This window comes from Trichosurus vulpecula, chromosome 4 (genome assembly GCF_011100635.1).
Source record: "Trichosurus vulpecula isolate mTriVul1 chromosome 4, mTriVul1.pri, whole genome shotgun sequence".
Taxonomy (NCBI): Eukaryota; Metazoa; Chordata; class Mammalia; order Diprotodontia; family Phalangeridae; genus Trichosurus; species Trichosurus vulpecula.
Genome location: NC_050576.1, coordinates 391,156,749 through 391,397,249, shown reverse-complemented (window position 1 = coordinate 391,397,249; position 240,501 = coordinate 391,156,749). Strand labels below are relative to the sequence as shown.

Below are 240,501 nucleotides of genomic sequence, written 5' to 3'. Positions count from 1 at the left end.
ACTTCTCTGAGGCCAGGGACTGACTTTTTTTCTTCATGTCTCTGGTGCTTAGTGCCATGCTTGTCATCTAATAAATGCTTGCTGAATTATCTACAAATATGCTAATGCATATTAAAAAAAAACACTTTCAATCGACTTTGCCATGCCTTCCAGCTGTCTTACAGCTATTTTCTTTCACTGCTAAATTCACACTCCTTCTGGCCTTCCATTTCTTCACCACTCACTCGTCTGTCTATTGGAATCTGACTTTCGATCCTGCCACTTTTCAAGTTAGCAGCGGCCTGTCAAGTGCCAGATCTCATTACCTATTCCTTGTTCCTGGTCCTTAACCTTTTGGACTTCTGAAGTCTGAGTTCAGTGCTATTGACCATTGTCTTCCAGCGTGCTCTTCTCCACTGGCTTCTGCGATGTTGCCCCTGCACAGCGTATGACGTTTTGTCCTTTTGTTCAGTTGTTTCCAGTTCTATCAGACTTTGTAACCCCATTTTGGGGTTTTCTTGGCAGACATGCTGGAGTAGTTTGCCATTTCCTTCTTATGGCACATAGTAGGCCTGTATAACATTTATTGACTCACTCCTACCTGCCTGCTTCCTTCTCAGAGTCTTTCCCTGGTGCATCATCTATCACCTGTCCCTCAATACAAAGTGGATATTGATAAGACGCCCCATTAGCATCTCAAACAGGTCCAAAATGGAACTCATCTTCCTTAAACACCTCACTCCTCCCTCAACCCTACTGCTTTTTCTATTGATAGTGCTACCATCTTCTTGTTCTGTAAACTGAAAGTAATTCTAAACTCTCCTGGCCTTCACCTTCTTCCCAGATCCAATTAGTTCTGACTCCTCTTGCTTGTATCTTCATAGCATCTCTGTATAAATCATATTAATTCAATTTAATAAAAATTTATTATTTAAAATGTTGAAAGCTAGGGCTGGGGATACAAAGACCAAAAAAAAAAAGCCTTCAAAGAACTTCCATTCCATTAGGGGCTGTAGCTAAGTAGAAAACGTAAGTACTATATAAATCCATGAGGGTTTCAACTAGTGTATGGCACCTGTCTTGGAATGAAAAAAAGGTTTTTGAGAGGCAGAGGTGAAGAATAAGTGCATGAGAGACAGCACCGAAGCATAAAGGCTAGAGCTAGAATGTAAGTAGCATAGTATAGGAATAGGAATAGGACAGTAATAGTATAGTATAGAATAGTAAGGGGCATGGGGAAGGGGTGAAGAGAAGTAATGTGAAAACCTAGATGGAAAACTGGAGTCTAATTGGGAAGGGCTTAAAATTCCAGCCCGGGCATGCCTTTTGTCACAAAATCTCAGGTTGGAAGGAACATCCGAGGCCATTCTAGTCCAGCCCACGTGTAGAAAAAGGACCTCATCTACATCGTGTCTAAAAAGCGGTCACAAAGCCTTGGCTTGAATGTCTCCAACGGGAGGGACCTACTCCTCAAGGCCTACTCTTGAATAGCTCTAATTGGTCATTTCCCCCAAGATATCAATTCTAAATATGCCTCTTTGCAGAGACAAACTTGAAGATAGCTGGCATGTCCCTCCTGACCCTTCTTCAGGTTAAATATCCCTAGTTTCTTCAAACCTGATTGTCATACAGTATGACAGAGGTCTTTCATCCACCTCCTTGCCCTCCTCTGATCACTGCCCAGCTAGCCCATGGCTTTCTTAAACTACGGTGCCCAGAACTAAACATAATACTCCATGTGTAGTCTGATCAGGGCAGAATACACTTTCTCCCTTCTCCAATTACCTTGCATTTTGGACCCTGTGCCTCTTAATAGAGCCTGATCATATCAGATTTCCTGGCTATATTTTGACTTTTGAAAAGCACTGGACTTACAAGGATAAAAAGAGAAAGCAATCCCTACTCCAAAGGAACTCAGGTTCTACTGAGATACATTTAAGCAGCTAAACTGGGGGTGGGGGCCCAGAAAATGCTTCTCTTAGCTGAAAAATGAGCTATCTTGACATTAACGATTCTCAAAAGCTGACTTAAGAAGGAAGTGCATTCCAAACTTAAGGCATAGCCCGTAGAAAAGTAAAACATAGAATGTCGGGTTTGGGGAACAGCAGGCCAGTTTTACTGGAGTGTCAAGTCTGTGGAGTTCAGAAAGGTAGGCTGAACCAGACTGAGAAGATTAAAGAGGTGGGAAGGGATGGGGAGGACAAGTAAATTGGGTGGGCACAAGACATTAAAACCCTTTGCATTTTTGTCAATATCAGTGAGAATGAATCTTGGAATTCATGTTTAATACTTTTTATCCCTGACTTACTAAACTTAGTCTAACATCCTAGCCTCTCAATGTTTTTGGATCTAATTATCCATAGCTTTGAGGCAAAGAGCTTCTGAAGGTAGAAGCCCTAACATTCTGCTTATCTTTCTTCAGGCCTAAACTCAACTGTCTCCTCCAACATGAAGCTCTCTCCTTGACCCTTCCCCAGTGTGGGCAAGTTTCCCTTTCCTCCCAATTATCGGGTGTATGTTGCTTCACTACTATATATCTCTGGTGGCCCTTGAAGACAGAGGAGTGTGAGTGTGAGTGTGAGAGTGCGTGTGTGTTTTGGGATGCCTGGGCCTTCCAAGTACTTAATTCAAACAGAATTCTAACCTTTTAATGACTTTTAATGCCTCCTTCACACTGCCTGCTTTTCTTCATGAGGTCTCTGGCAATTCATATTTTTCACCTTCGCCTTTATCATATTCTCTAGTGTAATCAGCTCTGTAGCTATGTTTTAATTTCCCTCTCAGTTGTAAGCAGGCTGAGGGCAAAGTCTGTGGTTTGTCCTGGGGTTTTCCGGATTCTTTTTACACTTTTATCCATTACATCTCTCCACCATTACCACTGTCTTTTGGTTGTTTTCCAAAACTGCATCCTCAAATAGTGAAGATTTGCCATCCTGTTTAAACAGACTCTGAAGGCAATTCTAAATGTGCTTGCTGTGACCACAGCATTGTGGAAATGAGCCTGGATGTTCTGAGCTGTTTGTTTCCTCACATTACTGGTTTATCAGGGTAGACAAAAAGGACTGCGTGACATAATGTCTAAGTGAAAGAAACATAAGAGTTTAAAGTAGTATTTTCAATTACGTTCCTTCAAAGGGAGGGCTGGCATTGTTTGGTTTTTTAATGTCCTTAGCACAGTGCATAGCAGGCACTTAACTATCTGCTGAATTTGAAGAAAACCTAGTATAACTCAGCATGCTCACAGAACGAATGCACAAATTGTGGTCCAGGGATTCCCAGAGGTATGCAAAGTCAAAACTATTTTCATTGTAACACTAAGACACTTTGTAATTTCCTATATGGTAAATATGTAAATAAACAAATGCTCTTTAAGGGAAGAGGTCCTGAAACCAAAAAATTTTAAGAACCCCTGGCACAGAGCAAGGACTAAGATGTCGCCTTGAAATTAGCTCCTGTTTTCACCCCACAGTACACACATATCCTAGAGCAGGAGTGGGAAACCTTCAGCTTATAGGCCACACATGGCCTCCTAGGTCCTTGAATATGGCTGTTTGAATCCAAGTTTTACAGAACAAATCCTTTTATTAAGGGGCTTTGTTCTGTGCAGTTTGGATTTGCTCAAAGGGCTGCACTTGAGGACCTAGAGGGCCACATGTGGTCTCAAGGCCGAAGGTTCCCCACCCCTCCTACAGCATGCAATCTCAGCCGTAATCCACTTAAATTTCAGAGACCAGCCTCCCAAACACTGTGCTAATTAGCCTTACCTAAAAAACACGAAACATAGGGTAAACACACCCACCCCACTGACACACCTAAATGTCAGGTGATAAGAGCACAAGGTCCAGACAAACAAAGAAAAAGAATTTTTTATTAGCATTGTTACAGGCAATGCATACATATGAACTGATCCTTAAAGTGTACAACCCCAACCAAGCCTTAAGCAGAAAAATCAGCAGAGTGAAATCTATATTGTACACATGTGCAGAAATAGGATCACCCTGGAACTGCAAACACAAGAGTGAAATTCACTTTACAAAAAATGTAAATAAAAATAACACCCATTTTATTTTAAAAAAGTACCATCTCTTTAAGTGGCAGAGCATTAAAAATACCAAAGAAATATTTTGTCCAATTGAATTCCCATAAGGTCTGAATATTGCATTGTTCACCCTCTGCACATGCCAGGCATTTTCTGGTTTTTTAAAGCTTAATTTAAAGTTTCAGAGCCCTGCCTCCTGTAGTACTTTAAAATGTTTAGTTTTTGATCTCTCAGTTGTTATTTGAATTTCTTAAGTATATCAGCATAACAATTTGCTAACTTACATCACAGGGCAATTATAAGTAGTAAGACTGAAGTTTTTTCCCTTTATGAGGCTTAAATCTGAAGTAAAGAATGAAATAAATGAACACCAGTCTTAAAAAGTTAAATGATAATGAAGTCAATGCCAATTTAGAAAAGCACTCTTAACCTTAGCTTACGTGTCTACTTTGGTAAATATTAATCTTTAACCAGTTAGCAAAATATTGAACCAAGTTAGCAAAATTAACACCATCATTTCAGAAGATACTCTTTGTGCATAGTAAATGTTGCAAGATGGACTTCACATTTGATAAAGCAGACTTTGAGGGGGAAGGAAGGGGACAGCAGTTTGCAAGAAAGTGTGCCTCCCTTTCAATACCAATTTAAGCTCAGGGAAATGAACCATAGGCTTCTTGCAACTACTGTTCTAGAGTGGTGGATAAATAAGTGCAATCATTAAATTGTCTGATAGCCAGCATGACTTCTCTTTCTTCCAATGAGATAAGCAATCAGGACAATGAGGACCAGTCCAGCAAGGGCTCCACCCACAGCTATGGGGATCAGCATGTTGTTTTCATCCAGAAGACATTCCTCCACTAAAATGAAAACGAGGCAGCAAATGGTTAAATTAGAATTTTTTTCTCTCCAAATTAAGCCTTTCTTTAAAAGAGACTTTGCAGCCTCTTCCACCTCCTGACTTATATAAATATCACTGGAAGAAAAAAGCTAGCCCATAAAGGATAACAGATTGTACAAACCCAACAAAATACAAAGCAGACCAAATCCATTCCTTCCATCACTAAAGAGCCATATTCCTTAACTGTACTGCTCCCAAATATTTAATATAACTTAAGAGTTACCTAGAACTCTTAAATTATGCTATTTAAGTTATGCGCAGTAAGAATAATTCTTCCCCACCCCCACCCCGCCCCCACAGATTTTAGATTTGGAGAAGGAAGGCACCATTATAGAAGAGAGATTAAAAACAGAAATCTATGATCTTACTAATCCATAGGATCCCATCCTGGTAAGATTACTTTAAAGCTTTCTAGGAGACTATTAAAAACCTGTAAATATTTTGAACAGCTTTGACTTACCTGATCCAAATTTGTCACCTTCAACTTTGAAAGCCTGGACCCGAACTCTGAATATGTTGACTGAAAATGAGTCTGTGACTTGAACATTTTCTTCTGCATTACACTTGTAAGAATTCCCTACAGTGGCTTGTAGCTCCTTCAATGAATTATTGAAAGCTTCAAAAGTGGGTTCTGTATAACATACAAAGTTTTTAAAAGTCAAATATAATTCTGCAGAATACTAAGAAAAACATAAGTCCCTCATGATCAAATGAAAGTAAGAGTCTTACTTTTAGCATCAGGCAAAGTTGTGTTTAAGTGGATCCCTTGCAGGAAAAACTTGCTGGTAGTTGCATTCTTTAATATAAAAAAAGGACATTAAATGTTACACACATTTGGTACTAAGACTAGAACTGTAGCTTTGTGGATCTAAGGACTTGGAACCAGGATAAACCCATATCGTTTAGAGAAATCACAGCAACGATTACAATGGAGATAACCTCCCTCGCAAAGTTTTCACAGAATCAGAAGAATTAAATAATAACTTCGATTTTTCTAAAGCAACATAGTCCAATGGTACCTTTCTGGGGTAGCTCTTCAAACAGAAAAGAAACATTAATAGGGACTCATTACCTTAATTCTTTCCATTTTTTAAAAGACCTGTGGTTTCATTGGCATTAATAATAACAACCTCTCTGCAACATGTAGCTTTAAATTTGCTTAAGGTTACAAAGCCAGGACGTGAAGAGGTGGGATTCCAACCTAGCCTTTCTTTTTCGGAGGTTCTATACTACAATACCTATTCCTACCCTTTCTCATTTCTAAACGATTCCTACATCTATAGAGAAAAATATTTTTTTAAGTACCCACCATGTGTTGGACATCATGCTAGATGCTCAGTAGAAGATAAAAAGAAAAAAATCCCTGGCCCTCAAGGAGCTTACACTCTACTGGGGAAGGAAGAGGAACTCCTGTATAAACAAAGATAGAATATAGACAAAGAAAGTATGGAAGCAGTTTGGAGGGGATGGGGACAACTGAGGGCATCAGAAAAGACCTTGTGCAAGAGGGGGCATTTGGCTCTGAAAAGAGCCAGGGACCAAAGAAGGAGATCATACCAGGCAGAAGGGACGGTGCATGCAAAGGCACAGAGGTGTGTACAGAGAACAGCGAGTGGGTCAGTTTACTGGAACACAGAGAACATTAAGACGAATAATGCAAAATCAGGCTCCAGGGATAAGAGAGGATGTGAAGCGCTTGGCCTTTTAAAAGGCAAAACAGAAGCTTTTGTGTTTTATCCTAGAGTCAATAGGGAACAATGAAAGAGTCTTAAGCTGGAGAGTAGACTATGAGATTGCAGAGAACAGCAGAGGTACAAAAGAAAAGGTGAGAGGTGATGAGTGCCTGAAACACAATGGTGGCCGGGTGATTAAAAAAAGGGATGACTCTCATGCCAGCTGTTCTCAGGACTCCTTTGCACTCTTAAAATTACTGAGGACCCCAAAGCGCTTGTGTTCACATCAATTACATCTATCATATTTATCATGTTAGAGAGGAAAACATCTTTTGTATCGTTACAAAGAATTTTGACCTTGCAGAGCCCTCTTCCTCCCCTCCCACGAGGAGACCCTGGACCATACTTTGAGAATTGCTGCTCTAGTGTAAGATTCTGAAGACTTTTAAATTACTCTGCTATTCTGCCAGTGTCTAAGAAAAATGAACTATGGAGGATGCGGGCCTTCAGGGATCCTTACATACAGTTTAGTCCCCCATTTCTATTTGAGTTTGACATCACTGCCTTACAGCAACAGATCCATGAATTCAGGGGTCAAGGTCCTCAATTAATTCCAACTATGCTGAAAGACTGACTTGCTCCTCCTGAAGCCAAACCTGTCAGCTCTTCTCTTCTTCTGAGTCATTTGAGGACCTTGTGACGCTTCATATGCAGTCACCAAATCAAAATGACTCTTGCTTTTAGGTAAGACGTGAAACACATTAAGACTGACTGAACTGAAGCAAGTATGGTACCCCCTTCAAAGGCTCCCTCCATCCACCCCTCCCCCCGCCAAGTGAAAATTATTACCGTTCCAAAACGGAAAATAAGAGTGGAATTTTCAAAGTTCAGCTCCAAGACGGCTACTTGAGGGCTACAGCTCCCATTTACAGCAGTCTTATTTGGGTTGATATTAAGTATTCTTCTAACACTCTAACGGGAAAAAAAGAAGTTAGCTATTATTCCATAGATCATTCATAGAAAAAAATTTCACTGCAGTTATTCTCAAACTGTTTCCAAATAAACAATTTTTCTTCTCGCTTGCTCTATTACAGCAATGCTATAGAAATTACTTTAAAAATTAACAAGTCTCTGAGCAAATCCCTAACACTATACGGAGGAAGGAATAGCATGAAGTTAAAAAAAAATCCATTTATGGGCATTTTTAATTGGGTTGAAGGGTGGCCAGCTCTGAAAACCATGGTTTGTACTCTAATCTGTATCAACACGGAAAGCAAAACCAGTTAAAGGATCAAACAACTGATGATGCATTTAGGTTTTCCCATGTTTTTGGCTGCGCTTCTAAAGTGTTATTCAAGTGCTCCTATATGCTGCAGGCCCTACAGTGGCAGTAACAATTTAACCATATTTTAACCAATATTAACTATAACATCAACCATATATGTACATCATGATATGTATAATTAACATAATATAATTAATATAATAATATATTAATACATGTAAACTAGTAGCAGAAAACTCAACTATTTCTCCCATTCCTTGTTCCTGCCAGATTGCATGCTCTCAATTAATTCCCTTCTTCCTCATTTTTTACTGTTCCTCCTACATTCATTCCTTAAAAACAATCCTATCCTGTTATATCTTTTTAAAAACCAGCAGGAAGAACACCTTAGGAAATAAACACATTAAAAATGTTAAAAGTATATGAATCTGCACATCTCTGGGTTCTCTGAAAAGAATTATCTTCTGCTGCTGTTGGTTATTTCAAAAATGCCGCTTGCTAGTATAAAAGAATGAAGCATCTGGAGGTCTAACAAAAGAATGTCATAGCCCACATCTCCTAAACCTTGGTCTGCTCTAGAGTCTGGAGTTGATCCTTTTATTAAAGGGATTTGTTCTGTGAAGTTTGGATTCAGTCAAAGGGTTGTACTTGAGGACCTAGAGGGCAACCTGTGGCCCCAAGGCCCCAGGTTCCTCCACCCCTATTCTAAGCCACCATAACCCAGAGTAAAAAAGTTAGACACACACAATTTACTTGACTAGGAAAGCAAAAAGACGAGTCATTTAATGAATCCTAGGCAACCAAAGCCTGAGGAAAAACTCCATTTTTCACTTGAAGTATTTACGTAGTACGGTACTGAAACTGTACTAAGACAACCTCTCTCCTTTCTTTGCACAGGTAGGAAGGCAGGGTCAGAGGAGGCTATTAGTGTCAAACACTGCACATACTGTTACATATGTTGGTTAGTTTGGCTGAAATGCTTTCTCTTTTAAATCTTTTAAAGGGGATTGCTTCTTTTGTGTGTATTTGGAAATGAAGTTGACATAAGAAAGATAAATAAATGTAAGATTTTTTAAAGGACAAAGATTATATTAGACTTGAAACTGAGGAAAGAATTGCTAAAATCAATTTTATAAAACCTAAACTTCTATATGTAGAAAAATTGTTGTGAGGCAGCTGGGTGGTGCTATGGATAGAGTACTGGCCCTGGAGTCAGGAGGATGTGAATTCAAATCTGGCTTCAGATACTTGACACTATCTGTGTGACCCCGGGCAAGTCACTTAACCCCAACTACCTCACAAAAACAGAAAAAAAAAAAACAATAAAAAAAAAATATTGCAATAAAGATGTCATATGCAATGAAAAAAAAAACCATACCGTATTGTCTTTTTTCTCATAGGTGATGTTCAGTTGTAAGCCCATGCTGGCAAGCAGACAGGTTCCATTTGTGCCGCTCACATTATACTTAGAAACAGATGGAATTTCTGGTGTAGGCGGTCTGGTAGGTGTTGGTAAAGGTGCAGTTGTTGGATGTGTAGTGGGCCCCGGTGCTGGGGAAGGTGTATCTCGACTGCAACGAGTTTCTGGAGGAAGGAAGGAGAAGTTTGAAAGAGGATGGGGGGGAGGGAGGGTGCGGAGCCAAGATGGCAGCTGAAAAGCAGGGACTTGCATGAGTTCCTCCCCAGGTCCCTCCAAAAACCTATAAAAATGGCTCTGAACAAATTCTAGAACTGCAGAACCCACAAAATAGCAGAGGGAAGCAGGGCTCCAGCTCAGGACAGCCTGGATGGTCGCTGGGTAAGATCTACCCCAAGGAACTGGGAGCGGAGCAGAACCCAACGTGGGCTGCGCCCAGACCAACCAGACACGGAGCCGGGAGGAACAGGCCCTAGTGCCCTGAATCAGTGAGCTGTGGCAGTTACCAGACTTTTCAACCCACAAATGCCAAAGACAACAGAGAAGGTTAGTGGGAAAAGCTGCAGGGGACAGAGTGAAAGGAAAGGAGTTCTCAGTTCAGCCACTGCCCCGGGGGCTGCGGAGGTGGTGCAACTCTGAGGACAGAACTGCAGCTGCAGGTGCTTCAGGCCCCAGGCCCACCTGGTGGGAGGAATTAAGCAGTGGATCAGAGCGGGAGTGTAGAGCCTACTTAAGATCTGAGTTGCAGTCTGCATTGGTGGTTCTTGGGGGAGGAGGAATGAGGGTGTGGCAGAGCTTGCTGTGTAGAAATAGCTCTGAAAACAACAGAGCAACCCCTCAAGCTTGGGACAAAGTACTCTATACTCCACAAGCAGTCACACCCAGACGAAAAACTCAAGGGTCAAGTAGGTTGGCTGGGAACATGGCCAGGCAGCAAAATGCACTCAGATTCAGACTCAGACTTTGGAATCTTTCTTTGATGACAAAGAAGACCAAAACCTACAGCCAGAAAAAGTCAACAAAGTCAAAGAGCCTACATCAAAAGCCTCCAAGAAAAACATTAACTGGTCTCAGGCCATGGAACAGCTCAAAAAGGAGTTGGAAAAGCAAGTTAGAGAAGTAGAGGAAAAATTGGGAAGAGAAATGAGAAGGATGTGAGAAAACCATGAAAAACAAGTCAAAGACTTGCTAAAGGAGACCCCCAAAAAAATACCGAAGAAAATCACACCTTAAAAAATAGACTAACTCAAATGGCAAAAGAGCTCCAAAAATCCAATGAGGAGAAGAATGCCTTGAAAGGCAGAATTAGCCAAATGAAAAAGGAGGTCCAAAAGACCACTGAAGAAAATACTACCTTAAAAATTAGACTGGAGCAAAGTGGAAGCTAGTGACTTGATGAGAAATCAAGATATTATAAAACAGAACCAAAAGAATGAAAAAGTGGAAGACAATGTGAAATACCTCATTGGAAAAACCACTGACCTGGAAAATAGATCCAGGAGAGATAAATTAAAAATTATTGGACTACCTGAAAGCCATGATCAAAAAAAGAGCCTAGATATCATCTTTCAAGAAATGGTCAAGGAGAACTGCCCTTATATTCTAGAGCCAGAGGGTAAAAGAGAAATTGAAAGAATCCACTAATCGCCTCCTGAAAAAGAAAGAGGATGAAGGAAGGAATGGTTATGAGCTTCCATAAAATCTAGTGTCTTTAAATAGCGCTAAACTTTGATCTGTTTAGATTCACAGGACTGGAAGAGATCAAGGATAGAACATATCTAAAACCAAAAAACTAAAAATTTTAAAGAGCTCTTGAGAAGGAAATTCCACAGCCTTTCTTATTAACCAATGGTCAATTTAAATACCACCTGTCTGCAAGTTTTCTCCATACGAGTTTCTTTTGCTATAGTTTAAAACCCATATTCTCTCAATCTATTTTAGTAGAACTGCACTCTCCTATGTATAAAAACTTGTCTAAACCTAGAGAAAATTTCTGTTTTTCTGCTTACCCAATGTAATGGTAACAGTTGTCCCTAAAGATCTGAATAGTTCACAAAGGTAGCTTTGTCTTTTAAACCAAGGTAGTAACTTGACCCCAAAACCCCAAAGATAATTAAAACTCTAGCTAAAGAAGAATCAGAATGGTAGATGCTTGGCTTTTTTGAACAGAATAATATTACCTTTTAAAGTATTTTAAATTATCTTATCTCTCTCTCATCGCACACCTGGCAAATTAGTCATCTGACTAATAACGGAAAGTCAATGCTGAAAGGATTCTGGGAAGACATAAGCTATTAAATTGTGTATGCCCTTTCACACAGCCATACCACTAGTAGGTCAATACTCCAAAAGAGATCCAAGAAAGAAAAGGATCCATATGTACAAAAATACAACAGCTCTTTTTACAGTGGCAAAGAATTGGAAACTGGGGTGCCCATCAATTGGGGAATAACTGAACAAGTCATGGCTGGTATATGTATGTGATAGAAGGCTATTGTGCTGTAAGAAATGATGAAGGGGATGGTTTCAGAGAAACATGGCAGGATTTTTATCAACTGATGCAAAATGAGAGCAATTTATACAGAAACACCATAGAGACAAATAATTTTCAAAGACTTAGGAACTGATCAACACAATTGCCAATTACAATTCCAGAAGACTCGGAGAAGAAACACATTCCCCTGCTCCTAGAAGAGAGGAGTCTAGACTTTTAAGACCCAATTTTTAAAAAAAGTTTATTTAATATTTTTAGTTTTCAGCATTGATTTTCACAAGAGTTTGAATTACTAATTTTCTCCCCATTTCTACCCTCCCTCCACTCCAAGATGGCATATATTCTGGTTGATCCGTTCCCCAGTTGGCCCTCCCTTCTGTCACCCTACTTCCCCTTTTCCCTTACTTTCTTGTAGGGCAAGATAGCTTTCTATGCCCCACTGCCTGTATCTTATTTCCTAGTTGCATACAAAAACTTTTTTTTTTTAACGTCTGCTTTTAAAACTTTCAGTTCCAAATTCTCTCTCCCCTCTTCCCTCCCTAGGAAGGCAAGCAATTCAACACAGGCTACATGTGTATCATTATGTAAAACCCTTCCACAATATTCATGTTGTGAAAGACTAACTATATTTTGCTCCTTCCTGTCCTATCCCCCTTTATTCAATTTTCTCCCTTGACCCTGTCCCTTTTCAAAAGTGTTTGTTTTTTATTACCTCCTCCCTTCTATCATCCCCCCTTTTTTATCTCCTTCCTCCTTCTTTCCTGTGGGGTAAGATATCCAATTGAGTGTGTATATTATTCCCTCAGGGCAAATCTGATGAGAGCAAGATTCACTCATTCCCCCTCACCTGCCCCCTCTTCCCTTCCTACAGAACTGCTTTTTCTTGCCACTTTTATGCGAGATAATTTACCCCATTCTATCGCTCCCTTTCTCCCTCTCTCAATGTATTCCTCTCTCATCTCTTAATTTTATCTTTTTAGATATCATCCCTTCATATTCAACTCACCCTGTGCCCTCTGTCCATAGATATATAGATATATATATATGTATATTCCCTTCAGCTACCCTAATACTGAGAGACCTATTTTTTTTACATGGTCCATGAAAAGAGTTCATTCTAGGACTAGGATCTAGGATCTAGGACTAGGATCACCCCTGCTTCCTGCAAACTTTAAGCAATGGAAAACAGCCACCAAACAAAGAGGCTAGAAGTGATCAGAAACAACCTAAGCAAGCTGACATCTGTTCTCTTTTCTAAAGAGAGACATGGCAGCAAAGGCAGCACTAATGTAAAATATAAACTCCTCTGTAAACTATCACAGAAGAGCGGTACTACTGTATGAAATGGTGGGTGAGGGAAACACACACACACTGCTGAGAACATTCATACAATGCTAAATTCACGGAGAAAACTGGCTGGATAATAAATAAAGGTAAATGGAATACAGTTTCCAACATTTCTATGAGTTTATTTATTATCAGTGAGAAAGAAACTACTACATTCAGACTCCTAATGCTTGGTATAAGATGACGCACATGAGGTACAAAGCACCCTGGATCTGAAGTTAAAAGGCAGTTTCATATCATGGTTCTGCCACTGTATGCCTGGGAAAGTCATTTCACACCTCTCTGGGACTCGTTTTCTTCATCAGTCAATAAGCATTTATTTAAAGCACCTTCTATGTATTATGTGCCCCCACTATGCTGAGCCCTGGAATACAAAGAAAAAGAAAAACACAGTCCCTGCTCTCAAGGAACTCACTTTCTAATGGGGAGCACAAAGTGAAAATAAACAGGTACGACCAAGATATATATGGTGAAAATGGGAGGTAGTCTCGGAGAGAAGGGTCATGAAGGGGGACCACAGGGAACTAAGTCCTGGAGAAGGTGGGGCTTGAGCTGAATCTGCAAAGAAAGTGAGAAAGGAGAAATTCCAGATATGGGGGCAGCAAATGCAAATGTATGGAAAGTAGGAGTGTTGTCTGGGAACAAGTGGACCAGCATAGCTGGATTCTAGAGATTGCAGGGAACCATAAAGACTGGCACGGTACAGTGTGGCCATGTTATAAAGGGCTTTAAATACCAAACAGAGGAGTTTATATTTGATCTTAGAGGTAACAGGGAGCTAAAGGACTCTACTGAGGGGATTGGAGGTAGCAAGGAAAGGGTGAGTCAAGAAGAACATGGTCAGACCTCAACACCAGGAAATGCTCTTTGGTAGATGAGTGGAGGATCGGGGTAAAGAGAGACAAGGCAGACAGGCCCACCTGTATAATGAAGGTACAGAGGACTAGATGACCTCTAAGGTCCCTTCCAAACCTCTAGGATCCTCTGACCTTTCTCTCCCTGCTGTTGTAGCCTCAAGCCAACAGGGAATCTATAGATTCCAATGTAGAAGATAAAGAAATAGAGAAAAAGTAGGAATCATTTGGGAGTACTGACTCACAGAACACAGCCTTGAGTAAGGATGGAATGACAAGGACTTAGTCTTCTTATTAAAAATATCTCACTTCTTCAACTGAACCTTGGGTTAAAACAAATATTAACTCTTTAAAAATGCAAATACTTCTATAAGACAAAGGAAGCTATAAGGTATTAGTGTTACTGAGATTAGGTTTATGTGGCTTTCCTTTTTAGATCCATTTTTCCTTACAGCAATCATAGCAATCCATGAGATGACAGAATTTAGCTATCTGGATTCCAGCATTTGCCATCTACAAGTTGTTCAACTGGAATTCAGAATGGAAAAGTAGGAAAGGAGACAAGTAAATTTTGCACGTGAAACTTTGGGGGAGTTAGGAAAGGGATAGGAGGAGCCTAAAATGAAAGTTGTAGGGAAGAGCTTAGAAGCCAGAGGACACAGGTTCGACTTTTAATTCTGTCACTAACTAGCTGTTTCATCTTGGCTTCTCCATAGGTAAAATGACTTTTTAGACTGGATAATCTTTAAATTCCCTTCCAGTTCTATGAACCATAAGACTGAGGTTCTGAGAAGGAACAAAGTTTATCTATTTCGAAGTGTCTGTATATAATTTTCATTCCCCCCAAAAGAGAAGTCTTATTTATGTCTCATGACCCCTTTGTTCCCAAGATCCAAAATTCAGATTGAAATCATGGTTAAGGGAGCCAAGATGGTGGCTGGGAAGCAGGGACTTGTGTGAGCTCCCCACCACGTCCCTCCAAAAACCTATAAAAAATGGCTCTGAACAAATTCTAGAACTGCAGAACCCACAAAATAGCAGAGGGAAGCAGGGATCCAGCCCAGGACAGCCTGGATGGTCGCTGGATGAGGTCTATCGCGCACGGAGTGGAGGGAAGTGGAGCTCAGTGTGGGCGGTGGCAGGACCAACCAGACCAGGAGCCGGGCAGAACAGGCCCTAGCACCCTGAATCAGTGAGCTGTGGCAGTTACCAGACTTCTCAACCCACAAACACCAATGATAACAGAGAAGGTTAGTGGGAAAAGCTACAGGGGACAGAGTTCGAGGTTCGACCACCACCCCAGGGGAAGTGGGGGAGGTGTAGCTACAGAACTGCAGCTGCAGTTACTTCCGGCCCCAGGCCCACATGGTGGGAGGAATTAAGTGGTGGATCAGAGCAGGAGTGCAGAGCCTGCTGAAGATTTGTGTCAGGTCCGGGTTGGTGGTTCTTGAGGAAGGAAGAGTGCTGGGGTGGCAGAGCTGGCTATATAGAAATAGCTCTGAAATCAAGGGCACATCCCCTCAAGCTTGGAACAAAGTACTCTTTGCTCTACAAGCAGTCATACCCTGACGAAAAACTCAGGGGTCAAGTAAGTTGGCTGGGAACATGGCCAGGAGCAAAAACGCACTCAGATTCAGTCTCAGACTTTGCAATCTTTCTTTGGTGACAAGACCCAAACATATGGCCTGAAGAAGTCAACAAAGTCCAAGAACCTACACCAAAAGCCTCCAAGAAAAACATGAACTGGTCTCAGGCCATGGAAGAGCTCAAAAAGGATTTGGAAATGCAAGTTAGAAAAGTAGAGGAAAAATTGGGAAGAGAAATGAGAAGGATGCGAGAAAACCATGAAAAACAAGTCAATGACTTGCTAAAGGAGACCCCAAAAAAATACAGAAAAAAATATTGAAGAAAACAACACCTTAAAAAATAGACTAACTCAAATGGCAAAAAAGCTCCAAAAAGCCAATGAGGAGAAGAATGCCTTGAAAGGCAGAATTAGCCAAATGGAAAAGGAGGTCCAAAAGACCACTGAAGAAAATACTATCTTAAAAATGAGTTTGGAGCAAGTGGAAGCTAGAGACTTTATGAGAAACCAAGATATTATAAAACAGAACCAAAGGAATGAAAAAAATGGAAGACAATGAAATCATGGTTAAGGCTAAGAATAGTTGTTTTGTAAGTTTATCAATCTGTCAAAAAGAGCAATGAACCTATTCTTTACCGAAGTTTCCAGACTCCTTATTTTAGGAGCCCTTCTCTGGATACATTGTAGTTGATCAATAACCATTTTAAAATGCATTTACAGAACTGACCACAATATTCCAGATGTGGGTCTGACCCACATATAATACACTGAAGTGACTACCCGCACTCATTCTGGTCATTATATATTTATGAATGAAGCTTGATCTTACAATGGTTTCTTGGCAGTCATAGACTCACATTTACTAAAAATCCTAGGTCTTTCCCCCCTGAGGCCTGTTCTTTTCCAATTGTTTTTAAGAAAAGAATAAGACTAATTTGTCCTTCAATTCTAGCCCAAGATTTCTGTGAATCTTAATTAATAACTTACAGTTAGATTGTACCCTTCTCATTGAAATCTTAGACAGGTAATTAATTCATCAGATGAGAGAATTTAGTTATCTTGATTCCAGCTTTTGCAATCCAAAAAAATTTGAAAAGTATGGATTTTGTCACTTCATCCAAATCAACAAAAGTATTAAACAAAAACAGGTCACAGTACTGCTGCAAAATACTAGAGACCTCTCTCCAGGTTGACTCTGCTCCATTAATCCACATTCAACTGTCAACCAGTTGTGAATACAACTAACTACACCATCACCCAGCCCATAAATTAATATTTGGTACCCGTGACATTCCTCTGCTATGAGGCAATCTTATCCTAAAACTGTTGTCTATGGGGAAATATATCCAAAAGCTGGGAGCTGACTTTTGTTTTTAAATTTACTAAGAAATCAATGGTTACACAAGCTACTAAAGGGCTATGTTACAGAGCTGGATGAAATAAATAAATGCATTTGGAGAAACAAAAGATGCAAAATATCAAAGGAAATGCTGGAAAAAGATAGGAATGAAGGGTATCGAAATAATATTTCCAGAACACAAGCTAGGCTATAAAGCGGTTATCACCAGAACCATTTAAAAAAAAAGGTCAAAAAAACAAGACTAGACACAGAAGAATCGGAATTAATATGAACTCAATAACCCAATATTTGATATATGCCAAAATACATATTACCCAGGAAAGAACTCTTTATTAACAAGGAACTGCTGTGAAAACTAGAAGTAGGCTGATAGAAATTAGGTTGAGATGGAAGCAAAGGAAGGTAAGAGTAAGAAGAGAAAAACATGGCACAATTTCGTATGAATATTATCAGGACAAAAATGGTAAATGTTGGAGAGGCTGTGCTAAGATCGGCAAAATAGGCACATTAATGGATTACTGAGGTATAGCAGCCAAGAACTGGAAAGGGAATGCCCATCGATGGTACTGCCCATTGTGGCAGATGAATGTAATGGGATATTACTGCACATAAAACCTGTGAAGTGATGGAAAGCAAAGTACGTACAAGTAGGAGAACACTTTAAGCAATGGTCGAAGTTTCTCCACCCTATGGGGAAGAGGGGAGGACCAGAGAAAAGATAAGATCACCAGGGTAAATCACTCAGAAGAGACAAGGCAAAGCTGCTCGTTTTTCATTTGGCCTGATTTTGTTTCCAAGGAGAATATATTTTAGACCGAAAATGACATCGCAATGGCTCATAGGAAATTGGAATCCCATATAAGTAGGGAGATAAGAGAAAATACTACTGTACTCAATGGAGAATTAAATCACCTTGCCCAGACGGTATATCCTGGGGTACTATAAGAACTGCCAGCTGCGACCAAGCCACTGTTTGTGAAAGTTGAAAGGAGGACAGGAGAAAGGCAAAGGCTTCAATTTTAGAAAAAATAGTGGCACAATACTGTCCAGCTCAAAGCCAGCTGAGTTTGACTAAATTTCAAATAAAATTCTAGAATTAATTTTTAAAGGAACAGTTAATAAAGATCTCAAAAAGAGCGACTACAAAGAGCTAGCGTAGCATGTTTCCATGAATAGGTGGCACCTGATTACTAAATTGGTAGATGCTGGTAATGTCGCAGATTTCACCTAGATTTCAAGAAAGCATTGCACTCATATTCAGAAAGTCTTCAGCACCTACTGTATACCAGACACTGGTTCCAAGTCTGGGAAATACAAAGACAGAAACAGACCTTGCCCCAATGAGAAAGTGCCTGGTACAGCAGGAATATGTTGGATTCTAAAATGAAGGGCCTCAGTTTGAATCCGGGCTCAGTCATTTTTCTGCTCAAGAATGGCTTCTCCTTGAGCCGAGGGCAATCATTTTTTTTCAAGAATGAAATTTCCTGCACAATGAGAGGAATAGACCAGACGGCCTTTAAGGTCCCCTGAACCTCTCATTCTGCAACCCTGAGATCATCTCCTACAATCTATAGTGTAGACAGGACACTAGTGATGCCGATACAGATAAACAAATATAAAATACATACTGTCTGATCAAATATCTCATGCTATTTATATAAACATGGAGAGATATGGGCTAGATATTATAATCAGATGCATTCTGAACTAGCTGCATGGTCAGACTCAAAGGACGTAGAGATTTGAGTTGACTTCAGATTTACTGAGTTAGTGTGATATAGTATTCAAAAAAATGTAATGTGATACTAGGCTACAATAAAGTATAGCTGACAAGAACATAGATCAAGTAACACACCTACTTACTGTACCAAGGCCCAGTCAGACCCCAACAGGAGTCCTGTGTTCAGTTCTGTGGCCTACATTTTAGAAAGAACTCTGATAAGCTAGTCAAGGGCAATCTCAAAAACAGTCTAAGGTTCATGCCACATCAGAATCATCTGAAGGAGCTAGAGATATTTAGCCTGAAAAGAAGGATGAGGAGGACAGGGAGAGATGGTAAAAACCTAACAGCTGACTTCAAAAGCACCCAAAAGGCTGTCAACATGGAATATGGATTAGACTTGCTCAGCTTTATACCTCTACGAGTAATGAGTAGAAGTTTCAAAAAAGCAAAATCAAGCTTGATATCAGGATAAACACTTAAGCAAGACCCAAAGGCGGAAAGGGCTGCCTTAAGAAGTCAGTGGTCCCTCCTCCTTGAAGGTCTTCAAATAAACTTACAGGTATGCTACAGTAGATTTTTCTTTTCAGGCATGGATTGGACTAGATGGCCATTAAGGGCCCTTCCAACTCTGTGACTTTATAGATCATTTAGTTCCCCTCAACTGTCTAACTCTACCACCGTGAAAACATTTTCATATATCCTTTCCAACAGTTCAAGTCTTTTCTCAACCTAACACATCAATTTTATCATCTCCCCTCCCCCCCTCCCCAAGCACTTAAAATAGTTCCTTTTTGTCCACAGTATTAAGTCCAAACTACTCTGCTTGGCTGTCAGGACAGCCCATGCCCCTATTACTCCTCAAAATGTACCTTTCTTTCTACAAAGTCAAAGATCGTCTCTGTTCTCTACATGTCTATGATGATACCTTAGCATCCCTCCTTGAAGGACAGCAATTCAACTGCAACCCTAACTTGCATGACCACTATCTTCTAGATGCTTTACTTGCAGTTAGCATCACTAAGTTTAGTACTCAACTCCTATAGGTGGTAGGTTAGTTATGCTTGTTGGATTTTATTCCCCTCTATCTTATATAGAGGACAGACACTGCCTAGCCTTGGGCCAGGCACTCAGCCCAAATACATAATGGGTTCCCATTTTACAGATGAAGAAATTGTCACATTGAGATGGTAACATACCTAAAATCATACAGTTAACAAATGACAGAAAAGGTTGAACTCGCATGTAATAAAAAAGGTAATGGACTAGAAAGGGAGTTAGTAAATTTAACTCCAATTCCACTTCTGCCACTAAGTTATTTGACCACGGACAAACCAAAATCTTTCTAAGCCTCAGTTTTCTTGTAAGAACCTCTCCAAATCTAAAATTCTATAAAAGAACATAGCAAGCTTCTGAATCATTTTCTAGACCTACTCATGAAGATGAGGTCTCTCCTCTACACATGAGACAGGATTCGGGTATTTAGCCTGCTTGCTTTCATAAGGTAATGAGAGCCAGGATGGAGGAGCAGTAGGGAAGAAGCAGAAGCAAAGTCTACTTCCCCACCTCCTCTAAACAGATCTAGAAAATGCACTAGATTTAATTCTGATCAGGAAATCCAAGGAAAAAAAATTACAGTGAGCCATTTTTTCTGGACATCACAGCCATCTGCAGACATTGGAGATGGAATCTAGCAGGAAGGCGGTGTACCGGGTAAGAAGAGGTCCCAAATCCAGAACAGAGGGAATAAACTTAATGCAGGGTACAGGAATAGTGCCAACTGACAGTTCTGTTGCACAATACCCAGTTCTGGGTCACAGATCCAGGGCAGACTGAGGAAGGGACCTGTGACTAGGGGTGACATTCCAGGTTGAAGAGCAGTTTCATGCCCTAGGTCTAGGCTGTGCTCTGAGTTAGTTCAGAAGCAAGCAACAGTTGTGTGGTTTTAACCCCAGGAGCAAAATGAGGTGTCCGTTCCAGATTCCAGCCCAGTTTGAAGTCTGCATTGGCATAAACAGGGCAGGAAGCGAACCTGCAATGCTGTCACTCTGAGCCAGCAGAACTTTCCAGCTAGCTAGCTGATAGTTACTGAATCCAGCAGTACTGAAACTCCAAATGGAGCAAGCTCACACGACTAGTTTTTACAACTAACCCTAGGTGAAGAATTTGCAATGTTCAGACTTTGTCTTGGATTAGACCATTCTGGGAGAACTGAAAGTTTGCAGATTCCCAACCTGAGATATCCCTGAGATCCTGGAATAACGCAACACTCAATATCCCAAGAAAGCAACAACAGGACCAGTTGAGACCTCCCCTCCAGAAGCGCATAGAGTCCGGCCCTGATATAAAATCTGAAGTTACAAAGTAGGACGGGGGAATGGGCAAACAAAAAAGAAACTTGACAATTAAAAACTATTATGGTGACAGGGAAGCTGAAGACACAAACCCCAAAGAAGGGAATCTACAAGCAAAGCCTCAAAGAAAAACACAGTTTGGGCAACAAGTTCAACTAGAGTTCCTGAAAGAGATGAAGCAATAGTTAAAAAGTATTAAAATCAAATGAGAGTGCTAAAGGGAAAAACTAGAAACACAGGAGCTATGAAAAAATGGAAAGAAAATCAACAGCCTGGAATAAGAGATACAAAATGCTAACCAAGAAACAAACTTAGAATGGCCCGAATAGAAGCTAATGAGATGGTATAAGTTCCCAGCACTTTACCCACCAACCCTAATCTGAAAGGCCAATATAGCCAAAAGACAAGGGTGGTCTGGAGGATGGCTCTCCTTAAACAGCACAGTTTGCCAGCTTACTGCTTGCCAATATGGATGCCCATCCACAAATTATTTTATCCAGACACAGGGCAATGTGAACACAGCAATGTTTAGTCACTGCAAACAAGACAAATAACCGAGTGATTAAAAGCACTTACCCTCCTTGCTAAAGTTGTTCTGTGAAAGGTATGCCTGAATGGTGACATCACTGAGGGTGACTGTTACGTTGTTCATAGTTATTCGGTCACTGCTGATACATCTGTACTTTTTATCTATGTCTGCCTGAATATCAGTTTTGGATTCCACACTCATTTCTATATAATGACAAAAAAAATTTACAAATATTGCAGAATTTCATGAGTTCCCTCTGCAAATTTTCTCCATAAACTGATCAAATGCGTTTCTCTTTACCTTCAGAACTTGAACTTGCATTCTGGAAAACAGTCTCATCTGACAAGTTAAAAGTGAACCGTAATAACTGAACTTGGTAACTCTTTGTAGTCCTCGTGAAATTCATAGTCAAAGTATGTCCTTTTCCAAAACCGATCACGAGGATGGGATTAGAAGCATTCTCTTTACCACAACTGCTGCTGCCATTCAACACTCTGGCATCTTGTGGAAGATCAAAAGTTGTATTCTATGAGACAATTACATTGAAACTGTGTTAGAATAAGGTTTATTAAGAGGATTCACAGGTATTGTTTACACCTGTGGTTTGTTGGGGACAGCCTCACTCATAAGGGAACTCGCTCTATACCAATACAGATCGGCACTTATCCTACAACATGGAGACTCAGGTAAGCAGCCCTTGAGAGGTTAAGGGATTTGACTATACACAATTGGTATGTTCCAGAGGTGGGAGATGATCCCAGGATTCTCTGATTTCTAAGTCTGGCTCTTTATTGGCCACATTCCCTCTCTCAGAAAGACCCTAAGTCAAAAACAATCCAAATGAAATACAATAGAAAAAACATGATATAAAATGGTTAGTCTATTATGTTTTAAAGGGAACACCTTGATATGTTCAAAGGAATGACATTCCACTGTGTTTAAGTTAAAAAATGAAAAAAAGTGTTACCTGCCAATAACATTCTGTATCTGCTTTCAATTACTGATACTTACAGTGAGAAAAATGCATGATTTAAGATGTAGTAGATAGGCTGCCAATTTATTTTTACAACCTATTTTTTCACTGAAATGAAACTACCTGGAAAGTGCAGAGCATCAGCCTAAAGAACTACTTCCAAATAGAGAGATCCCAACTAAACTCTTCCTCAGGGCAGGGAAGCAAATACTTAAAAAAAAAAAAAAAAGCTTGTCATCTGAGCACACAAAAATGATGCTCATCATTAACATACTGAAGAAACCCTAAGCCCCTTTACCTTCCCAGCAACAAGAGTAAGGATGACAGTAGTGTCAACATAGGAGCTGGCTAAGAAAGATAAGAAAGAATTAGAAGTAAACCACGGCTCCAGTGAAGGTTAAAAAAATAAGAAGAAATTCAACGCTTGTTAAAATTGAGCCATTACTTACCTTCACACCACTCTTAGTGCTGTAGTTCATAAAAAAGGAAGCTGAGAAGTTAGCCATTATGCACGAAGTTCCAGTGCTATTTTCCACCACAAATATCGAAGATGCAATGTGTATGAGTCCTGTTGACAATTGGGGGAAAAAAATCAAGAACTCAAATAAAATTACCTTTTGGAAAACAGGTCATTTCAAACTGAGGGGTCTGGGGAGTTTTTCCCAGGAAATCATGAATCACAGAATTTGAGAGCTGGAAGAAACCTCAGTAGTCATCCACTAGTCTAATAAATACATGAAAGAATATCCTCTATACTGTTTTTTTTTTTTGAGTAGAGAAAAGAATCCAGTACCTCTGGAGGCAGCCCATCCCATTTTTGGACAGTTCTAGTTAAGTTTTTCCTGATGTTAAGCTTTAATTTACCTCTTCTCAACTTTTATCTATTCTTCTCAAACAGGTTTAATGCTTCCTTCACTTGACAGCCCTTCAAATATAACACAGCGATCATGTCCCTCCTGCACTTTCTCCAATACAGATCTGATTCCTTCAACTGATTCTCATCTCATGTCTTCAGACCCTTCACCATCCTCACTGCCTTCCCTTTGGACACTCTTATGTCCTTTTTATACCACGGTGTCTACAACTGAACACAGTACTCCAGATGGGGTCTGAAAAGGGTGGAGTACAATGAGCTTATCACCTCCCTACCCTTAAAAGTTATGCCCTCCTTAATTCAGCCCAAGATTGCATCAACTTTTTTTGGTCCCTACATCGCACTCCTGGCTCAACCTCTCCTGAGGTTGCAGTACGCTAAAATCCTCAGATGCTTTTCAGAATTGCTGCCGACCCATGCCTCTCCCATCTTTCATTTGTGGGCTTGATTTTTTATAACTGCCTATGTATTAGATTCAGACCCATGTTCCAGCACGTCAACATCCTTCTGGATCCTGATTCTGTCATGGTACGTTAGCAGTATGTTATTCCCTCTCCCTTTGGTGTCTTCAGAAAATTTGGTGAGCACAACATAACTGCCTTTATCCCAATCAGTAATAAAACTGTTAAACTGCACTATCTTTCCACCTCCAGATCTCTGGGATAGTCGTACAAATACACCTCTTGGCCATGACAACATAAACAGTTAACCATTAATCTAAGTCTAGAATGCCAAGTAGTTTTGAATCTATATATCATCATGTAACTCATAACTTCTCCCCAAGAATAGTGAGAAATATTTTTATCAAAAGTTTTACTGAAATCAACAGCAATATCGTACGATGACCAAATATGAATGACTCAGCTGTTTCTCAGCAATACTATAATCCAACACAATTCCAAAAGACTTATGATGAAAAATGCTATTCACTTCCAGAGAAAGAAATGGAGTATTTTTCATTTTGTTTTTCCCTTTTTCTGCTGTGCTCTCTTTTGCAACATGACCAATAAGGAAATATGCTTTGCATGACATCATATGTTTAATCTATATCAAAGTGCTTGCCTTCTCAAGGAGGGGGGAGAACAGGAAGGGAGGGAAGGAATTTGGAACCCTAAAATTATAAAAATGAATGTTAAAATTCTTCTCACATGTAATTGAGGAAAAAGTGAAATAAAACCTTTTTTTTTTTAAGTTTTACTAAAATCCATATGGAGTACCTAGGTGGTATAATGGATAGTGTCAGGCCTGGAATCAGGAAGACTCAACTTCCTGAATTCAAATCTGGCCTCAGTCACTTAACTAGCTGTGTGAGCCTGGGCAAGTCACTTTACCCTGTCTGCCTCAGGTGAACTGTAGAAGGAAATGGAAAACCACGCCAGTAAACCCCAAATGGGGTCATAAGAGTCATGATACAACTGAAACAACTGAACAACAAAAATCTATTTATAAACCATATCGACGGCATTCCCCACATGTACTAGTTTAGTAATCCTGTCTGGAAAAAAAAAAAAAAAGAAAATGAGGTCAGTTTGGCAAGTGTGACTTGTTCTTGAGGAAGCCATGCTCACTTCTTTTATTTGCTGCTTCCCTTTCTGGTATTCAGCAATCACCTTTTTCATGATTTTCTGAGACATTTAAATCAAGTTCATTGGTCTACAATTTGTAGACTCTATATTCTTCCCTTTTTTGAAGAAAGAAACAAAACTTGCCTTTCTCCAATTTCATGGTGGCTATTTTTCCACATGATCATTCGAGTATCACTGAGTGTTGCACAATCACAACTGCCAGTTCTTTCAAAACCTAAGAATGCAGTTTATCTACAGGCAAAGCTCACAGTCATCAAACTAATAATGCATCAAGAATAGCAAAGTCACATGTTAATCCCTCCTCACCTTTTTGTTGCCATGTCCAGAGTAAAACTCATTCTCTTTTGAAGAACAGAAACAAGAAGGAGCTTTGCTTTCTCTGTGATCAGCAATCATCCCATCCACCTCAAGCAAAGGTCCTATCCCCTTCTTTGGTCACCCTTTTCACTCCTTTTAATATAACTTTAATAAGGCTCAGCTCATTTTGAGGTTTCACATTCCTTACACGATCTTACAGGTCTATGCGTCTCTCTTACATTTATCTTCTGTTAAATTGCCTTCCTTCCATCTGTACTTTTTAAAATTTAAGTTGGCTGCCGAGTTTCCTGTGCATCCAAATCAAGTCCCTTAATTTTCCTTCCTAATTGGAATTTTTTCCCTTATATAAGTCTTCAGAATTTCATTCTTGAGCATCTCCCATCCTTCCAGTCTTCTGACCTCATCATCGTCTCAATCTGCCCCTCTAGCCATTAATGATCTTAACTGAAAGATCTAATGGCCTTTTCTCAATCCTCATTCTTATTGACTTCTCTGTAGCATATGACACTGAAAACTTTACCCACCTACACAGCCATCTCCTTTCTAGGGATCTTAAGGACACTGCTCTCTTGGTTCTACTCCTAGCTCTCTAACCATTCCTTTTGTCTCCTTTGCTGGACCACTGTCCAAACCATACCTATAGCCTAGGCCCCCTTCTCTCTCTCAAGTTCTTTCGGCTGACTGCAGCAGCTGTCCCACACACCTGCGATGCACTCCCTCTTCACCCTCACCTCTTCAAATCCCCTAGTTTCCTTTGAGATTCAGCTCAGAAGTCACCATCTAAATGAAATGTTTCCTGCTCACTCCCCCTCCCACCAGTAACTAACTTCTCTTCAAAATTACTTACATCTATTTTGAAAACATTTATATGTATATGCTAGCCTCCCACCCCCACCCCTCCGCCTGTGGTAGAGACAGGATGTGGTAGGCAAGTCAAACACCACCACATCCCCTCTTCAGACCATCCTGATGGAGACACTCCCTTACACTCAACACCCCAGAACCCAGGAGCCTTAGGAATAGGACTGTCCCAGAAATCACATGCCCTACACTTCAGGCCATGGCCCCACAGCTATAACCAAAAGAAGCAACCACCGCGGAGAAGGAGTCTGTTTTCCTCACCACCACCAGCTGCCATCCAAGAGCACAGCAAATGGCAGCAACGCCCCTCATGGCCTCTCCCCACAAGAAACAGAGGTGCTGCGGTAACAGTTACTGAAGACCCAGAACGTTCTCATCGAAGTCCTTGGCACTGCCAAATGGTTCAACAGCAGACATGATGATTTGGAGTGGAAATGACTTAAAGAAGATATACTGCCATTTACCAGTGTTTTCCATCTGACTTGCAGCTGAAATCTTCTGTGTGCGTTGTCTTGCCCATTACAATAATGTAAATTCCTTGAGGACAGACACTTAGTTGTTTCTGCTTTTCTCTTTGTATCCCAACTGTTTAGTAAGCACTTGATAAATTAATTAATTAATTAATTCATTCATTCATTCACTCACTCACTCACAGATTCATGTTGTCACCCTCAGAGAGATTAAGGTCTTCGATACCGGTAACTTTTTTACTCTTGTCTTTGTATCACCAGCAACTAATAGAGAGACACACAGGAGGTGCTTAATAAATGCAATGGCTGGTGGCCCAAAGTCCAAATGCATGAGAATTCTTTAGACAGCCACCCTACCTTTAATCAGCCAAAGCAGTCAAATTTCAGCCTTTAAAAGGAGCGGAGATTACACTTAAATATATTCTGTATATTCTGCTTCCTTGCCTTGTGAATAATACTCAGCTTCTTTGTCTCATAATGAGGTGTTCCTTGTGCTATAATAACGGTGCTGCTGTAATAGTGGTGCTTAAATAGTGATCAAGGGTGTGGAGGGGTTGTTTGTTCCTACACTAAATGATCACTAAGCTTAAGCATCAACGTCAGCTTCCTTGCATAACTGATTTTCTAGAACCATAGCTCTAACAAGGTATAAGCCAGGAAATAAGATCATCTCTAAGGTCCCTCTGGGCTCTAAAATTTGGAGGCAGCTGATGGAGTGGTGAATTCAAATCCAGCCTAAAATGCTTATTAGTTATGTGACCCTGAGGAAGTCACTTAACCTGTTTACCTCAGTTTCCTAAATTGTAAAATGGAGTTAAAAGCACCTACCTCCCAAGATTGTAGTAAGGATCAAATGAGATAATACTTGTAAAAGCACTTAGCACAAAGCACCATATAAATGCTTACTTAATACCTGGCCCCTCTCCCTAGAACTACTATCGCCAATCTTAACAGAATTATGCCCAAATCAAAAGCAGGCTCTGAGTGCCAGTGACCTGAGGGAACCTTTTAAGCAAAAAGGAATCAAATCAATTAAGAATACCTACTATTAGCTGCTGTACTAGGAGCAGGGAATATCAAGACAAAACCAAAACATTCCCGGCCCTCAAGAAGCCTTACATATTATTCGGGATGGGTCTTGAATTTTTGTAGGATACATGTTCTCTTAAAACTGGATAGCTCTACATAAATTCAAGATAGACCATGCTGTGTCAATTTTCCTTTCAGAAGCTCCAAATACTAAATTTTAGTCCCAAGATGAAATAACCAATGTATTACTCCCATATTCTATTTTTCATCAAATAATACAAAACTGACTTAAGGGAACCCTATAGAGTTCTGGAACGGCCCAAAATAGAAGGATTTTGTATCTTGTTGTCTGTGATTGTGACTGAAGTTCTATTGTACAATTATACTTAATCTTGTTTATCTAAACTAAGATAGGTTGTTCTTCCTCTAATTTGCTCAGAACCAAGAACTTCTTGCTTTGGAATATAATCACAGTCAGAATGCTTGAAACCAGGAGTGATGGAAAAAGTTGCACAAAAATCAATAAAGCACAATGGAAGCAGAAGTCCTGAATTTTGGTCAAGATTCTAAAAACTATATTGTGATAGGACCTTAGATAAATTACTTAACCTCTACAAATCTATTTCCTCCTATGTAAAATGAGAGGAGCGGATTAGATTAGCTCCTTCACATCCCTTGCAGCGCTCAATTCCCAATCTCTGGTATATCAAAATATTATTAGAATGCTTGTGCATACACCTTTAACTACAGTTTTGATTTAAAATAAAGCACAAAAATACTCATCATAGAAGGTTATCACATTTAACTATTAACCACGTTCTTATAATCTTTCTAAAGAATAAATTTACAAGCAGGTCACAACAGGCTATGTACATTTCTTGCCAATACAAATAGTGCAAGTATTTATCCTTAAGTCAATGGGATACAAATCATTTTCCCACAATACAGTTTCAATAATATATTCAGAAAGTTTGCTAAGGCAGTTTTTAAGAAATCACTTAAGTACCAAAATAAAAAATGCGTAAGCAGCAATACTCTTCTAACAAAATCTAATAGCTTTACTGGATTCAGGAAGGTTACTCTCCTCCTCTGAACCACAATGAATCCGTAATTTTGGTGTAGGTAGGTATTTCTTCCCAACAGTTCTTCAGGAATCATCCTCCAAAATCTACCCAATTTGCCCTAGGCCTTTCAGTGAGCTTGTTAATATTTTTTCCAAGAGTTGCTGGATCTTTTCCCCTTGAGATATAATCCATCTCTCAACCACTCACTCCTTTTCCTGTTAAGTTTGTCCTTTCTGATAAACTAAGATACTGTTTAGAAACTAAAAGGCAGGAAAACTAATCTCTTTCCCACTCTATGAATCAACAGGAAGAGAAATTGGACACTAAGTTAGCCTAGTACTTTAATTTTTAAAATGATGACCTGGCTGAAATCACGTATTTCATTTTTGTGTGGCTTTTTCAAAACCACACGTTGCAAATAAGTAAACTATCCAAAATTACATAATTGCTTGCTTTGTGAATGTATTTGAGGGAGAAAAAGTCAGAAGAGAAACATGTTAAATCTCTTGTTAATGATGGTTGTCCTCCTAACCTTCACACAAATATCCCCTAAATAGTGTATACATTAAACAGAATCCACACCTATACAATTCTAAAGATTAAATGCACTTCAGCTCTAAATCCTAAAATTGTACTTCTACCAAAAAAACTGATTCAAGTCTTCAGGCCTTCCGATTTAAATTTAAATAAAAATGTACCCTAGCAACAAATTTGATTTTACTTGAGGAAAAAAAAAAACCCAATCATTTGTAAGAAAATTATTTGAATTAGCTCTGTCTCCCAACTGAAAGTAAATGCATACATAATAAGTTTATCCAAGTATCTAGTGAAATGCAATGGATGCATGAAAGGAAAAATGGAACCACTATAACAAACCAAGGAAAGCATTGTAAACCTGTGGTAGATTATGCCTTCTCTGTCATTTATGGAAAGGTCAACTGGTTCATAGTCCATTCAAAAAATTGTCTTAAGATTAGAAGTGTTAATAGTAGTCAGTGGAGGAACATAATTTTTCCCCCTTTAACGTGGTCTAAGATTTGCTTTTTGTTAGGCTCCATTTCATTTAAATCAAATTAATCATATTTCTAGAAATCAAATTAATTTTAAACACAGGGTGTGAAAATAAGACTTAGCTTTCCCACAAAATGAGCAATATATAATTTTGGGACACACTTGATGGGAAAAGGAGTGGTTGAGCGATGGATTATATCTTGAGGAGAAAATAAGAATTCAACCCATATTATCAATATGGCACCTTACGGTCTGTATTTGGAAAAAATACATCTTGCATTTTTGGCGTGATATGTATAAGGATGAACTTGCTGATCTCTACTTTTGCCTCATCCTCCAAACCTTTTTAAGAGGCTGCCTGGGTTCTAGGTATATTGCAAGATCTTACTTCTGAATTCAGCAAAGGGAATAAGCTACTACTATATGAGGAAGAAGTGGCTTTTCCTCCCATATTCATGTAGGTTAGTTTTGGAAAGAATAGGAGGAATGAAAGAGTTATAGTGCTTGTCTGTATTTAATAAAATACAGTAGGTACTGTAATTGTGACATGACAAACTAGCTGACTTGTTCAAACAACTCCACTTGTAACTAATTACACATGATGGCAAGGTTCACCGGTCACATGCAAAGGTTTCAAGTTTACTACTGGAACAAGGTCATCTCGGCAGCTATAGAAGATTCAGAATTAAGTTATTTTACCCAACAGGTAGTAGCATAAATGTGTGCTCCGTGATTTCTGTTTCAAAGGAGTACAGTTTAAGGTATATTTCACGTGTGTGAATGTCTATTTCATGTGGGTGAACATATACACACATTTACACACATTCCACCGTCCAAAAAACCAAACACATTCTAATCATCGATTTGCTCTACACCTGAGAACTTAAAAGTAATGGGGGGAGGAGAGAAGGAACCACCACATGTTTAAGTTAACAGGTGGGAGGGAATGGGGTCCCTTATTATTTTAAGTATGTTTTATAGGTATCGAATCCCTTCCATTTCCTTTCTCTACTCCTCAGTGAGCGCTTTGCAAGCAGTCCTTAGACGCTTTCTGAGGTTCAGGTGAGGCTGCACCATCTAAGTCAATAAGACAGCTCCTATTTATTTGCACAGCCCGGAGAGGAGGAAGGCAGTGACTAGTCCTGTCCCAGTTTCACAGATAAAGGAACTCAGGCTCAGAAGGACGAGTGACTTGCCCAAGAATCCCTCGAGCTGTGGGAAGTGTCAGAGGATCAGAAACCCGGGTCTCATGACTGCAAGGCCATTACGTGGAGCCGCCTCTAGCAACGAAGCAAGAGCGCACTGTGCGTGTTATAAAGGACCCCCAATCTCGGTATTTGCGGCCCATTCTACCTCAAGGCTAAGCACGAAATCTCAAAAATCCCCCAAACAACATTAATTTGGATTCAATCGAATTTCGAGAGCCGAAACAAGGGAGGGTGGGGGTGGTGTTGCGAAACCCGAGCAGCAGCTCCAGGAGGCCCAGGGAAGCGCTTCCCGGCCTCTCCCCGGGCCACGGCGTGAACCTGAGTCACGACAAGCTGGGTCCATCTCTCGGCCAGGGTCCGAACTTCTGCAAGTCGGTGAGCTCAGGGCCCACAGGTTTTCGTTTTCTCTTGGCCCGGCTGACAAGCCAACTCTCTTTAAAACCACGGTGACAGATCAATAGATAAATTATGAGGCAAGGACTTAAAAAAAAGTTTCGCGTTAGTTTAAACCCTCAACTGAAAACGCTCTTCGGGGTGGCTGGCAGAGGCCGGACCCGGGGCCCCAGTCAGTGCCCTCTCCTCGGGCCTCCGGGGCCTGGTGTCGATCGCCACTCCGGGGGGGGGGGGGGGGTTCCGGGGTCACAAAACACCCGACTACGCTCAAAGGCCCTTTCTGGGTGCCCCCCACCCCATACCTCCTTCTGGCCCAAACCGTCCCCATCCACCGTGGCTCCTGCAGGGCAGAGCCCACCGAGGCCAACGCCGGCCTGCCGGGCCGGAGAGAGAGCCAGGCCCGGCGCAGGGGCCTCCGTCTCCACATCCCACCGCGCCACCCCGGCCTGCGCCGGTCCTCTCGCTCGCCGAGGCCCCGGCCCCTCCCCGCCGCCTCCATCTTACCGAGAAGCAGCAGGAGCGGCCGCTGGGGCGTCCGGACGCCACCGGGGATGGCCATGGGTGCAGGAAGGAGGGACGGACGGACGGACTCAGGGAGGGGGAGCGCCGAGCAGGGAGGGGGCGCGCCGAGCGGGCCGGGGGCGCCAGACGCGCTCGGAGCACGAGCCGGGCGGCGGTTGGCAGTGACGAAGGTGGCGGCGGCAAGGGGCGAGGGGCACCCCGACTTGCTAACCGCCGAGGAGGGGCGCGCCGGCGGGAGGGTGGAAGGGAAGTGGTGGATGGAGGAAGATACGAGGGAGGAAGGAAGGTAGGGAAGGGGGTTAAGGGTAGAGCGGGGCAAACGACGTCCCGGCCAGCGAGAGAAGAAGCCCCGGCCGCTCCTGCAACCGCAGCTCAAGGAGACCCCGGCGGATAGCTTTGCCGATCATGTGACCGCCGCAGCGAGACCGCCCCCCATCCCCCCACGCTGTCACGTGAGCCCTTGCGGAGAGGGCGGAGGGGTGGGGTGGGGTGAGGTGGGGGTGAAGAACTCTCGCGAGATGACGTGTTCCGTGGGGCCGGGCGAGACCGGGCTAGACCCGGCTAGTTTGCGCTTTAGAGCTCGAAGCCCCGGAGCTATCGCCGTTATTCCAGCCCGAGGTTCCCGCTCTTCTGATGTTCCAGCCCCACTCCTGGCTCTCCTTTCCCTGGGACCGGGGGCTAGGGGTTATCTCGGGGCCTGCGGGGCCTTGCTTTCGGGCGCGGGGGTGACCCGGGCTGGCTCGGTGGTTCTGGGAATGGGAAGTAGCGAAGGAAGGCGTCTTTTCCCGCGAGCCCCGCCGGGGGACGGCCGCCTGCTTGACTTTCCTGGAGTCGTGGCCTGGTCACTGGAGCTCAGCGTGGGGAGGAGGGAAGGCGGAGCAGGAAAACGAGGGAAAGTAAGTGAAGGAAAAAGGAAAGCTTGAGGAAAGGGACAGTGCTTCCGGGGAGACGAGGAAAAAGGAAGCGGAATGGGGAAGTGGAAACTTTGACCCGGCGGCTCTGTTTTCACTACAGAGCTGCTTAGATTAGAAGACCCCTTTAATAAAGGAAGCCCTCCCCGAGTTATCCCCGAGTGAGCCGGGTGCAGTCACTGATAAGATCGCCGCCCTAACCTCCCGGTTCGAACAGGTGACTTGGCCGGGTGCAGATAGGCACGCGCCTCCGGGTTTGGAGAGGGGACCGCTTATTTCGCTCGTTATCAGCCCATTTATAGCGGTCACCAGCCCGGGGAAAAGGCAGAATCGTGTGTGCGAAGATCCCTAGGGAGGCCCGTGGGGCTGGGTGTGCAGGAAAGTGAAATGTAAAAACCAGCGCTTATTAAGCGCCTACTGTGTGTCAGGTTCCATTCTGCGCCCTGGGGAATACTAAAAAATGTGGAAAAAAAACCAAAATACAAAAAAAGCACCACCACAAAAAACGTGGCCCCTGCCCCTGTAGGAGCTCACACGCTAGGGAAGACGTTCTGCTAAGCAGCTGTGCATCTTTGAAGTAGAAACCAGGGTCAAATGGGAGGTAATCTCTGAGCGAAGGCACTGGCAATGAAGAGGAAAAAGGGCAGGGGAAGTCCTCCCGCAGGAGGCGGGATGAGTCCTGAATCCAAAGGGGGTGGTGCTCCTCAGAACGAAGGACGGACAACAACGAAGAGAACCTGCGGGATCCAGGAGGCAGAGGGGCAAGGAGAGCATCCCAGGTCAGAGAAAGGACCGAGGGAGGAAAGGCCAGGAGGCCATAGAGGCTGGATCTGAAGAGCATGTGCGGGGGAGTCATCTAAGAAGACCCTCCAAAACTGAAAGGGGCTTTATATGTCAAAGAGAACGTCTGCCAAGTGTCCACTGGGATTCAGGACCCGTGCTAGGTGCTAGGGATACAAATAGTGAAACAGTCCCCACCCTAGAGGAGCTTAAAACCTCTCTGTGGGAGGCACGTACCTAATAAAGTGGTATATACAAAGGAGAGAAAAGATCTTTTGTGGAGGGCGGGTGTCCATAAAGGCAACCTGTACAATGAGGAGCTTGGACGAACCTTCAAGGAAAAAAGTGGTTCAGAGAGTCAGAGGTGAGGAGCAAGAATAAGGCGAGCGCGTGTGCCAAGGCAGAGACAGAAGACTGAGTGCCCCTCGTGACGATCGGCAAGGTGGCTGGGATGCCCAAGTGCTTGTGAAAAGGGAATAATGTATAACGAGGAAGGAAACGTCGTTTGGAGCTAGCTTGCGAAGGCTTTAAAGTGGCAAACAGGAGGTTATATTTGATCCTAGAGGATGTAGGGTGCCACTGGAGTTTATTGAGTAAAGGAGTGATGGTCAGCCTTCACTTCGGAAGCTGCATAGAGGAGGATGGTTTGGAGGTGGAGACTTTGAACAGGAAGATCGGTCAGGAGGCTATTTTCACAGCCCCTGCTGGAGGTGATAAACTGCTGAACTAGGGTAGTGATTGTTCAAATGGGGAAAAAAAGGGGTCATGTTCAAGAGAAGTTGTGATAGGATATAAGCTCCCTGAGAGCGAGAGCTGTTACATTTCTGTCTTTGGCTCCCCAAAACTTAGCACAGTACCTGGCACTTAGTAGGTACTTAAATTAATGTCCAAAACCGAATTCATTATCTTTCTTCAAAATCCTCCTCCCCTTCTCCATTATTTTAGTGGGCGTGGCCATCCTCCTGGTCCTTCAGGCTCAATACCTAGGAATGTCATCCTCATCTCACTATCTCAACTCCCACATATCCAAGCTGTGGCCAAAGCCTGTCACCTATTTCGCCTTGGCAACATCTCTCCAATGGTCTACCTTCTTTCTTCCGACATTGCCACCATTCTAGGGCAGGGTTTTATCATCTCACACCTGGATTGGTGGGTCTGCCTGCCTAAGTCTCTTCCCTACTCCAATCCATCATTAAACCTTAAAGGGATTTTCCTAAAGTGCAGGTCCAAACATGTCACACACAGCCCTCCCTGCCCCCAGTAAACTCCAGTGGCTCCCTATCACTATTCTTGTTGATGTTTGACTCTCAGTGATCCCGTGAACAATACCATCCATGGGGTTTTCTAGGCAAAGATACTGGAGTGGTTGCCTTTCACTGCTGCAGTGACTTGCCAAGTTGCTTACATAGCTAGTAAGTGAAAGAGGTCAAATTAGAGCTCAGGTCTTCTCCAGGCCCAGCACTCTAACCACTGAGCCACCTCCACCCCTATCACTACCAGAATCCAATACAAAATCCTTTTCTTGGTACTCAAAAATCTTATCACCTAGCCCCTCCTACCTTTCCAGTGACTTTCAGTCACATGATGTTGGATCCAGTAATACTGGCCTCTTTGCTGTTGTTGACACTGAGGTTGCAAACTTGGGTCACTGAAAGGATTGTGGTCTCCTCAACAGTATTTACTTGTGGCCCACTATGTTTAGTCTTGTGCTAGGACAGAGAATGCAAAGACTAAATCATATTCCCTAGAAGGCAGAATGTAGTAGTGGATAGAGGGTGGGTTTCAAAGCCAGGAAGACCTGGGTTCAAGTCCTACCTCTGAGTGTGTGACCTTTGACAGGTCACTTGATCCTTCAGTGCCTCAAGCAACTAAAACCACAAATTATCCAAGGAAGCCATTGGTTCAGTCCAAAAAGTAATAATTCCCTAGTGAAGAATAGGACTAATGCCAAAATTAACATAAAATGATACAGCAAAGTGCTGTTTGAGGTGCAAATAACTGAGTGAAGAGTTCTAATACCGTACTAAGTACTGGGAATACAAATTCCAAAGAGAGACAGTCTCTGACCTCGAGGAGCTTACAGGTCCCAAACTGAACTCATTAATCTGCCCACCCCCCCCCCCATTCTTCTCTTCCTAACTGCTGTATTTACCACCAGTCACCCAGACTCGAAGCCACAAAGGTCACTGCTCTTCACTCCCTGACCCCCACCCTCCTCCATCCAGTCAGTTATAAAGGGTGGCAGATTTTCCCTGGACTATTGCAGTAGTCTTCAGGTTGGTCTCCTTCTGTTATTCAGAGCTCTTCATAACCTCCTCCACCCCAGTTTTTCAGTCTTTTTACTCCTTGCGCACCACCACATCCAAACATATTCTGGGATCCAGTGACACTAGCCTGTTTGGTACCTCAAATAAGACACTTATCTCCCGAATCCTGGTGCTTTCATTGGCATGCTTTCCCTCCTCATCTCTGCTTCCTAGCCTACCTGGCTTCTTTCAAGTCGAAGCTAAAATCCCACCTTATGTAGGAAGACTTTCCTGATGCCTCTTACTCCCAGTGCTTTCCCTGTCTTGATCGTCTCCCATGTAGCCTGTATATAGCTTGCTTATACACATAGTTGTTTGCATGTTGTCTTCCTCATTAGACTGAGCTTCCTATATATCCCCAATGCCTGGGGATATAGTTGGCACTAAAATGTTTATTGAGTCTCCCTGAAACCCCCAGACTCCCGTATGTCCCCCATCTCATATTTATCAAGTAGATTTTTCAATGCCTGGCCTAAACATGTGGTCTCCTCTGTGTTGTTATCCTATTAGAATATAAATTTCTAGAGGTCAAGCACTATCTCCCTTCACATTTATTTGTTTAGTAAGTGTTTACTATATATCACATACTGTACTAGGCAGTAAGGCAATTGAGGCAAAAATAAAAGTCTCTATCCTCAAGGAGCTTCCATCTTTTGGGGGGAAAGCAACACACACACATAAGTAAATGTATGCATACAAAATAAATATAGAGTAATTGGCCTATACACTAGTACCTGAGGTAATCAAGCATGTAGGAGGTGGTACTTGAGTTGAGCTTTGAAAGAAGTTAGGGGTAAAAGTGAGAAAGTGTTGTGATAGGATCCATATCTGCCCTCTCCCTGAAGTATGTATTAGGCTGGAATTTCCCTAAAAGGCAACAAAACCAGTGCTTTATTGGCTCAGGGGTAGAGTAAGGCTCAAACTGTGCCTCTCTTGAAGAAACTTCCTGGTGTCCTCCAGTTGTGTTGATAGGGCATCCTGATCACTCAGGGATCATAAAGGTCCCACCTTTGTGGGGGTTGCTAGATGCCAGAAGACCACAGTGGTCACCACAGCCTGCCCAGCTGAACAGACACATTTCCATATGGAGATGATGGGAGTTAAAATCTTGTTGTTGCATGTCCTTCCTATGTCAGGACCAAGTAAACTGTTAACTATCCAGTGATCTATGAGCATCTCTTTCATCCCAGCACTGAATCTGAACTAACAAGATACCACAGGTCAGGCCCACCAATGGGCATGCTGTAGGTTTGGCGGGGAAGGCCAGTGCAAAAAGCACAAACAAGGGAGATGGAATGTTCATTGAGTGCCAGTCAGGCGGTACTGCGGATGGAGCACTGAGCTTGGAGTGAGGAAGACCACTCAGTTTCAAGCAAGCCTCAGTTTCCTCTTCTGTAAAATGAGAGTATTAGATTCAGTGGTCCTGAATTTCCTTCCCAATTTTCCTATGAACAGCAAGCAGGCCAGTTTGGTTGGAATGCAGTTTGCATTGCAATTAGCATAGAAAAGAAGGCTGGAGCCTGGTCTTGAAACATGTTCTATGTTAAGCAGAAGAGTTTATACAGGGTGTCCCAAAAGTCACAGGGTTTTAAGCTTATGGCTGCACTAAGACTTTTGGGTCACTTTGTACTTTATCTTAACGTCAATAAAGAGTTACTAGAGTGTCTTGGGCATGGCAAAGAATATCAATCTGAAGGCCTTGTGGAAGGTACATTGGAGAGGGGACACACTAGAAATGGGAGCTGTTTCGATAGTCAATTTCTGAATATTAAATTTAGTCCAAGAATGTTTGTGTCTTTTGAGATTGACTGTCATTCAACTCCCAGCTTTGTGTTGTCCAAAAACTTAATAAGCATGTCTTTCTTGTCTCTCACTGGGGGAATTTGGATCTTTCATAGTATAGCCACCGTATACCTTTAGGGCCAGCGTTCTTAACTTTGGGCCCATGACCCTTTAAAAAAAAATTTCATTACTTTCTTTCAATAATGGTGGTTTCCTTTGCAATCCTATGTCTTTTATTTGATGAATTTAAAAACATTCTGATAGGGAGTTCATAAACTTTGTCAAACTGCCAAAGGTATCCATGATCCCAAAAAATTGTTAACCTTTGCTTTAGGGGGTATAATATATAAAAGACGGTACACAAGCATCATCCCCAAGGTTTCATCAGTCATCCTTTTTCATTTGGCTACTAAAACTATTACAACTTTTTTTTTTCCCTCTAAATAACTAAGCACTATAGTCTTCTCTGTACTACCTGGGCCGTGGGCCAGCACCAGCAAGTCGGATCAAAGGACTCACCAAACCAGAACTACCCAACGAGGTAGTAGGGGCTGGTATGTACAAAGGCTGAAGACAATCAAAGGAAGGTTGGAACCTGCACTTACTGGAAATTATTCATGGGGAATAATAGCAATATCCTTTCCCTAACACTAACACTTACTGCGTCTGGCAACATAAGGTAGGCACACCCTGGGCCACTAAGTGTGGTAGTCTAACTTCAGCCTCTAAAAGGTAGCACAGATCTCTGAGAAGTTAGGAGGCAGCATATTACTTTAAATCACAACAACAAATACAAGCCCTAATGGAAACTTGTTTTTTCCCTAGAGTCATACATGAAATTTAAGAAGTGCGTATATCCCTGAGGCCTTGAGATAAAAGATCAGAAAGAGCTTGTGGCACAACAGGAATGTAGGTAGTATTAGTCAAATGAGAGGTTGGACTGGGCGGCTTGAAATTAGGGTTTCCAACATTCCAGTTCTAAGATTTATTTGTATAAAATGGCCCTTTGTACAAACAGCAGCTTTTCTTTCTGCTTGCTTCTGCAAGAGTGTGGAGCTACCACATCTAAGCTTACTGTAACTTTTTAATTACATATAGGACAAAACTGAGCAAGCTTTTTAAAGAAAATTTTTTTTGTCAACAAGATTAAAAGTCCTTACATTATTCATTAATTCTGTCACTACTGATGGTCAACCTACCCTCCTCTGAAGTTTATACCAATCACTCTGTCATCCTGTCCCTATCTTTGTTGTAGTCATCTATGGATTTTCAGGTCATTCTCCCACTTCAGTGAGTTAAGAATCTGGTTCTCAGTCTTCCTCTCCACCCTGCCCTCTAGGGTTCTACCCTCATTTTTGATGACTTTTTAAATGCTCTGACCTACCAGTTCATCAGCTTCTTCAAGCTGACCTCAGTCTCAACCTCATCCCTCTACAGTAGGAATCACACCTTATATCTTATCATCATGGAAGACTTTTCCATTTCCACTTGATCTTGAACCCTGAAATTCAGGAGAATTTCTGAAACATAGGGAAGTCATAATTGGGAGACAGGACATCAAGTTTAGAGAATAGCTGCTACCAGCCAGTTTAGCTGGAAGGGTGTGTGTGTGTGTGGACATTGTGGGGAGTGTTAAATGCCAAGTTTTGTACTTAACCTTATGCAATAGGGAGTCCCTAAAATTGCTGAAGCAAGAGAGTGACATAATATTCAAACCAATGCCTGGGGAAGCTTATTTGGATAGCTGTGTAGGACTTGTGTGTAAAAAGTAGGAAGGCTATGGAAGGGAGAGGAGCAGTAGAGCAAGAATCCACAGGATTTGGTGGCTGATTGGATAAGAAGAAGGGAAGGTGACTCTGAAGTTGTGAAGAGGCAGTAGGCAGATGGCCTTGTGGGACTGAACTTCACAAGAGATTAGAGCATAGAGGGTTTGTAGTCATCTTGGGGGAGATGATAATTGAACGTATAGGTGCAAATGAGATCACCAAAGTAGAGAGACCAGAATGTGAAAGAAGATGATGAAGGGACAGAGCCTCGAAGGAGCCCCTTCCTTCCAGAGCAGGGTGATGGATGATGATCCAGGAAAGGACTGAGAAGGAAGAGAAGCAGAAGAGAGTCAGGTCACAAAAGCCAAGGGAGAAAGAGGAGACTTAGAATATCTGCTGAGAGCAGTGAGATGGTCAGAGAAGAATGAAAGGGTGGCTCAGTGGAGCCTCTGTGGAGACTCGGATTATCTAACACATTTGTAGTAAACTGAGCACCATTGTATGAGTTCCTCAACTGAGAAGGAGCAGGGGAGATGGATGGTGGGGGAGGGGGGAAGCTGAGGGTTGGGGTTTGTTGAGTCATGAGCATTGAAAGAGAAAGTATATGCCTTCTCACAGTATATGAGGAATTGAAGCAGTCAGCTAGAGTGCTAAGACCACGGAGGCCACCCTTTCACCAATCAGTCACTCCTCCCTCCTTGGTAATTTGGCTTTGCCCACCACCACTTTACTGGAACTATTCCCTCAAAGATTAACAGTGACCTCAGCAGCTAAATCCCAATTTCCCTATTTCTGTGTCGAAGTAATACAATAACACTGTGCTCTGCATTTTAGGCACACATCTGTCAGAAAGCAAGTTTTATAACTTATCATTATTCTCATCAGAGCATTGTTCGGTTTGGATAGAGAAGTATCCAAACTGCCCTAGTCCCTTTTTGTTCTCGGGCACCTCTCCTGATGATGGCAGAGAAGAAAAGGATATATTAAGTACTTACTTTGTGCCAGGTACTGTGCTAAATGTTTTACAATTATCTCATTGATCCTCACAACAACCCTGTGAAACAGGTGCAGTCATGATCTTATCTTACAGTTGATGCAGACAGGGGTTAAGTGATTTGCCCAGGATCACACAACTAATAAGTGTTTAAGGCTAAATCTGAACTCAGGTCTTCCTGACTTGGGGCCCAGTGCTCATGCTACCTAGCTAAATCTAGGCAGCTCCCTTTATCTTTCCTCTACGTCCGCTACTTTTCCTCTGACACTGACAGCATCCTGGTGCAAGCGTTCATCCCCTCACTATTGCAGGAGATCCCTGCTCGGCCGCTGTGCCTTATATCTTTCTCCCTGTTCTACTCCTTCCTCTACTCAGCCATCAAAGTGATCTTCCTAAAACCCAGGTCGGAACACATCACCCACCTATTCCATAAACTCCAGTTACCTTCTGGATCAAACATAAAAATCCTCTGGTTTTTAAAGGCCTTCAGAACTCGGCCCCTTTCTGCCTTTCCAGTCTTCCAACGTTTTGTTCCCCTCTATGTGTTCTGTGATCCGGTACTCTTTGCTTTCTTGCTGTTCTTCACACAAGACACTTTATCTTCCAACTCTGGGCATTTCCACTGGCTGTCTCCCAGGTCTGGAATTCTCTACCTCCTCACCTCTACCTCCTAGCTTACCCTGGTTTCCTTCAAATCCTGCTTTCTGAAATCATCCTTTCCTGGTCTTCTTTATAATGTTAGTATCCTCCCTCGGAAATTGTCTCCAAATTATTATACAGATATATATGTATATGTATATATACACGTATATACGTGTATATATATATATATATATATATATTCTTGTTTGTACATAATTATTCTCATGTTGACTCTCCCTTTAGCCTGTGAATGCCTTGAGGGCAGAGACTGGTTTATCTTGAGTAGTTAGCACAGGACCTGGTAATAGTAAGCACTTAATAATACTTGTTCACTGGATTTGACCCAAATCTTCTCTGTCCAATTCATCCTTCAGATAAATGCCAAAAGAATATTCCCAACGCACAGTTTAGCAATGTCATTAACCTGTTCATTAGTCTTCAATGACTCCCTATTGCCTATACCTAAAACTCCATATATACCTATACCTATACCACAAACTTCCTTACCCTGGTATGGTTGTTTGCACTCTAGGGAAGGACTCACTGGTCACACTGTAACTAATTACGGTTTGTTTATTACAAAATAAAGAACACTCTCCAGTGCTGAATTTAGAGAGATTAAGTAGCTTTCCATATTCATAGTGACTGTTGGGGGAGAAATTAATTTCACATGTCCTGGGTCCAAATCTAGTACTTTGACCACTAAACAAAATTCAATGTCTTCCTCATCTAAATCTGCTCCTCCTTACTTTACCATTTACGTCGGTGGCAAGATCTTTTAACTTGGCATTTTGACTCTTCTTCGCCTAACACATCCAATCAGCTACCAAATGCTGTTAATTCAGTCTCTGCAATATCTCTTGTATCTGTCCCCTGTTCTGTATTCTAGTTTTTATCAGCATCGTTCAGACTTTCCTTAACTGTCAAAAATCTTCTTTGTTGTTGTTGTACAGGCAAGTCTGACTCTTCATAATTCGATCTGGGGTTTTCTGGGTAGAGACACTGGAATAGTTTGCCATTTCCTTCTCTAGTTCATTCTACAGATGAGGAAACTGAGGCAAATAGGGTTAAGTAACTTGCCTAGGGTCGCACAGCTAGTAAGAGTGTGAGGCCACAGTTGAACGCAGGAAGATGAGTCTTCCTGTCTCCAGGCTGGGCACCTAGCTGCCTGGTAACATGGATGGTTGTTGTCTTTTGTCTTCCAAGAGGACCAAAATGGCATCACTAAGTTGGGGTCAAGGTATGGTGTGTCCAACTGTGGCTGGTCAAGCGAGCTCAGAAAGCTCTACCACAGGTCAGGCACATATAGTCAATATGAACATTTGGAGTGGAGGTGTCTCCAAATTCACACATTTCACGTGACTGTTGAGCTAGAGCAATTCTGCTTTGGTCACAGAGTACAGCACCTTCTTTGATTTGGGTGTGCCATGCTGGCTGATCCTGTACTAGTGTGTTCTATGTCTCACAATCAATTCCAGAGTTCTCCAGAGAGACTTTAAGAGTGTCCTCGTATCACTTCTTCCGACCTCCATGTGAGCACTTGCCTTGTGCGAGGTCTCCATAAAATAGCCTTTTAGGCAAATGTATGTTTGGCATTTAAACAATGTGGCCAGCTGGTCAGAGTTGCACTCTCTGCAGGAGAGTTTGAATGCTTGACTGTTCATCTTGAGAAAGGACCTCAATGTCCAGGACCTTATCTTGCCAGGTGATCTTCAGAATCTTCCTAAGACAGTTCACATGTTAGTGATTCAGTTTCCTGGCATGACCCTGGTAGACAGTCCCGGTTTCATAGGCATATGACGATGAGGTCATCACAACAGCTCTGTAGACCTTCAGTTTGGTAGTCAGTCCTCTCTCTCACACATTACTTCAGGGCCTCCCAAACACCGAGCTAGCTCTGGCAATGAATGTCAGCCTCATCATCTATGTCTAAGTCCCTGGAAAGTATGCTGCCGAGGTAAGTGAACTTATCCACAGCGTTCAGAATTTCTCCATTTGCTGTCACCAGTGGTTCCATGTATGGATGCTGTAGTGCTGGCTGGTGGAGAACCTCTGTTTTCTTGGTGGTGTTAGGCCAAAATTAGGCCAAGTAGCAGAGAACTGCTCCATACTTTGGGGATCTCAGCCTCAGAGTCTGCATTGAGTGTGTAATCATTGCCTGGTACATAGCGAGCACTCAAGCACCGTTCATTCTCAGAAAAGTGCAGACCACAGCAGTTCTAAAGCAATTGTTATTACTGAGACAGGGATAGGGACAACAGCCTAGAATATTTCCTTTAGGATACCTTCCACGTGTTGATGGAATTATTGAAATTTATGTAGCTACCTCTACTTTTTCCAGTCTGGCTAGTCTTCTATGCTAGTCAACCCTTAGCCCTAATCAGTCTGTTGGGAGAAGTGCTCCTGCTTTGATTCCATCCCCTTTGTCTCAAATCTCATTTTCCTATGATGTGGCAGTGGGGGAGGAGCTTAGTCGAAACAGCCTGTCCCTTTTGAAAATGTGTTCCCGTGGGATTGACTTGCTCCTATTATGAAAAGTTGTTTTTAAAAGCTGTCCAGTTTAAAGCCCCGGAGTTGGTCCCACTGACCATCCCACCAACACTTTTGTCTTGGTGTTTTAATAAACTTGTAATTTTCTTTTCCTGAGTTTTGCCTTTGTCATTAGAGTAAAGGCCTGAACAAAGAATTTTTCTTTTAACAGAATACAGTTGCTAAAAACTTTTCTTTCCATATTTTTTATTTTAGTAGTAGTTTCTCTTTTTCCTTTCTCTGCCACATATAACTTTAATTTACCCAGCTCCTAAGCTACCACCCCCATGATCCCATAGCTGTCTTGCCCTCTCACCAAGATGGAATCCCCGCCCCCCATGTGCCAACTGGCCTGGAGACCTAAGCCACATGAAATGTCTTAGATTAGCTCATTATCAGCTGCCACTCCCCTTCCTACGCCCCCTTCCCCCCACCCCCCACTGCCCCAATCCATATTGTAAGCTCAGTCCTAGCTCTTCCTAGTCCCTATTCTCTTCTTTACCACTGTGCCCTCTGGTATTCTCCTCTATTGTTAATAAACTCCCCTTCATCCAAGATCTCTTCCTCTCACATTCTTTTCATCTTCCGGCTCCGATTGAAATCTAATTTAAGATACTACCACATCTTGACATCTTCTCTAAGGCTGCCAGCTCCTTTCAGATTTCCTAACATTCAAGGGCAGAAAGGAGAACTGAGATAGTTCTTGCTCTCCATTGCTACTTTCAGATCCTCCATGTTCCTCTTTTCCTCACAGCTCTCTTTTTTCCCTTGGAGTTCACTGCATCTGTTCACATCCATGTTGCTGTCACCCATGGCCAGCTAGGTCATTCTTTACCCTGTACAGTAAGATTTTCCATCTTCTCCGCCCTAACTCTGGTTTTTCTGAACACTTTGACCTCTCATTTCCTCAACTTCTACTACCATGACCTCTGCCTCCAGTATTATCTCAAACATATTAGGAATGGTCACAGTTTAGCCACCCCCTAAGGTCTTTTAAACTTAATTTACTTAAGTTGTCAAAATTATTGATTTACAGCTCTACTTATGATCCCTGTTCTAAAAGTTGGACTGACGGTTGATTTGTGCCATATGCTTTTCTCATGTAATTCAATTCCAGATAATAAAGTATAGCCTGATAGAACAAGAATCCTGGATTAGGAATCAGAGAAGGCCAGGTAAAGACAAACAGAGGATTTATATTTGATCCTGGGTCCTAATCCTTACCCCTGCATTTATTAGCCTCGTGACCCCAAAATTCACTGGCCCTAATGTCTTTTTCTTGATCTCTAATCTTGCATCTCCAACTGACTCTTGGACTGTGTGTCCTGTAGATATCTTAAACTCACCCTGGCTCGAAATCGAGTTGTCATTTTCAACTCCTGACACTCACCCCTCTAGATCCAGTCTCTATCGCCAAGTCCTATTGATTATCCCACCTTTCCAACTTTTCTTGTATATGTCCTCCTCCTCTTTCCTCTGATACTGCCCTCATCACCTCATAACTGGACAATTGCAACAGCCTTCTGGTCCATCCTCCACTCAGCTATGATGTCATCTTCCTAAAATTCATGTCCCACTTCCCACCTCCCCATCCACCTCAAAACTCTCCTGGCTCTCTCTTACCTCCAGGATCAAATATAAATCCTCTGTTTGTCTTTACCTGGCCTTCTCAAACCTTTCCCAGTCTTCTTAGACTTTACTCCCATCCATGTATTCTCTATCCAGTGACTCAGGCCTTCTGGTTATTCTTCAAATAAGGAACTCCCATCTCCCAATTCAATGCATTTTCTTTTCTTTTTTGTAAATAGTATTATATTTTTTCCAATTACATGTAAAGATGTTTTTCAGTATTCATTTTTTAAAATAAGATTTTGAATTCCAAATTTTTCTTCCTCTCTTCCCTTCCCCTTCCCCAGGACAGCAAGCAATCTGATATAGGTTATACACATGAATCATGTTAAACATATTTCCACATTAGTCATATTGTGAAAGAAGAAACAGAACAAAAGGGGAAAACACGAAAAAACAAAAAAAGTGAAAATAGTATGCTTTGATCTGCATTTAGACTCTGCAACTCTTTCTCTGGATGTGGATAGAATTTTCCATCATGAGTCTTTTGGAATTGTCTTGGATCATTGTAGTGTTGAGAAGAGCTAAGTCATCATAGTTGATCATCACACAATGTTTCTGTTACTGTGTACGATGTTCTCCTGGTTCTGCTCACTTCACTCGGCATCATCAGTGCATATAAGTGTTCCCAGGTTTTTCTAAAATCCAGCCACTCATCATTTCAATGCGTTTTCAATAGCTGTCTCCCATGCCTGGAATTCTGTCTTTCTTCAAGTTTCAACTAAAATCCCATCATTTGAAAGAAACTTTTACTAATCTCTCTTAATGCTAGTGCCTTCTCTGATTATTTCCAGTTTTCCTTGTTTATATCTTGTTTTTACATAGTTGTTCACATAATGTCTCTTCCCCATTAGATTGAACTCCCGAGGGCAGGAACTGTTTTTGCCTTTCTTTGTATTCCCATTGCATTGCATAGATACACAGTCCTTTAAAATGCTTGTTGATTTGACTTTACTTGACTGAGGGCAGAGCCATAACTAACATTTTGTACCTCTTCACAAAATGGGACTGGGATAAGCTAAGTGGAAAATGCCCTCAAATAATTTTTGTAAAGGATACATTTAGTTGCGGGGGTGGGAAGACACTTTGGGGATCTTAGGGTGGAGACCATGGTATAATATGAGTCCAATTTGTGAGAGTGGCAAACTTACCTAGGGTCAAGGGTGTGCTGGTAAATATTTTACAACCCATTCTCCAAAGTTCATTATACACTTTTAAGTTTAATCTACATTATTAATGTTTTTTCTCTATTGGTTTCTTAAGTCTAGACAATCAGCAAAGCAATAAATCAAGACCTGAGTTACAATGTTTGTTGATTTCTGAGGTTCCTTATAGGGTACAAATAGCTCTTGGCCACTTGTTTTTCTTCATAGTAAATTTTATTTGCAACAGGGAACATACCACATTTGAGGACATGGAGATTGTTTAAGGGTCGGACAGTGGGGAAAATAACACCTCCTCTTGATTGCTGACAGTACTTTTAAAGGTTTATAAAGTGCTTTAGATTTTATAATAGGAGTGAATTGGACCCAAGGGACTGAATCACAGCCAGGAATACATTAGTCATTAGTAATGACTGTGCACCTGTCCGTGAAGAGATAGGTGACAAAGCTCACTTTCTTGGAGTATTTATCTTTCCTGAACTTTTTTTTTTTTCTGGAGGAGGGAGGCAAGGCCATTGGGGTTAAAAGTGATTTGCCCAAGGTCACACAGCTAGTTAGTGGTCGAATGTCTGAGGTCAAATTTGAACTCAGGTCCTCCTGACTCTAGGGCCAGTGGTCTGGTCACTGATCCACCTAGCTGCCCCTAACACACACTCACACTCACACCCACACTCACTCACACTCTCTCTCTCTCTCTCTCTCTCTCTCTCTCTCTCTCTCTCTCTCTCTCTCTCTCTCTCTGTAGTATTAGCAAAATCTAGGCTATCTAGAACTTGGGAAATAACTCTAGTTTTCTGCATAGCTGAGAACTTAATAACAAAAGGTTTTTGTTTGTTTTAACCATTGTTGATTGAGATTCTTTCTAAAATGTGCCACACACCTCCCTGTCTTCTTTTAACACTTTAAAATAAGTTTTTATCAGTGTCTTTTGTTTTTCACAGTATCATAAATTTTATCCCCAGTATCCTTCCTTTCTTCCTCAGAGACAGCCCATCCTATGTAACAAATAGTATTTTTTAAAAGACCACCCCCCCCCCAAAAAAAAGGAAAAGAAATCAGAACTGATCAGAACATTGAAGAAGTCTGAAAACACACGAAATGTGCAACACTTGTGGACCTCCCATTTCCACAAAGGGCAGAGTTGGGAGCATCCCCTCCTTACTCTTCTTATGAACTCAGCTTATTTCTTTATAATTTTGCAACACTCCCTGACTTCTGAAACAGACATTGAGAAACTTCTCAGTATAGGTTCTTGAGAATCCAGGGAGACTCTTACCCAAAAGCATGACTCAAAAGCATATGACTCAAAACTGAAAGGAAAAGTGATTTACTGGTGCTTAAAGAAAGCCTGCTTGGAACCTCAGCTGTCCAATGGTGAGTTGACTTATATAGCCTTTGCCAGACTGCTCAGAGCACACAGCCAATTAGCGGCCTTCTAAGTGGCTTGGTGGATAGGGCTGGGCCTGGAGTCAGAAAGACTCATCTTCCTGAGTTCAGATCTGGCCTCAGACACTTACTAGCTGTGTGACTCTGAGCAGTCACTTAACCCTCTTTGCCTCAGTTTCTTTATCTGTAAAATGAGCTGGAGAAGGAAATGGCAAATCCCTCCAGTATCTCTGCCAAGAAAACCCCAAAGGGGTCATGAAAAAAGACTGAATGATAGCAACGACAATGGAATATAGCCTGTCTAGGAAAGTTGCTTTCCGACTGTGTGCTGAGTGCAACTTTTGTGGGTCATTAGCAGCTAACAAGAGCCTTGTGCAGCACATAAGGGATTGGCGTATTCAACTACGCTTGATGGGAGTAGTCGAGTTGGGTTTTGTAAATTCAGTCTATTGCAAAATTAGGTTGTTTTGTTCACTATGGTACCAAATTTATAACCTTTTTTTAAATTGCTCACAATCCATCTATCTCTCCACAAAAAATTTTCACGAGTTGTCATGACAAAAAAAAAAATTTTATCAGTTGGTGACAAGACTTCTCTGGTGGTGAGATTCTCAGAATTTAGACTGGCCTTGTGCTCCAAAGTCACAGCTTTGGAGGACCCAGTTTAACCTGCTTTTTCTATTTTTTTCTGTTTCTTCCCTTGCTTACTGCTGTCAGTATATTTGTCTATAGTAGCCCTCTGGACCTTTCTAATTTTCTACTTGTGATCCATGAGAGGCTTAAAAACCTGATAACCGAGCTTGGTTGAGGTTGAGGGCCTAAGACATTTGACTCCAGTATCAGTAAAGTACACAAGCTTCAGTTTGTGGATTTTCGTCCCATTTGCTTTGGCTGCACTGAGGCACAGAAGCCAGGGAAGGGGTCAGTGAAACTGTTTGTCTCAGGGTGTGCCTGCCCAACTGGCTCCCTGTTCTATGCATGCTTATGATGGAGGTCTTTTTTTTTTTATTACTTTCTGGTTCTTGGTGGTATTCTAGATAGAGGAAGTTATTAGTAAGCCTAGTTCCTGATAGACCTCAATCTATAAGCATTTATTAAGTACCCACCTTGTGCCTGACACTGGCGGTACAAAAAATGAAATGAAAACAGTCTCTGTCCTCCAAGAACACTGAGACAACACGTACGAAATGAATGCAAAGTAATAGGGTTAAGGGAGTCGGTAGTATCTGAGGGAACTGATCTATAAAGATATGAAAGGATAAAAATCTGGAAATTAGTGAATCAGGGTTCTGTTTAAATATTCATGAAGTATAATCATTTATTAGAGTAAGTAGGAACCTAATTTAAAAATAATTAATGATGATAAAGCATTGATTAAGAGCTAGTTATGTAATCAGGCACTGCACTAAGCAGGAGGAATACAAGTATAAGCAAGAATAGCCTGTCCTCAAGAAGCTTACAGTCTAAAAAATTTTTTTTACATCTTTAGTTTTATATTTTATAATAAATTTTAAATTTCTGCCACATACTTCTCTTCTGCCTCCCAGAGAGCCATCCCTTATCAAAGATTTTTTTAAAAAAGGAGAGTAAAAATGATCAATACATAGGAAAACTGACAAGATATATACAATGTTCTACCTTGGCACAGGTATGGGGAGGAGAGATGTTTTCTTGTCTGTTCTTTGAAGCCTACCTTGTTCTTTGTAATTTTGAAACATTCATTTTTAAATTTTTTTTTAAACTGGGCTCAGGTACCTTCTGTGAAATGAAGATGTGTCAATTTCAAGCCTACTTGGGAAATCCAAATGCACTATCATTTACTCCTGAATACTTAGTCAAAACAAATTGTTAGCCTCGACAATGGAAATATAAAAAAGGCTTTAATGAATTTGCTCATTATTCTTTCCTGTTAAATATTGTAAAGAAGCAATGGAGCCGTATTTTAAAACTTTTCTATTTGTTCAAACGTGTGTTTTAAGAATATTCATAGGAAAAGAGGCCTGACCCCTTTAAAGATTAAAAGCAACGTCTACTAGACAGAAAGACACTTTATAAAAGTAGGAGAGAAAATTCAACATTTAACAAAGAAGGTATTCAATGTTAATTTGGCAGTGACAGAGAAAAAGTAAAAGAAAAGTCCAAAAGCAACTAATTGCCTTTTCTGAAGGGGAGGAAGGAGGTAGACATGGAGAATATAAACCAAGTATGTGATACAATGGTCTTTGAATTCCTTTTAAAGCAAAGCCAGGTAAATAATACAAAATGGCAGTAGTATAAATCAAAAAACCAACAGAACAACCATTGATAGTGAGTACTATGTGTAAGGAACAAAGGGTGGGGGAGCTATGTTTGCAGAGACATGTAGATGATGTCACTGTCCTTGTGTGGCTTAAAGAGGAGCAGAACAGACATCCCTAGCCTCTTCTCTTCCCATCTTCTCCAACCAGGAGGTTGCGGCTGGAGACCACCACTTTGCTTTCCTGAGAGAGAGGGGTTATCAGTCTAGAAGTATATCTGTCTGCTCCCTTAAATATTGTTTGTCTAGGGGATATGATTGGGTTCCATGTAACTTCTGATTGCTTTGTCATCTGGAAGCTAGATGGGGGACCTCAAGCTCTATATCCTTGACCCCCTTCCCAACTAATACCAGTTCCACAATGAATACATATAGCACATAGCAAAGTAACCCATTTATCCAAATCACAGAAAAACAGTAATCAGAGAAGTTTTGCATAGGAGAATATACACCAGACAAAATGGAGTGAAGGATCTCTCACATTGTGAGTGAGATCAGCTTGACTAAGAGAGAGTGTTCTGGATCTAACTCAAGGGGAAATTCCCTGAAGTCTCTAGAGTAGCAAGCTGAAAATAGGGACATGATGGAGACTATCAGCTCTTCTCATGTTTTCCCAGTCTTTTCCTTCAGCAACCTGAAGTAGGATTGGCCTTATCCATCTTCTCTCTTGTAACTGGAGGCCAGAAGCACCAAAAACAACTTGATTCATAGTCTCAAAGGGAACTGTGCTTGAAAAGTCCCAAAAGGGGACTGGTGAAGGCTGGAATACTCTCACCTCTCACCAGCTCAGCCCCTCTTCTCATGTAGGGCAGGGTCTTCATCTCCATCAATAAGGAGAGAGTCCCATTACCAATTCTTTAGGGAAGGGGTTACATACCTCCCCTGAACAAAACACTTTGTAGTCCCTTACGAAGATCCACTGGGGCATGTCCCAAACCTGTAAATATAAAACACAAACATCAGCACCTTAAGACAACAAGGATGATTTTCCTGGCATCCCAGGTAACCAACTGTTGGTTGAAACTGAAATAAAACAAATACATATCAACAGTGTACACAGCAGACACGGCACTATTCAGGATTCTACAGTGATAACACGTCTAACTACATCCAAAACATAGTGCGGGCGCATTTCAAAAGTACAGGCATATCCAGAATAGAGAGCAAGCAGTCAAAAACAATGAGCATGACTAACTGACAAAGAAAAGCTAGCTAGCTGCAGCAATAACCCTAGCCACAGGGATTATGTATATGCCTGTTAATACTAACATTACACATACTTTGCCAGTTTCTAGCCTTCAATTTTAACCTATGTACCTAATTATTTGTAAAATGTAATAGTAGTTATTGAGTATTACGTGGAGCTTTCCAGTTCATAGACCTCCAGTCTCACATCTCCTGTCTGTTGGACAGCTTGCATCTTAAACCCAAAATATCTAAAACTAAACCTATTATCTTCCCTTCTTGCCCAATCTACCTCTTTTCCTAACTTCCCTGTTACTGTGGAGGATACCATCATCCTCCCCGGCACCTGGGTTCCCAAAGAAGATGTCATTTAGACTCCTCCCCCTCCATATCGAATCAGTTGCCAAGTCCTGACATTTCTATCTTTGTAATATCCTAGCTATGATCTGAATGAGACGTGTGGAATAGTAGAAAGCTAACATATCTAGTTATGTAATAAAAAGAAATGAGAGCCCAAATTAGAAAGCATGATTGCTTTTTTTTTTTTGAGACTAATAATAGAATAGACTATAATACCAATCTGGGATAGGGTTAATTGACCTAGTAGTCAACATAAACATTTGGAGAGCGGTGATCGTGTGCAATTTAACTATAGGTCATGTCCAGTTAAAATAAATACTATTTTAAAGCCCCCAAGAGGATACATAATGAAAAAAATTATATGTCCTCCTTGTTTTGAGAAATATTTGATCCAAATAAAATTCCAGTATATATCTCTTACTAAAAGATAGGTACTAAGTGCTTTGCCTCTCCTTCCTCTAACCTACTTTCACTTCCTCCACCCATTTGTCCTGGACTAACACCACCACCTAGAGGCTGATATGGGAAATTATCCGATCATCTTTTCATAGCCACACCCTTTCTTCTCATGGAAGGTATTTGAAAGGCCCTACTCCTTCCTTTTCCTTCTTCACCACTTATAAATTAATTAATTTAATAATAAAATAATAAATTAATTGCAGTTTCTTACACATACATACATTTTTAACTTTTTTTTCTTCCAACTCTTAGACACTTATTTAGAAAAATTAACTTTCCTTTCATCATTCCAGGTATGAATCAAAGAAATCATGCATGATAAGCAATAGTGGATTTTCTGCAGTTTCCTCTTTTGTCATTTCTTATGGAACACTAATATCCCATTACATTCACATATTACAATTTATTCAGCCACTCTATAACTAATGAGCATCCTCCCCATTAGGTAATTTTTCTAAAATTTTTTATTTTATTTTATTGTCAGGCAGGCTCCTCCCCTCCCCTAAATTTTAATTCTTTGCTTTGCTTTTTTCTCCCTCTTAGTTCCTCTTTCAGAATCAAGAAACTTGTTTTCCCTATGCCTATCTCCTCCTGGGTATCATCTTCCCTCTTAACCATCCTGTCTTGTTTCCATGTTGGGTTTTATGTATTTCTACACCAAGTTGTTTGTGTATATGTGTGCTGAATCTTCCTTTGACAGTTTCTGATCAGAGTAAGGTTCATCTGATGTCCACTCCCCCCACCTCATCCTCCATGTTAGTATACTCTTCTTCTCATGCATCCCAGTTATGGGAAATTGCACATTCCACTGTCCCCTCCCTCCTTCCAATGCATGCTTTTCTTTTACTCTCCCTTCTCTTTCTCCTTTTAAAATCGTCAGAACAGAACCAATCTGCCTCTCACGTCCTCTCTTTTGCTTATTTAACTACCTCAATATTCTTTGAAGACACTAAAGTTCCCAAAGGGACAGTTATTTCTTGCCCACTCATCCTCATTAGAATGTTAGCAGTACAAAGTCATATAGCCTCTTTCAATTTCTCAAATAAATTTATTTTTCTAGGTTTCTCTTGGTTCTTACATTTGCATTTCAAAGTTTCTTCTCAGCTGTGGTCTTTTCATCAGAAGTACTTGAAAATCCTTTATTTAATTAAAGATCTCCTCTTCCCCCCATTTTTTGCCTTTGTAGGATTGTACTAAGCCTTGTAGGGTAAATAATTCTTCCTTATAAGCCTAAATCTTTTGCCTTTTGGACTATTGTATTACAAAATATCCTCTGATTCACTGTGCAAGCTGCCAGGTCTTGTGTGATCCTGATTGTGGTTCTTTGGTACTTGAATTATTTATTTCTGAATGCTTGCTGGATTTTTTCCTTGGTGTGATTGATGACATTCCTGGAACTCTCCATTTCGGGGTTTCTTCCTTGAAGTGAACAGTGGAGTGTTTCCTCACCTTCTCCTTGGTACATTTGGGTATCTCTATTTTTTTGAAATGTAGACTCTAGGGTGGGCTTTTTTTTTTGTCATGGTTTTCAGGGAGTCTAATGATTCTTAAATTATCTCTCCTTGACCTGTTTTCCAGGTCATTTTTTTTATTAGATGTTGTACATTTATCCTATTTTTTCAATCTTTTGATTTTGTTCTAATTATTTCTTACTCTCTCATGGAGTCATTGATTAATAGTCTGTTTTTCAGGGAGTTCATTTCTTGGGTAAGTTTCACCACTTTCTCTGATAAACTACTTATTCTCCCAGTTCTTTCCTCAAGGGCTTTTTTATTTTTTATGCTTTGCTTCTTCTAGGTATCCATGTAGTTCTCATGGAAAATCCATTTATTTCTTTGAATTTCTACTTGTAGTTGTTATGGAGTTATTAGCTACTTCATCTGAACAATCTACAGATTTTCAACAGCTGGGGTAAGCTGGAGTTTTTAGTTTACTCATCTCTTTAGCCTTAGTTCCTGAACTGGGACTTTGTGCTGCGCTTTTGGGGGGGGCTGGTCTTTCTGAGTCCCCTGGGTTCTACCTCCCAGGGTTAGGTCTCTCTGTGTCTCTGAAATTCAGAGCACTGGACCTTCAGGGTCCTCTATGGCACCTCAGGGCAGGATGCTTGGAACCTTGGACACTGAAGCCCAGCTGTGACTTGACAAGCACCCTGGAGCTTTTGAAGCAGGACTCTTAAGTCCCTGCTGCCTCAGGACAAAGCTCTGCAGGCTGCAATTATTTGGTCTTGCTGGGAAGCTAGGGCTTGTTTGCTTGCGCTAGTGCTGGTTTTGCTGTTGTCTCTTTTTCCCTGTTTGTGGGCTTTTAGCTGATTTTTGTGCAGTTCTGGGAGAGATGAAGTCACCTACTGTAGTTAACTCATTGGAGTTCTTAATCGTTATTTGGTCCATTGTGAATTTTAGGTTTTTGTTAGAGTTAGTATGGAGGAGCTGGACTTGGTTCAAGCAGCCACCTTGGCCAGCTCTCCAAGTTGCCATCTACTTCTTCACTCTGCTTCGATTCAAGAACCATTGATATTTGCTTAAAAAATCATTTACAAATTTATTTCAATATTTTGGATTTTTGTTTTATGTTTGTTTTATGTAGTGAGACCTTCTCTTTCTAGCATTCTGATATCTTCAACTATCTTCCTTGGCCAACATATAAGCCATAGCATGGATTAGATAGGCTTTAATAGGCTACCCTGAGTCCCTAACCATAATCAATAACATTGTTTTAATGGGAAAATACATTTCTATGTCCAAATATCACCATTTGGAACACAGTCTGTTTATAAATTGGGAGCTTCCTGAAAAGATGAAAGAATATGAACACATGAAATTTATTATAATAGGAACTGACCTTTATATTTGAAATTTAGACATACTATTTATACAAGATCCAGCCAAGTGTCACCTGATCAGCGTCACCTGAGTGCCATATTTATTGTCAAGCAATACTTGACTGGATGCCAGGCAACGTCTGTATGATGTTTGTGATCATTCAATACACTTAGAAATGCAAAGCCAACACTAGAGAGATTAATAATTCCTTCCAATCAATGAATGATGCCTGAAATTTTGGTAGTCGACATCAAGTAAATAGTAAGGCCCAATAAATAGATAGACCCAAATTCCTGCTGAAAGAGCAATATAGCACATAATTCAGGTTCTTGCGTTTTTTTCTATAAAGATTTAATTACTTGCTAAAACAATACCAACCATAATGTCTTATTGCCCAGATAGTCTGCTGGGTGTCTGTAACTTGTGTACTTTGGCTGTCTCTCTCAAAGTCAGGCAGACTACACCTTTCCCTTAGGTGGAAACCCGAAGGTTTGGGAGTTGTCTGTTCTTTACTTGACGCTATCAACTCTAGCCCCTACCACTGTTCTCCACATTTTAGGGGCCACTAACTAGCACCCTAATTCTAATTAATTACTTACCACTGGGTAGCTTTTACAAAGGGATATTTAATTCAAAGATGGATTAATAAAAACCGAACAAATGTACTAGCATAACTGTCAGTACCTGAAGGGAGTACTTTCTCCTATACCTTCTCATACTCTGGCATAGTCGGCTCTCAGTAGCTCAGGTTCCACAGTGTTGGGCCTACCAAGTTCATGACTGGATGTGGTACCTGCCCCTGGATGAATCACTCCTAAAGGCCACTCCTTGTTCCTCAGGGCACAGATGTGCTGGCTGTAAAAGCTGGCCCGGATTCTGGTTTCTCCTAAGGTCGAGGACTCTACTCCTTGTACCTACCTGTACCAAGAAGGCCAAAGAGGGGCTGAATGGCCTCTGGGGGAGAAAGAAGGCTCCACAGCCCTTCCCCTTATGACGTAGTGCACAGTCTCTCACTGGACATCGTCACACTGTCAGAGCATAGATGGTAACGATGAGGTGAAGCAGCAGCCAAGATAGTCACGGGAAGTGTGTGGACAGTCCTGGCAACACAGACAATTGGAAAAGGATCTTCCCAAAACGCAGCCAGCCAGCTAGAGCCAGTTAGAACACGTCCATGTATGCTCCAGGCTCTCCAAGGCACCTTTCTTGCGGTCATCACCATTCTCTGAGACACAGCTTCCTAGAGTCCTGTGGGGAGACACCCAATGAGCAGCCTCGGCGAGTGTGCCCATGTCTATCACTTGTCTATGATGCTAATGAAGCTGTTGCTACGTCTTTGTTTTCATTAGGCTGGACTTGCCCAGAAAATTATTATTATTTGACTTGAACTCTTAAGTTATACAATAAGCTGTAATAGAGAAACTACCTAAAGGGCCACAAGTGCCAGAGGAAGTTACTAAAATGGTGTTAGGTAGTGTAGCTTATGACTCCGGAACAAACAACCAATACAGAAGAGTCTGAGAGGCAACATGGTATGATAGATAGAGCTGGAAGACCAGGGTTCAAGACCTGCCTCTGCCATGCACTGATTGTGTGACTGGGCAAGCTGCCCTTCATGCACCCGGGCAACTGTGGAGAAGTTGCTAACTAAGCTGTATTGATGAAGCAAGTCCCCTGCTGGAGACTCCCTCTACCTAGGAAATCACAGATGAGGTTAAACACACACACACACACACACACACACACACACACACACACACCCCAGAACTGAGAGGTCTGAGGATCCTACCACTTTCTTAGCCACAACTGCCCAGAAGCCAGTGATGTGAAGGATTATCCAAGCTACGGAGATTTTCAAATCGTTTGACAAAATACCTCACTCCTCCCTTACAAGGCAGGGCTGAGGATAATTGATAGGCAGTATAAGTCATACTTGCTCAGAAATATGTAGCTTGCTTTCCCAGAATCACAGAATTTGAGAGTTGGAAGAGACCTTAGGCCATATAGCCTAACAAGGGTGGAGAACCTGCGGCCTCCAGGCCATGTGTGGCCTCCTAGGTCCTTGGGTGCAGCCTTTTGACTGAGTCCAGATTTTACAGAACAGATCTTTTTATTAAGGGGATTTATTCTGTGAAGTTTGGATTCAGTCAAAGGGCCACATGTGAGGACCTAGAGGGCCACATGTGGCCTGGAGCCTGCAGGTTCCCCACCTCCTCTCCATAGAGGAATGGAATCCTGACTGTATCCTACCCAACACGTGGTCACTGAGGACCTCTCAAGGTAGACTGTTATACTTTTGGACAGTTTTAGGTTTTTCCTGATATTGAGCCAAATTTGCTCTTTTGCAACTTCCACACATTAGTCCTGATTCCGCTTTCTGGGACCCAAACAAAACAAGACTAATTACACAGCAGCCCTTCAAGTATTTGGAAACAGCTACGATGTCCTCTGAGTCTTCCATTTCCAGGATAAATATCTCTTTATTTAAAGCTAAGTTTGATTATGAAGATTTCTGTATGTAATATTCTCCTAATCTCTTTGGATTCAAATTTTCTCTACTGTGAATTCTCTGTAGCATTATATAACTTTTTTTCCATTGCATTTCTTTAATTTTTTTCAATTACCAAGTATTTATTTTCTCTCCCTTCCACCTTCCCTCCAATTTAAAAGGAAGAAAAAATTAAAACCTTGTAACAAGCATGTATAATCAGGCAAAACAAATAGAAACATTTTCCATGACTAGAAAGTCACATCTTATTCTGAATCTTGTTATACAACTTCTTCATCTATGAAAGTTTAAATAAAGTGCATCTCCTTCCTTGAAGCATTCAAACCACTAGACAATCCTAAAAAGGAAGGTTTTAGAGAAAAAGGGGAACCAAAACCTTTAGCTAGTTTTCATAACCTTCGAAGATAATAGACTTTGTCAAATGACTTTGAAGGCAAATTTATAGGGTAGAAAATTATATTATCTCCTAAAGTATGCATGCAACAAGTACACAAATAGCATTATATTATCTCCCAAAGTACACATACAACATGGTCTGGTAATTTAATATTTTAAGGGTTTACTTAAAGGAGTCTGAATGAAAGGAATTAAATGCTCTCCTTACATGGCTGAGGTAGACTGAAAATAGAGGTCATGGGAGTTTGAGTTTGAGGAAGTGGGAGGACGGGGTGTCTCAAAGGGAACAGGGGCTGGGCTGAAGAAAAATTAGAACAGGTTCCTGTTTATCCAGGATTAAGGTCAGGAAAGAAAAAGGGATTGATTGGCTACAGAGATCCTTCTTCATTGGTAACTCTTGATATAACTGAAGAGAATAGGTTGACAAGGAAGTGCCAAAGTCTTTTTATGTAGTTCACAAAACAAGACGAGGTAGCACCATATGAGAATCACGCTCAAGGAGCACAGAAGTTAGTGGGCAAAGCGATTTAAAAGTGAGACAAAATGATAACGAGTTAGGAATTCTCTGTGAAATTAGTATTATATAGATTATTGCTAGTATTGATATAAATGTTAGTATTATGCATGTATGTTATGCATGTTAGCATCATTATTTGTGGCAGTACTAGTCTATTCACTTATCAGATCATTTGCTGACACTATCGCCTTGTGCACATACTCCTCGAAGCCATCTGCTGACTCTCAAGTGACCCTCCTTCCTCAGAGTTCAGCACTTGGTTAACTGTCATTTCTCAACTATGACCCCTGCTATCATCCTTTGTGCTATCAGTATTCAAATAGATGAATCTTTGATTTGGTCCATCTTAACTCCCATTACCTCTGTTTCCACTCTATCGCACTCTTACCTATCATGCCACTCTATCTCAGCCACCCTCGGGAGTGGTCACACCTGAAATTTCATCATCTGTTCTATCTCTAAAATCTTGTTTAATCACAATCTCCTATCCTTCAATCTCTCCCACCTGCCTCGCTCCTGATCTTGTTCTTCATTCCCATAACAGTTTCCAGGTTCCTTGTCTCCCAGCCCATCACTCCAGCTCATCTGCATTCACAGAATCAGGATTTCAGAATTGGAAAGCACAGAGGCCTTCTGGTCAGATCCCTAAATGAGCACCCCCTACAACATATCTAACAAGCATGGTTATCAAGACAGTTTCTGAAATCCTTGGGAGGGGAGCAAAGTGGAGGAGGACCCACTACTTTCCAAGTGAGTTTGTTTCATTTTGGATGGCACCAATTATAAGGTGTTTTTTTTGGTGATATCAAGCCTAAACTTTTTCTTTGCAACGTCTACTCATTGTTTCAAGTTCTGTCTCCTGGGACTAAACAGAACCAGTCAGTCAGTCAAAAAGCATTTATTAAGTACTTACTATGTACCAGGCACAGTGCTAAGTGCTGGGTGGGGGATACTAAGAAAGGCAAAAACATGGTCCCTGATCCCAAGAAGATCACATTCTAACACAGGTGACAAGAAGATAACTATGTTCATACAAAATATTTAAGATATACACATTGTAAATAGAAGGCAATCTTAGAGGGAAAGGACTAGGAGTTGGGGAATGGTACCAGGACTCGGAAGGGCCTCCAGAAAGTGGGATTTAAGCTGCATCTTGAAGGCAGCCAGGGAAGCTAGGAGAGGGAGAGGCGAGGAGACTGGCAAGGTTGGAAGGGCTTCACATACTTAATGGAGGCCCTTATATTTGACCCTGGAGGTAATATAGGGAACTCAATGAGTAGGGGAGTGACAGGGTCAAAAGAGCTGGAGTTCGATAGGTGAGTGAAGGGTGGAATTGGAGTGGGAGACATCTGAGGCAGGTGAAACAATTAGAAAGCTGTTGTAATAGCTGAGATAGAAGTAATGAGGGCATATATAAGAGTCTTGGCTGTATGAGTGGAGAGGTTACTTATATGAAATATTATTAAGATAGCAATGAGATTTGATTTTTAAAATTGGACATATAGAGTAGTCTTATCCTCTTTTACATGACAGTCTTTTACATTTTTTTTAAGACAGCTCTTTTTCAGACTAAATTTTCCTTCAAGCAATTCTCACATGACTAAAGCTTCTTCATAGACTCATTCCTCTCCAGGCTGCACATGGAATTCTTCTGCCATGCCCGGCTCTTCCTCCTGAAGCCTCACTTCCACCTGGGAATTCATACCTTGGAAGTTCCCTCCACCTTGGTAGCTTCTCCCTGATTAGATCACTCCTCCCAGAATCTCCATTTATGGAGGGCACCTAGAGCCATGTCTCATTCCTCTCCAAGCTTCCCTCCAAACTCACCCCCAGGTCCGATACCTTTGTTCCCGTCTGCTTTCAACTTCCTTTTATGTGTCTTCCCCCATTTATAATGTGAACTTTTAGAGTATAGGTCTAGTCTTTCTTCTTGGATTTGTATTTCCAGCGTTCAGCCCAGTCCCTAGCACAAAATGTTGTGTGATTTGTCCTTAGTTTTGAAGAGAACCAATTGCATGTATTTGGATTTAAGTGAGGCAGTTACACAAAGTCATCAGCCTCACTATCTCTTCCAGTCACTGAAGTCCAATGGCAAGACAAAAATCAGGACAACTGGTGATGGCCGTGGATGCACTGGGTCACCTTGGTATCTTCAGTGTCTGACCAAGCCCTAAGCGCTCCACAGCACTGGCTTCAGATGCCTTCTTGGCCCTCGCCACAAATTGTTGTCCTCCACCACTTCCACCAGGGGAAGTCTTCACGTGCTTGGGGTAGACACCCCCCTAATTCACCGATGAGTCTGAGGTCTGGTTTTAGCCCATCCAGGCACATTACACCTTCTCCAAGGTGTGTGCAAACACTGACATTGACCACTTGTTTAATAATTCTAAAAACTCTAATTGAAACTATGTGTTTTTGTTCTAATCCTACCTGTGGAATTTCTTCTTTTGTTTCACAATTACTATGAAGTGTGAGCTGGACACCGCTTAGGGCAGGACTTAAAGGAGAAAAAGCAGGAGGAAATGGAAATGTAGCTGACGGATTTGGCTAAAATCTGAGTGGATTATTTTTCTTCTACATCTACAGCTTTCCATCCTTTTCTCAAGAAATTGCTTTATTCTGCTATTTCACTTGTTCTCATCAGCTCCCATGGATTCGATTATCTCTATGATTGTGATTCGCAGAACTACTTATCCAAGCCTCATCCCTCTCTTGACCTCCTGTCTCCCATCTCCAACTGCTTCCTGGCTTTCCAGATTTCCTTCAAGTCCCAGCTAAAATTCTACCTTCTATAAGAAGGATTTCCTGGATCTCCCTTAATGTTAATTTCCACTTTCTGTTAATTACCTATAATTTATCCTATATTTCTGGTTTGTACATAATTGTTTGCAGGTTGTCTCGCCCACTAGACTGAGCTCTCCAAGAGCAGGGACTGTCTTTTGCTTTTCTTTGTATCTCCAAGTTCTTAGTACAGTTCTTTGGACATAGCAAGAGCTTAATAAATGCTTGACTGACTATTGGACCTCTTGAACTGTCTAGTAGACATCTTAAACACGTTCTAAACCGAATTCATCGGTTCTGCCAAGCTTTCCCCTCATAACTTCCCTATTACTGTCAAAGGCAACACCATCCTTCCAGCTACCCAGGTTTCATCTTCAATTCATCACTCTCTTGCCACCACCCCCATACCCAACCAGTTGCCAAGTCCTGTTGCTTCTACCTTCTCATACACACCCACTTTTCTCCTCTGAGCTGTTACGTCTTGGTACAGGCCCTCATCATCTCCTGCCTGGACTGTTGCCTGCTGGTGGGTCTGCCTTGAGTCTCTCCCCACTGCAGTACATCTACTCAGTCATCAAACTAATGTAAAGCGCTGCCAGGACCATGTTATTCTTGTGTTCAATCAACTCCCTATTACCTCCAGGATCAAATATAAACTCATCTCTGGCTTTTAAAGCCCTTCAAGACATGTTCTTCCTACTTTTCCAGTCTTCTTATACCTTAATCCCCTCCATGCACTTTGTGATCCAGCAACAGTGGCCTCCTTATTGTTCCTTGAACAAGATAATCCATCTCCTGTGTAAGGTGGATTTTAGTGTGTGTAAGGTGGATTTTTGTTATTCTTTCTTAAGAGTTCAGTTTCCCAGGATCCTTGGCCATAACAATCTCTATTTCCCAGGGTCATGGTTCAAAACATCTTCATGCTTATTCAGCATTACATAATGATAAATAATATAAACACGTGTGCTGAAATTGTAAACATCCACTGCGACTGTGCAGTGAGATATAGGGATGAGGTGATGTAAACTTGTGAGGCTATTGCTGGCCACTATGCCTTTTTTGTCTGATGCCCTACCAAGCAGGTGGGCACTGGTCAGTGAGTTAGGGAATCTTTATGGCTGAATGCCCAAGCTAGAATGCTGTGTGTGCCTTGATCAGCCCCCATCGAGGTAAGGGGGAATCTGTGTTTGCCTCAGTTGGCCCCCATTGAGGCTTGAGGGGACTTAGGGGAATGCACAAGTTGTGCCTGTCTCAATTGACCCCATGGAGAGGTAGGTGTGGTTGCCCCACCCTTCTCACCGTCCCCTGTGAGAAGGGTGATTAGGGAATGCTGTCAGAATTTGTGCTCATTATCAGCAACCCTTGTGAGAAGACTAGACTAGAATACAGTAAGATTATTAATCCCTTTGAAGCTGTCTTTCCTGTCTGACCAGAACAAGAGTGAACCTGTGCTAGCAGCCATCCTGTATGCTAGTGTTATCTGTCCTACATCCTGACTCTAGGCATTTTCATTGGCTGTCCTCCATGCCTGGAATTCTCTCCCTTTTCGTGGCTTCCTCCAATCTCAGCTAAAATCCCTTCTACGAAGAGCCTTTTCTGATTCCCTTTAATGCTAGTGCCTTCTCTCTGAATATCCCCAGTTTATCCTGCACATAGATTGTTTGTATATCATTGTACCCCCGTGGCTCAGCACAGCGCCTGGCACATGGTCTGCCTTTACTACAATCTAAATTATATCTTACAGCAGTTTCTCCATCTACTAATTATGTAACCCTGTCAAAAAAAGGTTAGTCTTGCACTACTTGTTCTTCATGAAACCAAGTAGCCTTTTGAGGGGTTTCCTTTTAATAGCTGTTTGTTAATCATTTCTTTAGTGCGCTCTAAAATCTGGCCAAGAATCTGCACACTATCAGTTTCATCATAGTTTGCATAATTTCCCTTTTTTGGCATAAGTACCCTTCTTCAAGTCTGTTGCAACCCTGCTGTTTCTCATGATCTTCCAGAAATGCATCTGCTCCAGGTGAAATGAATTCTGTATCTCTTACTATTTCCTTATTTGTATTAGGTTTTTAACTCTCCTCCCTCAGGCCTAAACCAATGATTTTATTGATACAGGTGAAGTCCTGAGGAGAAAGTTCTCTCTACCAAAGACAGCCAATTGGCCCTGGCTCTATAATTCACAGTCCTAAGTGAGCTCCCTGGGCTACTGAGGGGCCAAGTGATGTGCTCAGGGTCACACAGCCATTGTTTGCAAAGTGGGACTGGTATCTAGGTTTCCCTGATTCTATAACCAACTCTGTCCATTGTTACAGCTGCCATTTTTGTTCTGTCCTTGGGAAAACAAAAGCAAAATACAAATCACAGGCTCTGCTTTTTTTTAATCAATGTCCTCTCTCCTCAGAATAGTGGTCCAATCCTTTTTTTTTTTTTTAACTGGGGAACTTAAATAACTTCCAAGTCCCAAACCCTCCTGTTTTTAGCTTTCTTGGTTAGCTCCAGCTCATTCCAAGCTTTGGCACTAACATGATTTTTACAGGATTATCCTAAGCTTTTGTGTTCATACTGTTAGAAGCCCCAATTCCATCCTTTTATTTTTGAACACTTGATAAAGTGTTAGAGATAAGCTGGACTGAGGAGGAACAGAATTTCCTTTCCTTCTGCCAACTGATGTTTTTTTACCAGTTCATTCCCTTGACTTACCTTCCCTTATGAACTACCTGCTCCTTCAGTCCTTTTCTTCAAGTCTTTCTCTTTTTCTCCTTCCACTTTTCTTCAAGTTCTCTCATATTTAATCTCTAGTCAGTTGATATGCCAAGAACAATGAATGCAATGCAGATTGCCCATTATTTCCATATTGGTTTAGAATATTCAGCTTTTGTCTTCCTAATTGGTTGTAGGTGGGATAGTTCACTAAGAACTTCTTTAAAACCTTTATATCCTTACTGTTACCCTTTTATCTTACCAGGGGTTCCCAAACTTATTTGACCTACCTCCCCTTTTAAAAAAAAATTACTCAGCACTCCCCGGTAAATCTATTTTCTTTAACCTTTTAATCTTTAAAATTTGAGTCATTTAGAAAAACATAAAAAATATATATTTTAAAATGATACATCTTAAATTTAATAATTATAAATTTGTGGGGTTTTTTCCTGCACTGAAATTTTGATGATGCAATATAGTATCATATCATAAACAAGTCATTACATGACGAATGTTGGACTTTCTAAAGACAATGTGCTGCCTGCCAACACTTGCTTGTTAAGAACTGTCAGTGGACTTGACCTGATGGGTTATAACTTGCATTTTGTGTGTTTATTTGGAAAATAATGTATAATCACTATGACTTTAACTCTGTTACACAACAGATGAAACCGGTACAATAGCTTTTTCAAAATATTCTTCTTTCCTTATGCTTCTACCACCCCCTTGTTTTTATTCAATGCCCCCAAATGCACCCGAGGCTATGACCACCCTCCGTGCATCATACCAGTGCCTCCTTGGGGGTGCTAGTGCCCACTGTGAGAACCTATGAACTTGACATTTATACCTTCCTTTCCTTTCTCTCAGCAATATGGCAGGTGGGTCTAACTAGTTTTCTTTGCTCCGCCATTTTTACCATTTCACTTACCTTTCCCTTATGACCTACTCCTTGATACCCTTTTCTTCAAGTTTTCTCTCAATTCTTTTTCTCCTTCCACTTTTCTTGAAGTTCTTCCACATTTAATTTTTGTCTTCACAAGTCATCCTAACCACTTTGACCATTTCCTTTTAATAGCTCCTTTTGCCACACAGCCTTCTTCTTTGGAAGCTAAAAGTAGGATTGTAGATTCTTCTTTTCACAGCATAGACTCAATGATAGTTCTGTAAGACACTATTCTCCACACTTGAATCCCCTGATCTTCAATCCCAGGTCATCCTCACCAACTGCTTTCTGTGCTCCTAACCCATATTACTCAATATTCCTAGAAGAAATCAGAAAGTGACGCATTGTCTATCACCAATTAATGCTGTCAACTAGGCCCTCACCTATACAAGGTAGGTTACATATTTGATTTACTACCTATTACACTTGCTATAATAACTGTCCCAAACCTCATCTCTCCCTAGGTTCCACTCTTATTCCCCTCCTCCTTTTCAGCATGACTCATCTCTTACTTTTTTAGACTCTTCATTTTCTCTTCAAAGCTTCTCTTTATGTTCATTTATCCTCTCCTTTAAACATCAGTCTCACAGATACGGTGGTTTTTCCTGGGACCTCATTCTATTATCAATTATTCCTCTTTCTCAATCTCTTCAATATCTTCCTATATACTTCTTCCTTCCTCGCTGCCTACAAACGTGCTCACACAGTGCTAGGCAAGTAATACGTGCATATGATAAGTGCTTATTAACAGGCTTAGGATCCCCTTTCCCCCCTAAAACTGCCTTTCAATAATGCTGTCAGGCTTTTTGTCCTATATCCCTTCTCTTTCATGGCCTAAGTCCTAAGACTTACAAAGAGTAGCAAGATCTCTTGTAATTTCTGACCCCACCCTGATGAGGCTCTCTCAAAGGATACCGATGACCTTTTAATCAGTATGATAGCTTTTTTGAAGCACTACCATGCACATTCTGCAGCACTTTAGACTATTGGCAACTCTATGCCTACATAGTCCTTTCTCTTGGTTTATGTGACAGTAGTCTCTTAGGATACCAGATTGCTCCTCTCTCTTTTGCTGGTTCATCCTCTTCCTGCTCCTTAAGTATAGAGTAATAAGCTCAAATTTCTATAAGTACTGAAAATGATTTTATATACATTATTTCATTTATCAGTACTACCTTGTAAGATAATGCAGATATTATCCCCATTTTACAGATGAGTAAAGACTTCCCTGGTCCCTTCAAGATACTCTCTCTGACACTATCAACTCACTCTCCAGTTATTGTTAATGTGGGAAAAAGGATACTCTCAATTTCTGTAATGTTATTTTCTAAGTGCCACTAGTGATAGCATAGACATTTTTAAGAAGACATAATAGCAGTATGATACTAAAATTGATTTAAAATGTTTTGAATGTTAGAAAAATACTTTAAAAAAACTCAGCCTAATGAAGTTATAAAATGAACTATAAGAATTTTCCTTGAATTTTTACCTTCCTGGCATAGCCAAATTATCATGTTTATTGAGATGATTATTGAAAAAGAAAATGACAACTTTTATATACAGAGCTAATTTGCATTATCTTTATTATGTGACTCGATTAAACTTTTTCCTTCAAAAATGCAAATGTTTGCATTTAGCACTAATCTAATTTTATTGGTGCTACATCTTGCTAAAAAGGACTTGACAAAATACGAAACAAAAGAAAACTGGTGAGAACAGAAATGGGGAGAGGGGAGAAGGGAAAGGAAAAAGGATATATAATTTAAATTGGCTGAGATGATGTTTTTCAGAATTTGTTAGGAAATTAGCTACTCCTTTCAAGCGTAGCATCTTTGAGTATGGAATGCAACAATGTACCTATCACTCTACACAGAACAACTTTTCAAACACTGAGGATGGACACGTACAATGAAATTTTTTTACTACAGAATAAAATAGTGCTTCTCATGAGAATTAAACTTTGCGGATTCCACTGTCACAGGTTATCTGTTGATTCATCTTATGGATAGGTAAAAAACAAAACAAAACTGGAGGACAGGATTTTTAAATGACACTAACAAACTTAGGAAAAAATGGAATTGGAACTAGTGTTTACAGCTCAAAGATGGGGATTTACCAGTCATAGCAGAAAAAGAGGGTCATTTCTGAACACAGTGGCAATAAAAATCTAACTAGCCAAAATAAGAGTATCAAAACGTGTCAACAGCTATTTGAGGTCATGGGGAAAATAAAAAATTTCAGCAACATTGCCATCATTTTCCTTCCCTCAAGGCAGTGTATGGTAAGACATGATTAGGGAAGAATGAACTGGTCTTTATAGTCACTGACGCTGTCTGCTCCTTTTTTTTGGAGAGGGGTATTCTAAATCTATGTAGAGCTATGTAGCTTAGCCAAAACTGAGACTGCCTGGTGCTTGCACCATTGATGGCTAAAAAGTTGTGAGAAATTTGTGTTTCACATATCACAAAATTTTATTTTTGTAATCTTTAGGCAAATTAAACTAATTTTATTCAAAATATAAGTCTACATTAAATTACAATATTAACAATCTCTAGACATAGTTCTTGAACTTAATATATATGCAGCAGAAATCTATTTGGCTTCTATATACTATATCCTGTAGAACCAAGAAAAGAAATAAAAGCAATAGAAATGATGATGCCTGAAGAAAGAATGAGGACTTTAATACGAAAATCCATAAGATGTCACATTTTAAACAATGCATGTTTTAAAAGGGGGATTTAATTGTGCACAAAATCAAATTACATAAATTTAGTATTTTCTGAAAAGTATTGCTTAAACACTTATGTCATGATCAAAACTCCTTTGGTAGCTTTTAATCAAAATGAAACATGCTATTATGCAAATCCGGTAAAATATACAGAGGTACTTGTAAATGATATCACAAAAAGTATCTTGCTCATAGTTACCATACTATATAGCTACATAACTTTCATTCTTTAATTCAAACCCACTTACATATATACAATATGAAACAAGATACCAACAAAATTCTTTTAGCCTCTCTAGACAAAATAACCTCTGCTTTCACAACATTGAGACTTTTAAAAGCCTTTGATAAACTTTTTTTTTTTTACAGTGGTAGAGCACACAGTATGATTACTATCCTTGTGCATGACTGTAAAAACAGAACCAAGGTTTACTGTAGCAATACTATAGTTACAGTAAATAAAATCAAATAGCAGTGACCCTAATGCAAAAAACTGGGTCCGCTAGACTCAATCTTAAAATGTCAAACAAAAAAGAACAAACCAAAAAACACAAATCCCAAACAGGAAATTCACAAATGAATACCGTAGCTAAAATAAAGAATCTGATGGTGCACTATATTTAAACATAAGCATCCTCTTGGCACTTTAGAGATCTTACTTAGAAACCTGATTTATAAAAAACCAGTCTGCAAAGTTTAAAACTACCTGAAAATAAATGAAACAGAAGTAGATACTGGTATTCATGGTGCATAATTCAAAAGTCAGTGTATTTCAACACTGAATTGTTTCTGTCTAAGTATTCATCAATTAAGGTTTCTTGTTTTTGTAGATACCTAAGTAATCTTTGTAGCTAGAGAATGCAGCATTTAGGGTCTTTTTTTTTTTTTAAATGATGTGCATTCATGATCACACACAAATCCAAACCAAACTTTCGGTGTTTTGTCACAGAAAAAAGTCCACAAGAGGAAATGTCTTTTAATTGGTATCTTCCTGTCCAACCTCAAAATTATTTTGTACAGAGCAACAGAAACAATCTTAATGGTCTAACAGAATAAGAGGAAGATTGGGGGTGGGGGTAGGGAAGGAGAGATGTATACCATCTTAAAATCACTAAGCCTTGTAAAGGATGATCCAAGAAACATTTCCTTTGCTTTTCATCCACAGCAGTGCATGCAGCTTGATTGAACCATATGCATCAACCTGAAAATCTGCTGAAAGTAGGTCTGGAAACAGCATCGGTATGTTTCAGTGTCCTGAAGATACATTCTAGTGTTTTATGAAAAACAGTCTGTTGTCGTCTTCATTATGCAACATAGTGGTACTGATTAGGGTTGTCTTTGTCTCTTTCCATATAGTCTCTGTCTATTAGAGATTCAATTCTCTTTTTCAAATCTCCAGGCTATAAGAGAATATAGTGGTGTTAGATTTCCTAATATAGGAGATGATTTAAAAGGGGCAATGTCTTAATATCCACCTTTATATTTGCTCTTAGAAAAACGATTAGTGAATTTATGAATCTTCCTGTGTATGTATCATTAACCCCAAAGTTCATATGCTAAATGATAGCTTAAGTCCTGTTATAACCAGCTATTATTATTATTTCTCTTGAAAGTTTTTCCTTATAAAAGTGATGGTTGATGTGAAATATAAAAATTGCTTAGTAGTTACTAATCAGTGCATAAACTTTGTTATGTCATTGCAGAGACCTTTCTTGGACAATGGAATAAAGCTCAGTTCTGTTCAACGTTTTTATCAATTACTTGGACGAAGATACAGATGGCATGCTAACAATTTGTAGATCACATGAAGCTTGGAGGAAGCACAAATATATACTGGAAAACATAAGAATTCTTAAAGGTCTTTTTGCCACATGAAAAATAAGGATAAAATCTAAGATGAAATTTAAGTCTTATATGTGGGCTGCAAATCTAAACTGATCTATTATTACCATAAGTTAGTGTCTAGAATGAGAGTAGATAGTGCTATGAAAATCCTTACTTAAATTTACAAGTTTTTGAAAATAAACCAAGACATGTAGGTGTTTCTATAAGTCCAAGAAGCTATTTTATTATGTCATATTAAATATAAAACATCTGTATTTATTTGTAATATTTAGTCTATGACAGATTCCCCCACTCATGTGGGGGATGAGAGTGAGTTCTTCAAGTCTATGAAATCACAGTGTGAGTCCTGGTAGGTCTTACCAAATTAAAAAGTTTTCAAAATAAGAGACTGGCTAAACTTGGTGACAATGTGATTTGTTTTTTTTGGTCACAGCAACTCGTAAAAATCACCCATAAAGGTAAAAAGGGCCTGAAATGTTTCAGGGGAAGAAACATTCACATGCTGTTCAAATAATGGATTCTTGGAAGTGTTACAGGTGTACAAGATATCTGACATACAACAGATGTGTAATGTTTATGACAGAGAAGTTCATATAAATAGACATCAGAAAACCACCTCTGCTTCTATACCATATTCTAACCCTTATTGATAATGTTGTCAGATTAATAATGGAAAGTTCACATTTAAAAATAGGGATCAATGGGATAAACAATACCTTCTTTAGATTAAAAACTGTTTCACACATTCAGGCATTATTTTTGCTGTTGTGATGTGCGATTCAAATTAAAAAGCACAAATGAATTCATAATACCTTTTTGCCATCTATTCTCTCAAACAACAGATGAAAATACCATAGCTATCATTCAAGTGGGGATTCATAAAATTTTTCTGTGTTAAAAAAGACCTTTCGTATTCATAGGTTTGGCATCATCAGGATACATAATAACTGTCATCCAATTAAAGGGCTCCAATTCTATAAACTCCTCTTCCACAAGAGCCAAGTGTTATAATTACTTAGAAAGGGAGATATGAAAGACGTGAGATGGATGGGAAGAAGAAAACATAGGAAGGCAGGGCAGCAGAGAAGAACAGAGATATTAGAAAAAGATAATGGAAATTTAGTAATGAAATATTTTCAGAATGCTCAATTTTCTCTATCTTGGTTTAATTTGCACATCACTGAACATTTTTGTCATCAACAAGTATGACTACTAAAAAGAGGGTGAATAAGAGCACCTCTATTAAGTAATCCAGCTTTTTTCCAATTGGCATAAGTTAGATACACCACCACTAATCCTGATATTACTTGCTATATGATTATGGATTAATTATTAGCTCCTTGTTGAAATCAGAGCAGCCAAATATTTTACTCAGTAGATATCAAAACTTAGGTCTACTAGTGCTGTAAAATTGTTAAGGCTGATAAACACATTTAGAATTCACTTGGTGATGCTTTCTTTACTTTTGCAGCTGATTGTGCAGCAAAGAGAGTGAACCAAATCTGAGAGCACAATGCAAAAAGAATCAAAAGCCAGTTCCAGAAAAATTCAGGTTAGGATCCTGGAAACAGGATTGAGCAGAAAGAGACTAACATGCTGTGCCACTTTACCTTCCTCACCTTTAATCATTTCTGTTATCCTCTGCATTCTTTCCCAAGTTCTATAGAAAATATTCTAGAAGGTGCTAACGTAAAATGGAAAAACTTAGTACAGTATTATGAGTGTAATTCAATTTGGATGTTATATTTACCTTTACTGGAAATTTCAGCTGATTATACAATTCAGAAACTAGAAGATTATGACCAAGGGTCTTCCTCATCTTCATTATTCGTACAATAGCGGCATCGATCTGATACTGCCTATCCTGAAACACTCGTTCTGTGGTGCTAACTTGTTCTTCAACCTAAAGTTTAATAATAAAATAATCAAATACAGGAAACTTTTCAAAATTAGTTCCTTAACATCCCTGAATTTTAGAGGAAAAAACTTTACGTGGCCGGCCAAATCACAAATCAGACAAAGATTATTTCGTTCTGAATTTTCAGATTTTTAATGAAACCAATTTTTAATTCATTAAGTAATAATGATATAACACCTACTATATGTCAGGCACTTCACAAATATTACCTCATTTGATTCTCACAACCCTGGGAAGTAGGTGCTATTATCCTCTCCATTTTAAAGCTGAGAAAACTGATTCAGATAGAAGTTAAGTGACTTACCCAAGACCACACAGCTGGTTAAGTGTATGAGACTGAATTAGAACTTAGTTCCTTCTGATTCAAGGCCCCTGTACTCTATTTAATGTGCTAAAAATGTGCTACCTAACTGCCTCTGTATATCTTAAAATAAGTACCATTAAAATCATTTAAAACCTTTTTTTCTTACCCTAGAAAAAAAATACTGAAATCAATAGATTAAATGTCTACTATGGAAAAGAACTAATAATAATGGACATTCATAGAACACTCTAGATTTAGCAAGTTAGTTCATATTATTTTATATACATATTTATATATGCATAGTTTGCATATATTATTTTAGACATATTTTTAGTTTATCACAATAATGATGTGAAGGATCATTCCCATTTTACAGATGAGGAAATCAAGGCTCAGGGAGGCTGAGGTGACCAAAGGTCTTCCTGACTCGACAGCACTCTGAATTGTTGCCTCTCATGTGTAGAGTAGAACTATCAATCTGAACATATCCCAACTGAACATTTCATAGATAAGAACTGGGTGGGGTGCTTAATGGAGGAATGTGGTACAGTGGGAAAGAGCACAGGATCTGGAGTTACAGCACTTATCACTCCCAGTATGGTCTTGGGTAAGTCATTTCCCCCTCCTCTGGGTTTCCTCATGAAAATGAGGGGGTTGGACTAGATGAGGCTGAAGGTTCCTTTTAATTTACAACTCTATGTCTATGGACACATGGATATGTAAACCTAACTGCACTATGAAAGAACATTTCAGTCAAGGCAATAAACCAGCAATCTACATATATAATTAATTTTTATTTATGCAAGAATTTTAGGACATTTCTTATCTGAACCTCTTCATTTTGCCATTTGTAACAACTCTAGGTATATAAACAAGGCAGTGTCTTGAATAAGGATAGTGGTCTAATATTTGAATTCTATGTTTTAAAAAATTATTTATGCAATGATTTTCTGAATTTACAAAGAAAGCTCTTAGTTTAATTCATGTAAGAAAGTGATATAAATCTTAAGAAACTAAAAACCAGATTTCTATTTTCTTTTATATACAAATAACACATGCTACACAATGCTAAGCCCAGGTAAAAATATTTAGGGGAAGTTATTTTCAATTCCAAGATTAGATAATAACAATAATAAAAAGCCTTTTAAAAAACTCATTCTCTTTTTTAATTTAAAAAAAAAAAAGCCCTACTCTGGTTCTTCAAAAGCCCATACACTCTGAGGGACAAGGGATTTCAACACTATACTCGAGTAAATGACATAACAAAGGTCAAATTCTACTAAAACAGACCAGAAATACCCAAATAGTTTTATTTTGTTGGCTTTTCTTTGCATTGAGTATAATTCATTATATCTTATAACCAAACTATAAAGCATATTCAATGGAAAGTATCTTCCTTTACTATAATTTTCACAGGTTTGTAGATTCAAATCTGGTAAGGACTATAGAGATAATTTAACTTAGCTTTCTTTTCCCTGGCTTGGAAATGTTAAAGTGACCTGCTGGATACCACACAGGCAGTAAGTTACACACAGGGTTAGGATTTGGATATAGGTACTTGGAATCTAAATCCTGTGCTTTTTATATTGTCATTTTACCATTTAGGATTATTTCATATATGTATGTATATATGTGTATATATATCTGCTCTATTTGTCTCTGCTTCCCTGAATGGACACAGTCCACATACTTAAAATTATTTATAGTGAAACTATCCATCTCTCTATTTTCCATAATGTTAAAACATAAAAAGTCTGCTTAGGCCCCTACTTTTCATAATTTTTTTCTCATATTTATGTTTGTTATGAAAATTATGAGAATGACACCTGAAGCTGAGCCTAGAAACCCATACCTAGGAAATGGCCTGGACCCTACTTCCTGAAGAACCCCCAAACTTGGGATTGATCTTGGCTTGTGTTTGGGCCCCTCAGATCATCATGGAAACGAGGAATGTTGTGGGATAAGAACAGATAGACAAAAATGTCCCAGTGGGTCTGAGTACCTGTACTAAGGAGACTGGGGAGGAAATTAGGGCTAAAGAACACTGACAGGGCTGAGCCCAGGAACAGCAAATCCTACAACTGAGATAAAGTCAGAATCTCCCGGAGGAAACTTTCTACTGCTGATTTACAGGGATGAGGCCTCGAGTTCTGAACAGAAGGAGGAGGGTCGGAACAGTCACTAAAGGAGAATTACATTATTGACTATGTTTATATCAGTTTCTTATACATTATGGATAGTCAGCTTTTATCAGTTATGATGAACATTAAAATCTATTTTAAAAAAAATCTAATGCAGTCACAATATAGTATGCTTTAGCATATACTTTTGACCTGTACTAATACAAGGAAAATTTGACCATAAAATAAATGAACTGACTCCTTAGTAAGTACATCATAAGGATATAAAAATAAATACAGAATGTAATACATACAGTTTCTTTCATCTGGATTTGATTTATCTTTATTCTAAACAATTTGTGCTTGAAATCTCCATTAAAGATGAATTTGTCTCCATCATCTACATCCTTGCCTTTTGGACTTTTAATCAGTACTCGTGCTTTACCACAAGCCAAAGACTGTAAGGTTCTTCGCAATTCACTATCCTCTGTACATAGGAAAAAAGATAGTTACAACCTGAAACTTAATTGAATAATACATTTATAATTACTTAATATCATTCTAATAATACTATTAAGGAATCACCATTTTACATATAAGAGGACCTGGTTTACATATCAATCAAGTTTTGTTACATACCTACTATGTGCCAGGTACTGTAAGGTGCTGTGTGAGCAGCCTTGAAGGTGAGCACCATTAGGAGGTGGAGAGAAGAGGGCATTTCAGGCATGGGAGGCATACATTGCAAAGGCATTGGGGGCAAGAGATGGAGTACCATGAGGGAGGAACAGAGAGAAGGCCAGTTTGTCTGGATCAGGAGGAGTACAGGAAGGGAAGTAGATATAATGAAGCTGGAGAGAAAGGGTGGGGCCAAGTTATTAATGGCTTTCAAAGTCAAACAGAGGAATCTTTATTTTATCTAGAGGAAACAAGGTATCACTGGAGTTTACTGAATAGGGTAGGGGTAAGTCAGATACACGTTGCAGGAAAACCAGTTTGGCGACTGTGAGACTTGAAGCAAAGATACGGATTAGAAGCCCCTATAGTGCTCTAGATGAGAGGGAATGCAAGCCTACACCAAGTTGGTAACTGTGTGAAGAGAGGGCATTTCAACCCCCACGTAAGTCATGTGAGAGGACAGATAGGAGGGATCGGGAAGGGAAAATGGCTTGATCTGGAAACCAAATCATTATGTGAGGTGAGTGAGAGGGAGGTGTTGGGAGTAATTCAAAGATCATGCATCTGGGAGACAAAGAATAGCTCTACTTGGAACACAGTAAGTTTGAGATCTCTCCCAAACAGTCAGTTTGAAATGTCTATCAGACAGCTGGTCACGTGCGACTGAAGCTCAGGGGAGTGATGAGGATCAGCTACATACGTACATACGTATCTACATCTATATATGTATCTGTGATTCGTCTATGTAGAAATTATCTGCGAGGTAGGTAAAATAATTTATTCCCATTTTATAGATGAGGAAACTGAAGCTGAGGGAGATTAAATGACTTGCCTAGGGGTCACACAGCTAGGGTCTTGGGGACCACTCAGTTAAGAGTTCTGTTCCAAGACTGAGAAGGTAGTAAGAAGTGGAAGTAGAAGGTGGCCTAGGAGAGTAATGAAACTCCCCATTCGTGCGTCCAGGAGGAGAGAATGATAATAACATCAAATGTAGCAGAGGTCAAGAATGAGAAGTGAGAAAAGACTAGCAGATTTGGCAATTAAGAAATCATGGGTAGGGGGGCAGGGCCAAGATGGCGGCCGGAAAGCAGAGCCTCGCTTAAGCTCTCCCCTAGGTCCCTCCAAACACCCACAAAAAATGGCTCTGAACAAAATCTAGAGCTGCAGAACCCACAAAATAGCAGAGGGAAGCAGGGCTCCAGCCCAAGACAGCCTGAATGGTTGCTGGATAAGGTCTATCCCACAAACTGGGAGCCGAGCGGAGCAGAGCCCAGTGTGGGCTGCACCAGGACCAACCAGACAGGGAGTCAGGCGGAACAGGCCCTAGCGCCCTGAATCAGTGAGCTGTGGCAGTTACCAGACTTCTCACCCCACAAATGCCAAAGACAAGAGAAGGTTAGCGGGGAAAGCTGCTGGGACAGAGTGAAAGGAGTTCGAGGTTGGCCACTACCCCGGGGGTGCAGAGGTGGTGCAGCTCTGAGGCTGCTTCCAGAGCACCAGCTATGGTGGTTTCTGGCCCCAGGCACACCTGGTGGGAGGAATTAAGCAGCAGATTAGAGAGGGAGTGCAAAGCCTGCTTTGCCCTGCCTGGATCTGGGCTGCAATCCTGGTTGGCAGTTCTTGGGGGAGAAGGAGCGCTGGTGTGGCAGAGCTTGCTGTGTAGAAGTAGCTCTGAAAATAGCAGCACAGCCCTTCAAGCTTGGGACAAAGTACTCACTACTCTACAAGCAGCTGTACCCCAACCAAAAACTCAAGGGTCAAGCAGTTGGCTGGGAACACAAACAGGCAGCGAAAACAGTCTCAGATTCAGACTCAGACTTTGGATATCTTTTTTTGGTGACAAAGAAGACCAAACATACAGCCAGAAGAAGTCAACAAAGTCAGAGAGGCTATATCAAAAGCCTCCAAGAAAAATATGAATTGGCCTCAGGCCATGGAAGAGCTCAAAAACGATTTGGAAAAGCAAGTTAGAGGAGAAATTGGGAAGAGAAATGAGAGTGATGCAGGAAAACTATGAAAAACAAGTCAATTACTTGCTAAAGGAGACCCAAAAAAATACTGAAGAAAATAACACCATAACTCAAATGGCAAAAGAGCTCCAAAAAGCCAATGAGAAGAATGCCTTCAAAGGCAGAATTAGCCAAATGGAAAAGGAGGGTCAAAAGACCAGTGAAGAAAATACTACCTTAAAAATTAGATTGGAGCAAGTGGAAGCTAGTGACTTTATGAGAAATCAAGATATTATAAAACAGAACCAAAGGAATGAAAAAATGGAAGACAATGTGAAATATCTCACTGGAAAAACCACTGACCTGGAGAATAGATCCAGGAGGGATAACTTAAAAATTACTGGACTATCTGAAAGCCATGATCAAAAAAAGAGCCTAGATATCATCTTTCAAGAAATTATCAATGAGAACTGCCCTGATAGTCCAGAGTCAGAGTGTAAAATAGAAATGGAAAGAATCCATCGATCACCTCCTGAAAAAGATCCCAAAAGAAAACCCCTAGGAATATTATAGCCAAATTCCAGAGCTCCCAGATAAGGAGAAAGTACTGCAAGCAGCCAGAAAGAAACAATTTGAGTATTGTGGAAACACAATCAGGACAACACAAGATCTAGCAGCTTCTACATTAAGGGATTGAAGGGCCTGGAATATGATATTCTGGGTCAATGGAGCTAGGATTAAAACCAAGAATCACCTAACCAGCAAAACTGAGTATCATGCTCCAAGGCAAAATACGGTCTTTTAATAGAATAGAGGACTTTCAAGCTTTCTCAGTGAAAAGACCAGAGCTGAATAGAAAATTTGACTTTCAAACACAAGAATCAAGAGAAGCATGAAAAGGTAAACAAGAAAGAGAAATAATAAGGGACTTACTAAGTTGAAGTGTTTTGTTTACATTCCTACATGGAAAGATGATGTGTGTAATTCATGAGACCTCAGTATCAGGAATAGCTGAAGGGAATACACACACACACACACACACACACACACACACACATGAACAGAGGGCGCAAGGTGAGTCAAATATGAAGGGATGATAGCTAAAAAAATAAAATCAAGGGATGAGAGAGGAATATATTGAGAGAAGGAGAAAGGGAGAGATAGAATGGGGTAAATTATCTCACATAAAAGTGGCAAGAAAAAGCAGTTCATTGGAAGGGAATAGGAGGCAGGTGAGGGAGAATGAGTGAATCTCGCTCTCATTGGATGTGACTTGAGGAGGGAATAACATACACACTCAATTGGGTATCTTACTCCACAGGAAAGGAGGAGGAAGGGGATTAAAAAAAGGGGGGGGACGATAGAAGGGAGGGCAGATGGGGGAGGAAGTAATCAAAAACAAACACTTTTGAAAAGGGACAGGGTCAAGAGAGAAAATTGAATAAAGGGGGACAGGATGGGAAGGAGCAAAATATAGTTAGTCTTTCAAAACATGAATATTGTGGAAGGGTTTTACATAATGATACACATGTGGCCTATGTTGAATTGCTTGCCTTCTTAGGGAGGGTGGGTGGGGAGGGCAGAGGGGAGAGAATTTGCAACTCAAAGTTTTAAAAGCAGATGTTAGGGCACAGAAATCTATCTTGCCCTACAATTAAGTAAGGGAAAAGGGGATGGGGGGAGTGGGGTGACAGAAGGAAGGGCTGACTGGGAAATGGGGCAATCGGAATATATGCCATCTTGGAATGGGAGGGGAGGGTAGAAATGGGGAGAAAATTTGTAATTCAGAATCTTGTGGAAATCAATGCTGAAAACTGAAAACATTAAATAAATAAATAAATAAATCACGGGTAACTTTTATAAAGAGCAGTGTCACCTCAGGGACAAGTCAGAAGCCAGGGTGCAAGGGAATGAAGAGCAAGTAAGAGAAAGTAGAGACAATGAGCACAGACAGGTTTTCTAGGGAAAAGAGAGAGAGGTTCACAGCTCTAGGGTTTACTGAAAGTTTTTATCCCATGACACACATAGCACTCATGTGCTTGTGCACACACATTTAATATGGCAACTCCACACTGTTCTTGCTGGGGTTTCCTTCTACTCTTTTCTGTGTGTTTACCTTTTCTTGGCCTCATTATCATTACTTTCCCACTATCCCCAATAACCACCCCCATCCACAAATAAAAATTGTACCCATTATACTGCGATGAATTTCTGCTGAACTAGTTATGTCTGAAATTCTCCAGTTTACTCTGCACCTACAGTCCATCACTTCTCTACCCAGCGGTGGAAAGCACACTTCATCACTGAACTTCTGGAGTCATGACTGGTCACCATACCAATCATCAGAGTTCTTAAGGCTATCAATCAAAGTTTTTATCCCTTACACTCATGTGTCCAACTCTTCATGACCTCCCTGGACCACAGCACGCCAGGCCTTCCCATCCTTCACTATCTCTCAATGTCTGTCCAAGTCTGTTTATTCTCTCCATGATATTATTATGTATCCATCTCATCCCCTTTTCCTTTTCCTTTCAATGGGTCTTTTCCAATAAGTCATGTTTTCCCATTATATGGCTGAAGCATTTAAACTTCAGTACTTGATCATCCAGCGAACAGCCTGTATTAATTTCTTTAAGTATTGACTGATTTGATCTCCTTGCTATCCAAGGCACTCTTAAAAAGCCTTCTCCAGAACCACAATTCAGAAGGGTTGATTCTGCAGTGCTCAGTTTACCTTACAATCCAACTCTCACAGCCTATTATATTGCTATGGGAAAGCCATAGCTTTGAGTATATGGACCCTGGTCAGCCAGGTGGTGTCTCTGCTGTCCTCATTTGCCATAACTTTCCTTCCAAAGACCAAGCATCTCTTAATTGTTCTTTTGGTTTTGCTCAATTCACTCTGTCTGAGGGAGGTTTTTTAAGAGTAAAGGAGACTTAGACATGTCTGAAGGGATTAATCAAGCTTAAAGATTACAAAGAGAGAGAAAGGATGACTGAGGGGGGAAATTTGCCGGAGTAGAGAAGAGTACAGAATCAAGGATGCATCTAGAAGGGTTAGCTTTGGCAAGGAGGGCCATCTCATCAGAAATGGGGAAAAGAGAAAGTGGGGAGTGATGTTTAGGTTTTTAGATTAAAATAGAGAGCTATTTCAAAAAATCTTGATTTTCTCAGGAAAGTAGAACGTATAATCTCCAGTGGAAAGGATAGGAGAGGGAGATGTATAGAAGAGGCTAGTTTCTGTGAAAAGTAACAAATACACTAACTAGGGTCATAAAAGCATTGCCTCACTGCAGAGAGAGCCCAATTGAAGTTAGATAACAATTCATAATGCACCCAATCAACACAATTACCTGATTTTCTCAAACTCCATTCTGATGCATTTCAGTAGGAGTAAAGAAAAACAGATGGTGCGAGCAACCCGAAGTTGGATTTTAGCAGGAGTTAAGCAGCAATAGGGTTAGTGATGAGTATATGAGAGGAGAGAACAGGGTGTTGGTGAATTGGTTAACTATAGGGTCAGTATTGGAAAGGTGCGAAAAGAAGTCATAGAAGAACAATAACTATTCAGAGGGGGGAGGGATAGGAAGTTGCTTTGAGGTTGAGTACTACGTCCTAGGAGGGGTGAGGAACAGGGAAGAGAGAGAATGTTAAGAGGGTATAGTCAGACAGAAGATTCTCTGACTTTCTGATCAAAGAAGTTGGTAATGGTGAGACCTAGGGTATGACTATTCCTGAGTAGCTGACATAGAAGATGGAAGAGTTGAGAGGTCAGGGAGTTTGAGGTTGTGGTTGTTTGTTCTTTGTTCTCAATGAGGACCATGACATCAGGAAGGTGACGCCCTGACTTACAAGTAAATTGGCCTGGAGTGAGGGAGGGCTGTTCAAGATCACCAGCCTCACTTTCTCCTCCAGAGCCATCTGGGTCCAGTGACAAGATATAGATCAGGATGACTGGAGACGGCTCCCAAGGGAGTTTGAGGTAGTATCATCATGAAAGATCAAACCCATAGCATCAAGGTGAGAGTTTAGGGAGGAGAGAAAGTGAAATAGGTACTGAACTCCTCAAGAAAATAGGGTAGAATCATACAGCATCTAGAGCAGCATCAGAAGCAAAAAATGCTTTGAAGATGTGAATATACAAAGTCATTTTCCCTACCTACACCAGTAGCCATTTTTATTTCTTCAAAACTGAATTCATCTCCTTCATTAAACATGAGGAGCACTAATGTCTGGAAGAGTGACACCTGAAACTCCTTCTTTCCCTAAGGGGGAAAAAAAAAGGTAAATAAATTAATATTTATTTCTGAAACAGTACACCCCTCCAACCCCATGCTAATCTCTTGTCCTCATCCTACTGAGTTCCTTCTAAAGTCAATGGGCATTTTCTTCAAAAGTCAACCAACAGGATTTAAGAAGGAATAAAAGACAAAATAAATGACAGAAGAAAGGTGGGGGTGGCTTAGTGGCCAGAGTTAAGAAGACCTGGATTCAAGTATCAACCTCTCAGTGTCTAAATTCCTAGACCCTTTAATACCACTAATACCATGTTATAAATTGTAGCCTGTCTGCACTGTTAAGAGGAAATTCCTTGCTAGGAGGTAGCCAATGAAATCACAGGTTTAGTCATTTAAAAAAAAGAAAAGGAAGGAGGGAGAAGAGAAGGGAGAATCAAAGTTATGAAGAAAAAAATGATGTATTTTTATTAAGTATTCCCATTTAGGATATGTTAGCAGCTGGCTGCCATCTTTATAGGTGAAAGGAATTCTCACATCAATGGAACCAAAGGTCACTGATTACTAACTTCCTTACTATCTTTCCAAAGGCTGCTATTAAATGGCATGAGACTCTTATTTAAGCCCACGTTCCCCATATAAGTCTGATGTACACCACCAAATACAAGCTCAGTTTGATTCCATTTACTTGCTTCAATATTTTTTTTTCCCTAAGAAAAAAATCTCTGAGATTAGTTAATTTTTTTAGGAAATAATTCTTTACCAAATAAAACAGGTGAGATCGTCTGTGTTAGTTTTGATTCGGAATTACTTTATCATGCCTACTTAGAGAGAAAATGAATTTGTACAAAAATACAATGTGTCAGAAGCATATGGCAAAACAGAAGATACATTACTAGGCATATGCACACAAAAGCATCTCTTTAAAAATTAAATTGTTATCAAAGCTCATGCCATTATTTTGATGTTTAAAATTTATACCAGATTTTCATTAACATAAATCAGAAAATAATTGTTCTTGCCTTGTCTGATATAGAACAATAAAGACGGAACAAAACGTAACTGAGGAACATTCTGGTTATTTAATACCTTAGAAAGCATGACATAAGTTTAAATTTTAATCGCAAGTATAATATTACAGCACTAAGTTTTAATTTATTAGAAACCAAACCAATTTATTTTTAAAGACAAGGTATTTGTATTGTTTCCCCCTTTCTTTGGCAGTTCCTTAATTGCTAAAGATGCATAAGGTAAGGAACACAGTCTACTTTATAGAATTAAGTGTCACAACCGAATGATTCCCTTTTCTTATGTTCCAGAGTAAAATCACCACTTTATTTACACTGGTATTTCCACAGGGGAAGGGACAAATCTTATTTGTTTAAAAAATTTTAAGAATCCTGATAAAATGATTATGCTTATGAAACAAACACTAAGTGAAAGAGATGCTCAATCAACATACTTCTTTGAATTCTGCTTTCAAAACAGCATGTCCCAAAGTGGTTTGCCATTGAAGCTTTCGACCACTGTGCTTTCCAAGATAAAATGTCTTAAATACTTCTTGAAGTTTAACCATCTGTCAATATAAAAGGAAAAAATTTACTTATGTAAGCAAAATTTTATTTACCTAAAAATCAGAATACTGTACTAGATGAAATCTGAGTTCTTCATAGTCTAGATTTAAATGAAAAAAACAAACATATCAGATTTACTTAAAAGAATAACTCAGAGTAGCTTAGTTTTCTTCAAATAGCTTTCATGAAAATTATTTTTTAACTTAGATGGAATAAAATTTTTTCTTTTCTGTTTGATGGTGGTGTTGTCAGAAGTGTTATTGGCTATTTATGTCACCATTTCTGAAAGTAACAATGCACGGTTCAGTCATTTTCTAACTGGAAAATTATATGCTATAAAAAATAGATAACCAAAGAATGAATCTATTTAAACTTGTTTAAAGAAACCTTTGCTAGAATCCTTGCTATGCTGTGAACACTGTGCAAAAATAGAGAGGTTCTGGTACCCTAGAAACAGGTGAGTAGTGCCAATACCTCTCAGCAACTGTACAAAAGATACTTTGAATCTATTGAAAGTGAACTGACATTTTCAAGGTACTACTACCAGTATAAACAGCCCAGTGCTTTAGAATACTTATATAATCTCCCAACATCCTCTGGATTTAAGTTTAAAATTTTAATAATAATGATTATCAATTACCCTGAATTATCCATATTTGACCCCATGATGGTCAGTATGCTAATAAAGTTAACGATGAAGTGTCCAATGGATAATTATTTCTACTTTCACCCCAATTTGTTTAAATAAGGTGGACAGAGTTCTGGGCCTGGAATCAAGAAAACTCATTTTCCTGAGTCCATATCTAGCCACAGACACTTACCACTCCGGTACCTTTGCCAAGAAAACCCCAAATGGGGTCACAAAGAGTCAGACAGGACTGAAATGATTAACAACAACAACAAAACCATCTATTCAGTTTGTAGGTATATTATCACTCTATAAATGTCCTAACTTAAATTACAAGCTCCCTGAAACAGCGGTAGTTTAAGGCAGCTTTGCATAGCGCCCAGATGTACATGCAGGGGATATTTACATAAATGTCGATCACAGTAACAACAATAATCGTATTTATATAGTGTACTAGAATTTGAAAAATGCTTTCCAAACACTATCTTATCTCCACAGCAAGGCCCCAGGTGCCCAGGATCATGCACACGGTGCCTGAGGATGGAGGTCAGCTTGGGTCTTGTTCAACATGCCATTCACTGCCATTCCATGACAATGTTCAAGCCCTCCCTCTACAATCATCAGGGTAAGAGGAAATCACATCGTGATAAGCCACGGGAGAAATAGGAATTGGTGGAAAGACAGCTCCTAAGGGCTTGATTCAATAGGCAAATGATATAACATGAATGAATTATTGATACGATAGAATTGATATAACAGTATACATCTGCATAGAGGAATTCATACTAAGCTGGTAGCTCTTAGACGTACTCTGCTTCCAAGAAACTATCAACCAATGTACTATAAATAATATTTCTTTTTAGAGCACTTACCTCTGGAGTTAAATGCACTTCCATGGGTGTGTATGTTGGCCAGTATCCCATAGTGAGTATATTTACTGTCAGGTCTATATTCCCTGGGTCACTTTGATTCTGCATGTACTAAAAACAAGTACATTCATTATTTTTAAAATAACTTAATTTTCCCATAACTAAAACATGAATATTTTAAAAATCGTTTGCCCATCTACTTAGTCAACAAAACGTACCTGTTTAAACTGAATCATAATGTCTTTAGAGAGTTCCATATCCTTGAACATCCCCTCCAACTTGCTGGTGAAAGCAGCACCACATTCTGTCTCACAAAAGGGTTGTAAGAAATGTAAAAGAAGTAAAAACAGTCATTGTGAAGAATCTCCAAGAATAAAGATAGGAAAGAATATCTCATTGTTGCAATTGCTCACCATGCTTTAGTTTCGACAACATAGACTTTTCAGCATCAACAGAAGCACTTTTTCCAACAAGAAGTCTTTTCGCCAAATCTTTTTTATAAAATGCCTCAAAAACATCTTTACCTATTTATGAGTCGAAATAAGAATAAAATTACATCATGAGTTATAAGGAGGAATTAATATTCAAAGCTATTTTTTCAATATAAAGATCCCTGAGTAGTATTTATTTAGGAATAAAATCAGCTTTTATGACATTTAAATGACTGTAGTTCCCCAGTTTCTTGATATATTTTCATTAATATATTGATATTGATCAATATTAATATATTGATTGATATAATTTACACATGGTTGACCTTGTTAGCTCAATAAAATAATATAAATAAAAACCAGGCCCAAATAAAGGAATTTTAATATCCAACACTATTAACATTTCTGAAGATACAGTTTTGTTCAATGTAAGAAGTTATTTCTTACCATGAATAAATCTGAATATTATCATGATTTTGTCAAGAATTCGTTCTAGTTCTTCATCTGTTGCTTCTTTATTACCAGCTCTTAGCTTGGAATCAACGTGTTTTGCTAAGATATCAAAACAATTGAAAATTATTCTTATATATGCACTTAAAATATAAAACCAGAAAAACATAATTAGACCAAGTATCATTTCTGAAATAGTTTTGATTCAGATCTTTGATTTCATTGGTATAGGTAACTAACTTCCTGTGAGGAGTGAATCTCCCTGCACCAATGTAGATAAGTCACTCTTCTGCAACTAATACTTTGAGAGAGGATCACTGAAGTTATGGAGATTGTACAGGATCTTAGAGAATCAGAGGTGAGATGTGAACTGTTTTCCTGACTCCAAGATCAGCTCTTTATACATTACAGCTGGTCAAGCAATTATTATAATATACTGTGAAATGGAAGGTATTTTCATATTTTATGATACTTTTTCACTTGGTTGTCAAGATGTTAATAATATTTTCAAAGAGAGGTTTGAATATAGTGGACTAAATAAGTAATCATGCACTGGCATATCATGATACATTAATAATGACACTGAAGTGCTGGATTTTCAGATTATATTTTCTCTAATTTATGACTTCCTCTCCCTACCAAGGAAAAAGGGCTTTCTTTGAGTCTTGGGCTGGCAAAGTTAAATAGAAACTGTCTGCTCTGCTCATGTGCTACACGTGCATATAAAGGCTTTTCTCAGGATAATGCAGATGAACTACAAAGAGCACTCTCACAGAGGGACAGTAAGTATAAAACCCAGAGGAATCCTTAGTTACCAAAATTGATGATGGTGGCGTACTAAATATGCCAAAATAATTTTCCCAAGTGATACACAAATTTAAGAAAATATTTTATGAACTCTTTTAATGCCTCCAAAGAAATGAAGCTTCTGGGGAATCCTGAATTATACATTCTGACATCAGTGGCTAATTGTTTTATAAAGCAGTGATTCTAAATTTGTCTTCATTTGAAATTATTCCTCTCAATTCAACAAACATTTACTAAATACTACCAATGTTCAAGGTATTGTGCTCTCAAGAGTATGTGCCTTCTTGTTATTAGTACAGAGTGATTCTCTCTGATAAGTAGAGCTGTACCAGTTAAAAAAAAAAAAGGTAGCTCTCTTTCTTGTATAAACAGTCAAGGGTACCTTTAATAGCACCCAGTGAATAATCTTGTTAGCTTGTGAAATCTCATCTAATTTAAGCCTGTAGTGGACTATATTATACAAAAACAGTGATGAGAATGTGCCCCTTAAGAGAGAGATGGTCTAGATCTGGGACATTATACAATGTCTCACAGCTGTACTATCTACAGTCTAGGTAATGACATATAACGTGCCATCTCAATAAAATTAACCTAATAAAAGTTTCCTCCAGTTAGTTGGATGGGAAATTATATACATCATGGCACATTCAGCTTTCATCAACTGCAGCTCTGAAATTATTGCAACTTATACAAATTAAGAAATATTTTGTATCCAAGTTAGTCTTAAATGGGCAACATTTATTCATCATTCCATTCAATATTTCTACTTTTGGAAGCCAAACTCAAATTTCTTAATGGAATATCTATTCTCATCACAATGCTTTTCTTTGAAAATCCAAGTTTGAATGACGATAGGGGTACGATAAATTTTTCTCCAAAAAGACAATTTTTTTGTAGAATAAATCTTGTACATATTTTATATTCATGTTTGAACTAATTTGCCTTTTGCCTGAGTTTTCCTTTATTTTTTCTAAAACATTTAAAAGATGTTTTAGGGAAATATTTTTTTTCTTACCTATTAGTTCTGCAGGCTTATTTGGTCTCTTGTTGATAAATGTTTCAAAGGATTCTTTCATCAAGTTAATGAATTTTTCATTTTTCTGAAAGCATATTTCTATGATGTGGTCCACTTTATCCTTAAAATCTAGTAGTTCTTGCACCATATCTTTGTCCTTTTCAGGATTAACCACTATTGTTGTTCCAAAAGTCTGTAAAAACAAATGAATACTACATCATACATGGCACCTAAAATTATTTTCTTATGGTTATATCAAACATACAATTTAAGATAGAGAGGGACTTAGAAATAAATTTTTAATAACCTTAAGTTAATTTTATAATGAAACCACTTTCCAAATTCGGTACTTAAGTGCTAAGTCTAAAGTAACTTTAAAATGCTGAAAACTTCCGTAGTCTATTAACATTCATTAAAATAAAGAAAAAAGACATGCTTAACCAAACTAAACCATTCTTATATAGTCATGAAAATTAGGACAAGTTCATGGTTCAATTTCTTAGGTAACTTTTACACTATAAAAGTTAACTATTTTGACAAATGTTTCTGAACAGGCTTCTTCTTTTGAGAATTATTAGTTAGCTGGGAGCAGGAGCACACAACCTTAAGTGCCGGCTGGGGGAAATCGAAACTGGGAGCTCTTAACCACAGCAAAAACTAGGTGTCTAGCCCAGTCACAATGTGGTGAGCCCCTGGGAAGGGATACTCCTAGGATGCCAAAAGAATAAACTGGCCCAGGTTGGAAAAAAGAGGTCAAAACTTCCCTTCAAGTCAATATTCAGAATGGGCCTATGATTGGCCACTGTACTTCCAGATTAGGAGAGGGAAGGAGAGAAAAAAAGAAGAAAACTATTGCTGTTTTTTTAACCATTTGGTCACTGAGAAAAGGCTTTTAATCTTATCTATGTGTTAATTCACTGGGATTTTGTATATAAGAACTCCTTTGGAGTTATTTACTACAATGACTCCCCCCCTCCCCCAAATGTCTAGTCTTTCTTCTGCTTCTAGTTGCATTAGTTATTGTACACTGATCTTTTTGCACAAAGGATTAAGAAGACTTTAAGTTTTAGAAGTGGAACTACAAAGTCATCGGTTTTAAAAAACAAAACCAGTTTAAGGCCACGAAGAATAGTCTTTATATGCAGCATGAGCACAACCCCTAATTCTTTTAATCATATGTACCTATACAATAACTAATAATTTGCAATGTCATCTTAAGTTATGACAGTATATGTAAGAAAGAATTCAAATCCATCACAACTCATTAGCATCAACTCTGAAGATTAAGACATGGAGCAAAAACTAACAACAATTCTGAAGACTAAGAGAAGGAGCTAAGATAGTGAAGTAGCAGGAAGCAAGTATAGTGAGCTTCCCCTCAAAACTTCTACAAACAGATCTAGGAAAATACACCAAACAAAATCCTGATGGGGAAATTCAAGAAAAGGTCACAATGAATCATCTGAACAGACCAGGTCAGAACACAGTGAGAGAAAGAGACGTTTGTGGCCACTGGTGAACATGGCCTATCAGGAAGCAGGCCGCACATGCAGCATTCCAGCTGTAGGCACCACGGCAAAAGTAGGTCCCAGATTCAAAAAAGTTGGTCCAGTAAGCAAACAGGTGTTACCTTGCAGCTTTGTTGCCTACACCCCACTTCTAGGTCTCAAAGTCAGGGTACAATGAGGTGAGGTCCTGAGCCCAGGGTGTGTTTCCAGACAGGGAGGCCCTAGGTAGTGTACTAAAAGATATGCACGTTCAGAAGCAAGCATGAACAGAGTGGGGTCTCATTTCCAGCTTCTAGGTCTGAAGCCTCTAGAGGAAAAGCAAGGACATGAATCCCAGACCAAAGAGGAGCCTGCAGTTCCATCCCACAAACCAGCAGAGCTTCAAACTGGCTGATCATGGCTAAGTCTAGCAGCAGCCCACTGTTGCCCAGACCTAACCCCAGGTCAGGAGCTTGGAGGGTTCAAATGAGGTGGGAAACAATCAGACTCTGCCCTGGAACAGACCCTTTGAGATCAATGAAAGTTTGTAGGTCCCCAGCTGTCCCTGAGATCCTGGATTAACACAACACTAAATAACCCCACCACAAAGTGGCTGCAAGACTCATCCAGACCTCCATTCCAGAAGTATGCAGAGCCCAGGCCTAGCATCAAGTCCAAAGTCAGGAAGTCAGCTGGATGAATGAGCAAACAACAAAAGAACCCCACCATAAAAAGTTATTATGATGAAAGAGATGCTCAAGACACAAATCCAGAAAATGAATGACTACAAAAAATAGCAAGAAAAGTCTTTAAGAAAAACATAGACTGCATACAACTCAACTAGAATTACTGGAGAGATAAAGTGTTAAAAAAGGTTTCATAAATGAAACGAAAATGGTAGAGGAGGAAATTGGAAAAGAGAACTGTGAAAGAAAGAATTAAAAGCTTGGTACAAGAGGAACAAAATCTTGTCTAAACAACAAACTCTCTGAACATTAGAATGGACTCTCACGAGAAAACAAGAAATATGAAAACAAAGCCAAAAGACTGAAAACTTAGAAAATGTAAGGTATCTCAAAGAAAAAAAACAAATGATTTGGAAAAATAGATAAAAAATTTTAAAGATCACTGGACTACCGGCATATGAGTATAGACACCTAATTCTAAGAAATCTTAAAAGATTTCTTAGAACAAGAGGGCCAAGTAGAAACAGAAAGAACCCCATACTGGTCACCTCTTGAAAGAAATCCTCACAGGAAAACTCCCAGGAATACCACAAAAAAAATCCAGATCTACCAGAACAAAGAAAAAACATTGCAAGTGATCAGGAAGATATAAGTCCAGAGGAGCCACAGTCAGTATCACACATGATTTTGCAGCCACCACTATGGTGAAGGATATAAGGCTTTAGCCAAGAATACTTACTCAGCAAAACTGAGTAGTATCCTATAGAGAGTAAAATCTTTTAGTGAAATAGATGACCTTCTAAGAATTTTTGATGAAAAGATTAGAGCTATGTAGAAATTCCGAAGCTCAAATACAAGAGTTAAGAGAAATATAAAAAAAGTAAATACAAATAAACAATCATAAAAGGCCAAACTGCTTACATTCAAATACACAGAAATTTTGTGTGTGTGTGTGTGTGTGTTCCTTCTGAACCCTACTGTTATCAAGTGTCACAAAGGGAGTCCAGTTAGACAGAAATCAGAAAGCCTGAGAGTGGTTCTGTTATATCTTGATAATCTTAAAGAGTTGGGTACAGAAATATTTCATTCAACAAGAAAATAACAGGGAACAGTGAAAAGGATGGAAAGGATACTTTAGGGATTAGTTCTAAGCAAAATGAACTCTAAAGATGTACAAAAGTGACAAAGAATGGAAATCTAAGGGATGTCCATCAATTAGGAAACTGCTGATTAAATTATGGTAAATGAAAGAGAGAGTTTCAGACAAACGTGGGAAGATTTGTATGGACTGAGGCAGAGTGAAGAGAAGAGAACCAGAAAATTTATACAATGACAACAATCGCAAAGACAACAATCATGAGAGGCTTAGGGTCTCTCCAACACCGTGTCCAACTCCAGAGAACTAAGTAAGAAGCACGCTATCCACCACTTATCAAAGACTCAGTAAAGAATGAGGAGTGTGTGTGTGTATCTGTCTACATACATACACAGAATATGCAGTAGATGTCTTTTGGACATTTTGTTTTGCCTGACTACAAATGTCTGTAGTAACAAGGACTTTTTCTTTCTTTCTTTCTCGACTGGCTAGGGCAGGGGCAGTGAGGGGGGCGAGGAGAAAAGACAGGTTACTGATGACCGAGGAAAATGTATGTAATTACAAAAAACACGTAAGAAAGACCTGAATTTCATTTCATTTCATTTCAGAATAGTGCCGAGCATTTTCCACAACACTGATCTGAAATACCTTGATGTATTCACTCCAGTGCTGCAGTAGTATCTGCTGCCCTCCTTTTACTCGACTGAACAACTGGTACATCTGTGTGAGATCAGGCACTCTGTTTTCATCAAGCAAGTTATCAAGTCCTAAAATGAAATTAAAAAATAAAATGTAACACATTTATTTATTTAATAGCTGGGTGTAAAAAGTTATACCTGTAATTCCAGCTGCTCGGGTGGCTGAGGCGGGAAGATCACTTCAGCTCAGGAGTCCAATCAATAGCCATACCAAATTCAGCCCCAATATGGTGAACTCCTAAGAGAACTTACAGCTCCTGCCTCAACTGCTATTAAATTCATTTTTAACCTAACCTTTTTAAAAGGAGTACATTATTTAGACTAGATATAGAACTTAGCCCTCAAAACAACAATGACATAATTTCCCCCCATAATTCTATATTTCTTTCAAACATGAGCATCTTGTGAGAGATTAAAAATTTTTTTTGTCAATTAATAAAATAGTCATTCCATTTTTAGTGTTCATTTTCCTGGTATCCAAATAATTGAAAACATTTTTTAAAAGCAGAATTAAGTCTTCAGAGTAGTCTCTCTATTTTTATTCTATCAAGCAAGTCATATAAATTCTTACTAAGAAACCCATGAATTAAGTGCTTCCTGGGCCAGTTTATTCCATTTTTCATACCCCAAATAATTCTTCAACTAGTCGTTTATGACATGGATAACAAATCCCAATAATCTGCACTTTTTAGTCATTTTACTTCTCTGATGGCTCTATTAACTTTTAATTTCTAGTTTTTCTACGCCTTAATTTTGATGTAGGCACTCAATTATTTTTCCATCTTGCTTCTCTTGAGTAATTAGATTACATACAGTACCATTAACTCTTTATGTCCTTTTGCTTGTTAGTTACATTTCAAAGGGGGTGATCAGGGTCTCTTGGGACCTTCCAGCACAGACATGGTTTAGTCCAAGGTTTAGCAGTAAGTTATGACATATCCATCTTCAGTTTCCCTTCAAATTTCAATATCTGAGGTTCTCTTTCTCTCAGGACCTACAACAATTTTTACCATCTATGATGTAACCACCACCACCACCATATTCTGAGATCAGTGTTTATAAAACAAAAACTGTCATGCCTACTTGTGTTAAGTGATCTCTTGGAGAAAACATAAGCTCCCTGAAAACAAGAACTGTTTTTTTGTTTGCTCTTTTCCTTTGTATCCTAGCACCTTGTCAAAGCACCTGGTACAAACTAGGAGCTTAATGAATACTCAGATTGATTCACAAAATATCCGGGCTGGAAGAGATCCAAAGATCTAGAGCTTCGTGTTACAGACAAGAACACTGAGTTCCTAATTTTTGTAACTGAGTAGCAGAGCTGAAATCAGAATTAAGATCATGATTTCATAGACTGGGGTTCCACTTCATCAAGCTGCCTCACTCATGAAAAAAACATGCAGAGCATGACTGACATAACTCACACCATAAAAAATTATACAAATTACTGCAGAGCATGAAAGATAGTACTTAAATTATATTATTATATTGAAAATTTTACCTTTTTGTAGAATTGCTGTTAAATGTTCACCTAAAAGCTGCTTCTCCACACAAGCAATTAGTGGTTTCCTATACAAAGCAAAAAAAATAAAAAGGAAAATTAAAGACACCAAATGTATCACAAGGCTTAAAGGAACCGATACAATTGGCCATTCCATGAGACAAGTGGAACTTTCTATCTTTGAAGCAAATATAGCAAATGTTCATTAATCTAGAAACTAACAAATGAGGAAACTAAAATAACCAGAAAATTTTCACTGTGTAATGTTGAGAATTGCTTGCTCATAAAGACTGAAGCACTGTGAGATCCTGAAGTCACTTTTTAAAATCATTGAAAAATTTAAAATGCAGTCCATATAATGACTGTTTTTTTTAAAAAAAAAAATCTATTTTAGTTCTCTGTAATATAAGTGATCCACATGGTATACATAAAAACTCTGTTAATCAGCACATTGAATTATTGAGAATAAATAATCCTCCATGACTCCAGAAAAAGAATAGTGTGACATTAATAGTAAGAACCAAAAAGTTCTAAACAGTAAGGCAATATACAAACATGCTTAATTATCAAGTTATTAATATGGAGAATCTTAAACTTATGAAGAAATCAAAATATAAATACTTTAAAAGAATTGGTTATGTGCCAATATTAAAATTACATGAAGTTCAAAAGAACAAAAAATAGTTTGGCCTTTTTGCAAGTCTCTATCAGTAAAAGAACTCCAACAAGAAAAAACATTTAAACTATAGCCACTCTAATATCTAGAGGAAGTTTTTTGCTAATTCAGTGATAATTATTTCAGTGACAATAATGTAAAAACCTATACTTTACTGTTAATCTTATTAACATTTATAATTTCCATTGTGTCTTAGGGACAGAAAAAGAAGTTTGAGAAAGACAATTCCTGAAAGGGAAGGGCATACATTCTAATAAAACTTTCTGTTAGCATCACCAAAAAAATTTCAATTATGGATATAACTCCACGAGTCTAGGCAGTTTATACCAGAAGAACCGTGGAAGGAGGGGAACCCCAAACTTCTGGAGATAGCAGTCAGTATCCCAACTCAGCAGGATTCTCCCTCTCCATCCCTCACAAACTCCAATTTCAGCCTTTTGTGCCACAACTGTGTAGGTTTCTCTCAGTTTTGGGGAGGAAGAAAGTGCTTTTTGTTGCCTGAGACTATAGAGTCCTTGAAAAGCGCTCCCTGCCAGCAGCCAGTTGTGCTCTGTATGCTGCTAAGACACTGTTTTCATGCTCTTATTTCACAAGATAGAGCTCTAACAGGAAAAAAACCATTCCTATCTCTAATTTGAAGGACTCCACTAGATACATCTGAGGCACAATGGAGCTATGGGGTTGTTCCTTCTATTAGATTACTCTCAATTCTGCCCATCCACACATTGCAACACCTAGTGTCAAAAAGACCCAAATTCAAATCCAGTCTCCCATGTACTAGTTGTGTGACCTTGGGTTAGTCACAACCTCTACCTCAGCCCCCACAACTGTGAAATGGGGACAATAACAGCACCTACCCTTCCAGGGTTGTTGTGAGGATAAAATGAGGTAACATCTGTAAAGGATTCTGCGAACTTTAAAATGCTGTATGTTTATATAGCTATTAAATTTTTTTTCAGGAGACAGAATGTGAAAGAATTGGTACAAACTGTGACTTACCATCTTTGTTTATTTTTCTTGTTCCTCATTTCCCATTCCCCATTGTCGCTTTCCACAACCCTTCCTGCTTTAGTCACAGGTTGTATATACAAAGTTCTTTAGAATCACGAAGTACTTTACACACATTATCTTAGTTGGTCCTCACCACAGCCCTGTAAGGCATTATTATCTATTTCACTTTAAAAATGAGGAAATTAAGGAAGGGTGAGAAAGATGAAGTGACTTGTCATTACGAGTCACAAAACTAGCAAATGACCAACGACTTCTTTCCTTTACAGTATGCTGTTCTGAAACAAGCCATCCAAAGTATCTGTAGTAAGATAAATCAATACCATAGCTAAAGACAGTGATCTTGATTAAAAAAAAAAGTGACTGGCTCATTTCTATAGGTCATTTTTATTTTTAAACAAAGTGATCTGTGGGGTTAAAAAACCAAAGAGGATCAAAGAACAAAAGAGACTAAGGGTCAAAAGATTTAAGGGATACTTAAAGAATTTGAAGAAAGGAAGGTGAAAGATATGAATTAATAGTCTATGGACTAAATCTCCTGACCTGTATAAGTGAATCAATAGATTCTGTGTGAGGGACTTACAGTGTTAAGTCATACAAATGGGGAGAAAGGAGATAAGAGAGGGGAGAAAAATAATACAGGTCCACCAAGTCCATACGTGTACAGTAAAAGGATAATAATCTCTTTATTCTTTCATGATCAGCGGCTACCTGGAAAAAGACAAAAACAATGAAAGGAAAGGACTGAGGTGAAGGGACCTGAAATGGTAGGGTGTCCTGCTCCAGAACACAAAAGGACACAACACTGCTTCCTTCAGGGATTGACATTCCTAAAAGCACAGGAGAAAACAGAGAATGGATTTGGTCGACAAAGGCAATAACATAAAAATGGGATAGAAGAGAAAACTCCAGTATAATTCCTCAGAAGTTTTACCCTCATGATGCTTATAGAAAGAAGAAATAAAAGTAAGGTTACAAATAGACTGAGAGTTAAAAGAAGGCAAGAAAGAAAAAATAAAAAGAGAAATGAATAGTTTAAATCAGAAAATGAGTGAGATCATAGAACATCTGTGAGAATAAATGAATTAAACAATGCAATAAAATTAGAAAGGGGTGCATTGTATCAAAAACAGAAAACTCAAGTTCCATGAGAATGAAAGGTATACACCATTACTCTAGGCACTCAGTCAGATTTTACGACTCTGACTAATGAAGTGATGTGAGCTAAGACATCGACAAAAAGAGGTTTACATTAATCCTCTCTATTTTCTACCTACCCACCAATTTATTTTAAGGTGAAAACATTAGGTTAAAAAGCGGCAAAATCAGGGATGGTGGTGCCTACCTGTAATCCCTGCTACCTGGGTGGTTGAGTCTGTCGGAACTCCTGAGCTGGGGAGATTATGCTGTTGAGGTACCCAAACTACATTCAGCATCGATACGGAGAGTCCCTGAGAGCAGGGAAGCACCAGGTTGCCTAAGGAGGGGTGAACTGGCCTAGTTAAGAAAGTGGAACAAAGTTCCGGTGTTGGGCAGTAGTGGGATCAAGCTCATGAGCGCTTCCAACCTGAGTGAAATGAAATGGGGAGACCATTTTTTTTTCTAAAAGCAATGGGGAAATTATGTGAGTAAATATGGAACTGAAGATTCATTATTTGAGGTATACCCAATGAAACTCTTAAATATTCAACATCTGGTAAATTCCAATTGAGTATCATCAATAATAACTCAGTCTCTTTTTGTCTAGCACTTTTTAAATGGCTCAGCCTGAATTAATTTCCTTAAAAACAGGGAACACCTATTATTAGGCAGAGCAGGCAGCTATCTTGAGCGTATAAATTCAAAGGTGATGACGGCAAAGCCCTGCATACCACTACTACCCAATCTGCTGATTCCCTGAAAACAATTTTCACCTCATTAGGCCATAACACTTAAGTGAAGATTTGCTTTGTGAATGTTAACAATGTGACTTAAATGATTATACTATGACCACCAGAATTACTGAGAATATACCAAAAGAAGAAAATTTCAACTATAGTAAAAGTAGAGAAAGTAAATAGTACTCACTGTGTGCTGTGATCTAAATACGTTATTACTCTGTCTCCTTCTTCTTCTAAACGTTTGTTTACGTGGTTAAGGTATTCTGGGACCTTTCAAACAAAAAATGCCAAGAGATCAATGATGTCATAGAAGTAACACTAAAATCGCCACTGATTTTCTATTATCGCTTTCTTCTGGGAAGTTAAACTTTTTTAGAGATTAGGCTAGAAACAAAATACTAAGATTTTAGAATTGGAGTTGTAAGAGGACTAGTACAACTCATTCATTTTAAATATGAAGATGAAGCCCAGGGATTTGGAATGTCTTGTCCAGTCACACAGAATAATAAGCAGTAAGTCATGATTTGAACTCAGGTTCTTGACTCCAAATCCAACACTTTTTTTCACTTTTATTTTTCAATTAATGCGGATTTATTTTCTCTTCCTTCCACACATATTCCCTTCCAACCTCTTTCTCTCCTCTCCCTCAACCGTAATTTTACTGCCAACACTGTCTCCCTCTTTGTTCTTGGCTTAACCACTAAAATTCATTTTGAGGAACAGTTGTTGCACATTGGTTCCATTATGATGCCATGAAATAGCACGGTTTTGTTTCATTTTGTTGCACTGTCCTAGGGTAACCAATGGCTGAAGTGGATCAGGTAGAGGCTAGATGTTGAGAGCTGAGTTCACTTGGCAAGATGATCTACATTCTGTTTTTTAGTGAGGTTCCATGTACTTCCCTCGTCTGGATAAAGACATTCACTTGTTTACGTGCCGGTGAACAATTTATCAAATGAGAAGATATAAGACCTTAATGTTATGCCTCTCATTCCATTCAACATCTGCTTTGATGCAGAGTTGATAAAAAACAGGCTCTGTAAAGCAGTGTAAGGTTTCTCTTCTCTACTCCAAAGCTTCTCACAGGGAAACCAGCTCGAGTGTCGCTTTTTAAGGGCAATAACTTTGTTTCTCGGCAGCTAATAGAGATGGCCAAGTTCTGATCTGGAATTTCCTTGGTCAAATGAGAAGAAAATCACACAGCCAGGGTCCATGGCAACTACATGAGTGACACTTCGGAGAAAAGTTCAAAGGACTCGCTTAACAAAGTCAAGGGCAAGGAAACCATTGTCAGGGCACTAGCAGAGTCTGAAAAAAGAACAGGCTGGCCAGAATTCAGAAGACCAACTTCCAGGGCCAGCTCTCCAGGGTAATTAGCAAGATGACCCTGAATAATTAATTTCCTTTCTCTGGGCTCCTTTAGTTACCTATAAAAAGGGAGGTGTTGAACTAGATAACCTGTAATATCCTTTCCAACACAAATATTATATGAGTCTAAGAATAATTTTTGGGAAAACTGTGAATTTTGAGCTCATGCTTTGTTTCTGAATTTCAATTCATAGAGTATAGTGGAAAGAGCACCAGCTCTGGAGTCACAGGACCTGGTTTCAAATCCTACCTCTCCTATTTACTATATATCATGATGCGGGGCAAGTCCCATCTAAGGCCTTGGAGGCCTCCTCCAGACCCATGATCCTCTGACTCTTTTCCTCATGTATCTGCAGAGGCACTGATTTCACCTTTAAAACTGAGCATTTTTTTTATTGTTGTTGTTGAGTTCTTCACGACCCCACTTGGGGTTTACTTGGCACAGACACTTGGGTGGTTTGTCATTTCCTTCTCCAGCTCATTCTACAGATGAGGAACTGAGACAAACAGGGTTAAGGGACCTGCCCAAGGTCATACAGTGTGTATATCCGAGGCCACATATGAACTCAGGTCTTCTTGAGTCCTGGTCTAGTGCTCTATCCAACTAGCTGCACAAGGCATTTTTAAAAATATTTTTGCATTACTTCCATTTTGTGTTATCTTACTGAACTTCTGTTTTGGGGAATATTATAAAAGTTTTCAATTAATAGAGAAACATGCAGTTTATATTAATGGTAGGGATTATTAAATCTCTTAGGATATTTTTGTTTTTAGCTAAAAACCAAAATCCTGTTTTGGCTGGATCATGGCTGTAAGAAGTTTCAAAAGTGTATGTTGGCAAATGTACATAAATTAAAATTAAAAGCATAAGTACTGAAATGAAACAGAAATATTACGGCTATATTTAATATTTTTACCTCTCTTTCTTGCATGAGTCTTTGGCCTTCTGCAGCATATAAACAATTAGTCTCTTCCAAAAATTTCTGCTCAAATGAATCTTTATAGACCTAAGAAATGAATATTATTATTTAGTGACAAGAAATTAAGTCCTTGTTCTTATTTTAAATTTGAGGCTATGTAAGAAATTTTAACATGTAATTGGCACCAAGATTCAGAGAAAAACAATAAGAAGTTAAAAGTAACTGAAGAAGTTGTCTACTTTTCCATATGTATGCTCTTTTATGTACCACTGTAACCCTGCCTCTCCCAGCAGCCAGCACCACCACCATGTTGGGCCTTGAAACAATTCTTTCAAATGTCCCTGAAATGGCTGCGACTTTCTAGGCACCTGCCAGACTGGATCTCTTGGTGCCACTCAAATTCCTGGAGGCATGCTGGACCTGCTCAGATCTTGAGACAGAGATACGTATATGCCTAAATGCTGGTTTCCAAATGTCAAAATTTCTCAGCGAGGGATGTTAGGCTGAACGTCATAATCTAACATTATTGTTTCAAATAAGGTTGTTTTTATGGAGCCAGTGTCACAAAGGGCAATTCTTCATCAACAATGCTACAAAATTTGGTACCAGTTCCTGGGTAGCCAAAATTTAGACAATAAAATTCTTAAAAACCAGTCTTTACAGAGAAAGACCTGAGATTATAAAACACATGAGCTTAGGGATCTTGACAATGTGTTTGGACCAAGATAAAGGTAAAAACAAATAAAAATTCTTCGATATTTTATTAGAGAGATGGGAGGAAGTGCTAATTTTCCTCCTCAAGAATCCCCTAGCCTATAGTTCAGTATTTTTCTGGAGATGACAATTATGAGCTGAATTTCAACACTGTATTTTTTAAAGGACAGATATTCTACTGCTAAGGAATAATTTTTCTCTGCAGAAGAAAAGAGTGATGAAAATTATGGAATTCAAAGAACTAGAGAGGGAAGGATAAGAAATAAACTCGGGCACTCATGAGTCAATTTCTTCATAATTTCCTTCCTTTCAAAAGAAAGACAGTAATCAATAAGCCTGACAGAAGTTGGGCTCAAAACTGAAGCACTACTAAAGATGTGCTTTTTGGTTCCCTTCTCCCATTCTCAGAAGCAGATCTGATACCTTCCGGTTAAGTGCAACCCCTTTACTGATGAATTACTGCTATGAATTCCTTAACATTACTCTGTAATGTTTAACAATCCAAGTACAGAAAAAACCTCAACCTGGACCCGACCACTAAAACAGACTGTCTGGAAGGTAGGTGGAAGACAGGAATGAAGAAAGCCCAAACCTTGAATTCATGGTGAGATTTGGTCGTGATGTATTAAGATTATCGGCTAAGGGACTTTGTATGTGGGGTATTTCTGCATTAACATTTAGGAGAGTAGTTCAGGTAATTAGAGAAAGGTTCTGAAGCTCAGGTTGTAATTTTCTTCAAGCCTCTGGCTTAAAAGGTTTCTAATCAAGCAAATCACACCAAAAAGTAACAGTGGTTGATTTAGGAGAAAAACAAATCTATTAAATTCTTTTTGATGTAGCATGTAATATAGCATGTTACCAATTGTGGTTGATTAGCACATTAAATTAAACCTATTTATGCTTCTAGTTGCAAAAATTGTGTCTACTAACAGTGTAGCAGAAGGTCACAAGATGGGTATTTACACATAAAAGTAAAGCTTTTAAGTTTTCCAATAAATTAGCAATACTTACTTTCTAGAGTGTTAAGTTAGGATTCTGCCCCCTCCTGAGTTAAAATGTGAAAGAGAGAGGATTTTGATCACACCTGTCCTTAAAATCTCAAGGCAGAATTTTAAAATATGTGGACAGGACTTCTGCCCCCCATCCTTACAATCCATTAACTCAACAAGGAACTCCTGTTTTGCACTGAACAGCCTTTCATAGATACTTAACATATTTCAAGGTCAGTGGCTTAATTATTTATATATGGTCCTTCCAGGTCCCACCTTAATCATCCAAGAGTGATTAGTTCAGTACTGTTTAGACAACTGTTTGTATAGTCCTGTGTATATTACCATAGATTAATTCTTGTAAAATGGCTAATGTATGTGTAACAAATGACAACTCTATTCTTAGAAGGCCACCTGAAAGAAGGGAAGCTACCCACTTCCACATCCCTGTTCCAGTAAAAAGCTAAAGCAGACGAAATGATGATCAAGATATCCAATAAGAAGTAACATCCTCCAACCCAGAACCACAATTATAGTCAGCGGACCCCCAGCAAAGCTAATGTCAATTCAGGCAAAAAACATGTGTAGACTTGCAAGGCTCTGTGTGTGTGTGTGTGTGTGTGTGTGTGTGTGTGTGTGTATCCCCTCAGGCAGCAAGAGTGAAGAGCTCCCCTTAGAAGTCTCCCACCTTTGGAAGTCACTGAGATCAGCAGCAGTGTGACTGTACCAACACTTCAGGCCCAGGAGGGTTCCATGCCACCTAGCAGCACCCTGTCCTGACATACAATAGAGAGTCTAGAAGATCCAGGGCTATGAACCTCTAAGATTGCCAGGAGGTAGAAGTTTTAGCACAGGAGCCCAGGTTACTAGAGTTGAGACAAAGCAGGGTCGACCAACCCATCCAAAACAAACTACTACTTCAGGAGGGGGTGAAACATGACCTTGGCAAAAAGCTCCAGTTCAGGGACTAAGGCTGGAGATTCGAGTAAACTGAAGCCAATGACCACTGTAATAATTATTGCAGACCTAGATATGCCCCAAAATCCAACCTGGAAGAGAGTAACTTCTTAACAACAGCAAGCAGAGACCCAAAAGGGAAAAAAAAAAAAAGGATTTTCCACAACAACTCTATGAAAACCTAGGAGAAATGAAACAAATAATAAAAAAACGAAATAAAAGCTCTTGAGAAAAGAATTGGAAAAGAGTTTAGAACAGAAAGCAGTAAACCTTATCTGAGTAACAGACTCTGAAAATTAGAATAGGCCAAACAGAAGTCAACAATTAGAACAAAAATAAAAAGATTTTTTAAATTGGAAAGACAATTTAAGGTATCTGGTATCAAAGAGGTCTGCAAAAAAGGTCAAGTAGAGTTGATTTAAGAACCATCAGACTCTATGAAAAACCATGATAAAAAAAAAAAAAGCTTGTATACTTACATTTCAAGGAATAAGGGGGAAAGTAAAGAGAGAAGGAAAAAAAAATCATCCTCCTGAAAGAAATATGAAAAGCAAGTTCCAATAATGCTATAACCCAAATCCAGAGTTTCCATACCAAAGCAAAGAAAAAGCACTTCAAGTGTCTAGAACAGGCCTGCACAACCTGTGGCCCACAGAAGGTAGAGAGTAGTTTAAGTTCCCCGTGATGGCAATCAGACTTAGCTACAGAAGGAGAGATATTGGAATATGATATTCCAAGAGGCAGAAAGAAGATATGGGCTAACCAATAAAAGTAACTTAATCATTCAAAGGTAGGTACGATCCTACAAGGGAAAAAAGTAAAACATGAATGGAAGAGAACTTTCCAACAGTTTCCAACAGTTCTAAAGAAAAGACCTACACAAGGACAACAGTGTTGTAAAGAAAATAAAAACTTTCAAAGTCTCTATTAGGAACTTTGAAATGCAAATGTCAAGAGTTGATAAAAACCTTTATTTGAGCAAGTGATGACGTAGTGTTAATTTCTAACACAAGTGTCCCTTCAGAATCTTAATGTCTTCAAAGGGTATTAAGCAAATCAAAGCATCTAGAAATGGTCTGGTTCTGTTCTGAGGCCTGTTAAAAGTATAAAGAGAAGAGACAATAAAAAGAAAGGAGGGAGAAGTGGGTAGAACTTGTTAATTTTCCTAATGGGGCAGTAAGAAGAGTATAGAAACTTAGAGGAAAAGATGAGAGGACCAGGCATCAAGTAAATGTTCCCTCATATCTGAACTGGACAAAGTCAGGTTAAATACACATACACGTGCTTACGTGCACCACAAACAGATGTTGTAGAAATACATCAGATTCAACAGAGAAACACAGAATGGGTGGAGGTGGAGAAGGTTAAGTGAGAGCCTAATCCTGGGGAAAGAATAGTCACAAGAAAAACAAACTTCTTGATCCATAAGGAGGGATTAAAAAGAACAGAACTGTAATCTAAGGGGGTACCCAGCAATTGGGAATGGCTAACTAAATGCAATGGGACATCCCTATAATGTTAAGAAATGATGAAAGAGATGGTTTCAGAGGATCCTGAGAAGTAGGAAATGATACAGAGTGAAGTGAGTAGAACCAGGAAACCAAATTTTGCAAGGACAACAATGTTGTAAAGAAAATAAAAACTTTCAAAGCCTTGAGAACTGAATAAAAGTCATGACCAAGCTTATGTCTTCAGAGAGCCATGAGACAATATTACATACCTCCTGTTAGAGAAGTGATGGTACAGGGAGAGACATCTCTGGACTTGGGCACCAAAGGCTTGGTTTTGTTTGCCTAAGCTTATTTCCCCCCCTGTCCTTTTATCTAATAAGGAAGGAAATATCTAAGGGAGAGGGGGGAGTTTGAAATAGTGATGTCAGGCAAAGAATGCCACCAAATCATTAAAAAAATGCACAGAATAGAACAGAGAAGCAGACAATTGTGAAAGTAACATGTGGAATTTATTATAAACCTTTTAAAGAAGCAAGCAGTGTGCAATGAAAACCAATCCTCCTTTGTGTTCTGCTGTGTATATAAATGCTCATTTTTGTTGGGTGATCAAATTCAGAATTTAAAAATCAAGTTTTTAATAAAGAAGAGCACAAACAGAACTTGAAAGAACTGATTGCAGAAGGTGCTATGAAAGGTGAAAAAGGGAAAGCGAAAGGGGAGGTTAGGAAACCAAAACCAAGACTGGTTTACTTTTATACTGTTGCTGGTTCTGCTTACTAAAAGGAAAAACAAAATTGATAATACCCTCAAGACAATTTTAATTGCATCCCTTTAAAACATTTTGTTCCCCAAACACGCTATTTGACAAAGAAAATCCTATACTGTGATATCTACTAACAGAATTAGAAGCAAATTAAAAAGACCACAATGCTGCCACTCCAGCTTCCCAAAGCTGACATTTCAAAAAGGCAATAAAGTTTAAGTGGTATTACTGTGGATGTACTCAGACTTGCAAAATTGCTTTTTAACAAAAGCATCCTAGGAAAATCTATTGTATTACATTTTAAATGAATAATGTTTTTCTACCAAACAGAAAAAAAAGAAGAGGTGAAGGTAATAGATTAAGTTCTGGACCTGTGATTTCATTGGTTTAATGAACTTCCAAAATAGAAATCCACTCTCCTGGTACAGAAAGGGAACTCATCGGTAACCTGCAGTCTTAAGGTTTTGCCTGGGCCACTGACCTGTTAAATGACTTATCAATGGTCACAGAGATGGTATGTCAGAGGCTGGAGCAAAAAACATGCCTCCCCAACTCCAAAAATGACCTTTTACGCAATGCCACTTTTCCCATTAAAAATCAACTGAGTTCGTTACTGAAAATTACGTAGTTATTTTTAAAATTCTTTTTTTTAATTTTAAGGCATGAATTAGAATGTCAGATTTAAGAAACTGCACTGAAATGATCACAAGATTATATACTTACTTGAAGATCAGAGAGCATGCTCAAAAGACTTCGTAATAAGCTCCTGTCTACAGCTTCGCCATTTCTCTCTCGTTCAATTAACAGAAGAATTCCATCAATAGTTTTACTTTGAACCAGCTTATCACTAATAACATGGTTTCTAAATAGTTCTAATCCCATGTCCCTGTACAAACAATAAAGAGCAAAGTTAGATCTGGGGGTCAGTCAGTATGATTAGTTTTACTATTATAGAATTGGCAGCGAAAAGACACTTTTACGTCTCTGCATCAGAATGTCAAAAATATTCCTTTAGCAATTTAATGCACTTGAAGTTTCTTTAAATAGCAAACCTCCCTTTCAGGATGATTATATACGCCTTTACTCACTCTATACTGCAAAGCATTTTACCTGCTGTTCTTTATACATGACATTCTATTTCCTGCCTCTGACAGGCTGCCTGCTATGCCTGGAATGCTCTCCCTCATCTCAGGCTCAGCCCGTAGGCTACCTCCTAAAAAAATCCTCTCCTGATTCCTAGTTGTTGGTGTATTTCCTTTCCTCCAAATTTATTTTGTATTTTGTGTGTACATGTTTCGTTCCCGTCTTTGTAAGCACCCAGCACAATGTTGTGTGCATAGCTTGAGTACTTATTCTTGAATAGGAACAAAGTTGTACTATTCTAACGAAACACGGCAGGGTCATAAACCCCCACTCTACTGTATGAAATGCGCTCACCTAAATTCAGGGCTTCCAACCACTTTTGTTGGGTGACTGGCTGGCTATGAATTTCATGGGCCTTGGGATCCAGTGCTTTTTGTCCTTGCTTTACTCCCTTTCTTCATTCCCTATATTTGCTTTTCTTCATCAGACTTCTTTTTCTACGTCTACTTCTCTTTCCCACCAAACTTTTCTAAATCTAATTTCTTTCTGCCTCTCTTGGTCAAGACTTTCATCCTTGTATAAGACACATACTAGTAATTTATTCATTTTGTTAAAGTATGCTTTAACTGCTTATGTGCTATATAAGTCCATTGCTTATACATCTATGCATATTATACTTACTGTGATGGATCCAAGATTTCATCAGTGTGGGTACTCCCTCCACCAATGCAGATTGCAACCCTTCCAATGCCTTCTCATTCTGTGATTCTGTGATTCTTATCCATGTCTTTCCATAAATCTTCCATAGAAGACCTACTCAACATGCTGGAGGCCTTTTTTCTCACTTTTTAATGGCCCAAAGGTATCAAAATACCAAACTGTCCACCTGTATATCTTTTATATTGCTTATCACATGCAATTTATTGATAACATGCTGAAGCCTAGAAGTGGCAATAAAGTACAGTGGACTGTGCCACTGGATATGGGAGTCAGAAGACCCTAATTCTAGCTCTACTACTTACTACCCATGTGATCTTGGGCAAATCACTTAACACCTGTTTCCTCATCTTCAAGATGAAGGAGTTGGGCTAGATGATCTCTCAGGTCTTTCATTAAGTTGTAAATCCAATGATCTTTGCCCACCATACATTTCCACTGCCCTTTGTATTAATTGTAATTTCAATTCTTCTGTGCATATGGTGTTCCAATGGCCATACAGAATCTGGGAGAACACTAGTTTTTGAAATTTAGCCTTTCAAGGCATTTAATTAGTAATTTGGGATTACTGAAAGCACTATAGTTTCTCAAGACTAATCCAGTCATTTCCTCTTAAACAATTCTAGTCTCAGCTTAATTGTCCATTTGCCTTCCTTGGTCAAGATGAACCAATTTAACAGGCTGCTCAATCAGCAACATATCACAGTATTGGCAATGTTAATTTTTAATCAATTTTGTCCACCATGACAACAACCTGATTTCTTTTCCCTACTGTGGTAGCCAGCAGAGCCTTGCACAAAGCAGATATTGTTTATTGAATTAAATCATCCAAAGGAGAACTTCTTTGTACAATGTCATATTGACAGATTTGGAAAATCTTGCTATCAACAGGGAGTCAGTCCTTCAAAGGACATCTTCCATGACAACAGCAAACGTCTGAGCTTTATACATATTTGTTTTACATTTAATTTTGCCAGGTTCCTCTCTTACACTTTCATAAAGGATAACCTAGCCTAATCTCACAAAGATTTCCCAAGGTAAGGAAGCTCAGTATGTTTTCTCACATATCCACTCCAAAAGTAGTTTCTGTGATTCTTTTTAAGCTTTCTTGAAAAATCAGTTCCAGTTTCTTGAGAAATCACAAAGAGGTGACTTGTGTCACCTAATAAGATTTCTTTTATGTATCCGGTCAGGTCTAATCCTTCTTCCTTGCCACTCCCACTTACTTGTTCACTAGATACAGAGAGTACAATCCAAATCATGGTTGATGAGAATATATCATTATATATATGTGTATATATATGTTTAAAGAACACATAAAAAACCTCAATAATCTGTTGAATTTTCTCTCTGTTTACTAAACTTCCTGATTTTTACCTATAAAGGCCCTAGGGAATGATCTGGTACAGTGAGACCTAATGCCAGCTCTTCAAAGCCGTTTCTACTCTATTGTTTAGTTTCATGAAGTGATACTACTTTTTGCTTTTCATCATCTTCATTATAATATTAGGCAAATGATCTTGTAATAGCTAACAAACAGGTGATAACTTTTGCTGCCACATTTTTCCATTTGTCAAAGAAATAGTGTTTGTTGATGGAGGTAATTTCTGGGCTCTTTCCAACCCTGGAATTGTGGTGACTGTTTACTGGCTAAATTACCCACCTTCCCAAAATGGTGAAAAGACTCCCATTATCTGGAGTTGATGGTTTACATAAAAAATTGGAGTTTCTATAATCATATGAAATGTTTTCTTCTTATCTTAAATCCTTTTCTTCTAAAGTGAAATTTTGACTTTGATGAACAATGCTGATTCTGACGTGACTATGTTCATAGCCACTGAATTTCTATGAAACGGTTTTCATTTTTTTATGTCATTCAAGTACTTGCCATCCAGTGCCTTCCAACCTTCTTCTTAAATAAAATGTTGAGATACAGGCACAGGGTATTTGTTTTTTGGGTGCATGATGAAACTAATTGTTTTATTTACTTCTTTGAAGAGAATTTCTGATCTCTCCTTCCATTTAGCTGTAACATCTTTAATTCTTCTGATTTCATTTGTAGCACATGCCAATAGGAATCTGGTTCAGTTCCTCCAGTAGTGTGACAATTTGATTGTTGGACAAAGATCACACATTAAGAGTACCAACACTGAATGTTTGCAGATGCTCTTAGACTGTGAGAATTTTAGTGCCCGTTGCCCCACTTTCTACCACTACAGAAGCAAAAGGGCACTGCACAAAACTGAGGGCAGTCCTGTGATTTTGTCCATTTCATGGATTGCTATGGCCAAAAAGAAATCACCACCTGGTAGCCAACCTTCCGGTGATAAGCTTTTACAGACACAGCTAGGGCTGGCCCTTAGAAAACAGATGCACAGTGCACACAGGCGTGCGTGCACACACACACACCCCCTCTTATGCTATTTTGTTTTTGTGTGAAGTCAGTTCAAATATTATTCACTGCATTTGACCACCATCACTATCACCACCATCACCATCACTACCACCCTAACAAAATAAACAAGGTATCTGGAATCAGAAGACCTCTGTTTGAGTCCCAGCACTGCCATATGATACCTATGTGACTTTGGAAATGTCATTTACTGTATCCCTGAGCCACAGCTTCCTCATCTGTAAAACGAGGAGACTAGACTACATGATCTCTAAGGGCCTTCCTAGCTGTAAATCTCATCACCATGAGAGAAGATATTACTTCAGAACAATTTACTTTCATTTAATTTTTTAATATAAGAAACTTGGCTAATATCTAAATATTTACTTTCTGAGATAGCTATATACTAAAATATTTCAATATATGTAACACTTGTGTATTCCTATAATCACATATGTATTATCTTAAAAAATATCATCCTATACTTTCCTTCAGTTAAACAGAATTAATATTTTCATGTGAATTAGAAATGCTAAATTATAAATGGTCTTGTTAAGGATTTCTCTTTAATAATTAATCTAGCTCAATAACATTTCCATAAACAGTTGTTCATAGATATTTTCTGAACCTGGTTTTGATACTCTTGAAGGTAGAAAAAATGCCTTCCATAAGAAAGATGATCACACAATGCCAAAGAGTTTCTGAGCCACACAAATACTTTCTCATGCACAGCAAGAAAGTTTGCATTATTTTAAAATACTACAGAAGCAGAATAAACAATTGTTAACTATGTGTGTGTGTGTGTATATATGTACACACACACACATACATACATATGTATATATACACATACATACATACATATATATGTGTATGTATATATATATATATGTATGTATGTATGTATGTATATACACATACACTTTTAAGTCTAAGAATTGAAAATTTCTTTTTTACCTTTTGGTAGAGATTGTTCTAATCTGTCCAATTTCACTGAATACACATCTTTTAAAAGCCTAAACTTACACTTTGCATTTTATTTTATACTTTAAAAAGCAAAATCAGGCACATTAAAAGTTTCTTGGATTCTGATACGCAATAGTTGCAGAATGATGTGAAAGTAATTTAAACTGATCTTTAAAAGTCAATATTACATCCCTGGTTTCTTTTTTTTTCATTTGATGATATTAGCCAGCTTGCTCTTTGCATCTGTTCCCCCCACCCCCAAGTTACACATAGAAATGCCTCATTTATCTTGCCAACTTCTGGCAAACTCAACCATCTAGAACACAGCCACAAACTGGAAAAGAGGTGGAAGTGGCTGAGCATTAAGGAAAAGAACTGTTATACCAATATTGATTCTGGATAATAAAACCCAGCTTTCTCCTCTCAGCAGAGGGGTGGAGCCTATATGTATGTGAAATGTGTTAGTTCATGGGATCTATTAGTTTTATTATAAGGGAAGGTTCAATTTGAGCTTCAAGACAATGACTGTTTTACATTTTAAAAGCCATCACAAAGCCCATGCACTCTCCTCAAGCCAAACAAAGCAAACTGCTCAAGTTTCGTGTGTACAATTTAAGGTTACTGGCAAAAGAAAACTGGCCCTTTGGTTGACCATGGCAACCCACAGTTCTTTAGGGCTACTCTAGATCAGAAGTAATGGGAGGTGGAAGCGGGGACAAAGAGAGACATGTAAAAAATCATTCCTCCTGAGGGTAGTGAGTGAGCAATGCCAGCTGACCTGGCCATGGAGGAAAACAAAAACCACCCACTAAAAAAGGACAGTTATAAATACCTCAAATCAATCAAGGAAAATTAAATCATATTTAGCATACTGCTTAACAAAGAAGGGAACATTTTACAAATATTTCATGATAAATGATTAAGACAAAAAACATCCAGTGCTTATACGATTATGGTAAGCTATAGATAATTAAAAAAAAAATTCATGTATCCAGAATACTTCATTCCCCAATAAGTCTAGAAAAATGAAGTGTTATTGGGTAGAAAATCAATTCCTTTGACCTTAAAAATAAGTCTTGAGGAAGAAAGACAATAAAAGTTTTTTTCCTCAGGATTATTAATACAACATAATGATTCTGCGTGAAATATCTTATTTCTGAGACAATGTTCTTAGTCAGGAATATATGTAAGTCACTTATTTGCAAATAATTTGAACCTGATGTAATCATCTGAAATTTAAAAATTTTTAAAAAAATACTTTAGTTTTAGTTTTTCTTAAGTCTAGTATCCCCTTTAAGATCCTCTACGTCTTCAAAATCCTAATTTTGACAATAAATTAATTACAGGGATTTTTCAAACACCCAGACATTTTTCCAAAGCTAAGTCTTTACCTTGAGATTCTCTCGATCCTTTAGCGAAGACATGTGAGAGACTCTAAAGTGTTCCCAGAAAATAATGATCTTTTACAGATGATCGTTAGAAAATGTACAATAAAGAAATCTGAAAGTACCAGCCCAGAAAGGTGAAGTGATTTACTTGAGATCACATGTGGAATAAGTAGCAGAGGCAGAATTCAAACTAAGATACTCTGACTCTTTAAATTATGTTAAAGAATAATACTGAATCTAGCCAGATTTAAATCGGGTGGCTAGTGCTAGCTACATCTTTCTAAATACAATCAAAACTCACTGAATTGTCCTTTATTGTTGATGCTAACAACTGATTAGAGTTTACTGCTTTAGGATAATCATTTTTCCCTTCATTTTGTCTTTTTTAACCTTGTTATAAATTTATTCAATTAAACTCTGTGGAGTTCAAGTAGCATTGAAATCACTAAGATGCTCCAATTTCACTAGTGTGACAGTCCTTACTTTGTGTGTGTGTTCTGAACTGGCCCTGTGAAGTCATTGGTATAGGATGCCCCAATGGGGAAACCCCCTCTACCAATGCATATTGATACCTCTTCTACCACTTACAGGCTTAAAAAGAGCTTCCTGAGGCACTGAGAGGTTAAGGGACTTACTCAGGGTCACACAGCCAGTGTGTATCAGAGGTGAGACTTGAATCCAAGTACTTGAGTCTAAGTTCAGCTTATTATCCATTACTCCACACTGCCTCTCTACAATTTGCAGTGTGACAACCTGTTCTACATGGTAGTTCAGAGAAATGAGGTTCTATTTAATCTATGGGTAAGTTCGGGTTTTTTGATGGTAAAGAGAAGCAAATACAACTTTCATCATATCTTAAACACAAGCTTATGGGCACAAGATCAGACTTGCACAATGCTGAGGCAGCTTTCTGACTGGCTTTGTGTGGGGAAAGGCAAGGGGCAGGGAGGAAGAAGATAAATCCTTGATTATGTACTCTCAGAAACTGGAAGGTGGAGAGAAGAGCCATTCTAACAAGGGGACACTTATGCAACCTGCTAAATTGATAGGTTCTGGTACAGAATGCTACTCCAGTTCCTCTACAACATCCTCCCATTTCTGCCTTTTGAAATATTACTTAAGTTCAGCTCAAATGTGATCTCCAAGAGACCTTCTCTACTCTTCCCAGTCATGTCACACAAACCTGTCTTATATTTTTCTTGTATAACTGTAATGCAAAAAGAACAAATGTTTATATGTGTCACCTCACCCATGAGGTAAGCGCCATGAAGGCAAGGATGAAGTCCTATTTAAATTTTGTAGCACAGGAGTATTCCGCATGTAATAAATAAGTAATTGTTGAAATTGCTGAAGAATATAGTGGAAGACTTCAGGGGATGTGGGGGGTTGTCTTTAATAAGGAAGGCTGACGCCATAAGGTGTTAGATCAGGCCACATGAGACTGCTCAGGGAAATGAGGTAGATTTGGCAAGTCAGAGAATGATCTAGTTATGCACTGGCTAAGTTAATGTTAGTACTCTGATTTTCTCATAGCCTCTCTCCAATTTTTAAATTTATTCAATTCCATTTGCATCCAGTTGCTTAAAACTCAAAATGTCTTAGGTGGGGTAAAAATAAAGAAGGGTAGGTGCTAGAGTTAGAAGTATACAAGAGATGAAGATTTGGAGGATGGGTCTAGGAACTGGGGTTTGGCAGGGCATCAGGCCAGACACTGATCAAAATATCCGAATTGTGCTGCAGAAGAGCAAAGGACTGTTGGAATGTTGCTGCCTTAGGCCCAGGTCTGTCAACTAATTTTATAGGTCCTGGTCAGCCACCACAGTATAGAAATAACTCTCTTTTCCATCTGGGGTGAACGTCTCCATACTTGGTGGCAGCAGTGAAACTTCATAATGGAAGAATAGTTACTTATAAGAACATGCACAGTAACATTACTAATGAGAGAAATCTTCTAATGAGAGAAATATAGAAATTTTCTCATTCCAAGGCTTATATCCTATGTGGATATATTTTAAGTATACATACATTTAGGTAAATATGTCTATAAAACTATATGTATACACTGTAAAACAGTCAAGAGGATCCTATGAGCCAAGGGTCTGGACTGTATTAACATGTTAGGTGGCCTAGCAGATCTATGCAGGCTATCATATGCAGGGTTATAGTACAACCCCTTATAGTAAGGGTTCTTAAATTAGAATCTATGAAGAGATTTCAAGGGGAATGGAAATTTGGATAGGAAAAATATTACATCTTTATTTTTCACTAACCTTTTACTGAAATTTAGAATTTTTTTGAATTATTTAAAAACATTCTTCTAAGAAGGGGCCTAAAAGTTTCACAAGATTGTTAAAGGGGTCTATGGCACAAAAAAAAGTTAAGAATGCTTGCTTTATAAACTATGAAATGTTAATAGAGTTTGACGTAAACTAAGCTAGTATCCACAAATACATGAGAATGATGAAAAAACTATGGCAACAGCCTGGGATTCTGTACCTTTTTATTGGATTATAAAACTAGCTATGGAAATGGGTATTTAGAGAACAATTTATAGCAAATCTGCTAGAATAAGACTGATTTCCTATTTACCCTTAAAAAATGTAATGGGGGATTTAGCCTGGAGACTGGAAAGGAAAAGCACACTCTCATTCTTTGCTACTCAAGCTGTCTGGAGAAGCTCCCTTCATTCAGTCTCTCCCCTCCCCAACACCTCCTCCGTGTGGCTGACAAACTGATATTCCTAATGTGCAGGTCTGACCACATTACTGCTCCACTCAAGAAGTTTCCTCATGACTTTAAAACGCAAACTCTCTGGTTGGCAAAGTCCTTCACAATTTGGCTCTAGCCTATCTTTTCAGGCTGATTATACATTATTTCTCTCAATGAATGTTATGTTCTGGCTAGGTTCTAGGTTCCAAATGGGCCCATTGCTGTTCTCCATATAGGACATTCCATTTGTCACCCCTTTGTGCCTATCTCCCACAGCCTCTCTGCAGGCTGTTCATCATATCTGGAACATTCTCCCTCCTCACTTTACAATCACTGGCCCCCTTCGAGGTTCAGTTCAAGTGCTAGCTCCTTCAAGAAACCCTTCCTGAATCTCCTAGTTGTTATACCATCCGCTACTCTGTATTTCTTTTGGATAAAACCTGTGTTTATCCACTAACATGTTGTACCCTGCCCCCCTCCCAAATAAATGTAAGCTCTTGAGGATAGGGATACTCCCACTTTTTTATGCGTCTCTAGGACCTGACAAAATGACACTTAAAGCTTTTATCAATAAGAAACATAAGGTTGCTTTAGGTATATAATATCTAACTAAACATTTTAATTTAGAGCTTTATCCTTTCAGAACAGGTCTGTTATTATGGGTGAGATATCATGATTTAACCATGTGGAACAATTCACGGTCAATCTGCAATGCTTTTCCTAAGATATAAAAGAATTCAAGCAAACCATCTACTGTTAATCAGTACTCTACTTGCACTAATCAAGCTTCCTACTTTTGTCCCTTAAACATGGCCCTCCTTTATTAATAACAAGTACACAATTCAGTTTACTTTAAATCTGTCTTATTTATTACTTTAGCCTCAAAGTCTCATTGGTGCGTGTGTGTGTGTGCATGTGTTTTAAAAGAGTATCCTGGCTTCATATAAGAGAAAGACCACTACACTGGGAGGTAGGAGGCATAGGTTTTAGTCCTGGCTCTGCCGTTTGATAAATGTGTGACCAATGGCAAGTCATTTAACTTCTCTGAGCTTATTTCATCTGAAAAATATGGATAATAATATGCAACAGAACCTACCTCAAAAGGAGGCTGTAGAAGTATGTTAACTTTAAATTGTTATATGAATGAGCTATCATTGCTACTTGTATTATCAAAGTTTTTCATGTTCCTCTAGTTATGACTCATTTTTTTGTTTCCAGTTTTGATTTCAAGGTTTTTTTTTTCCATATTTAAAAGTATAACCTGAAATGAAGCTTGGAAACTCTTTTACCATATGCTAAACAGATAGTCCGCTTCTACAAGAGCATCAAGGATATTTCACTTCATCAAAACGGGACATCTTTATCTGATTTCAACTTTCACATAGTAGTATTTAAAACATCATCTTAACTATGAATATTAATCTCTGAAAAAAAAACAATTAAAATAATTTCCTATATCCTTTAGTATTTTTCTTTTGTGATTTAGAAAAATTACTTTCAGTTTATGACAGGAGACTCTGCTAACAGATTGACTTCATTATTCTACTTTTTTTAAGCTGAAACTATCTTTCAGTTGTATAGTCATTTTAATACAGCCACATGTTTGTAATATATTTTCAGTGATTGATTGAATATATCCTAACATTTCTCAGTTTTGCCTTTTTATACACATCAGCCTAATTTTTCTCTACTCCTTTGAATATGAAGCATTTCTATTTCTTTGAAAACACAATGTGCCTTGTCTGTTCTTTCCCCAACATCTCACAGGAAATCAATAACAGGCTCACGTATTCTGCCACAAAGGGCGTTACTGTGGTGTTGATGACATGTTTACCGCACCCTGGACTACTCACTGTGCTCTGGCCAGTCCTACCTGTATTCTATTCAAGGAGGCCAGAGGCACATGCTACTCAATGTCTACACACCATGGGGTAGATCTGGGTAAGTAGAAGTGGTCACTGGCATAAAGGATTTCTCCCCAAAGCCTGTTGAGGTAAATCCAATCCTGTTCTGGACCTCTGGTTCCTGGAAGAGGATATACATGTTTCCAGAGAAGATAGATAATGGATACATTTTAAAATTTTGAAAAATGTTTTAAAAATTAAATATGAATTTTAAGAAAAATTCTTTATACTTGTAGTCTGGACCTGTGATTTCAATGGTAGAGGGAACTCCTGGTGTGGAATTCCTCCACCAATGCAGTTAGGCAACTCATCTATAACAGAGTTGCCTTGGGCAATGAAACATTAAAAGACGTGCCCACAGTCACACAATTATTACATGTCAGAGGCAGGACTTGAACCCAGGTCTTCCTGACTCCAAGGCCAGTCCTCTACTTACTATGCTACACTATCTCATGCTTTAGAGGTCAAAAAACTTTGGTTTTGTATCAAGATATAATCTAATAACTAGATATACAAATTACCAGAAATAACTACCTGAGAAAACAAAGCTTAACATTTTTTTATACTTTTAGTAGATTTACTTACACCATAGAAATTCAAAAGGATACATACCATATAGAAGGAAGCATTGAATTCTGAAGTACATAAGTGCGATCCAAAAACAAGAAAATACTTCTAATCATGATCTATAAATTAAAAATATACACCAATTTTTATTTCTCTAATAAATATAATGCATTTAATTATATTACTAAGAACATATTAACCACCTCAAGTTTTATAACCATCTATAATTATCTTAATGGTAAGACATCCCAGAAAGTTCTCATTTTGAATTTTTATCATTTTATTTAACACAGTCCTAATGCATGGACCTGAAGTAACTGGTAAAAATCCTCTCTTTTTAATCTGGCCATTTTCTGACAGACATGGTAAATCTTATACAGGGAAAATGCTACAAGTTTGTTTCCCCTCCCCTCTTCTAATATGTTCATATATATGTGGCATGGTCTTTTTTCAACAGTTAACATACTGTAGTGAATAGTGTGTAACTAACAGACAGCAATATTTTAACTGTTATAGGATATGTATGTGTATATATATCAGTATCAATCACCAACTCGCCTCAATCAAAACTTAATGCTAACAAAATCAAAAAAAAGACAACACTATTTAGAAAGACAAGACTTCCCCTTTCTCCCACTGCCACTCCAAAAACACGTAAACACACACCACAAAATACATATATGTAGAGCTGCGACGATGACCTAATATTGGCATGTGATACCCAGAACTAAACTGGATATGTGTATACTTTCAAGAGCACAAAGGCCCTTGTAATGCCAAGCTAATTAGGCTATTACCTCAATCTAACTCCCAACTTAATTGATTTGGAAACCAAGATAACGACAGCTCAGCATTATTAAAGAATGACAGTTCAAACAGTTAATACACGGATGATGTGAGTATATCAGAGTACCTCTAAATAATACCTAATGTTTTCCTTATAAAATACCACACAATCGTTATGTCCAAATTGGTTTTTAAAATTACTTATAAAGTTGTTGACTTCATCTTTCATATACAATTAAGCCTATTTCATTTGTAACCAGATTCTTCATACAGAGCCCTTCTAAAAGTCACCAGGTACTTCGTTTTATATTACGATCTCTATTTTACTAGCTAATTGAGAGAAGCAATAGAATAAGTAACCCTGAAGTGCGTACAATGGAAAAAAATGTATGTTTGGCTTTGGAATAAAAATTTTATATCTAACATTTGAATATACAGTATGACAATCCGGGGATTTATAACACTTAATATTGTTTCATTTTTTAATTTAAAGACCTCACTCAGGAGCAACAGAAAAGCTGTACAATTTAGGATGATAGTTACATATCACACAACTCTTCTCGGCTCAAATCCATGCTGAGACTCAACATCATCATCTCTTGGGACTACACAAAACTGTTAAGTCTTGCTTACACTTTCTGTAAATGAGTGGAAGGGACTGTTTGAAATAATTATGATTTTTAAAAAGTCTTTCTTCTTGACTGGATTGATTGGAGGGGATAGAATTCCACCTCAATTACTCAAATTTCCTTTGTTTTCTTTTTTGTCCCATTCCAGCTCCCATAGGAACTGGAATGGGAAAAAAGAAGAGTTAAATAAACAGAAGTTGAAATTCAACCAGTTCTATTCCAACAAACTAATAGAAGTAGAATGTGAAAGTAGACAATACATAATCAATATCAGAAAAATACAATAACCTTACCATTTGTCTGCAATGATCTTGCCAGCATTTGTTTATCTTCTTTAAAAATAAAACACTATCTAGAGAATCTGTGCAGCACCTGCTAAGGAAAACTATTACATTTATACTTTAATTTTGGCTTTTCTCTTACTAAAATATTTTCTTGATAATTACCCAAGTTAAACCCAGGATCATATATTTTAAGCCTGTAGCTCTTATTCCCCCCTCCATTAATCTTCTTCAGTCAATCCTAACATCCTTTGATTCTTCATTTACTTTCCTTATCTCCTTTGCTATTTTCTGAGGGCCTCTCTACCCGCAGTCCAGCTTCTATTTCCTCTTCCTATCACCTATTTTCAGGAGGCTACTTCAATTGGGCTTCCCCTCTCAGGTCCCTGTCAGCAGAAGACTAAAACCAGGGTACTTATAACTCTTTATATAAGGCTTGGCCCAACAGTCTCACTTTAGGGACACTGAAGCCCTAGAAATAGCTAGACTTTGTCACAACAATCAGTAGGAAGATGGGGCTATTTTTAGTATTGCAAAGGTTATAGTACGGATTGAGCTGGGAAGGCCTGAAGTAAAAAAAAACTTAAAAATGGCTGGAGCTTTAACTCTAATTTTCTGACTCACATTGAAAACATGCTTTAAAATTATATGAAATCTCATTTATAAAACAAATAGATTTTGAAATTACATTGATTAAACATTAAGATATATGCTCTAAAGTAGGCTGAGACAGTTTAAAAGAAAAGGAAATCACAGTTCAGGAAGAAAATAAGAACAGTACTCTGAGTATTGACAATCTCATTTGTACATTGTCAGGAATGGTCATAACAGGCTTAACTGAGGAGAACTTCATTTTCTCTTTTTCGAAATAAAGGATTTTTAACCTCAGCTTCATGAATTTGAATGGGGAAAATCACATCTTTATTTTTGCTAACTTCTAAATGAAATTTTGCATTTCCTTCAATTATTTAAAAATATTATTCTAAGATGAGAGGTTTTGCCAGACTACCAATGGTGTCCAGAACACACAGAAAGATTAAGAACCTCCAATCTAGATGGAATCATGCCATTTAAGTTACTGGAGATTAAAATGAAATATTTTAAATTTGTGCCAGTAAAATCTACTGAATATGGTTAAGGAGTGGATAATTAACACAGAAAAGGATAAAGAATGAGGTTCTAAAAAAATAATTTTGTTTAAAAACTACTGATTTTAATCACTGAAAGGTAAACTGACTTAAAAAGTGAAAGAGAATTTTACCTATTGATCACCTATTCAGACATCAGTCAGCATTAATAAATCTAGAGGTCTAGATGAAGAACAACAGGGCATTCTGGAAGGCTCTCCCTCAGAATCACGTTAAAATCAGGTATCAGAGTACAAACGGGGTGATGGTAGCACGTTTTATGATAGGGAGGCCCTGCCTTTGTATACATTGGCATTTCTAAAATAAACCTGAATAGAAAGTGCTGGGGTGCAGTAGTATACAATTGATGACTTCATGGATAAGCAATCCACATCAAAAATCTACATAAAAAAAAGACAAATCCTCAGAAGTTATAGTCCTCAAAAATATCCATCAACATCACCTATGTAAAGAAATTTAAGGAATTCTTAATGGAGATATACTTTATATTCTCAAGACTTTTCCCTTGGAAATTAAGGTCATCAATAGAAGCATTTGCTTCTGTAACCAGGACTGTCCCTGGACCAGCTACTTCAACTCTCTTTTAGTCCTTCTATAGTCTAATAAATTCCCTTTGCGAGAATATTAATGCTGCTGTTATCTTCTCTGTTACTGAATAAACTAAAATGAAAAATAAAGCATGATAATATCTACTTCATCTCACATCCTACTACTAACTTGAAACTATTAGACAAAAAAAGCATCTGAGGAAACTATTCTTGGATAGCTTGTCTGTGGCAAAACTGAACTGAATGAAGTGCTTACCTTCTGGTCAAGACTTAGGTTTTATAAAGTAGACTATCATAATACATATTAAAGGAAAAGTAAAGACATTTCAGGAATTTAGAAGTGTTTTACTGTTTAAGGAAGTAGCTAGCCCATAACTATAAACCCACTGGGCAAAGACTTCCTTCTACATTCTGGCGTATGTGAGACAGAGAATAACAGTAAATAAGACTCCATATCGACATGATACTTCTAATTGTATGAATTCTAGGTATCATGCCATAAAATGATTTTGTGCAGGCCAACTTAAGAAATTATTTAAGTTTACAATACCATCAAAGTAAGATTCTGTATTTTGGAGATACCTATATGTATGATATGAACATACTGAGAAAGAAATCATTAATTAATCCAAATACCATAAACTGTGCTTTTAAGCTGTAATCTCATCCATGGAAGTTTCTAGATGTTAATACCAAGATTTCATGGGAAATAAGGAAAAACTCTTCAGTTTTTCTTCAACGTGAGGTGTGAATTTAGCATGACCAGACCTCTAGCTATAACACAAAAGCAGCAATCAGAATAACCAGGTACTGGTAAAAAACAAAACAAAACAGTAGATCAGTAAAACACAATAGACAAGAAAGTTCTAGAAGTAAATGAATATAGTATTCCAGGTTTCAATAAAGCCAGGAACATAAATCATTGGGGGTAAGGACTCCGTATTCTACAGGAACTGCTAGGAAAACCATAAAGCAGTTCTGCAGTCAATAGTTTCAGATCAGTATCTTATTCTATTTACCACAATAAGATCCAAATAAATGAGTCATCTAAATATAAAAGGTCACATCATTAAAAAAAAAACACAGGGAAGTACTTTATAGCTCTATGATTAGTGGAAGAATGAATAATTATGACAGATCACAAAAACACAAAGATGATCACCTTAATGCTCTACAAATCATGGTACATAAATGAAAACATAATTTAACACAAACCACATATGGTAAAATAATAAAATTTGTATAGAATAAGTGAGGAAATAAGAAAAAAAAGTTAAGATACAAGAGCTCAATCTACAAGACCAATTTTTGCCAACTATTTCTATATCCGGCACTTTAATTTAACAAGAACATCCTATTTTAGCCTTCAGGTGATGAAAAATACTAGAGTCATGCCACTGCAAAAAAATATTTTAAAAAATCATTACATAAAAGAAATTTAAAATTATGGTCTTCTATAAGGTAAAGAGGGTTTTGAAGATATAACTTTATAAGAAAAAAAAAAGGATATTCTCTGAACTGAAGGATTTGTGCTTTGACATGATCTTCACAAACCTGTCGCAGTTGCTTATAGAGCGTTGGAGACACTTTGTAAGAACACAGATTTTCAACAGCCTGAAAGCAAAAGGAATAGCTTAAAATGAAAAAAAAAATATGTATCTATTTTTAGTTACTTATATTTACAATAGCATGGAAAAAAAGACATAGTGTTCAAATATTTCTTTTGCACATAGTAGGTTGCTAATATTTAATGAATAAAATATCTCATAAATTCTTTATTTCTTACATTTAAATTACGGCAAATATTATTTAAAGTTATCATGTTTGCATCACTTAATTGCAACTGGATGTAGATAACTTAACACATAATTAAAAAGTCAACTGTACACTTAAAGTGCTTACACAGCAGAAAAGGAATGGGTCTCCCTGACAGATATAGTTAGTACCACTCCTGAAATATCTCAAAATATCCTCCCCCCCACTCAAATTTCCCGACAAAAGTAGGAGGAAAGCAGGAATATTATTCTGGCTCCCTTTCTTGCTTTGTATACATCTGGTTCCACTTTTTTGTGCTGGGATTTGGAGCTGAGCTAGTATAATAAATGCAGGCAGGTGGGTAAATTTTACTTAAATGTGACTATCAATAATTTTATTATTAGATATACAAAAGCAATAAAAAATACGAGCTGAAGCAGCATTATAGTTGAACCATAGTCTATACATAGCTTTAATTCCATACAAAAATGTAGATCCTAGTAATCTGTTAATTTTAATCCATATAAAAGAAATATCAAATAGTTAACAAATAGAAAACTGGAGTTACCAGGTGAGTGAATCTTTGAATGTACTTCAAGGAAATAACCAAAAAAGAAAAAAAGTAATTTGCATAAAGATTTGAGAGCATAAATACACTCTCTACCATCATAAAATGTGCTGTTGAGTTTTCTGCATTAAGAGAAACTGTAGAGCTAGGCACCAACAGAATGCACTTGGTAAGAATTGCTGGAGGGGAGGGGGGGAAATGCTTTTGTATTCACAAAATTTCCCTTGAAGGAATATCTGCATCAATAAGATCACAAACCCAAAGTACAGAGATGTTCACAGCAGTAGTATTTATAATACATAATTATCTAACTGCTCCCTCCTCCCCAACAATGCCTCCAAATAGGGGAATAGTTGGCCAATAAACTATACAACTATTAAAAGTGTTGAATATGGGGACTCTGCTGATACACAGAAATGTAAATATAGATACACCACTTTTTCTCTCTGTCAAATGAAAGAACTAATACTTATTTCATCTTTAGGGACACTCATTTAAACTCATTATAAAGGATTCATCTAAATTACACTCAGTTTTACAATCTCAAGATTTTTCTAGTTATCATCTTGGATTGATCTAAGAGAATCTTATCAAGTTCTGTAAGTATATGCCTTTCCTTTTGCTAATATTTTATTTAAAATTTTTGCATCAATATTCATTAGGGGAATTGGTCTATAATTTTCTTTCTCTGTTTTGACTCTTCCTGGTTTAGGTATTAGTACCATATTTGTGTCATAAAAAGAATTTGGTAGGACTCCTTCTTCACCTATTTTCCCAAATAGTCTATAAAGTATAGGAATTAATTGTTCTTTGAATGTTTGATAAAATTCAAATGTAAAACCATCTGGCCCTGGATTTTTCCTAGGGAGTTCATTGATGGCTTGCTCAATTTCTTTTTCTGAGATGGGGTTATTAAGGTATTTTACTTCCTCTTCTGTTAACCTGGGCAATTTATATTTTTGTAGATATTCATCTATATCCCTAAGGTTGTCAAATTTATGGACATACAATTGGCCTCTTTCTTTCTAACACATTATATATACTGCTCTTTTATCAAATACTGTCAGCAAAAATCTTCCATTAAATTCCTCTACCAAAGATAATCTTACAAAAAGGCTATAGAACTTTCCCTCCTATAAATCATTAACAAATTCTACAGAAATATTACATAATGCATTCCTTGCAAAATATATGCAGAACATTCATTACTGGCATAAATTGAGGCATACCTGAACTGAAAGCAGGGGGCAGGATCTCTTTGCATTTTCTTTTTCAAAAAGCACTGATATGGAAGTAATGTAGATTGGTGGCTAAGAATACATCTTAAAGAAACAACTACCCATTGTGTGACCTCCCTCCACTCAAAAGTTCTACTTACAAATACTTAATTAACAACTAAATTACACTAAATTTATTCTGTTTTAAGATGTACAATTTGGGGACAACCTTTGTGATAACTAGGGGGAAAACACAACAATCTTTAATATCAAAATATTAGAGTTGGGAAATACCTTTTGAGGCTCATGAAACAGTGAGAGACATTAAGTGATTTCTGCAGTGTCCATGCAAGTACTTAGTATGTATCTTAATGGCAATTATGGTTTTACATTCTATTTCCTGTATCACTCATTTAACACACTTACTGAACTGTTAGTAATCTTTTCACAGGCACATACTTAAACTACTACTTTATGTGCCCACAGAATCTGGCATAGTGCCTTGTACACAGCAGGCTCTCAAATATGGATTGATTTGCTCCCAATCTAACGTTTAGAAATAAAATCTCCATCACGATGTGGAAAATGTTTAACTATACGATAATGGATTATGTTCCTTGAATATGCAGTGGTATTCATGAGTTATTCCTAGGCACCTTTAAGGACCAACTCATTCCAATAAAAGTATTAGACAAATTCAGAAATTGGAAGAGGGTTGGTTAGACAAAGGAGAAGCAGAATTTAAAGAACAGTATCAGAGTCAGAGGACTAGATGTTAGATGTGGAAAGAGACAACAGATGGACAACTTGATGCTCCATTTATAGCTATACGATGTCAAGAGAAGTAGAGGAAGGGCTGGGTGGATGTTGGGTGGACTCCTTGTAGAGTAGTTATAGGACCTGAGTAAATCAGGATGAGAGGATGTGAATGGATTAAGCATTGTAGGAGGGAATGCCCACATTAGAGACCATAGATCCATCAAAGTATCCAAGTTATCTGCTTTTATGTTAGTATAACTCTTTCTAATCAGTACTGTTGGTTAGCCCTAGCTCATGATAACTGGGCTTTTCTTACTTTGCAAAGACTAACATGAATCTTTATTTCCCTTTTATTCCGGTCAAATTACCAAGACCAGCATCATCTCTTTGGACTACATTTTGTCACTGGACAAAAGACAACTCTCATCCTTACAAATAAGCAGAATATTTAAAGATGTTTTGTCATTTGAAAATAATAGCTGGAGAGAGCTACATTGCATTCATAAATTGGGGTTCATTAATACCTGAAGATTATCTATATACCACCCATGGATTTGTAGGGTCAAAAGACAAAACAGGCTGGCAATGGGGAAGAAAGGATCAGGTTGTAGGAAAGAGAGGTTGTGCTTTTTTCTCTGATGACAAAGATGGGAGACAAAAAAGAGAAAAAAATATCACATGCCCAGAGAACTATGGTAACCCTAGCTATGGTTGTAAGTAAGTTAAACTTCATAGGATCCTATCCTGGCTTCTACAGCTCCTATAAATTGACTGATATCTTTTTATACTAAAGGGCCAATGTTAGAAGATCAGAAAGAGGTAATATATGGGAATGCATTTATCACCAACCACAGCTTGTATGTAACAAGAGAGTAATGACCCTGGCCTAAATTACTGTGCTGAAAGAAATAAAGAAGTGGTTTCAAAGAAACCTGGGAAGACTTCTATGAACCAATACAGAATGAAGTAAGCAGAGTCAGGAGAACAATTTATATATCAGCATGATAAAAACAATTTAGAAATACTTAAGAATTCTGCAACACAATGATTAACCGTGATTCCAAAAGACCTGTGCTGAAGAATGCTACCTACCTTCCAACCCAGAGTTAATGAGAGTAATATGTAGAATGAGACAGGTTTCTGGACATGGCAACTAGGGGAACTTGTTTCTGCTTGACTATGCTTATCTGTTACACGGGTGGTTCCTTTTTTTTGGGGGGGGGGGGCGAAGGGGAAGATAAAAGGCGGAAAAGTTAAATACTTGATAATTTAAAAGAAACATTTCAAAAGTTTGTATCTGATTCCAAGAAATAGATCTTGAATGTATCCATTTATATATATCCCCAAACTTCATAAGCTTTGTGAATACCACTGAAAATTTCTTGGTAATTTCTGTAGTTTTTGGTCACTTTCAACCATTATTTTTAGGCTGCTCCTTCATTCAGTCTTCAAAACATTAGTCTTTCACCATTTTAACAGAGGGCCTGTAAATCTCTCTGATTTTAGCTTTAGGTTCTTGGAAATTTCTTTTTCATATTAAAAAATCCATACTACTTTAATCTATCCACTGAAAAATTTTTCAGTGGATAGACTACCACATTTTTCTTTCCTAGAATAAATTCAGATCCCCACATAAAAACCAAGAATATTTAATGCTTTTCCAAAAAAGTTTCATGTTTTAAACATATTATAGTGCCCTCCTGCAGGAGACTCTATTTTTTTAGTCTAGAAGTTAAGAGTTTGGTTTGATTTTTCTTTCCCTTCCGGTATAGTGTTAACTCTGTACCATTATGAAGTCTCTTCCAACTGCTCAAATAAATTTACCATCCCGTTTTCCTGACTTTCATATTTGTATCCCATTTCTTCTCTAGAATTATACTTCACTTTGAAGGGGGAAGTCATTGTTGGTTGTAAGCCTCTGTCTTTTGCCTTTTGGAATATCATAGTCTAAAATCCACTCTTCTTTATAACTAGGTCTTAGGTGAGCTTGAATTTACTTACAACTGCTTCAAGACGCTTTTTTCCTTTTTTGCTTTATGTTGCAGTTTTGGATTTTAGCTATGCCATACCTGGTCCTCTTCCCTTTGGAGTTTCTTTTGTGAGGTCATCAATGTGTGCTTTTCTTTTTATCTTTACTTTTCTTTCTGGTTCTAACAGAGGTAGGCAGTTTTATGATTTTTGAAATAGGTGGCACACTGGATAAAGTGTCAGGCCTGGTGTCAGGAAGACCCGAATCACACTTAGCCTCTGTCTGCCTCAGTTTCCTCATCTGTAAAATGAGAATAATAGCAACTACCTCCCAGGCTTATGAGGAACAAACGTAAATAACGTGTAAAACACAGCTCCTAGAACATAGTTGGCACTATATAAATGCTTTAGGATGACTGAAACAGTGCAAGTTTTAAAAAACAACATGGTTTTCAGAAGTCCAAGTGATCCTTAAATCATCTTTCCCTTTATTTTTTTCAGTCAATTGTTTTTTATATTACATGTATTATTTTCTTTATTTTTATTCTAACATTTCTTCCTGTCTCACGTAGTCCTTGATTTGTTTAGTCTAGTTAAGGTTTCGAGGAATTTTTTACTTGAATAAGGTTTACCGTTTTCTCTTTTAAGCTATTCTTCCAGTTCTTTTCTAAAGCTTTTATTTCATTTTTTAAATCTTGTTTCATTTCTCCCAGGGATTCACGTAGCATTTGTGGCAAGTCCATCTTTTTCTTTGGGGAGAGGGTCTTTGCTTACCACTGAGTTGTTCTTTCTTTTTGGAGATTTTTATATTCATAGTTAATTATTGACACTAGTTGGTGTTTGCCTCCTAAGCCTGGGCTATCTTTCTGATTCCCCTGCTTTGCCAATGATTTTACTGCTTGGGGCTTCCTTTCTTATTGCCCTCAGGCTTCCGGCAGATCTCCTGTGCAGTTCTGAGGTGGAAAAAAGTCAGTCACTGTAACTGCTCATTGTATTTATTGGTCATTATTTGTTATGGAGAAAACTTAGGTTTCTGCTGGAGTAGGCATGCGCATGGCCACCTTTCAACATTTCTTATACCTCAGAAGCAACTTCCTCCATAGATTTCCCATGATTCCCGAGGGCTATCTTGTTTTCTCTTCAACATTCCTGTAGCATTTTGTCTGATCTTTCCTTTAACCCCCTAATTCTCTATCTTATATTTATTGGCACATACCATGTTATCCCCAGAAGAGTAGAATATGAATTCTGAGGGCTGGAAACATTTCATTTTCGTCTTTTGATCCCCACTACTTAGCACAATGCCTTGAACACTGTGGGTACATGTTTGTTAAATGAATGAATATATGCTACATTATAGTTAAAATATAAACTCCTTGCGGGTAATGTTTTATTTTTTTATCTTTGTATCTCCAGAGTCTGGGATATTACCCAAATTCTTCCATCTTTAAAATCCATTACCAGACCCCACTACCTCTTCACCTTCCTAGCCAAATTCCTAAAACAAAAAAACAAAACTGTCTGTATTTGTTGCTTCATTTTCTCTCTTTTCAATCCTTTGCAACTTAGTTTCTGATACTATCAAGTCAGTCAAGTAAACAGCCATCTTACAGCCAAATCTGATGACATTTTCTCCAATGGCAGACTTTTAAGACCTCTCTATGTGACACTTTTTCTCCCAGTTTTTCTACCTCCTGTCCAATCATTCTTCAGTCTCAGGTCATTACCCATATCATGTACCCCAACAGCGGGTATACCCTAAGGCTCTATTCCATACCCTCGTTTATTTCTACACTCTCTTGCTTAATGACCTCATAAGCTTCTAACATGGGTTTAATCATTATCTGTATAATGATAATTCCCTGAGTTAAACAACCAGCCTGTCTCTCTCCAGAGTTTCAGTTCTACACCATCCGTAACTCCTCACTTTCCCTTTTCTCACGTTTTTACAGTCGTTATCACGTGATGGTCATTAATGATCTTGTACAACAACCCAAAGGTCGAAAGAAAATCGGCATAGCCTTTTATTGTATTTAGATAGCTCTCTACTGTGCACGAAAGTAACTGGCTAGGCTTAATTCAGAGGTAGCTTGGCATAGTAGCTCAAGTGTTCCACTTGTAAGGCAGAAGAGCTGGATTTGAATTCTGCCCTAGACATTAACTGTCTAGTCAAGGGCAAGTGATTCAACCTTTCACAGCATCCGTTTCTTCATGTGGAAAGTAGGGATAAAAATACTTCCACTGTCTACCTCACAGGGTTGTTTTGGGTCAAGCACTCTGGAAGCTTATCGCAAGATATCAACATGAGTTATTTTATTATTAGCTTTCTCTGTTCTAAAATGTGGTGAAGTTTTTGTCCTGGTCTTACTAAAACTGAATTTTTGAGGTCTAACATGGGGGGGGGGAGGCAGAAGGTTTCTAATTAATCTAAATTACTCATTTTCATTACCTTTTCTTCCAGTTTCCTTTCATGAAACAAAAACAAGCAAAACCCTATTAGATCTGGGGACTGTTAATTTAGAAATATTCTTTTAGCTGAATGCCATGAACACGTTAACATGAGGCTTAAGAAGCTGAGGAAGACTGAAAATAAGAGAGTAACAGTTTCAATTTTGGAAAGACCAAGAAAACAGTTTGGCCTCCCTTAAATCACTGCTAAAATTTTCTTGAGAGCCTTTCAAACCTCCCTCTTTGGAGAAAACCGATCCTAATCAACATACTAGTCAGAGAATTCCCTGAATGCACTTATTCAAATGCATGACAGAGACTGGAGTCTGAGTACCCAACTTTATTCTGAAACAGTGAATTAAATATCTTAACTGACCTGGTTTTTGCCTTAGGTTGGTGATACTTTAACAAAGAACAACGTTAAACAGCCACTGCTGATGAATAATACAAGATATAGCTAATAATTATGTCAACAAGATTTAGTATAACAGAGAGGAATATTGCCTGCTGCTACACAAAGACCTGCTTTTACAAACACACACACACACACACACACACACAATTAATTAATTACAAGCATTGTCAATCAACAAACTGGCCATTTAATCTTGAAGCCTTCATGGATCAATGTTTCTGAAAATGCCTTACTAGTTTTCACAGAGAAAACACAGTGATTTATGTGATAGGTGTGAACACTGTATTATTAAGGAGTACAAAAATAAAGTTATGGACACAAACTTTCTCCATAATAGGCACGTGAATAAATTTCTCACCATTCCAACACAGGGCAGGCTACTGGGTCAGTGCAGGTATTGCACAGCAAATAGCAACACATAAAATGATGATTAACTCACCATTAATCTTTGCAGAGAATGCAGAAAGATCAGATATGCCTCACCACTTGATAATTCATAGAATTAATGTAGGACTTCATTAAAAAGTTCTTTCTTGACAGCTCTATAATCTGTAATTCATGGGAATAGCGATCCCAGAAGCCAATCATCTTAAAAAAACTACAGACCTGAACCAATTTTGATTCTGAACCATAGTGGACTTAAGAGGATCAAGTCACTTTAAAATTATTTTGTACTGCAAATTCTGTTGATAATTTAATGTTAAGTTCAAGAAAATGGACTTGTTAAAAATGAATCAAAATACTGTTTTTTTTAGAATAATCAGAATACCTGGCCAAAACTCACTGGAGAGTTATTTAAGGGGCCTTTTGGTACCTGGGGTTCTTCTTCAGTATTAGATGCCTAGTTCACTACCTTTCAAATTATGGCAAGTGATGCCACTACCTATTTGAAACAAGATTCAATATCTCTTTGTCACCAATTTTGAGATTAGGCAACCTGGACAGGCATTAAATATCAATAATCAAACATCTCAATTAAAAGCAACTGTATTATTATTGGTATGCTGGCAACATGCAAAAATATTTAAAACCTGAAAGGAGCTGCCATAGCTATAAGAAGTTATATGAATGATCTTATATGAAACAGTGACAGTGTAATTACAAACGACTTATGTTGAGTGAGGGAATTCCTGAGAAACAAAAGACAGAGTTCTCAGGCAAGTTTCCCTTTTCCCCATGGGATAACTTGAGCTTTTGTACATTCAAATGTTTAATATGATGAACCACATTATATTGGAAATTACGTATGTATTTTATTTATTATGGAAACTAAATGACAAGATTGGTAAGAAAACGTTCACTTCTCAAAAGATTATATTGGAAATTGTCAGATGGGGAAAAGTATACCATAAATTAAGGAGCCTAATAAATAGGAATAAAAATAGTATAGCTTTAAAGTATGATTCAAGCAATGAAGACTTAGTATACAAAAAGCTGACCAAGTATGTAGTAGGTACTGAATAAGCTGTTTGTTTATGAGTTTTCAAATCAAAAATTTACTCTTGCTGGAGTACCACATACCCCTGATATACAATTAATACTGTATTTTTTCTTTGTGTGCTTAAAAAAATCCTTTGCTAAAGTCTCACCTCAAAGCATCATTGCAGGTCAGATGAACCAGAGTTTCCACAACTCAAGAAGAATACAGTCTCTATTGGCTCTCTACCAAAATGCAAAGGTTTGGTAAACTGTAACCTGAGGGCCTGTCTAGGCACATTTGAAGAGACTAATCAAAGACAGTTGAGGGACAAGGTTTTCTTTTGGTTTGGGGTTTTTTTTGGGGCCACAGCAACTCTGGAAGTTTATCTGCTCTAAAGGGAACTGAATTAGTATTGGACTGATACTGGAACCCACTGATGAAATCAGGGAGCCCTGAAATACTTAAGTATACTTGAAGTAACTTTATTTTCAATATAATATGAGCTAGGTTGTGTAAATAATTCCTATAATCCAAATCTACTAATAAGAATTGTTAGATGACAGAAAAAAATTATTTTCAACATAAGCTAAAAAAATGCTTTGGGTCAACTGAGATGCCATTGTACTCGTTTAATATTCTGTGATACACAAATGTACAGGAGCCCTGATATTTTACAGTCCTCAAAGTCCATATTAAAAGACTGCATTACAGTTAAACCCGCAAGATTACAAGAGAAGCACTCGTGTTATTTCCTCCGAGTGCTTCTGGATCACTAGCCTGATCCTGCATAGATGCTCAAAGGAGATTCCCAGTTCTCTTCAAACAAATTATGCAGAATCAGTATCCACTGGAAACATGAAAGGCAACTTCTTGCAATCAATCAATAAGCATTTATTAAACACATACTATGTGCCAGAACTATGCTAGACATTGGAGTTACAAAGACAAAAGTGAAAATCATAAATTATTGCCCATGAAGGCACATTAAGGGCCTTCTCTTTATGGGACTGCAAAAGTAGTACTTTACATTATTAGTCCTAATTTCATCTCCTGTTGCTATACTTCTGTGAGTTTCAAGAAATTTCACCATTCAGAGGTACTCCACGCCACAATGCCAAATTCATGCAATGGTGCAGAATATTCATAGTACAGCTCTAAGGTAGTTACTTCAAAGAATTTAGAATTATAGGCTGAACTTTCAGTAAAAAGAGACACCTTACCAATTATGATTTATTCGGGGCAGGGGATGTTATTGTTAAGATTTATATTGTGATACAGCCTGCACTCTTCCTAGAAATGCTACCTGCTGGTGACTTCATTTTTGTTTCCGAGGTTAGGTGGAAGCTACAGTTTGCCTACTGATCTAGGACAATCTCCACATATGTCTTGTATTGGGTTGTTTTTGGTTTTTTACAATGTTGCATGTTTAAATTATTTAAAAAAATATTTGATTTTAATACTTAAAAGTGAAATAAAAACACAATCATGCAGCACTATAAAAAGAATTTACCCCTATGTAGGCAATCTGCAGTTTCCAAATGGGTTCTATATCATTTGTGAGACATTACCAGCAAGATCATGCTAGGTGTCATACTAAGCAGGAAAAGGAGCTTTGCATTAGATCTGAGCATCATAGGCCTGAAAAATAAAAACCACAGTAAAGGTAAGCTATATAAGATAGGTGTCCTTAAAATCTACTTTCTTCAATTGTTTAAGACAGTTGACAATGAATTCTTGAGTTCTTCACAATTAAAAAAAGTATAGTGAATAATCTCTTCTCCAAATTAAAATGTCATCCACTGCCAGTGTTCACACTTCAACAAGAAACTCCTACCACTTTTGCACCAAATACAATGACAAACCTCAGACTTCTTACATTTGTTCAGGGGGCTTATTTATATTAAATCTTTGAAAGAGCAATAAGATCTTTTTTGTGTCAAAATAAAATTTACCTTTTACTGTTGTACTTTGGGAGGGAAAATGGGAATTTGAAGTTTTGCTCACTCACTCAGCTATCAGAATAATGAAGCTTTCAAGAGCTGGCATTAAAAACAGATACTCTCTAGGGGCAGCTAGGTGGCGCAGTGAATAGAGCACCAGCCCTGGAGGCAGGAGGACCTGAGTTCAAATTCGACCTCAGACACTTGAGACATGTACTAGCTGTGTGACCTTGGGCAAGTCACTTGACCCCAACTGCCCTGCCAAAAAAAAGAAAAAAAAAACAAAAATAGATACTCTCCTGATCAAGCTTAAAAGCATTCTGCAAGTAGAAGAAAATCTGACATTCTCAATTTAACAAGTACCAATATTCTACCAAAACTCTGCCCCACTGTCATCAGAGCACTTACCTGGTAGAGTTCTTCAAGGTTGTATTTAATGGAGGTACTACTTTGTATGGCTTTAACTGCTTCATGAAGTTTCTGCCATGTATCCTGAGTATAATTATCTGGCAACTTCGGTCTGTCTGTAAAGCCAGATACAAAATAAACGGAAAAAAGCTTGCTTATAGCAATCATTTTAAAAAGCCCACCAAACTGTGCATTCAAAACAACAGGCATGTTAGGTTAACACAAATCAAATTCATAAATATATCTAGCAACAACATGAATAAGTACAAGCAAAATGCATGTTTACAGTTTGTCTTATTCAACAAAGCTTACTTAATAAAGATGTAACAATACTGGACCCCAAATAATGAGCATTTAAAATTTAAGTGCTTATTTTAAATGTTCAGTAATGGATAATTATCTTAACTCCATTACTAATCCATATTACATATTAAAGAGGCTTATTGCCCAACGCCTGTGGCTAGTTTGTATAAACTAGTAGAAAGGTCAATCACTATATATCTAGTACCATCACAGAAAGGATTGTTTTTCTGCTGCAGTGATACTTATTAACAATACTGGATGATACTTTTTTGGGACAACGCAAATGGTCTGGGCTCAAAATTTCATTATGGTAGGGAACTCCTAATGTGCAAATTCCCTTCCCAGGTGCAACCCTCAAAGTTTTTAGAGTTTCTAGGGCAGTGAGAAGTTGAGTAACTTGTCCATGGTCACACTGCTAGTATGTGTCAGACACAACACTTGAACCGTCTCCAAGGTCAACTATCCACTACACCTTTGCCTCACTTAACTAGCAGGCCTTTATAGACGTGTATCAAATCTATGGTGTTTAGGCTCACCAACTCTACAAGAATGAGGGAAAACCGCTAAAGATGCACTTGATAAAAACACTATCTCCTGAAGTACACTACCAGAGTACTTGTTTTATTACAGAGGCTTTTGGACTAGCCAAACCAGTTCTAAAAAGTGAAATACTCTCTTAAGGAGTGATGACTATGACTGCTGACATCTAAAAAGGCTTAGAGAGCCTGAAGACCCTACTTGAACTCTTACGAACACTATGAACTGACAATCTGTATTTCTCTCTACGCTAGAAAATAAACTGTACAGCATCACAATCACCGCTGGGACTTAAGCCCTCCCCATCAGCACCTGTACAGACCTCCTGACATATCGGAATGTTACTACACACGGGGAAATGGTTTAATACACAACCACAAACCGAGGCAGGGGACACCAAAGGGCCCATCATTAGCCTCTCCCTTCTCTGGGATGTTATTCTCTCTCCTCGTTTGAACATTAACAAGAGAACTGGACGTGGTAAGTCGAGACCCCTAGGACAGGGGGCTTAGGGGGCGGGGGCCGGGGTTGTTTCTGACAATGAGAAAGGAAGCGGAGGATTATCTTTCTGCCGGGGCACAGGAGTGGGAGGGCCCCGGCCGACTGAGCGAGGTCACCAAAGGTCACCGTAGCGCGTGCAGGCGGCGGCCCTCCTCGGAGCCCCTTCCCCATTGGCTGCCGCTGAAGTCATGCAGCTCGGGGACTCCTCAGGCAGCGCCGAGGCGAGCTAGCGGGCCGCCGCCGCCGCCGCCCGGGGGGAGGACGCAGGAAACCGACTTCCCCCCTTCTCTTTCGTACCCCCGTGAAAAAACACTCTGACACCCTCGCGGATCCCCGCCTCCACGGCGGCGCGCGCCGTGGGGGGAGGGGAGATGGGACGGGTCAGTCTGGAAGAAACAAACCCCCTCCCCCTCGTGCCCTCCCCCAGGGCCCTGGGGGTGGGGAGAAAGGGTAGCAGCCCGGACGCGACACGACCCGGCCCGGCCCGAGCCGGCCTCCCCGCCCGCCTCCCTCCGCGCCCTCGCCTCGTTTGCACACACTTACCTACCTCTGAAATTTTTAATCACTAATTTCTTTGAGGAGCCGCCACTGCCCCCGCCCCCCCCGGGTTTCGTGGCGACCGCGGCCGCCGCCAGGGAAGCGGGTTTCGTGAGGCCATTGGTGTGTCCAACGAGAGCCGAAAAGTTCCCCTTCTTGGGGGTCTCGTCTGCCATGTCTACTGCCGAGAAAACAAACCCGCGGCGGCCGCTCCGCCCCCCCCCGCCGGGGCCCCGTTCCCTCCTCCTCCTCTTCCTCCTCCGGCCGCGGCCCCGGTCTCGCTTCTTCCTCCTCCTCCTCCTCCTTCCCCCAATGCCCCGGTCTCTCCGCCTACTTCTCCTCCCCCCGCCCGGTGCCCCGGTCCCTCCTCCGGAGGTGAGAACTAGGCCCCGGCGGGGGACAGCTCAGGGAGTTCCAACCAATCTCCTCCGGGAGACCACTGGGCGGGGAGGGGGAGCGAAGGGCAGTGGGGGAGGGGGCGGTTCTCTCCTGGTGCCTTCCCCCCCACCTCTCCCTAGATGAATCAAGTGATCGGTGCTACTACCGCCCTGCTACGAGGTGAGGACCTGACTGGTATACTGCTGGCCCTGTATCTACACAGCCCGACCCGGAGCTCCTCGTCTCCTCCCACCGCCGCCCCGCCTCCTCTTCCTCCTCCTACTTCTCCCGGAGGTTCAAACCTCCGAGGCGCCTCCCTGCCCCCACCGGCTGCCTCTACTTTTGGCTGGGCCTGGCCCTCCTCACAAGGTGGCACCTCCTTCTTCTCGGAAGAGCAGGAGAAATGGGACCCAGAGGCCGAGCGAGGAGGCCTCAGAGCGTCGAGGTGGGGGAAGCAGCCGATGGGTGGGAAGCCCGCCGCTTCCAACGGCCCCCCAAGAGGCCAGACTCCTCAGCTTCCTCCCCTTCCCCAACACACTTTCCCCACCCCCACCCCCCAGCAGCCCGGGTGACTTCCGCGCGACGCCCCACGAGCCGGCCTCCCACGTGCCCCCCAACCGTCAGTCTCCCCCTCCTACACACGCGCCCGCGCACACACAAACATCCTACATCCACTCTGCCTATTGTTCACCTGGCCCGCCTCCCCTCCCCCCTCCTTCCTCCCTTCCCTCCCTCAGGTGCGACCGGTCCGGACGCCCTGTTCTTCCCTGCGACCATTGTGTGTTCCCATCTCAGCCTCTAGGGCGGGGACGGAGTGCTTTACACGCGGGAACACGAGTCTTCTAGACTTTCCCGCCGGTGAGAGAAAGGCCAAGGATGGTTAAGAAGCGGCCCTCTTAACGACCCGCCCGGGCAGCCGTTGCGCCGGGCACGCCCAAAGGCCGGACCGCCCCTCAGGCGGCCGCCATTCCGGTGACGTAGAGGTGGGGCGACCGGAGGGAAGAGGTGAATGGAGAGGCGAGGGGAGGAGGGAGGCAACCTTTCTAAGACGGCAGGCTTTGTCACAAAAGCATTACACAATGTCATTTTTGAAAAATTTAATTTGCCAGAAGTCGAGTCTAGAAGCGGCGTCGGACGGCTGGAACCTCCGCCCTTGGGTTGACTCAACGCCCAAATCGCGGTGGCAGAGCGTTTCCAAAGGGGCTCCAGAAAGGAAACTTTCGGTCCCTCTTCCTACCCTCCCCGGCAGCCGAGATCGGTGGTTCCGGCCCCAAGGCCCAGAGAAACGTGCGGAGACCCCTCCCTACTGCTTCCCCCACCTAAGTCCCGGAAGCGGCCACTCAGCGCGCCCTTAGCCCTTCACTCCCCGCTCCCCGCCACACCTCCCGTCCCGGGCCAGAGGCTCAGAGGCCTGGCTTTCAGAGGCCGGCAAGCAGACAAGCGCGCGCACACGCGTCCAGTAGGTCTCCTGAAGAGAGGCAAGAAGGGGCGGGCCTTCCAGAAGGAGCCCCGTCGAAGGAAGTGACGTCCGTCCCACACGTAACCTTTGACCTCGGGCTCTTGGAACTAAGTTCGTGCTACAAACCAGTGGCGTGGGCCCCGGCCGTTGCTCTCTCTGTTCCCCGCCCACTCCCCTTCCTCCTCCGGGCCGAGAACCCTTTCCCGGGTCCCTCGAACCGTCCTCTTCATGGCGCATATCACCATCAACCAGTATTTACAACAGGTAACTTCCGAGCTCCGGGAATCCTAACGGGGCCAGGGGGGCGGGGTCGCCGCCGAGACTCCCCCTCCCCGCCCCCTTCCTCCGGGGGCTGGTGCCCCCTGACTTACGCGCCCTACCTTCAGCACGAGCCTGCCTTGGGAGGCTTTCAGGAGAGCGCGGCTCGAGCGCCGCCGCTGGGTCTCCACTTCCCCGGGCCACCCCGCACGAGGTCCCGCATCTCTAGAAAGTCAAGAGATGAGGATCGGGAGCGGTGGGTGAAGCGAGGACCGAGTTCCCGGCGGTTCCTGGTCTTTGCTTTGGGCACTTTAAGTTACCACTTGGCGTCTGGGACCGAGGCTTGCTGCAGTCCGTCCCAGTGCTTGTGTTTTCCGTTCCATCTCAGTGCTTTCTTTGCCCTGTGTGATGCCCCCCGCATTCGGTCGTATTCCTCTGCATGAGCACCACGGATCGTTTTCACTGTCGTCGGGAGTGTTTTGGTATATAACGGCACCTTTCCGTTTTTTACCTCCTTGGAGTAGATGAGCAGTAGTGGCTGGGTCCAAGGGAATGAATGGTCATTTTTTTTTGCATATTCGAAATTGTTTTTTTTAGAACATTTTGGACCTGATTTGTTGCTCTACCAACAGTGTTAGTAGGTCCGTCTTCCCAAGCAGTCTCTGCACTGGCTACCTTTGTTTTTTCTTAGAGAAGCGCTGTTTTACATCATAGAGCAGGAGTTATTTTATCAACCTGAAGTCCATGCGCTTGTTTTGTTTTTTTTTAGATACTTTGATAACTGTATTTTAATATAAGTAATTTCCTTTGCAATCCTATGCATTTTATTCATGTAAATACTTTCCAAGAAGCGGCTAGTAGTCTCCACTAGATTACTGAAGGGACACACAAAAAAAGGCTGAGGACTACTGTCATGGAGGGTGCCTTTCCAGGCCCGATACTATACATTACTTTTTTTCCTGCACGTTGGTCCCACCAAACTGACCTACTTGCTGTTGCTCACACACAACATTCTTTTTGCCAGCTGTTTTCTGTGCCTGTGGTACTGTTTCTTCATCTCCACCTTCTGTCTCCTTCGAATTCACCTCAAGTTCCTACATTACTACATCCCACCATGACCTTATATTTATTTTGTATATGTTTATATTTATACGTGTGGTTCCCTTCCACAGAATACATGCACCTTGAGGGCAGGGACTGTTTTGTGTCTCTATTCCCAGCACTTAGCGTTCCATGCCTGGCACACAGTAGGCACTTAAATGCTTGATTAAAGTTAATAAAATGGATTTTTGTGTCTGGGGCAGCTTGGGATCATTGGGAGTCCAGTGTAATTTCCCAAGTGCAGTTCAACTTGTCTCTTCCATTCGATTCTGGACCAGTTCTAATCATTCTAGTTAGCTCAGATACATAGATATGCACTGATAGGATAAATAGACTTCCCCTTCACCTACACCTCATAGTTTCCCTCTACATGGTTTTCCCTCTGTTGATTGCCTAGCTAGTCTCCTGAATGTCAGTGGATTTCACCGAAGAAGCCCAGTAGTAAGTGGAACTTAGTGCAACCAGCACATCTCTCCAAACAAAAGCACCCAGCCATCTATAGAAACTCTCTTCTAGACTCTTCCTAGTGCATTGTCCCTGACAGTGACGATCACCTTCTGTGAGGATGTGCCTTCTTGTCCTCCCTCTCCTCAGGTGGTATTGAAAATCAGAGGATTATTAAAGTTATCTCTAATTTTATCTGTCAAGGAATCTCATATGATGTTGACATTTGCTTCTTGGGTCAAATGCTTTTTTTGTGGGTTCAGTAAACACTGGGGTTTTATATTTTTTTACATATTTTTCACAATTGTGTGACTGTTCTACTTTAGAAAACTGTTTGCACGTCAGCCTTTTTCTTGCTTTCATCAAGGATTTGCAAGTATACTACACACCCTTGATATGTGTTTAGATCATTCTGGTAGTAATGATTTTTTTTTTTGTAATGATAACCATCTATTTTTTCTTTCCAGTTTGGCATTCCTTTCCAATTCTGCCCTTGTCATTCTGTGAAGGAAGCATAAACTTTTATTTTAAAAAAAATTTCTAATTTTTTGCACTTATAAAAATACATTACCTGTTAGGCATATTTAGATTGGAATTCTATTTCTATGGATCTCATTTTGCTTAATTTCTTTATGGCATCTACTATGCTATTTTTAATAGGTTAGAAAACTTATGAATCTTAATACCTGCATAATTTTTGCCAGTTACTAATTCATTTTCTTTTGGCATTTGAGTAAAGGTATTTTTAAACTCTTCTGTTTTTAATTATGAACATAACAAATATGAACATTTCAATATAAAAAGAACAAAAAAAGACCATTGTATAAGAAACTGAACTTCTATTACATGCAGTTTAAGTATGTATATACATATACTTGTGTGTATACTATATATATACGTATATATATGTGTGTATATATATATATATAAATTCGATAATAATAAAACTGCCCTGCTTGTCTATGTCTCCTTTTGTGCTAGGATAATAGGATCATAGATTTAGGATTATAAGGGATCTTAGAGGCATAAAGTACAAGCTCATTTTTTTACAGATGAAGAAACTGAAGCATATAGAGGATAAGAGGGTCACATAGCTAGTAATTGTTTGAGGCAATATTTGAACCCAGATCTTTCTGACTCCAGGTCCAATGGCTCTACCTGAGTCTACCCTGTGGACTCTTGTCTTCTGCAATCTTCTGTGTATTAACATTTCACTGATACTTTTTTTTTGACATCACTCACTATCTGCCTTCTCCCTATGACCTCACCTTCCCCTAATCTTCCTTTAATAGTAAGTAGTCTTGAAAGTAAATCTACACATTATCAGTATCTGAACTCAGATGTCTAATTTATACTCTTTTTACTCATTTGTACTTCATCACCTTTCTTCAAAGAGGTGGGAAGCATGTTTATGAACTTATGATCTTATTGATGTAGACAATCAGTTCACCTATACAGATTGTAACTAATCCATACTCTCTCATCCTGTATTTTGAATACCTTCCTTCAAGCTCTTTAAAAAAATGTTGTGTTTTTTTTTTAATCACAAAAATCTGCCTTCTCTTCTTCCAGCTTCAACCTCCTCCTCATTTGAGAACTAAAGAAAAATAGAACACTTGTATATGTGTGTGTATATGTACATATATGTATATGTGTGTGTATATAATATCAAGCAATATATTTCCACATTTGCCATATCCAAAAAACATTTCTCATAATGTACCACCGACTCCTTCACCTTTCTATAAGGAGGTGAGTAACATGTTTCACTATTAGCCCTCTGGAATTGTGGTTCGTTATTATGTTGATCAGAGTTGCTAAATCTTTCATAGTTGTTTTTCTTTACTATAGTGTTATATAAATTGTTTTTCTTGTTCTGTTCACTTCACTTTTCATCAGTTCATATAAGTTTTCCAAAGTTTCTTTGAAACCATCCCCTTCATTATTTCTTACAGGATTACAGCATTCCATCAGATTTATATACTCTAACTTGTTCAGTCATTCCCCAGTTGTCGATGGATACCTCCTCATATTTCCATTCTTTGTTGCTTCAAAAATAGCTATACAAATTTCTATAATACATCCTTAAAGTTTGTTTTGCTTAGGACTGATCCCTCCCTTCATCCACCTTCCTTCTAATTCTCCCTTCTCATTTCTTCCCTTTCTTATTTCTCTGTTGAGTGAAATGCATTTCTGTATCCCACTCTATGTGTGTTTATATTTCCCTCCTTTGACCAGTTCAGGTGGGATTGAGGTTCTAGTGTCAGCCAAATTGTAAAAAATGTCTACTTGCACACCCTGATTACCCTTTCCTTTCCACCTTAGTCTATTTTTCTTCCTCTCTCTTTCCATTCTTCTCTTTCTGTTACGAAGGCATAACAGAGCCACTTCCATGCTTTCTTTCTAAGTGGACTCCTTCCATGACCCCTGGTGATAGTGAAGACATATGTCCTCTCCCCATATTTGAACATAAGCAGTTTATTCTTGTTTAGTTTCTTATGATTGTTTACATGTTATTACATGTTGTACCTTTTAATGTTTCTCTTGACTTCTGTGTTTGCACTCCAGAGATTCTACACAGCTCTGGTCTTTTCATAAGGAATGTTTAGAAGACCTCTGTTTGATTAAAGGATGCATATATTTGTGTGTGTGTGTGTGTGTGTGTGTGTGTATGTGTGTATGCATGCATATGTGTATACACACACACATGCACGTCCATACACATATATATGTATCTTTAGCTATAGCTCAATATCTGTCTACCAACCATTTATTCCCCTGTAGGATTATACTCAGTTTTGCTGGGTAAGTTATTCTTGGTTGTAAGCCTTCTGGAATATTGTATTCTAAGCTCTCTGCTCCTTTATGGTTGTTGCTGCCAAATTATGTATGATCCTGCTTATGGGTCCACAGTACTTGAATTCTTTCTTTCTGGCTGCTTTCAGTATATTCTTCTTTAAACTGGAAGCTTTGGATTTTGGCTATAATGTTTTGGGAGGATGTTCTTTTTTTTTTTTTTTCCACTTTTTTTCTTTTTCTGGTAGGTGACTGATTCTTTCTATTTCCGCTCCATTCTTTGCTTCTGAGACATCAAGGCAGGTTTTTTTTTTTTAATATTTCTTGAAATATGATGTCTAGGCTCTTTTTAGAGGGCCTTGGCATTCAGGTAGTCCAATAATTATTACATTTTTTTTTCCTTGATCTATTTTTGAAGAGTTTTGTTTTCACTATTGAAAAGCCCTACATTTTCTTTGATTTTTTTTTTTTCAGTCTTTTGAATTGGCTTTATTATTTCTTACTGGCTCATGGAGTCATTGGCTTCTGTGTGAACTGTTCAGATTCTCAGGGAGTTTTTTGCTCGAAGATTTTGTATGTCTTGTGCCAAGCTGTTAATTTCCTTTCTAGTTCTTTCTTATTGAGCTCTCATTTCTTTTCCAGTTTTTTTTCCTGTAGCACTCTCATTCATAAAAACATTTAAACTTCAAAAAAAAAAAACACTGACCTCATTTCTTCCAAGAATTCTCATTGAATTTATGCCCAAGCTATGCTTTTCTTTGAAGTTTTGCTGGTAGATGTGTCTTGGGTATCTTGATCATAATAGCTTTTTATGGTGGCATTCTATTTTTTGTTTGCTCAGTCTTCCAGCCTAATTTCTTACTTTGGACCTGATGTTAGGGGTGGGCTCTGAGTACTAATAGGGGGAAAGTCTAGGATGGTCTTGTTCCTTTCTTGGGTTATTGAGTGCTGTTTATTCCATAATCTCAGAGACAGTTTGATGCTTCCAAAGTGGCTTGATCCGGGTCAAAATTTGATTGATTTGAGGTCTGCAAGTTCCTGACCTGGCTTTCGGTCTTAGCAATAGATTACTGCTGGACTTGGCTACTGTCAGCCAACCTGGAAGCTGGTTCAGGGGGACAGAACTGTAGGCTCTCCTTTGGTCTGAAATTCTTGCCCTGATTATTCCTTTACAGGCTTCAGACTGGACTAGAAGCTAGACCTGACAACCCTAATCTGCTCCTGGGTCTGAGCAATGCAACCGCTACTTATTTCTAAACTTGGCTCCTCTTATTCTGTACACAGCCTAAGGCCTACAACCTCTTCTTTACCAAAGAATGCCACTCTGAGTGCAGGTTACCTCCTCAGTCTGCCCTGGATATATGACTTGGAAGTGGATAGTGGGGAAACTGTCAGAGGACACCATCCTGGGACCTCCTTTTACACTTATGCGCAGTCTCTTCTCTGGGTGTTAAAGTGCTCCATGATGGAGTGCTCCTGGCCAGACCATCACCATTGTCTGCAAACTTCTCTGCCTTTTTTCCTCAGTTGAACTGGGCTGAAAGAATGACTCACTGTGACTTTTCCTTGGATTTCACCATCAGAATTTGGTCTGTCATATTTTGTAGGTCTTTTTAGAGAAGATTTTTTTGTTTTACTTTTTTTTTTTTAAGAGGGGAAGGAGCTCCCGATACTGCTTCCTGATGGTCATCATCTCAGTTGAGCCTTGGGCAGGAAGCTTTTGGCTCTTTTTGTTTCTCCAGTGCCTAGTAAAATTCCTGGCACATAGCAGCATTTAATATATGTTTATTGACCAACCGACTTTCATGCTTTGAATATTTTGTGTGCATTAATGCAGCACTTAGGATGTTTTATTTGTTATCTTTCAGTCCTCCTGCATGACTGTGCCACTTCATTTTCTGGATAATATCTTTTATACCACTTTTTATGCACAGGTCATGTTTTAGTAATGCACTGTATTATTACTCTCAGTATATTTCTTTATTCCTCTTTGGAGCAACCACAGTTTGATGCATCAGAGATGATGTTCCATGATGTTTATCTGTGGAGCATTCTTGACCATCATAGTCATATGACTTGATTTGTAGCTATGGAGCATGGTTTGCAACAATATAGAAATAAAAGTTTGTTTTTTTAAAGTATTTTTTAAACAAGTTTTTATTAATATGTTTCTTGCATTATCGTAGCTTTTCTAAATATCCTTTCCCTTCCCTCTCCCCAACAGCCATCTAATATAACAAATAGTATTTTCTAGAGAAGAAAAAAAAATCAGCACAGCTGATTAATTCTTTGAAAAATCTGAAAATACGCAATGTATAGCACTCAAGTCCTGCTTGAATTTTAGAATTTTGTTAATTCCTTTTTGATTTTTTGGTGCATAGTTCTTTCCATTTACATTGTTATAGTTACTGTGTTTATTGTTTTCTTGGCTGTGCTTACTTCATTCTGCATCATTTCACATAAATCTTACTGTGATTCTCTGTGTTCTTCATGACACATCATTTCTTATAGCACAATAATATTCCACTATATGCGTAGACCACAATTTGTTTAGCCATTTCCCAATTGATAGGCATCTACTTTGTTTCCAATTTGTTGTTACTACAAAAAGTGCTGCTATAAGTGTTTTGGTATACATGGGGATTGTTTGAGGTATAAGTTCAAAAGGTAGGGACATTTTAGGCATTTTATTGGCAAAATTCTAAATTTCTCTCCAGAATGGTTGTACCAGCTCCACCAACATGCCTGTCATTCCACAACCTCTCCAACATTGACAATTGCCATTTTATTTCTAATTTGTGGGGTGTGAGGTGAAACCTCAGGGTGGTTTTAATTTGCATTTTTCTCTTATTAGTGATGTGGAGCATTCCTTCAAGTAGTTGTGAATACTTTGTAAATCTTAAGAACTGTCTGTTCCTATCCTTTGACCATTTATCTATTGGGGAATGACGGTTAATCATACACACACATATACATGCGTATACAGACGTATGTATACATCCTTTTTTTCACGTGTCTTGGATACCAAACTCTTATCAGAGAAATTTGATACAAAGATTTTTTTTCCCATTCGACCCCTTCCCTTCTCGTCTTAGGTATTACGTCTTTAAAAGTTAGTTGATAACTGATAGGTTCTTTCAAGTCTCAGCTAAAGTCTCACCTTCCACAAGAAGCTTTACCTGGTTCCGCCTCCAGAGACAGCTGGTGGTGCAGTGGTTAGAGCACCAGTAAGTATGCTGGAGTCAGGAGAGCCTGAGTTCAAATACAGCCACTTACTTCACAAGTCACTAAATCCCCCTCAGCCTCAATTTCTTCTCTGCAAAGTGGGGGTAACAATAGTCGCACCTACCTCCTTGGTAAAGTTATTGTGTGAGGATCAAATGAGATGTTTTTTAGTTGCTTAGCCTAGTACCTGGCACACACTAGGCACTAAATATATGCTTGTTACATTCTCTTTCTCCACCCCCCACCCCCAGCCAGTTTCCTTCTTTCAGGTCTGAACGAAAGCCTTACCTCTTCGAAGGAGCTTTTCCTGGTTCTCCCTAATCTTAATACCTCCTCTCTGAGATTACCTGCAGTTTAGCCTGTCTGTATCTTATTTGTACAGGGCCATTTTCATTGTGAGCTCCACAAGAGTATGGAGGGTTTTTTTTTAACCTTTTTTTTGGAGGGGAGGTATCCCCATCACTTAGCACAGTGCCTGGTACGTGACAGGCATTTAAAATGCTTGTTACTTGCCTATCATAGTGGCCTTATCCCTAAATAATTGGGTGCTCTTAGTAGTTGGAGTAATTCCTAGGTCAATAAATACCTCCCAGACTACCATAAGGACTTAACTGAGAATGTGTTATTTTTTAATTTAATGTTTTTCCAATTAACAAATTTATTTTCTCCCTTCATTGAAAAAAGAAAGAAAAACAAAACCTTGTAAAAATACGCATACATAGTCAAGCAGCACAAACCCCCACATTGGTCATGTCAAAATATTATACATACACACCCCTGAATTTGTAGCCTGAGTCCATCATTTGTCTTGTGGTGGCATGTTTCATCATGAATCCTTTGGCCATTGTGTGGATCAGAATTCAGTCTTTCAGAGTTTGTCTTTATGGTGTGATTATGTAACTTGTTCTCCTCGTTCTGCTCACTTTTCTTTGCATTAGTTCAAACATCTTCCTAGGATTTTCTGACACCTCTGCTTTCATTATTTTCATAACAATAGTATTCCGTTACAGGAATGGGGATATTTAAATCAGATTGCACTGACGTTTCTTTCCAGCCTTATTTTATACAATTACTTTCCATTCATCCTAAACACCTTTCAAACTGTACTACTGCCTCCTGGAATATGCCCTTTGACCTCCTGCCTTTGTTTTTTTGCTATTTCCTATGCTTGGACTCCTCTCTTTCCTCATTCTCCTTGAAGCCCTATTCATCCTAAAAAGTGCAACTGAAAACCGACCTCTCCCATGAAGCCTCCCACCCACCCTGCCATAGCACTTTGTTTTCTCAAATGTACTTATTTTCTTAATTCTCAAATGTATTTATCATGTAATGTTATCTATGATTATAATTATTTCTATATGTGCCTTATCCCACTGCTAGTCTATTAGTTCTGTGAGGAAAAGAATAATGTCTTATCTCTTCCAGTTCCTAGCATACCCCTCTGTACATAGCAGTTGCTTAGTAAAACTTACTGAATAAATGAATGAGTTTTAAAGGAATTCTTGCTAAGAAAATTAATTTAATAGTAGTTAATTAGGGATGTAAGTCTGATATAAAAGTTAATGGCTTGCAGATGTATAACACTAATTTGTATGATTCTTCTTTCATTCGTGTTTTTTCCTTTAATTTTTGTAGGTGTATGAAGCAATTGATACCAGGGATGGAGTATCCTGTGCAGAGTTGGTATCTTTTAAGCATCCTCATGTTGCAAATCCCCGGCTTCAGGTAGGTGAAGTATGTTTAGAGGGGAAAAAATATAGTATAGCCATTACCATAAGGGACGTTCAGAGTTTGAATAAAAACAAAAGTATTACTATTTAGATGTGGAAATATCAAAAGTTCTTTGACTATGTAATTTCAGAGTTTTTGTTTCACAGGATCGTAGAGCTGGAAGGGATCACAGTGGTCATTTAATTTAACCTCTTCATTTTATAGATGAGAGGTTAAGCGGCATACCCAGTATCAAACAGTAAATAGTGTGACCGGTATAGTCAGACCGCTGTTTCATTGTACAGGACCATCTCTGGCTTCTTAACCCTAAGTTTCTTTAAATATACAGAATAAATATGCAAATATAATTTTAATTTACTTTTTCAAAAATCTTATTCCTCAGTTATTTCAGTAGAACATATATAAAAGAATTGAGTAAAATTCAATTCAACTTATCAAAATTAAACCCTGTTTCCCCAGTTCTTTCAGTTTGTAGCATTAGAGGAAGAGGAGGGTAGAGGAAGGTGGGGGCAAGGGAGAAAATCTCATTTGGAAGGGATTAAGAAGATACGGCCTTAAATGAGACAATGTGAAGAGCACCTGACTAGGGGTCAGAAGACCTCAGCTGAATCCTGGTTTGCTTCTAACTCGTCCTTGACTAGTTTTAGTAAGATATTCCACCTCAGTGCTTCAACTGCCCAATTCAGAAATGGAAATACTTGTTATATGCACTTTCGAGTAAATGTTGCTTTGCAACATAATTATGTAAAAAACATAATATATGGTATATATATTAGTAGTTACCATTGGAACTATGCCTGATAGAATTGTGATCTTCATATTGTAGTGAGTGGTTATTTTGTAGGACTTTTAGTATTCTGAAGTACTTTCTTGCATTTGAGATCTCCCCATGTCCTTTATACACTTCACTTGCATTCTTGAGCATCAGAATAGCTTGCATGGGGTAATCTTGAAGCACCAGAAGTTTGTCTCTCAACACTCAGTTCCTTTTGTCTACGCCCATTCCAGCATCAAGAGCCCCATTCAAAAGATGACATTTTGCCAATAGGTTCCACTGTCTGTGAGCTGGAGTTTTTAGGTCATGGGGAACAAATTAATGTCACGCTTTGTTGGTTGGGGATGCTGTTAATTTCCTTAAAAGGGAGGTTTTTTTCCGATAGCTTCCTTGAAACATTGGAATAAGATGTTGAGAAGAACTTCAATATTCTAAGGTATTGAAAAAACAGTTTAAAATGCTTCCTTAGTTCAGGTTCAGGTTAAAATTTTTCTTTTTTTTTTCTTTCTAGTTCATGCCAGGTTGTGTTGGTTAGTGGGGAATGGTTAGAGGGGCTTGTGAAATTTATAGTCTTTGGACATCTAACAGAAAGTTAGTTGGTTATAGTATCAGTCTTTATATCGAAATCATGTACCTATTTTGATTTTATCTTGGTATAGGGTCTAAGATGTTGGTCTATGCCCAGTTTCTGCCATACTGTTTTCCAGTTTTCCTAGCAGTTTTTATTAAATAGTGAGGTCTCATCCCAGAAGCTGGAGTCTTTGGATTTATCAAATAGTAGATTACTATAGTCGTTGAGTTCATCCCATTCATATTCACAGTTATGATTACCGTGTGTGTCTTTCTCTCCATCCTGTTTCCCCCCTGCCCCCCGTTTATGCTTTTCTCTTTCTCTTCTCCCTTTCCTCCTCACTAGAGTTTTGCTTTCAACCCCTGCCTCCCTCAGTCCGACCTCCCTTCTCAGCCCTCCCTTTTCTTCCCCTTTACCCTTACTACTTCTTCCTTCCCTTCTATCTACCCCTTCTCTTTTCTTTCCCCTTTCACCTTCTACTTCCTATAGACTAAGTTTGATTTCTATACCTAACTGATTATGTTACTCCCTCTTTGAGCCAAATCTGGTTAGAGTAAGGTTCTAATAATGCTCATCTCCCTCCCTTCTTTCCCTCTACTGTAATAGGCTTTTGTGCCTTTGTAATTTACCCTTGTCTGCCTCCACCTTTCCTCTTCTCCCAGTACAATCCCTTTTCACCACTTAATTAGATTTTTTTATCATCACATCAAAGTCAACTTACACCCAGCTCCCTGTCTATGTATACCACTTTTTAAATGGTGTAATAACAATACAGTTCTTAAGAGTTACAAGTGTCGTCTTCCCTTTTAGGGATGTAAACAGTTTGCCCTTATTAATAACATGTTATTGTTTTTTTCTTTCCTGTTTACCTTTTTATGCCTCTCTTGAGGCTTGTATTTGAAGATCCAATTTTTCGTTGAGCTCTGGTCTTTTCATCAGGCAGGTTTGGAAGTCCCCTATTTCATTGAATATCCTCCTCCCCACCTGAAAGATTATGCTCAGTTGTGCTGGGTAGTGGATCCTTGGTTGTAATCCGTGCTCCTTTGCCTTACAGAATGTCATATTCCATGCCCTCATATCTTTTAATGTAGAAGCTGCAAGGTCCTGTGTAATCCTGGTTCCATGATATTTAAATTGTTTTTTTTCTGGCTCCTCTCAGTATTTTCTCTTTGACCTGGTAATTTTGGAAGTTGGCTACAATATTCCTTGGCTTTTTCAATTTGGGATCTTTTTCAGGAGGTGATCAGTGGGTTCTTTCGATGACTATATTACCTTCTGGTTCTAGGACCTCAGGGCGGTTTTCCTTGATGATTTCCTGAAAGATGCTGTCCAGGCTCTTTTCTTCATCATGATTTTCAAGTAGACCAATAATTTTTGTCTCTCCAGGATCTATTTTCTAGGTCAGTTGTTTTACCAATGAGGTATTTTACATTTTCTAATGTTTTTTCATTCTTTTGTTTCTGCTTGACTGATTCTTGATAGAGAATCACTAGCTTCCACTTGCCCAATTCTAATTTTTAACAAATTGTTCAGAAAGTTAGTTGGAAATTACATCTCTTGAATATTCTGATCAGGACTTGACTTCATCTTGTACTTACCAGTGACTAAATAAACAGCTCTTATTAGGGGCAACAGTTGTTGTTTTTTTCTGAGTCTGTGCCATTTTCCTCCTCCTCTCCCTTCATCACTGACTCTGTCCTTTCTATTGCTTCCTTCCATCCTTTCCTACATGTGATGGAACTTTGTAATTTTTTTTTTTTAAAGAAGAACCCATATTATAAACTCTTAACACCATAATGCTTTGCTGAATTGCTAGTTCTCTATGAGTTCTTTTAATATATTGAGGGAGTAGTTTTTCTAATTACCTTTCTTCTTTCTCTTCTCTGTAGTACACTGTATTGTTGCTCTTTTTACCTTTGTTATGTTGTGTGATTTTTTCTCATTTAGAGGATCATCCCTATTCCATTATCTACCTCACTAACATTTTCAGCCTTGTGTGAGAATATCCTGTGTCCTTGAGTATTATTTTTAATTAATTTTTGGCCATTTTACAGTTGAACTGAGGCACAGAGAAGTTCAACAACTTATTCTTATCACATATCTAGGAAGTGGAAGAGAGACTATTTGATGTCAGGTTCCCTAGAGGTCAGGGCTAGCTAGCACTTTTCCCTATTTACCAACCCTGTTTCCCATGTGGTTCTACTTTAAAATCTTTATGACTCTGCTGGAAATGAGTTTGTTCTTTGACTTTAAAGAAAAGTCAAATTTGAATCTGTGAATTCAGAATTTTAGTTTTTACATATAGTTTCAACTTTTTAGTATCTATAGATGCAATCCAGTTAGCAGCATAAATATCATTATTGTTGTCTGTTATTCTCAACGGTAAATTGGCCTTAACCTGAAACAGATGTCTGCTGAGATTAAAGTAATAGCATAGTTATGGCTTATGTTATTTTAATTTTTTCTAAAAAGTGTTCAGTGAGTTAATACTTGCTTAAGGTGAAACAACAAACACTTCAGGATAATCCATTTTTACAGTTTTCAGCTTTAACTTTTTTTTTTAACGTTAAGGGACTTTTGCTAATAATATACAATTTCACCATCAGGACTCTTAAGTGGTATACCACTTTGTCAGAAATTTATCATTTGGACACTTCATTTTAGTTTGTAGTTTTATATATCACATATTTAGCATTTTAAATTTTCAGAATCCTTTGCAGTCAAAATTTTAATTATTTCCCACTGAGGCATATAGTGTTGTTTATTGTATATTACAGAAGTGCCTTTCTCTTTCACAAAACCCTATTCTGATGCTTCACTGTGATGTGGAAATGATGTTGATTACTTGAAGTCTGTTGCAGTGGAATGTAAAGTCTGACAGGTTCTTCCATGCTGGCAAAACATTGGCTATTCTTCTAGCAGTAGACTTTCCTGTCCAAGAACTATCCTATTTTTAAGTACATATAGGTTCATGATTAGTGGCCATGGCACCCTATGAAACAGTGAAGGTAGCAGTGGGACAGAAAATGAGGGAGAAGGCACTAAAAATCACACCCTCTATGAACACTAGTGCAGCTGTTAGTATTTGAAATGTGAGATTGTGGAACGGTCAGTGGGTGTGCATTCCTACTGGAGAAATGGAATCTTATTCATGTTGACATTTTTGATGGACATTAAAGGAGACAGAAGGAAGTTGTTCCAGGAACTGATTTTTATTGTATATCCAAAGGGAGTAAGATGCTTTTCATGGAAAATTTGGTCATTTTTGTATTGTGCTGCTTATACTATTTGCAAAAAAAAGAATGTTGTGAAAATAGTAGAAGCTTTTGTGAACTTAGATATTTTTCAGAGGATGAAGAGGTAGAGAAATTCTGTGAAGAACTTAGTAAAACCCTCCATATTAAATTACCAGATATTATAATACTTCAGTGCAAAAATAGAAATTGGTGAGAATGGCATAAAATAGGTTGTAAAATATGACTTAAAGTAAGAAATCAAAGAGAACATAGGTCTGTGTACTACAAAGAAGACTTAGACTTTATGAATGCTTTATTTAAAAAAAAAACAGACTAGACCTAATGTGTACCAAGTAACATCACAAAAAAATGAAATTAATTATATTTTAACAAATAGGAAATGACTTGTTACTCATATAGGGCTCATTTCTGAATTAGCTGTCCATTTGTAGTCAGGCAGTGGACTTGTTAGAACATAACAATGACCAAAATTCTTGTAAAGCTGGAAGAAAGAATAAAAAACAAGGAAAGGCTATGATGTCTAGTTAAAACAACTCTAACCTCATTTATTTAGAAACTGATACAGTCATAATGATTTAATACCGAAGTTTAATCAGTATTAGACAGTTGCCACAACAAGGAGACCAAAAGAACCTAAAATTTGCCTTAGTCAGTAAAACACTTGCCAAGTGGAATGCTATTAAATGCCACAGGGATAACGTTGTTTTAGAATATAAAATCTTTTGTAAAATCTTACAGTGAAGAACAGTGAAAGATTATGAATTGTATCTACTCATAAGACAATGAAAGAAGCAGTAAAGAAAAAAAACTGACTTTAAGAAAACTTGGCCAACTTAAAATCATCTTTAAGGACATTTAAAAATGAAGCTGGAGGAAGGGCAGAAAACATGAAAGATGGTAGAGATCTGCAAATTTTTTTTTAACAGACTCTTTTTATAAAATCAAAAATGGAACCATCACATTTTGGACTGTGGCATCATAGTCCTGGATGTGCTTTTTAGGGAAGAAAGCAAAGGTGAAAGAAAAAAAAAACACTAAGAGATGCAGGCTGGAGACAGCCTGGTTTTGAGGGTGTCAAATCAGTTCTCAAGGTATTTGAAGGAGGAACTACAGAAGATACAGAAAAAATCTTAGACTTCATTATTATTAGAAAAAAGCAATTAACAATTTCTATTGATCCATTTACCTAGTTTCTCATGCAAATACAGTTTTTATGAGAAAAATCTACATATGTATCAAGGGCATCCTTGATAAGTTTATTAGAAGGGAAACAGGCAGCCTTTTGTAAGCCCATTGGATTGTAGATCACATCTTTATATACCATAATTGACTGAAAAATACAGAGAATGTAAGATTCTGCTCTGCTTATTTATTGTTGATTATTTTTTAAAAGCTATTTTTAGTGTACAACACTCAGTTCCACAAATTTTTGAATTCCAAGTTTTCTCTCTCCCTCTCCTTCCCCCACTCCCAAGATGGCATGTAATCAGATATAGGTTCTACATATACCTTCCCATTAAACTCATTTACATAATTGTCAAGTTGTAAAGAGGAATTATAACCAGTGGAATAAATCATGAGAAAGGAGAAATGAAACCTTTTTAGAAGGAAAAAAAAAAGAGCAAATAGTTTACCTCAATCTGCATTCAGACTCCTTAACTCTTTCTCTGGATGTGCATAACTTTTTTCCATCATGAGTCTTTTGGAGCTGCCTTTAAACCTTGTATTGATGAGAAGAGCCAAGTCTATCAAATTTAGTCCTTACAGATACCATGTGTCTGTAATCATGTATAATGTTCTCCTGATTCTGCTTACCTCACTCAGCATTAGTTCACATAAGTCTTTCCAGGTTTTTCTGAAGTCTGCCTGCTCATCATTTCTTATAGCACAATAGTATTCCATTACATTCATGTATCACAACTTGTTCAGCCATTCCCCAATTGATGGGCATCCCCTTGATTTCCAGTTCTTTATCACCACAAAAAGAGCTGCTCTAAATATTTTTGTACATACTGATCTGTTTCCCACTTGATCTCTTTGGGATACAGCTCTAGAAGTGGCATTGCTGGGTCAAAGGGTATGCACATTTTTATAGCCATCTGGCCCTGGAGATTTTTACCTAGGGAGTTCATTGATGGCTTGCTCAATTTCTTTTTCTGAGATGGGGTTATTTAGGTATTTTACTTCCTCTTCTGTTAACCTGGGCAATTTATATTTTTGTAAATATTTATCCATTTCCTTAAGATTGTCAAATTTATGGGCATATAATTAGGCAAAATAATTCCCAATTATTGTTTTAATTTCCTCTTCATTGGAGGTGAATTCACCCTTTTCATTTTTGATACTGGTAATTTCGTTTTCTTCTTTCTTTTTTTTAATCAAATTGACCAAGGTTTATCAATTTTATTGGCTTTTTCCTAAAACCAGCTCTTAGTTTTATTTATTAGTTCAATAGTTTTCTGAATTTCAATTTTATTAATCTCTCCTTTGATTTTCAGTATTTCTATTGGCATTTAATTGGGGATTTTCGCATGTCCAATTCATTGATCTCCTTTTTCTCTATTTTATTCATGTAAGCATTTAGAGATACAAAATTTCCCCTAAGAACTGCTTTTGCTACATCTCATAAGTTTTGGTATGTTGTCTCATTATTGTTATTCTCTTGAATGAAATTATTAATTGTTTCTGTGATTTGTTCTTTGACCCACTTATTTTTTAGGATTAGATTATTTAGTTTCCACCTAATTTTTAGTCTATCTTGGTCCTTTGTTACAAATAATTTTATTCCATCATGACCTAAAAAGGATGCTTTGACTGTTTCTGCCTTTTTTCTGTACTAGATTGTGAGGTTTTTATGCCCTAGTACATGGTCAGTTTTTGAGTATGTACCATGTACCGCTGAGAAAAAGTATATTCCTTTTTATCCCCATTCAGTTTTCTTCAGAGGTCTGTCATATCTACCTTTTCTAAAATTCTGTTTACCTCCTTAACTTTTTTCTTATTTATTTTGTGGTTAAATTTATCAAGTTCAGAGAGAGGGAGGTTGATGTTGTCCACTAGTATAGTTTTGCTGTTTATTTCTTCCTGTAACTCCCTTAACTTCTCCTCTAAGAATTTGTATGCTATACCACTTGGTGCATATATGTTAAGTAAAGATATTGCTTCATTGTCTATGGTGCTTTTTAACAGGATGTAGTTTCCTTCCATATCTCTTTTAATTAGATCTATCTTTGCTTTTGTTTTGTCTGAGATTAGGATTGCTACCCCTGCTTTTTTTACTCTAGCTGAAGCACAATATATTCCACTCCAGCCTTTTACCTTTATCCTGTATTTATCCCCGTGTTTCAAATGTGTTTCTTGTAAACTGCATATTGTAGGATTATGGTTTTTAATCTGTTCTGCTATCCACATCCGTTTTATGGGAGCGTTCATCCCATTCACATTCACAGTTATGATTACTATATGTGTCTTTTTCACCATCCTATTTCCCCGCTGTTTATGCTTTTATTTGTCCCTTTCCCCTTCCACTCCTCAACAGAGTTTTGCTTTTGACCACCGCCTTCCTCAGTTTACCCTCTCTTGATCCCCCCCCCCATCTTACCATTTTCCCCTTGCTACTTCTTCCTCCCTTCTGACCATCCCCCTCCCTTTTTTTCCCCTTTCCCCTCCTACTGACATGGTAAAAGAATTTTACATTACAATCCAGGGAAGCTGGGATAGGATAAGGATTGGGGAAGCTGGGTTGGGGACATCAGAACAATCCAACTAACAAAAAAGTAAACAACACCAAGAAATACATGGTGGAGAGGGAAAAAGTAGGTTGGGGACAGGGACAGGATCTACGGGAGGCCCAACTAAAACACAGTTGGTTTGTTACTGAATATTATTCATGGGAAGACAGTGTCCTGACTCCTTCACGATAACATAATGGGTCAGATAGTGAGGCATCCCAGGTGGAAACCAGCAGGAAAGTGAAAGGAGAGAAAAACAGAAATGAGGATGGAAAGGCACACAGGGGAAGGGTTGATTGGCTGAAAAAAAAACAGACACTCTCTAAGGGGTAACAGAGCTGGGGGAAGATGGGAGAGCTGGGGGAAGATGGGAGAGGTTGAAAAACCTGTAATTACAAAAGAAATATATCCAGAGAGTTCTCAAGAGAAAGATAGCAACTCTTCATGTTTCTGACTCACCCTGCAGATTTACACACACACACGCACGCACACACCCATGCGTGCACCTTGCCCTCCTTTGGAGAAAATATAAATAAGAAAAATATTTCAAAAGGAAAAAGCCTAAAAGTAGCATCCGGATCTAAACTCAGAAAACACCACCTCCCATTTGTAACTGATTTAAGAGCCAAATAGTTGGGGCAGGAGTCATTGTAACAATTCCTGACAAGACTCTGAATTATAGGATGGTAGCTGCTTTCCCTTCCCATCGATCTGCTCAGGTGTAACTGACTGTGCCTCTCAGCTGAATCTTCCTCTACTTAGTCTGAACACCTGACTCTTGGAGCCAGGATGAACTCCTGAAGAGGATGTAACATCTGGTAATGGGGTCAGGAATATGTGCAGTGGCAGAGTTACATCTGAAAAACTGAAAACTTCACAATAAAGACATTTAAAAAAACCTCCAAAAGAGACAGTAGAAGGTATAATACTTCCCAAGGTCCCAGTGGTAGGGAGATGCAATTTAGGAAATACAACCTCTCCCTCCCTTTTCCCCCTCCACCCCATTCCCTCAAAGAAGCTCTAAGGTCTTTCACTTCCAACTCCCCCAGTGTCTAACCAACTAAGCGAAAAGGAGACTAACAGACCAAGAGACCAAAAGTGGATTGGGGTGGGAAAAATAGTTCAAGAGAAAGTGCATGTGTGCATGGACACACATATACAAACACTCCAGAGATGAGTCTCAACAGGGCAGGTTGGGAATGGGACTAGGGTAGGAGAGTTCCTGAGGCCTGAAATGAGGGGTAAACGCATCACAGAACTATATGAGAGCTTCATTAGACTAACTAAAAACAGAAGAGAGGTGTGATTACTATTTCCAGCGAGTTTCCCTATCTCGATAGTCATGTAACAAACCAAGGCAACGTCGGTCTTGGGCCAGACTCACAGAGTCCCCTGGCTCTGGCCCTGGCTTCAGTACAGCGTCTCTGCATTGCTGCTCTGGGGCCGCTTGATCTTCTCAGTGTTTTTCAGGATCATGTCACGTAAAGCGATGTATTGGTTCCTCAGTTCTGCGATGAGCCGAAGGCTGATATATTCCTTCTCATCAATCTCTGTCACGTGGGGATATTTGGCTATTTTAGAAACCAATTTGGCTCTTGTAATGTAACATGTAGAAATCTGGTCCAGATAAGATGCAGCGTCACTCTCCACAGTCCTTGGTTCTGCAGCTGCCTCCTGCTGGATGGATACACCAAAGTTATTCCCTTCTTCTGTCCTGGGGACAAGGAGTTGACCGTGTTGCATTTCTCAGTCAGCAGCCGGATTTCAGGTTTCACCTTTTCAATAGTGCCCACCAGCTGCTGGTTGCTTTTTAACACCCCATTAGGCATTACAAATACCTTGGTGCCCTGGAAGGCCCCCTCACACTCATCCAACTTCCTCTTCTTCAGATTGGGACCATCCGATCCATCGTGGCTATTGGTGAGAAGGATGGGACCAGGGACAGGGAGATTCATGTCTGAGTGGATCTGGGTTAAATCATGGATGTTTAAGATAGACTCCTCACTTGGGATTCGCTCCCTGAAAGAATCCACCTTCAGCAGTGAGGCCATGACTGGGGTGGGCCATGTCCACTCTGTTGGGGGCTCCACTCTCCTGGGGGCTCCGGGGTGGGGAACTGGAGGACCTGGGCACAGGGGCAGGCTTTGGCTTCCTTTGGGCCCCTGCCGGCCTATCTGGCTCCCTCACTTCCTTGCTGCCTGCCTCCCCCCTCCTCCCCCCACCCCGGCACTTGCCTGCCTTCTTGCCTGCCTGCCTCCCAGCTTACTCACTCACTTGCCCGCCCGGCTTCTGCCAATTTTACTTTTTAAAGATTTGTTGTCATCAGTGAATTTTTTTTTTCATTTTTTCTTTTACCTCTCCAATTTTGTTTTTAAAATCCTCCTTGAGCTCTTCTAGGAATGCTTTTTGAGCTTGAGACCAGTTCATATTCCCTTTTTGAGGTTTCAGATGTGGGTATAGTGCCAATGCTGTCCTCTTCAGAACTGGTATTTTGATCTTCCCTGTCTCCATAATAAGAATCAGTCGTCATTTTTTTCTGCATTGCTTCTTCATGGTGATCGTCTTTTTCCTGGCTTTTACAGTAGATGTCTGCTTCTGGGGCCCAGGGGGCTCATTCCCAAGGTTCTTGTGGTGGGAACTGGGGGCCTGGTTACTGGATTTGTGTGCTGTGTCCTCTGGTTTTGTCAGCTAGAGGCTATATAATGCTGCCACTCACCTGGTGCTGAGCTGGAGCTGGCTGGTATGCCCAAGTTGAGGCCAGGTGGATATCTTTCTGAGTTCCCCTGGGTTACACTGTAACTCCTAGTGTGAGGTATGGGAGAGGGATGGTCTGGCTGCTGGAAGTCTCTTCCCCTAGGGCTTCCCTATAGCATGGATGGTCTCAGCTGTTGTCTGCTCTGATATCTGCCACTTCCCTGGCTGTGCGAAGGCACCCCTGGGTTCCTGGTGTTGGCGCTTGTGGTTTCCACCCCCCTGGGGCTCAGGAATTCCTGCTGGTCTGCTGAGGTGGGGCCTGCTGGGACACCTCCCTTCCTGCACTAGTCTCCTTCCGTCACCTCAAGAGGCTACTGAAGCCCTACTTGTGGCTCCTCTACTTCAGCATTTCTCCCAGGGTAGTATTCTCTGAATGAGGAAGGGAGGGATAGGAGCTGTTTTACCTGGTTGTTATGGCTCCCGGAAGTTTAAGGAGGCGAGTTTCAAACCTTTAAACTGTGGGCTGAAAGCCTCAGGAGTAGCTGCTGCTGCAGCCACAGGCTCTTTTCTGCTGTCTTCCTGTACCTCCCTTCTTGGGCTGAGAGGCCTAGGGATCGCAGCCATAGCAGGCAGTTCTGTCCTGGGCCTGTTCCTGTTCCTGCTCCTGCTCCAGTATGGTTTAGTTCTGTGCATCCAGCACCCTCCCAGCCCGGTCTGCTGGCTGGGTTCCACTGGAGCTCCTATTCTGGTGTGGTCGGGTGCATTTTCACGCACTGGTGCTCTCCCAACTCACAGATCTATCTTGTCAACCCTGTGGACTCTCTTGGCTTGGAAATCTGCCACACTCAGTCTCCTAGCAGCTTCTATTTCTCTCAAATCTGCTCAGATTCACTTTTTTAGAGGTATCTGACAGAATTTGTAAGAGAACTCCCATTAAGTCTCTGCTTTCACACCACCATCTTGGCTCTGCCCACCTTTAAGGGCTCTTGTTAACAGGGTGTCTCTCATGCATATATAAAAATGATTTAAGGCTTTTTTTTAACAGAAAAAACAACAAAGGTAATCTTGTTCCCCCTTCTTGTTAATATCAAATGAAGCATAAAACAGGAGCATGTTTGCCAAAGCTATTCACCAGAGTCATGGAAGAGGGCTAGTGCAGTTCACGGTGAAGATCAGTTCCCTCTGGATGGCAAGCAAGGTCCTCCAGATGCTCCTTTTTGCAGATAATGTTATGCTAGAGTAAGTCCTGGACCATAGAAGAGTGATTTCCTGGATATTGCCCATGATTATGTGAAGGAATGTAGCTTGATCATCCACATAATAAAAACTAAGTGGATGAAGAAATACCTATTGTGCAGACTGATATTCAGTTTAATGGACTGCCTACAAAAATCATCTATCAATAGACAGTCAGATGTACCCTGGTCAAATACTCAAAAATGGGCAACTAGTTAGCTGGGCCCAGAATTTAATAAAAGGAAGAGAAAAGGGCTGGATTGCCTTTGATATATGGTATTTTTTAATGGTCTTGATCTTGATCAGGCCTTGAAAGGTCTATCTCTTTTTAAAAAATATTTTTCACTCTGTATCTTTTCATTTTTACATTTTCCTCATGATTCCAGAGAGCCATCCCTTGTAAAAAAGAATAAAATAAAGAGAAAAAATGGTTTAGCAAAACTAATAACCAATATAATGATTATTAAAGTCTACATTTTCTATACTATTCTATACTCATAGGCCCTCCCCTTCTCCCCCACTTTTGCAGAGAAGGGAGCAAGTTGTCTTCATACACACCCACGTACCCATACCAAGTTTGGTCATTATACTTCTATAACATTAAATTTTGGTTGTTCTTTTTGCTTATATTGCAACATATACATATATGTGTGTGCGTGTATTATATATATATGTGTGTGTGTGTATATGTATATATATATACGTGTGTATATATACATATGTATATATGTGTGTGTGTATATATATATACATATGTATGTATGTATATATACACACACACATACATAATATATACACACACATACACATATTTCCACGGTCACTGTAAATGCAATTTTCCTGATTCTGCTTACTTTTCTTTGCATCACTTCGTATGACTTTCCCCTTTATCTCTGTATTTATCATATGTATCATTTATTAGCACACAGTAATATTCCTTTACATTATATACTATAACTTCTTAGGTTTTTTCCTGCTTGATAGAAAACCCGTCTTTTCAATATCATTATTCTTTAAGTGTTCTTGTTTGGCCATGAAACATAGAATACTATAGTCTCCATAGAATTGAAGTTGAGGATAACCTACAAGGCAATGGAAAGGTATATGGTCAGTTGACTAGCTGCAATATATTACAGACATGGGATAAAGCGGAAATGGCATAACAGATGTCATTAAGGAAATGTACAATTGAAAAATAGGGGCTGGTTACAAGACAGGAAAGAATTAAACAGCAGACAGCCCACATATTCCATTGGTACCTTTGTGATGTCAAGAGAAAGCAAAGAAGGCCCTAGCATGCTAGTTAGCTCCTTAGTCATGAACTTAATGGACAAATGTAAATACAGCTTAGATAGGGTTGTGATTTATGTTATTAGAGGGAGTACCCAGATTGAGTATTAATTCCATTGTTTCTGAGGATAAGTTGATAGCAAATAAGATCAGAGGTTGAATTAAAATGAAATGTGACTTACTTTTTCATGCTCAGAATACAGAGGTCAAACTTTTTTCTTACTCTTTTAAGATACTCAGATCCATGATTTCATCAATGTGCGTGTTCTCTAGTTTGGCATCCGAGTACCACCCAACATTCTGATCGGGCCTTCTGAGGGCCTTCCTCAATTTCTCTTGACATTATGAGAATACCAACTAAGCACATGAGCTGTCTGTCATTTAGCCCTTTCTCTTGTATCTTTGCCAGCCCATTTTCTTTTTTGATTAAACATATTTGATGATATCCTTACTCCAGCTCCTTCATTTATTTATTTATTTATTTGGTTTATTGCCTTCTGGGGGATCAAATATTGTAATCTTGCATGACCCACAGCTAAACGACATTGGAGTCAAACTAATATAAATTAATTGCATTTAAAGAGATAAATCTTTGTTTTAGGGATAGACTTGAGGTTATTACAGGAACTTTGTAATTTCCCAAAGGCAATAGAACCTGCTTTTCTGCTCAATTCCAAACCCAACCTAATATTCATGTGCAGGCCCATGAGTGTTGAGTGGTTTTAGCTCTTGCCCAGGACACTCAATAGTGTTTGTAGGGCTAGGTCCAGCTAACACAATGTATCTGTAAACAGGATCATTTGGTAGAACTAATCGTTTGTGGAATACATCCTTGATTTAGACTCTACTAGATCTCCAGCATGAAAGTGATGAACACTGTTGGTGGAGTTGTGAACTGCTCCACCCATTTTGGAACTGTCTGTATAGGGCTACAAAGCTGTGCGTACCTTTGATCTAGCAATACTGCTACTAGGTCTGTATCACAAAGAGATTTTTTTTTTTTAAAAAGGAAAAGGACCTATATGTAGAAAAATATTTATGGCAGCACTTTTTGTGGTGGCTAAGAATCAGAAATTGAGAAGATGCCCATCACAGTTTTATAGTCTTTTGGGCATAGTTTCAAATTGCTCTCCAGAATCAGTTCACAATTCCATTAGTTCATTAGTATCCCAATTTTCCCATATTCCCTCCAATATTTATAATTTTCTTTTTCCGTTATGTTAGCCAATCTTAAAGGTGTAAGTAGTACCTCAGAGTTGTTTTAATTTGTATTTCTCTAATCAATAGTGATTTAGCCCATTTTTATGTGAAAATAAATAGCTTTGATTTCTTGACCTGAAAATTGCCTGTTCATATCCTTTGACCGTTTATCAATTGGGAAATGACTCATATTCTTATAAATTTGACTCACATATATTTGAGAAATGAGGCCTTTATTAGAGAAATTTGTTGTAAATTTTTCCCTCAGTTTTGTTTTCATTCTAATCCTGGATGCATTGGTTTTGTTTATGCAAAACCTCCCCCCCCCCCACTTAATAGTATCTTATTTTTTCCAATTACATGTAAAGATGGTTTTCAGCACTCACTTTTATAAGATTTTGAGTTCCACATAGTTTTCTCCCTCTCCTTCCCTTTCCCCAAGACAGCAAACAATCTGATATAGGTTATGCATATACAATCATATTAAACATATTTCCTCATTAGTCTTATTGTGAAAGAAGAAATAGAACAAGAACTCACTATTTGACAAAAACTGCTGGGGAAACTGGAAAATATTATGGCAGAAAGTAAGCATAGACCAACATCTTACACCAAAATAAAGTCCGAATGGGTTTATGATTTCGATATAAAGGCTGATACTATAAGCAAATTAGGAGAGCAAGGAATAGTTTACCTGTCAGATTTATGGAGAATGGAGGAATTTATGACTAAACAAGAGTTAGAGAACATTATGAAATGCTAAAATGGATAATTTTGATTACATTAAATTGAAAAGTTTTTGTACAAACAAAGCCAATGCAACCAAGATTAGGAGGGAAGCAAAAATCTGGGAAAGAATTTTTACCACCAGCGTCTTTCATAAATGCCTCATATCTCAAATATATATAAGAATACAAGTCATTCCCCAATTGATAAATGTTCAAAGGATATGAAAAAGTAGTTTTCAGAGGAAGAAATTAAAGATATCTACAGTCATATGAAAAAATGCACTACATCACTATTGATTAGAGAAATGCAAATCAAAACAACTCTTTGGTACCACATTACACATGTCAGATTGGCTAACATGAGAAAACAGGAAAATGAGAAATGTTGGAGAAGATGTGGGAAAATTGCAACACTAATGCATTGTTGGTGGAGTTGTGAACTGATCCTACCATTCTGACAAGCAATTTGGAACTATGCCCAAAGGGCTATAAAACTCTGCAAACCCTTTGATACAGCAATACCACTTCTAGGGCTATATCCCAAAGAGATCATACAAATGGGAAAAGGACCCACATATACAAAAATATTTATAGCAGCTCTTTTTGTGGTGGCCAAGAATTGGAAATTGAGGGGATGCCCATCAACGGGGGAACGGCTGAACAAGTTGTGGCATATGAATGTAATGGAATACTATTGTGCTAAAAGAAATGATGAGCAAGTGGACTTCACAAAAACCTGGAAAAGCTTATATGAACTGATGCTGAGTGAGGGGAGCAGAACCAGGAGAACACTGTACACAGTTACAGCCACATTGTGTGATGATTAACTTTGATAGACTTGGCACTTCTCAGCAATGCAAGGTTCTAAGACAACTCCAAAAGACTCATGATGGAAAATGCTATCTACATCCAGAATAAAAATAACGGAATCTGAATGCAGATCAAAGCATACCTTTTGCCCTCTCTTGTTTTGTTTCTTCTTTCTCGTGCTTCGTTCCATTGGTTCTAATTCTTCTTTGCAACATGACTAATGTGAAAATATGTTTAATGTGAATATATAGAGAGACCACATCAGATTGTAGTCCATCTTGGGGAACAGGGATAGGGAGGGAGGCGGAGAAAATTTGGAACTCAAAAGCTTGTGGAACTGAATGCTGTAAACTAAAAATAAATTAAGAAGAAGAAGAAACAGAACAAAAGGGAAAAGCCACACCAAAAAAAAAAAACACAAAAAAAGTGTAAATAGTATGCTTTGATCTGCCTTCAAATTCTGTAGTTCTTTCTCTGGATTTAGATAGCATTTTACATCATGAGTCTTTTGGAATTGGCTTGGATCATTGTATTGCTGAGAAGAGCTAAGCCAATCATGGCTGATCACCTGTGCAAAACCTTTTTAATTTAATGTAATTAAAATTATCCATTTTATTTTGTGTGATAGTCTCTATCTCCTGTTTTGACATAAATTTTTCACTTAACCATAGATATGAAGTAAAATATTCCATGTTCCCCTGATTTGTCTTTATGTCTAAATAATGTATCTGTTTTGATCTTATCTTAGAATATGGTGTGAGAAGTTCGTGTATACCTAGTTTCTGCCAAACTGCTTTTCAGTTTTCCCAGCAATTTTTTTCAGATAGTGGGTTCTTTTCCCAAGGGCTGAGATCTTTAGATTTCTCAAATGGCAGATTATTATGCTCATTTGCAATCGTGTGTTATGTACCTAATTTATTCTGCTTATCTACCACTCTATTTCTTAGCCAGTACCAGATTGATATTACTGCTTTATAATATAGTTTGAGATAATGGTACAGCTAGGCCACTCTCCATGTTTTTTTTTCCATTGATTCCCTTGGTATTCTTGACCATTTGTTCTTATAAATTTTGTTATTTTTTTTCTAGCACTATGAAATAATTTTTTGTTAGTTTGATTGGTATGGCAGTAAATAAGTAAATTAATTTAGATAGAATTGTCATTTTTATTATATTGACTTGGCCTACCTGTTAGCAGTTGATATTTTTTCAGTTGTTTAGCTCTATCTTTATATGTGTTTATAATTTTGTTCATATAGTCCTGGGTTTATCTTGGTCCTATTGTTTATTTTGTGATTAGATTTATCTAGTTCCAAGAGGGAAAATTTGAGGTCCTCCACTAGTATAGTTTTACTGTTTCCTCCTATAATGGATACTCTATCATTTGGTGCATATATGTTTAGTATTGATACTAAAACTGATACTTCATTGTCAATGGTACCTTTTAGCAAGATGTAGTTTCCTTCTTTCTCTTTTAATTAGATCTGTTTTCGCTTTTGCTTTGTCTGAGATCATATTGCTACCCCACTTTTTTTAATTTCAGTTGAAGCCTAATAGATTCTGCTCCAGCCCCTTATCTTTATTCTAGGTGTGTCTCTGCTTCAAGTGTGTTTCTTGTAAATGACATATTGTAGGATTCTAGTTTTTGATCCACTGTACTATCCATTTCCATTTTATGGGAGAGTTGATCCCATTCACCTTCACAATTATGAATACTAACTGTGTATTTCCCTCCATCTTGTTTTTCCCATCTATCCTTTTCTCTCTCCCTCTCTCTCTCCCTCTCACTCTCCCATTTCCCCCTGCCTCCTCACAAGTGTTTTCTACCACGTCCCCCTATCTGCCCTCTTTCCTTTTATCAGTTCCTGTGCCCCTTCTTATCCCTCACCCCTTCTACTTTCCTACAAGGTAAGATAGATTTCTATACCCAACTGAGTGTGTAAGTTATTCCATCTTTGAGCCAATTCTGATAAGACTAAGATTCAAACATTACACCCCACTCCCATCTTTCACTCCATTGTAGTAGCTCTTCTCTACCTCTTCATGTGAAATAATTTATTGCATTCTACCTCCCTCTTCCCAGTGCAATCCTCTTTCTCCTTATTTTTTTGTTTATTTATTTTTGGATATTATCCTATTGTATTCAACTTATTCTCCTGCCCTCTATCTATGCATACACCTTTTAACTGCCCTGATAGTGATAAAGTTCTTAAGAATTAAAAGTATTACCTTCCCTTGTAGGAATGTAAACATTTTAACCTTATTGAATCCCTTATGCTTTCTCTTTCTTGTTTACCTTTTCATGCTTCTCTTTAGTCTTTGAAAATCAAATTTTTTGTTCAGTTCTGGTCTTTTCATCAGGAATGCTTAAAAATTCTCTATTTCATTGAAGGGTACATTTTTGCCCCTGAAGGATTATACTCAGGTTCTCTGGGTAGGTGATTCTTGGTTGTAATCCTTCTTCCTTTGCCTTTAGGAATATCATATTGCAAGCCCTCTGATCCTTTAATGTAGAACCTTCTAAGTGCTGTGTAATCCTGACTGTGACAGCTCCACAATATTTGAATTGTTTCTCTCTGTCTCCTTGACCTGGGAGCTCTGGAATTTGACTATTACTGTACAACCACAGTCTGTGTGTTGTTAAGCATTTTTAAATTAAGCAGATTAAGTCAAATTATCTTTAGTAATATTTAAAATGTTTTGCAGCTGTGATTCAGTCACTTTTCATTATTGTTTGTGTCACCCTTGTGCCATATTTCTTTGGTTGGAGGCTGAGAACTTTTGCATTTTGTTCCCCGCCTGTTCATCAACTTCCTTTATTAACCTGTGGCATTACTTAACTGATCTTTGTGCCTGTACTTTCACTTGAGGGAAAGTTTATTGAAAATACTTGGGCTAGACTTTGCCAGGTAGGAATTATGCAGAAGAGTAGGCAAGACGTTTTAGAGTGGGAAAGCAACACGAACAGGAGAAATAGGAATTAGCATGTTAAATGCAAAGGACATTATGGATACTAAGCTGACTAGACCAGAAAGTTCATGCTGAGGAATAGCAGAAAATGAAATGGGATAGTGCGAGATTTAGAAATCCTTGTAGGTAATGTAGATAGATGTACATAGATATGATGTAGTAGGCAGTAGGGAGCCAATGTTGACTCTTGAGCAAGGAAAAAAATATTGCAAATTTCCTTGTAAGTTTGCAGTGGCATGTGTCCAAAATAAAATCATTTTGATGGAAAAAAATCACAGTTCTTGGTAACACACTTGAGATTTAGGGGAAAGGTAAAAAAGATGACACCAAATATTCCAGCCTGGGATATTGAGATGATAGTGATATTAACAAGATTGGGGATATTGAGCAGTTTAGGTAAGAAGAATGTTGTCTTTCGTAGAATAGCATTGTGGTCTCTATTACGATATATGTTTGGGTTTCTGTTGATTCTTGACATTCTATGTAACAATGTATTTTGTACACCTAAATTAAATATATAGTTATTGTGGTGAAGTTTGGGTTGTTTTTTTTTGGCTATTATGCCTTCTTTTGTTGTAAAAGGTCTGTTTTAATTTTTTTTTCTGTATATCCTTTATTTTTGGTGCAGATTTTTTAAATCTTAAAAGTCTGTTCCCTTTTCTATACATCAGCTTCCCTCTCCAGAAGAGAAGTGTCAACAAGTGTTGGAACCACCATATGATGAAATGTTTGCAGCTCATTTAAGGTAGACTAAATTGGTGGTGGGTGGAAGGGGGGCCACTTAATTTCTTAAATTTACCAGGCAATTTATTTTGGATTTTTTAATGGAACTATTAGTAGAAAACTCTCTTGATGTCTTTACTATGACATAGCCTTATAAAAAGTTTATAAGATTAACATTTATAAGTACTCTGAACAATTTCCCTATTTCAAGAAACTTGAGACTTCCTTTATAGTTGTTTGTTGGTAATTATATTTCTGCATGTATATCGAGTATAAAATAAAATACACCACTTAATCTTTCTGAAGACACTGTATTTAGTGTTTTCATTTGAGTATAAGGAAAATGCATTCATGATTCTATTTTTAGCGTCACTTTTAACTTGTATAGAAATGTCTTCTTGCCCTACTGCTGAGGAAACAGGCATAGAAGCAAAGCAAATATTATTTTTAATATAACTTCTTATAACTATTGTTGTTTACTTTTTAAATATCCATTTGGACAAACTGTTCTAAAGCTAGGATGTGTTTAATTGGGAAGCCTAAATATAGTTACTGAATAAGTGAGAGAGAAGGACCCAATAAGCTATTGGGAGATTTCATCCTGGAAGTGAGATAGCCAGCACTTCCTACTGGTTTTCAACACACTGTTCAGATTTTGGTGGAGTTCCATACTTTCAAATAGCATGATGAAACTTGATAAGGCATACTTGTCCTAGACATAAGTCTATTTAAAGCTCCTTAACCCTATTAACATAGCTGAGGGCCACTCATCACAATAGAGGGACCACCAGAAAGAACTGAATATCCCCTTCTGGGCTTTCACAAAGTAGTTCCAAACCTGTGTGAGAGGCAGGACCATATCCCAACACTCTCTGACCTTACCTCTAAGACAATTCTCTCATTTTCAACCATTCTTTACATGATCAGTTTGGAGCATTTCACCTATCATTCAGAAACCCGTACAAAGGTAGGGTATTTTGTGGTAGAAGTGGGAAATATGTTTAAACAATTTTTTCTAAGAATAAATTTTCTCGGACTTTTTTTTTAATAGGTGTACCTATGCAGTGGGAAACCATGATTTCATTGAAGCATACAAATGCCAGACTGTGATAGTTCAATATCTTTTTTTTTCCAATATCTTTTTTTCCCATAAGTTAATTTTGTAATAGAGTGCTCAATTACAGGTTCAAGAATGTAGAGCTTGGGAGGAATTTTCTATACCTTTAATTGGAAAGAAATTGAAAAATATTAGGAAGTAAAATTTATTTTAACCTTTCATTTCAATATTTGTTAAACAGCAACATAGTCCAAGGCACTATGCTAGCTATTGAAGAATATAAACATGAAAATTACATAGTTCTTCCTCATAGGTAGCTTATAGTTCCTTCATTAATTCGTTCAATAGCTATTATATGCCTACTCTGTGCAAGGTATTATATGACATAGGAAAAATAAGATGTACATCACTTCTAGATATGAGTGCACAGGAAAAGCTCAAAGTACTGTCTGTCTTAAGTATTTAAATTTATATAAAAATTATGTCATTGGATAACATCAAGTAGGGTAAAACATTGAGCCATATTAAAGGACACTTATTTGTTTAATTTAAAGTCTTATGTCTTAATTATATCAGTTGGTTGAGCCTGAGTCATGGAATCATGAATTTAAAACACATTAATTTTTCATGGTAACAAATGACCTTAAGGCAAATTAAGTTTTTCAAACCAACAGGTCCTTAGCTTTGCTAATAGACATGTAACCAGAGCCATGATTGTTGATTGTGCTGGTTTTTATTTCCTGTCCTAGAGAGGTAGTCTGTTCAGTCTTTTGCTATCCGACATAGAGTCATAAGAAATTAAAACTTTATTATCTCTAGATTCTTAGTTCTAAAATTGTGTAATCCATTAAATAAGCTTTTATATCATAGGCTTCTGAATTATTGCCATAAATATAATGATATGATTATCTAGGCTGGGAAAATCCAAATATAATTTTTGAAATTATACTGCATGATTTGCAGTGTTGTTATAGTAGCATGTACCTGGACTTTGGGGCAGTAATTGGGAAGAAAAATTATTTTAGACTATTTATACCTGTTGAAATTTAGCAACTTGAAATATTGGTTTATGAAAATGAATTCCGAAGATGTTAGTAACATAATTGGAAATAGCAAAGATGAATGTCTTTTTATCAAACTATCTGTAAATGTTATATTTTGAGTTTTAGTCTATATCATATCTTCCTTAATATAACACATCTTTCCTGCGAGCATTTCAAGCCCACAAAGAAGAAAACTGGTAAGTATTCTGCTAAAACAGTTAAAAACTTTTAAGTGGCAAATATTTTTTGGATCTTCTTTCTCTAAGCTGTAAATGTCTATTTTCTTGGTGGGTTTCTGAGATTTGAGTAAAAAAAAAATTGAACTCTGTTATTCCATGTAGTTTCTTTGGCATGTCATCCACTGTACCATGTAAAATTTTGGACTTATTAGTAAATCGCTTTTTATTTCAGTTACCACCCCCATCCCCCCAGTTAATTGAATATTATTTTTTTCTCCCTTTAAATACTTGAACTGTTTTGATTCTTGACAACACTTAAATTTTTTTATGATCTCACTTATTTTACCTGTCTTCATTTTTATGCCCCTCATGCATATTTTTGTAATAAAAAATGAGAAAGAGAAAAACAAAGAAGTTTATCAGAATTAACCAGCACATTAGCTCCTGACAGAATGCAGTGTTGTTTTAACACTTCTATTTCCTCACTCTGCAAAGAAGAGAATACATTGATTCATCTCTTTTTTGTAGACAACCATGTTTGACTCATAACTTTGATTTTAGACTTTGTGTAGATGAAAAGATGCTTTTAGGGTTATAGTGTGTGATTGGTCATTCAGTAAACCTCTACTCTGGTCAAAACATTTTGCTGGGCTCTAGAGAAGGGTTAGATAACTTATGATTCCTGCTTCTCTCTAGTAGGGGGAATCACACACACACACACACACATACACACACACACACACACACACACACACACACACACACACACACACGAAATATTAAGTCAGTACCTTAAGCAGGTGCAGTATGCCGAATGGGATCATGTAAAGATAACATTATTAATTGTTATTACTGACATACTCACACATGACATGGCATTTGAAATGACCTTAAAGGACAGGTAGGAATTAAGCAGATGAAGAAAGATGAGAGATATTTTAGGCATAAGGACTGTAGTAAACAAAAGGCCTGCAGCAGGAGTTCTGAACCTAGAGTCTGTGAACTTTAAAAAACATTTTGGTAGCTACATTTCGATGTAATTGATTTTCTTTGTAATTCTGTGTAATTTATTTTATATATTTAAAAACATTATTTTGAGAAGGGGTCCATAGGCTTCACCAGACTGTTTGTGGGATCCATTTACAACACCAAAAAGTTTAAGAAGCCCTTGCCTAGAGGATACAGGGAATGTTGGGAGATAGAGGTTAAGTTCAGCTTGGCTAAAGCATAAAGTAAGTGATTAGAAAAGTTGGGTGGCATCAGATTGTGGGGGACCTTAATTGCTAGTAGTTTAAAGTTTTCTTGGTGGACTACTCTAGAACATTATTGAGCAGAAGAGTATATGGCTAAATCATGTATGCTTAAGGAACATTACCCTGATAGTTTGGTAAAGTACAGATAGACCTACCGGAAAGTCTTAAGAGAAAATTACTTAACAGAATATTACTTTATATAAAAACTCAGAAAGTTTTTAATTGTTATTTCTTTAGGGCTTTGCCTATTATGTATGCTGTAGCACTTGACCTTCGAGTTTTTGCTAATAATGTAAGTAACAGTACAACATGGAATGTCATGATTGCTTAGTTAACTGTAAACTCAGTACTTAAAATCTATTAGCTCCTGCATAATTTTATTATCTTTTTTCTGAAAATTTCAAGAATTAGGATTATTTGGCATGGAGAAGAAACTTTCGGAAGTGACTCGACTGATTCTGTACTTTAATGAAGGCCAAAATTAAATATGTAAATACGTGCTGAGATTCTGAGAGTATGTTTGTGTAGATAGGTTGAATAGTTGTGCATATAGGTAGCCACAAATGTGTGATTCTTGGCATGTGGTTGCCAAAGGGCTTCATTCATTTTAGAGTGATTATTCTGCCAGTGATTATACTCTTGTTTTTCTTTCATTACAGGAGATAAACTCTCTTTTAAGCAACTGTACCATGGAAGAGTGTAGATTTGAGTGACAGCTAAAGCATTCTCTAGTATGGGTATAGCCAGTTATTAACTAATGCTAGGCTAAATAGATAGGTGTTCTGTGGTGGGTGGGCATGTGGCAGGATAGTCAAAGATTATGAAAGGAAAGACGCAAGGACTCTTTCTTTTTGCTTCCCGATTTATGACCTGTGAGCATATGAAAAGCTACTATTACATAGTAGTGACTCAGTCATCTCTTGTCTTTACTGAAGACTAAACTGTAAGTGCAACACAGGTGTATTAAATTCTTTTCTTAGTCTCCCCTCACTTAGCAGAGTGCAGGCCTGGTATGTAGTAAATGGTAAATAAATTCTTGTTCACTGACTGATATGAGGAAGAACTTAAATAACTCCTTAATTAAATTTTGAATAATTTATTTTTCTATTTGGACCTGTGATTTCATCAATGTGGAGAGCTCTCTGGTATGGAAACTTCTTCCATAAATGTAGGTCAGCAGGTTTTTTTTTTTTTGCAGCCAGTTGCCCAAGATTCATTCTGAGATGGTTATGTGGCTGCCTTGCCCCTGGTTTGATTTGATCTGGCTCCAGTGCCAGCTCTCTATCCACTGCACCATGCTCTCTCTCAAATTATTTATTATGAAGGTAAAACTGGTTAAATTGGAATATGTTACTTAGGGGAGTCAGAATACTATTGAGTCTTATGTAGTTTTTTAAAAATGATAATTATCTATTTTTAAATGCTTTAAATATGGTAGCATAGATCATCTAACTTCTCATATTTTATTCTACAATTATGAATTTATATTTTAGCCTTAAAGCCAGATATTTTAAAGTTATTCTGAAGATTTTTTGAATTTATAAAGTAATCCAGAAAAAAAAAAAAAACCAAAACACTGCATCTTCTGTTAGGCTGACCAGCAGTTGGTGAAGAAAGGGAGAAGTAAAGTTGGGGATATGTTGGAAAAAGCAGCTGAATTACTGATGAGCTGTTTTCGAGTCTGTGCCAGTGATACGTGAGTAAAGAGTTGAAGTTTATATTTAATTCATTTCACTAAATCACTGTTGAATGTCTAGCATGTGCAGAATACTGTACTAAGATTGAAGGGGCATACTAGATGAGTAGGACAAAATTTACTATTTAGTAGGATCCTAATCACTAAGGATTCTTTGTCATAGTTGTCATTTGTGAGTTGTTTAATCGTGTTACTGTGTAGTGCTGAGAAGTAGCCAGTGGGTTGGCTGTTAATAAGCACAATTTTTCATTCACTTTAATCACCCTAATTGCTGTGTAAATCCCCAAAGTTTCCAAAGAAAAATTTTAGATTAACAGGTGAAATAGATTAAATTCTACTTTAAAGCACTAGAATGTCTAGAAACACTACAACACAGCTGTATATACTCTTATTTTTAATCCCTTTTCATAGTCTGCTTTGCACACTCAGGACAGAAAGCAAAATCTGTGCTTAAGGTTAAAAAAAAATCTGATACACATGATACACAAATTATTTGTTAGGAATTCTGTTTCTGTATTCTGAACCTGACAGCCAAGAGAATGAGCGTTTCTATATACCAACTAGAATATAAGTATTGCCCATTAAACTGTGACTATTAGGGTCAGCTTCCTCTTCCTTTTAAGTATGTATGTTATATACAACTTGTAATTTCAAAAGCCATCCTGCTTGTCTTGTTCCCTTTTGACCTTCTGTTCTTTTTACATTTTAGAGAAATGCTTTGTTAGGCCTTTCATCTCCCTTCTCCTCCCCTTTCTCCCTTCCCTCCTCTCTTCTCCTGTCCCTTACCCTCTTCCCCTTTTCCATCATTACAGACCCTTTCCCTTCTATTGTGCTCTCTTCAACTGAAAATTTTTTTTTAACACTTTTAATAAAAGAATTCCCATATTGGCCACTTGTGGAAATCTCTGTCTCATTCTACAACTTGAGTCCGTTGCTTTTCTGTTAGGAAAGTGAATAGCATGCTTCATCATTAGCATTCTAGTATCATGATTGATGACTGCATACAATATTATAAATTATCATGAGAGTAAGCTGAAGTACGTGAAGGCAGCTAAAGTGTGTGCCTTTGTGTCAAAGGGGCATAAAAAGTCATGGTTACCTTTTGGTCAAGGTCGTGCTTGTATTTTGAGCCCCCAAGACAGTCCATCCTGCCTGATAGCCCAGCGCTTTTTAGAGTATGCTGATCACACATAAAATAAACTTTTACTCCCAACACACATCTCTGTCAGCACTCATAAGTTCACTCCCTCATTGCTTTGCTCTTCCTCATCTCCAAGATCATCAATGTTTCAGTCCTTTGCTTACAGATCTTTCTGTACTAGAGCCTACCTTCTTTGCCTGGCTATTTTGTATAGACTGATTCTCCTGCTGCCCTTTGCCAAGTGGTTGCTGCCCTGTAGGCTGACTTCCAGCCTCTATTAGAACCACCATTCCTATGTGGTTTTCTCACAACATCTCTTCTAGAGGCCAATTCTGTATGATCCCTTGGCCCTTTGCCTGCTCTGAGTCATCTATTCATAGCTATTCTTAGCTACTTTAGACATTAATAATAAGAAATCTGCAAGTTTCCCCTCTTGACATATAATGATTAATGATCCTTCAGGGAAGCTTCTCCTAATGCAGTGAATTGCTAAAATAGTACTCTTCTAATCATTGCACAAAAGTAATATATACCATTCCGTTGGATTTTTTTCTGATTTGCTGCTCTTGGGGGAAGTCATTGCTACCAACTCCATATTCTTTCAGATCCCCCAATGTGGAAGTTGGGTGATATTTTCTGAAGGGAACCATACCTCAACTATTTGGTGGTTCCTAGATCATACCAATGGTCTGGAGGAGCTGGTCACGACAGATTTGATATCTAGTTTTTCTGAATTTGCACATTAAAAGAAATGCTCTGAATACAACAAGGAGATGTAGGAAGCTGATCCTCAATCTCTCTAGTGATGCTCGTAGTTCGGGTGGGCGAGTGAGTGAGTGAAAGAATGGGAAGAAAAATCAGGTAATGGTCAACTAAGTGGCACATTGGGTGGAGTGCTGGGGCTGGAGTCAGAAAGACTCATCTTCCTGAATTCAAATCTGGCCTCAGACACTTACAGTGTCTGTGGTGACCCTGGGCAAGTCACTTAATCCTGTTTGCTTCTGCTTTCTTATCTGTAAATGAGCTGGAGAAGGAAATGTCAAACCACTCTAGTATCTTTGCCAAGAAAATCCCAAATTGGGTCATGAAGTGTTCAACGTGACTGAAAACAACTGAACAATGATAGGAATTGAAGATGGACATTATCCTAAGCTGTGACCTCAGCAGGAAGGGTTTTGTTGTTCTCAGATTCCCTAATGTCCCCAGAACAGAGTAGGACATATATTGGGTGTTACTTTAAGTATTTTTGTTATAATGGCAGAACCATTAAACTATAGAGTCTCAGACACAGTTCACTTTTGCTGCCTCATCCCACAATCATTCTTACTATAGAAAGTTACTTTTCAAGAGACAGGGAAAAGAAAAACATCCCTCACATAGGAAGTTATTTATAGAAAACTTAGAACTACAAAGTAAGTCCCTTGGACTTTTGGCTCATGATTTTAGTTTTCAAATGAAAAAGTAGGGAAGTGGGCTTAGGGAAAGGTGAGACAAGTCAAAACTGAGTTTAAAATCATTGTTAAATGAAGGAAAAAAGGTTAACTTCATCATTATTGTTGGAGTTAAACCCATACCTGGTCCAAATCTGTTCAGGTAAGAAGCTCGTCTTCCACGTAGAAAGTAACTCCTCTGGGATTCACCTTTGTCAGAAAGTTAGTTGACAAAGGGTTGCTGAAGAAGAGAAGGGAACAGTGATGTGGATTTGCTTTTTAAGGAGCTTTCCAGGATCTGTAAAGGCATTGCTCTTGTGAAGGACTTTTTATTATCTTTTGAAAGACAAATTTAGTAAGTGGTTTTAAAAAATTTCTTCAGTTGTGAGTGGCAAAGGAGTGGGAAGATGCAGAGATAACTTGAGGGTTTTGCTTACATTGGAGATTGGGAAGATTATAATGTCAGTAACAGAAGTGGTAAAATTGGAACTGTCTTATCCCTACAGAATGATTTACATCCAAGGGAAGTTAATTGGCAGCTAGGTGGCACGGTGGAGAGAGCACCAGGCCAGGAGTCAGGAAAACCTGAGTTCAGATCCAACCTTAGTTACTTTACTAGCTGTGTGACCCTGGGCAAGTCACTTAACCCTATTTGCCTCAGTTTCCTCACCTGTAAAATGAGCTGGTGCAGGAAGTGGCAACCACTCCAGTATCTTTGCCAAGAAAACCCAAAATGGGGTCACAAAGAATCAGACATAACTGAAGTGATTGAAAAAGGGAAACTATCTGAATGTCTTCCAGAAAGTCTGCCTTGTCCGTTATGCTTCCTAGATTCGAGACTCTCCTTCAGTTGAAATTTTGATGCCTTTCCTATCTCTTCCTAGTAGGTAAAGCAGATGTCTAACCTGTGCCTACCCAAGCATGAGTGTGCATGTACTCTTCTGCAAATTAATTTGTGCTCTCTGAGGTAACAGATAAAGGTTCATTGTTAAGGAGAAATATACAGATTACAAACATACAGAAATGTACAGATTTCTATTTTGTATTGGCAGAATTTCTTAGTTTGTATTGGCAGACTTTCCTAGTCTAAATTAGTGGTTTTTCAGATATTTCACATTATGAGGGCATGCATGTATATCTTTTTGATAATTTATACAGAATCATTTAAAGTTTTTACCACTTTAAATGGAGTATGTCACTTCCTTTCCAACACTCGCTAAAATATTGGAAGGAAAAGAATCTGGATTTGATACAAATTAAGTAATAACATTATCCCAAGAATTGAGAAACCTGAGTCCTAGTTAGGGCAGTGCCACAGCACAGTAGATAGAGTGCTGAGCCTGAAGTCAGGAAGACCTGAGTTTAAATCCAGCCTCATATTCTTCCTTGCTGAGAGACCCTGGGCAAGTCACTTTATAGTCATCTGCCTCAGTTTCTTCAGCTGTAAGATGGATGTAATAGTAGGATCCACCTCACAGGGTTGTTGTGAGGATCTTAATCTCTATTCTAATCACAGTTATTTAGACAGGTTTAGTTAATTTTTAAGAATTTTCTGAAAATGGTTTCTATTCTTTGCTTTGTTTATAGATACTAGACTGGGTTAATAATCAATACATTAAGGTATCGGGGAAGGGAAATGTGCATTTCTCCGTATGAATTTACAGTACAAGAAATAAGTATTAAGTACTTCCTGTATGCAGAGCACTGGGCTATGATCTGCAAGAAGTTACGATGTTTCAGTAAGACACGGCCCTTTGAAGACCAAGGTCCTTAAGGAGCTTCTGTTCTAGTGAAGGATAAGACACTAATCCCAGGAGCTATATATAATATTCATTGTAAAGCTATAAAACAAAGTGCTACGTGAAGTCTGAGGATACAGGTTATTATCAGCTAAAGGAATTATAGAAGACTTTCTAATGAAGTTGGTTTTTGAATTGTGCTGTAAAGAACAGATGGGTGTTCATTAGCCATGGAGAAAGGAAGACATGTTAGACATAGGAAATAGTGTGAGTGGAGGCATGATAATAGCAAACACATTGCATGTTCATGGGGCCAAAATCAGTCTAGTTTTGCTGTAGGAGAGAAGTGAGTAATATGAGATGAGTCCAAAAGCATAGTATAGTGCTACATTGCAGAGGATCTTAGATGCCAGGCAGAAGAGTTTCTGTTTTACTCAGAATAGCTGCTGGGGTAACATAGCCAGATTTATACATAAAAGAAATATATTCTGGCGATGGTGTAGAGCAGCGCTTCTTAAACTGTATGTGGTCACAGCCCACAGTGTAAGAAGCGCCGAAGGGGTCACGAGTGGAACAAAGTTTAAGAACCCCTTGTGTAAAGGAGAAATCATACAGATTAAATTGTAGACCGGGAAAACCTGTGAGGTGGTAGTTGGCTTTTTCTAGATGGGTGGTAATGAGGACCTGTACTAGGGTGTACTCTCAACAGACTGTACTAGGGTGTACTCTCAACAGACTGAAGCTCCCGGAGGCTCGTCATACTGGGGTTGGACTCAGTGTGGGCACCCACTCAACTTTAGCTCCAAACTCAAGCTGCCCCCTTGCCTCAGCCTTCTGCAGCAGCATGCCCCACCACACCTGACCAATTCAAAGTACAAGGATGAGGATATTCAAGTCAGGAATGACTGAAAGTTCAGGGGGAGGGAGATTCTAGAGCAGTAGCTTGTGAAACATTAAAGTTGTTGGCCATAAAGATCCAGGCTGGGAAATTGTTGACCGTGAAGATCCAGAGTGGGAGAGAATAAAGATAGGTCAGGAGACTGAGGGTCATGCCAAGGGCATTGTGAGTGATAAAGATAGGAAGTTGTAGTCAGAAGAATTGTAGAAATCCTGGTTCTTGGAGGTGACTCATTTCAGAGAGATGGTGTCTGTGGCTAAAGTGGAGGAGGGAACGTCACTGGAGTCGAAAAGGTTGAGGAATTGTGTGGTCTGGCTAGTGAAGGGGTTTTTAGTATTAACAATGAAACCCCTGAATACAGTAGTGGGGAATGAGGATGGAGTGGAAGACGTTAAGCTGTGTGTGAAAGTCACTAGAGAAAAAATGGAAGGCTAATCTGGAGATTGGGAGAGAACTACAGAAATGTGGGGAGCAGATGATACAGATGGATTACATGGAACTTGAAAGAGAGAGGTCATTAAGAGAGAGTGGTAGAGCAGTAATCAGTGGGGAAACAAGGAGTCGTCTGTCCACTAATTCTCATAGCTCTGTGAGTCATGAAGAGTGACTTCCATGTATTAGATAAGATCTTTTTTTTCCCCTGCTTCCATTTTAGTAGTGACATGTGAAGGTCCCGTGGCTCTTACAACTTTCTTTCTGAAAGCTTATTTGATTGTTTTTCTCATTGTAACTAGTCACAGAATTTTCACTTCTTCTTTTTCTTAATCTCTTACAACAGCCGTGCTGGTATAGATGATTCTAAGAAGTGGGGAATGCTATTTCTGGTCAATCAACTATTTAAAATTTACTTTAAGGTAGGCTTCTAGTTTAATACTTGATAATAATGTATATTTATAAAGTGCATTTTTTTTTCTAGGATGATTACCTCATGAATACTACATTTATCTTAACCCTGGTTGATGGAAGTAGCAAGTTTTATGACTTCTACTTTACAGAATGATTTTAATATTCTTACTGAGATAGCATAGTACTATTTTATCTAACTTATTTAATTTTTGTATATTATGTGCTAACTTGAATCTCCTCTTTACAGATCAACAAACTTCATCTTTGTAAGCCCTTAATTAGAGCAATTGATAGCTCAAATCTGAAAGATGACTACAGCACAGCACAGAGAGTTACATACAAGTACTATGTTGGTCGCAAGGCGATGTTTGACAGTGATTTTAAGCAAGGTATCCTAATAGAATAAGTTATTTATTGATAGAGGGATTGAAAACAACATGCTTGATAATAAAAAATCTTCAGCTCATAATACAGTTACCGTATTTCAGTTCCACATAGGACAACAGGTAACAGGTGCTGGATTGTGTTCTTTGTTGGAGCCAAAGTTGTTTAAACATCAATGAAAATCAAACATTTGAAAGTTCACTGTCCCTGCAAGAAAAAAACTCCACACTCTCTTCCAACAAAAGGATTCACAGCTAGTATCACAGACTGAAAGTTGTTCTTTTTTTTCTCTTTTTTGTATGTGTTAATGAAACAGCCACAAAATATATGTATTTTAAAGTTCTTATTCAGTTCTTCATATCTCCTGTGAGTGAAGTTGTGTAGTATACTCTGCTTCACTCTGGATACAAAGGTGAAAGAGCACAATCCCTGCTTGTGTTCTTGGTGGAGGAATAAAACAAGAACACAAATGGCTCCCATAAAAAGGGGGCAAAGACAAAAGTTACTACTCTTTTGGGGACCTTAGCAAAGGCTTGGAGAAGGTGGTGACACCTGCGTTGGACATTGCAGAAAGGAAAGGTTTCCAGCAGGTTGAGACGGGCTGAGTCTATTTCAAGGCTGGGAGACTGCAAACGCAAAGGAAAGGGTGGGGCAAGATTGGGAAACTGGGCACTGCTGCCCAGTCATGAGCCACTGGAGCTTTTGTGCAGTGGAGTGATGGGATCTTATCTGTTAATCAAAAAGATGACCATGATATCTGTGTGAAGGGTAACTTGGGGAAGAGAGTGACTGAGGTAGGCCTTTAGGGAAGAGGCAATGATACCTGAGCTGGGGCGGTAGCAACAAGGAGAAAGGAAAGCACAGTTGCAAGGAAGGTTTCACAAGTAGAAATGTTAGGAACTGGCTGTTGGTTGGATGTGGTGTTTGGGGAAACGGAGAGAGAAGAATAAAAAATTATTCCTAAATTGTGAGTGAGGGGTGGTGTGGGGCTAAGAGCAGTAGGGCGAGTTTGGACTTCCTGATGGGCCGTCCATTTGAGGTATCCAGGTAGGGAGCTGAGGGGAAAGAGGTCAGAACTAGAGATAGAGGCTGGGGAGTTATCTGCATGGAAGTGATTCAGTTCAGGTCGGTGTTGTCATAGTACAGTGTAATGGGTGTGCCGTGTTGGCTCTGATATCAGAGGACTTTGGTTCAGATTCTACCTTTGGCACTTAGTAATCACTTAAGCTCTCTGGGCCTCAGATTCCTCAACTGTTAAAGAAGAAAGGCTGGACTGTGTGGTCTCTGCAATCCTTTACATCTTTAGATCTATGATTATCGAAGTCACGGAGAGTGTAGAAAGACAAAACGAATGGCCAGAAAGGGAGGAGAACCAGGATAGTGCAGGGTTCCAGAGTCCATGGGAGAGAGGGCAGGAGGAAGAAGGAGGGTGCTTATTAATGTTAGAGGCAGTAGAGGGAGTAAGCAGAATCGGAACTGAAAACAGCCATTGGATCATGGTGGAAAGAAGAGCATAGGGACTCAGGTTAGGGCCTTGCTCTTCTGGTTATTTTAACTTGTTTGAACTGGAGTAAAAGTCAGTTCACCACCTGGGGCATTGCTATCGCTCTTCATCTCTAAAATTGGTGGGAGGCAGCATGGTTCAGTGAAAAGTACTGGCTTTGAGGTCAGAGGCCCTGGGTTCAAATCCTGCCTCTGCCTCTTACAGAGCAAGTCCTTTAATCTCTCTCTGTCTTAGGTTCCTTAGCTGCAAAATAAGTGGGATAGATCAGATAGATTACAGGGTTTCTTCCCACTGTAAATCCACGATCCCAGGATGTCTGAGGTCTCTTCCAACTCTTAAATTCCTATGAACTTGTGAATAGAGAGGTCCTGGCGCCCGTGGAGAAAGCACTTTTTTAGTAGAATGTTGTGGGGTGGAAGCCAGATTGCAAGTAGTAGAGGAGCGAGTGAATAACAACTATAGACAGCAAGTGTAGATGACTTTTTCTAGAAGTTTGGCAGTGAAGGGGGGAAAGAGGGGATGGTACTTAGAAGGGGTAACAGGGTCAAGGGAAGGATTTTGTGGAATAGGGGAGACCTAAACAGATTTGTAGATCTAGGAGAAGAAATGGAACACAAATCGGATGTAGGCGATGATTATGAGACAGGAGAGGAGAGGATCAAAGGCACAGGTGGAGCTTTGGAAAAGTGAAGGACGCCTCACTCCATGAGACCATAGAGATGGCAAGGCAAAGATTGTGTGAGGGTGTTGAGAACACTCCAGTGGCCTTGACCTTTCCTAGTCTAACCTGAACCTAAACAAGAAATTCCTGACAGAGTCACCTAATTTCTATTGTAAATCTTAAGCAACAGGCACGCCACTCTGTCCCGAGGCAGCTCATTGCATCTTCAGCTAGCTCTCCAGGTTAGAAAGGTTTTCCTTCTGTCAAGTAGTAATATACATTTTTTCAACATCCACCGTTATTCTTCATTCTGCTCTTTGAAGACATGCAAAGCAAATTTAATCCTTCTTTAATATGACTGATCTTCAGCTTCATGAAGAAGATAGCTGTCATGTCCCTAATGAGTCTTCGCTCCTCTGAGTTAAACAGCAGAGTTCCTTTAAATTGATCCCCAGATTGCGTGATTTATCCACTCTGTGTGTGTGTGTGTGTGTGTGTGTACACATATACATGTGTGTGTGTGTACACATATACATGCATATGTGTAGCCTTAGCATTGCTAGTTATGAGCCTTTAGCATGGTTTCTGACATATAATAAGCGCTGTAAAATGCTAGTTGGCTGTCACTGATTACATTTGCTTTCAGTTTTCCACCTGTTGAGCTTTAGAGAAAGGAAATACGCTTAAAATAAGCAATAACTTTTATGCTTGGAAAACATTGTATTTGTAAGCCTGTGGTTTTTATATTAGATGAAAAATTGACATATGAAGAAGTTAAGTGATTTTATAGTCACATGGTCTGTTGATTTGAATTGGAAAGTTCAGTTCACAGCCACTGAATTCACTGATACTTGATTACCAAGTTTTCTGCCTTTTTTCCCCAATGGTTACTTTTCTCTTAATTACTGTTAGTAATTAATGAATATGCAAGAGGTTTCTACTGTTTTTAGTTTTAAAGGAACCATTAAGCCAACATTGAGAAAATTGTTATTAATTTTTTCCTAATTTTATAGTCCCTTAGTTTAGCATCAGTTTTCTCAGCGTTATTTATGTTTGTTTTTGGATTTTCGTTTAACAGTAGTGAGATTGTTCTATATACCACTTGTATTAAGTCACTTAGCTCATACTCCAGTCATCTGTTGAATGAACCTGCTACAAATACTTGGTAATAATGTAAAAACTCCTCATTTTACTAGCAATTGTAGTAGCTCATTCTACAGGATTGTACAGATCAATTTCTCCTTTAAGCAAGGCTGCAACTTAGGGGAAAAAAATGACTGGAATAGGTTTTGTTGTTGTTTTTTAAAAAATGCTGTGAATTTGCGTAGTAACTTGTTTTAAGCTTATCATAGTTAACCTTTAGTGTACTAATATTTTTTCCTTTGAGCAGTTGCTCAGCTTTAAAAAAGATACCTAATTTTCTAGAAGTGAATTTGTTAATATTATCTCAGTAATAATTCCTAGATCTGTGGTTTTTGTTGAATCTGAAGCCATCATAGCTTTAATATTGGTAGGTGATTTAAATTAAAAGGATAATCTTAAAATATATAGGTGTATCTCACATAGTAAAATATATGTTCCTAAGTTGTAACACAGATTTTTGTCAAGTAAACAAAATTTTTCATTGGGTTGTAATTTCAGAGTTTTGTACCAAGGGAAAAAAATTGGTTTCAAGCTGCAGACCTTACAATCACCAGAAAGGCTCATATTTAGTAGACATGGAGAAAATAATTTACCATGTTCAAGAACACAGGGTTCAAGACTCTTAAGTGTCAACCCAGGTGTTTGCTATAATAGTACCCAGTTTCTATAATTCAGATTTCCCCCCAATATCTTGTAGGAAATGGAATGATTTATGGTTTGTCCAACATCAAAGTCCAGATAAAGAGATCACCTAATCCTGACCTTACTTCCAGTAGTTTAGTAATTTTAAGAATACAGAAATATTCAGGTGCTCACAAAATCACTCCAAGTCATTTAAATCTTCTTAAAGTAGATCTCTGCCTTTAGCAGGACTTATTTCAAATTTTAATTTGTAAATGATATTAAATCATGTAGTAGTATCATTTTTAACATTGGTATTCACTAAAGGAATGAAGATGTTAATGGACACCTCATTTCTTATATTAGACTTTGTAGTTAGGTTGAGTTCATTTGCTCACTGTATTTGCAAATCTGTAATAATTAAGAGCCTGCTTATAAGTTGTCATGTAGTTTAAAGAAAATAGTAGGATCCAGTAAATTCTGTAATTGTTCCAGAGGGTAATGGGTGCTGCTCTATGCCATTTTTATCCTGCATGACTGTATGTTCATTTCAGAAGCCTCTGTTGAGACTACATTTTTAATCATACTCATTTTTTCCAAGTATTTGTATTGTTGCCTTTTGTGTAGACTAATTATGAAGTTGCTGCAGCCTTGACAGATAACCTTAGACAATTCTTATCAATGTTAGTGAGGCATAATTTCCCCACCTTTTTTCCTCATTTATAGAAAAAAGGCCATCTCAGGCAATCTGTGTTGAATCTTGGTGAGGGTCTACCCTTGGGAAAAGTCATCGATTACAGAAATTCAATTAGCCTTCATTTTTGTATGAGGAAAAGAGACTATTTGTTGTCCTAGGCATAGGAGGGATAAAATATAATATATGTTACTCTAATGTTGATGAAGAAGCACTGAAAAATGTTTAGGATGACCTTTAATTTAAATATTCTGGGGGGGGTTGTTATCTGCCTACAGCTGAAGAATATCTGTCCTTTGCCTTTGAGCACTGTCACCGTTCAAGTCAGAAAAATAAAAGGATGATTCTGATATATTTGCTGCCGGTAAAAATGCTGTTGGTGAGTGATTGTGCATCTTTTTCTAGATCTATTGACTTTGAAGTGGAAGAAATAGTGCCTTGATTGCAAATTTTAGATTCTTAGTTTATCATTATCTCAACTGTATTATGTCCTTGGAATAATAGAGGAAAAGGAGATTTGGGAGGTGGGTAGAACTTGGGGACATCTCAGCAGCTTTATGCTTCTGTTACCTTCCTTTAAAAACATGACCCCCTTTATCATGATTGTTTATTATTTTCACAAAGTGTGTAAGTTAGCTAACCTTACCTGAGAAAGACTGACTCCCAAAACAAGGAAAGTGTAAGTTCTCTTATTTCATCTTCGTTGTATTTTTTTCTTCCCATTAAAGTTATTTTTGGTATTTAAAGAGAAATGGATAGTATTTGTTAGGTTTAATTGAATTACTTTTCCTGTATTGAAAACATCCTTGTACAACTATCTTTAGGGTTAATACATTCTAAGAAAGCAGTCAATAGCTTTTTTTGTTTTACTTTATTATTTCCTGAATAAGAGTTTATAGAGATGCTTGTTCAGTTTATAAATACCAAAATCTTTGTTCCACAAAATGTAAACATTTTTCATAGGGTCATATGCCAACAGTTGAGCTTTTGAAAAAGTATCATCTTATGCAATTTGCAGAAGTAACCAAAGCTGTGAGGTACAGTATATTCTCCTATTTATTAATTTTTAAAATATCATAAAATTAGTTCAAGTGCATTTCTTACATGTAAAAAATGGTAATTGTCACTGGGATAATAAATTACATTTGTCTATCTTTTCTATCAATCACCATAGTGAAGGAAATCTTCTGCTCCTGAATGAAGCTCTAACAAAACATGAAACCTTCTTTATTCGCTGCGGTATTTTCCTTATTCTTGAGAAGCTGAAGATCATCACCTACAGAAATCTCTTTAAGAAAGTGTAAGCATGTCCCTCCTTTTTGTTAAATAATGAAAGATAGATATTGCACAGGGACCGGGGGAGACATTTAGTAGGGGTGAGGTATTTAGGTGTATGTAGAGAAATAGCTTTTTTTTTTTAATGTATCAATTCACATTTCAAATGTAAACAGAGTGTATTTGTTGGGTTTGTTTGGGTGTTTCTGGGGCAATATCTGCTAAAAAAAATCTGTTGATAACTTTTTAAAAAAACGTATCAGCAAGATTAAATGTGAACTACTAGAATGCATCATGTAGTATATAAATAAGTTATATTATGCAAATAAGTTATGAAGAAGAGAGGGTGTTCATTTTCTTGAGGCATGGAGAATTTGTCCTGTCAGTTTATTCTCTGGCTATAGTCCCACAGTTTTTTGTTTCTCCACGGACGAAGAAATGAAGCTGTCCAAACAGCTTTCCCCTGTTGTTCCCTAAGCCAAAGGACCGCTGTCCCATAGTGGACTTTATCCCATGGCTCATCAGCGGCTGCTTGTTGTTGTTTTGGCAATAGGTTAAGAAAAGATTTAATTCTCCTTTATGATTTGGAAATGCTTACATATATAATAAAAAAAAGAAGACTCTAAAACGTTGTCAGTATGAATCACATGCTTAAGGCATATGTTGAATTAGTTGCCCCTTTTATTAAAAATTAACCAGATATTTCTTTCCCTTCCATATGTCAGAAAATTAAATCCGTTACTATTATAGTTTTCTCTACAGTTAGTACTGTTAGAAGGCTTTTTTTTATCGAGTGTTTTCCCAGTAAGAGCTGGGTGTTTGAATGTCAGCAAGCAAAATAAGATCTTATAATCTTTTAAATCAAACTTTTGGTTAGAATGATAAATCTCTGGGTATCATCTCTAATGTATTAAGTTAATTGATACTGAAGGGATAAACACCTTTTAACTGTAGGAGATAACTTTGTAAATTAAACCCACGTTATCCCTAAAGAGGAAATTGACTTAGTAGATTTTATTTCCTATCATAATTTTTAGTTTTATTGAAGACTCACCTGTTACCTAAAGTATGCCGAATAATATATTTTTGGTTTTATTTCATCAATGCGTAATCAGTGATTTTTTTCTTTTCAAGTGGTACTGTATACTAAAATGTAACTAAAATGTATTTTCTCATTTCAGATATTTATTGCTCAAAACACATCAGCTTTCTCTTGATGCTTTTCTAGTTGCCTTAAAATTCATGCAAGTTGAAGACGTTGATATTGATGAAGTTCAGTGCATTTTAGCCAATCTCATATACATGGTATGTATTCAGTTTGATTTAATTTCAGTGGCTGTAATAGAATTTGATTTAGAATTTGCATTTTTTTATTCAAGTAAACCTAGCATTACTTAGTTATCTATTCTTTTTTGATGAACCATTTCAGTATCTTTCTCTTAATAAAGCCAGTTTTCTTTGATATGTACTGTAGTGTGCAGAGGGCTTCTATAGAAGTGTAATTTTGATTCCTGTACCAAGTTACAATGAAGTAACTTGGGTGATCATTGTGAATTTGTAATCATGCCAAAGACTGGATTCTAAGCTTTGCATCTTTAATGTGATTTCAAGAAGTATGAAGCCAATTCTAAATACCCTCCCTTTATTCTTTTCTCTTTTTTTCAGGGTCACATTAAAGGATACATATCTCATCAGCATCAAAAGCTAGTGGTTAGCAAGCAAAACCCCTTTCCTCCACTTTCAACTGTGTGTTGATTCTACAACACTAAGTCTAAACAATTTTTGCAGAAAATTAAACTTGCAAAACTTTTTTTTTAATAAGTCATGTAGTTGAAACTCAAAAGTAATCCTGTTACATTTGGAACTGGAATCTTGGAAACTTCTCATGGCTCCTTTCCCAGGGACACAGAGGCTATGAACTTGGCAGAGCACCTAGAGGACATGAATTGCTCCTTTATAAAATACAGCTTCTGTTAACTTCAATATGATCTGAAGTTTCTCTATAGGAAAAAAGAAAACATTCCTAGTCTACCATGAAGCTTTTATAAAACTTCTGAAAAGATGTTGTTTTGAATATTTTTAAGGCAGCTACACATTTTACTTTTCATAGTGTTATTCATAAAATGACCTTTGTACTTTTTCATTACTGTTTTGAAAAATAAACATTCAGGATATATGGAAATGGTGTGTTCTTTATCATCTTTCAGAATATTAGGGTTTCAGTATTCCATTTGAAAATCATTTTGCCCATAACAGCTTGGCAACCTTAGATTCCTTTAAGAGGCAAATTACATTTGATTTTGAATGCTTCTTTTCCTTGTATTTACTCATTATAGCCTACATTTCCAGATTTTACAGAATAAGCACATTTTTTTTTTCTGTGAAAAATGCTTTGGAAAGTCATTATGGCTCAGACCCCCAAATCATTGCAATTTTACAAGTTTGTTGCAAGAAATTACCTATAAATATCTATCCTCTTTGTCCCAGGGAAAGAACCCTTCTGGAGTTCAGAATCCTCACTTTCTGCCTGAAATAGAGAGGTAGACCCCCTGGTCCATGTTCTTCCTCATTCTCAGGTTTACTTGAACTCTGGCAAAACTGTCTTCCTCACTCCTTCAATCTTGTGAATGCAGTGAGAATGATTGGAAGAGCTGTAAACTAGCTCTTTGCTTTTCCATGACATAGCCCCCAGTAGTCTTGGAATTCCTAGCAACAGTCTGGTTTCAGACCTACTTGAACCATATCTCCATTTCTCAGTGTGGCAGAGATCCCCACAGAAGCATTCAGAAGTTACTCAAAAAAGGATATCATCTCACTGCAAGAGGTCTTCCTTGCTGTATTTTCATAATGAAATTTTTGTTCTACCAAAATAAATTTTCCAACATCCACAAGTACCCTCATTTGGAGAAGTTTGGTTTTATGTACATGTTAAACTCTGAACCACTATATAAATGTATGGTATTACTTTTAAAAAAATAAAATATTACCGGGATTTTTCATTTTTACATCATCTGAATTTCTCCCTGCATTCCTGTTCCTTTTTACTCCCAGAGAGCCATCCCCTTTAACCAAAAAAAAAAAAAAGATGAAGAGGAAGAAGAGAAAAAAGTAAGCAAACCTACTAGTATGTTGGGAAAAAAAATGACAGTGTTTGCAATGTTCCAAATTGCTAGACCCTCCACTTCTGCAAAGGAGTGGCCTGGGGGCGGGGAGGGGAGCAGTTGTCTTCCCTTATTTCTTCTTTGGGTGCATGCTTATTATTTGTAGTTTTGTAGCGTTCATTTTCATTTTTTTTGTGGTTCTTTCAAATTATATTGTAGTCATTGTGTAAATTTTCTTTTTTTTTTTTTAAATGCAATTTATTTATTTAACATATTTGGTTTTCAGCATTGATTTTCACAACATTTTGAATTACAAATTTTCTCCCCATTTCTACCCTCCCCCCCACTCCAAGATGGCTTATATTCTGGTTGCCCTGTTCCCCAGTCAGCCCTCCCCTCTATCACCCCCCTCCCCTCTCATCCCCTTTTCCCTTCCTTTCTTGTAGGGCAAGATAAATTTCTACACCCCATTGCCTGTGTATCTTATTTTTTAGTTGCATATAAAAACTTTTTTTGTTTTTGAACATCTGATTTTAAAACTTTGAGTTCCAAATTCTCTTCCCTCTTCCCTTCCCACCCACCCTCCCTAAGAAGTTGAGCAATTCAACCTAGGCCACACATGTATTATTATGTATAACCCTTCCACAATACTTATGTTGTGAAAGGCTAACTACATTTTGCTCCTTCCCAGCCCATCCCGCTTTATTGAATTTTCTCCCTTGACCCTGTCCCCTTTCCAAAGTGTTTGTTTTGATTACCTCCACCCCCATCTGCCCTCCCCTCCATCATCCCCCTGCCTTTTATTTTTTTTTTTTATCTTCCTCCCTCTTCTTTCCTGTGGGGTAAGATACCCAACTGAGTATGTATGGTATTCCCCCTCAGGCCACATCTGATGAGAGCAAGGTTTCTTGATTCTGCTTTTTTCATTTTCTATCCTTGCATTTAAATCTTTCTGTGATCCTCTGTATTATTCATATCCATCACTTCTTACAGTATAGCAATATTCTGTTACATCATTTCATAATTTGTTTAGATATTCTTCAGCTGATGGGCATCTGCCTTGTTTCTAGTTCATTGATATGAAGTATTACTTTTGCAGACAGTGCAGTATTATAAATAAGCACTAGAATCCGAGGACTTGAATTGGAATCACTGCCCTAGCATGACCATTTACTGGTTCTTTGACCATAGGCAGATCCTTAATCCTCTCCAAGACGCTTTTTCCATCCAAATTATGTGCATAAGTGTGAGAAGGACTAAAGAAGATGAAAACTTCTTTCCTAGATGTTTTTCTCATTGTCCCCTTTATTTTTTTAATCAATACAGTTCACATTTGAAGCAATGTTAATTTGCATACAAGGAATTAACATTTTCTTTAGAATTAACATACAGAAGATACTTAATTAGTTGGAAAGTTGAGTTTAGCATGTCATACATTCAAAAGTAACCTTGAATAGCATTCTATGGCCCATACTCAAAATGCTTGTAGCTAGGGAGAATCTTCTAGAGCGGAGATGGGAAACCTATGGCCTCAAGGCCACATGTTGTCTTCTAGGTTCTTGGGTGCAGCCTTTTGACTGAGTCCAAGTTTTGCAGAACAAATCCCTTTATTCAGGGGGTTAATTCTGTGAAGTTTGGATTCAGTCAAAGGGCTGCACTTGAGGACCTAGAGGGCCACATGTGGCCTTAAGACCAAAGGTTCCCCACCCCTGTACCAGAGCTTTCCTTTCCCTGGTATAGCTTCCAAGAATCCAAGGTCACCTCCATGTCGCAAGTCAGATCTCAGAATCAAGCTTTTCATTGCTCGTCATGACTGCCTCAAAGATGATTATTACGGCTTCTATATATACTGATACCTGTTGCAGAGCATGAAGTAGTGGGGATATTCTACAAAGAACTTGAAAAAATCCTTCAAACCAAGTTTGATACTTAGATAGTTTGTTGGGCACAAGGGAGGATAGTGAATATCATTCAAGATTAAGAAATATAAGAAAAAGTAATGGCTTATCCAACATTTCAGAAGCCTCAAGCCCATATTGTCTGCTCTGCTTAATTTTTTTTTAATCTTAACTGGCTGTGTGACTTTGGACGAGTCATTTAACCTGTCTCAACTCAGTTTCCTCATTTCAAAAATGAGGACGTTTTAATATATAACCTCTAAAATATTTTGCTCCATCAGTATCACTGAGAAGATCTGCTTGACATTCCTGTCACTTTGAGGATGTGGAAGAATTTCTCAAGGAGTTGTTTTTTTCCTTTGTCCTCCTAGTCACTGCCACTAGCCATTTGTAGGGTCCATGCTTTTTTCAGTCACAACCTATGTAGATTATATGTAATTTAAAACCATTTATGTAAAATTGATCAGTTTAAACATGAACATATTTCTTCATAGAGTATTATATATGCAGCACAGATTAGGAAGAAGGGTATATACAGGTGATCAGAGAGCCAAAAAAGTTGGTCATAGAATGGAAGGGGCCAATCCTTTTATTTTGATTTTTATAGATGAGCATAACTGGGCCAGGAACCCAAGTGCATTGACTACAAATGTAGTGATCTTTCTGTATCATTACTAGACCATTCTGCTTGTTGAGTTAGGCCTTCACAGAGTAGTCTCTTTTATAAATAATAGCTCAAAATATCAAATGTTCTGTCATTCATTGTAAGTGGAAAAAATATTTCAAAATGAAATGTTTTGTTTTCAATGTTTAATTAGCTCTCTCATTGATCCCAGTGGGGCTGTATTTTCTGTTATCTTTGCCTTAGCCCAATCACTTGATCCCGTGGCTCCATAGTCTTCATTTTCTGACCCCCTAGACGCCAACCTCTGCCTGTCTGCTTCAACAGTACTTTCCATGTGTGGTCATTGATCAGCATCTCTAAGAGGCAAAATGAGCTTGCTTCATCAGATTATTCACTTTGACTGTACCGCCCACTTTGGCCATATTGCCTTCCTATCCCTGGATGCACTCCCCTATTTCCATTTGACCATTTGTTTATCAACCCTGAACTCCAAATTGGACTTTGCCCTCTTTGGATCTGGCATTTTTCTCCTATACTACCCACTCCCAAACTGCTTCCTTTATGTCTTTTCAGCCTGGTTTGGATACTTATTGCAGGGGCCAGTCTGCTTACCTTGGTTTTGTGACAGGTCCATTCTCTTCAGTCTTTTGGCTGCTAATATGTCTTCTGATTCCTTTTGTATTCTTTCTTGGGAGTAGAACCTCTATCTCCATTGGCTAATTTTAAACTCGAGTTATAAGTTCTCAGCTTGCCCCACTTTGTAATTGTGAAAGGCCTGAACCTTGAATCTAACACAAGAAACAGAAATATTTCTTCTAACTATAGGTAAAAAAATTAGCCCCTTTACCATTCCTCTCCTAAAGTGTTCTTTAAATGCACTTTCTCATTAATGTTCACTAACTTAATACTTTTTGCATTTCATAGCAAAAACTTAGTGTGCCTACTACTAAAAAAGGCACATCATACAGGTTTGGAGTTTTTAAGATATGAAATTTTATTTTCTCTCCTGCTAGAATATAAGCTCCTGGAGGGTAGGAACCGATTTTGCCTTTGTGTAGTAGATGCATGTTGTTTCCTTTCTTGTTATCCTTGAAAATAGAGGTGGAAACAGAATTTTGGTTTACAGAAGTGTCAGCAAAAGCCCATGTACATGTACTGTTTATATCAACTGTTACACTTGTTAACCTTCGCTCAAAATAATCAGAATAAACTGCTGTCATTCACTGCTTTTCTAATTTATCTAAGCCAAGTTCTTAGAATCTGAGTATCCTTTTAAAAAATGGGTTTCAGTGTTCAAAATGAAGATAATTGGAAATTTGCATCATAAGCCACTTTTAAATGTTTATTGATGTTTCACTTGCTTTTAAATGGGCCTTAAAGTTCTTGAAGTTTATAAGACTGCGTGGCAAAATAAGGAGCTAGTCCAGAATCAGCCTTGCCTTTTACACATTGACTACATGGCCGTGGACAAGTCATTTAATCTCTCAGTCCCCTCAGCAACTTGGTGCAGTGGATTAAGTACTGAACTTGGAGTCCGGAAGACCTGAATTCAAATCCTGCTTCAGATACTTATTATCTGTGTGACCTTGGGCAAATCATTTAATCTCTCTCGGCCTTAATTTTGTCGTCTGTAAAGTGGAGATAATTATATCCCCTACTTGCTAGAGTTATTTCGAGGACCAAGGGAGATCACTGAAGCAAAACATTTTACAAACCTTAAAGCCCTGTATAAATACTAGCTGCTTTTACTGGTACTATAATTATTGATAATCCTAGTACTGCTAATAAAAATAACCGTTAGCTGTTGATCCATATGAGTAAAGGAATTTAGGTTTCTCGGTGAAAGTTCCCTATGCTAGTGAAATCACAAGTCTAGCCTCTGCTCTCTCCCAGACGAAACAAAACCAACCCTCTCTGACACAGTGGCCCACAATTTGGGTGGTGTATGCCTGCCCCTAAATGCATTGTGTATATACGGGTTGTAGCATAAATATCTACTATGCACTAGGACTAGGGATACAAAAACAAAAGTTAAACAAGCTTTCCTTAAAGATCTTACATCCTTTTTTAAAAATTTAATCTTTTTTTAGATAAACATTTATTTTCTCTTCACTACCACTTCTCCCTCACCTTGGGGGAAAAAAGAAAAGAAAAACAAAACTGAGATATATACATGAGCAAAGCAACATTGGCCATGTCGAAAAATACATGTCTTATTCTGTTGGCTGAGTCCATCTGTGTCAGGAGGTTGAGCGTGTGTGTCATCGTGGGCCTCTGCGACCATGGCAGGTTATTGAGCTGAATAAAGTTATGAGTCATAGAATAAGTTAACCAGCACAGCAGGCCTGGGAGTGGTTTAGTTAAGTTTGGTGATCTTAAAAGAAGGAAGTGTGTGGAAAAATGAATATTTGGAAAGAAAAGGGGAGGAAGGCTGGAGAACTTAACCATCGCGTACCCAGGGTGTACAGGTAAAAGTCTATACAAAAAAAGTGGAAAGGAAGGGGCCCAGTAGTATAGTATGTGAAATTGTGCTACAAACCAGGTTGATGAGTGGAACACATTAGGTGTACAACACGTGGAAGCAAACAAACAATAGTCCAGTGTTAGATAAACCCAAAGGCCCCGGCTGCTGCAGTAAGGATTCACTTATCAACAGAAACCCCTGGAAAACTGGAAAGGATCTGACAAAAATTCAGTATAGGCCAACTTTCTGTCCTGTGTACAAAGATGAGCTCCAAAGGCATCTGGTATTTAGACATAATGGTTGACATAAATTAGAGGAGCAAGAAAGAAACTTTGGAAATTAATAGAAAGGATGTGAATTCATGACCAAATGCGATTGAGGTGATCACAGAAAATAAAATGCATGATTTTAAGATTACATTAATTGAAAAGTTTTTGTACCAAACCAGCACATTTAAACTATAAGGGACAGTTAACTGGGGAAAATATTTGTGGTAAGCTTACCTGATAAAGGTCAAATTTCAAAGTATATAAGGAACTGATTCGAATTTATAAGAACAAAAGCCACTTGTCAATTGACAAATAGGATAAGGATAAAATTGACAAATAGAACTGATCAGACAGTTCTAATAAGGAAAAAGTCCAAGTTATCAACAACTGTATGATCATGCTCTAAATCACTAATCACAGACATGCAGATGAAAGTAACTCTGAGGCTTCACCTGACGTGCATCAAGTTGGCGAAGTTGACAAAATGACAAGTGTAGGGTCTATGGGAAAACAGGCCCTTTAATGCATTGTTGGTGGAGCGATAAACTAGTTCAATCATTCTGGAAGGCACTTTGGCTCTGCGATACCACTACTCAACTTACACCCCAACAAGGTCAAAGAAAAAGGAAAACATATGCATATAATATACATATCCAAACATGTACAAACCCAGTCTTTTATATTAGCAAAGGACTGGAAACTAAGAGGAATGGCTGCATAAATTTTTAGTGTAGTATAAAAAAATGGTAAAATGTACTTTCAGAAAATTTATATGAATTGATGCAGTGAAGCAAACAGAACCAAGAGACTAATTTATGCAATAACAACATTGTAAATGAAAACATCTTTGGAAGAATTAAGACCCCTCATCAATGCAGTGACCAAAAATATCTCAGAGCATTGATGATGATGATTCACTTTTTGACATTAAAGTGATAAGACTCAAAATGCAGAATAATAGTGAGGTGGTTTTTTTATTTTTTTGGCATGGTCATTTGGGGGATTTGATTTTTTTTGTTTTTTTAAATTTATTTAATTTATTTAATATATTTAGTTTTCAGCATTGATTTTCACAAGAGTTTGAATTACACATTTTCTCCCCATTTCTACCATCCCATCACTCCAAGATGGTGTATATTCTGGCTGCCCCGTTCCCCAGTCAGCCCTCCCTTCTGTCACCCCACTCCCCTCCCATCCCCTTTTCCCTTCCTTTCTTGTAGGGCAAGATAAATTTCTATGCCCCATTGCCTGTGTATCTTATTTCCTAGTTGCATGCAAAAACTTTTTTTTTGTTGTTTTTGAACATCTGTTTTTAAAACTTTGAGTTCCAAATTCTCTCCCCTCTTCCCTCCCCACCCACCCTCCCTAAGAAGGCAAGCAGTTCAACATAGGCCACATGTGTATCATTATGCAAAACCCTCCCACAATCCTCATGTTGTGAAAGACTGACTATATTTTGCTCCTTCCTAACCTATCCCCCGTTAATGAAAGTGTTGCTTTTGATTACCTCCTCCCCCTATCTACCCTCCCTTCTATTGTCCCCCCTTTTTTTTATCTTCTTCCTCCTTCTTTCCTGTGGGGTAAGATACCCAATTGAGTGTGTATGGTATTCCTTCCTCAGGTCAAATCCAATGAGAACAAGATTCACTCATTTCCCCTCACCTGCCCCCTCTTCCCTTCCTACAAAACTGCTTTTTCTTGCCACTTTTATGTGAGATAATTTACCGCATTCTATCTCTCCCTTTCTCTCTCAACATATTCCTCTCTCGTCCCTTAATTTGGTTTTATTTTTTTAGATATCATCCCTTCATATTTCAACTCACCCCGTGCCCTCTGTCTCTCTCTATGTGTGTGTGTGTGTGTGTGTATATATATATATACACATACATATATATATATACACATATACATACATACACACACACATATATATGGATATAATATATACATATACACATATACATATATGCATATTCCCTTCAGCTACCCTAATACTGAGGTCTCATGAATCATACACATCATCTTTCCATGTAGGAATGTAAACAAAACAGTTCAACTTCAGTAAGTCCCTTGGGATTTCTCTTTCTTGTTTACCTTTTCGTGCTTCTCTTGATTCTTGTGTTTGAAAGTCAAATTTTCTATTCAGCTCTGGTCTTTTCACTGAGAAAGCTTGAAAGTCCTCTATTTTATTGAAAATCCATGTTTTGCCTTGGAGCATGATACTCAGTTTTGCTGGGTGGGTGATTCTTGGTTTTAATCCTAGCTCCACTGACCTCTGGAATATCGTATTCCAAGGCCTTCGATCCTTTAATGTAGAAGCTGCTAGATCTTGTGTTCTTGTGTTATTCTGATTGTGTTTCTGCAATACTCAAATTGTTTCTTTCTGGCTGCTTGCAATATTTTCTCCTTGATTTGGGAGCTCTGGAATTTGGCAACAATATTCCTAGGAGTTTTATTTTGGTGATCTTTTTTAGGAGACAATCTGTGGATTCTTTCAATTTCTATTTTGCCCTCTGGCTCTAGAATGTCAGGGCAGTTCTCCTTGATCTTTTCTTGAAAGATGATATCTAGGCTCTTTTTTTTGATCATGGCTTTCAGGTAGTCCAATAATTTTTAAATTATCTCTCCCAGATCTATTTTCCAGGTCAGTGGTTTTTTGTTTTTTTAAAAAATAAGTTGGTCTATTTTTAGTTTTCAACATTCACTTGCATAAGTTTTAGATTTTCTCTCTTTCCCACCTCTCTCCCTCCCCAAGATGGCATGCGATCTGATATAGGTTCTACATATACATTCCTATTAAACAATTTCACATTAGTCATGTTGTGTAGAAGAATTAGAACGAATGGGAGGAACGACGAGAAAGAAAAACATAAAAAAAGATAATCTGCTTCACTCTGCATTCAGACTCCATGGTCCTTTTTCTGGATGTGGATGGCATTTTCCATCATGAGTCTTTGGGAATTGTTTTAGGTCCTTGCATTGCTGAGAAGAGCTGAGTCTATCAAAGTCAATCATAGCATACTGTGGCTGTTACTGTGTAATGTTCTCTTGGTTCTGCTGACTTCACTCAGAAGCAGTTCATATAAGTCTTTCCAGGTTTTTCTGAAGTCTGCCTGCTCATCATTTCTTATAGTACAATACCATTCCATTACATTCATATGCCACAACTTGTTCAGCCATTCCCCAATTAATAGGCACCCCTTCAATTTCCAATTCTTGGCCACCACAAAAAGAGCTGCTATAAATATTTTTGTATATGTGGATCCTTTTCTCTTTATGATCTCTTTGGGATACAGCCCTAGAAGTGGTATTGCTGGGTCAAAGGATATGCACATTTTTATAGCCCTTTGGGCATAGTTCCAAATTGCTCTCCAGGGATTTGTTTTGTACAACAATGTATATGTGTTGCAAGAGCTTCCCAACTGCTCCCCCTTCACCCCACTCCAGTTATGAAAGATGGGAGGGCACAAGGGGAAAGAATACAGCCAAAAGAAAGAAATTTGAACTATTGTATTTTTTAAAATAAATGCAGAGAGGAGAACAAAAAGAAGCACAGACAAGCAGGACAGCTTTGAAAGCTTCAGTTTTAATTTATTACGCTTAAAAGGAAAAGCAAGCTGTATATAAAATAAATCTGCATTTTTCATATGCAACCTTTTTCCATTCTATGTTCACAGAAGTGCCCATTTTTCTTGGTGTTTTAATATGTTGCTTATTAACCATGCATTCACCCTCTCCCAGCCATACATTCCTCTGGTGTATATATATTTGGGGGTGTATGGGTGTTCAGAGAAGACTAGTACCTCTGGTGTGAGGGCTGCTGAGCCCTTTTCAGGACTGCTTTCCACTTTTGGTATCCACCTGCCACCCAACTCTCACCTGTGGCTCCAAGAAGCTATAATGTGTGCAGTAGCCACACCCCAGTAAACTGTTTTGGCAAATAAACTAATAAACTTGTAACTCAAGAGCCCTCAAGCCCATCAATGAGTTAGGGAGGTATCTACCCCAAGCATGGGAAGAGTTACCCTTTTGGAATGGGTGGATGAGAACAATTTGTTCCAACGGCCATGAGGGCAGCTGAAGCAGGGGCAGTGGAGCGCTTAGAGCTTGGTCAGACATGGAAGACACCAAGATCATCAACTGCATCCTGAGCCATCGCCAGTCCTCTCGACTTTTGTCTTGCCATTGGACTCCAATGACTCTGGAAGAGTGAGGCTGATGACTTTGCACAACTCTGCCTTACTTCAATCCAGTTTATGTGTGAATCAAAGACATCACCCGTACCATTTTACCATTTTTTATCTACTTCAAAGTCCTGTTGTGACAGGCAAATAAATGACAAAGCAGTAGGTTTGGATACTCTAGGATATAGTCACAACTCTGCACATAAGCAGTCCAGGCCATAGGGTTGTCTTCTCACTAGACTGAAGCAGCAATGAGATTCACCAGCTCTTCTGGGTGTCTGATCAGCCTTTTAAGGACCACACTTCCCACCTCCTTACATGAGGAAAAAGCTAGAAAAGGTGTCCTAAAAATTGCTTCATCTAACATCTAACTGCAAAGATGATTCCACTCAAGATTGGTACATGGAATGTGTGCATACTTGTAGACAACAAGAAATCCAATATACCTAAAAGATGAATAGCTCTTGTTGCAAGAGAATTCATCTGGAATCACATCCAAACAGCGGTCCTGAGTGAAATAAGGCTGGCAAACGAAGGCCAGCTTGCGTTATTGTTGTGTTTGTCCTTCGTTCTCAAAGAGGACCAAAAGGCCAACTTACTGAAGTTAGAGCTGGATATATTTTTTGGAGTGGCTGCAGTGATGGGGAGTGTTGTGAAGCTAGTGTAGATTTCACAATCAAAACTAATTTCAACGATCTTCTACACCTCCCAAAAGGAGTGAACAGGCTCATGACAATGTGATTGCCATTTGCAGGAAAGCACTATGCCACTATCATCAGTGCAGACAAACCCTGATGAGGTTAAAAAAAATTATGAATACCTAGAGATCCCCATCATCAATGTGCCAAAAGAGGACAAACTTGTCATTCTGGTGACTTTAATGCCAAAGTTGGCACAGACTATCAGACACAGCGTGGAGTCCTTGGAAGGAATGGAGGTGGAAACAGCAGCAGCAATGGTCACTACTGAATCTCACAACCTTCTAATCACCAACACTGTCTTCCATTTACCTAAACACAATAAAACTTCAAGGATGCATCACCCCAGCAAACATTGGCATTTAATAGACTATGTTATTGTAAGGAGAAGAGACAGACAGGATGTGACAATGATGAAGGTGATGCGTGGCACAGAGTGCTGGACTGATCACAAACTCATCCTCTCCAAACTAAACCTTTGCATTCAACAAAAGCAGTAGCCCTGAAGGCAAAATGACCAAAAGACTTAATGTCAACTACTTAGAGCACTTCTCTCCGCATGAAGAGTTTGTTGCTAACTTAGAGAAAGCTAAGCCAACACATGGTTGGCAACAGTGGAGAAGAAAAGGAGTGTGCATGGGGCAGCTAGGTGGTGCAGTGAGTAGAGAACCGGCCCTGGAGTCAGGAGGACCTGAGTTCAAATCCAACCTCAGACACTTGACACACTTTCTAGCTGTGTGACCGTGGGCAAGTCACTTAACCCCGATTGCCCTGCCCTTCCCCCCTCAAAAAAAAAAAAGAAAAGGAGTATGCAGCTTGCAGGGATTTGGTGTACAGCACCACTTTACTCCCAAGATTGATTTGATGATAATAATGGGGAAATTAAGAAACTGCTAAACAAAAACCATGAACTCCACTGGGTGTACAAGCAGAGTAGTTCATCCATCTCTAAGAAGGCAACATTTAACTCCATCATAAGAAAAGTACAAGCAAAGCTTAGAGAGATGCAGGCTTCCTGGCTCAGTAAGAAGGTAGATGAAATTCAGTTTTATACTGATAGTAACAATCCAAAGTGCTTTTATGATGTCCTGAAGGCTATCTTTGGGCCAAAGACCTATAGTGCATCTCAACTACTTAGCGCTGACGATGGAGCCACATTGATTAGTGTTAAGGACAAAATCCTGGAGAGATGAGCAGAACACTTCCATGGCATTCTCAACAGACCACCATTAACCAATGCTGAAGCCATTGACTGTTTATCTCAGGTTGAAGTCATTTCCTTTCTAGCTGAACTTCCAACTGATAAAGAGGTTTTGAATGCCATTAGGCTCCTCTTGTATGGCAAAGCACCTGGTGCTGATTCTATTCCAGCTGAGATTTACAAGGCAGGGGGTACGCTGCTCATATAAACGACTGAAATCTTCCAGGTTATACTGCAAGAGGAAGTTATCCTTCAGGAGTTCAAGGATATCTCCATTATCCATCTTTATAAAGAAAAGGGAAATAGGTTGTCCCATGACAATCACAGGGAGTGGGTGGGTCTCTCTTAGTCATTGCTGGCAAGACTCTTGCTAGAGTCCTTGTTAATAGGCTGATCTTTCAACTAGAAAATGGTTTTCTACCAGAGAGCCAGAGTGGCTTCAGAAAGGGCTGAATAACATTTGATACAGTGTTTGCTGCGTGACAACTTTAGGAGAAATGCCAGGAGCAGAATAGAGGACTGTACACGATGTTCATTGATCTGACCAAGGCCTTTGATACCTTCAATTTTGAGGGCTTATGGAAAATCATGACAAAATTTGGTTGCCTGGAAAAGTTCATCAGTATTGTCCACCAGGTTCATGATGGCATGCTTACATAAATAATGGATGATGGTCTCATGCTTTTCCAGTCACCAGTCAAGTGAAGCAGGGCATGTGTGCTTGTTCCCATATTTTTAGCATGTTGTTTCTAGCAATGTTGTTTGATGCTTTCAACAAGGATGAAAACAGCATTGAGGGCATATACCGCACTGACAGTAAATTATTTAACTTGAAAAGGTTATAAGCCAAGACTAAAGTGGAGAGAGAGTCGGTGTGCAACTTTTTGTTTGCAGATGATTGTGCACTCAGTGTAGCCTCTGAGGCTGAGATGCTGTAACAGGGTATGGATTGGTTCTCGGCTTCTTGTGCTAATTTTCACTGACAATTAACAATAAGAAAACAGGTTCTCCACCACCCAGCACCACACCATCCATATGTGGAACCATCAGATACAGCAAATGGAGAAATTTTGAATTCCATGGATAAGTTCATCTACCTTCGCAGTGTTCTTTCCAAGAATGGACAAATAGATGAAGTTGACGCTAGCCCAGTGTTTGAGAGGCTCCAAAGGAAAGTGTGGGAGAGAAGAGGTATTAGGCTACCTAGCCATTATATATGCCTGTGAAACCTGGACAATACTCCAGTGCCATGCCAGGAAACAATCTCTTCCATCTGAATTGTCTTAGGAAGATCTGAAAATCACCTGGCAAGATAAGGTACCAGATACTGAGGTCCTTTCTTGAGCTGACCTACCAAGCATTCAGAGAGAGTGCAACTCTGATGATCTGGCCACATCGTTTGAATGCCAAATGTACTTTTGCCTAAAAAACTATTTTATAGAGAACTCAAAAGGGAAGCACTCACATGAAAATCAGAAAAAGCAACGCAAGGACACCCAAGATCTCTGAAGAATTTGAGAATCAATTGTGAGACATGGGAGATACTGGCACAGGATCACCCAGCATAGCGTGCGCACATCAAAGAAGGCGCTATGCTGTATGATCAAAGCAGAATTATAGTAGCTCGAAAGAAACATGAGATGCATAAAATTAGAGACCTCTCCACTCCAAGGGTTCATATGGACCATTTGAACCCAACCTGTGGTGAAGCCTTCCAAGCCACTGTCAGACCCACTGTACCTTGACCCCATTGTAGTGATGTCATTTTGTTGAGCATGAAGGACAACAACCAGTCAACCATATATTTAGTCACATCCCTCTAAAAATTGGCGGATAGGACCTGCCCAAATGGGTTGGGAAGAGGGGGAGAGGAGAAGTGGTTCAGAGGTTAAAATGTAAAGTGAATTTTAAAAAGTATTTAGTATATTCTTTAGAAAATGCTTTTATTAAATTAACTCACTGTTTTTAAAGTTGGATTTTTTTAAGTTCTGAAAAAAAAGTTGTTCTCTGACCTTCTGTAGTTCTCATCTTACTAGTTTGTAAATGGGCCTTTTTGTACCTATTAACCATAACTGATAAGAGAAACTAAAGACTAAGACTAAAAGTAGGGAATAAACATTAGCATATCAAATCCTTGGTGTTTTGATTGTATCTCTGTTGTTAACTAAAACCATGTATTTAAATGGTTTAAAGCACAAAACACTTCCATGCTATTGCTTCTCAGAAAAGAAATACTTTAAGTTTTGTAAATATGTGTGAGTTGTATGTGTTTAGAGCAGCCTTAGAGCAACTCAAGTAAATATTTTCACAATAAAATGAGTCCCAGAAAGCTATAGAATTACCCTAAGCTAATAAATCAAAAAATTACAACTCTTTCATCAGTCATACTTAAGTTATCCCCAAATAGTTTCACTGATAAATAATACAGTGACATTCACTTATGTACCTCTCCCTTCTTTTTCTGTAGCCTAAGAAAACTGAAGAAGGAAAATACTTTTCTACCCTTAAAGTACTGCTACAAGTATACAGAATATTTTCTCCTTTATATTGCTTTTTTATAAGTATACTTTTGTTAGCCCTAGATCCCCATGCTCCAGGAGTGGCTTCCTTCCCTCTCGTTGCCACCCTTTCCCATAAAGCTTTGGGGCTACAGGATAATGAAGAAAAAGTCCTTTGTGCATCTCAGGAAGATTTATTGCCCACACTAACTTGGCAAAGCTGAGAGAAGCCTGCTGCCCAATGGTATGCAATCTACCTCCTAAACTGAGTTCTGGCAAGATCTTTTCTCTCTCCTTCCCACCTTGGTACAATCCCTCCGAATCCTCACCTCACAAACCTTTCCTTAATTCCTTTTTTTCTTACCCCCCTGTTAGAGAAGGGCTTATATCCTGTTCAGGTTTGATTTGGAGGATGAAATAAGGCGCTCATAAGTCATTGAATAGTTAACAAAAGGAGATTGACTTAGTTCTCACATAATAAGGATATACACGAATACACAACAGCATTTAGCTTTTATAGATACTTGCCTTGGTCTCCATATGGAAAGATCGGAGTGAACATGTATTAGTTCTCAAACATAACAAAATGAAGCTGAGTTAGCTCCAAAGAAAAATCTCTGTGGCCAGTTCCACTGCAATTTGGACAGCTTTCCAAACCCTTTATTCCCTGGTGGATCAGAACTTTTCCTCCAAAGATTGTGTTCCTAGAATTGCAGCCCTTCTGCTTTGCTATGGTATATGACCTCGGCAGAATGGAGAGATAGGTGGTGTAGTGAATGCAGCACTGAACCTGTTTGATTTCAAGTCTGGCCTCTGACACTTACTAATTGTGTGACCCTGGGCAAGTCACTTAACTTCCGTCTGCCTGTTTCCTCATCTATAAAAAAAGGGAATAGAATAGCACCTACCTTCCTGTGTTGCTGTGAGGATATTTGTCAATTGCTTTGCAAACTTAAAGCACTATTTAAATGCTAGAGCTATTATTATTATTAGAATACATAGGCATTAGAATGCAAAAACTGCTGTGGTGCATGGAGAAATCACTGTACAAACTGCATACAATTAGGTAATTAGAAGTGTAGTTGTATTAGTAATTTTGACCCAAGTTCACACGTAAGTGAGGATCTCCACTCCCTGGCTGTCATATGTTAAGTGTCAGAACCAGGATTTGAAGGCAGGACCTCTGGTTCCATGCCCAGGGCTCTTTCTACTGTACTGTACTGAAGACAAGTCTCATAAGATCTTATATTTGGGCTGTACATTCACTCCTCTATGTTCTGTTGAAAGTGGTATAATGGCAAAAAGGATTTTACTTCCATGCTCCATGCAGCTGCTCAAACCTTACTCAGTGGCTTCCTTGGGTCCTCCCCAGAAAAGGAAATAAAATAGAAAAGAGAAGAAAAGGGAGGATGTAGGTTACAAGGAGAGATAGAAGAGAGGAGAGAGAAGATGTAGGAGTAAGGAAGAAGAAGAAAAAAAGGGAAGGAAGGAGAAAAGATGGAGGGGTGAATAAAAGCACAAAATTCTAAGAAATGCTTCAGTATTCTCTTTTTGACCCATTGCCACCCCACCTCCCATACTTTCCGACCCTAGTCTTTCTAAAAAAAAAGAACTTCTTTATCCCCATTCTATATTAATCTTCTCCCACTTAGAATCACTATTCAGAGTTCCAATCTGATCCAGGGTCTCTGGATGCACATGCTTCTTCAGAGTGTAAAAACTATCTTATTGCCTCTTCTCAGTTCCAAAATTAGCACTCATGTATTTGTATGTAAAACTCAGTTCCATTTTGAATATATCACCCCCAGAAAGAATGAATCAACTCTCAGTTCCTGCAATTTATTTCTGCTTTTTCTGGTATGAGGCAGTCAGATGGCATAGTGCAATGGTGTCAAACTGATAGAACTGGAGACCACTAAACCATACATAAGGATCCCATGGGTGTGTATTGACTTAGAAAACCACATATTAACATTATCTATGCCCTATTGTATTTTTATTTTGTTAACTATTTCCCAGTTACATTTTAATCCTTGTGTACTTGGGAATATCATAGGCTTCATGTTTGGCACCTCTGGTGCAGTGCGTTGAGCAGAAGACCTGAGTTTGAAATCTGTCTTCTTAGCTGCATGGCTGTGGGCAAGTCATTTTACTCAGTTTCCCATCTATAGAATAGGGATAATAGCAACTATTATTCACTGGCAATCAAGCGACATAATATATGTAAAGTACTTTGTAAACCATAACATGCTATATATATCTCAGCTATCATTATTATTAGTTTTTTTCATAATTAGATTTATATGCTTGGATTCCATTGACTGACTTTGTTATCTACAGGCATGGGATGGGATTGGGGACCACTGGTGTAAAGGAACTTTGGGTGAGGAAATTCTTCTATCTATGTAGACCTGTACTGTCTCCGAAACTTACAGTCTTAGAGAGTTTCCTAGGACATTCAGAGGCAGAGTGATGTAGGGTCACACAGGGAATATGTGTCAAAAGCAGAACTCAAACCCAGGTCATCTTGGCTTTGAGGCAGGCTCCATATCCAATATGCCATACTATCTCTCATGTCATCTACATGTGTCTTTGCTTTCATGCTTCACAGATCCATGATTTTATTGGTAGGAGCAGTCCCCCACAAATATAGATCATTAATCATGACTCTTCAATACTTTAGTTTCAAAAGTTGCTGTAGCTTGGAGAAAAAAATTATGACTTATTGGACAACTTTTTATAATGAGTCATTCCCACTTAAAATTTAGCTAGCATGTTCCTCTGATAATACGACATGTAATCTATTGCCAGGCCCACTCTTAAAGTTTTCCAGTTTGGTGGGAACTGATAAGCCTCTGTTCTACTGAGATAGCTTTTGAGAACCCAGGACCACCTCCATGGCCACGTGGTGAAGCATCAATGTTAGACTTTAGTGGAGGATAAAAAATATGCTTTATTCTTCTATTTACAGATTTGAAACGTGGCACTTTTAAAAAACGTACTCTGATTAATAATGTTTGTATCTGTTCAGTATGCGTAGTTAGTTACTAGTAAACATTTCATTTTAGGGGATGCCTGAATTTTACTAGTTTTAAAATCATTTAATTTCATCTCATATGAATTGTAAAGCAAAGTAAAAAGAAATAAATATCACACAGCTTTCTACCAGAACTTTTTTACAGTATCTCTGCTAGTTCAGTTCAACAAAATTTTAAGTACTAAAAAGCATGTTGTTAGGCACTGGGGGAGATAAAAACATCCATTAGACACATTTTCTGCCTTCCTGGAGGGTGAGGTCTGAACAAAGATAATTAGGGGGCAGGGCAATTGGGGTTAAGTGACTTGCCCAAGGTCACACAGCTAGTAAATGTGTCAAGTGTCTGAGGCCGAATTTGAACTCAGGTCCTCCTGACTCCAGGGCTGGTGCTCTTCTCACTGAGCCACCTAGCTGCCCCCAAAGATAATTTCTGATTGAATGGAAGGGGTTTTTTTTTTGTTTTGTTTTGTTTTAAACCAAATTTGGCATGTTAGCTGGGCTACAAAGAATGAGCACCCAGCAGAAGCGCGGTTTGGGGAAGACAAGAGAATTTCAAGTGTATTGCCAGTTTATGATCAACTTGGGATCACAGCTTAAAAAATGGACATTTTTCCATAGAGTTTATTCTTTCTATTCAATCGCTTTTCTATTATTGCATTGTTTTTTCAAACCACATTGAATATCTTGAAATCTTGGTGAAAAGATATAGTGGTCCCAGCTTTTCAGTTGGTAGAGAGGCCATAACACCAATCAAAAACCAAGTCCCTTTGTGCTCAGCCATGACAATACTTCCCTCCGCCAACTTCCAGTCCGCCGTTGCCTTGCTTTTCTCACAAAATAGCCTCGTTGTAACTGTCACATTGAGTATTTCTTCACATTTCTCATTATCAAAATATACACTGGGCAAGTCAATCAACGAGTCACCCAGTTCGGTTCCATTGAGTGTCCAGCCACTGACAACGTTCATTTTCTCTGGAATCAGAACGTGTTCTGCAAAATCCTTTTCGGGGATACAGATGGGAAGTCCGTTGCTGCCACACCGAACGGGCTCATTAAGCTCTAGCAATGCCAGGTCATTCTGCCCCATTTCTTGATCATACCTCATGTGCACATGCTTGTTCTTTATTTTTATCTCCACTGGGGCTCCTGGTATACTATCTTCACCTGTTTCGTAAATGACACGATCATGGGTCACTTTAGAAAGATATTCAAAATTTCCAAAGCTAAAGGAATTCAATCACAACCAATCATTATTTCTTATATGATCCTAGCTTTAATCTTGCAATACCCACAGAGACTACATATGGGCCATCAGTCAGCAGTCTCCTAACCCTGCGGCACCCATTTATACGTGGTGACACAGTAGAAGTCTATTATGATTTAACAAAAGCCCAAATCTCGTTTTGTCACTGTTCTCTCCCTTCCCCTTCTCCTCATCAGAATTAAAAGTAAATAGGACCTGGCAGTTTCATGACCTCCTTGAGAATTCAGTTTTGGAGCGATGAAATGTTTAACGGGTAGTTGGGAGGAGGAAAAATCAAAACCCGAACAAGCCCATGAATAGGATAACCTGAAAACTGAGGGTTCAGAAATAACTTCTTGATATATCATTTAACCTTTTTAAGGGTCACAGATTTACAGCTGAGAGGGACCTCAGGGGACATCGAGTCCCATTCTCCTTTTTTTTAATAGATGAAATGACGTGTCTAATGTCACACATGTGATAAGTAGCAGTGAACTTTTTTTAAAGTTATTTTTTATTGATGAGTTTTTTTATATCGTTAGTTTTCCACAGTATCCCTCCCCCTGCTCCTCCCATGAGTCATCCCATATAACAAGTAGTATTTCTTTAAGACAAGAAAAAGAAGAGGAAAAAAAAATCAGAAAAAACCCTGAAAAGATATATAATGCACAATACTTGTGGACCTCCCACCACTGCAAAGGGGTAAGGTGGGAGGATCTTCTCACACCTCTTCTTTCTAGCCACGCCCGTTCTTTAAAATTTCACAACATTCACTTTTGGTAGAATTACAATTTGAATTCAGGTCCTTTTTATGGCTCTAATTTTTTCTTTTGGAGGGGGGAAGGGCAATTGGGTTTAAGTGACTTGCCCAAGGTCACACAGCTAGTAAGTGTCAATCGTCTGAAGCCGGATTTGAACTCAGGTCTTCCTGACTCCAGGGCCGGTGCTCTATTCACTGCACCACCTAGCTGCCCCAATTCAGGTCCTTTTATTTCGGGTCTAACACTCATGTGACTTCATCATCGGGCCCTTCAAGAATCCATCATTTAGGGACCACACTCTCATTGATGTGCTTTTCTCCATTTACCCGAGCCTCTCCGCAGGCAGCAATTCAGTCCGTTAGTAGGACTGTACTTAAAGCCTTTCTGGGTTGGGAGAATTTTCCAGAGCTTGCACTCCGCATCGAAATTTAAAATAATGCTAATGATAATAACTGGAAATTGTATAACTGACACTCCGCATCAAAATTTTAAATAATAATAATAATAACGGGAAATTAGATAGCTTACACTCTGCATCAAAATTTAAAATAATAATAATAATTAGAAATTATATAACTGTCACTCTGCATCAAAATTTTTAATAATAATAATAATAACTGGAAATTATATAACTGTCTCTCTGCATCAAAAATTAAAATAATAATAATAAATAACTAGAAATTATATAACTTACACTCCACATCAAAATTTAAAATAACGATAATAATAATAATAATAATAATAATGATACCTAGAAATTATATAACGTTTCAAGGGTTTGTAGAGCACTTTACATATGTTATTTCATTTGATCCTTGCAACAATCCTGGGAGGTAGGAACTGTTATTAACCCCATTTCCAGATGAGAAAACTGAGTGACTTGCCCAGGGTCCCACAATTAGTAAGTGTCTATGGCTAAATTTGAACTCAGAACTTCCTGACAAATGCAGCTTTGAACCCACTGTGTCACGTAGCTAGATGAGTACAATTTTTATGAAGGCTGTATATGTTCTTTTATGTTCCTAAAAAAGGTTCAAGAATCAGACCCTACCCTAGGTTGTATAAATGTTCACTTTACTCCAAAGAGCTTGAGTTCACTAGATCAGCCCTCTGGGAAGTCAATTACCTCAATAGCTAGAATTCTGCATTGGGGAAGAGTGGTGTCTGAGTTTGCATAGACAGACTGTTGGCAGTTAGAGAAAACCATACAAAACAGGCATCTTTGACCATCATCCCATCTAGAGATGTGCAGTCCTCTCTGAGTCTCTGAGAGGGGTTCTGGTTTTTATACTCGTTTCCTTTCTATCAGACCCTAACTCTGGCCACCAAGAGGCCTCAATTTTAGGGCCCTCTTGGACTACTGCTTCTATGATAAGTAGAGATAAGTTTTATAACCAAGACCACACATTATTTACCAAGATAAGCTCCAAAAGGATTTATGAACTAGATAAAAAGTCACATCATAAATAAGAGGAACAAGAAAGATAACCATCAATAGATCATCTTGATTACAGAAAGATTATTTTTTTTTTTTACCATAAACAGATCTAATGTGGCTAAGATTAGAAAGAAAACTAACTGGGAAAAATTTTGTAGTAAGTTTCTCTGATAAAGGCTTCATTTCCAAAGGATTCAAGTTTGTAAGAATAGGAGCCAGTGGCCAATTGAGAAGTGGTTAAAAGATATGAACAGGCAGTTTTCAGAGACTAGGAGGAAGAATAAGCGTTTATATAGAGTGAACTATGTGGTGTCTCATGATCCTCACAATAGTCTTGAGAAGTAGGTACCGTTATTATCCCCACTTCATAGTTTAGGAAACTGAGGAAAACAGGTTAAGTGACTTGCACATGGTCACACAGATAGTGTCTGAGGCCAGACTTGAACTCAGAGCTTCCTGATTCCAGGCACTGCACTCTATCCACTCTACCACCTAGTTGCCTCTGTCTACCGATAGCCACACCCATCAGACTGGTCAAGTTGACAAAAACAGAAAATGACGTGTTAGCAGGGCTGTAAGAAAACAGGTGTTTTAATGGACTGTTGGTGGAACTATGAATTGGTTCAGCCGTTCTGGAAAGCAATCTGGAACTATTTCCAAAAAGTTACTAAATTGGGCATGTCTTTGGACCCAGTGATACTATCAGTCTTATTCCCCAAAGAGTTCAAAGGAAAAGGAAAAAAGTCCTATTTGTACAAAATTTTTATACCAGCTCTTTTTTTTAATGCCAAATACTGGAAACTAAAGAGGTACCCATCAATTGGGTAATACTGGAAAATAATATGGTATATGAATGTAATGGAATACTATTGTGCTATACAAAACGATGAAAGGGATGGTTCAGATTTATATAAACTGATGCAGAGTTAAGCGAGCAGAACCTGGAGAACAATTTATATAATAACGTCAACATTGTAAAACTTAGCAATTTTGAAAGACTTAAGAACTGTGATCAATGCAATGATCCATCATTATGCCAGAGAACCAGTGATGAAGAATGTTGCCCACTTCCTGACAGAGGGACTGATTAATCAAGTGAGACACTCATTTGTGGACGTGGCTAATAAGGGAATTTGTTTTGCTTGATTATGCTTGTTTGTACAAGGGTTTTGTTTTTATTTTCTGTGGTAAGGAAAGTTGGAGGGAAAAAATAAATGCTTAATAAATTTTAACAAAAAAATAAATTTTATAGTGACTTAGAGATTTTTTCCAATGTTAAATGATGTTTTGTTACTACATATTTCTATGATGCTATAAAGTTTTCCACTACTCTATTTTTATTCTGAACTTTGTTGTTGTTCAGTTGTTTTCAGTCATGTCTGACTTTTCATGACCCCATTTGGGGTTTTCTTGGCAAAGATACTGGAGTGATTTGCCATTTCCTTCTCCAGTTCATTTTACAGATGAGGAAACTAAGGCAAAACAGAGTTAAATGACTTGCTCAGGGTCACATAGCTAGTAGGTGTCTGAGGCCAGATTTAACTTGGGAAGATGATTCTTCCTGACTCCAGGCCTGGCACTCTATCCACTGCACCTTCTAGCTGTCTCTCATTCTGAACTTAATGAATACCATATAAAATGGGCATTTCCAAATGCATAAAACAAAAGAAGGACTTCCTTCTCCACCTCGCTCCCTTCCAAGTACCAAGTACCCTCCCCTGTTTCTTAGCTTCCTTTTATGCATTGTCTTTCCCATTAGAATGTAAACTCCTTGAGGGCAGGAATTGTTTTTATATCCCCAGCTGTTAGAATAGTGCCCAGAACATAAGAACTTAATAAATTCTTGTTGACTTGGACCAAAAAAAAAAGTCCCATTATGGATATTTGCGTGTAAATGGTACTTTATTTGGCGTACATGGGACTTTTCTTCCTATATTTGTTCTCCTTGGAGTATACACTTAGTAATAGAATTTCCAGGTCAAAGGATAGGGCTTTTTAGCCACTTTTGTTAAAGTGTAATTCTAAATTGCTTTCCAGATTTGTTGCAATAATTCAGACATCCGCCAACAGTGTAGTGACCTATTTTTGTGCAGCCCCTTCAACACTGCCTTATCCATCATTTGTAAACTTTACCAGTTTGCCAGTTTGTGGGGCAATACCTCAAAGTTATTTTGATTTTAATTTCTCTTATTATTAGTGATTTAGAGCAGCTTTTCATGTAGTTTTTAATCACTTGCAATTCTTTTGAAAATTATTTATACATGTTCTTTGACCACTTATCCACTAAAGAATGATCCTAGATGTTTATGTTAGTTCCCTATATATCATGAATTTCAGACCTTTCTCAGAAATATTTGAGGCAAAGACTTATTTCCCATTCAACAGTTTCCCCTCTTATCCTAGTTGTATTGGTTTTCTTCACGTAATTAATTTGGTTAAGAATTCTAGCCTACTCATTTTTCAAATATATAGAAAACTGAGTCAAATTTATAAGAACACAAATCATTCCCCAATTGATGAATCATCAAAGGATATGAACAGGCAGTTTTCAGATGAAGAAATTAAAGCTATTTATAGTCATATAAAAATGCTCTAAATCACTATTGATTAGAGAAAAGCAAATTAAAACAACTTTGAGGTACCACCTCAAACCTATCAGATTGAACAATGATAAATGTTAGAGAGAATGTGGGAAAATTGGGACACTAATGAACTGTTGGTGGAGTTGTGAACTGATCCAACCATTCTGGAGAACAATTTGGAACTGTGCCCAAAAGGGCTATAAAACTGTGCATGCTCTGATCGAGCAATAACAGCTACTAGGTCTGTATCCCAAAGAGATCATAGAAAAGGGAAAAGGATCCACATGTATAGAAATATTTATAACAGCTCTTTTTATGGTGGCAAAGAATTGGAAATTGTGGGGATGCCCATCAATTGGGGAATGGCTGAACAAGTTGTTGTATAAGAATGTAATGAAATACTATTGCTCCATAAGAAATGATGAGAAGGAAGATTTCAGAAAAACCTGCAAAGATATACATGAACCAATGTGAAGTGAGCAGAACCAGGAGAATATTGTACACAGTAATACAACACCGTATGATGATCAGCTATGAATGACTTAGCTATTCTCAGCAATACAATGATCCAAGACAGTTCCAGAGGTCTTGTAATGAAAAATGCTATCCACATCCAGAAAAGAACTGATGGAGTCTGAATGCCGATCAAATCATACTGTTTTCACTTTGGTGTGTGTGTGTGTGTGTGTGTGTGTGTGTGTGTGTGTGTGTGTGTTTTCTTTTGGCCTGTTTCTTTCACAACATGACTAATATGGAAATAGGTTTTACATGTTTGCACATATATAATGCATATCAAATCCTTGCTGTCTTAGGGAGGGGGGACATGAGGGAGGAAGGTAGAAAATTTGGAACTCAAAAAAATTTTTTAAATGAATGTTAAAAATTGTCTTTACATGTAATTGGAAAAAAAATTAAGTACTATTAAAAAAGAAAAAAATAATTCTAGCCTAGCATGACTAAATCTCAACCTATACTATGAAGAAATAATCATAAAAGATATTTGATAGGCTAAAAAATAAAATACTTGATCAATGGAACATATTAAATAAACAAGACCAAGAAGAAATGGAACATAGGATCAAGGCATTCCGTATAGCCCAAGATATCAATTACTGGGGTAAGGATTCCATATTCAACAAAAATTGCTGAAAAACCTGGAAAGCATCCTGGTAGAAATTAGGGACAGACTAACATCTTATACTATATATCTCCAAATGTATATGTGACAAATATAAAAGATTATATTTATTTTTTTAAAGTTGGAGAAGGGATGGCAATAACTTTCCAATTGTGATTGAGTGAGAATCTTTACTAAACAAGGGATAGAGGTTATTAGAGAAGATAAAATTAAAAAGCCTTTTTACAACTAAAATCAATGTATTCTTTGTTTATTTCTTATCCTTTGACACATCTATTAGGGTATGACTCTTCTTTTATGTTTACATAAATTCCCTATGTCTCTTAGATATTAGATCTTTATCAGAGTTATTGGTCGTGATATTTTTTTACTCATGTAACTGCTTAGAGTTAAAAGAGAAGGAGTAAAGTGGAAAAAACAACCCCACAAAATAGCTCTAATAAAAGTCTGATATCCAAGATAAAGGAAATTGATATAAATATAGAAGCCATTCCCTAATAGATGTTTCAAAGGGTAAGAAAAATCAGTCCTCAAATACAGAAATGTAAGCTATTAACATCCATGTGAAAGAATATTCCAGATCCCCACAATAAAGTAAATGTTAATTAAAGAATTCTGCCCCAGCCATAGTTGTGGAAGGTAATCGATTTCATTTCCTTTCTAATTTTTTTTTAGGGTTTCTGTCTCAAAGATATTCAAGTTGTATTTCCATTTTTAGTTTATTGTGGGATGCGGTATAAATTGTTGGTCTAAACTTTTCTGTCAAACAACTTCAGTTTCCCCAGTAGCTCTTGTTAAGTAGGGAATTCTTCCCCATGTAGTTTATATTCTTGAATTTATACATTGTTAATTTCTTGGATTCAATTATTTCTGATTCTTGCTTATCTAATCTCTTCCATTTGTTTACTTTTCTGTTTTTTAATTAGTACGAAATAGCTTTGCTGATTGCTACAATATAATATAATTTTAAGTCTGGAAGCATTATTCCCCCTTCAAAAATTATTTGCCTTGAGATTACAGAGCTTTTGTTACTCCAAACTAATTTTATTCCAAAATTTTACTTTCAATGAGCACTTGTAAAAATTGGTCAGGTGAGTGTAGTAATTACTTACTTAGCTTCACACTGATGTTTCCATGTAGGAGTGAACATTTTGCTGTAGTCAACACAAAATTTTCCTGTACTATAACGCCACCACAGAAGTCCTTTCCTTGCGAATTTGTTAATTTGACCTTAAAAAAAAAGACATATAGTTATTTAGTCAACACTATTTACAACATATAATAGAGGTCTCATTTCTGCCCCCTTCCAATTTGATTTACATCAACCCTAAACTTGTGATTTAGTGGCCACCCTTCATTAGAAGATGTCAGAGTTCCGAGTGTCTCAGACATTTGCTTACTGTGGCTAATTATTTAACCTCCAAAGACCTCATTTCTTCATCTGTAAAATTAGGGTATTAACCTTGATGAACTCTCTAAAGCTTCTTCCAATTTTAAACTGTAACCCTGTGACCTATATTTTTCTTCTCAAAAATGACTTATTTTTGAAGATGCAGTCAATATTAAAATCAATATAGTTATCATAAAAAGGACAAGTTTCGGGGAGGGGAAGTGTCAAAAATTTAGCCCTGCCTCATTTTTGTCACTTATAAGTATTCAGTAGATATTGCCTTTTTCATTCTTAGGTAGGTACATTCACCAAAGTTACCAAATTCAGAATTTAGAGGGAGTCTCAGTTGAAGAAGAAAAAAGCACTCAAAAGTTTAAGTGGTATTTTAATTTAAAATGACTTTTACTTTCTTCAGTTACTTTTAAATGAAGAAAAATGCAACTGCTTAGGAAAATATAATGGAATTCAATGACCATGCTTTTTAACCAGAATGATATAAGAAAGAAAATAGCACAGTCCCTAGCACATAAATGGTATTTAATGAATGCTAGTTGACTGACTAAACATGCCTATAACCAAGAATTTCTAAGTCTTCTAAAAATATTGATGACATTTTTCTAGGTGGTTCTTTTCTTTTTCCTTTAAAAAAACTAAATAAGCGAGCATTTCCACATACATTGTAGAAAAAGAAGAAACTATATGTGAAGCTGTCAATCTCTATTATGTAGACTTTGCCAGGTGATTCTGAGTGACTTTATTTAACTCTTTAGTGACAATTGTACAGGAGAAGAGGGCAGATTTAGAAGCAATGGCTGACAGAGAGTAACATTTTAGCTTGAACTAAGAAGAAATGCCCAATGATTAGTGCAATTTTAAAAGTGGTTTTGGCTGCCTCAGGAGTGCACGAATTCCATATCTCTGGGGACATTCAAGAAAAGCCTGAGGAACCACTTGCCAGGGATGTTTTAGAGGCTTTTCTGTTCAGATATGGGTTGGTCTAGATAATTGTGTAATAGCTGGCATTTCTATAGAACTTTTAGGGTTCCAAAGTGCTTTCCTCAGAGCAGCCCTGTGAATTAGTTATTTCAGGTCTGATTATGATCTCCATTTTACATATGTAGAAACAGGCCCAGAAAGATTGGTTTATGGTTACACAGCTCGTAAGGGTCAGAATTGGGGTTCCGATGGTGCCTACTGATTAGGACTCTAGCTCTCTCCCTCTCTCTTTCTCTCTCTTTCTCCCTCTCTCTCTCTCTCTTCCATATATCTATGTGTATATATATATAAATATATGTATACATGTATAAATATTACATCTATATGTGTGTATAAAAATAGATATAGATGTTATAAGTATCACTTTATATATGTATTATTTGTATATATAAATATATAGATGTGTATCACTTTACATATATATTACACACATTTATGTGTATATATAAGTATATAGATTGTATCACTTATATAAATATATATAAATATATATATAAATATATAGATGTATATCACTCTATATATGTATCAATTACACACATCTATACGTGTTTATATAAATATGTAGATGCGCATCACTCTATATATGTATATAATGTTACACAATATATCTATATGTGTGTATATATAAATATACAGATGTATAAGTGTGGATATGTATAGAGTTCAATATTTACACATCTCTCTATATTTATATGTACACACATATAGACATATTGTGTAATATATACATATATAGGCATACACAATACATATACACCATATCACAATTTTGTCGTTATAAAACTCAGCTTTGGCTAGATTCTTAAGTTAAGGTTTTCACCTTTGTTGTGTAATGGACCCCTTTGGCACTCTGGTGAAGCATGTGGACTCTTTCTAAGAATGATGTTTTAAAATACAAAAAGTAAGATTGCAAAGGAAACCAATTATATTGAAATAAAGATGTAAGGGGCAGCTAGGTGGCACAGTGGATAGAGCACTGGCCTGGGAGTCAGGAGGATCTAAGTTCAAATTCGGCCTCAGATAGTTACTAGCTGTGTGGCCTTGGGCAAGTCACTTAACACCCAGTGCCTCCCTAAAATAAATAAGATGTAATTTTCTTCTCATCTAAATTCACAGGCTCTGGAGATCCACTCAGGAATGCCTTGGGGAAGGGTCTGTGGACCCCAGTTTAAGAACCCCATGGGCTAGATGATCTCCAAGGCTCTTTTCACCTCTTAATGCTATGACCCTATAAAGTTATGAATCATCTTCATAAAAGGGATCGTTGAAGTCATGGGAACAGATGAAACTGAAAGGGGGAAAGGTATAGAGAGGATGAATGGTCAAAAGAAGAATAATCAGGTAAGGGGAATTAGAGAGGTAGGAAGAAAACCAAGATAGAACATCTATCTACCATGCCTGACTGTCTGGTCGTGTGACACACATCCGTACATTTAGAAAACTTCTATCTCACTATTTTTTTAGAGGGGAAGGCAGGGCAATTGGGGTTAAGTGACTTGCCCAAGGTCACACAGCTAGTTAAGTATGTCAAGTGTCTGAGGTCAAATTTGAACTCAGGTCCTCCTGACTTCAGAGCTGGTGCTCTACTCACTGCACCACCTAGCTGCCCCCTGCTATCTCATTATTAAATAGGAAAACCTCAAAGATCTTATAGGAGCATTGTCATATGGCAAACCACAATCACTTGACATTGTATAGAAACAACTATAGGACATTGAGAATGCAGACAATATTAAAATCAATATAGTAATAATAAAAAGGACAATCGGGGCAGGGGGAAGCACCAACACTTTACTCCAGCCTCATTTTTGTCACTCACAAATGTTAAGCAGATATTACTTTATTTTATTCTTGGGTAGATGCATTCACTGAAAGTTACCAAACTCAGATTTTAGGGGGAGTCTTCAGTTGAGGGGGAAAAAGCACTCAAAAGTTTAAGTGGTATAGGACATTGTATCAACATGCTTTTATTTTAAGAAAGATAACACTGATACTGTTTTAAAATAAAGAAAAAAGGTCTAGTGGGGGGAAAGTCTTCTGTCATTTGTTATTTTTCATGTCTTATAGAAATAATTAGAGAAAGAATTTTGAAAACGTAGAATAAGTATTATGACCTGACAGTTTGGTTTTGCTTAAGTATTAGTATTTTTAAGGCAATGATATTTTTATGGTAGCTCATATTAAATTGTGATGCACCTTTCTAACTGACAGATTTTCATTTGGTAAAGACAGTGGAAATGTTTAATAACGTGAAATACCTACCACCACATATGTATAGAGCAATTAGGTGGCACAGTGGATAGAGTGCAGGGCCTGGAGTCAGAAAGACTCATCTTCCTGAGTTCAAATCAGGCCTCAGACACTTCCTAGCTGTGTGACCCTGGGCAAGTCTGTTTGGTTTAACCCTGTTTGCTTCAGTTCCTCATCTGTGAAATAAGCTGGAGAAGTAAAGAGCAACCATTCCGGTTTCTCTGCCAAGAAAACCCCAAATGGAGTACACAACTCAAAAATGACTTAACAACAACAAAACCACCACCAACACACTTGTATATACATGTAACCACACACAGAATCTTCAGTGTTTATTAACGATAGTTTTCTATTACCTGCCATGGAAAATTTTGGAAAGTCAGCTTGGCATCTGTCAATGTCACGTTGCTTTTAGAACTGAGGATTCCGCATGCACACTTCTCTTCAATAAGAAGAACATGAAGAAAAGTCATTGAAATCTGGGTCAAAGGTAAATTCTTCTTATGTCGATATAAAACACTTATTCACTAATATCTAAAATCTAATGCTGGTTTTGATTTATTCCTTTATAGGACCTAGACAATATTAGTCACAAAATTTCAAGGGGTTTGCAGTTTATGTAATATGGTACAATATGATATAGTATAATAAAATATGATATCACACAATAAATATTACAATAATCAAAAGAATTATAATATAATAATCACATAATGATCAATAGAGTTTGGTGGACATTACCCATTTTTTTTCCCATCACAAAGATGGAGTTTACTGATGATGTTTGGACATGAGGAAAGACATTTTTTCCTTACGATGAAATGGTCATGATCTTTAGATCACCATTTATAAGATAGAAGGCAAGAACCTTGGCACATATAGATGAGAGATTATCTAACCCAATGGTGTCAAACTCAAATATAAACAAGAGCGACTCAAATGTACATACGGATCACTGTAGGTCGCATATTGATGTAATTTTAAAATAGAATATTATCTATGTTTTATTATATTTTTATTTATTTTGTTAATTATTTTCAATTTACATTTTAATCTGGTTCAGGCCACACTTGGGAGTGTCATGACCCGCATGTGGCCTGCGGGCTGCATGTTTGACACCTTTAGCCTAACCTGTAGCACTAAAGTCTGAGTGGGTCCACTATTTTCTCTCTAATTTGCATACTTACCATTTGGAATACATGATCTTTGATCCTTTCCAAGTTTATAACCCTTTGCACAACTGCACATAAAAAATTTCTGCCCTGGACGACAAAAGTGGTCACATCCGTTGCTTCTCTTGGAATGACATTCATTTTTAGCTGAAGAGGAAAAATCACAAACATTAATATAAGCATGGACAAACAATCTCATTTATAATTTCCTTATGCCCATATTCTCAGATTTGAAGTTCTAAAAATTTTCCCATTGCTTCTTCTTCACATAAACATTTTTATGACTCAGAACTACATGAAATCAACTATAATATACTTTTTAAGCAAAATGTTTATATTTTATTTTTTCAAATCACTTGAAAAAATAATTTTTAACATTCATTTTTAAAAAAATTTGAGTTCCAAATTCTCTCCCTTCCCTCTCCACTCCTTGGGAAGGCAAGCAATTTGATATAGATTATTTTAACACACTTTTAACAGGAATATTAGGAGAGTTAAATAATTGGGAAGATATTCAGCATTTATTTTTTGGTCTAGACCACTATTCTCAGTCTAAAATATCTAGGGAAAAGAGATTTCCAAGGATTAGGATTCCTAAACCTTTCTCTTTGCCCATTTCAGTATACAATAATACAGATGGCGCAGTGAAAAAAAGTACTTTACTTGGAATCAGAAAGTCAGGAAGACCTGAGTTCAAATCTGTTCTTAGACACTTCCTAGCTCTGTGGCCCTGGACAAGTCATTTCCTCTCCCATAGAATGAGGGTGACAATAGCACCTACTTCACAGGGCGGCTGTGATGATCAAATGAGATGACATATGTAGAGCACCGTGCGAACCTTAAAGCACAATGTAAATGCCAGCTATCAGTATTAAGATTCCCCAGTTGTTTTTGAAGTAATTCACATTTATGTAACACTCAGGGTTTATAAAACACTTTCCTCACCCTAACACTAAGGAAGATAGTAGAAGTACTATTATCCCCATTTTTTAAGATGGGAAACTGAGGTTCGGAAATATCAATGACTCGCCCAGGCATGCGACTAGTAAGTAAATGGCAGAGCCAAGACTTGAGCCCCTATGGGGTCCATGCTCTTTCTATTCTACCACACTTCCTAATGCTATATTAAGCTAAAAGTACACAGAACAGTATGGAATTTCTCTCTTAAATGCTATTGAAAATCTGAGCAGGCTGAAAATCATTTTTATTGCCCCATTATTCAGTTCTTTCCAGTTGTGTCCAACTCTCCATGACCCCAATGGGGGTTTTCTTTACAAAGATACTAGTAGTTTGCTATTTTCTTATCCAGCTCATTTTACAGATGGGGAAACTGAGGCAAACGGAGTTGAGTGAATTGTTGAAAATTACACAGCTAGTAAGTGTCTGAGGCTAGATTTGAACTTGGGAAGATGAGTTTTCCTGACTCTATCCACTGTGCCACCCAGCTGCCTAAAAATACTTTTAGTAACAAAATAATAATGAAGCAGATTATTTGTAATAATAGCAATCACAGTCACTAATGGGCAACAATAATACTAAGCTTAGGTAAATAGTGCATTTGTTCCCTCCTGAAATGGCAAAGAATCTTCATTTCCATTTTTTAACTACAAATCCCAAAGAGCAGGTATATACATTCTGTCCTGTCGAACCTTGCTTACTCGTTTCATTTAGAACCATATAAGTACCTACAAATCTGAATTCAGTTGCCCATTTTTCTCCCATCCCTTTGACCTGGTCCCCACCTAAAAGTAAAGTCATAAATGAATAAAAATCATAGACCTCTAAGGGCTGGATAATCAAGTAATGGAATTCTTAAAAAAATGAAGAATGAGCTACATTCAATGAGTGCCCAGAAGACCTCATCAAAGTGGGTACCTTCCTTTGCATGAGCCATTACTCAAATAATCTTATTTGGTTCAGACCTGTAATTTCATTGGCAGAGCAGATTCCCAGAAAGGAAATCACCTCTGTCAATGAATATCAGCAATTGCTTCGCAATTTATGACTCCAAATTGGTGCATGGAGATCTGAAAGGTTAAGTGATTTGCCCATAGTCACGGAGCCATTCTGTGGGAGGACATGAAAATCAAATCCTTTTGACTCCAAGGCAGGCTCTCTATCTACTACAACACTTGCCCTGAATTTAGGTCATACTCTTATAACGTTTACACCAAGAAGGAACCTTAGAGACCATCTGTCCAATCTCCCCATTTTATAACTGAGGTCATAGTGATTCTGCAACACAGTGAACAAGATGTATAACATTAATCTAAGTGTAATAGAGGGCTGAGGACTGACTGGCATTCTGATAGTTGTGATTCAGAGGGATGTGCATTTCCTTCCAGCCTGGAATGAGATTTGAACTATCACAGTCTTTAAGCCAGAAGGCAAACTTGAGTCACATCTAGGATTTTTGCAAAATAAGCACACTTTATGCAAAAGAATGGACTGAGAGGAAGGAGTGAGGATGGTACGAGCTGAGCAAGAATAGCAGTGGGTGAAATGGCATCCTTAGCCCCTTCTGGGACTTAACAAAGTGAACTGGGATAGCAGTAGGGAATATGGTCGAGAAAGAGAGAAAGGAAACCTGATCTATGTGTAGCAGGGAAGCAAGAGATTGAAATGGATTGTAAAGTCCCTGCTGTCATCTTAGAGCAAAGCAGCTGATGGAAAAGTTCCAAAAAGTCTGCTTTCCACAACTTCCTCTTTCCAGTTATAGGTGCTATCACATACTCTTTTCACTGCTTTTAGTTGAACATTACTTGTATCTTGATTTTGCTTCATGCATAAAGAAATCAGGTTTGGGAATTAAGGTTTGTATTGTACACTTAGTCCATTCTGGGAAAAGGGGAGGAGCTAGCTTGAAATACACAAATTTTAATTTAAAACAGAGAACTAAATCTCTCTACAAGTTTAAAAAATTTTTTCCTAACTGGGGGCTCTGAGCTATTATATTAATACTTTTTCATCTTTATAAAATAACAAGGAAAGAGATTTTGAAAACTGGAGGATCCTTAAATTGCCTCCAGATACCTTAAAAGTTAAAAAAACCCTAACTTTAAAATTTTTCTAAACTTCAAAAAATTAAAAATTTTACATTAAAAAAATGTTTACACTGAAAGCAAGCTAGTTGTTGTACTGATTAAACCTCCCGAGACAAAGAAAGCTCAGAAGAGAGGAGAGTGACCAAAGGAAAGATCACGCCCTAAACCAACGTCCAGGGAAAAGATAGGCAAGGCTTGGGAATGTCCAGCTCTACTTTTAGCAGGGAGGCAGAACAGAAAGGATCAAATACCACCTGGCCACCTCTACCCTTCACAATGACACTCACTGGTGTTACATAAGATAATTTAATTCTTTCATACAAAGACAAGCTGTTTACTATGCCTTCATGCTACATTCAGAGTGACCTTTCTTTCAGTGCAAGCACTCCACAGTGGTCATTGTAAATGGTACAGAAAAACCTTATGCCAATGTTGAAAACTATCTTTACGTGTAATTGGAAAAAATAAAATACTATTAATTGCAAAATAAAATAAATAAATGAAAAAGAAAATTTTAACATAGTCAAACAATAGCAATGAATAAAATAAAAATAAAAACCCAAAACAACCTTAGGCCAAAGCAGCTCTCTAGGAGGGTCATACTACTAAAATATATTACTTGTCTGCCTATTCATAATGAAAAATAATTTGTCATATATTTTATGCAGGTTTATAATCTAGGAACAGAGGCTAATATCCAAAACAGTGAAGAACATGCTGAAAGCCATCCTGATGAACATGCTGGTACTCATTATTATTTATTTGCAGTTCTATTGTGAAGATAATAATTTTTGTCTTAATATAGCTCTTAATTACATTGTTCTCATCTTGTTCAAGGAATCTTGTTCTCTAATAGGAAATGTATGATGTTAAGCTCCCTAATGGCAGAGACTGCTTCCCTTCTGCCTCTGATTTCCCATGCATTTAGGTTAGGGATTAGTTCCAGTTCTTCTGTCTCCTCTAGTACCATTACATTCTACTTCAGCTATTCAGGAAGAGCTTCACCATTATCCACTTCTTTGATCAGAAAGCCTGAGAATCTTCTGTCTGACTATAACCTCCTAACGTTCCATGTCTTTCCTCTCCTTCATCCTCAAAGCAACTTCCTATCCCTCCACCCTCTGAGCAGTTACTGTTCTTCTATGACTTTTCTTTTCGGCCTTCCCAATATTGATCCTATAGTTAACCAATTCACCAAAACCCTGTTCTCTACTCTCATATTCTCATCCCTTACCCTATAGCTGCTTAACTCCTGCTAAAATCTAGCCTTGGACTGCATCCATCATATGTTTTTCTTTACTCCTATTCAAATGCATCAGGATGGAGCTTGACTAAAACAGGCAATTGTGCTTACTAGGTACATAATGAATTGTTATCTAACTTTAACTAGGCTCTCTCTGCAGCAAGGCAATGCTTTTATAACCCTACTTCACCCCTTTTATGTGCTATGTCCTCCAGGAGAAAGTAAGCCCCTTGAGGGCAGGAATTTTTTTATATGCATTTGTGTCTGCAATGTTTATGACATTATTAATTGCTTAATAGATGCTTGTTGCCTCTCTGCCAGTGATATTGAAATGCAATTATCAAAACATTTTTTAAAAGATCAGATTCATAGTCCCAGATTAAGAACCCCTATCTGGCAGACACAACACTAGCAGCAGCTTTGTTGAGTCTTCTATTTTCAAATGCTAAAAACAAAGGCTGTTTTTTCTTTCTTACATTTCTTTTGCTTCTTTTTCTTTTCTTATAATGCCTATCTACTTCACTAAATGCTATTTTCAATCGTGATTGGTTCTACTGATGGGAGAAGGTCAGGGAAAGGACCTTGGTTTCTGAACGTCTTAAGTCCCTTTTTTTTAGTGCAGATGGGGTTAAAGTAGCCCAAAAGTCTATGTGCCTCCCCAAGACACTCACCTACTACAAGGGAATAATTTAGATCCTGGGGAAAATAGACACCTTTCAGCCATTTTTCTCTTTTTAATTCTGCCAGACCAAACAGCATAGTCACTAAAGTGAGTCATACTAGACCCTAAGTCAAGAAGACCTTAGTTCAAAACTGGCCTCAGGCAGTTAGTAGCTGCCCTCCAAAGTTACCCACTTAACCATTTCTCAGCGTAAATCAAAGGAAGGCCGACTCATTTTATTATCAGTAAGTTTCCTCAGTCAAAAATGAAGAGGCTGGATTAGATGATGTCTCAGGTGCTATTTGGCTCAAACATAATACGGTTTATCCTCTATAATTAGAAACCTAAATCTAAAGCACAAACAATTTTTCATAAACACTGACACCACAGACAATGCTCTATAGTAGAAAGGTACATGGCAGGGAGTCAGAAGACTAGTTCTAGTTCTGACTTGACTACCAACCAGTTGTGTAACTTTGGACAAGATATTTGAGTTCTCTGGATCTCAGTTTTTGCCTCTGAAAATGAGGAGGTTGGATCTCTGAGGTATGTTTCAGCTACATCATTCTGTGATCCCAAGTTCTTTTCCTTCAATAATAATAACAGCTAATATTTATATAAGCACTTTAAGGTTTGCAAAATGCTCTATACAGCTCTCATTTGGTGCTGATAACAACTCTGAGAAGTGCTATTATAATCCCTATTTTCTGAATCCACTAGGTGGATCAGTAGATAGTACTGGGCCTGGAGTCACAAAGACCCGAGTTCAAATATGGCCTCAGACACTGACTAGCTATGTGATTCTGGGCAAACCACCTCGCCCTTTTCGCTTCTGTTTTCTCATTTGTAAAATCAGCTGGCGAAGGCCATGGCAAACCACTCCAGTATCTTTGCCACAAAAACCTCATCAACGGTATGGTCCACAAGTCACGGAGAGCTGGATACAAGAAAGAACTACAACATATTCTGAATGAGAAAAGGAACCTGAGAGAGGTTAAATCACTTGCCTAGGATGTCTTGAGATAGGATTTGTTTTTCTGAATCCAAGCTCAACTTCTATCCACTGCACAACCTACCTGCCATTCCCTTCACAGATTAGTGTCAATAAATAAGTTCAGTAATAAGAAAACCTTCCGTTAAGTAACATGTAACCTTTTTTTGCTATTGTTCAGACCCGTCATTTTATTTGTTGGGGACCTCTCAGGTTGAAACTCCTTCTACAGAGGCTGATCAGCAACTGGTTTGTAACCTCTAGTCTTACCTTCTGGAGAATTACCTGGGGCACCGAGGGGTTAGGAGATTTATCCACGGCCAAAAACACAATATGTGTCAGAGGTAGGTCTTAAATTCAGAGCTTCCTGTTTCCAAAGCCAACCTTCTATTCTCTACAAAACACTGCCTCTCATCATATATCTTCCAAAAGGTTTTAATTAGCTCCACTAAAAATGTTATGCAAGGTGATGACAGTTAAGTGGCACAGTATATAGAGTGCTGAGCCTGGAGTCAGGAAGACCTGAATTAAAATCCAATCTTAGACCCCTGCTTGCTGTGTGACTCTGGACAAGTCACTTAACCCTCTTTGCCTCAGTTTCCTCATCTGTAAAATGAGCTGGAGAAAGAAATGGGAAAACAATCCAGTATGTTTGGTTTGTTTGTTTTTGGTTTTTTGGAGGGGGGGCCAGGGCAATTGGGGTTAAGTGACTTGCCCAAGATCACACAGCTAGTAAGTGTGTCAAGTGCCTGAGGTCAGATTTGAACTCAGGTCCTCCTGACTCCAGGGCTGGTGCTCTGTGCCACCTAGCTGCCCCTCACTCCAGTATCTTTGCCAAGAAAATCCCAAATGGGGTCTTGAAGCGTTGGACATGACTGAAACAACTCAACAATGAAAAAACCCAGGGTTGCCGTGGGGATCAAATGTGATAATATTTATAAAAACACTTTCCAAATTCTAAAAGGCTATTGTAAAAATGCTAGCTAGTGTTATTAGTAGAAGTAATAATTGTCAAACATATTACAGGAGACAGTTAATGGATATAATATATATGCAACCAATTTAGCACAGAAAGAGGAGTTGGAGCCAGTAGGGCTTAAGGACAAGTTTGTATTTTGACCATCCATTCAATTTGTACTTCTGGCTCTCAGTCAAATAGTGTCTTTTTTTTTGACATTGTGATGAAGTTTGATATCTATTAATGATGTTATTGTGAAATGAATATTTGTAGAGCCAAGGTTATATGGGTTATGTCTATATTTTATTTTTACCTTTGGCCCTTCCTCCATCTAAAAATAGCAATAACCACTCCCCCCATACAATATTTATAGGTACACTATATATTGAATACTCAATAATCTACAAATTTTACTCTATAAATTATATACATTTTATATAGAGTAGTGAGGACTCTGTATAACAAAAATTCACTTCTGCTTATTACTCAAGGTGACATCCAATAATCCTAGATGTCACTAAAGGAGGAACCACTTGGGTTTTGTTACAAAATGAACATAAGGCCCATTTATTAAATTGCTGATGAGCAGCCCATCTACAGTTCTGTGGAATTTCTACACTGGGAGGTCCCTACAAGGATCAAATCGCAGCTTCTGGCCGGAAAAAAGGGCCTATGACAGGAAGAGAATGAGGAAAGGAAAGGAAGTGAATTACATGTGATGTGAGAGTGTATCTGAAAATTTCATGAAAGGAACAAAATCAAGATACAGCCTTGGCTCTTACCGTATTCACAATTTGTTCCCTCATACCCTTCGAGGCAGCTGCAAATGTAGTTTCGGATGTAATCCTGGCATATTCCATTGTTCAGGCAGGGTTGGGAGACACATGGAGTGCCAGCTGTAGGAACACCTCATTAATGAAATACAGCAGGATTTAAGAACTGCAAAACATTTATGGAACGTAATTATCTATAATAAAGGGTATTGTTTCCAACCTCATTTTAGTCTCAACCTCTGCCTTAGACAACGCTTCGATGAGAGCTTCTAAAAACTGGCAACTTTAGCAAGCTTAGGTTTTGACTCTTGGTCCCACTCTCTCCACTCTCTGGATGAGGTTCTTTCAATTAGTAAGACAGCCAGAAGACATGAAGTCGAAGAGTGGAGTAGAATTAGACATGAGGGGTAATTAAGGTAACCAGATGTGAGGTCATAGCTTTAGAAATGGCAGGGACCTTCATGGCTATCTAGTTAGACATCCTCCCTCCACCCCCACCCCACTTTACAGATAAGAAAACTAAATATTAAAATCTTCAATTTTGCCCTTTTTGCCCCTGGCTCTCTTTACCCCAAATGGTATTCATTAGTATGTTTTCTTTTTCTTAACTCAATTCAACAAACATTTATCAAAAATTTACTCTGGATGGATTGGGATAGGGAGAAACTTGAGGCAGGCAGACCCACCTAATCAAGGCATGAGGTGATGGGGGCTTTCATTAGTTAGATTATAATAAAAAGCTGTTTAATTGAATTGATACTAGCCCTCCTATTCATAACTTGGGCTCCACCCTTTAAGGATTACATAAATTGAAGGACATTTTATAAGAGACTTACTCTTTTTGCCAAAAAAACAAATGTACTCTTCTGGTCAATATGTGTTTTAAAAAGTTACTTCCAGGGGCAGCTAGGTGGCGCAGTGAGTAGAGTACCAGCCCTGGAGCTGGGAGGACCTGAGTTCAAATGTGACCTCAGACACTTGGCACACTTACTAGCTGTATGACCTTGGGCAATTCATTTAACCCCAATTGCCCTGCCTTCGCCCCTCAAAAAAAAGTTACTTCCACTTGAGTTTGAGGAAAAAAAATACACTAACAATATCTTATTTAAAAAAAAATTTACTCTGTATACTGCCAGACATTGTGGATGTGAAGACAAAAAGATAGACCCTGCCCTCAAGGAGTTTACATTACATTCTTCTTTCTTTTTTTCTCTTGTTCATTTTAAAAATTCTTCCTCTGCCATATAAAACTCCTTCCTGACTCCACACTTCTTTCCTAGAGTGAGATTCTTAAATACAAAACCTCCTCAGGAACAGGCAATGCAGGGGAGAGGAAGGGGAACAAAAAGAGAACCCATGAGGCAAGTTGCCCTAGACTTAACTCCTTAGCCTGTAATAAGTTTGCTCTTTTTCTCTCTCTCTGATGACACCAAGTTGGAGGCTATATTACTAATAAATAACTGGGCTTCCTTAGGACTCCATCCATGGACACAAGATTCATCATCTTCTACCACTGTGACCACTGTTGGTGGTAAATGTATAACCATATCACCCTGCAAGTAATCTACCACCTAGATGGCTTGACTGTCTCCTCTTGAGTCATTTCTCCAAGGGTTTAAAAGATGTAGAACAGGTGTGAACTTTGTGATGCCAGTTATTTTGGAGAATACATTCCAGCAACTTTAGCATTATGTGTGGGAATCCAAGAAGTCATTGGAGAATGAAGAATTTGAGAACTAAATGCTTAGACACTCTTTGGTTCAATTCTTCAAAGTTCAGTAATTTCCCCAGTATGGGAGGAAGTTCCTTCCATTAATATAGAATGATCATTGTCTGTCATTTTCTAGGTGACCTGCAAATGGTACTTTGACCAAAAAAACTTATGGTCAATCCGAAGATGAACTTAGGAATAATGCTCTCAAATGCACTATAGAGGTGGTGAGTTATTAATGGAAAGAGCTTTGAATTTGGAGTCACAAGACTTGGGTTTTGAGTGTTAGCTCTGCAAGTAATGTGACCTAGGTTAAATCAATTCACCTATTTGGGACTAATTTTCTTTATCTCTAAGATAAGGGGGTTGGATCTCCTATGGTTCCTTTCTAGTTCTAAAATTCTATGATTCAAGTAAATATCGACAAGACAAATCAAAGAAAGCCACTTACCCATATATTGGCTCCAAAATGCATGCTGTAAGACAAAAAATTCAAATATTTAAAATGGCAGTTTTCCCCCTTTATTCTCTTTTCCACAAAAGCATTTATTTATTAAAATATGTATTGAAACATGTGCCAAAATACTAGAATGACAAAAGTAGGATTGATTTTTGGCATTCATTTGGATATTTCAAGATGCGGCAGTGAAAATGAATGTTTAACATCGTAATTTTAAAAAATTGGAATGATGAAAACTTTCATTGTTCATCCAAACATCTTGGATTCATGAAGACCACAAATGCTTGGCATTTACCTCTCCAGCTGACCACTGCCAAGTACGCTACTAGTGTGGATGAGTCCAGTTTCCTACATTCAGCAAGGGATGAGGGTAGAGACAATGTGTTATGGACAAGAGAGTTACCTCTATAACCTCTCCAACTTTTAAAGTGGCTAACAACCTCATGTCTCACTGTCTATAAAGAATATTTAATATATAAATTATATCATATACAGCATATTAATAGATTATATACTACATAATAATATATAAAGCTATTATACTCATCTTCACAAAACAACAATGGTGAAAATCTTCTTTTGCAAAAGTGCTGCTTCAAGGGAATCTGGCAAGTCTTTGGCTCTTTGATTCTATTCTTATCACCTCCTCCTCCAATTTTGTTTCTTATGCCAGGCTCTATAGCTCAGGAGCAAGGACTTTTTGGTGGTCATACACAATTACTTTGTCTCACTCAGCCTCCCTCCTGTGACTGGGACAACCCAACTCAATAAATATTAGCTAGCACTGTTGTTTGCAGATATTAGGTGCTTAATTAATGTTTGTTGAACTAATGTTTGTTCAGTTTTCTGCCTGGCAACATGTCAGTGCAATATTTTATGAACTAATTCTGCAGTTGTTCGTCCTCCTTTGGGTCTGTCGCTTTAAGGGGATCTGAACTGGCTTCTCCAGCAGGATGGTGAAATTACTATTTTGCTAGGCTGCTGAGGCTAATTTGAAGGGGAGGTAATAATCATTCCTGGGAGGACCTTCCGGGGTCACGGTTTGCAAGAATCATATGTTCAAGATGCTTAGGGGAGATGCAAAGATAGATAAAACCGGGTCTCTGTCCTCAAGCAGTTTATAATTCATTAGGGGTGATAAGTTGCACAAACCACCAGCTATTGTGCAATAAAAGATATAATGAATGTGTAACTATTTTAAGTGCCCTTACTCTTGCATGGCTGCTGTCATGGTGGTGAAATGGACAGAATGCCAGTCCTGGTGTCAGGAAGACCTGAGTTGAAATCTGGCCTCGGATTTCACTTCCTAGATGTGTGTCCCTGGGAAAGTCACTTAACCCTCTTTGCCTCAGCTTCCTTATCTGTAAAATGAACCGGAGAAGAAAATGGCAGACCTATCCAGTATCTTTGCCAAGAAAACCCTCAGTAGGGTCAAGAAGAGTCATTTATGACTGAACAACACAGAGTAGGGTCTGATTCAGAAGGCACTGAGCAGATTTCTGAATGTCCTCCAGGGGAGGTAGTGAGATTCAGCTAAAACTACAGGACTTTGGCTTTGAAAGGCAGGTGCTGTGCTATTTAAAAAGATAAAGGACTGATTTTGTCATGTAATCTACAAGGGAATTTTTGAAGGTGGGGGCAATTAGTGTGGAGTAATGTATGTGAAGACAGGTACTACTGACCCTTTAAGATGGTCTTAGAATATGACACTGCTTTACTTGCCCAGGTTGAATAGCAATTTGTGCCAGAAGGCGTTTGTTTTTATTTATTTTGTTGCCAGCGAAGACTCATGGGAAAGAGCAAACTAATTTTTAGAAAGACTCAAACCATGAGCCCTGGTATAGAGTGAGCGCATCTGTTGGCAAGACATGGTTAACGATCTGAAGACAGTGTAGACATTAGATTAAACCAGGATACATAGTCCAATTCCTTGAGTCATATGACACTTAGAAGTAGATTTATAATAATAATAATATCTGACATTTGCATAGTGCTTTAAGGTTTACAAAGTATTTTAGATATAGATACACATGTATTGCCTCATTTTATTTTCACGATAACCCTATGAGGTGGCTACCATAGGTATTATTCCTGTTTTACAGAGGAAAGACTCGGGCTCAGAAAGGTTAAATGGTTGGTAATTAGGTCACCCATCTATTAAGTGCTGGGAGTAGGATTTGACCCATGACTCTCCTAGCTCCAAGTCTTACTCTCGTTCATAGCTTCTGAGACTTCCTTTTTCCTTTATTTCTGATGGAAGAAGGGAGGTGCTGGCTGGTGATATAACTAGGCTACTATCCCCATTAAAACTGGAGACCCTTCCTCTGACTTACCTGGTTGTTCAGCTTAGGGTTAAAACTAAAGGGAAAATCCAACTTAAATACCACATCCTCTATGAAGCCATCTCTGATTCTCCCCTGGCCAATAACTCTTTTCTGTCTAGGACCCTCACATCACTTTATAATGCACTTTTCTGGTATGCTTATCACAGAGCACCATATATTATATCTATATCAGATTCTCCCACTAGACTATAAGCTTCTTGAGGGCTGGAGTCTTGTCATAGCTAAACTTGGTAATTCCCTGTAGCCAGAATGGCCTTTGTTTTCTTTGAATGACTCAGCTTACCTCATTGAGCCTCTGGACACTGTGGCTTGCTCTTCCGGGGTAGGAAGCCCAAAGAGCATTCCAGGAAGCAGACAACTTCCTGTGTGATGAGTCATGGGGCTGGCTGAGGGGAGGTGTTAACGGCTATGCTAGGGGGAGGGGCCAAGTCAAGAACCAATCGGCCCTGGTCGTTCAGGCGGTGCTTGATGATGTCAAAAAACTCTATAAGAGGGGAGAGGACAGCTTGAAGATCCTCTTTTCCTTTTCCGGTTGGAGCCAGAGACAGTTACAGCGACAGTTACAGCGACAGTTACAGCGACAGTTACAGCTACAGTTACAGCCACAGCCACAGCTGAAGCAGGAGCTGCCAGTAGCAGAGCTGACCTACGGGAGAAAGCTGAACAAAGACTTCAGGCCAGTGGGTAATCTTATTACCATAGAGGGGGAAACATGATTTTGCTTTACGCAATCATGCTTCTCTGTAGCCTCCTGGTTACTCTTTCAAGGCGTACTTATTGGGCCTGGAAGCTTTTGATCAATATATCAAAATGGGGTTGCTGGTTCATGGGTTGGTTACTGTGGAGCCTAAATAAATGTTTTGATTCTTCTGCCTTCTACTTTGAGAGTTTCTTATATCCGGCGGTTCCGAACCTTTCAGACATGTTTATGATCCTCTTTGAGATTATAAACTCTGCCCTCCTAATACATTTGGCGACGAGGATGGGATCGCTAGGTATAAGATCTCTATTTAGAAGCAGAACAATTCCAGAGGAAGAGATGAATATCCCAGGATGGGAGGATCCATTTTATTCCTCCCTAGCAAAAGAATTGGCTAAAAAAGCTGGACCCTGTGAAAACTGGGAACCAAGGCTACGGAGAGGAGATCCTAGGGATTTGGAAAAGTGTTTACGAGAAGTTGGGATTCAGTCGGGGGCATCACTATCTAGGCAAAGCTGGATGGTGTTATCAGCCTACCGGCTAGTATACGAAAGATTGAGATTAAGTGAAAGACATGGGGGCACTCCTACCCCACAGGAAGAAGGGGAATCTCAGATAGCAGGAGACCAAACTGACTCAAATGAGAACTTTTCTATTAATGTGGCTAAGAGCAACAGGAGACCAAAAAAGCCCAGAGTGCATTTCAACCCAGCCCAGAAAGAGCCTGACTGCCTGCTTCGTCCTAGCCATGGTGGCAGAGGAAGTGAGTGGGAGGAAAATGAGACAATGTTAGGGGCTGAGGCACAAAACACTACTGGGGTTCAGGATGTGCCTCACACAGAGCATAGGAGATGGTTAAATGATCAGACAAGGGCTCGACCCATACAAAGGAGGAAGACAGAAACCCGAGGTGAAGATTCAGTTACAAGGGAAATTCAGGAAGATTTCTCACCGCAAGAGGTCACAGATATTTTGAGTAGATTCAGCCAAAGAATAGGAGAACCATTGATATCTTGGATGGTAAGACTCAGTGATCAAGGGGCCAGTGGAATATCAGTAGATAGGACAGACTGCATGAGATTCATAGGTATCAGCCATGATCCTCTAGTTCAACAAGCTTTTAGGGAACATCATCAGCAAGGAGATGGTGATAGCAGGACTACTCTGTTGGCATTAGCCGCTGTGGGATGCAATAAGAGATATGCTACTGATTCTATGTGGCCCACTGAGCACAGACCCTGGTATTCACTTAGAGATTGTATCATGAGACTAAAGGAGGAGGTAATGAAGACTGCCATTATGATAGGAACCTCAGACAAATATTACAATGATCCAATGGAACTGCCTCATAGGAATTTAATAATTAGGACAGCTCCCCCTGCTTATAAACAACTAATTTTGAATTTATTACTTGGAGAAGTAGGGAGCCGTCTTACAACAGTGATAAATAAGATTTTACAGTTACATGACTTAGGTGACTGGGGAAGGGATAGATCTCCTCGAGAGAGAAGAGTGAATAACCAGCAAACTTGGCGCCAAAGGAGAGTAACAAGGAAAGAAATGTTTACTGCTTTATTGAGAGCAGGGGTAGGTTTTGAAATGATAGATGGAATTCCAACCAATGAATTATACAGAATGTATAGAGGACTTGATAACACGAGAGATAGGGAAATAAGAACTGCTCCTGCAAATACTACAGATGTTGAACCTTCAAACCCAAGTGAATCATATGAAAGGGAATACTAGGGAACAGGCCGAGCCCCAGTCCAAATTAAGGAAATACACAGGCTGGATTGTAGACCTCACATTAACTTGACCATATATTGGAAAAATGGGTCAAGTACGGTAACTGAGGCATTAATAGATACTGGGGCCGAGGCCACCCTTATTTATGGAAATCCAGACAAGTTCAGCCATGGAACTCCTATTACCATTACAGGACTAGGAGGGACTGAAATATCAGCCAGGCAAGTTAAATTAATGATGAAAATTGGACAGTTGCCCAAGAAAGAATATAGTGTGGTTATTGTGCCTATTCCCGAATACATCATTGGAATAGACATATTGAAGGGTATGACCTTAAATTTACCCGAAGGGAAATACCAATTTGCTGTGAGGAAAATGGGCATTAATGCAGTCTTAGTGGGGAAAATCAAGATGGATCCAATCACTTTGCCCGAACCTTCTAAAATAATTACTTTGAGGCAATATCGTGTGCCAGGTGGGCAAGATGAAATTGCCAACACTATAAGAGAATGTGTTGAGGCAGGAGTGTTAGTCCCTACAACTACTCAATGGAACAACCCTGTCTGGCCAGTCCGAAAGTCAGATGGAACATGGAGGATGACAGTAGATTATAGACAGCTGAACAAAGTGACTCCTCCCTTGTATGCTGCTGTCCCAGACACGGTTACTTTAATAGAGAGAATACAAAAACGTGAAGGGACTTGGTATGCAGTTATTGATTTGGCCAATGCCTTCTTTACAATCCCAATAGACCCCAAGCAATGGAATCAGTTTGCTTTTACTTGGCAAGGCCGACAGTATACATTTACACGCCTGCCGCAAGGATATATTCATAGCCCAACTATTTGCCACAGGATTGTAGCTGAACATTTGGATGAATTAAAGTTACCTGGTGTACAGCTTACACATTACATAGATGACATCATGATACAGGGAAAGAATATAAAGGAGGTGGAGGAGAGTTTAGTATTATTAATTGACCATATGAAAAGCAAAGGATGGGAAATCAACCCCGCAAAGGTTCAAGGGCCAGCTCAAACTGTAAAATTCTTGGGGATACAGTGGAATAGAGGACTGCGAGAAATTCTCCCACAAGCTCGACAAAAAATCCAGGATTTTCCCACCCCTACCAATAAGAAAGAGGCCCAAAAGTTCATAGGGCTGTTTGGTTATTGGAGACACCACATCCCACATTTGGGACAGATTTTAAAACCCTTGTATAAAGTCACCAGAAAGAAATATGAATTTGACTGGGGACTTGAACAAAGTAGAGCTTTTGAGGAAGCAAAGGCTGCTATTCAATTAGCTCTAGACTTATGGCCTATGCAAAATGGGCCAGTGGAGTTACAAGTGACTGTACAAGATGACTATGCAAATTGGAGTCTGTGGCAAAAACAACAAAGCCGAAGTGTACCTTTAGGCTTTTGGTCAAGGAAACTGCCCTCATCTGGAGTGCAATATACACCTTTTGAGAAGCAGCTGTTAGCTGCATATTGGGCTTTAGTAGAAACTGAGCAACTAACTCTGGGTCATGAAGTGGTATTAAGGCCTGGAATTCCAATTATGACTTGGGTAATGAGTACCCCAGCTTCTCACAGAATTGGACATGCACAAGAGGCAAGCATAATCAAATGGAAGTGGTATATTCAGAATAGGTCCAGAGCAGGCAAAAATGGAGTTTCTGCTCTACATGAATCTGTGGCGAACATTGATACTGAGAGCAATGAAAAGCCCCTTGAATCTAAGCAACAGATGGTACCATCCTTAGTGAAATGGAATAATGGATATGACGGACTAAATGAAGAACAGAAGAAACATGCTTGGTTTACTGATGGGACAGCAAAATATTTAGGACAGAAGAGACATTGGAAAGCAGTAGCCTATAACCCCTGTACAAGGAGAACTCTGGAAAGTTCTGGGATAGGTGGAAGTAGCCAATATGCTGAACTGATGGCAGTGCATCAGGCCATCAGAGCAGAGAAAGGAGGACAATGTCATATATTTACTGACTCGTGGGCGGTAGCTAATGGATTAGCTACGTGGATGCCTATATGGAGGAATCAGAATTGGGAGATTCATGGCAAACAAGTTTGGGGTAAAGAGTTATGGGAAAATATATGGGACATGTCTTTGGTTACAGATCTGTCAGTTTTTCATGTTGATGCTCATGCAACCCTGACCACACCAGAACGTGAGTACAATGCACATGCGGATCGACTAGCAAAGATTGCTACTGAATGTATTGTCCCTACTCCGACTCCAACTGATGACCCAGCCTTAGCAAGATGGGTCCACCAGACTGCTGGCCATTTAGGGGTCCAGGCCACCCATCGATGGGCACAGGATCGAGGTATCAGTATTTCTCATGCGTTGTTAAAACAAATAACAGAGGAGTGTTGTATATGCCAATTAGAAAAAGAACGAACTTTTCCTAGGATAGTTACTGGAGAAATAGCAAGGGGAAAAGTTCCAGCCCAAATTTGGCAGATAGATTATATTGGCCCACTACCCCAGGATAAAGGATGTAAATATGTATGTACGTGTGTTGACACCTATTCAGGTGTACTAGTGGCTTGTCCTTATAAAGACGCAACTCAGAAAAACACCTGTAAAACTCTAGATATTGTAAGTTTATATTATGGAACCCCAATGCAGATTCAAAGTGACAATGGGTCACATTTCAAGGGCAAAGAAGTGAAAAGATATTGTGTGTTGAATAATATAGAATGGATATATCATATTCCATATTACCCACAAGCATCTGGGCTAATTGAAAGAATGAATGGATTGTTGAAAGAACAGCTGAGAAAATTAAGCTCAAATAATTCATATCGACATTGGAAGGATAATTTGTCTATTGCCTTACGTAATTTGAATAATAGGCCCTTAGGGGGGAGTACACCTCTAGCCAGAATGATGACCCCAAATCTGCAGATCAGAGAACAGCAAACATGTGAGATCCAAAACATTGAATTTTGGACTGTGAGGGAAGATGTCCCACTACCAAGTCCAGGAACACCTGGTTCAGCAGGATATGATTTACATTGTATAGAGAATTTTAGGTTAAATAGGAAAGAGATAAGAAAAACCCCTACTGGAGTATGTATGAGAATCCCCAAGAATCATCTTGGACGGATATTACCTAAACCAGGATTAGCGGCTCAAGGAATACATGTATTGGCTGGAGTGATAGATTCTAATTATCAAAAAGAAATTGTTGTGACACTCCAGAATATGGGTAAAAAACCTGTACAATTTTGTAGAAATGATAGGATGGTTCAAGTCATTATTATCCCCTGTGAAAAAATACCCTTTGTGAAAACTGACCCTCCTCCCAAAATAACTACTAGAGGGGCAAAAGGGTCTTGCTCCATTGATAGAATAAAGTCAGGAGCTAAGGTATGGGTAAAACGGAAGCCAGATGATATTCCAAAGGCTGCAGAAGTTATAGCCCATGGGAAGGACAACACTGTAACAGTTGTCTATTCAGGGGAAAATAATTACCAAATCGTACCCCTGAACCATATATTTTACCGTGAATAGGTTATAATAATAGATTCATAGACTCCACAGGTATGGCTGATGCTGGTAAATGCCATAAGCCACTCAGAGGAAAGGTAACTTTGTGTGATTAACGGATGAAAACTTGTACATTTGGGGAAAGGATGGGAGGACAATCTTAGTCTCTATCTAGGGTGGGATCCTCTTGGCTTCCTCATTATGTTCCTTTTGAAAAGAAACATTTCCCACCTGAGTTTGGCTCTGATGTTGGATCTTTGCATAACTGAAATCTCAACCAAACTTGAGATGATTTTATTTGAAGAATTATAGTCCATACTTGTCTATTCTTTTTGTCCTTTGTTTTGGCTAACCTTGTTGCTAGTTTTGTTTCCTTCAGGCTTAAGCACCCTGCACTTTCCGGTGACTGCCTAAGCATGTAGCATTCTTGGAATTCCTGCCAGCTCGTTAAAGAAATGACCTCTGGAATGGGACTTTTTGGGGGCAGGGCCATCTCTACATCCAATTTCAGCATGAAGAAGCTATGGAAAATGAGACCTTCACCCCTCACCCCAAGATTTTGAGCCCCAATCGTTCAAGGGGGGTGGAAATGATGATAGTGTTCTGTTTACTTATTTTGTGTTATCCTTGCTGTGTTGTTTTATTGTTATGATATTATTGATCCTATGTAATGGATACAAGGATTTAGGGGTGGACATTTGAATTATTAATAATTATTTTGGGGATGATTGATTGAAGAGATTATCTTGCTGGGACCTAGGGGTGGATCACATTTGAATCGTAAACCAATATTTAGGAATGTCACCAAATGATATGTTTTGCTTTATAATGAATGATATGTTTTAGTTTCCTTTGTAATTGGATCACAATGTATGTTCTAGGATACATGGCTGATTAGATTATGTATCCTATAACAAGGGGTGGAGTGTAGCCAGAATGGCCTTTGTTTTCTTTGAATGACTCAGCTTACCTCATTGAGCCTCTGGACACTGTGGCTTGCTCTTCCGGGGCAGGAAGCCCAAAGAGCATTCCAGGAAGCAGACAACTTCCTGTGTGATGAGTCATGGGGCTGGCTGAGGGGAGGTGTTAACGGCTATGCTAGGGGGAGGGGCCAAGTCAAGAACCAATCGGCCCTGGTCGTTCAGGCGGTGCTTGATGATGTCAAAAAACTCTATAAGAGGGGAGAGGACAGCTTGAAGATCCTCTTTTCCTTTTCCGGTTGGAGCCAGAGACAGTTACAGCGACAGTTACAGCGACAGTTACAGCGACAGTTACAGCTACAGTTACAGCCACAGCCACAGCTGAAGCAGGAGCTGCCAGTAGCAGAGCTGACCTACGGGAGAAAGCTGAACAAAGACTTCAGGCCAGTGGGTAATCTTATTACCATAGAGGGGGAAACATGATTTTGCTTTACGCAATCATGCTTCTCTGTAGCCTCCTGGTTACTCTTTCAAGGCGTACTTATTGGGCCTGGAAGCTTTTGATCAATATATCAAAATGGGGTTGCTGGTTCATGGGTTGGTTACTGTGGTTACTAAATAAATGTTTTGATTCTTCTGCCTTCTACTTTGAGAGTTTCTTATATCCGGCGGTTCCGAACCTTTCAGACATGTTTATGATCCTCTTTGAGATTATAAACTCTGCCCTCCTAATACATTCCCCTAGTGCCTGCACTATGCTCTATATACAACAGACATTTAATATATAGTTGTTGACCTGAATTGGAGTAATCTATAGCCCTTTGAAAAAAAATCCCAAGAAATGTTGTGAATTCCAGAATTAATGATTAAATTTCATAGATGGGCCTCGTCTGTGGGGGAAGAAAGACTTTCTAGTAGCCTAGGATAAATATTAGGATAAAACCCTAATTCAACTCTCATAAAGGGCATTTCAAGTTAGGAAAGCCATTAAAAACCTGCTCCCCTCCCCCAACCCAGCTATTGGTAATGGACTTAATTTGGACACCTGATTGGCTTCAGTTCTGACCTTGCAGACTCTTGAATTCAAGCAATCCACCACACCAAATCAGTAAGGTAATATTTTTTACTACGTATAGCAAAAAACATTCATTCTTAAACATAAGATTATAAAAGTCAAAACAGACATTTTTTATAATGTAAAGTTAAAAAAACCTTTGCACAAGTTAGTCATTACAGTTAGAATCAAAATAAAAGACATTATGGGAAAGAAATATTTGCAGTAAATATCTCTAATAAAAGTTTGACCTTCAAAATCTATAGGGAACTGGTACAAATATGTATGATCAAGAGATATACTCAAATGTATGAACAATTTTCAAAGGAAGAAACACAAGTTCACAACTATCATCTGAAAAAATTTTAAATCACGAGAAATCACCAGGGAGATACTCAAATTCAGTTGTGAAGCAGCTGAACATAATTTGTTCCTTTTATTAGTATCCTAGCAACAACTGAGAGGGATGGGGAAAGAGCAACACCGCGACACCTCAAAGAAAAATGATAGCAGTGGGTTTTGGGGTTTGGTTTTTTTTTGTTTTTAAGCTACTAAAAAATAGAAGACTCTGGGTGTGGAACATTATGTATGCTATGTTAACATGCTGATTGGTTATGGTGAACTGCTCCATTCCCCTATTTCTTTTAAAAACCGTTGTTAGAAAAAATAACTCTCTGGGTGAGGGTGGGGTATAGATGGAAATTAAAATTATTTAAAAACAAACCAATTAAAAAATAAAAAATGAAGGTGGGCACTAGGCCCTTCGTTTAAAAACGAGTGGCATATAGGCTTCTTCTAATGAGTCAATTTGAGTCACTCTACCCCACTTCAAACCTCGGGTCCCCCATCTGTAAAATGAAGGGGTTAAGTCGTCTAGAAATTCTTTCTGCAGAAGGATGCACAGCATCCAGTTCTAACCCCTGCTAGGAGAGCATTGTTATGTTTTCATCAGGAGCACCAACACCAAATGCTATAAATCAGGGCTTGATTTATTGTTCTATTGGTTCAATTTTTAAAAAAGTGTTAATAAGGCAGATTAAGTTTAAAAGTGTGTGGGTATATCCCCCTCGCCCAAGCTGTTGTTGTTTTTCAGTCACTTTGTGACCACATTTGGGGTTTTCTTGGCAAAGATCTGGGAGTGGTTTGCCATTTCCTTTTCCAGATCGTTTTACAAATGAGGAAACTGAGGCAAAGAGGGTTAAATGACTTGTCCAGGGTTACGCAGTTAGTATGTGTCTGGGGCCAGATTTGAACTCACGAAGATGAGCCTGTTGTTTAACATTTATCCCTACATTCCTCCTTTTATATCTCTGATCCTATTTGCTTAGGGTTTTGAATATATTAAATTCCTTCAAAAGAAGTTTGTTCCTAGCTCTTCAGTGCCAGCAAAGTCCTTCAGGAAGTCTGACTGAGATTTGAACCTGCAATTGTTTCTTTAGAACTTAACAGTGATTTAATGGTATAAAAACAACCACAAAGTTTCATCTTGCTCTGAATACTGACATTAAGATCTCTTTCCCCACTTAGTACCTGACACATAGTAAGGTGCTTAATAAATGTTTATTACTCGATGTGTATGTATGTATATGGTGTGGTGTGTGTGTGTGTGTGTGTGTGTGTGCGTGACACACACACACATACGCTATCTCCCTTGGCCCCTTTGGGGCAAGGACCGATTCATTTTGTCTTTGTATCCCCAGGACCTAACACAGTGGGTACTTAGTGGGTGCCTAATAAATGCTTGTTGATTAATAGATGAATGGAACTGGAGGAAAAAAGGTAGACTGACAACTAGGGTTAAATGAGAGATACTTTAAAAAAATACACATAATTTAAATGCCAGAGAATTGTATTCTCTATGGTACGTAGTGTTTTTGTTTGTTTTTGCTTTTTGTTTTGAGGGAGTCTATTTTGGTAATAAATCAAGTTACCTGAATCATAGTGAAGCCAGAGAGACTCCAGAGAAGAGCACAGCGCATGGGACACAGTTTTAGAACACAGAGAACAAGTTTTCAAACCTTCATAGGGCACACCAATGCCTTGTTCCTGCCTTTGCTTTATGAAATTTTGGTAGGAAATACGAGTTGCAAATATATGGGGCCCCTTCCAAGGGAAGTCAGAGTGGTACACTATAAATTTCTCATAACCACAAGTCAACACAGCCCACTTCAGATGAGTTCACAGCTTATGGACATGTAAGGGAGTCCAGAACACTTGGAAAATTGTTAAAGCAAACTTTGTAGTCACAGATGGAAACCTTTATTCAGAATGAACTGTTAAAATAGTTTTCTCAGGACTATACAGTAGTAAAAATGCAAAATGTCAATTAAGTATTTTATCATTAACAACTAAAAATGTTCTCACCTTATACCCTAACTAAGCTAACCTTACTGTTCCTGTCTTCCAGTGAACTAGGGAGTTGTTTCAAGTGGATATGCCCCTGACTTGGACTATTTCCAATGCATACCTGGTCACATGTGTCAAGGCAATATAACTAATCCAAATAGTAAATCATGATGAAATTTTTATGTAGGATGCTAGTCCTAAGAAAGGTTATTTTGTTCTCAAAAATGGGTTGACCTTTTTGAGACAAGTAGGCCTTTCTGTTAAATATATTAATTTCTAACATAGCAGGGGAAAATCTCTTGCTGTGCATGATGTCTAAAGCTAACCTGATGCCGCTAACTTGCCAAGTTTGGAAGAAACATTGCTATATTAGAGGAGACTTGGACGTCCTCTCTCCATATGCATTTATGATGAGTGTGATTTTGTGGTTGACCTAATTAAAAGTTAGGGTCTCAAGCACAGATCCTAGGGTAATTCACCTAATAATTTGTTGGCGTAGTGGAAGGAAATGTTATTCCTTTTAAAATATCTAACTAATTAAATTTTGTTCCTTTGAGATGTGAAATTTCTGCAAGACAGCAAAAGGTGAAATGATTAGAAATGGGGAAAAAAATGTAGTACATACAGTCTTTTCATTGTTTTCAAACACTTCCCTCGCTTCTTCATAAACACATTTTTCTTCAAAGCATTCTCTTTCCAAATTTCCCTTTAAAATCTCCTCCACAATAAAGGATCTGGCACGTTTCGTTCTTACTATAACTTCATTTGCCTTAGAAGCCGGCCAAAATACTAGAAAGCAGGGCGAGAAAGTAGGTGAGGTCAACACTTAGAGATCATCCAAGAATTGTTAGATCTCGTCTTTTCAAAACGTCCAGGATATATGGATGTTTTGAAAATAATAGAAAATCCTAGAGCTAATTGACATTTGTGCTAATGCAAATACCTTTTTCTTTCATTTAAGTTCATTTTTCCACTAAAGAAAGGTGAATCTGTACTAAAACATGATATGAATTTGAAATACCAAGGAAATATTTCTGACTCTGATACTAACTAGCTTTGTGACCTTGGGTGAGTCTCATAAAATTTTGCTTTGAAACCATTTTTGTAATTTAGTACAATTAGTATAACTTTATTTTTTATATTTTCTTTTCAAAGCGGGCCTCAGTTTTCACATCTGTAAGATGAGGGGTCTGGACTAGATCTATCATTTGAAGTTTTTTCCTCTTTTATTTATGAACTCAACAAGGATTGACATTTCAATAAGCAAAAACTGAAAAGTGGATTGTATATATGAAGCTATGTACTTCTCTTAAACTTCTCTTAACATATAGATTTTATATGTATTCATTTAATTTAACAAGATAGTAACAAAGCTTGTCTGTGTCCTTCTGAATTTTCTTCTTTACTCTTTTGTATATTTTTAAAGTGTTTTCCTTAACTATTTTCTTTTTCTTAGATTACCTGGTAAGATTTTTTACTTCTAACATCCTATAATTCTATTTTCTGTGAAATATAGATATATTTAATTTCTTGATAAATATGAAATGTATAATCAGAGATTTGTAATCTAGAAGATGGCTGTTATCTTATAATCAGTGTCATTTTATTTCGAATGAGAAGATTCTAATCACTTGACTTATTGAAAATATTTAATCGTTTTGGTGAACATAAGACCTTATTTCTCCGTTTGCTTTTCAAAGTTAATAAATTGACTGTGAATATATTGGTTTCTCCTTTCCCTCTCCTTTCTTCTTTTCATTTGCTTCTCTTCTTCATTTTGTTATTGCAGAAAAGCATACTTATCTCTCTGACCATAGGCTCAGGTAAGTTCAGTAATTATAAATCAGATGAGAAAGTGTCTTAGACCATTTGGGAGAGAGGGGAAAAGGGCAGGTTGTAAAGAAAAATATGATTTTTACACTGCTCAGGCTACCAGTAGACAGGATTCCAGATCATTTAGTTTCACCAACTTTAACGGGGATTTCAGTGAAATTGATATGGAAGGGAAAGGAGGGAAAAAAAGGATCCTTGTAGCAATGAAAAAAAGACAGTGTCCTGACTAATTTGCTCCCTGAAAAATAACCGCCACCTCTCAGATCTGCTTCTGGGTTGTCTCAAAAAAGCCATCAGAACAAAGGCAAATGAAGATAGTAATACCGTAGAATCAAACATCCTACCTGACTGTTCTGACTGATGGAGAGAGAAGGTAAGGAAACATAACTGGAGCATCCAAAAGCAACCCGCCATTCTGATAGTCCAGGCTAGTCCGATGGAGTCCAGCTGCATATTGAAGTGTCTTTCAGGAGAGTTGAGCAAATAAAGAAAGTTCAAAGTTCAAAGTTCACTGCCATGGGGGTGGGAGGGAATGAGGGAGGAAGGAAAGAAGACTGTTGCTGCTGCAGGATGATCAGCCAGTAATCTCTTTACTCTCTCAGTCACTTATTCAGCACGTGTGGACCTTTGTTTATATGGACCAGGCAGTCCCTTGGATCACTCTCTCTTTGGTTCATTTTGCTCCCATCCAGAACCTCTGGAAAATCTAAGAATACTGCTTAAATCTAGCTCATGTCTAGGTCTTCACAGATGGGGGTAAAAGGGTCCCCAACCTCCATGCAAACACTAATGTGACAATATATATATTGAGAACAGGACAGCTCTTCATTCTGTCTCACAGAAAACATATAAAGGCCTCACAGTAATCTGTAAACAATCAATGCAATCCATTCTCTTTGGCGAATCCTTTATTACCATAACATCCTCTAATCTTCTAAACTCAAAATACAATTTCGCGGGTTGGACTGTTCTCAGAAGAGCAATATACTTTCTTCTTTTTTCTTTTTCTTTTGGTAAATAGTATTTAATTTTTTTCAATTACGTGTAAAGATAGTTTTCAACATTTGCTTTTTATAAAATTTTGAGTTTCAAATTTTTCTCCTCCCTCCCCAAGATGGCAAGCAACCTGATATAGGTTATACATGTGCAATCATGTTAAACATATTTCCACATTAGCCATGTTGTGAAAGAAGAAACAAATCAAAAGGGAAAAACCAAAGAAAGTGAAAATAGTATCTGCATTCAGACTTCATCAGTTGTTTCTGTAGATGTAGATAGCATTTTTCCATTATAAGTCCTTTGGAATCATCTTGAATCATTGTGTCACTGAGAAGAGCAAAGTTTATCCTAGTTGATCATCACACTATATTGCTGTTAATGTGTACAGTGTTCTCCTGGTTCTGCTCATTTCACTCAGCTTCAGTTCATGTAAGTCTTTCTAGGTTTTTCTGAAATCTGCCTGCTCATCATTTCTTATAGCACAATAGTATTTTGTTACATTCATATTCCACAACTTGTTGAGCCATTCCCCAGTTGATGGGTATCCCTTCAGTTTCCAATTTTTTGCCACCACAAAAAGAGCTGCTATAAATATTTTTGTACATGTAGGTCCTTTTTCCTTTTTTATGACCTCTTTGGGAAACAGATCGTAATGATATTGCTGGACCAAAGGGTATGCACAGTTTGATAAAAAGAGCGCTGTACTTGAAACTGTGAGACCAACGACTCCTCTGACATATTGGTGAGTCCCATTATCACCCCTAGAGACTCAAACAGACATCCAACCTTAGGATACTACTTTGAGGATGCAGACTCTTAGCATAGTGCCTGGCACATAGTAGGTAATTAATAAATGTTTATTGACCAACTCCCCCCAAAAAGAAGACAAACCAGAAGTTGCCAATCAACTCCTTTCCCATTAGATTTGTAAATCTGTATAACTCAGTCACCGCAGAAGGCAAAACCTAGGT

General features: G+C 38.6%; 4 protein-coding genes and 1 pseudogene across 10 annotated transcripts; 1 reads left to right on the top strand and 4 right to left on the bottom strand.

The window, feature by feature from the left end:
* Positions 1–3,827: 3,827 nt before the first annotated feature.
* LAMP1 (lysosomal associated membrane protein 1) lies at positions 3,828–32,326 on the bottom strand. The gene is made up of 9 exons (XM_036754474.1): positions 31,826–32,326; positions 22,957–23,075; positions 21,835–22,060; positions 21,582–21,737; positions 9,253–9,458; positions 7,439–7,561; positions 5,646–5,712; positions 5,377–5,547; positions 3,828–4,875 (listed from the first exon to the last, which is right to left on the bottom strand). Exons 1-9 carry the CDS (start codon positions 31,878–31,880, stop codon positions 4,736–4,738), a joined length of 1,263 nt encoding a protein of 420 aa, XP_036610369.1. The 5' UTR covers positions 31,881–32,326; the 3' UTR covers positions 3,828–4,735.
* Positions 32,327–67,349: 35,023 nt separating this feature from the next.
* CUL4A (cullin 4A) lies at positions 67,350–132,543 on the bottom strand. Its single transcript, XM_036753942.1, has 20 exons — positions 132,349–132,543; positions 130,461–130,576; positions 119,073–119,176; positions 115,879–115,948; positions 114,216–114,289; positions 103,168–103,330; positions 97,568–97,657; positions 95,470–95,552; positions 91,719–91,786; positions 90,168–90,286; positions 86,251–86,443; positions 84,426–84,530; positions 83,961–84,071; positions 83,766–83,851; positions 83,551–83,658; positions 81,939–82,052; positions 80,401–80,506; positions 73,929–74,101; positions 71,023–71,175; positions 67,350–68,827 (listed from the first exon to the last, which is right to left on the bottom strand). The coding sequence occupies exons 1-20, from the start codon at positions 132,512–132,514 to the stop codon at positions 68,732–68,734; spliced, it is 2,298 nt and encodes a 765-aa protein (XP_036609837.1). The 5' UTR covers positions 132,515–132,543; the 3' UTR covers positions 67,350–68,731.
* Positions 132,544–134,278: 1,735 nt separating this feature from the next.
* Positions 134,279–184,215, top strand: PCID2 (PCI domain containing 2). Of its 2 annotated transcripts, XM_036757077.1 has the most exons (14): positions 134,279–134,439; positions 143,635–143,724; positions 163,664–163,737; positions 164,767–164,832; positions 165,971–166,012; positions 167,485–167,539; positions 168,840–168,943; positions 174,930–175,005; positions 175,245–175,386; positions 180,283–180,383; positions 180,968–181,041; positions 181,179–181,304; positions 182,461–182,584; positions 182,945–184,215. In XM_036757077.1, exons 1-14 carry the CDS (start codon positions 134,404–134,406, stop codon positions 183,032–183,034), a joined length of 1,200 nt encoding a protein of 399 aa, XP_036612972.1. In that variant the 5' UTR covers positions 134,279–134,403; the 3' UTR covers positions 183,035–184,215. The 2 variants fall into 2 exon arrangements, with proteins under 2 accessions (XP_036612972.1, XP_036612973.1); XM_036757078.1 differs by lacking the exons at positions 134,279–134,439; positions 143,635–143,724; positions 163,664–163,737; ... (1 more) ...; positions 165,971–166,012; positions 167,485–167,539 and adding an exon at positions 168,465–168,572 and having other exon boundaries at positions 182,945–183,336.
* LOC118848255 lies at positions 153,475–154,066 on the bottom strand (annotated as a pseudogene).
* A 17,628-nt stretch (positions 184,216–201,843) lies between the features above and the next one.
* PROZ (protein Z, vitamin K dependent plasma glycoprotein) lies at positions 201,844–238,995 on the bottom strand. 6 transcript variants are annotated; one of them, XM_036755344.1, is made up of 8 exons: positions 238,876–238,995; positions 237,324–237,487; positions 224,060–224,084; positions 221,907–222,032; positions 214,243–214,374; positions 213,412–213,497; positions 209,529–209,646; positions 201,844–202,418 (listed from the first exon to the last, which is right to left on the bottom strand). In XM_036755344.1, exons 1-8 carry the CDS (start codon positions 238,982–238,984, stop codon positions 201,904–201,906), a joined length of 1,275 nt encoding a protein of 424 aa, XP_036611239.1. In that variant the 5' UTR covers positions 238,985–238,995; the 3' UTR covers positions 201,844–201,903. The 6 variants fall into 6 exon arrangements, with proteins under 6 accessions (XP_036611239.1, XP_036611240.1, XP_036611241.1 ...); XM_036755345.1 differs by having other exon boundaries at positions 221,907–222,020; XM_036755346.1 differs by lacking the exon at positions 237,324–237,487 and having other exon boundaries at positions 238,876–238,957.
* Between the last annotated feature and the right edge of the window lie 1,506 nt (positions 238,996–240,501).

Coding starts and splice junctions, on each gene's coding strand:
- LAMP1 (XM_036754474.1), bottom strand. CDS start 31,880: ATGGCCATCCCCGGTGGCGTCCGGACGCCCCAGCGGCCGCTCCTGCTG. Junction 7,562..9,252: donor ATGAGAAAAAAGACAATACG/GTATGGTTTTTT, acceptor TTTTCCCGTTAG/AGTGTTAGAAGAATACTTAA. Junction 4,876..5,376: donor AGGTGACAAATTTGGATCAG/GTAAGTCAAAGC, acceptor TTTTCATTTTAG/TGGAGGAATGTCTTCTGGAT.
- CUL4A (XM_036753942.1), bottom strand. CDS start 132,514: ATGGCAGACGAGACCCCCAAGAAGGGGAACTTTTCGGCTCTCGTTGGA. Junction 114,290..115,878: donor AAGATCATTGCAGACAAATG/GTAAGGTTATTG, acceptor TTTAATTTATAG/ATCATGATTAGAAGTATTTT. Junction 97,658..103,167: donor GCATGCTCTCTGATCTTCAA/GTAAGTATATAA, acceptor TTCATTTCTTAG/GTCTATAAAGATTCATTTGA.
- PCID2 (XM_036757077.1), top strand. CDS start 134,404: ATGGCGCATATCACCATCAACCAGTATTTACAACAG. Junction 168,944..174,929: donor CGAGTCTGTGCCAGTGATAC/GTGAGTAAAGAG, acceptor CTCTTACAACAG/CCGTGCTGGTATAGATGATT. Junction 181,305..182,460: donor AGAAATCTCTTTAAGAAAGT/GTAAGCATGTCC, acceptor TTCTCATTTCAG/ATATTTATTGCTCAAAACAC.
- PROZ (XM_036755344.1), bottom strand. CDS start 238,984: ATGCAGCTGGACTCCATCGGACTAGCCTGGACTATCAGAATGGCGGGT. Junction 222,033..224,059: donor ATTTTGGAGCCAATATATGG/GTAAGTGGCTTT, acceptor TTCATTAATGAG/GTGTTCCTACAGCTGGCACT. Junction 213,498..214,242: donor AAGATCATGTATTCCAAATG/GTAAGTATGCAA, acceptor TTCTTATTGAAG/AGAAGTGTGCATGCGGAATC.